The sequence below is a fragment of the Pezoporus occidentalis genome, unplaced genomic scaffold, assembly GCF_034315485.1.
Source record: "Pezoporus occidentalis ecotype Australia unplaced genomic scaffold, CSIRO_AGI_Poc_V1 ctg178, whole genome shotgun sequence".
Classification (NCBI taxonomy): Eukaryota; Metazoa; Chordata; class Aves; order Psittaciformes; family Psittacidae; genus Pezoporus; species Pezoporus occidentalis.
In genome coordinates this window covers 1-279,906 of record NW_026913618.1, presented here as the reverse complement: position 1 = coordinate 279,906, position 279,906 = coordinate 1, and the positions used below count along the sequence as shown (strand labels likewise).

The 279,906-nt window shown below is 47.3% G+C and overlaps 7 protein-coding genes and 4 long non-coding RNA genes across 29 annotated transcripts; 6 read left to right on the top strand and 5 right to left on the bottom strand.

Annotated features, from left to right (window-relative positions):
* Positions 1 to 76,185: 76,185 nt before the first annotated feature.
* LOC134161673 (uncharacterized) lies at positions 76,186 to 78,242 on the bottom strand. The gene is made up of 2 exons (XR_009964066.1): positions 78,176 to 78,242; positions 76,186 to 78,045 (listed from the first exon to the last, which is right to left on the bottom strand). It is a non-coding gene; the product is annotated as an uncharacterized LOC134161673 (long non-coding RNA).
* Positions 78,243 to 79,562: 1,320 nt separating this feature from the next.
* On the bottom strand, positions 79,563 to 145,960 carry LOC134161674 (uncharacterized). Its single transcript, XR_009964067.1, has 5 exons — positions 145,884 to 145,960; positions 125,528 to 125,659; positions 121,197 to 121,342; positions 80,594 to 80,754; positions 79,563 to 80,411 (listed from the first exon to the last, which is right to left on the bottom strand). It is a non-coding gene; the product is annotated as an uncharacterized LOC134161674 (long non-coding RNA).
* LOC134161676 (uncharacterized) lies at positions 130,493 to 131,400 on the bottom strand. Its single transcript, XR_009964068.1, has 2 exons — positions 131,354 to 131,400; positions 130,493 to 130,933 (listed from the first exon to the last, which is right to left on the bottom strand). It is a non-coding gene; the product is annotated as an uncharacterized LOC134161676 (long non-coding RNA).
* Positions 145,754 to 152,183, top strand: KDM8 (lysine demethylase 8). 2 transcript variants are annotated; one of them, XM_062614727.1, is made up of 7 exons: positions 145,754 to 146,283; positions 146,521 to 146,576; positions 147,568 to 147,700; positions 148,531 to 148,572; positions 149,244 to 149,393; positions 150,376 to 150,468; positions 150,573 to 152,183. In XM_062614727.1, the coding sequence occupies exons 1-7, from the start codon at positions 145,777 to 145,779 to the stop codon at positions 150,735 to 150,737; spliced, it is 1,146 nt and encodes a 381-aa protein (XP_062470711.1). In that variant the 5' UTR covers positions 145,754 to 145,776; the 3' UTR covers positions 150,738 to 152,183. The 2 variants fall into 2 exon arrangements, with proteins under 2 accessions (XP_062470711.1, XP_062470710.1); XM_062614726.1 differs by having other exon boundaries at positions 146,410 to 146,576.
* On the bottom strand, positions 151,793 to 157,871 carry NSMCE1 (NSE1 homolog, SMC5-SMC6 complex component). Of its 4 annotated transcripts, none has more exons than XM_062614732.1 (8): positions 157,820 to 157,871; positions 156,694 to 156,837; positions 155,826 to 155,947; positions 154,853 to 154,930; positions 153,962 to 154,108; positions 152,871 to 152,987; positions 152,469 to 152,589; positions 151,793 to 152,035 (listed from the first exon to the last, which is right to left on the bottom strand). In XM_062614732.1, exons 2-8 carry the CDS (start codon positions 156,809 to 156,811, stop codon positions 151,953 to 151,955), a joined length of 786 nt encoding a protein of 261 aa, XP_062470716.1. In that variant the 5' UTR covers positions 156,812 to 156,837; positions 157,820 to 157,871; the 3' UTR covers positions 151,793 to 151,952. The 4 variants fall into 4 exon arrangements, with proteins under 4 accessions (XP_062470716.1, XP_062470713.1, XP_062470715.1 ...); XM_062614729.1 differs by lacking the exon at positions 157,820 to 157,871 and adding an exon at positions 157,111 to 157,514; XM_062614731.1 differs by lacking the exon at positions 157,820 to 157,871 and adding an exon at positions 157,253 to 157,514.
* On the top strand, positions 157,743 to 170,504 carry IL4R (interleukin 4 receptor). Of its 2 annotated transcripts, XM_062614718.1 has the most exons (10): positions 157,743 to 157,815; positions 159,974 to 160,087; positions 163,018 to 163,159; positions 164,009 to 164,163; positions 165,070 to 165,224; positions 165,791 to 165,947; positions 166,694 to 166,793; positions 167,408 to 167,477; positions 167,616 to 167,692; positions 167,797 to 170,504. In XM_062614718.1, exons 2-10 carry the CDS (start codon positions 160,018 to 160,020, stop codon positions 169,949 to 169,951), a joined length of 3,081 nt encoding a protein of 1,026 aa, XP_062470702.1. In that variant the 5' UTR covers positions 157,743 to 157,815; positions 159,974 to 160,017; the 3' UTR covers positions 169,952 to 170,504. The 2 variants fall into 2 exon arrangements, with proteins under 2 accessions (XP_062470702.1, XP_062470703.1); XM_062614719.1 differs by lacking the exons at positions 157,743 to 157,815; positions 159,974 to 160,087; positions 164,009 to 164,163 and having other exon boundaries at positions 163,061 to 163,159.
* A 5,787-nt stretch (positions 170,505 to 176,291) lies between these two features.
* Positions 176,292 to 194,245, top strand: IL21R (interleukin 21 receptor). 5 transcript variants are annotated; one of them, XM_062614703.1, is made up of 10 exons: positions 176,292 to 176,315; positions 182,005 to 182,045; positions 182,677 to 182,751; positions 184,965 to 185,070; positions 185,720 to 185,916; positions 187,223 to 187,374; positions 187,777 to 187,954; positions 188,265 to 188,361; positions 189,175 to 189,256; positions 192,999 to 194,245. In XM_062614703.1, the coding sequence occupies exons 3-10, from the start codon at positions 182,697 to 182,699 to the stop codon at positions 193,893 to 193,895; spliced, it is 1,764 nt and encodes a 587-aa protein (XP_062470687.1). In that variant the 5' UTR covers positions 176,292 to 176,315; positions 182,005 to 182,045; positions 182,677 to 182,696; the 3' UTR covers positions 193,896 to 194,245. The 5 variants fall into 5 exon arrangements, with proteins under 5 accessions (XP_062470687.1, XP_062470689.1, XP_062470688.1 ...); XM_062614705.1 differs by lacking the exon at positions 176,292 to 176,315 and adding an exon at positions 178,430 to 178,803 and having other exon boundaries at positions 187,265 to 187,374; XM_062614704.1 differs by lacking the exon at positions 176,292 to 176,315 and adding an exon at positions 178,430 to 178,803 and having other exon boundaries at positions 188,268 to 188,361.
* A 146-nt stretch (positions 194,246 to 194,391) lies between these two features.
* LOC134161661 (interleukin-9 receptor-like) lies at positions 194,392 to 208,846 on the top strand. Of its 7 annotated transcripts, XM_062614707.1 has the most exons (11): positions 194,392 to 194,770; positions 195,099 to 195,169; positions 200,703 to 200,784; positions 200,875 to 200,965; positions 201,354 to 201,462; positions 203,418 to 203,611; positions 204,250 to 204,386; positions 204,683 to 204,857; positions 205,060 to 205,165; positions 206,227 to 206,311; positions 206,799 to 208,846. In XM_062614707.1, exons 4-11 carry the CDS (start codon positions 200,887 to 200,889, stop codon positions 207,348 to 207,350), a joined length of 1,437 nt encoding a protein of 478 aa, XP_062470691.1. In that variant the 5' UTR covers positions 194,392 to 194,770; positions 195,099 to 195,169; positions 200,703 to 200,784; positions 200,875 to 200,886; the 3' UTR covers positions 207,351 to 208,846. The 7 variants fall into 7 exon arrangements, with proteins under 7 accessions (XP_062470691.1, XP_062470693.1, XP_062470692.1 ...); XM_062614709.1 differs by lacking the exon at positions 195,099 to 195,169; XM_062614708.1 differs by lacking the exon at positions 200,703 to 200,784.
* Positions 208,847 to 213,278: 4,432 nt separating this feature from the next.
* On the top strand, positions 213,279 to 236,483 carry PDPK1 (3-phosphoinositide dependent protein kinase 1). 2 transcript variants are annotated; one of them, XM_062614699.1, is made up of 14 exons: positions 213,279 to 213,379; positions 225,111 to 225,380; positions 226,053 to 226,095; positions 226,302 to 226,439; positions 227,192 to 227,336; positions 228,507 to 228,604; positions 229,407 to 229,482; positions 230,901 to 230,969; positions 231,467 to 231,563; positions 232,686 to 232,859; positions 233,240 to 233,457; positions 234,101 to 234,158; positions 235,047 to 235,199; positions 235,756 to 236,483. In XM_062614699.1, exons 1-14 carry the CDS (start codon positions 213,356 to 213,358, stop codon positions 235,861 to 235,863), a joined length of 1,671 nt encoding a protein of 556 aa, XP_062470683.1. In that variant the 5' UTR covers positions 213,279 to 213,355; the 3' UTR covers positions 235,864 to 236,483. The 2 variants fall into 2 exon arrangements, with proteins under 2 accessions (XP_062470683.1, XP_062470684.1); XM_062614700.1 differs by lacking the exon at positions 213,279 to 213,379 and adding an exon at positions 213,727 to 214,047.
* Positions 236,484 to 241,015: 4,532 nt separating this feature from the next.
* Positions 241,016 to 276,774, top strand: LOC134161657 (BTB/POZ domain-containing protein KCTD5). Of its 3 annotated transcripts, XR_009964064.1 has the most exons (8): positions 241,016 to 241,329; positions 250,168 to 250,276; positions 251,357 to 251,448; positions 252,160 to 252,255; positions 255,402 to 255,518; positions 262,506 to 262,631; positions 270,458 to 276,166; positions 276,202 to 276,774. XR_009964064.1 is itself a non-coding variant. In XM_062614696.1 (7 exons), the coding sequence occupies exons 1-7, from the start codon at positions 241,087 to 241,089 to the stop codon at positions 270,485 to 270,487; spliced, it is 813 nt and encodes a 270-aa protein (XP_062470680.1). In that variant the 5' UTR covers positions 241,016 to 241,086; the 3' UTR covers positions 270,488 to 276,774. The 3 variants fall into 3 exon arrangements, 2 of the variants coding, with proteins under 2 accessions (XP_062470680.1, XP_062470681.1); XM_062614696.1 differs by having other exon boundaries at positions 270,458 to 276,774; XM_062614697.1 differs by lacking the exon at positions 255,402 to 255,518 and having other exon boundaries at positions 241,022 to 241,329; positions 270,458 to 276,774.
* LOC134161658 (uncharacterized) lies at positions 270,242 to 279,877 on the bottom strand. The gene is made up of 4 exons (XR_009964065.1): positions 279,389 to 279,877; positions 278,928 to 279,037; positions 277,831 to 278,570; positions 270,242 to 270,562 (listed from the first exon to the last, which is right to left on the bottom strand). It is a non-coding gene; the product is annotated as an uncharacterized LOC134161658 (long non-coding RNA).
* Positions 279,878 to 279,906: the final 29 nt, after the last annotated feature.

Sequence of the window (279,906 nt, the reverse complement as noted above, 5' to 3'; positions counted from 1 at the left end):
TGATGGTGACAGCTCCTACCCCAGCACAGAAGGAGCAGGAGAAGGAGCCACCCATCTGGAAGGCTGCAGGGAGCAGCAGTGCTCAGGGATGGTGCTTGCACTATTAACAAAGACACAACTCCTGTCTCGCATTAACGGCTGCCTTATCCCTGCTAAATCACAGAGCAGCCAAAACCAACAAATTCAGGGCTGGTTTTCCTTTCAGATCTGTGTACTTCACCCTGACACGTACTTTACAAGAAGCTGTTAAAGCCTCTTGCAGAAGGGCAGCTCAGTCACCCCCATGAGCACATGGCCACGTGGCTGCTGCCCCATGAGGTGCTAGCCCCAAGGAGCCTGGCTCTGCTGGTCTATGCCATCCACACTGCAGGTTTCTCACGGGTCACACATAAAATGCTGCTTGCATGTTTCAGTATCACTGGGCACACACTGGAGCCTGCTCTCCCCATGGGCTTGGCTGCTCTGGTTGAGCCCACACAGCACCAACAGCTTCTCTGGCGCTCACCTTCTTGTCACGGGTTTAGTAAGTTTGTGTAAGTTTCTGTTAAGCACCGAGGAAATGTTTTCCGGGGGAAGCCAATTCCAGCACATCCTCCCTGTGTAGGCTCCATGTTATGGAACAGTGGGTCTGTGGAATTCATTAGCATACCGCTCTTCACTTACTCAGCAAATCTGCATATTCTGCTCCAGGATGAGGGAAACCTCCTGGCGCTGGTAGGATGCTCGGGCTGTTGAGGCTCCAGCCCCAGGCAATGGCGATGCTGGCACTGCCCTATGCAGGGCTTCCCAATGGCCTGGGCACTGCCTGATCCTGTCCTGCAGCCAGTTGGGGTGAGTGGGACCTGTGTGAGGCAGGGCTGCCTCCTGCCAGGATGTGCACTGGTCCCCTCCCCATCCCGTGCCCGAAGCAGGCACTGCCCCTTGCGGACGATGCAGCCCATGGGGCAGGACGAGCAGAGCTGCCCCACAGCTCCTGCCTAGGCTGTGCTCACACAAAGGCACAAAGACGCCTCTGGGATCTGGGCATTTGTTCATCTCAGCACAAAATTCTTTCAGAGATGATTATTTGAAAGATGAGTCACCAAATACAATAGCAAAGGCACATCCTTGACTTACTGGCGGAGAAGAGAGATGTGACCAGCATTAAGTCTCTGTGCAACGTCTCCATCACACAGTGTCTGGCGTTTATTCTAAACAGCTCTCAGTCTTGAGAAGAATTGGTTTTTTCACATCAGAAATCCAGCTACTTTTCCATAAGAAATGTCCCTTAATGAAAGACAGACCATGTGTGCAGATGTAAAAATCATTGTAGTGCAGCTCTGCCCTATACAGCTGTTTTCTTTCACAGCCTATTTTTGTGAACACACATGCACATGTGGAGATGCACATTAGCATCTCTGCATTGAGGGTGTGCTCTGAAATGGGGCATAAATTCCAGCTACCTTTGGGGAGCTTCTGCTTGTTGAATTTTCTCCCTCATTCTGCCTGTTTCTCTTCACAAGGAGCCTGAGGCTCCCTGCGGGTCCATCATCCTGCCCATGGCTGTGCCCACTGAGGCTCTGCAGGGTGGGTTGGTGCAAGCGAGAGCAGCCCAAGAGGAGAAACCTCCCTGGCCAGAGCAGTGACGGGAAGGGGCAGCACAGGGGTGATGGGGCGGGAAGGCGATACATGTGCTGCAGCGAGCGGGTTGCCCTGCAGACGGGATGCTGGAGCAGCTGCCCTTGCGCAGGGGACAGCCAGGCAGCCTGGCCCTTGGTGCCTCATCACCCCCTGGTCCCCATGCACCCTGTGCAGTGGGACCCCTGAGCTGGGGCTTGATGCTCTGAGCTGTGCCCAGTGCCTGCCTGTGAGTGACCCAGAGCACATGAAGCACAGCAGCCCCTGCTTGCCCCCTCTCAGCCCCAGGACAGAGTCCCCCTTGTCTTTGATGGGTGAGGAGGGGTGAAGCTGGGAGCGGAGGTCTGGTTTCTGCACTGCCGTGTGCTGTGAGGGTGGGTGCTGTCTTGTAGCCTATTCCAATTCAACAGTGTGCTCTGACCTTGATTATGTTGGTTTAACTAGGATATGAAATGCAAATATAGCCTAAGCTCAACAATTCTGGCACCTAGCAAAGAGACTGAAGGGTGGAACACTTTCCAGAAGGGTCAGCAAGAGCAGGAAAAATTATATAGAGCAAATAAACAGAATAAAAGGCTTCTCTATTATCCTGGCACACAGGGCTGCAGCTCCAGGGGACTGCAGGAGATTGTGCTGCTCTGAGGCTTATCCTCGGGGACAAGCTGCTGATCAGGAAACAGAGAAAAGGTTAAGGGCAAGGAGACAGTTTGGTTTTAAATAACTACAAGCCAGGAGGGAGTCACCCTCATTCTGCTCCTTGGCTGATTCTGCATCATCATCACCCACCCCACAGCCAGGGCACTCGCCCCCGTGATTTCCCTGGGGTCTGGGGCCAGGCCTCAGGAGAGGGTTTAAAGGGCTGTCAGGATGGGGAAGGGAAATTGTTTCCTGTCCTGTAGCCAAGCAGACACCCTGCAGGGGAGGGCAGCCCCTGCTTTGGAGGAGCTGCTGTCACCAGCCTTGTAGGAAGCTGAATACACACAAGCTACTACAGCAAGCTTTGAATGCCACGAGACATGTGAACACCGTAACAGGCACAAACCCCTTCTTTCACATCAGGGTGGGATTTGCGCATTGCCAGTAACTTGCAGTGAAACCACGAGAGTGCCAGTCCCGGCTCCGCATCCCAGCACAGCAGCTCGTGCTCAGGGCAGGGTCCTGCATGCCTCGGCTCCCAGGGTCAGAGGGAGCTCAGGCTGCTGGCTCCATGGGGATGGATGGGAGACACCGGAGCACGCAGACCGGCTTCTCCCACGGGAGCCCCGGACAGTGCCTGTGAAGGGTGACGTGAGCCAGGGTGAGGATGTCTCCCTTCTCCCTGTGCTTTAAGGAGCCGATACCCTTGTCTGCACAGAAGCAACTTGTAGCTCAGATTCAGCTCAGACTCAGACAAGCTTCTCACCTCAGGGGAATGCAGTGATTTCTCCAAGGGCTGCTGCATCCAAATCACTGCAGGAGGATCTCATTGCCCACTCTGCTGCGTGGCACAACACCCATGTGTGCAAAGCTGGAAGGTGCTGTAAGAAGCTCTGCCAGCCCTTGGAGCAGTCCAGAGAGCACAGTTACGATGCTGGGACGGATCCCGCACCAGGGTGCCAGAGCCCAGGCTCCCCGTGCGAGGGGCACCAGCCTGCCCCCAGCCAGGGCTGGAGCTTACCATGGCCTTGGCACCCTCGACGCCCCCCAGTGCTCACCTCGGACAGACCCACCAGCCACAGGTCACAGGATGCAGACCTGCAGCACTTCACTGCCATCCAGCCCATCCCACCCTGTGCTGCGACTCCTCAAAGGAGGAGCGCGTCGGGATTCTGACAAAACCGAGGTGATGGGAGATCCCCATGAGGGATACCAAGGGCTGGGGGCAGAGCTGGAGGGTCCTGGATGCTGAGGAGCAGCCCCACCATGCTCCTGAGGTCCATGCTGTGGGCAGCACCTCATTTGGGCCCCTGCAGTGCCATCATGACTGCATCCAAAACTTAAAACACAAATTACAACATTCACCGGGGAAGAATTGCTTTCCTACCAATTACAGTTAATAGGGTAAAATTAATGTACCAATTAATATGGCTGTTTCCAAACCTCAGTCTAATATGTTAAATACTGCTGCTGCCTCTGTCAATGCAGCAAAATAAAGTGATGATCAGGATGGGAGCTAATAAAGTTTTGCTTCTCTGTACTTAAACTACTTGGCATCACTGACTTAAGGCACAGGAAAAAGGAGATTATTTAACATTTTAAGGTTTGTAAGACCCATAAATCATTTCATACATGCCATATTTGTTGAAAAGGATAGAATACATTCAATTTTACAGTATATTAAACTTCATCTAATTTGAACGTAAGAACAGACCAGCAAAATAAATGACCAATTTCTGAAGCAGAAATTACCATTTGGCTGCTGCCATTATGAAGCTACTGGTATTTTATCATGTTCTTAACATAATATTGCTTGTCTATTGATGCATAGTTATAGTGCTAGTCCAAATTGGAAGGCGGTGAAAGAGGACAGTGCAGAGGGTTTTTTTAATAGGCATCATTTGTCAGATGTTATTTCAGAGGTCTTTGCACTGATGATAATATGCAGATTAAAGCAGAAGTAAATGGGGGGGGGGAAGAAGAGAAAGAAAAGAAAGAAGGGAGCTGAGAATTTGAGCACATTCTGGCTTCAGCGGACAGGCAGGTGGGCCCGGCCCCAGCAGGTACACACCACAGTAATTAATCTGGGTTGAAGGGTTTCTTCTGAACCCCCTCAGTGTCTGACAGAAGGAGCATCCTCCTCTGAATCTCAATGCTGCTGGGACCAGCGGGCACAGAGAGCAGAGCGCAGGATCCCCGAGCATGGAGCGGAGCTGTAGGACCAGCACTGCCCAGTGCTGTCCGTCCTCCCGCCCCATGCAGCCCCCTGCAGCAGCCACAAATCTGAGCACGAAAATTATGTTTAGTTTGCAAAAGAGGAGGAAGGTATCTGCATCCTCCAGAGTTCATTGTTCTGCTCGACTTGGTATTATAGTGGCAATATATTACAGAGGAGAAAAATCAGCTGGCTGCCTTGCCTCCAGAATGACAATGGGAAGGCACAAAACATGACGGAAGTGCGGCTGGAGGAGATCTCTGCTGGGGCACTGCCGGGTGCCTGTGGGAACAGCATCCTATGGGGCACAGCCCACTGCCCCACAGCAAACAGACACCTTCTGTGCAGAGGGGACAGCCACACTGGCAGCGGCACAGCTCTGACCCCAGTGATGCGCTGTGGGCATGGCTGCAGAGCTGGGATTGCCTTCAAACCAAACAATCCCAAACAAAACCAGCAAGATGTTTCATTTGTATTAAGGATAATTCCTGTTCCCAAACCCCCGAGTTTCCTCTGCTGAAGGGATCCTGCTGGTGGCGGGGGAGGAAACAGGGATGTGCATGGGCAGCAACACCACTGCCGCCACGCAACCCATGCGTGTTCTGAACCGATGCTTGAAAAGAACAGCTCAGAGCCCGGGTCTGCTTAAACCAAACGAATTGCTCAGATATTAGAGCTGAAACCGAGTTTCACAAGTGCAAATCGGCTCAGGGATGTATTGTGCTATAACATAGATTTCAATTACTTCCCAACCGTCAGCGTGATGATGCGACATTACGCTCTGCTGTCGGAGTTTGCCAGCATGCTCTTACTTTTATTTCTCTGTTAAATATGGTCTTTGTTGCGCTTCATTGATCTCTGAGCATATTCTGCTGTTTACAACTTTGATAATCTTTGTGTAATCTTCAGGGGTAATTGAATTCCAGCAAACATAGCTGAATTTTAAACACCAAGCAGATGTAAGTACATTAAAAAGCCATGATATGAAAGTCAAACCTGGAGACAGGGACAAGCCCTTGCTCTCAGCTTCTTTCCTGAAAAAGAGGAGCTGAGCCAGGCCCAGAGCCCCAGGGATGTCATGAGTGAGTCAGGAGACACAGCAGGTGATGGGAGCAGCCTCATCCCAGCATTTGATCTTAAGTAGTAAATACCACATCATTTAATGATTTTTGAATATGCAAACCCCAAACACTTCTGCATTTACACAAAAACCCAGGGAATTCCACTGGGTCTCACTCTGCTAGGATGGGATATAGTCAGCAGCTATCAATCTTTGTTTAAATATCATGGGGATTGCCCTTGCACCGATAAATTATCATTTTTATGAGCATATTTTGTGAATTAGACAAGGGGGAAAACGTTGGGGTGGATTTTGATGTAAAAGTTTTCCTGCAGAGCCCTGGGGGCACATGCACACAGCTTTCACAATCATTATCGTTATTATTTGCCAGCACCAGGAACATGCCCAGCACAGGCACAGCACAACGCAGCTCCTGTGCCAGCACCAAACTCCCACTGCCAACAGACCACGGGCACTGACCAAACCCACCCCTTGCTGGGCCACCAGCACTGCATCCCCTGCCCCAAGTCCCTCTCTCCTCTCCCTGCTGACCCCCGAGTGGCTGCAGTTGGTTATTGCCTCCTTTTTGGCAGCTGGAAAAAACAGATCTCTAGCTTGAGGACATCAGACTTTTGATGCATTTCCTACAAATTTTAATTTCCCAAACCATCCTCGCTCAGGATGTAGGGGGACTGCTCAAGTATGCTAGAAATTAGTATGCTAGCAGAGCTGCTCCTGGAAAGCGGATAAGCTCAGCCAGACGAGAAGGAGCCTCCAGAAATCTCAGTGCTGGAAGGGAAAACTCGCTGGTCTCCTGCTATTTGTGCTGGAGCTCCGTGTCTCCGGTTTATTGCAGCGGCAGCACACAGCAGCCTCCGTGCAGCAAAAGATTTCCTGCCGAAGGGTGCAAGCTGCAAGGAAGGGTCCCCATGCAATCGAAAGAAAAGGAATTAAAGGCTTGTCTGGCTGGAAAAAGGGATATTGAATCTAATCTGAGCTGGTGTAATTTGGAAATCCAATTGCGCTTGTCCATCAGCAAAGGCAGCAACTGGCAACGGGAGCCAGGAGGCTGCGGGCAATGCAAGCCCACAGCACCAGGGCAGAGGAGTGAGAGCTCAATCCTGCATGACCCCAGCCTGTGTGGGGCAGGAGGAGCCCCAGGGTAGCCAAAGCCTCTGTGCTATACCACAGTCCATAAAGCCCATTTTCAGCAGGGCTTTATAGAGCAGCACTGACATGGGACGGAGCCACGCGCAGGACAAGCTGCAGGTTGGAGAGAATCAGGAGGGAACCCTCCCCACCTTGCCCCAGAGATGCAGGGAGGGAAGCACAGGCTGCCCTACAGCCCTTGCAGCTCGTCCCCATTGAGCCTGCTGGGGCCCGGCCCCAGTACCCCATCCCCAGGGAAAAGCACAGCGCTCCCTGCAGCTCCCGGCTTGGAGGGTTTCCAAGATAGACCAGACACTGACTGCAATCGATTTAAATGTTTCTGCTCAGGTTTTAACCTGGGCTCAGACACCTCCTTGTGTGTCACTTGCCCTCAGTCACGGCATTATTTTACCAGAGCCAGGCAGTTTAAGGTCTTTGCTGGACTCCAGAGACCCAGCTGAGGCTCGAGGCTTCTGCTGCATGCCCCCACCTCAGCCCTTTGCCCAAAGGCTCCTGAGCACCACTTGCAACCATTTCCTGCTGGGTTTCCCTCAAGGCAGGAGCCTCAGAAGGCCCATCGGTATTTCAGATGCCAAATGGAAGTTACCTTGTACCCAGGCTTCGGCAGTAAGGAAACGATCCAACTCTGATGGCAGAGCCCACATCAGGCTGTTCCCAGGCTGCTGCCCTGTGCCTGGGGAGCCCGTTCCAAGTCCCCTGCGCTAGGAAGGTGCCAGCTCGGCAGCACTGCCCCTCACCAGCCTGCAGGGAATCACAAGACAAGCAGGAAGGAGGCACATGAAGGTGCATCAGGACCACAGGGCAGCCCCTGGCACCTTCACAGGCAAGAAAAGGAGGGCACAGAAGAACGGAGCCAGGCTCTCGGGCTCAGGAGTGTCTCCTGTAGGACTGGAGACCCTGAGGGAGCCCCGGGGTGTCTGCCCTGGCAGGGAGCTGGGGAGCAGATCCAGAGGCAGTGCGGTTTGGATGTCACATCCCCACCACCGGGGCTCCCACCAGCAGGAGAGATGGAGCAGAGCCACCCACAGCCATTATCCACACACACGTGCTTCATTTCCTGAATTAAAGAGCAGAATTATAATGAGACTCGACGTTAAATTCCATAAAAAGTCAAGCTAATCAGTGACCAAACCTGTAATTGATTCTTTTGCTGGTTCAATACTTAATGCTACATGTTAAGCAACAGGATTTTACAATTTGCTACCACTTCACTTACAGAGAATTAAGCAATAAAAATCCATTCTGAGCACAAACAGCAGGAAGGGAGCCACGTCTGCTAATAAGTGAATGAACCAACAAAGTGGCTCAACACTTGCATCGATAGCTTGTTTTTCAAATGCCTCCCTGTATGACACATGGAGCATCTTTAACACATGCAGGCACAGTTTGAACCCCCCTCCGGAGGGAATGCTGCAGTGGGAATGCCATAGATGAAGTCTACGATGAATCATTGCCAGGGAGCTGCAGACCGCATCACAGCAAGGGGAGAACCCCACTCCCAGGAAAGCTCTGTGGTGCTCAGTCCCACAGAGCTCCTCTGGACACGGATCCAGGGCATGGCCGTTCCCCAGTGCAAATGTTCCATGGCAGACGGAGCCGGGCCCAGCCAACCTGCACGAGAGCAGCACTGGAGGGGCTCACAAACTCATTTTTAGAGGAGGTTGCTTGGTTTGGAACTTCCTGATTTTACTTAAGGAAAATTCAGAACAAGGAAGCAGTTTCCAAGGCCATTTTTCACAGACAGGTATCAGAACTCAGTTAAAACCTGTTTTTTTTTTAATGTAAAATCGTCAGCATTTTTCTCTGCCTCCTGTCTCAAAGATGTTTTCCTCCACCGGCCTCTTACTGTTTTTCAGCACAAGTCAAACCTTTGTCTCAGAGCAGCAAGGTGCTGCTGCTGAAAGATTAACCCGCGGCAGTGACAGAAGAGCCAGCAACAGCAGGTCTCATGTATCCCCAGGAAGGGAACGCTGGCCATTCATTTCCCAACTCACCTGCTGACCCCCAGGAAAACAAAGACACTTTTGTGCCATGACTCACTGCTTCCAGGGCACTGGTACCCACACGGGAAGAGGCGGCACACAGCAGCCTCACCATCACCTTCACAAACTGACAGCATTTGATAGATCTCCACAAAGGCCGATTCCTGCTCCAGGAGGGATGGGTTAAGGGCTTTTCTCTGCTTCACAGGATGCAGCAGCCAGCACAGGAGCCTGTTGCAGAGATGATGCCCTCACCCCTGCACCAAGCCCCAGTGTGCTCACTGACCTGTCAACTCTGGCAGGTGGCTGGGGAGGGGGTGCCAGGCAAGGACCCCCTTGCGCATGGGAACCACGGCTCCTACCTCCTCCCATCACCCCGTGCCCTCGTTTGGCTGCACCATCCTGCTCCAGGACCGTGGGCAGCTGCCCTAGGGCAAGGGGTGCTCCACAGCCCTGGTCACCCCATGTCCTGCTCCCCACAAGCTCAGTGGGTGCCCATCCATGCACGGGGTGCAGCGGGTGCAGCGCAGGCCTCAGCAGATCTTACTTCGGATGCCGTCTCGTGGCAGGAGACACGCTTCAGAAATACAATTCTGATTGTGAAGGGGATGCCTGCACTCCCGGTCTCCACGGGGGTTCGGCATCCTGCTGCGATGATTCAGGGAATCTGTCGAGGCACATTTTATGAATTCCACTGAAGCTGTGGAACTGCTGCATTAGGCAAATACCTCAATGGTTGTCAAGTCAGCCACATGCTGTCAGAGCTGCTTTACATTGCCCAGACCAGAGACAGCAGATGCTCATAAATAGCAGTCATTTTCTCCGCTGCTTTCAGTGCTAACCCTGCGCTGCCTGCACATCTTACCCAAAGCCCACAGCAACACATGCTGCAGACCCAGGTCCGTTTTCCCCAGCCTCTCTTCAGGGGCACTTGCTAATGGCTGCAGAGATGCTGCAAAGGTGCCTCTGGAGCTGCACTACAATCACCCAGCGCTGGACCCAGTCTGAAGACATCCTTCCCAACATAGAGCCAGGCCAGCCTGCGCATCACACAGCACTGCTCCTTGGGGGAGGAAGCGCGGAGCATGGAGGGGCTGATTAGAAGTAAGTCTGCCCCAAGCACAGATGCACAGCACCGAAGTCTTCCCACAACAGCCCCGAGCCAGGCACACCGTGTTGTAGGATCGAGGCGCTGAGGCACAGCGAGGAAACAGAGTTACAGCCCTAGAAAAAGCTCCCGAATTGAAACTTTAAGCAGCAGTAAATCTCAGTTTTCATAACGCAGATGAACACAAGCGTGACAGAGCACATCGAGCTCTGCTGAGCTGGGGGAGAAAGCACAGAAACAAAACCCCATCACAAGGCAACGGCCCCGGGCTGAGGGGGGGCGGCTGCTGTGCAGGAGCTGGTGGGCAAAGGGGGTACAATGGGAGAGACCGGCGGAGCCAGTGCTGCCGCTGCCAGGGGCTGCCGGGAGATCCCATCTCCAGCACATACCTGGCTAATGAATTTGTGTCTGACAGCTTCAAGCATTAGACAATTTGTACAGTACAAGAACGTGCCTGAACACTTGTCACCGAGGCTTGTAGAGGAGCGCTGTGCCCAGACACTGGTCATGCCCCACATCTATTCCAGGCACATCCATCACGCCCTGCAGGCACGCTATGTAAATATGAGGTGCTCGGGGACGTACTGCTGCCACCGCAGCTGCCGCGCTGAGGACACCCATCCCCAGCACCCCCTGTGCCGCCCCAGCCCCGTCCCGCTGCGCACAACCAGCTGGTGGGTGACGGGAGAGGCAGAGAGCGACAATCCCCGTTAAAAGGCGTCTGCTGTCTCCTGGGGAAGCAGAGGAAGCAACTGGAGATGCAGGTGCCCGCACAGATGGGAGGGAGGCAGGAGCTGTCTGTGCCAGCTCAGGAGCTCTCCCAGGCAGACAGGAGTTACAGGACAGCAGAACAGGCTCTGACGGGGGAAGGAAAGGGAGATCACAGCTTTCTGGTGACAAATTCCAGCAACAGCAGGTCCTGTTTCTAGGGGGATCTCAAAGATGCCCGTTTGTACGTACCTTTCCCACATACACTCGACAGGCGCTTTTGTTCTGCGCTCGGAAGCATTGTGCCCATTTGTCACACACAGGTAAGCGTTCTCTCTCAATCAGTGAGTAGCTGAGGATATCACAACAACAGGGACTGTAACGATTCTCAGTGTCCCATGCCTGAAAAAAAATCTTGTCTGTGAAATCTGGGAAGAGGAGGAAGGAAAAAGCCTCCGGTGCATTGCGCTTTCTGTTCAGCCATGGGGCTGGGGGAAATGCAGTGCTCTGGAAAACTGAAACGGGACAAACCAGGAGCTTGAGAAAGGCTGAAGAGAGGAGCAACCCACAGGGGAGTTAGAGACTGCTGGGGAGTGCCTGCAGTCTCAGGGAAAATCAATAGGACAGCGTGTGTCAGGACCCATAAGGATTTAGCAGGGAGGGGGTTAAATCCAGCTGGCATGGAGCAATGGAAAACAGGTCTTGTCAAAACTTCCCACTTCCTCCTCCAAGGCGGTTATAAGCTGGCCTGATGAAGGCAATTACACTGATGTGATGGGCTTCTGTGGGGTGCTTGGCACTACATCCCATGCCAGTGAGCGACATAACACACACCACACCAGAGTCCTGCTAAAGGGATTGGGGCACTGAAGGGTCTGTCAGTGAGGAATCCCCACACGGGTCAGATGCTGCTGAGCCTTGTCACCAACACACACCGGGCGGCCTCGCGGGACCCGGGCACTGACCTTGCAGAGCACTCAAGATGCACTGACAAGCACCACAGGTCACAGTCCCAGCATGAGGCCAATGGGCTGACATGGAAACAGGCACCAGCTCAGAGCGGGGAGGAGCTGCTCTTTGGGGACGTAGGGCAGGAATGTCGCAGCTGTTCCCCTCCCCTGCTGTGACAAGGTGTGAAAGAGGGAGCGAGAGCCACAAAGCACAGTTGAAAGCCTCGAGAAGACTCCTGCTATTGGACAACAAAGCCCGGACCAGATTTGCAGAGCAGCAAATGGCAGCCGCAGCCCTGGAAGCCAGCTCATGGTCTCGGGTCCATCCTGGTGGGCACTTGGGGATTCGGTGCAGCTTCAGCAGCATCCTCTGCCCAGGCTGGGAGCAAGGGCACAACTGCCCAGGGGCTGGCATCACCCCGCATGGGCCAGCCCGGACACACAGAGCTGCGAGATCCCCAGGGCATCTCCCAGACAGGAGCAGGAGCAGATCCAGCCCCGCCGCTCCCGGAGCTCAGGACACGCACCCGGGGGCCTGGGCTGAGGCTCTGCCCAAGCACATTCAGCTCTCTCCCAGCAGTATCTCCCCACCACACCAAACACCTTCCCAGTAAGGGGTTGCTGCAGCCCGGAGTCTTCAATCATGACACTGTGACTCACCTTAACCTCGGATCTTCCACAGTTAACATCTCCTACAGAATACACACTGACCCTCAGGGACACTTTTCCAACTCAAATGCAGTCTCAAAGTGTGGATCCCTGGTAATTCCTTGCCATTCCTCCCCCGCTTCTCAGAGCGGCCTCAGCACGAGACCAGAAGCTGGCTTGCTACAGCCAGGGCTCCAACCCAGGTCCTCTCCTGCACCTGACAAAGGCCTGTTTGAGTGCCTCTGAGAACATGATGTGGCTGACACCTCCCTGCAGAGGCCCAGCTCCCCCCTGTCCCCTCTCACCCTCTGGGGTTGTCTCCCCAAGCCTGTGTAGGCAGTGATGCTCTATCAAAGGCTGCGCCTGACCCAGAGGAGCACTGGGGACAGGACAGCACCTGCAGACAAAGGACAAGACACTGCAGTATATACAGGCTGCCCGGGGGGGTCCTGCTCCTTACAGAGATCCCCAGGCCTTGTACCACAAGCCCTGGCTGATGCTGCAGACATCACACCATGCACCCAGCCCCAGACAGCTCCGATAAACGTTGTTCCCTCACTCCCAGTTCACACCAGCATCCCTCTGGCTCCATACACTGCTCTTCCTCCTCCTGTGCCCAAACAGCAGCCACAGACCCCATTCAAACACAGGCTGAGCATCAGCAAGGAGCCCTAGCAGCTGCTTCCACTTGGCCACCTTCTGCCACAGATTCATGTCCTAGAACTACCAAAACCCTCTACCTGCGTATGTTGCAGAGCAAGGGGAGGAGAGGTCCTGAAGCCTTGTGCAGGGATGAGGCTCGGGAGGGCTCTCGGGAAGCTCTAAGGCTGCTGCACACCGGTGCTCCCAGCTGCCGGTGCTGGGGCAAGCAGGGACCAGCTCCTCTCTGGAGTGCATGTTTCCACCCTGACCCAGGCACCCTACAGCCACGGACGGCTCCAAAAGCAGCGCCCTGGGCTCCTGGGGAGAGGCAAAGAGCCCCTCGCTTTTCCTGCCACCCTTGAAATTGCTGTAACAATGGAGAAGCATCTGATCCTCCAGGAGATGATGGAGGGAGGATGCTGGTGTCATTAGCAAGTTAATTAGAAAAGCTCAAATGGAGCTTTAAACACTTTTATAATACATTTGGGCCTTTTTGGCAGGATTATTGCATCTTTTGGGTTTCCATTTCCCATTAAAGCATTCTCAGTAGTTCATATATAAAAGCCATGTGATCTTGGCTCCTTGCTGCCTTTGTTTTTATTTTTTAAAGATGCCTTTTTTGTGGTAAGATTTATTAAATATTGTAATCAGTTAAATTCTGGCAACTTAAACATTTCCTTTAATAGCCTTGTTAAATGTGGATTAGATTTAGAATCCCTGCCTCTGAACTCTGGAGCACCACTATTTATATGCAACATTAAAAAAACCTAAAGCTTTACAAAGGGGTAATTACTGCTCTGCCGCAGGAGGACAGACACTGCCTTGCTAAGTTATTTCAAGGCAAGTTCTCCAGCCTTGCCCTTCTTGGGCGACACTACACAAGCATAAGTTACTCTTCCTGAAGTACCCCTCAGGTCAGGGTTTGGGAAGCACCACTCACAGAGCCCGCACCACTTAAAGCGCTGTCAGCTTTGGCCGTGTTTTGTGACACCAAGGGCAGCCAGAGGCTCTTGCAGGACACTGAGCACCCCAGCAGTGGGAACCCATCACCCCAAACACTGGCAGCATCCTACCTGGCAGTAGAGCCCCCAGCAGAACCACCCTCCAGAGCAAGCAGGAGCCTGGCCCTCAACACCCCCTTTATGAGCTGAGCTCTGCAGACACCTGCAGCCCATGAGCTGCTCTGATTAGTGCTGATGGGCAGCACCTGCAGCCTCCGCATCCCTGCAGCTCTGCCTCCCCTTCGCTCCCCATTGCCTCCAGAAACCGGAGGTGCTGGGCTGGGTGCTTGGACCACTCTGCTAATGACACCTGTGAGACTTCTGCTGTACCTAAAGGCTGTGCACCCTGCTCATCCTCACAACCTGCCGTGCTTGCGGGGAGCACTGCGCACAGACCTGATTTCGTGTCCCCTGAACCCTAGGAAAACTCTGAGGTGCCCTTAAGAGCAGCCAAAGCAGAGCAGAAATCTACTTTCCAGTTCCCCTTCTCTTCCCGCATGCAGCAGCTCCAGGCTGAGATGGGGGGAGGGCACCCAGGAGCTTTCCACCCAAGCCTGGAGCTGCCCTGGCTCCATGCCCAAGAGCCCCACACTTCACCACTCCCCATGGATCCCCTCCTTCACGCCGAAAATCCCCTCTGCTGCACCAGGCAGCTGCCCTGCAAGCCCAGCGGGGTTTGCTGGACACAAGGCAGGCATGAAGGGTCAAAGCACAAAGCCCAGCACCAGAGATGTGCTCTCTGTGCCCGCTGGTACCACTGAAGTTTTGCACCACTGTGGACAAGTTTCTTCTGCTTCCCATGCTGAATGCACCGGCAGCGGCCCCCACTGATGCCACCAGCCTGGTTAACTGGTGAGGAGCCAGCAGGCAGCCCTGCCCTGCCTGCCCTGTGCCCACCCCACGGCTTCCTAGGAAGCCTACAGACGGGCTGCAGCAGGCGGCAGCATCTCTTTCCCTGTCACTACGCGTTAGCAGCAGTGGTGTCGAGGCTCTGCAGTTGGTCCTGTTTGCTAACAAACGTGTTAATGAGCTGGAAAGGGCAGGGAGGGGGAGCAGCGATGTACACATCCTGTCTTTGACACCAGTCCAGGTGAGCAGCAGAGCAGCCCCTCAGGGGCACGCGAGCGCTGCAAATGCAAAGCCACTGATGGAGGGAGGCCTGAGACACCCTGCAATGGGCTGAAGAAACTGCCCTGGCTCCTGGAAGGTGCTCAAGGGGCCTCTGCACCCCACAGCATGAGCACAGGCAGGGTGAGCCCCGCACTGGCCTGCAAGGGGCACAGGAGCCCACTGCTGTCGCATCCTCGCCTGGGCGGCACCAAAATGCCTCAGTTCGTGTTGTTGGAGGTATGAGTTTTGCTGAATACTTCTGAGGAGCAGAAGGTACCTTTGGGAACCTTAACTGCGTTTTAATGAAGATTTTTGCCATTGAATGTAAGTCAATTTTCTTGGAGTGATTACCCGATCTCTAGAGGGTATTGTAGGAACAGAGGAGAACTGGAGAGGGACAAGAATAATACCAAAGACTGGAAAAATTCTCAAATAAGGAGAGACATTAAAACAAGACAGAAACAGAGAGAATAAATAATAAATGGTCTTGAAGAGACAGACTGGGAGCTCGTCTCATCCCACTCCCATAGCAAAAGAAGAGAAAACATGATGTTGAATTAAAAGGTGGAATAAAGAGGAAATACTTTTCTCACACAGGCTGTAAAGAGTCTCAGCACTGCACAGGCCCAGGCACGGACAGAAAGTCAGAGTCAGGGCTTTAGGGCTGAGGTCCCTGCAGCCGAACACCAGTAAGGGATGCTCCAGGACACCCCAACCTGCGGATGCTGTGCTCCCACCCCTGGGTGCCAGTTTCTGTCCTCTGGATCTGCAGGTGGCACCCACAGGGATGGCCACGGGTAAAACACAGGAATAAATCGGTTTACTATGTGCTAACGCAGAAAGGGGTCCATGAGCGGGTCTTTCCTGTCTCAGTCAGTCCCGTGAAGTCCCAGTCCTACTGGGGATGGGACTTCAGGGAATGAGAAACACTTCAGTTCTGCACTAGAAACTGGAGACTTTGTCCATTTAAAATTCATAAACCAACACAGCCTGCAAGTTAAAAACTGAGGAGCCCTGTTCATGTGGAGCACTGCAACTGCTCGCTATGAATTATTTAGCTCGATGCGCTTTCACACCGGCCCCGCTTGCTCAGTGCCCTCCTCTCAACTACGCGTTCATGGCAGAGGGGTCAGGAGGAACAGGTCACTTAAAATGTAAATAAAAGTGGCCCTGGGAGATGTGCTGGGGCATTTACTTATGCTGTTTATTACTGTAAAAGCGTGACCATGAAGACAAGGCCCTATCATGGTAACTTGTGCAAATGAACATGTTTAGGAGAGCATGCATTAAACACAGCTCACCCCAGCGGCGGTGCTGGGTCCGGCTGTGCGTGTGTGCTGGCACAGAGCCCTGAGGCCCTGCACTGCTGAGTGAGGAGGAGCTGCTTCCGAAGCCGTGGCAGTGGGCAGCACACGAGGCGGTGCTGGCCCCGCGCATCGCGGCTGCGCTCGGGACAGCGTGGTCCCAGCAAGCACCGAGCGCAGGGATCCGCGCAGGCAGCAGGAAGCAGCCAGGAGACGTTCTCCAAATGAGATGTTTTGTGGCAAAGAAGCGAATTGGGTGACACCGAAACCTCTCTGAGTTTGGGTTTGCCAGTTCAGCTGTCTTTAAAACAGACACTGTTTAAAGCAGAAGTTTTGGGGCTTTTCCATCCCATGCCATTTAACGCTCTCAGAAGTACGAATTCAGTATGGAAATTAGGTTCTTCATTCTGGACCAGATTAAGTACTGCAACCACACAGAAAGGCTGGCCTTTGGGAGCCAGGCTCCCAGGGGACCATGGGCATCAGCCACCACCGTGTCCTCGTGCCGGGCAGGGATCCCGCCTGCCTCGGCCTGCCACAGGCCACATGGGATCAGCGTGCATGGAAACCCAAACTGTGGCGAATGGAGCTGCTCGTGAGCAGGTGAGAGCCCAGGGCAGTGCACAGTGAAGGAGTGGAGAGCAGGATGAGCGTCCCCACCACCCAGCATGCCCCGTGCAAGCGCATCCCTGTTCCCTTTGACCCAGGGCATGAGGCCAGCCCAGCCTCACTTCTCGCTGTGGGATGGGGAGGTGGGCAGGGACAGGGACAGGGACGGGGGGTCCTGCGCTCTCAGCAGCCAGCATTACCACTGGGCTCAGGAGCAGCTTTTCCCATGAACTGTTATTAGCCCTGTATGGAAGGTGATAATAACAAGCCATTAATGGGAATCTGTTTGAGTGCCACTGTGTGGCAAGATCGTAAATTAATGGCCGTTTCATTTATTCTCATTTTACCTATAACAAGATGCTGATTTTCCCCCTGGGATAATGAAATTGGCCTGCAAGAACCATAAATCCTCACCGTGGTGTGAGGCTGGTGCAAGGTGTTGGATTAACGGGCTAATGACAGAGATGTGAAAGCTCATGAATCGTGTGGCTGCAGGAGGAGCAGGGGGGTCCGTGCCAGCACTCACACCTAGGCGTTGCTAAGGCTAACGGCGAGTTATGTCAGATGTCAGACCAGGAAGATCCAAACCTCCCCCTACCCCCCCCCACCCCCAATGCCCTCGGCAGCTTCATTTTGTGCTCATGGAAAATCAGTTTTTATAGGCAAACCTGTCAGACCGAGGCATCCCAGGATCCCCCCTGACCTTCATCCCCACCAGGGCTGTCCCAGGCAGGTGCCTGGCCTGCCTGCACGCGGGCAGTTCGGGGTCAGCCATGGGGGAGAACTGATGACTTCTGCTCCCTTCACCCGCAGCATAAACCAAAACCACACATTGGAAATAGGATCTATCAAGCTGAAATGCTTCCTTTGCCACATGCTCCCTGCCATTGCCAGGACCATCAGCCAAGGACTTTCCATCTGTGGACAAACACGACTTCAAAACAATGCCCAAAATTAAAGTTAGAAAGTAAAAGTTTCTCATAATGAGGTCTTTCAGTGGAAAAAAAGAGTTAGAGCTCTTGGGATGATGATGATCCTCTCCATCCTGCTGCAGAGGCACCAGGAAGGCTGGGAAGGAACACACCCCTCCTCATGCCCATCCCTGCAGTGGTGCAGGGCCACCAGGATGGGGATCCAGGCATGAGAAGGGCTGCAGGAGGTCACGGATGGAGCACCCTCAGAGCCAGTGTCGTGGTTTAAACCCAGTCAGGTAACTCGTTCACTCGCTCCCCCCCTTCTTTCCCTGCCCCTACTCCCGGAGGGACGGAGAGGAGAATCGAAAAGAATGCAACTCCCATGGGTTGAGATAAGAACAGTTTAGTAACTAAGGTATAACACAAATCACTACTGCTACCACCAGTAATAATAATGATAAAGGAAATAACAAGGGAAGAGAATACAACACCTCAAGACCAACCGACCGATAACTCGCCCCCCCCCACCCAGCCCTACCAAGCACCGACCGATACCTCCTCCAACCCCGCAGTCTACCAGCCCTTTCGGGTAACTCCCAGTTACATCCCGGGCATGACGTGCTGTGGTATGGAATACCTCTTTGGCTAACTTGGGTCAGGTGTCCTGTCTCTGCTTCCTCCTGGCTTCCCCTCCTCCCTGGCAGAGCATGAGGCTCACAAAGTCCTTGGCCAAACCAAAACATCCTTGTTATCAGCTCTGTTCCCAGGCCGAAAGTCAAAACACTGCACTGCACCAGCTACCAAGAAGGAGAAAAATGACTGCTACTGCTGAACCCAGGACACCAGTGTAACACCACCTTCCTGCACCCCTCGAATGCTCCAGCCACCCACCAGGGTCTGCAGGAGCATTCGCTCCTTCACTGTTTCTCTCCTCGGGTCCCAACAACCTGACCAGGCTTCAGCTTCACCCAGTGCGAGGCAGGAAATTGTGCCAAGGCACAACACTGTCACTGTCACCTTGCGCTGGGACAGCCAAGGGGCCCTGCAGCAGAGGAGGGTGATGGGGAGGAGACCCCCGAGACCCTCCGCTGCTCCCGGGAGCCCTCTGTAATCCTGCCCCTCCTGCAGCCCAGCCTCAGGAAGGGCTCACAGCTCAGGGGTTTTTCCTTGCATAATTTGTCACAGATATCACTTTAAATATTGCTATTTTCCTCACTCAGATATGAGAAATATTAACTGGCCAAACTTTGCTGTGGCTGTCACCATCCTTTTAGCAGTGTGATTGCCAGGGGCGGATTTATAGTCCTCCCTGCACCTGGGTTATTTGAGTTTTGCTTTGCTGCAGGGCCAGGGCAACAATAAATTTCCCTCTCCTCTGGAACATGCTCTAACCTCTCATTTTCTAATAAAGCGTTAAACCTTGGAGCAACCCACACTGGCCTCAGTGCTTGCAGGGAGAGGAGTATCTGCTGAGCCGAGGAGCTGCTGCGGGGTGCTGGAGGGCACTGCTGTGGGCACTTCCCCATAGTGGGGCTCTTCTCACAGTAGCTCTGATAAATCCTGGCTTCCCTTCCCACACAGATCCCCCTCCCCAGGCAGAGGCCGCATCCTGCCCAACCCCAGTGGGCTCTCAGGGGTGCTGGGGTGGGGTTTAGGGCCAGGGGCCAGGCCCCGCAGCTCTGCTTAGGTCAGCGAGGGGCTGGGACAGTAAAAACAGTCCAAGTGGATCTGAGGATGCTGTCGAGCGGGAGGCATCGCGTGATGCCGGTCAGGAACAGGACACCTGCAAGCTGGAGGAGCCCCTGAGGGCATCGGGAGGAAATGCAGGAGAAACCCAGAGGTGCCCAACGGGATCTGACCAGGACAGAGTGACGAGTGGGAAGCAGCCCGGGAGCCCCCGCACCCCATGGATGGAGCATCCCCGGTGTGTCCTCATGCTCCAGCAGAGGCTCAGGGACCACAAGACCCAGCCAGCAGCACAGTGCCCAGCATCAGCACAGGGTCGTTGTGTTAGAAGGGTCCTAGCTGGGGTCTGCCACCCCCTGTGCCACCCGCAGACCCTCCCCACACCGAGCAGTGCCTTAGGAGAGGCTGGCGGGCCTGAAGGATGGATGGGTGGATGGATGGTGCTGGTCTCGTTACAGCACCGGAGGCAGCCGCAGCATCAGGCTTTTACCGGCTGAGCTGCTGGGTGAATTACGGCAAGGTTCTGCATTGTGGTAATATGATTTTTTCAATATATTCTGTTTGGATTGGCAGGTTGGTCTCACTCTTTCTCAACTGACTGATAAAGCACTAGACAGGGGATTAGTCCTCTTGGAAGCTAAAGAAAGAGGTAATTTGGGTTGTTTATAGCCTGCAGGGGTAGAATCAAAATGTACAATACTGAGAGAGTCAAACTTTTACAGCGTACGGCACAGCTATAACTCAGAGCAAGTATCAAACATTACAGTCCTGTGAAATGCATCCCCGTGACAAAAGGCAGGAGAGGCAGAAAGAATGAGAGGAATTAATCTGTCCTTGGGACAAATATTATAATGAAGACAAGAAGTGCCAAGAAAATTAACCCCTGCTTGGGCTGGTTTTAGCATCTCCTGGTTAGCCCCGAAGTCTCACCTCTGCACTTTGGGTGCTGTCAGAAATGACCCATACCCTGAGAGGATCCTGGGCAGGCGTAGGAGCCGACCAGACCCAGTCTGACCTTGGCTTTTCTGCATTAAAAGAGTAACAGCTTTCCATCAACTGGGCTTTGCTGGATTTTCATAGCTATTAAATCTAATTGCTCAGATAGAGTTATAAAATTATAATTTTAACCATGCAATTTAGATGGAGTAACCGGTCGTCTGTTTCTGTGATTATCCCTGATTATTAAATGAACAGCTGCCTCCAAATATGTTTGCAACAAACTAATTCAATGAGTGCATGTGCCTGAATATTCATGCCCCCGACCCACAGCACAGGCTTCCTCGAGTTCTTCACTGTGGCTTTAAAAGTTAATGTATGCTGGCAATTTAAATAAACACACTTCCATCAGCTCCTGCGGGTGCTCCAGGATCCAGCACCCTCTCTGCCAGCATCCAAGGTGCCCCAGCCCCTGCTCCGCCGGCCGAGCGCTTCCAGTGCCGGCTTCTCCCGCGCCTCGTTTGCAGTTCCACAGCCCTCCTCCGGAGCACTAACACCCTGTGACACGGCACAGGCCCTTTGCTTCAGCTTTGCCACTACATTCTGCAGCCGCGCCAAGGAGCCGGGGAACAGCCTGCCCTCCGCGGCTGCTGGCATATGGGTGATGCTGCCCCGCATGACAGCAGCGGGCAGCTCCCCCGGCCTGCCTGGCCATGCCGCTGGGGCGCCGCTCGTAGCAGCCCCGCAGCCTCCGTTTCATCAGGAATTCCATTTTCCTCCTTCCAAAGGAGATGCCCCCACGCTGCCAGCCAGGGGATCCACCCACTCCCTGCACGGACTGGGGCAAAGCTGCGCCAGGGCCTGTCTGTGTGGAACAAAACCTGCTCTCGCATCCTTAGTTAACACTAAATGTGTGCATTGTCCTTCCATCCCTGCAAACTCTGCGGGGGAAGCGCACTTTTACTGACGAGTAGAACGTTTTAGCAATATTCATGGCATGATACAGATTGCTTAGAGAAAAGCATCACCCTGTAACACAAGCAGGTGCCCAAGCGTGGTTATTTCACCCTGTGCTGCTCCTATCATGATGCGCCAGAGTTTGCCCAAGGGTCTCCCAGCCTCCACAGCACCGTGCAGCCTCTAGAGCCTGACAAGCCTCCTGCACTTGGGAATGTGCTGGGATTTACATACTTACTGGAGAGAAACAGCTGCCGCGCAGGAAAGAGGCTCCCAGGATGCATTTCCAAGGCACCTATTAGGCAAACGCTGGGTTCTCCAGGAGATCCCTCCTGAACGCAGCAGCCGCTCAGCTGGAACAACGGAGCACCAGCCCGGAAAGTGGAGTCTAGTTTGGGGCAGTGACTTGTGCAACCTCTGACTGCGATGTCTTGCTCACATCCCCATGGACACGTCCCTTGGCAAAGTGATCACCATTCAAAAGAATGCATTTTAAAAGCTTTTATTAAAGATCCAAGATTAAAAAAAAAAAAAAGAAAAATCTATTAAAGTATTTGAAATGTAAAATAGGCCTTTCATTTTAACAGCATCCCTGATTCCTTTTGTCTCTTTCTGCATAGAGGTTTCACAAGAATATACACAGCTTGACAGTCTCAGGTGGTGTTAAAGAAGGTAACCTCTGATTGAGGGGGAAAAGAAACAGTTTGACTGAGACGGGCCAGAGCTGGACTCTGATCCACTGCTTTGTGGAACCAGGGGCACGCGGAGGAAAGGGAGGACCACGAGGGCACCGGTGCCGGAGCTGCCACCTCTGCTCGAGGATGGGCGCACGTGGCACTGCCAGGTCCCCAAGCACAGCCCTCAGTCAGAGCTGCAGGAGCTGCTGCTGGCCATGCTCCCTAGGCCGCAGGGAAGGTGAGAGGCAGGAGCAGGGAAGAAGCAGGGCACTAAGGCAGGACAGTGCCAAAGGCAGTGAGAGCTGTGAGCATCGGCCCTTTTACCTCCGCACCACCTCTCCCAGCTCTCCCAGTGCCCACCCTCCACCAGTGTGTCCTGGCCCCACAGCAGTGGTGTGTTTGGCTCTGACTGCGGGTCCCCCACCTCTGCAGTGTCCCATGGCTGAGGTAGAGCCCTCTCTTCAGTGTTTCCAAGGGGAGGCTTTGCTTCCAGCTTCCCTCCTGAAGTCTGCAGGGAAGGGAGGGGGGTCTTTGAGCATCTGGCTGGAGTCCCCTTAACAAAGCCCTTCCCCTCCTCTTGAAAACGTGCTCCTTGTTTCGTCCTCCACTGATCCCACAGCCCTCAAACACCAGCTTCTCAGCACTGAATTTCCAGCAGAACCCCTCAGCAGGCTCTGGATTCGGTCACACTGCAGGCTGGGGTGCAGCTCTCCACGAGATGGGTGACTGCTGAGGTGAGGGCTGAGCCCATCTCTGCTCCTGATGCTGCTGGGGAGCCGCAGCTGGAGCCGATCCACTGCCCACGCCGCATCCCACTATAGCACAGCCCGTGACAGAGGCCACGGGTGGGCAGTGGGTGCCAGACGGGCCCCATGAGCTGGAGCATCTCCCACCCCTGTGACCCTCCTGCCTTTGGCAGGAGCCAGCAGCTCTGTGGGGTGATCCTGGCCAGGCAGGAGCCGGTCCCTGTCCTGGGGCTTGATGGGGATGCTGCTCTCCTGGAGCCGGGATGACAGGAGCAGGCACCAAGGAATGCTGCCGCTGCTGTAACAAGAAGCGATAGATTAAAAAGCTAGTTAAAAATTCATGCAAGAGAGCAGAGTTTCCCAAGCATATCAGAGTTAATATTTATAAAGGGGATTGTTGCTCAGTCTCAATTATTCTAAAAGCTTGGTACAATTGATGCATTGGAGAAACCACGAACACAGGCATGTCAAGGGAAAACCATTCCCTGTGACCGCTAACAAAATGCAATCAGATCTGCAACATGTGGAGCCAATTGATTTTCAACAAGTTATACCATGTAAACAAATGATTGATTCTCGGGCTCCTTTTATTTCTGAGCAAGCAGCCAGAAACCTCTCCAGCTATTCTGAGCAGGTAAGGCTGGTGGTAAACAAGGGCTGCAGAGGGGCAGCATGCAGTCCTTTCATCAACCTGCGAACAGCAGGAGCTTTGATTTCTTTTTTCCCCCAGCCCCTTAAGCAGCCACTAAATAGTCAACAATTCCTCAAGTAAGCAACCCCTGATCACGTGAAATCTTTGTTGCCCGTGGTCATGTCGGACCAGCTCCTGCCTTCAATGAGAATCAGGAGGTTTTTATTGCTTTTGCATTTTGCCTCCTCTGATGTTTCCAGCCTTCCTCTGATTTACCCAAGACAGATGAGACAGGAGTATCTCCAAGAGCTTTATCACTTCTCCCTGTCAGCGGCGGCTGCTAAGTCAACAGTGCAGTGGTGTGTGTCTGCACTGCCCATACAGAGGCTGCTCAAACCACTCTCTGCTCCCGGTGAAACCAATAAGCTGCACTCCACTGCACTGCCTGTGCCCATGGCAAATTAAACCTCGGCCCATCCCCAGCACACTGCAGCGTCAGTGCGCAGAGGTGGGTACCCCAAGAGCTGCATCTCCCCCTGCCCCATGCACAGCCCCTTCTTGGCTTTGCCTGGGCACCTCATCCCTGCACTGGTTCCATGGCCTATGAGCAAGGACTGGCCCATCCTCCCCAGCCTGTGAGCACAGCCTGCCCATGTTTCACCCTGTGTTTTACTTGTCCATCACTCTACTTGCCTTTTTCCCCTTACTTATGCTCCTGGTCACATCCTCCTTGGCACCAGGGTGGTTCTGGCAACACAGAGGCATCAGCACTGGGCAGAGCATGCTCCTGGTGCAGCTTAGCGACAGGCAGTGTGCTCTCGGTGCAGCTGTCACCCTTGCTCCCGCCCTTCAGAGCCTCACTGGAGTGCTGCTGAAATTGCTGATTGCATATCTGAGGAGAGGAGAGCCACATTTCCCTGAACTGTGATAATCAGTTCAACAACAGCAATGAAAACTGCTGCTCAATCCCGCCTTGTTCGCAGGGCGATGTGCAGTTGGGTGTTTCTGCAGCGCAGGGTGCCGAGGCCCCCGGGGGAGGGTGACTCTGGGGGCTGGGGGCACTCTGCTCTTCCAAGGATGCCAGCTTGTGCCAGGACTGAGTGGTGTAGAGCTGCTGTCAGAGCAGGGGGCCCCAGGCAGCCCCTTCCCACAGAGCAGGGCTGTGCCCCAGGGGTCCCTGTGGCTGCAGCAGGGACCCAAGTCCTTCCCAGAGCAGCAGCCTCCTCTGCCAGGGCCCCTCATGCCAGGACCTCACAGTGCGCATCCCCAGGGGCAGCAGGGCTGGGGTCCCCCCGCTGCCACCCCGCGGTGTCCCCGGTGGCACATGAGCCGCGCAGGGGTGTGCTGCCCATGGCGTGCCGCTCGGCTGCTGGCTCCATGCCTGCTCCCGGTGCCAGCGTCTGGCTCGATGCCCCGCACGTGGGCACAAATTCATCCCGAAACACAAACAACGGAGGAGGCAGCAAAGCTGCCGCGTGCGTGGGCACCGAGATTCCGGTGCAGCAGAGACTTCCCAGGGCCAGGAGTGTTTCTGTTTAAAATTAAAATGGTCTTTTTAAAGCAGATTAAAACCCGTTTGAAAGCAACCGTGAACATCTGTGATCTCACAGCAAAGGCTTTCCTGCCTCTTTCAGAAATTGCCCCGTTCCCATTATAATATCAGCATAATTCTGTCTCCTTATTTCAAGCTTGCAAGATATTTATATTTCAAATAATTTTTATAGAGCTTAACTGTGAATTGCAAGCTGTGTATTCTGCTTATGTATTAATTTTATGTGTGTGTCCAGCGCTAAGCCTTATTGCCATGTAATTTGTACAACGTAATTAACCATGTAGAAACCATAATACATTGTGTTTGGAAGAGTTACATCCAGTTAATCTAATTGGCTAATAACATCTTTTCATTTAGCAGCACGTACTGTATTTCCAGTGATTGAATTAATGTCACGTTAACGGCTGCTTTTTGCAACAACATTTGGCATAAATTGCATTAAAAATTGATGTTCGTACAAATGTATTTTGAATACAGCTCAGCATGTGGCCTGGGAAAACACTCCTGGTGTTTATTCAATCAGCCCAGTGTGCAGGAGCACTCGGAGGAGCAGCACCCAGGAGCCCTGCCCTGATGGCTGGGGGTCGGGGGGATCCCTGTGGGGCGCTGCCCCCGGTCCTGCCGCGGGCCCTGGACAGGCTCTGCAGTGCCGGCCGTGCCCCGGGTCACAGCTCCCCTGCACGGGCGCCGGGAGCGGGGCTCAGGAGGGATCTCCGCGGGCAGAAACGCTGCGGGCTCCTGCCGGGGCAGAGCAGCCCTGGGGGCACCGTGTCCCCGGGTGACCCGGACCCTTCCCGCTCCGCAAACGCTTCCTCCCCTCCCGCCTCTCCGTGCGCACGGTCCCGGGGGACGCGGTCGATGCGCCCGCAGCCGGGAGAACACCGCCGGCTCTGACGGGCCCCGGGAAACAGATGGAAGCGCGCAGACTGCCCCGCCGCGCCGCGCCGCCAGCGGTACAGCCTCCCACAGGAGAGCGGAGCCACAGGGCTCAGCCTGCGGACCGCAGCCATGAGCGTGACGGAGGAGCCAACGCGCTGCCTTGCTCCAGGGCTGCTCCAGAAGCTGCTGGGTCTCGGACGGCAGGTGGAGAGTGCAATCAAAAGGAGCGCTTGAAAATGAGACCTCAGGTGCTCAGGTGAGACCCGTGCTCAGGTGAGGTCTCTGGCGGGGCTGCAGTGCCTGTGAAGGTGCCTCGTTTGGTTTCCGGGAACATCACCAATCCCCAGCTTCAGCCTGAGCCTAAAGCAAAGCTGTGGAAATCGAGGGGCAGAGGATGTGTTGGCAGCACCACAGCCCGGCCACACGGAGCCCTCCGGAGCCTGCTGGCAGGGAAGGGGGACAGGACATGGCCATCACAGCATCACAGGTGCCACCCCAGCAGGAGCGGGCGAGGGCAGTGCCCTGCCAGGGAACACAAGTACCCTGCACACACACACACACGGGCAGTATCACAGCTTGTCTTGGCACAGGCAGAGCCCCATTGCACAGGCACCGGCCTGCCACAATGCCTCAGGTCTGGGGCATCCTCTGTGTGCATTCCAAATGCACTGAAATGCAGAATCAGCTCCTCAGGCTGGAGCACAGGCTGCTCAGGAGAGAAAGGCACCGCTCCCAGCGTGCCCGGGCTCCCCAGGGCTGCCTGGGCTTGCTCATGGACTGACACAAGGGTCCTGCTCGGCAGCAGGGCTGTGGGTGCCTTCATCTCTCATGCACACACACACATGCACACACACAGACACATACACACCAACCCCTTTCTTCCTCCTCACAGTGCTTCAGGAATTCTTTTTGCTCTGCAGTGCATAAATAACAAGAACTGGGGTTTGATTCTGCATGGCAAAGATGCTGCTTTGAGGGCTGCCTGTGATCCCTCAGAGCCTGCTCACTCTGCCTTTGTTGTGCGTCGCTACTAGAGAGGAAAATAATGGCTTGTGAAATTCAAGGTGCAAAGTGAAGACTGTCAAGGAAAATGGTTGAGCCCACACAGACTTTTTGCTTTTGTGCTTAAATTTACATAGAGTGTCTCGGGCTTCATTATTTACAGGTTGTGTCTTTCCCAATTCCTCTGACAGGTCCTCGAGCGCTGGTGAGGACATGGCAGCCTGGGAATAGCCCGGGAGGTGGCACAAACATACCACCACCATTTCAGATCCACTGTCCCTCTGTCCCTCCTTCTCCTCTCTACACCGAACCATCTGCAATGAACACATTTCACATGTAAAAGCAGAATTCCCGTGCAGGTGCCAGTCCTCTTCCCAGCCTGCTGTTACCTGTTGGATGGTGGTGAGGTTTCTGCCTTTGTCATCTTCAGAGCATCTCCTCCTCGGCCACCCCAGCACCCGGCTGTGCCCTGAACGCTGCTGCCCTGGCTCACGGTGCTTCGGCACAGGCAGACAGGACACCCGGCTCCTCCATGGCCTGAGCTACCCGGGAAACAGAGCAGAGGAGCAGAGGCTGCTTGTGGGGGGCAGCAGGAGTGCCCACGACATGGTGCTGCTGTGCTGGTGGATAGCGAGAACCCTTTCCCCAGAACAGAAGCCTCCTCCTTCCTTTCCCTGGTCCTGCTGCTCCAGGCAGGGTGATAACAGGCATTCAGACGTCCCAGCTCCATTTCATCTCCAGCTTGTTCTTCACTGATCGTCTATGAGCATTCACCAGCAGATGTGGGCAAAGAGGGCAATGTTACCATGGGGGGGGGTGTGGTGTGTGTGTGTGCCACAAGAACCTCAATGAGAAGAGAGCCCCAAGAGCCAATACATGAACTTCAGGTCTCTGCAGTGTTGCCAGAGGACTAGAAACAAGCCTTCGGGATGATGACCTGGAGAGCCAGGAGGAACATGGCAAGCTCACAGGGTGAGCATCCTGGAGCAGGAATGTGGGAAGCCCCAACCTGCTGCCTGCACCCTCTTCAGCCTCAGCCCCACAGGCTCTGCTCACACTCACCCTGAAGCCCTGATTTCAGCTGCAGCAGGCTCCTCCCTGAGCATCTTTCCAAAGTCAGTGCCTCTGACCAAGCCTGGCAGCACTGTGGCCTCACTGGCTCTCATAATCTGCATTTCCCACTCTGGAAGAACAGTGAGAGACCGTCTGTCTTTTCAACAACACACGGCTCCATCTTTAAGAACAGAGACAAGAAAAGCTTCTTGCAAAGTCTCAGTGTTTCCGGAGTCATCAGCAAAGGCAGTGCCTGCTTCCTGAGAGCACCTTTGTGAGGACCACAGCTCCACCACCCATCGTGGCTTCTTAACAATTTTAAATCAATTACAGAGCACATCGTTAGAATGCTGAACATTTCCCACAGCCAGGGCAAACCACATGCCCTGGGAAGATGGATCTGAGGTGAAACAACACAGCAAACACAGCAGGACGCTGGGGCTTAGGCTAAGCTCAGGGCTGGGGAATGAGATTCATGGATCTGCACATGGCACTTCCACTGAGCAGCCAGAGGATGTCCGCAAGATGTGGCCACTGGTTACCAGCCCCGCAGGTGGACAATTTACTTAATTTAAAGCAACAGTTAAAATGAGATTTATTGGAGAAAATTGTATCTAACATCAAAGTGAGTGAACTACATGCTTAAAGGTCATTTTTTAAAGTAAGTTCAAAGAGAATACGTGCTACAGAACTTGTGAATGGCATGTTTAAAAGAGCAGCTTTTGTTTCCTTTCAGATTTGTGAGCAAATTTAGCACTCCTAAACAGGGGCGTAGTAGAACCAGACTTAAACATCTGCAGTGCAGCCAGGGAGCAGGCAAGGCTCCCAGCAGCTCTGCTGATGCTCCTGCATCCCAACAGGCAGCCCTCAGACTGGTCACTTTGTCCTCTCCTGCTGCCCCTTGTCGCTGCCTGCGCCCATCCCTGCCAGGGGTGCAATGCCAGCCCCGGAGGCCGGTCCCTCGTGCTCCATCGGCTCTGGTAGGAGAAGGTGGGACCAGGGAGGTGGCTCAGCAGCAGAAGCTGCCAGCCTGGGAGGTCAGGGGCTCTTCAGCACCAGGCTCACTCCACAGAGATGGGGGTCACCCAGGATGGGGCACCCCAGTGCCCTTGCACTATCGTCCCTGGGCAGGCACCACGAGTGGCTCCTTGCCTGCACCTGGTGCCAGCCAGTGCTGGCTCCACCTCACTGCCACTGAGCATGGGGGCTGTAATACTGTGAAATAAAACCACATTGTTCTGTTTCCTCCTCCCTCCCTTGTAAAACTGCTTAAAAATCGAGTTTCTCTTCCCTTCCCTCTCTATGTGTATTTTATTCCAGTGAAATACTATAACTTTCCTACAGGGAAAACCCGCAGGAGCCCCGGCACGCTTTTACCTCCCTTCCAGAACAGAGCATCTCCTGACACACAGCACGACGAGGGAACCTGCTGCCTCTGGTGCCACCTTCAGCACACATGGCTTTCCCCATCTTTGCCCAGAGCGTGGCATGATGGAGCTGGGATCAGCTGGACACAGTGCTGGAGGTCCAGCGTGCTCAGATCAACTTCTGCAGGGTAAGAGGGAGCAGCCACCTCCAGCCCACTGCATGGGCAGGGACACAGGTTGCTCCATGGGCACTGGTTGGGTTTACATCCAACACAAACTTTTTCCCTTGTTTCTCCTTGATGGAGTCAAAGTCCTGATTTATGTTTTTTTACTCTATGCCCAGCAGTGCATTCTGCTCCTGCTGGGAAGGAGGGGTTTGGTTTAAGACACTTGTACAAGCAAAGGCAAAAAAGGACAGGAAAATTGTTGGTTGTAGTGGCACTTGTCCGGGAGCCTAGAAAACACCAGGAAAACAATGCACAGATACATTTGTGCTGATGACAGCCTGGTATCTTGTCTTCTCACAGACATTTTCCATGTCTGTACAAAAACATACCTTCTACTGTCTGTGAGAGCACCGTTCCCGTGCTGCAGCAAAACCCACACAGCTGTGAAGGGCACCACATGTGGCCTAGGAACATTTCACAGCTCAGGGGGGATGTTTCTGTACTTGCCCTGTTGTCTCCTGCGGGTTGTACAGGCTTGATTTTCCACCTCACTCAGTTGCTGCTCACCAGCTCCATGGTCAAACACCCCCATGCACAGCCTGTGCTACGACAGGGGATGGAGGAGCTGAGTTACTACTGCAGGATCACCAGCTGGAACCCCAGGGCACCCACAGCCTGCGAGGGACAACAAGGAGCTGCCTATGGCCCACGTGCACTCAGCGCAGCCCCGGCCCGCGCCACCTCTGACGTGGTTCACACACAGCGAGGGAAGGAGCCGCGTCCTGCAGAGTGCATCTGCACCTGCAGAGATGTGGTGGGAAAGGCAACGCCCGCGCAAGGCAAGCGGTGCAGCAGAGAACAGCCTCTGCCTCGGTGGGCATGAAAGAAGCAAACCGCCGTCAAACGGGGAGGCGGCAGTGAGCAGGGAGGCAGAGCGTGGGCTGCAGCCGCCAGCCAGGAGCGCGGCTGCTTAGAGGCCTTGGCATGCTGCAAAGAGCTGATCCCCAGCCTTCAAAGGCAAATCACGGATCTTAGTTCCAGCCAAGCACCAGCACAAACAGGACTGACAGCCCAGCTCACTGGAATACGTGTCATCGCATTCAGCATCCCACCGGAATCCCTGGGACACACAAGCACGCCCAGAAAAAGACTTAAATCACAACCACAAAGCAGTTAAAAGTCATGTTCATAACAGAGTCATTAGTGCTGATTCTCACACTCTTTACATAGGAGCAGCACGTAATAATAATTTCCAATTAAATTACGCTTCTCCAAGGTGCATTAACCACTTTTATCCATCCGATTAATTGGAGCCATCTCTGCTGCATGGAGCAGAGTTACATCCCTCCAGAGGGAAAGCAGACAGTTAATGAAAACTGTTGCTGTGGTACTAATGCAGGAACACTGCTCTCACACACCAACACTCACATGCACACTCACTGCAAACTGGCTTCTCAAACCCAGATGTGTGGTGTTACCTGTACACGTGCCATCAAACACACCTTGCAGGCAAACACATACCTGCTCTTGCACAGCACCAATTACAATCATGGAATCCCAGAGTGGTTTGGGTTGGAAGGGACCTTAAAGCTCATCCAGTCCCAGCCCCTGCCACGGGCAGGGACACCTTCCACTGGAGGGAGCAACCTGGCCTTGAACACTGCCAGGGATGGGGCAGCCACAGCTTCTCTGGGCACCCTGTGCCAGCGCCTCAGCACCCTCATAGAGAAGAGCTTCTGCCTTACATCCAACCTAAACCTCCCTGTAGGCTTGTGCATTTTGCAGCACTGCCTCCACAACACGTCCTCCAAGCCCAGCACTACCATCCGGTTTTCCTGGCTTCCTGGGAATCCTCTCCCACCCCCGTCACCTGCCCACCGGCTCCGCTGGGAAAGCAGCACCCAGGGACCCGGCCCCCTCCAGCCACCCCGGCTGGATGCGCCGTCCCTCTGCCTGCTCACCGCCGCTGTGTGCTGCGAGCCTCGCCAGCGCCACTCCAGCACGCCCCAATCCTCCTCTCCCTCCTCCCGGGACACACAGCCAGGAAGTTCTGCTGGAGGCAACAGCTTCAGTGAAGGAAGGTGCACGGGGCCCAATTTGTGCAGGCAGAGCTGACCTGCTGCGGTGAGCTGGGTGAGATGGTATTTACTTGAGAGGGATGAACGTTTCCATGCAAATTCTTCAGGCACTCAGCTCTTCAGATTCTTCTTGGCCAGAGATGAAGGGAGATTCCTCTCATGCAGAAAAGCAGACAGTGGTGCACAACAGCAGAAATAGAGAGCAGCATGCATTTAAAATACAGCGCCTGGGACATCTGGGTGTGTGCAGACAGCCCACAGACCTGATGGCAGCTGCACACAGGATGGAGCCCCAAGGTGCAGTTTCAACAAGAGCTAAGGAGAGGTCTTCAAAAAGACTGCCTGCTGACCCTGTTCCTCTGAGGCTGGAACACGTCCCCTTTGGTGCCATTAAAGGCTGTTTTCCTGTATCCAAGCCTCCAGGAAGACTCTCCTAACTGTGAGGTACAGCCAGCAAGGCTGTGGATCAGCCCAGGACTGTCTTGCTGTTTGGGGAAGGAGGCAGCTCCAGGTCTATTCAGCTCACACCACAAGAATTATGTCTGTTACACTGGTTTTGTGCAAAGCAAAGGGATATTTTTCCTAACCCGCATTTAATTTCTGCACATAAATCCCTCTAAAACTAAACTTCCCATTTATTTTATGTGCTTAGATATTTCCTCATGAGTTGCAGGTGAAATCCATGTCCTGGCACACACATAAAAGCAAATGCAGAAGGAGTGTGTCCTGGCAATATATGCACCATCCCTGGGGATAAATCTTTTCTTGCTGGGAAGGAAGCCCTCCCAGCTCACACACAGCCCAGCTATTCATTTCTCTCAAAATAAGTACATTTCAGGACAAAAAAAGACATGTAAATACAGAGCATGTTCCTCTGGCTCTGTTCTGGAGGCAAGGTGACAACCAGCAGTTAGCAGGAAACTTGCGTACAACTTACAAGCAGCTTATTAAGAACACATCAACCATCCGACACTGGGGAACAGTCGGGACCCTGGGAGCAGGCACAGATCCTGGTTGTGTCACACTCAGCAGATACACGTGCTGCTGCGCTCTGGTCTAGAAAAGCATGGCAAAAACCAGCGAAATGCAGGGCAGGGCCACGGGAGCATGGACAGGCAGGGCAGAGCATGGGACCAGCACAGCCCGGCAGTGGGATCCAGCGCCGCGTCCTCTGCAGCCCTGTCCCAGAGCATCCTCTCCTCCCTCAGAACAGAGCCCGCACCTCTGCCATGGGCGGCTGCTGCTGTCCCACTGGTGTGGGGCAGGCGGGAGCAGGGGCAGGACTCCCCCATCTGCTACCTCCACAGCCGCATTTCTCACAGGAAACACCACCAGGAGCTTTGTGGGACTGTGAATATGAATTGCTTTGACCTCACTTAGTCTGATATGGTGGAGTACTAAATCTCTATTTTTCAAGCATTAAGCCTGTGTAATAGAAGGATGCTGCGAGCAATTTGCAATAAGATGAAGGGATATTACTGTCCTGGGAGACAGACAATCCAACCACATCCACAAATTGATAACTGAGATAGTGGCTTAGGTTCATGCTAGCTATTAATTAAGGGCATGTTTTATGTGGAAGACAATACCGGCTTACAGCGGCAGGTACTTGTTGGGCTCCCCTTCCCCGCGGTGAGCAGCGCGCAGGAGCTGGAGCGCAGCCAGGCGGGTGAGCTCGCCCCGCGAGCCCCGGTTCACGCACTTACATCTGAATCCCTGACAGGCAGAATTAATTTCTCAAGCCTGCAGCAGAGCAGCTTCAGCGCTGGAGCCCTGCTCCCCGGAGCGGTCAGCGCCTGCCCGGAGCCCTGCCGCAGGGAGCAGAGCGCAGGACCTCTTCCCAGGGACAGCCAAAGGCTTGGGCAGAGCACAGAGCTACCGTGCTGAGAGCTCCTGCATCTCTGGCTGCTAACGAGCAGCTAAGCATGTCCTGAGCTCTTCCTCTGCCCTCAGAACTTGCTGCCTCATTATCTGGCTGATCCCCAGCTCTCAGGCAAAGAAACCCAAACCTGGGTTGCATTTCTTCTTGCCTTGCCTTCTCTTGTCTCAGCTGCTGGCAGCATCCCACTCAGCCAAGGGATGCAATCCCTCTCCCACTCAATGCCCTCAGCAGGCTTTCACTTCCCATCCCCTGTAGTGAGACTCTCAGCGTCTCACATCTATTAATTGACTTGGGCTGGTTACAGGGACACTAACTTGTGTCCTCGTTACCAACAGAGTACTAGCCTTTGATAACCTTTTGCTGTTCACCCTGGAATTCAGCAGCCAGCCTGCAACGTGCCCTGACAACTGACCCCTGCACTAGTGTGAAAGACCCTGCTCCACACAAGAGAACCTCCCGCAGGTCACACCCTGGCCTGAGAGCAGGGCCAGCCCATGCAGGGGGAGCCGCAGCCGCCCGCAGCAGTTGCAAGGTGAAGCATCCCAGAGAGCAAGAACCACAGCCAGGGAGAGTGCAACAGCTCCGGAAGCCAGGACACCAACCGGTGCCCCGAGTCTGGTGGGCTGAGGGAGCGGAGGCCCACGGCAAATCCAAGCACCAGCAATACCATGGTGCTCTTCTGGAGAGCATCTTCCCTGCTCCATGTTGCCCAAAAGGTTGTGTAGAGGCAAATAACGCAGGTCAGCAGCAGAAATACATACACAAAACTGGAGGAAATGGCAAAAAAGCCCTGTGTGACGAATAAATTGAAGCACCCCTTCTTAAGGACAGGCAGCCATAAGTCTGTGAGCTAGACAGGATGGGACTGTCACCTGCCCAAACACGTACATCCCTCATGGAGCAGAGGCAAGGACTGGAAGGCAGGGACCTGGGCACGGGCTGCTGAAGAACGGTGAGAAATGGAAAAGTGTACAAAACAAAGGGAAAGAAAGGACAAGCTGGAAGTCAGGGCCCTGAGAACAGAAGGAGCATCCTTGCAGGAGCGCACATCTGCAGCCTGCAGACCACATCTGGCCACAGCCTCACCCCCTGGCCGCAGGGTCTATTAAAAGCATGGCACAAACATCCTCATGAAGCCAACACTTCTCCAGGGCTGGAAGAGAACATTAGCCCAGCAAGTCTGGAAACCTCTTGTGCTTTTGCATGCTCCACATCCATACCCACATCCTAGCCCACTCTCTGAAGCCAGGATGTGTACTGCACCTTAGCATATTGTGGATTACGACATTTCAGGCTGCCTGATGCAGCTCAGTGTATGTCTGATCTTGGGTGAGGAATTTCTCTTTATACTAAACTGTCGATTCAAGTCATAAAAATAGGCTTTTTTTCCTTCTGTAAGTGCAACACTTTTCATATTTTTACTTCCAGCTGTCTAGATAGTATTTCACTTTTTTCATTTCTAGTGCTCTCTCTCAGTTATTTAATGTGAATTTCTAGGGCATGGTGCCCTTAGCAGACATCAGAGCAATATAACACAAGAAATCAGATATATACTGTTCCAGGAGAAGGCAGGAACAAAAAGACAAACCAGGCTCTTAATACATATGGCACTTTTGATTCATGGAATATGGAAAATTGTATTTGATTATATCTGTAATGGATCCTCATAACTTTAGATTAGGGTTATGGTGATGGCCTAACTAATGGACAGTTTATTACAGGAATAGATTTCATCCTATCGCATTTTTTTTTCCAAGTATCAATTACTTTGAATGTTTAAATGTCTCATTTCTCTGGATGCTTATTGCTCAATTTACCTTACTAAAAAACCCTACACACACACACACAATGCCCCTCGTGTTCCTCTGCCAAGCTGCAAGGAACTGCAGTTTGTGTGTGCCTGAGGTCCCAAAGCTCCTGCCACCTCCAGCTGCATAGGTCGAAGATCTACATTTGTGATGTACAGTTGTTGAAGTCATGGCAGCACGTACGCCATGAGGTAACAGAGTCAAAGTTCTCTTAGCAGACATGTGGAGGCTACTGGGGAAAAAAGGAAAATGATTAAAAGGCTTATGAAATTAATCTGTCCAAAAAGGAAAAGGAGCATGTGGGATTGCTGCCTGTGAGATTAACAGCAGATCTGATGATAAAAGAGATTGGGAGCAAAGACAGTTTGGTGGAGAGCATCTAATTTTCAGTCAACTTGTATTAGTAAAGCCCAGAAGAACAGAATCATTAAATTATTACTCTCTGAAACAGTGCAGAAGGACCTTGAAGGAAACACCTGTGTGCCAGTAATGAGTTTAGGAGTCTGTGGAGGCACTGCAGATGCTACCTATTGATCTGAGGGCCAGGGGGCAAAGAGGCTGCTGGACTTCTACTTATTTGTACTTCGCCAAGCTGTAACCATGCCTGGAACTGTCTCTAGGAAAAACGGATGACTGAACACCCAAAAAAACACACACAAAAGAAACCCCGAAACAAGCCTGAAACACACCTTGCAGAGAAAAAAGCCACCTTTGTCCCACTTACGTTCTAGCCAAGCTGCTCTACACTAGGGGTTTGAGCGTGGTCTTTGCTGGTCCCTATATAAAAGAATGCTCTGTCTCCCTCCAGAACTGGTACCTACCACCCAAGGGGTGTCAGGACATTGGTCTCCCTGAAGAGCACTGTCCCCAGTGAGGAACAGGAGCTGTTTTGAGGGTGTTTGTCAGGGCTGGCAGCTGACACATGAGGGAGGGCTGGGTGCTGGTGTCAGAGGATGCCCGACAGTGAGATTATTCATTTACTTTTTTGACTTTCAGCTGAATTCTTCAGTTTGCCCAGGAGCAGAGGAGGAGATGCAGGGGCTCCTCAGTCCTGAGGCATTTTACTGTCACAGCACTTATCTCTTGGAGAAGAGCTTGACTGTAGGGATGCACACCAGCTCTGTTGAGGACAAGGCTGTCCATTGGCCACAGCAAGAGGCATTTTCCACGGTGGGACAGGATCGTTGCATCCTGCTCCTGCATTTCCCTACAGCCTTTTACCTTGTGCTTTGTTGCTCTGCATTACAGCCCCCTGCATGTGCCCCTGCAAAGCAGTTTCCTCAAGGACACACAGAAGATAGGGAACGCCTGGCACTGGGAGCTCCCAGGAATGCTGCGCTGCTCGGCCTCTGCTGGGGCACGTCACCCACACAAGGGCTGCACATTACTGCTGCTCCAAGATGAGAGCTGGAGACACCTCGGGTTTGTTTCATTAAAATGCAAATTAATTTAATAAAAACTGGAACTGTAAATTAATGAAGCACTTTAAAATTCCACACAACACAAGGCTAACACTCACTCTGCACGACTTCCTCCAGTTAATGTCAGCGCTAACTCTCCTGAGTGGGACCAGCCTGGCAGCTCCACTGATCTAAATCACTCTCTCTGACGTGACGGGACCAGGGCTTTGGGAACGGGCTTGTTCCCTTTGTGCTGCTCCCCGTTTCCCAGGGCAGCTGGCAGGTTTGTCTCTTCTGCAGGATGCTGCAGCCCCTCACGGCTGATGCGTTCAGGAGCAGGGATGCTTCCTCTCACTTTAAAATAGTGATGGAATCTGGTAATTTACTGCAACCCAGCAGCCCACGAGGGCTCCGGGGCTGCTGTCCTGCACATTGCTCCAGTGATGAGCTGCCCTCCCACCATGTTCAGCTGTAACACCATCACAGCTGCCCCAGGCACCGTGCTCCTACCCAAGCTTCTGTTTGAGCCACAACGTCTATTTTTTTCCCCTTTCTTTTTGCTGCAATACAAAGTACCAGATTCAGGTGTTGACTCCAAAGCCACGTTCTGCACACAAGCTGTGGGGCTGTCTCTAAGGAGGGGCTGGCAGAGGGTCACGTGTTGCTCAAGTCTACCCACCTTCAGGGCAAATCTGGTTCAAAAAAACCCAAAAATCACCTTGAATACACAAGTGCAAGGCTTGTTCTCTGCACCTTCCCCTTTCTAACTTACACTTCTATGGAAGCACTGTAGAAAATTCATCCTTAGAATAAAGTAGAACCAGAGAAGCACAGTAAGAAAATGCTGGGTGAAATAAGAAAGGTATTTCCAGCAGGATCAACCCCTCCTGTCCTGCAGGTCCACATCTGAGCTCACCACCTCCTGCTTTTTATAGCAAACGGAGAGAAAAGGCAATTCTGAGACAATTCAATTCCTTCTAAAGCAGGCATCCAAAGTGGCTCAGGTAACCCACACAGAGCCTCGCCCTGCCCTCTCTGCTACCTATGAAGAGACCCTGGGCAGACACCTCGCACCGGCACGTGTCAGGCAGCACAAATCCCCCCCACACCTCTCCCGACGGGACCTGGCCACCTGTGGCCACCCATTCATCCACCTCTGTGCTCCCAGCACCAGCCCCATGTCACACCTGGAGCCCCAACAGCCCCACAGCTGTGCATGGAGCTCCACAGCTGTACGCAGAGCCCCGTGCCTGTACATGCAGCCTTGTGCCACCCTCAGGCTGCGTGTGGAGCCCCACCAGACCCATGGGCCCTCCTGACCACTGAGGGCGCCTGCTGGGCTCCTTCTCCTCTGTCCACTCAGCAGGGACCCCATGGGCTCTGTTCTGGTGTTAATCACCCGCCACACTCATTTATTGCCATGTATACACCAGTGCCAGGAACATTATCCCTTAAATAAAGCTCACCCACCCTATTATTGTAATGTCAACTCTGAACCTCTCAGATAAGCCCGGCAGACAATTTATAATTACACAGAAGTAGCTCTTGTACACTGCGCCGAGGGGCCATCAGGAGAGGATTTAGGTCTTTCACAGAGCCAGCGTTTGACAAGCCTTTTTGCTGTTATTTCATCTTGACAGCTCCTTGCCACCCAGCTCCTCCTGTGCCTCTACACTCAGGCTCTGTTGTGTGATCTCAGGTGAAGAGAGCACGTAATGGGCAATAATTGTGGGCGATTACTGTTTACTTGTTAACTTTGCTTGGCAGAGCAGTCGTGACGGATGCAAGGACTGGAATATTCCCTTTATCCCCTGTAGCACTGAAAGCGAACTGGTGCTTAATTCAAAGGCTGAAATCCATAAAAAAGACAACAAAACCCATCATTAAATTTCTCTTAGTGGCTATGTGCATAATTCATCCAAACACCATCAAATATGAATGGCCTCGTGTCAGGATGAGCAGTACAGGCACTGCAAAGCCAGCCTGCTCCGGGACGCAGAGCACACGGCAGCCTCCCACCACGCTGTGACCCGGCACCAAGCGGCTTCCACAGCTTCGCAGTCAGGATGTGACACCGGGACTGAGTGGCTGGTGGGAACGGCCACAGGATGGGGGGCACTGACTGGGGCCTTGTCCCTTGTCCTGTGCCCACAGCGCCCAGATGCAGACAGAGCCTGAGCCGAGTCCTGCATCCCTGCTGCATCCCTGGCGCATCCCTGGCTCATCCCGGTACCTCTGCCCTGCAGCAAAGCCGTTCGCTTGCACTAATCCAGTATTTACTGCTTCCTCCCTTACACTGGAAAAACACTTGTATAGATTATGACATCTGAATCCTTTCCTGCCCCCTGCTCATGTCTGAACTTTGATTAGGAGCTCAATGACCTTGGTTTCACACGCAGCAGCCACGTACCCAAAGACAACCCAGATTCCACACAGGCGGGTGCTCATCCATGGCACTGTGGCAAAGGCCCCCAACAAGTTTTCTAGAAAGTTTTTTTCCTATTATTTGAAAAACGCCAAGTTATTTAATAAATCACAGCAAGTTGTTTTGCAGAAGTATCCTTTGAACCATTAGATATTATTGTGAATGCCAATTTTTCTTCCCACCTTATGGCAGGATAAAGATACCCCACTCAATTTTCATCAAAAGCACATGAAAGCAATCAAGGCTCCTGTAGTTTCTATGGAAATAAGGGATGCAAATTGGGATTGTGTGGTGCCTTTTTTCTTGAATTTATCCATAAAAATGCAAATACTTTTCAACAGATACTGAAATATTTGCCTTGTTCTAGCAGAGGCAAAATATATAGATGAGGTTCTTTTGTCCGCTGGCTCTGCCAGCAATGAGATTTGACAGCTCATGGAGCATGAGCCTGTCAAAGCTGAAGAAGCCCTGTTGGAGCACGGAACAGCGGCAAAGCTGGCTCCCAGAGGAACGTGCCCGGCCCAAGGGGCTGCAGCCTGCTCCCAGCAGGTCCCACAGCCACCAGCGCTAGCAAACAGGTTCTCCTGCCCTTCACCACAACGTGACCTACCTCACAGGTACAGTGTAGATCTCTGCCCGCAGCGCGGGGTTGTGCCAGCCTCTCTGGTGCCGAGTCAGAAGAGCAACATCACCTCTTTGGTGTGGAAAACAGCTGAGGGAAAGGAGCAGCACAAACAAATCATGTTGTGATGCATCTGCTTTACTTTCCTGGCAGCTGTTTCAGAGAAGAGCACACAACAGAGGGCATCCTGCTCCTCTGCTAGGGCTCATCTTGTCCTGCAGCAGGGACTGATCACAACCCTGCAGCAGGAGGTTTAATTAATTCCCTTTCAAACTCAGGGATACAGAATAGTTAATGATAGCGAAGGTCTTTGGGTTATTCTGCTAAGCGCTCTCCTGCTCTCTCTTTTCCTGGGAGCTGCATCGTGTGCTTCACACAGCACTTACCAATAAATAATCAAAGAGCATCCATCAGGAATTGCTGATCCGGAGCCCAGCCGGGTGCCGGGTACTGCAGCCCCAGGAGGAAGCTGGAGCTTGTCCCTGGTGCGTACACTGTGCTCGTGGACTTGGGGAAATCTAAAAGGTCAAGGAATGGTATTTTGGATCACTGTTGTTGCCAGAATTAATGACAAACCCGGGCAGCTCAACCAGTGAAACTCCAAGTGTGAACTAGAGCGTGCTGCAGCTGCACAATTATAAAGTTGCAATTAATTGTGCTGTCACTACGTGCACCTGAGAACAACAGCTAGATCAAAGAACTGAGCAGAGATCAAAATGATTAGTAGATCACTTTACTTAGAGTTGAAAGTGCCAATTAGATACAGCAAGGAAGTAGTCTGGCTTAGGTGCTTCTAGCGACAGCTCTGGAAGAGGAAAGTCACTCAATAGACTGCAGGAAAACACTCTGGAAAGCCCAGTTGCTAACAGTGCAGACAGGGAGAGAAATCGTGATGGTCCATCCTTAGCTTTTCCTCTCCAAGGTGCTCAACCCCTCCCTTACACCCTGTAACGACTCACACCTTGGGCTGTGCTGAAAGGAGCCGGGTGAGTCCCACCTGCCTGCATGGTCCTGCAGACCCGAAGTTCACCCCAGGCAGGTCTCAGAGCCCCAGGAGCCTGTGCCAGAGGCAGCGGCAGCGCACTGCTGAGCACGGGGGCTGCAGGTGCCTCTTGGGCTGACGGAGCTCGTCCTGCATGTGGAGATGTGTGAGCGAAGGAAGAGAGGCCAGAGCAAGAGGCAGCATCTCCCAAGATGCGGGTTCGGAGCGGCTCCAGCCAGCAGCAGCACTCTGAGACCATTCCCTCTCTCCAGCGAGATGAAGGCAAGGACCCAGGGTAGGCACTGCAGCACGGTGGGCAGGCACTGGCTGCATACGTGGACCTGGTGTCCTTCCTTAGATGTACTTCAGCGGTGAGCTCTGGCTCCACTGTCTCGTGCTTGTCACATTGTTTAATTTCTATTTTTAATTGACTCAGACATTGTTTAATTTCTCTGCTTAATTGGCTCAGACAGAGAGGCTGCAGGCAATGTCATCCTCGCATCATCTCCCAGAAACCTCGCAGCCATGAGGGTGACATTACTGGTCATATGCAGCAAAGTTCTGCTGCATCCCTACAGACCCACCCCCAGCTGGGACCAGAAAAGCAGGATTAGAGAGAGCAGATACAAGTCCTAGATGTTTGCAGGACAAAGGCTAGCAGCAGGGTGAATGGGAACAGCTTTCCTTTAACATACATGCCAACAAGTGAGGCAGGAGCCAGAATGAGAATTCAGCACAGCACACAGATTTACATCACTGAAACATCACGGACAGACACCACTATTTACATCATTCACATCCAGAAATGCATCTCCCAAGGTGATGTGAAAGCAGGTAAGGACAGTGAGCAACAAAATCTTGCCACATACGTGCAGTCTTAGAGCAGCCATTGCAAGGTCTGTGTAAGCCACATGATTTTCTTTACTGATACGGGTTCAACCCAAAAAAGCATTAAAGAAATGTTCCTTTGCATTTTAAAACGTCTTGCATCTAGCATGACCTGTACCTTTCCAGTCACGTGAATTACTTGAACAGATGTCATCTCTTGAGGTTCAACAGGTACCATACCAGAGGTATTTCATCAAGCCTGGTTTGACAGACACAGGTGCCTCAGACAGTTATTTTCCACACTAGTTTCTTTGGTGGGTACCGGATGGGAATGTAACAGCTACAGGTGAAAAATGCAAGTTCAGACTCTCCCTGAAGAGCTGCAACTGTTTGGAATCTGCAGCACTGCTCACTGAAAAGACTGTTAATGGCTTTGACCTTGGTGGGGTCTGTTCAGTCTCCTTTAGTCAAAAGTGTGTGTGGGAGAATTCTGGAGAAGAGCTGAAGGTGATACACGAGTCCTGCAGCTGCTTGAGGGAGTTACAGCCTGCTCTTCACTTCTTGGATTGTAGCTCTACAGTTTAGACCATCAGCATCCGCTGCTGCAGATGTAGTTTATAATCAGGAAAGGTAAATAATTACTGGTCAGGAGGCAATATCAATATTTGTTACTGCAGATGACTTATAAATAAATCATTTGAAGTGACAAAATTAACCAGACAATTCACCTGGCAAATAAGCATCTGACCAGCTTTGCTGGAAGCACAGTGGAAGCCAGGCACCCCATGCAGAACCCTTGGGATGTGTGGGAAGAAACACCCCTGTGCCCCAGATCCCATGGCAGGACCATAAACAGGGACCAGGTGGGTTGCAGGAGGCTGTGGAGCAGAGGCAGCCCCAGGGGCAGGAGCAGGAGCAGGCACAGCTCTGTCCTGCACCCAGCACCTGGGAGCAGCCCTGGGGTCACAGCCAGTGAAAGCACTGCTCCTGGCCAGGGTCCCACATACTCCAGCACAGCCTGATCTGGGGGTTATTATTTTTTCCCAAACCCACACAATGAGCGTGTGTCAGTCTAATAGCGCTGTGTGCATTGTGTCTCATCTGTATTCAGCACATCGCCAAAATGTGAAGAAGAAAATAGCCCTTGAAAATAAAAGTATGAGAGAGAGGAGGAGACACGAGCCATGAAACAAGCAAACAGCTCCCTGCCTGTATTCGACTTCCCAGCACCTCTGTCACTCCCACACCCTCTGAGCTGCTGTGAACAGCTCTTAGTGCCGTTGGACTCATCAATGTTCAGAAACATTAATATAATCTGCTCTGAGGTGTGCACATATTACCCAAACTGAAATGTAAAACAGGGAAGAAGCAGCACAGTTTTGGTGACTTTTTTTCTCTGTGCATTTTAGCTCAGAACAATCCAATATAAAAAAAAAAAAAACAGTTCTTGCCTCCAATAGCTTAATGTCAGTTTTCTATTATTTTTACAGTCTGGTCTCAAAGGGATATAAAGGGCACCACACTACACTCAACAGTGGAGAATCGCAGAGCTTTTTTCTTTGCACGATGGCACAACGAGAAGCATCATCCAAGGGAGCTGAAGTAATGCCTTACCCACCCTTTACCCATAGCCACAGGCTGGAGCAAGGACACAGCTTAGTAAGGAGGGGATGACGAAGATCCCCCAACACACACAGATGAGGTTTCCCATCAGAAAGCCTCTTTGTTTAACCAGAGTGACTGGAAGACTTGTAAGTGCCAAGGACGAGGAAAGTATCCATAGCAAAAGGGGTGACCTGCTGTGAGAGCATTCGAGCTTGGCAGTGAGATCGCTGGGAACGGAGTCCTACTTGTTCATATTTCACCTCTCTCCACCAGAAACATCAACTCCCTGAACTCCTCCTGGGCTGTGGGGCTTGCGAGGGAGTGAGGATCCCTGACCAAAAAAGATGTTAATGCTTCATCTGAATATTTTAGGAGGAAGCTCCCTAAGAAACCACCTAAGTGCAGTTTTCCTGCAGTCTCCAAAGCCCCAGCCACTTCTAGCTGATGCAAATAAAATCTCGTTATTCAGCTTACACCAGAAGAGTCTGGCACCTTCTCCCAGGACGGGAGGATTATCTGAAGCCAGGAGGAGAAATTGGCAGGGCAAACTTCTCGTCATACCCATCAATTCCACGGTTTGATTTTTATCAAGAAGGAGGTTTAATGTCACAAACAACAGCAGCATCCCTGCCAACAGCAGCACCTCTATAGTCCCCGCGGCTCCTGTGATCGGGGATGCAGGCGCTGGCAGCGATGGCTGACCCTGGTGCTGGTGGGGACCAGCGATGCAGCCCCAGGGGAGGGGCCCATCCATCCAGGGTGACACACAGGACCATGGGTCTGCCTCAGCCCAGCAGAGCTCAGCAGAGGTGGGTCTGGAGGCAAGGAGCTGCTCAGCGCTGCTCTGCTCCTCTGGCAGGTCCAAGTTCGTGAGAGAATATTCGGGTCTGCTGTGAATATTGTCTACTCTGTCAACCCTGTATTTAAATGATATCTGGCTGCAGTGCTAAAAGTACCATATTGAAAATCAATAAGTGGAAAGTGTTTGAAAGCCAATCTAAATCAAATATTACAATATGGTGAAGTTAATCATCTGAAATTAACCTTATAACTGCTTGGATCACTCTAATCTATAAAGAAAATCAATACAGGCATATCAAACCCTACTCCAAGCTGCTGTCTGTTCCAGCTGACCATGCAAATGGAAAATAATAGCCAGTGGATGCTTACTGCTCCTTATTATACATTAACACTTCACATGGGGCCAGAGGTGGCCAGACACTGATTCCCCGTGAAGACTTGGCCATGAGATGCAGGCAAAGGCTTGTGCTCTGGAGAGACGCGACCGCAGCACAACCCCTCTGAGTTGTTGTCATGCAGTTAATCTCAGAGCACCAGTCAGAGCTGTGAGTGACTAACAGGCACTTTCATGAGGAGAATTGATTGCCCCTGGGTGAAAAACAGCTGCTCAAGCACAGCACCCTGCACCCTCCCAGGCTCCAGTGCAGTCCCAGCCTACACCAAGGTGCCTGGGGCATCCTGCCAGTGATGGGACCCAGCTCAGGGCACCAGGCACAGACACAGGCACACGGGGCCCCACCAGCACTGTAGGCACAGCACCCAAAGCCACGCACAGCAGCACCCTGGGCACCAGCACAGTGCCTGTACGGCACCATGTGCCTGCACTGCGTGCCCACAATGCATGCCTGCACCATGCACCTGCACCGTACAGGTGTCCTGGACTGCATCACAACAGCGGTCCCAAATGTAACCACCATGGATGTGGCAGTGATGCCTCTCAGGGAATCCACCACCCCTGCTGCACCACCACTAGCTGCATCCCTGCCTCCCATAAGCTGCTCTGAAGGGAAGGACATCGCCAACCCACACAGTGGCAAGGGGCACAGAGCGATTACCCTCCCTGTCTAACCACATCTCCAAAGTGGCCATCAACATGGCATTTGCTAGGAGGCTCTGGGACATGACAGTGATAAGTGCTTTGGTAGCAGATAGAAATCTATAAATAACAATAGCTCCTCTCAAAAACCTCATTTTAAAATAACGAAGACATTTCATAAAGTGACAAGTGTCTCAAATGCTGATAGCAAAAGCTGGGGGAGGCTCTTTTTGAAGTCTTGGGAACAGATGCAGGGAATGAGATCTCAGCAGCATCCTGCACAGCCTCTGGAGGTCAGATTAGTCAGAGCCAAACAGAGTGATCACAGGCTTCTCCAGATGCTCCTTGCGGGCCCCACATTCAGAAATGAATGAAGGTTCCTGAGCAGATGCCATTGCCAGGGAGCGTGGCCACCTCAAACTGGTCCTGCCCATGCTCAGAATGGAGAGTGGGACCTGCCTCAAGCATGCAGACACCCTCAGGTCAAGAGTTTCTGCATTACAATGGAAGAAAATAGCACCAATTTTAGAGCTGCCAATGTGGCTGTATCAGCTCCCTGAGTGCCCACCCCAGCCAGTCCCTGAGGGTGCAGCATCCACACAGTCCCACCACCACCAGCAGGATTTCAGTGGCCATCTCCTAGCACACAGACAGCTCACACACACACAGCTCACACACACACAGCTCACACACACACAGCTCACACACACACACAGCTCTCACACACACACAGCTCTCACACACACACACAGCTCTCACACACACACAGCTCACACACACACACACAGCTCTCACACACACACACAGCTCTCACACACACACACAGCTCTCACACACACACACACAGCTCACACACACACACACAGCTCTCACACACACACACAGCTCTCACACACACAGCTCACACACACACAGCTCTCACACACACACACAGCTCTCACACACACACACACAGCTCTCACACACACAGCTCACACACACACAGCTCACACACACACACAGCTCTCACACACACACACAGCTCTCACACACACACACACAGCTCTCACACACACAGCTCACACACACACACACACACACACACACACACACACACACACACACACACACACAGCTCACACACACACACACAGCTCACACACACACACACAGCTCTCACACACACACACAGCTCTCACACACACACACAGCTCTCACACACACACACACACACACACATCTCTCACACACACACACAGCTCTCACACACACACACAGCTCTCACACACACACACAGCTCTCACACACACACAGCTCACACACACACACAGCTCACACACACACACACAGCTCTCACACACACACACAGCTCTCACACACACACAGAGCTCACACACACACACAGCTCTCACACACACACAGCTCACACACACACAGAGCTCACACACACACAGAGCTCACACACACACAGCTCTCACACACACACACAGCTCACACACACACACACAGCTCTCACACACACACACACACAGCACACACACACACACACATCTCTCACACACACACAGCTCTCACACACACACACAGCTCACACACACACACACACAGAACTCACACACACACACAGCTCACACACACACACACAGCTCTCACACACACACACAGCTCACACACACACACTCTCTCACACACACACACAGCTCTCACACACACACAGCTCTCACACACACACACAGCTCTCACACACACACACACACACACACACACAGCTCACACACACACACACACAGCTCACACACACACACAGAGCTCTCACACACACAGCTCTCACACACACACAGCTCTCACACACACACACACACAGCTCACACACACACACAGCTCACACACACACACACTCTCACACACACACACAGAGCTCACACACACACAGCTCTCACACACACACACAGCTCACACACACACACACAGCTCTCACACACACACACAGCTCTCACACACACACACAGCTCTCACACACACACACAGCTCACACACACACACAGAGCTCTCACACACACACACAGCTCTCACACACACACACACAGCTCTCACACACACACACAGCTCACACACACACACACAGCTCTCACACACACACACACACACACACACACACACACACACACACACACACACACACAGCACACACACACACACACACACACACACACACACACACACACACACACACACACACAGACAGACACACACACTCACACACACACACAGCTCTCACACACACACACAGAGCTCACACACACACACAGCTCTCACACACACACACAGCTCACACACACACACAGCTCTCACACACACACACAGCTCACACACACACACACACACACACACACTCTCACACACACACACAGCTCACACACACACACAGCTCACACACACACACACAGCTCTCACACACACACACAGAGCTCACACACACACAGCTCTCACACACACACACACAGCTCTCACACACACACACAGCTCACACACACACAGCTCACACACACACACACAGCTCTCACACACACACACAGCTCACACACACACACACAGCTCTCACACACACACACAGCTCTCACACACACACAGCTCTCACACACACACACAGCTCTCACACACACACACAGCTCTCACACACACACACAGCTCTCACACACACAGCTCACACACACACACACAGCTCTCACACACACACACAGCTCACACACACACACACAGCTCACACACACACACACAGCTCACACACACACACACAGCTCTCACACACACACACAGCTCTCACACACACACACAGCTCACACACACACACCCCGCACTCACACACACACACACAGCTCTCACACACACACACAGCTCTCACACACACACACACACCGCTCACACACACACACACACAAAGCTCACACACACACACACACCACGCACACACACACACAGCTCTCACACACACACAGCTCTCACACACACACAGAGCTCACACACACACACACAGCTCACACACACACACAGCTCACACACACACACACAGCTCTCACACACACACAGCTCTCACACACACACAGAGCTCACACACACACACACAGCTCACACACACACAGCTCACACACACACACAGCTCTCACACACACACACAGCTCTCACACACACACAGCTCTCACACACACACACAGCTCTCACACACACACACAGCTCTCACACACACACACAGCTCACACACACACACAGCTCACACACACACACAGAGCTCTCACACACACACACAGAGCTCTCACACACACACACACAGCTCTCACACACACACAGAGCTCACACACACACACAGCTCTCACACACACACAGAGCTCACACACACACACACAGAGCTCACAGCAGCAGCAGGCACAACCACGCACAGAAGTGCCGCTGCTCCCATGCAGCCGGTGGCAGCAGCTCCCCCATTGCTCCCTATTAGCCTTGTGCTCAGCGTCTCCCCCTGAAGCTTCTCCTGTGGTTCATAGCAAGATGAAAGCGCTGCATCACCCCACAGTGAGAGGGAACAACACACTGAGCCGGGCGGGAGCCATCCCAGAGGGGACCCGGCGTCCGGGAACCTGGAAACGCTGTTGGAAGCAGCAGGTTGCCACAGAGTGATTAAGAGCAACCCTTTGATACTGGAAACACGTTTTAATGAGTTCCCTGCAATAGCTGTATCTATCCCTTGGGCTCCCGTGGAAAGGCCTCAACCAATCCCCCCCTGCCCTCACCCACAGGGGCACCAAGATGTGTAAAAAATGCTTCATTTTTAACACTAAGTTGAAAGGGCTTTAAATAACGGGGAGCTCTCTCAGTGCTGAAGCACCTCCTCTCCTCATCTCTTTACATTATAAGGAGGAGCAGCGTTTTCAGATTCAATACTCAGAATTTACAAACACCTCTCAGGTAAAGAGCCTCAGCAGCAGAGCTTGGCTCTCAAGGGGGGGCAGCAGGAGCTTCCTGCCCAAGCTGCAGGTCTGGCAGTGACTCTTGCAGACCCCTGCTCTCCACAGCACAGGACTCTCTCATTTGGCATTACAATTTACTTGAGACTTCGAGCTTCCTGGGAAAGGTTCTATCTAATTTAGTAGAGCACACAGCAGCCAGGACAGATCTGTGCCTGCTGAAGCCGCGAGCTCCTGCCACAGTGCAGAGAGCAAAGAAATAACCACTAGAGCAAAGGCAGGTGTCACCGTGAGGGGCTCTCACAGCAGCAGCTCAGGGCAGGGGGTGCTGCACTAAGAAGAAGGGGTCCTGTGGTGGGGAGAAGGGGTTTGCTGCCCCAGTCCTGCCCCTGATCCTCAGCATTTCCTCCACAGACCCTCAGAAAGGGGAGCTGGGATGAAAGCCCCATGAGCTCATCCCCCAGCAGCACCAGCATCTCCCAGCGTCCCGTGGGAGCAGTTCAGCTGGGCAGCACTCCCCAGTGCACCAAGAGGCGATGCTGTGATGAGCTGGGCGTGTGGCAATTCCACAGCTGTGAAACAGACGGCAGGCTCCTGCCCAATGTCATTACAACCATTTACAGCCTATCGGAGGGGACAGTTGTCCCATTAAGAAACCAAAAGACATTCTGCCCTTCTCCAGCCTCGGGGCTTGGAAGCACGAAGCATTTACTGCCTAATTAAATTTTAATATACTGGCAGAGCACAGCTCCTCTCGCAGATCCGCACCGGACGCTGTGCCAGGTTGTGCAGAGAGGCTGGAGCTGCCCGCAGCACCGCATCCCGCTCCCAGCAGCGCAGGAGCACCCCAGAGCTGCCCTGTGCTTCCACACATGGATGTGCCACCCAGGGAGCTTGGTATCCCCACAGTGCACTCGGGAAGGAAGGACGCAAGCACCTCGATGCTGGAGATGACACCAGTGGCTGGTGGCACAGTGGAGGGATGGTGCTTTCCTGGGGGATCTGAAGCAGAGAAATGGAGCAAGGCACTGATCTACCACGGGCACACACATGCAGTAGGTTTGTATTTGAGTTCATTACCTATTCTCTGTTGCTTGCTAATAGGCTATATGTGGGCCAAGTGGCTTTCTCATGCCAGCAGTGGTTCTCTTTTTCACTTGTGAGGACTCCTCTGCTTGTTTTTCACAGGCAGACGGCTGTCACAAGGGCTGACCCTGCTCCAGAGACAGGTTAACACCTTGCACCAGCTTGCAGCATCCTGCACACACCAGGCATTTGCTCTCCTCATGGTCCCTTTCTGTCCCCAGCAGCATCTGCTGTGCAGGATGTGGCCTTGCTCCACAGTGACCCACAGAGCTGAGCGGTCCTTGCCCTGCTCCTGCCCTTGGTGATCCTCTACACAAGCTCCTCCTGCCTCTCCTGGTGTCCGCTCTGCTGCTCCGCACACCGGATGAGCCCAGGGGACAAGCTCACTGCTCCTGGGTGGCCCTTGTTTCTGCCACCACCCAGCCCTTGTCTGAATGCCCTCAACTCCTTATGACATGATGGGGACCAGGAGCCATCGCAGCCCCCTGCGTAGACACAGCACAGCAAGCGGCTGTGGCCACTCACACATTGCCCAGGGGTCCCAGCCGTTATTTCCTTGGACAATAACTGCCTAAGAGGCACCCTGGTGGGAGCAGTCACTGACAGAGGGCCAGGGACCACGCTACTGCTAAATCCACTATGATTCTTAACTGGGTGACTCAGATGTTTTCATTGTGCCACAGCTCTCCCACCGCGAAGCTGCCTGCAAGAATGTTCACGCAAGCCTTGCCGAGCACTGTGCTGAAATAAGGTGCTGTCAAAACAGCCTATATTTGTGCAGCTGCCACAAGGAGTTGTTATTATTGTATTTTTCTTTAATAGAGAGACAAGCGTGTTCCGGTGCACACACTGGTAGCAATCGTCTGTGGCAGTGCTGGGAAGCAGGAGGGAGCTCTGAGACAACAGGCGCCAGACAAGCAAAGGGCCGAGTTCCAGGTCTAACAGAGCCAGGCAGAGCATTCCTGCTGGCCAGGTCACAGGTCCAAATGCCTTTGGAAAGGCATGGCTCCACACATGGCACACTGCTGAGCTACAGACGCCCCATCCTCTGCTCCCAAACACGGGACACCATTCCCACAAACTCCCTCCTTCCTTCCCTCTCTCCTCTGGCCGCAGCAGCCCAGGAGCCTGGGAAAATCTGCTCCACACAAAGGGATCAGCCCCGCTCCAGGAGAGCTGCTGCTGGGAGCAGGGGCAGGTCACACAGACTGCAGCAGCCGCCACACAGCACACGCGCGTGCACACGTGCACATGCCCTCTCCATTGCTGCCTGCACACAAACTGCCGAGCGCTTGAGTAACTGCAACACTCAGTTTGAGTCCAGCCAGGGAACAGCCGGTGTTTGATCAATATTTTCCACAACAGCCACTTCCATGTGATAAATGCACTTATGGGGAAGAGGAACAAATTAACCTTCTGGTGCAGATGGCAGCTACTGCCTGGGAGAAAAGATGTCTCAATTCAGCAGGGAAACAAGGGAAGGGCCACAGCCAGGATTCCTGCAACGCTGACCAGACAAGGCAGCATCTGGGAAGCATTAATGAAAATCAGCCCCTGTCCTGCCCCCCACCTACACATGGGGAAGCTGAAACCAAGCTGCAAGCATCATCCACGTGTCTTGGAGCAGTGGGGAGCAAGAGAGAGAGCTGGAGCAGCTGAACCTGTGAATAATATATATGTACTTGGGGCAGCTGATAGATGAAGACAACAGAGGAATTGTGCTGCAGCCCCATGCATGTGGGAAGATAAAAGGCATCTTGACAAGAGCTTCCCAACATCAATCCTTCCACTGGTGACGAATCACTGGGAGTCAGGGTAATTCAGCAGCTGGCTGGATCAGAGATTACACCAGAGATTTCTCATCCACAAGGCAACTGGATGCAAATGACAGTGTGTGGAGAGGTGCCAAGGGCACAAGAGTGAAGAATGCCATGCACAGGAGCACAGAAATACAAGTGAGGGCCCAGAAGACTGAAAGATGGAAAGGCAATTGCCTTTGCAAGGAGAGGAAAGGCAGACAGACCTGGCACATAGCTAGTCCATTCTTTGGGCTGGCTGTCCACAGCCTGTACCTCAGGACCGGAGGAGGCAAGGTATGCTTCCCAAGCACAGGAAAACAAAGAAAGTAGTAGCAGACACCATGGGGGATGAAGACATCCATTTCTCCCGGACTGTATCTCTAACCACTCAGGTTGTTTTTACTCTTCTTCCAGCTGCAAACATGGAGTGAAAATAAGCTCTTATTTCACCACTCTGTAATCCATCATGAACTTGAATTTATCTGTACCTGAAGCTAACCTTGTGCTGCATCAGAGCACAGCAAAATTCAGTACAGCCCCTGGTCCATAAGCTGTCCAGGAGCTCCATTTTCCTTCTGAACCCCATCCTGCTTCTCTGTCACTGCCAAGTTGCATAACTCCCTGTTCCTATCACTCTCACTGTGGAGACAACATGCTCAGGGGCCAGGTCCTGTGCAGCAATTCCCTACTGGAGGCAGCTTTTCTGTAGGATCTAAGCAGACATTGGCTCCTGGAATGAGTGACAAATGGAGCTGTATTCTCACATCCCATAAACGCTTCTATGCCACGAGCAAAGAGCAGTCCCAGGTGCTCCACAAAACATCCAGACCCATGTTTATTGTCAAGTGCTGCTGGGAGAGGCCCCAGCCCGGCCTGAGGGGGCTCCCGCTGCAGAGCGGGGATGCTCCATGCCTCCACTGGTGGCTGGGCAGGAGGAGGTGCTGCCCAGCGCTGCTCTGCCCTCACACAGCAGCCCCCGACCTGCAGTCTGAAACTGCTCTGGAAAAGGTGACAAAGAACACAGTGGAATAATGGTGAACTGCCAGGAAGAGGGCTCGAAAAATCCTGCTGGAAGAAGATGAAAGCCTATTGCTCCTATTCGGGTTTCCTGCCGAAACAAACACGCAGGGCATGATCCTGCTGGAAATTCATTCATTTTCTGCATATTCCTAGGAAGTTCATCTATCAACAAGTAACTGCATAAATAGAACAGGCAAATACGCGGGAAGTAGATGAAGCACTGATGTAAGTGTGCATTGATTTGAACATTCCTGTGCCTTTCCTCGTGACACATCAATAAAATGAAATAATATCTTAATAAAATGCCTTGGTAATTACGCCTTCTCCCGTGGGTAAGCGTGCCCTCCAGCAGGGCAATTAAAACCAAGATTACATTAACCCTCCAGTGACCGTTAACAAAAACTGAGACCCTGGAGAGTTCTCAGAGCTCTCACTCCAGCCAAACCACTCTCGGGGCACTCGAGCCAGCTCGCACACATGCCTGCACTCCCACTTGCATCCAGACATGGATGGACATTGTCCTCATTCACAGCATCCAAACACCAAGAGCACTGGGTCCCTGCTCTGCCTAGGAAAACAAAGGTAGGTGCAAGGTTTGTTCTGGTGCTGCGAGGACCCGGCTCAGCCCTGGTGACTGTCCCCAGCACAAGCAATCCTGTGGTGCTCCAGCAGCAATAGGCACAAAGCAGGATACAGCACATCGGTACAGCTCTTCAGCCAAAGGGTGGCTCTGCCATTGCCACAGGCACAAAGCTACTGACAGACCTCTGCCATGAGGCCACTGAGCTGACTTCTCCCCTCCTGGGCCCAGGGAACCCCAAGACTGCAGAGCAAGCGGTGTTGAGCACTGATGCCTGGTGATCACCTTGCACTAGCATGGCACTGGTCACTCCCAAGAGAATATCAGTGTCCCAGTGAGATGAACAGGCCAGATGGGGTGGAAGTGAACACCTTCCAAAAGATACTGACAACCATTCTCATCCCAAGTCCAAAACACACCACTATGCCAGCTACTGGGAAGAGGATCAACCCTATTCAAGCTAAAAGCAGGGCAATCATTTGAAAATCAAAGCAAACTCAGTCTAACTTTGGGTATTGCTGGCTGTGCAGTGAAGAGATGGGGAGCCAGGCTTCCTCAAGATACTGCATGTCCCTTAGAGACCCAAATTCAGCCCAGGAAAGCTTGGGAGGCTCCCAAGCAGCATCTCAGAAAGCCACTGTTTTTGTAACTGCTTCCTGCCTACAGGATGTTATTCCAGTCCCTAGTTGCACTGTTTCTGAAGGGTGGCTGGACTGTTGTCCTCTCTTTTAATTCCCAGTCAAAACCAAGCCACAAGGTGCCAGATAACCAAGGCACCGCATCTGCCTCTTTCTGAGGACTTCGGCCGTGCTTCAAATCCTGGCCTCCAGGACCTTATTCTTCACAAACCATTCTTGTTTCCAAACAGCCTCCCTTGGTTCCCTCTGCTCTGCCAGCACCAGCACAACCCCCTCCTGCTCCCATGCCCATCATCTGCTCCCTCTGTGATGCCATCCAGGCACTGGGGCTCCTGCTCGGCTGCTCCCAGCCAGCCCTGCAGCATGAGCGAGCAGCAGCAGCCGCTGGCACCATGCAGAGAGCAGCAGCTGAAGGTAGGCGTGAGGCGATGGCACTCACCAAGCCCTGCAGAAACCCTCCCTCATCCCCACAGGGCCGGCGGGTGCCATGCCTGGGGTGCAGCAGGAGCCCCCTCCTCACACCAGCACCGGCACCCCCCGCAGCTCTGACCCACGAGCAGCCCTTGGGAAATGCCACCAAGCTCTGCCCTTCACACACGCATGTCAGATCCCGACAGCAGCACTGGGGCAGCGAAGCCCCTCGTCATTCCCGCTTGGCAGCGATGAACGGCCGCTGACGGGGACACTGACAACATGACCTTTCAGGAACCACTGAGTAATCTGTTTGCTCTGACTGTGCTGGGTCACGCTGTCAGCTTGTTACCAAAACTTGCCACTCACATAACATATTAGTTGTCCAATTTGTCTTTCTGTCATGGCCCTTGATGCTCAGCCCAGTGACTCTGTGCATTTTTAATGCTCTTGTTAGTTAGTAAAGCACCACTTCGGAATCTGAGCAGCTGAGCCATCGTGTCTGTCTCAGCACATTGTCCTCCTCAGCACCCAGGGGGTCCCACCGTGCTGCGGCACCTCGCCAGTGCTACTCCATGGGACTGGAACACAGTGGCCACAGCCTTGATGGGGCTGCCATGCAGTAAGCACCTTCCAGCCTGCTCAAGAGACCTGCTGAGCAGACACAAAGGCACCTCCCTCTGCCTCAGCCAGAACTGGGCATGGTCTCCACCACCTTCGGGGCAGAGGAGAAGGTTCAGAGCTAGACAGAGCCCAGCCTGGCTTTTGTACCTTTTGCATCACCTCAGAGCTGCAAAGAGAAGGGGATCTGTATGGGAGTCCTGCATGAGGAGCACAAGTGCAGCCGAGCACTGGTTGCATGGATAGAAGGAGGCAATGGGGACATGGAGCAGCTCCAGTGACAGCTTTGGCAGGAGAAGAGGCAAACGGGTCTCGGAGGGTGCATTATGTCTGATCAGAGGCTTCTCCTCCTGTCCTGACCCTGTAATAAAGGGTGAAGGTTTGTGTCGCATTGACACATCTGTGTCCCAGATACCATGTCCAAGACCTCAGTGTAACTTCATCAGCTGCTAAACCCGTAACTTCCAGGAGTGGAAAGCAGAACCTTGTCTCACCCCCAGGAGATGATCACAGCTCCAGATCTGAGCTGAACCCAACAGAGCAAAGCCTTTATGTCTTGGCTCATACCACGCAGCATGCTTTGAGGGGTGACTGTACCCTGTGCTGTGCTGCTGCGGGTGTTTTCATCTGAAGCCCTTGTAGAACTCTGCAGCCATTCATTAGCAAAGAGCTTCCTGGCACCACCAGCTAATGAGAGAAGGGAGCCAGATGAAAAGGCTATTCCTGAAAACCTGTATCAATCCTGAATTCACATCAAGCCTTTTTTTTTGTGTGTGCTTATTAGGGCTGGAACCAAGACAATCTGGCCAACTACTGTGCTGCTTTGCATATCCAATAAAGAGATATTTGTCTATTCACATACAGTTAAAAAATGGACCTTTAGTTGTGTAGTGGAGCCTGGAGTCCCTGCTTACTTAACTTTCCATTGAAATCCTTATAACACTGTGTGCTGTACTTTATCAGCCGTTTAAACACCACAGTTAAAACCCCAGGATGACATTTTACACCTGACTTAACCAGCACCAGATTATCAGTTGTTGGCCTCAGAGCGCATTTTTTACAACTTGCTTTTCTCTGAACTTGCATTAAAGGGCCCTGGAAACCTCCTGGGACTGAGCAGGCTCAAGACAGTGGCAACGTAACCTTACAGCTCTTGGCGTGCTAGTACAGACCATTAGCTGCAGATGTCCTTCTGAAGATCAAGAGCACTTCAAAGCCTCCTAAATTCCTTCCTAAGCTCCAGAGGCTTGGAATATTTGCACGGCTTATGCCACCTGACCTTGATTCATAAGGCAGCATGCACATTCAGACCAAGACTTCTCCTGAAAGTAGTTTAAAAGTCTCCCATTCTCTGCCATGAAATAATCAGTAGACCTCATTTGCAAAGCTGCATTTCCAGTAGTCTTTTGTAGCAAAAGCAAAGCCTCAACGCTTTACGTGTAAAATTGTATGTCTATAAAGCGCTGAGTGCCACAGGCAGCAAGAGTTAAGAATTGTAAAGACTGACTGGAATTCCTGTTGGGCCCAGGCTCACTGGGCAGCTGCGAGTAGCTCAAACGTGCCCATCCCTCTGCATCTTCACTGTGGTACCTGGCTGGAACACCCAGAGCCAGGGACTGGGAGCATCCCCCTTCTTGCCCCTGGTTCAGCCGTCCTTCCCCCCTGCAGCCTGCCTCTCCAACCTCTGTCCCACGTGTGCCCGGGGAAGGTCCTGGCAAAGGCAGAGCAAGGCTGAGCTGCCAGAGGAGGTCGCACCCATCGCCCCACATTTGACACCACGGGATGGGGGTGGGACTGGAGGGGAAGCAGGAGCTGCCTCAGCAGGAGCCACCAGTCAAGAAATGGGAGGGCAGCAACACAACGGTCAAAGTGACAACCCAGCTGCTCTGCTCATTTATCTTCAGTGGGGAACCAACATTTCCTTCCCACGCTGAAATGCTTTTCCAGGCAAACGAGATTCATCCAACTCCCAACCTCTGGTTTTCCTAAGAGAAAAGCAGCACAGTTGAAAAGCCAGAGCTGCTGTTTGTTCTGCCATGAAAGCGTGAAAATTCACCTGGTGAGAAGGCTCTGTGTGCTGGAGGACTACAGCTGCTGCTGTTGGGTGGTTTGGGGTTTTACAATAAACGGAGAACACTCCCTATCCACTTTAAGAGCAGTGGAGACGTTTCTGTTCTTCCTGACACTCCTGGGACAAGGCAGCAACTTCCACCAGTATTTACAAACTCACAGAAACACTGAAAGTAATTTGTGATTTCTGAAGAACTATCATTAGCTAATTTGCAAGTGACAAGTGCTTTGCAATCTGAGGATGGCTCCTTTTGTCAGTGATTGCTGACATAATATTAATAGCAAAAATAATTTGAATTTAGATAACTTAAATGCTTCATGAAAGAAAAAGCGATCCCATTGTCAAAGGTTCAGGGGTACCAACATTCCCCAGGGAGACAGACACTTACTCTGTGCCTGTGAATCTGGAAGGACAGGAATCCCTGGCACACCAAGCTCATGCTGCCTCTTTCTCCTGTGGATCTCCTGAGTTACTGGAGTGACAAAAGGATATTTCATTTCACTGTTTCTAACCAAAGAAGCTAGAATTGCACAAACCAGAGAGCCCAAAATCCGAGAAACTAACATCAGAACAGTGACAAAGAGCAGACAGCTGGAGCAGTGCAGGTGGCACAATGGCATTCTGTTTCAAAGGTGGAAAACCAACAGAAACAGCAGAGTATTCATGCCCTGGCAGCTCCCGTCAGTTACAAGTTCATAGAAGGGCATCGATCTAAGATGAGTTTGTTCAGTGTCAGCTGTGATGGTGCTATATGGGAAATTGATTTCTTCTTTAGTACATTCTCCTCCAATGGAAGCTGGCTCTCTCCATGGTGATGGGATGTGCTGATCAGTTTAACAAGCTGCCGATGGGATTACACAGAATCATCTCATCGGTTTTCAGTAGCTGTGTGAGATGGCACTTGCCAGAAATGCAAGTCTGTGTGGACCTAACTGAAAAGGCAATGAGATCTGAGCCCCAGAGCGTTATGCTAAAGAGGAAAGACACACAGAGCCTGAACATCATCAATATTTCAGCGTGGGAAGGCCCGGCTCCCGCAGAAGGTGGCATCCCTGGAGCATGTGAGCTTTCTAGGGCAGGGAGGGATCTCAGCAGCATGCAGAACAGGAACTAATGGCAACACACCGAGGAGCAACCACTGCAGCAGCAGCTCCCACAGGCTGGTCAACCCAACTGCATCACCCACTGCCTCCTCTCACAAAGACCTGTCTGTAGCTCGCCACGCTCCCAGGAACAGCACAGGAAGGTCCTTCTTGACATCTAGCTCTGTCAGGAGCCTAAAACAAGAGCTCAGGCCCTCCTAGTGAAAGGTGAACTGCTCACCTAACTTCATAAAAAAAAACAGCAACATTAGTTTTTTCAGCCTTCCAGGGCAAGCACAAAGATAGATGAAAGGAATAAGGCAAGATGGGAACATCAATAAATTACTGCAGCCTCTTATTGGCTGCAGTATTCAATAGTTTCAAATGTTTTCTGGTGCCTTAGGCAAGCAGAAGATTTGCAGAAATGCTGAGCCCGTCGCCCGTGATGTATCATTGTCACTCAGCAGCAGGTAGGTTGCATTTCCTCTTCCTTCCCCTGCAGTGTGCGTAACTCTGAATGGCAGCAGCAGTGAATTAGAGAGATGATATCTCTAGGCTAGCATGGGCTGCCTGGTGACTGAGTGTCAGGACAGTCCCATTTCTGCTGTTCAGACAGATGGGTGAAAGCAACAAAGACCTGGTGCAAATAAAGGGACATGCTTCAATTAAAGAGTCTCCAATTATTATAAGAGAATCATACCTCTTCAGAAGTGATGCGATGTGATCTGACAGAGGACGAGAGGGTCCCTGCTCCCCATGAAGACACATGTCCCCAGGCAGTGGGATGCCAAGAGGCCCCTTGCTCTGCAGCTGCATGGGAAAACGGAGGTGAAGGCTTGGGTCTTCCATTACCAATGAGCAGCTGCTAACGAGTCACAGATTGCAGCTCTATGCCTTGACTTGCCAAGCTCAGCAGCCCCTTGAGCAGTTTAGTGGCACCTCAGGTAAGGGCAGCAGCTTCCAGGGCTTCAGGGGCACTGGGCTGGGAAGAAGCATCTCCTGTCCAGGGGACACTATCTCCTGTCCCAGGCAGCATCTCCAGCAATGCCTAAAGCCAGGGGCCAAGGTGTCCCCAGATCCTCCTTCTCAAGGAGGTCAGCAGCAGAGCAGGGATGGGTGGATGGGATCCCAGATGGCACATTCTAAACGGGGTTTCTGCTGAGGGCAGGACAGCAGAGCTCTTGCAGCGAGGCCAAGGGGGATCCGGGTCCCCACTGCCCTGCAGCACCAACATGGGGCTCATTTTCTGAAGCAGAACCCTGCCTCCATTTGGAGAGGACGGTCTGGGGAGGACTTGGTCTGGCTCCAGGAGGCGTATGGGATGTGAGAGGCCTGTGAGCCTGCTAATACAGGGCGCACTTGAAAGCGTCCTTGGAGCAGCCTGGGGAGAACCTGATCCAATTAGAAACTATTTGGGCTGGCCTGCCCCTGGTGAGCGCCACGTATCTGCAGATGATTTCACAAATGCAGTGGGCTGCTCCATGTGGCCTGACTGCTGCTGAAAATATTTCATAAACCCAGGAATATGAATCACTACCAAGGACCCTGAGCATTAATTTTAGTCACAGCTGGCCACACTGTATCACCCTATAAACACCTCTCCAGTTTCAATTAACATTTCTCTATCTCCTGTCTCACTGAATATTATATTTGACTAATATAAGAGGATTGGTAAAGATAGTTTTCACACTTCACAGGAAAGCATAATGAAATAATTATACCTGTACCTACAAAAAAGCATGAGGATATTGCATAAAGAGCCTTAACATCATCCTGAGCAAAAACTGCTCCAGCAGACCTTCGCTCCAGCTTTGGCTATTGAGGCCACCGCGCCAGCATCTACCATCCCCTGTCCTGTGTCTGCTCCTGGACTCCTGCACTGCAACCACTCGGGCACAGCTTCCCTGGAGAATGGGGTTTCCACAAGGACACCTCTGCTCCCCCTCGGGGCCACCCGCAGGGCTGGATGCAGGGGCCTCTGTTTCCTTACATCCCTTCGCTCCTCCCTGATAGCCCGCAGCACACATTCTCACTGCGGCTGCCGATTGTGCTGCTCCTGGGCCAAGCAGAGCTCCCTCTGCCTGCAGTTGCCTTCAGCATTTCAGCACAGAAAGGTTTTGAAGCAATTTGCCCAATCCTATGCATTGGTTTTCTTTTCAGGGCTTTAGTACCAGAGAAAAGGTTTATTTTGGAGCACACTAAACCAGAAAGTCTTCTCCAGGTGCATGTTGGACATTTCCAACCCAAAATTGGAGCACAATGGACCAAACAAATCACTGATCAATTTGAAAACATATACCTGGCCAGGACACACTGGGGAGGCTACAGCCCACAGCCCTCAAGGATGCTCCATGCATCACAGTGAGGCTTTTGCCCCAGCAGGCGTCAGACTCAAGCCCTTCTGCAGAGCTGAAGGGCTAAGATGATCCGAACTGTCACCATGCCCCTTGTTTCTGCCACTACTAAGCCACATTTCCCCTTGTGAAGGTGGCAGTGGACGCACATTACATGCATCACCGCTGCAGCTATTTTTACTGCACAGAAATTAGCCCAGCAGGAATTCAATTCCATTAAATTCCATTATTCTGAGAAGGGAAACTCAGGGCTGACTTCAGAGATCAGCAGCCACAAAACCTGCAGAACGGCTCAGGAAGGACAGAAAAGGAAAGAGCCACTCAGACACCACAGCAGCACACTAACGGCAATGATTTGAACCCGAGGCACTGGCAGGACAGAGTCATAAGAAGTGGGCTCAGTCACAGCTTGTTGTGGGCACACAACTCCACTAGACTGTGCTACACTGGTGGCTTTCCCCCCTGATAAAACCCCCAAAGAAGTGGCAGTCCCTGCTCTGGTGCCTGCATTCCCTCATTCAGGATTGCTGCACATTTCCCAGTTTGAACACATCATCCTTAAATGAGGGTCACTGGATTTCCACTCTCCACTACTTGACAAACTCTGCTGCTGTCCTTAACGGCTTCCAAGCTCCAGATAACACGTACTAATTCCATGGGATCATCTGGGAGACGAGGGGGATTCCCAAAAATCCATAGCTAATTAAGAAAGCAAGAGAGTTACAGAGGCTCTGTGCGCTTCCACTTGTGCTGTGCACAGCACAGTCATCTGCCCGCGAGCTTCCACAGGGACAGACACACAGGGATAATGACCCAGGATTCCCACAGCCCACAGGGACAGAACTGCCCTCACCCTGGGCCCATCACAGAAAGCAGCTTCTTGACCACAGCAAAGCTTTAGATCCTAACACGCAAGAGGCTGTTCTTGTTGATGAATTGAAATTAACGTACTTATATGGAACTACAGTTTTGGTTTTGTGCACCAAGCAAAACTGGTAGGAGCTGCTGTAGTCAGAGATCATTAGAAGAGAGAAAAACAGCAGCCATCCTGCCTGGGACGCTTCCATTCTTACACATTTCTGCTGATGAGAAGCAAAAGGTTCAGAGGCAAAAGCCCATGCACCAAGCTGATCCATGCACCTGTGCCAACAGCATCGCTGTGCCAGCTCCAACCAGCACAGAGGAGATGCAAGCACTGCTCCTTCTGCGAGGTGCAAGTGCCTGCAGGTCTCAGGGAAGATCTGTCGCTTGGAGGCCCTGAGCAGCTCGGAGCACATGTGTTAGAGAGATAAAATAATATTTTCCTGGTTAGCTCCAACACTTCATTGAATAAAGTTTAAAATCTTCACCCTGACTCAATCCATCTGTGCAGGTGTCAGAGCAGTGCCTCCGTTTGGAGAGGAAGAAATGCAGGGTGAGCAGACAGAACAGTTGCCTGATTTGAATTTCACTTCTATCCCATAACTCTTCACAGAGGTCAAGGAGAAAATGACAGGTGGAAAAATGTATCTTGGAATCACCAACTGGAGGTTTAAGAAGATTCATTTCCAAAGCGTGTGACTGCAGACAGTGAAGGGAGAGGAGCAGAGCTCAGCGCCTGCATCTGCGGCACAGGATGCGAGCAGCAGGCACAGCCTGCCAGGACGGGAGCGGGCAGCATGGCACTAATGCCAAGCTGAAAACAACAGCTTTAAACCTGCTCTTTAACATCATGGACAAAGCTCCATTCCACACACCCTTTGGGCATGTGGAGTCTGTACAAGGAGAGAGCACGTCACTGAGGCCACAGGGTTAGTGTGTCCTGAGGACTAAACAGTGGCATCCTGAGCCTCAGAAAGGTGATGCCATCATTGGGGTTCAAATGAGAGATGCTGGGGAGGACCATGCTAATGGTGCTTGCATGCATCAGGTGCTGCATCTCCTCAGAGGTCCTGGACTCCTCACAGTCCCATTGCCCTGGTGCTGGCCCAGGGCCATGCAGGCTCCTGGAGTGTGTTTGTGCTCAGGCACCCGCTGGAAGCTGTTCCCAGCAGCAGCTCCCATCTGCCTCCCGCAGCCAATTCCTCATCGTCTGTGAGAGGCTCCGGAGCAGCTCAGCACAGACATCTTGTGCTCAGCGCAAGGACAGAATCCCTTTCATGCATTTCAGTGCTACCTGCTTACGCAGCCCTGTCACCAGCACGTCCCAGAGCCTCCCCAGGATTTAGAAATGGAAATCATGAGGCCTTGTACTTTTCCTTCCTCTTGCACAGAGCTTCCTGAGGCTGGGCGCACACACACACACACAATCATTCTGGGGAGGAAGGGGAGGGTTGTGCCAGTGATGTTTTGCATCTACTTTGATTACAGCCCTGACTCGAGCCCAGTGACAGCTCTGATCCCTGCACGTGGCAGAGTCCCAGTGGCCGCACTGGTGCTGCTGCTCCAGGGATGTAGCTGGTGAGCTGTTGGTGAGCTGGGACCGCTGCCACTGCTACCTGGGAGCAGCAGAGGGGAGCCCCGGAGGAGCAGCTCTACCACAGGGGACAGACATTTCACCTCAGATGCCACCACACCCTTTGAGGCTTTCAGTCTGCTCTTGGACATTCCCTGTCTCTGTGCAGGCCTTTCCTGGCAGCACAGAACCACGCTGCTGCACCACCCACCAAAGGCAGTAACTCTGCTGGCACCGTTGCAGATCTGGGTCAGACCCTCTCCGTGTTCTGCAGGGACACAGCAGCCCACGCTCACAGTGCGCACATGGGGGGGCATCGTCCATCAGCAGCACAGCCCGAGCGCCGCATCCCACCGCGCCTCAGGCTCTTCCTCAAACCAACCCCGTGCAAGTGCCTCCACAGAGGGACTCCCCTCACCTCCCAGTGCCCCCCAGCTCCTGTCACCTCCTCACCCGTTTCTATAGAGTGTTTTTGGCTTTGGTTTATTTGTGTTCACTGAAATCCCAGGGCTCCGCTCCCAAGAGATGCGATCCTCACACAGGTTTGGGTCCCTGCAGAAAGCCTCGCACTGGGATAGCTCAGCCTGTGAGGGCTGAACACTCACTGTAGGGGCCAGCGTGTAATATCGGCAGTTCTTTGAGACTGCGTCGCTGTTATTTTAGCACAGCAACTTATTTCTAATCGAGTTTGGGAAGACTTTTTGTGTATCTTCACTTCTACTCCAAGGATGTTTGCTCTCAATTTATTTCTGCTCTTCTTATCTCCTCAACAACTGCATCTCTTGTTCCAAGTCCTGCTCATTTTCTACTCCTTATTGTGAGTTTTCTTTAATTTCATCTTGTTCCCACACTCCCCAATCACACGTTTCATCACTTCTGCTTCCCTATTGCCAACAATATGCGATTTCTTTATCTTAATTGTATCATCCAGTCATCTGGTTCCAGGATGGCATCTCTTTACCTCACAGTGCAGTCCTTTTAATCATTACTGCTTCTGGCATGTATAATAATAGCTGAGACAAGCTGTTAGCTTTCACCCCCAGTTACAGTCACAGGATTTTTCCTGTAAGTCCTAATGACAACAAACTGAAAACCCTCCAGACATCGCTCCGCAGAGCCTGCAGAAGCAGCCGCTTCTCCAAGGGCTCCTCACCTCAGCTCCCAGCGGAGCAGCAAGGTGCAGGGAAGCCCTTCTGGAGGATCCAGCCCTTGCAGGGAGCCGGTGAGCAGAGTTCCCTGCACAGCCCCGCTCCTGCTCCCCAGGTGCCTCCTTCCCACAGAGCCTGGGCTCTGCCTGGTCCCTGCCAGGGCTCTCGCCATGGGCAGAGCTCTCCAGGTCCTCTGGGTAGGGGCTACCCAGGCAGGTCCATGCAGTGCCCTTTATGTCCCAGGTCTCCATCCAGCTCCTCAGCTTATAGCACTCAAATGGCTTATTCACATTTAAAGCATCTTCAGCACTTGTGGGGTGGGTGGGTCAGGGTGGGCAGTAACAGCCCCTCTCCAGGACAGCAGGAGGGAGATCAGCCTCACCACACTGGGTTTGGAGGAGAGATTGCCCACAGACTAAGAGGAACCATTGTCAAGGCATCCTTAGCTGTGTGCTTGCTCCAGCCCCATTACTAGCAGGCTTTCCGGATGAAAATTGCTGTCTGGATCCACTTCTCCAGCCTCAGAAAGCTCCAGGAAAAGGTAAAGAGCTGTGAATGCATTGCAATTTATCAGCATTAAGTAGTACATGTGGGTAGGAATAATATTGAATCTAAGAACAGCTTAAATGCCACTGCAGAAGGTAGCACAGTGTAGGAGCAGTAGCTGCTTGTGTGAGAATCAGCACCTCTGTATTCTGACCCACAGAGGGTCTCACCAACCCTTAGAAGGTTGGTGAGATCCTGGCTTATACAGAGAGGAGCACTCCACACATCAGAGGGTAGTGTGGTGCCAGCCACGAATCAGTAGAGGAGAGTATCTGGCCACCTGATTTGCACAATGACAGAATTCAAATGGAGCCTGAATAATATGGGTCAACCAAAAAGAGAAGGGATTCAGGGGGTGGAGGGAGGAATTATACAGCAGGAAAACCCAACAAAAGGAGAAAAGCCACTTACATAATATGGTACCTTCTGTATTTGTCAGTGTAAAGCTATCCTTGCTGGTCTATCAGAGGTCTCTAGACAGGCCCATGCTAAAGGTCAGCAGCACAAGTGGAGGACGAATGCGCCCCATCAGCCCTCAGGGCAAGGGTTGGGTTCATGCTCCCATTCTACCCCATGCACCAGGCTGTGACTGAAGCATCCAGGCACAGTGGTGCTGAGCTCAGAATTAACTGCTACATTACAGCGAGAGGAGGAGTCAAAAAACCTCCAATCCTTGGCATTGCTAGAGGGGTCATTCATCCTCCAGAGCAACTGTACTTGTAGGGTTCAAAAGTTTAACATATCATAGGTGTAACCCCTGAGAAACCTGGGCAGAGACAGAGCCTGGAGCAGGTACCAAGGATTTCCAGAGCAAGTCCATGAGCTGCTTCAGGGTGAATTGCTGCATGTGGGAGATAAAAGGAGGGGAAGTTTTCATTAAGGAGTTCAGAAATAAAGCAGATGCTTGCAGTCGCTGAAACAGAAGGAGGCACCGACTGACCCACGTGTCTGCGCATTTACGGACAGGGAAGGAGAGCGCACAAAGAACTAAACAAGGCTCTAGAGCAGTGGCGTTTTGTTAATGGCCCTTTCAGCCCCACAGCTCTGCTCCTGCCAGAGCAAGAGGAGCAGCATGCTCAGGTTCAGACAGTGCCCGGCACAGGCTGGTGCTGAGCCTCTGCCCAAAAGGCTTTTCCAAACCAAGGCAAGTTTCAGGCAGAACGTGCCAATAGCAACAGAGACGCACAAGGAGGCTATGAGAAGAGCCTGCCAGCAGCTGGCCCCGGCAGAGACAAGGGGAAGGTGCTGGACGGGTCCCTGGGAAGCACTGGCTCTGCAGACACCCACCAAGTGCCAACCCAGCTCCCACAGGCTGCTCCGGAGAGCTCAGCCTCGTGGTGCCGAGACAGCGGAAGCCTGGGTCAAAGCAAGTCCTGACCCAGAGCACAAGGCCAGGCTGCCACTTATCTAGCACACAATAACAGCAAGCAGAAGGGTCACAGGAGCAGGACAGAGCCGCTTCCCAGAGGTTAAACCAGCGCTGGAACAGTCACCTTCCGGGTGCACCAAGGGACTGCCAGGACAGAGATCAAGAGCCTGCAAGGCTGTCAGGGAGCGAGGCACACACAGGACAGTGACAAGCCACCAGGGAGGCACAACTGCACAGCTCCTGCTGCAGCATCCTCCCCTCCAGAGCCTGGGCTCTGCTTCCTGCTGCATTAAACCCCATGTTCCTTCTGCCAGGACCTGCCAAGGTGGGAGCTGGGACAGGTCACCCAGAGCTCCAGCAACGCTCAGGGGCCCTGGGGCTTGGCTCCTGAACACATCAGGCAGAGCTGCATGGCAATCACACTGCTCACATTCCTCTTCGTTCCCACACACAGAGCTCACATGCTTGCACGGTTTAAATCTTAAGCATTCAAGGCATGTTGATGTATTCAAATATTTCTTCCATTAAAATAAGACTCTATCTAATCCATTCTAGGCATCTATAACTTAAACTGACAGCTACTAAAAACTGGGGGAGACTGCCATGGGCATGACAAACACAGATAACAATGTTTAAATGCAAAGTGTAATGCACCCACAGTCAGCCCCAGAAACATATCGGGAGAGTCCTCCAGGGCACTCCAAAGTAAAGGAAGTGGGATTCACCTGCACAGGTCGAGGGCTCAGGGAGCAGGGCAGTGTTGGCGGTTTGGTTTCTCCCCTTACAAGGTCACCAGAGGCAAAACAAACCTGACAAGGGAAGCCATCCAAACAGAGTCAGCCTTCTCAGGGAGCAGCTCTTTGAAGGCACACTTGCCCCCAGAGCTGCCCTGCCAGCAGCACCCCCAGCCAGACAAACTGCCCCCGTGCACAACCAGAGCACACACCACATCACATCACCCCACACAGAGCTGCTGCTTAAAGATGCAAGCACCCAGCTTTGACCTGCACTGTTCTCTGCCCCCCCCCAGAGCCCTGCATCCCTGCTAAGCACAGCCCTGCATCGGAGCTGCTCTGTGCTGCAGCCCAACACCAGCTGCCCCTCCAGAGCTTCCCCTGAGCTCAAGCCTGGCCAAGCTGATGGTTATGAGAGCCATCTGTGTCCTATCTGCATACACATTTGTGGGTAATAAGGCCAGGCGGGACCTAAGGATCACCAGCCTGGCCTAAGCACAGGCCATCAGACTGCCCTGGATTAATTCCAGTCTGAACAGCCACAAGTCTTCTTAGACTAAAACCATTTGATCCTCACTACAGCATTTCTAGTGAGGGAGAGGTTCTGGGTGCATTGCTCCAGTGCTTAATTACACTCAGTTTCCATCGTGTAGCTCCCTTCTAATCTGAACTTGTCTGTCTTCAGCTGCATCTAGTTAGACAGACTTTTGTCTGCCAGACAACAGAGCTGTCTGCTGCCAGAGCTCCCTTCCCTACAGAAGTACTCATGGGCAGAAGTTGCTTCCGCAGCCGCCTCCAATAGAGGACAGATCTCTCCTGCAGGCTCTCACCATGCGATGCGATCTCATTCTCTCTAATCATTCATCTTGCAGCTCTTCCTAAGTCTTCTCTTAGAGGTCAGCTCCCACCTCAGCACAGCAGAGCTGGGCCCACCCCTGCAGCCACACCGGCAGGAGATAACCTCTGACTTCCACCTATTCCCTGCATCCATGAAAGGCTTCAGCCCCCATACCCACATGGGAAGCACCCCTTCCTCCCTCACAGGGTCAACGCTTCCCAGCAAAGCTCTCTCCTCCCTTTATCAACATCCTGTGAGACTTGGCTTCTCATTTACATTCTATTTACATTTACATTCTCATTTTCTTTCACTCATTTACATCTTTCTCCCAACATCCTGGCTCCCAAACAACAGCTTCATAATTATTGTCAGCTCTGAAGCTAGCCCTTTTAAAGCACCACGTGTACATCCACGTATGGATGCACATTGGCTGTGTTCCTACATAAGAAACATCACTGAGTCACAACCACCTGCATCAAGGTAGCTCAAGGGTTAAGTTCAGTGACCAGTCCTTCTCCATCTAAGCAAGGGGCAATGCAGAGCTCCTGGATGAAGCTCCTGAGTCAGGGAATTATCACGTATGGGTTTTGGAAGCACCAGGGCCGTTTTAGCTCTGGTAGCACAGGACTTCCAGCACCCATCACTGCAAGCACAACATCCAGTGCAAACCTGGTCTTTTCTCCCTCTTCCTTCAGATGCACATGGAGCTGATCCTCCTGCCCTCTTTTACAGCAAACTCCTGCCACCATCCCCCTGCTGCCCTGCCCACCAGGACATCCATCACCACGCAGCTGGGATCACTCCCTGCCCAATTGGCAGGGGCAGAAGTGCCACATAGGACAGGGACTGACCACCTCCCTGGCCCCCAGTCACTCCCAGAAGTCACAGCTCTACAGCCTCTGGCTTTGGGATTCCAGTTCACTCATTCAGCAGGTCCCAGCAACAATAAATAGTTGAAATTGGGTCTCAATTCTGAATCTTCTTGTTTATTACCCAAATAAACCAGTGCACAGCAATTAAATAACTCTGTTAACATATCTTTCCTATTCCTCACTGCACAGATAGGGATGTCTTGAGATCTTATCACCCCTGCTCACAGGCAGGGATTTATAAGCACAGGCAGTGACTCAGATAAAGATATTCCAACTGGTGCATGAAATCATACTAAAGCTGTCCCCAGTCCCCCACAACAGGCTACTGCAGCCCTTGGGATTAAAAACAACTGCTTCAGAGAGACATTGGCCCCAGCTTTGAGAACCAAAGATCCCTTCTAATCGAATTGCCATGCCAGCGACCACCTTCACCATCACTGCAATTAACCTCCACACAAATAAAACGCAAATGATCCAAACATTTCCCTTCTCCAGGGCTCTGTATGACTTACACACATGAAAGGGGCAGTCCTTCACTTTGGTGTCTTCTCATGACTCTAGCAGGACTTCTTACATTCACCTCCTCCCCACATGCACTACCCCATCACCACCCAAGCCCCACCTCACCTGCCCTCCCTTTTATCTCTCCTTAGGGGAGAGCCCCTCACAAACCATTGGTCACTGGTCTCCAGAGGGGTGGGGAGAGCCAATACTGAGGACAACAGCAGCATCACCTGTCCCCAGTGAAGCTGCAGCATGGGCACAAGGCTGGGGGAGCCCAGGACCTGCTATGGGAGAGACCCAGGTGCCTCGGATGCTGTGATGGATGGAGGTGCACACTGTGATGGGTGCTGCTCACACCTCACCTGGGCAACGCTTACACACACACACACACACACACACCCTTTTGCCTCTGCATGTTCTGTAAAGCTCCCCTTTGCGCTGAGGTTGCTCTGAGACCTGCTTATCCAGGTATCCCAAAAGTGTTTTGCTGGCTGATGCTGCTTTGCTTTCCTCTGAGAATGCTGTCCTTAGCCCTAGAGAAAACCACCAAGGAAGAAAGAGAGAGGAATATGATTTCCTTCTTTGGTTCCAGACCAAGGCAACACCAACATTCCGCAGAGAAAGCTGAATGTGCCCAGTGAAAGCTGTTTGCCTGTAGGTGACATCTACCCAGAGGTCAGCCTCATGGGCAGCTTTCACTTCTGGCGTCTGGAAAATAAACCACACAAAGCACTCGGTGCGTTCCGGGGCACCTAGCAACAGCGCTCAGGCTGCCAGCAGAACCAGCCCCAGCTCCGCAGGACGTGCAGGAGCAGGACGAGCCCTTGGGCTAATTTACAAGGAATGAAAGCACCTTCTACACAATGTCCTGACTCCCCGGCAGCCGTTTGCTCTACACAAAACGAATCCAACATTGTTGTTCTTTCAGCCAGGCTTTTCCTGCCCGAGACACGGTTCTGAAGTCCTCTTAAGCATCCCCTGTGCTACTGAATTAGTTGTGGCTGCCGAAGCATCCCCTCCACTGGGGCTTTGAAGCTCCATGACCGGGAGCACACAGGCACTGCTGGCTCCATGACCGGGCGCACACGGGGGCTGCTGGCTCCTGGGGTGCACTGGGGCAGCCCGTCACCTTCCCTCCGCGGAGAGGAGCCGTCCGGAGGCTGCTGCCAGCCGCACGTTCCTTCTGGTCAGGGTCCCTCAGGAGGGTCCTGCCTGTGGAGGCAGCTCCAGGGAGCTCCAGCCCCAGCCCAACCCTCTGGCCCCTGCTCTCCTCCTCCAGGCAGGGCCCCGCAGCTTCCGACGGGAACGTGAGGCTGCATCTGCAGGAGCTGCCTTGTGAAGAAGCCCTGAGGGCGCTGGAGCCTCCGTTGGGACTCAGCACCAGTGACACCAAAGAGAGGATCAAAAAAGCCCCTCCTCGTGTACCAGCAGCTGGCACCTGCACAGGCTCCACGCTGCAGCACAGGGCCAGCCCTAACCCCGCCGGCATCCCCCTGCTCACAGCTGGCAGGCTCCTGCACATCCCTACGGAGCCAGGCGCTCCCTGCGCACCAGCGCTGATGGACACGAGGCTGTCAGAGGCTGCGGCCCCGGCTCAGCAACCTGACATCATGCGCCTGATGTTGCCAAACACAGAAGAGCTGTTGCTAGAGCAATCAATTTTTAACTCTCTCTCCGCCTGTACCCTGCAGTAACTATAGTAACAGTGCTCCCGGCTCCCCTCCTCAACTGCACCGCAGCTGCAGCAGGCTTGGGGGCCGATTCCTCCTGGGCTCTGCCCGGGGATGCACTGCAGGTCACTCGAAGCATCCCACCATCCCTGCCCAGCAGCACCATCCTGGGCTGCCGGGTGCCAGCTCTGGGCCCTAGCGCCAGGACTCTGCTGGCAGGCTGCAGGCAGCTGCACCAGGACAGCTGCAGGCAGCTGCACCCTCTCTGACTGCAGAGGAAGCCTTCCCTCCGTGCCAGCATTCCACCCCACTGCCTTGGGAATAGGGAACCCCTGGAAGGGGCTGCGCTGCCCACCCAGGGGCTCTTGCAGGGCTCTACCCAAACAAGGGGCCTGCAGAGCAGATTTCCTCTGGCACACGTGGCTTTTGGCAGTAACATAACCAGCACCAGCAGAGCCCGTGTGTCCCAATGGCAGGCGGGTGCTGTGTGAGTGCCACAGCCACCCAAGCAGTGCTGCCAGTGCAGGTGCTCCCAGGAAGACCGTGTGTGTCACAAGGTAAGAGTGAAGAGTAAACCGCACTGATCTTGTTTGCTGAGCTGAATTAAAGGATCAAGCAATTGATATCCCGATCAGAAGCACATGAAGAAGGAGCAGGGATGTACTCTGCCAGTATCAGACACTCCCGTCACTGCCAGCTGACCCCTGGCTCCCGTCTGGCATGCACAGACCTCTCTGCAGAGTGGGTGCAGAGACACAGCTCTCAGAGCAACTCCTGTCCACTACAAGGCTGGTTTGGACGGTGATCCCATTCTCAAAGCACTGCTTGCACACAGCCTGGTCATTGTACAGCAGGACCATGTCCCCCTGGCAGCGTGAGGGAGATGTGGTCCAGGAATCTCCCGCCCCAGAGCAGGACAGCACAGAATGCTATGGCACACATGTGAAAGTACACACGGTATCCTTAGGCTTTTTTCCTTGTTTCTCTCCCTGCCTCAGTTGTGCTCAGTAAAAATGCAAATGAAGTGCTGTCATTAAGTTCACTCGTACTGCAATGCAAATGATGTGTGTGCTCCCTCTGTCCCTGCCTGCCTCCCAGATTTAGGAGGTGGAGAACAAGGAGGGAGGTGGGTTGCCTGAATTGCAACCTTAATTGGGCTCCTCCCCAGACAACACACACTGAATTTTTCAAAATCACATAAATCATGTAATATCAATTATTCAATCATTCTGCTAATCTCAAGGCTTCCAGAAGACCTCTAGCTTTGTATAAAAGCTGCACATGAAGTACCAGGTATTGACAGCCTTGCCACCAGAGGATTAACACCCAAGGACGTATCGCTTCGGAACACAAGTGGAGCATGCAGTGCTCCGCTGGGAGGTGTTACCTCCGCTCCTCAAAGTGCTCCTGGAGAGGCTTCATCACACCAAATACTGTCACTGCGATTTACAAACCCTGTACTATTGGATTCATTTATCCCGCAACCACCTTGCAGTACGATTCCTAGGGCTTTTCTCCTGACTTCACTGAGGTCCATAGAACCAAGGTACAGAAACTTCAGAGACTAACACAGAGACACCTGACGATTACACACACAGACAATTTCTGGATCCCATGGGACCTGCCTCTCTGCACACACACCTCCTCTCAAGGGTCACACCTTCTACACAGTGGGAGTTGAGAGGGGCAGCCCGTATCACACGTTAGGGTAACCCCATGCTCTGCCAGCCTCGTGTCTCCCTTCCCCAGCCCCAAAAGGGGTAATTGCAGTCTCCATCTGAGCAGAGCAGGGGCCAAACTTTGGTCTTCTCCCATAAACTGGGTTTTCCCTTCATGACCTTTCCTGCGCATCCTGCTCACAACGTGTCTGCCACCATGTCCCCACACAGGGATGCTGCTGCCGGTGTGTTTGGTACCGCTGGCAGCTCCGGCACAGCGGGGCTCAGCCACACTCTTTTCATGGGCAGCTCCAAGAGCACCTGATGCAGCTGCAGAAAGCCAGGAGCTGCCAGCACCATGCAGAGGGTTCAAAGCCTCCCACAGGCAGGAGGGGCAGAAAGAGTCTATTAAAATGCACTGAGCACGTGTAAAGTTTTATTACAAAGCACAAAGGTAGGCTGGCTCCTTTCTCCAGCAGGCACATCTGCATAATCCAGGCTGGGCTCCTGCAGCTGCACTGCGCTGTGCATGCTGCTGCCACCAGTATTGTTTTCATCTGTTTTATTGAATAACCACTACCCCAGGTTTAAGCTGCGTAACAAGCCCTGCTGCGCAGTAATGTCTTTGCTTGCTTTCTGCAGACGCATCTAACTGGAAACTCCCAGGTAGTAAGTGACCATCCTGCAGACAGGAATGCCCATCTTCTGCCTCCGCCTTTTCTGCAAAACTGGGAAGCTTCAGACATAGGCAACATGATGGCAGGTGGGGGATTGCAGCTCCATGGCAGATTGCAGTCATACCCCATGCTCCCAAACCATGCCAGCACTGCGGGATCCACAGTCCTACCTCTGCTCCTGCTGTTACTGCCAGGCAGGGAGGATGAGCAGCAGGAGATAGGACTGTGGATCCCACTCTGGCAGGACAGCAGATTGCATAAAGGGGGAAGGAGATGGTGCTGCCTCATTAATCATGATAAAGAACAGGCTTAAAGAGAGCCTGGCTTTCAGCATGGTAATTAATGAGCTCTTTAATTTTAGGCTGTAACATCCAAACTACCCCATTAGGCAAAGAGCAGCTCCAAGTGTCCTTCCATGTGATGTCAGGGAGATGCATGGAGAGCTCTGGAGTGCAAAGCTCCAGGGGCTTCTCCTGCAGCACCAGAGGTTCACTGGGCCATGGTCTCAGCACGTCAGAGATTTAAAGCTCTCCTCACCAGCTCAGCCCTGCTGCTGGCATGGAAGAGGACAGGGATGCTCCGTGATTCCCGCACTGAGCCTCTGGCCTGCCCTGGCCTTCTGCAAGGGCTCTGGGAGTCAGTGCCCGGGAGAACACCAGGCTGCAGGGATCAATGTGGGAATGCTGGAGCAAGGGGGCAACCATCGCCTCTGCCTCTGGTCCCACACAGAGCTCGGTGGTGTCTGCATCGCCCTGTGGGCAGGATGCAAGCCCCACGTCCAACACAGGGACTGAGCATCCACACGTACAACCTGCACGTGGCTGGTGGCACGGCTGAGCCCTCAAGAGGTGGCCGAGATTACAGCAGACTGGAGACTGTCCAGGACCAGCACTGCCACCACGGCTCATTTCCCCAGGAAAACATTCACAGAAGTATTCCAGGTTCCCTGGTTGAAACTCAGCCCAGGCCGCCCATGGATACCCTCTGTACATGAACTGGAGATTTGTCCCACATATATTCCTCAAAGACTGTATGTCTTCTTTTTTTTTACAATAATTCCAGCCATAAATGTCACGTGCTGGAGACCTCATTATTGTGAGCAGAGCAAAGTGTGCCACGCAATAAATCCTTTTGTGGGAAATAACCCTGTTGACTAGAGGAATTTATGAATTTATTACTCTGTAGGAGCCTTTCCTCCTATGACTTAAGGAGAGACCTATCATCCTACAGGAGACGTTGCTGGTTCCCTGTTTGGAAACCTGCATAAGGCTTTATGTTGCATTCCCTGCCTGCATGTCCCAAGGGTTCATTCCACGTGAATCACTGGTTATAAACAAGGGGGTTTGGAACCTGCACCCGCCTGCCCTGCCAGTGTCAGCCATGCCGACCCTGCTCCTGCCATGACCCATGTGCCCACCAAGGCTGCGTCCCTGTGCTCACAGCCACTGCACTTGGAGCAGCTGAGAGGTGAGAAAAGCCCTGGGCAGGGCTCCAGGGCAGCCATCCATCCGGGCAGCACAGCGTGGATGTCCCACGGAAGCACAGCTCTGCGCTTCCAGGCCCTGCCATGCAGGACTCGTGCACGACACCCCCAGAGACTCGCCTAGAACAAAGTCCAGAAGCAGAGAAGATCTCACTGCTTGCTGCAAGAAATCCCTGGCAGTGGTGCTGGCCATGGGAAGGGTCACACAGCCCCTGCCTTGTCCCACTGCACGCTGAGGACAGTAGAGCTGCCACCGCGCCTCACCATCCACCACCCTCGAGCAGCCTGAAGAGCTCCTGCTCCCACCCCAGCATTAGCCCCTCTGCCAGCGAGCAGCGAGCAGCGAGCATCCACAGCAGCAGAGGGATGGGGCTGGCAAACAGGGAACATCAGAGGAGTCAACTGGACCAGCAAGAGAAGGTGCACAGCAGGAGCCCACCTGCAGGTACGGTGCCTGCTCGCTGGGTGATGGCCGTGCCGAGACCATGCCCTGTTATCCCATTGTCAGTTTTATTCCAACACAGGTTTGGAATACTCAGAATACAAACCTTTTCTGCAAGATTACAAAACGCTCGAGCACTTCTGCAATTTGGATGGCAGGGGATCAATTACTTGGGCATGGTTTTGCATATAATGGCCTGCAACAGATTGTAAAGTTTCTCAGTTAGCAAAGCAATTATGAATACTGAATGCAAACTAATGGCTACAGAGTGGTGGAACGGGGCCATCTGGACTCGAAGACATGCTCCTGACTACAAGGGGAAGGAGTGCGGGGAGGGGACCCCTTCAGCTGAATGCAGTAAGTACTTGGCTAAGTGTGTGAGTTTCACGGACATGCTGTGGGAGAAAAGCTGTGGCGTGAGAAACAGTGCCCAAGAACAAACACAAACACAAACAAATGGAAAACGGAGAAAGGGAGAAGTGCTGGAAATCCTTTTGCCAAGAAAGAAGTTCAGATCTCACTTCCAAGTGATTACTGTTTATTCCAGAAGACCAGATCACTTTGTTTGTTTAATGATTCAAAACAGATTAGTTTCAAAAACCCTTGAAAGCTTCCACAAACAGACTCCCATCCAGCCAAAACCCAGCTGGCGAAGCTCCTGGGTGTGAGGACAGATTTATTTATCACTTCTCGGCAATGACTATTCGGGGTTTATTTTGTTGAAAAGGGAAACAAGTCAGGGTTTGGACCATCCAAAGTGGCAATCAGTGCCCTCAAGCAACAGAACTAAGAGTGATTGCCATGAAGGGCTCCATAAACCGCCTCCTTTACAGCACGTTCCCAGCACAGGGACTGGGTGCGCCGCTCTCCGGCTGTCTCCAGCTCATAGGCGATTGCTCCCGGGCTCCCCAGCCCACCCAGGCTCAGGTCCTGCTCCCCAGGCTGCCTGCACCCCTCCATTGCACACAGATCCACCTCACCACCATCACCCTGCGTCCTGCACGGGGCCCCTTGGAGCTATGGGCTCTATTCCTGCTGCTGCCATCCATCCATAAAAAATGCATGTGGGGTGAAAGGTTTTACACAGCAAACAGAACCAAGTTTAAGGGCTACAAATGTCAGATCTCACAACGCACTGTTCATAAAACTGCTGAGAAGAAAGTCACAGCACCAGCAGCATGGACCAGGGGATGGGACCACAGATTTCCTGGAAGTAAATGAAAATGACATCAGGGGTTATTTTTCTCCTACTTTTAAACATCAGCCTAGCAGGAGCATCAAAGTAATCCATGAGTCTGGTCATTCCTGTAGCACACTGGTATAAATCAAAAACAAAACCACGGTGGAGTCAGGTGGAAAATCATCTTCCAGAGACATCCAACTGAGCTCAGCAAAGGAGAAAAGGCTGACACAACATCTTTAAACATTTTTAATTACCCTGTCAAACTGACAATTATGGAGCTAATTATTAGGAAGACAATACCAGATACACTGAATAGCACATCAACAGTGGTTTTATGTAATTATACAATTTAATGAATTGAAGGCTACAGTAATGGACTATATCTGGTTAATTAGAGCCTCCCTTTCTGCTAATAATGCCATTTATTTTCGACTCACTGTATTTGTTTTTCCTGTAAAACCAAGCATGTTTCCACAGATGATGAAGGATTTCTCACAGCAGCTCCCGTGCCCCTTCTGTTATTTACGGTAGGCAGGCTTTTTCATGGGGTGGACGATGAGCTCCAGCTGGATGCTCTTTCATGTCCAGCTTTGCTGTATTCCCCAAGGGTTGATTAGAGACTCGGGCTGGGTGGGCAGAGGGAACCCCTCAACCCCCCCCAGACCCCTTCCCAGGCCAGGAGGTGCCCAGCAGCACATGGGTGGGCTGAAGGTGCCCGTCTGAAGCTCTCACAGGACCATCCCTGCAGCAGCAGCCACCACGCTCCTGGCGCCAGAGAGCAAGAGCAGGGGCACAGGGACGGGGCTGCACAGGGGCTCCTGCCCCGGCACAACCCACAGGAAGACAAAGAGAGAACTGAAATGATTTCCCTTGCCGATAACATTTTGGAGGGTCTGAAGCATCCTAATTCCTCATTGTTGAATGAAAATTGTCTGATAAATTATTGATTGTATTCAAAATGTACCCACGGAAACCATTTTAATTCTTCTTTTCTCTTTTTGGAAATAATTAAGCTGTTTGAAGTTTCTAATCACTTGAAGCTATTTCCCATTACTGTTACCTGGAGGGTTTGAACAGTCTCCCATCCACAGGAGACACCATGTGCACCTACGGGATGAAGTTAGAGCCTCTTTTTGCACTAACTGTTGGTGGAACTTGCAGACTGTGCAAGCCCCAAGCCCCACGAGCTGCGTGGTGTGGAGCAGCCCCCAGTGAGGGGGTCCTCCCAGGCACGGGGCAGGCAGACCCCTTCTGCAGAGCTGCAGGACCTGGCAGATGAGAGCACCAAATCTGTCCTCTCACATCTGCACTTCACTGGCATCAATGGCACAGCTATTTGGTAGGTGACTTCCTTGCAGTGTGTTAGTAGCTTTGCCTACCGTGCACACGCAAACACACTGTAGGACTCCCCATCTAAGTGAAAGCTGTTCTTAGGAAGGAGTAAATTCATTAATGCACTTGTAAATTAATACAATCCTGGCAATTGTGAAAACATCCTGAGCTTTTGTTGGCCTGGAGATTTATTCAGTCCTGCTGGCTTCCAGCTGAGGCAGAAAAGATCATAAACCTGCCAACAGAAATGCCTCTGCAAAATGTTCCAGGCTCAGCTATAACATTCCTCCTCCTGCTGGCACATCAGCCAAGGTGCCTCAAAAAGGCCAAGAGCTGAACTTGCAAAGCCCGTCCCCTTTGTCCTTGCCAGCAGCCACTCAGTGGCATTAACACTGACAAGAGGTGACCATTCTGCAGTTTGGATTTGGTTCAGGGGGGATCTTTCAAAGCTTCATTCTTTCTAGGAATATAATAAGCCTTGAGCTGTGTTTCTTGCCCATCAAAATCAGCGCAGTCCATGAGGGAGCGCTGGGAGAGCTGTGGCAGGCATGTGGGCTGCACGCCAGCTCCTGTTCGCAGCCAGCCCAGGTTCACCGCCCGCTCAGGCAGCAGGAGCTTCCATCAGGTACTTCCAGGATGCACCCACCTTGTCCTTGAGCTGCCATTTGGCTCCTAGTTTCCCTTCAGGCTGCACTGTCAGATGACCAGACAGCTGTGTGAGCCGGGACTGCTGGCAGAGTCCCACTTCCCTACCATCAGCCCTGCATCAGGAGTGAGGGAACAATGGAGAATGGGCCAAAGAAAGCTTCTCTGAGCTGCCCTTCCCAGCTGTATACAGGAACCTGTCATAAGTTTAGGTAGAATCAAAGCGTTTTGTCTCTGAAGACACACCAGCATGAAAGTCAGACCGCAAGGAGGGTGATGGTACCGGTCACGCACACCATGCAGTCCGCCACTGCGCCCCAGCGATGGGGTCCAGCAGTACCCACAGCTTCCAGCTTCCCTGAGGAGAGCCTCTGCTGCTATGCAATGGAAACAGCACTGGGCTAAGCACTGGCAGGAAGAGCAGGAGCAGCCTCTGTGGGAGCACAGCCACAGCAGGACCCGCTGCCTGCAGGGACAGCCACGTTCCTGCTCCACGCTGCTGAATAGGTCAGGCACCACACGCTGGTCCCTGCTCCCCCAGCACTGCTTTGAGACCTGCAGCTACTCAAAGGCACTAACCCCAGCTCTCCAGGGGGGCTCTGAGCACTTGCACCCACCTCTGCGCCTCCCCAGGGGTCAGCAGCTGAACGTCCCCCGGCTGTCAAGGCAGAGATTTCACCATGGTCCCCTGGGTTTATAAAGGCCCCAGAGCCCCCAGGCCCAGGCCCAGGAGATCCATGCTCCTTAGGAGTAGCACCATTACATGTGGACCGCAGCTGAGATGACAGAGATGCTGGTGGGATCCTGCTGGGCAACCCACATCCCAATGGATAAGCAGAATGCTGCTGCACTGCCCCATGCTGAGCTGGCTCTGCAGACTCCCCACTTTGATGAAGCACCACACACCTCTGCCCTGCAAAGCCAGACACGTCCAGCAGCACAAATTCAAATTGCCCAGCTCTAGCAGCAAGAAAAATCAATCAATAACTGGCAGCACAGCTCATGACCTCTAGCACGGATGCTCTGCCTTCATAGGTGCAGGAAAAAGGCTGCATCCAGGGATGGGAAAAGGCTGAGCAGTGAGAGGACACCAGGGCTGCAGTCAGACTTTGCCAAATATTGAATAGACAAATGATCCAGAACCAGCACTTCTTCTGAGGAGCAGCAGCATTTCATTTTCATTTTCATTGGGGAATGCTCAGCTAGCTGATTTTATGACAGTATGTCTTTTTTATATATATATATAAAATTTGTGAGTGAATTTAGTGCTTATGAAACCAAAGGAGTAATAGCACTGGCAAGAGCCAGGGTAAGGTGGAAATACAGGCCAGTATCTAGTGGTGTTGAGGCAGCACAGCACTATGTGTGATACTGCTTGTGCTGCACTCAGGGAAGCAGCCGCCCTCCTCTTCCAGCTCTCCAGACCAGGTACCAGTCATTCCCTGGGACTCCAGTGCTCACTTCCTCAGCAGGAAAATCTCCACCAGTCTCAGCACAATAGTCATGAAAGCAGAAGCTGCTTGTGCCAGTCCTTATGTGGCACAAGTGGTACCAGCGAAGCTCCATGCAGCTCTGCCTGCCAGAGATTCACACCGGTCATCTCCAGAGTGGTGACCCAAAATGTCCCAAAGGAGTAACTGGTTTGATTTCCCTCCAAGCTGGGCATCAGAAGAGCTGAGCTGCTCCTCCTGCACCACAGAGCACTTCCCTGCAGTGGTCTCTGTCCTCCCACTGCTCCTCATTGCCAGGGGGGTCCGGTACTGGAGAGCCCTGGCAAACTCCTCAGGCAGCCACCTTTCCCACAGCATTGCTCCCAGCTTCCAGCTCTGCCCTCAGCCTCCACCCTGTACACATCACTGCCAACCTTCCTGCGAAACTGCCCAGCCTTCTGCAATGTCTGCCTGTGCAGCCAGCAATGACCACGTAGTTGCCACATGTACTTTCCTCTGCCGCATGAACATGTGCTGCCTTGGTGCCGGGGCCCCATCCCTCTTGCTTTACTCAGCTTCTCTCCTGCATTCTTCCCCTGCCTTATCAGCTGCGCTGACGCTGTCTTCATCTCTCTTCATCTCCCTTTCATGCAGTGACACAGGCAGATTTTTTTTCCAATCATTTACACTTTTTTCCTACTTACAGTCTAAGATCTGCTGGCTGATAGCAAAAGGATCATCAGGTGGGACATCCCCATCGCATTGCTCATTGCATCTATAGGGCTTTTGAATATCTAGGGTGCACTCAGAGGACCACCCACTCCTCTTCCTGCTGCAGATCCTCCTGGGCAGCTGCTTGCCCTGCTCTGGCAGAGCTTTGGCAGGAGGTCAGAGTTGATAAGCAGAGCTGTCCCCTCTGGTCAGGAGCCTGTGGAATGCCAGATTTTACATCCAAGCTCAGTTTCCATCTAGTGATCAACCATCCGTTCACTAACGGTCCAGGCTGAGCGGTCTGCACAGGGCCCAGGGGGAACGGCAAGGGGCCAGCAGAGCTGTGAGGGCAGGAGAGGCAGTAATGGCAGGCCACACCAGTGTGCAGCAAACATCCGCTGTTCTGATCCATCATCCCATCATCCCTGCAGCACAGCCCCCAATGCCAGGAAGAGTTTCATGTGCCGCATCCAGCACCAGCACCCACCCCACATGGGCCCTGGGTGCCCCATCCCGCTCCCACCTCCTGACCACGGCATCAGCTCCATCCACCCCATCACAGAGGCCAAACCCAGCACTGTTCTGATGACCGGGGCAGGGCTGCAGGGCAACAGGAGGCTTCTGCTTTCCTGCCTTCAAATGTTTTTGCAGAGCTCCATCTAGGGGGGATGTTGCTGGACAAGGCTGCAGAGCAAGACAGGTACCAGTAAACAAGTAAACTGCTCCTTCCCCTGGCCTGAGGCCTCTTGTCACACACGTACGGTGCTAATTAAAAAGGGAGGGAACAGCCCATAAATTTTACAGTTTACTCTAGCTGCAGTTCAACTGGTTTGACAAGAGCTGATGTAGGTAAGTGCAGCTCTGCAGACCACTGGTGCATCACTGAGAGCCCGAGACTTAATTAAATGTTATTCTAGGAATAAAATTTCACCCTCATCGGATGAGACTGAATATTAAAGCATCAATTTCCTGAAGGAGACTGCCTGTAAGCAGCGTCTCCTGCCATGGGAAAGCAAAAATAACCCCAGGGACTGGCACCGACATCCTTCAGACAATGGCACAAAGCAGCACGGTGGCCGTGGGAGCGCACACTCTGCAAGGGACAGAGCAGGTCCCACGGGCACACACACAGGACACACACGGAACTGCTTTCCAGGCCATTGTACATTTTGGGCACTTCTGAGGCTCCCCGTGGGCACGGGAAATCTCTGCCTGCTCAGTGCAGACAAGGGGGGACCGGTCCCTCTCCTGCAGCCCCGGCAGCCCCAGCCTGGCTGTGTCCACAGGCGGGTGCCTGTACCCAGACATGAAGCACGTGCACCCTCGCCCTGATCTGTCTCCTCTCTGCACCCACCCGGGCACCCCAAGCTCTCCCACAGCCTTCCTCACGACAGCTGACGTTTGATGTTCCATTCTGCTGGCACTAAGCACAGTGCCCACAGCTCCCCCCCCTCCCCCCTCCCCCCACTGCACTCCCCCCTTGGCTGGGGTGCCACATCACCCCGAGAGCTAACACGTAGAAGCAGCAAGGGGTGCTGGAAGCACACCAGGCACCTCCCCGGGCCCGCTGTACCCTGAGCTACCAGACACTGCGCTGGGGAGGGATCCCAGCATCAGAGCTGCAGCAACAAACAGCAGTCCAGGGGGCTGGAGATCCCCCTGGGGAGGGATACAACAGATCTACCCACATCCTCCGTGCGGTTTTATTTCGAAGCAGATCGTGGTGTTGCAATTTATGGCATCAGCCCCAGGATGAATGAACAGCGTTAAACTTCACAAATCCTCTAATATTGCTGTGCCTGCAGTTGGAGGCCTTCACATATGCAGATATTAACTTCTCCGTTGCTCAGAAGTCTCTTTCTAATTTAATACGTGCCCAATATTGCAAAACTCATAACACGGGTTTCTCCAGAGGACCCAGCTGATCTCCCAGCAAAGGGCAGCCTGTCACTGCAGCAGTTCGGGCTGCTCCACACACTCCCACACCAGGATGCAGGGTGATGCCAGGAGCCCCACACACCCTCGCCTGGCCCACCCCCAGGGAGCACAGGGCAGAGGCTCTACCTGCAGGTCCTTCCCCCCTCCCATGGTCCCACCACCTCCCACCCCAGCCTTGGCAGATCTCTCATCTTAATGGTATTAGGGGGGGCTGGCAGCTGGGTCTGCCCTTTGCTGGCACTGTCACATCAAGCAGTTGCTAACTGACCAGTGTGTCCCCCTTTGCTGAGCTATTAGCAATGGCACCATGGCATCTTGCTGACACGAATTATCTGTGAGCTTGCAGGATCTGCGGCAGGGTGAGGGCAGCGGCAGATGTGGCCACCATGCCCCGGGTACCATCGCTGGGCCCTGAGCAACAGCAGCCCCTTCTCCCCCAGCAGCACTCCGGGTTTGGTTGGGCTGTCACCGTACAGGGGCACCCTGCTTCTCGGGCCACGTTCACCAGTGGCAGTAGGATGGAGCCACCAGCACACTGAGGAGCGGGACTGGGTGGGCTTTGCCCTGGGTTTGAGGCATTGCCTTGCAGGCAGCGCAAACAGGAAGGGCAGCAGGAGAGCAGCCGGTGCAAAGCCCACGAGGGATCCTCCTCCAGCAAACCACCACCACAGAGAGAAAAGGATCAGACTTTGCAGTCTTCCCTTTCCTGGCAGCTCTGAGAGCTTCCCATTATCCCAGTCGCCCTCGGTTCGAGGGGCTGTCCCCACAACAGCTTCCTCTGAGATTAGCAGAGCTCAACTGTTAGCAAATAAAGGAGCCGCAGCAAAGCAAACAGGCTCCAGGCACTCCACACTGCTGAGAGGGCTGGGATGGGTTTAACACACACTTATGTGCATTTCACACATGCATTTGCATTTAGCAAACACTCATCTGAAAGACTCTGAACCCTTGTTGGCTCTTTGTAGCAGCTCCCGCACAAATCCCCCTGCCTGGTCCCTGCGGCTCAGCACTCACACTGCTGCCTCCCGGCACGCCGGGCTCCCTACAAGAGGATTCCTCCTGCCCGGCCCCGGTCAGTGCTTCCCGGCGCAGAAGCTGCAGTTGGAGGGGGGCAGACCAAGCCCCCTCCGCGGGAGCAGCACCCACCAGCCCCATCCAGAGGGGCACTGGCTGGAGAGCGGTGTGGATCCGCAGGGATGAGGGACAGGGGCTCTCTGAGGACGTTTCCCCTGGCCAGGAAGAACCTCTCTCCTTCCCTCAGTGCCTGACTTGAAACTATCTCCTCATACCCCTTTTGAATGCCATACATGATACAAAGGCTGAGATGGAGTAAGGATTAATTGATTTTCATGGGTGAATCCAAAGGCTGCCCCCAGATTGTCTGTCTGCAATGGTCATTGTGGACGTTGTGCAAGACCCAGCCAGAGGACTCCAGAGATGAGCTTAATGAAGACTCTTTCTGTCCCTCAGAGGCTGTTTGGTGACACCAGCTCAGAATCTGCTGTCATTTATGGCAAAGTCCATTTTTTAAGTAATAGGAGGGAGCTGTTGAGGACACACATGCTCAGGTGAGCAAGGAGCACAGCACCGGCCCTGGCTCACCAGTATGTCCCCACTGAACACACCAAATCTGCTCCCCAGGACCATCAGCACCAGCCCCTGTACCTCCTGCAGGCTCAGCCGTGCAGCACCACCCAGCCCAGCCTGTTCCCGCTGGCTCTGCCAGGCCCTCGCTTCTCCCATCTCATCCCAGCTCTCTGTGCCAAGCCACATGGCAGGAACTTTGAGAAGTCACATCCAGGAGGAAATGCAAGCAGCCTCAAACCCACACTTCGCTCCTGCCACTGCCAAGCTGGCACATGGAAAGGATATGGCTGTCATCCAGCCCTCTGCTCTTTGCCTGCATCTGCTCCATCCCAGGACGTCTGCAGACTCCTGAGCCTGCCGAGGACAGACAGGGCTGTCTGCAGCACCCACAACTTTTCTCCTACTTCCCTACCAGGTTTGTATACCTGGTTTTCCAGCTGCATCCTGTGAGAACCAGCAAGACAAGGATATTGCTAAAGGAGAAGGAGAGGTGGAGAAAAATCACCTTCTGACTCCAACAGAAGGTCCCAGGAAGGTCAGCTGGGCTGTGAGCAGCATCCTGAGCAGGAGCTTGGGGCAGGACACAGCGACGTGGGGCACAGAGCTGGGCAATGGCCCTGGTGCTGCAGGGAGGAGGTGGGGACAGTGTGCAGGAGCCTTGGGAAGTGAATGGTCCTGGCTGTGGGGCCACGTGAGCTTCCCCTCTCCCACTGTCCCTGTGTATTTAACCCTGTCCTTGGGAGCCATTAAATTCCTGCTCTGTTGCAATAACCAGTGAGTTCAGACCTGAGGAAATGGTTTGTGGTCGACTCCTGTCCCCTCAGGGCAAGCTGATACCCCACAGCCGAGGGCCAGTACCATGAAACACAACATCCTCCCTGGTATTCCCTCAGTTACCCATCTGGACAAGGCGTGCAGCAGTTAAACAAGCTGGGTGCATTGTCTGCTGCATGGTGGTAGCTTTGAGGGAATTCAGACCTTTAGCCACGTGACCTTCTGCAGTGTAACTGTGACAATCGTGCCATTTTTATTCCCTGGTAGCTGAAATATTTCAAAAACTAAATGACCCAAGGTCATTAAGCTTTGTAAAGAGATCGCTGCAGGTATTTCCAGACATCTATCAAAAACTAAGTCACCATGACTGCCTGTGACTAGAGCAGAGCACAGACCCACAAACAGTAAATTGTCCTGGTTTATATCCCTTCGGAATTTTTGCTGAGGTTTCCTAATTCTTCAGATCCAATTTGATGACCATATTAATTAAAATTAGAGCTGAATAAGAGGCACCTTTATGCTCTTATCACCCTATCTGATATGAAGAATGAATCTAGCTGATGAAAAATAGCACAAAGATAGATAGCTATGTAATGGAGGTTCTTTAAACCTGGTTCTGATTTAAGGCACGTTACTACTTCTGCTTGCCTGTGGTATTTGAAAGAGACGTGCAGAAAGTTTCCACGGTTTTGCTTTCTCTGTCCCCAGCTGCACAAGCTGTGGCTATACACACACGAGGGTCTGGGATACTTCACCTCATTTCTGGTACTTAGTGTCTATCACAGTGTTTGTTGTAAGAATAAAAGCAATGCAAATGATGAGATGATTTTAAGGAAAGGAGCTGCAGAAAGGAGCCAGCATCCACCCCACTGCACCTGCCCCAGTGCCCCATTGATGGGCCCGTCCTGCCCAGCCTCTGGCAGAACCGGCACCAGCAGAAGAGCCAAGCTGTTTAAAAGGTGCAGGTCGCACCAGTGCAACATCATGCATTACTTCATGAGGGGCCCCTGCAGAGCATCCCTGCTGCCCCTTGCATAGCAGCAGCGCCCCTGATGTGCTCTGAGCGATGGGCACAATGCAGGAAATAAAATTCTCCTTGAGCAGTGTCCCTACAGGGGCTTCCCAACCAGCAGCATGTGTGGGGTGCAGGATGAGTCCAATGTTCAGTGAGCATCCATCCCAGGAGGACCCTGTTTGCAGAGGTGACACAGCAGCACCAGCTGCTCTGCTGCTCATTTGACAAGTGTGACACAAACCTAGATCACAAGATTAGATCGGGTTTTCTTGCCATTCTTGTTGCTTCATTTCAGTGGGGTGAGAAAAAAAAGCCAAGGCACAGCTAACCTGATCAGGGTGTGCACGGTGAGCCGGTGAGCCCGCAGAGTGCTGTGAAATCACATCACGGATCTGAGCGCAGTCAGTATCAGCTGCTGAGCTGTAATAGCTCCTGTGATGCTCCTAACAAGATTTTAATTTTATGTTTATTATTTGGGGACTGGCAAAGCACAGGCAATGCTTGTGTGGTGCTGTGGGCTCCTTTCCCTCTGTTCTCTGGAAGGCTGGGAGGACTCAAGCACAAAGCAAGCTCACCTTCAGTATTTTCAATTCTTGCTTGTGTTCTCCAGGCTTGGCAGGAGAGACTGAACTTAATTAAAATCAATGGAGAAAAAGAAGGGGATAAATCACGATATGAATATTCTCAGTGTCTGTACGCAAGCAGCACACAGCTCCTGCCAGCATCCAATCTGAGACACGAGGAGCCTCCTGCCCACCCTGGGAACCCACGACCGGCTCCCTACCAGGGCTGGGTCCTCCCACCACATTTAGCTGCTGCCATAGTCATCATGCAAGAGCTATGGAGCTTCCTCTCTCCATGCAGCCAGGGGTTCAGCCTTCATTAAAAAATCATTATTCCATTGTTTAGCACCACATGCCAATCCCTTTCAGATGAATTAATTTCTTAATCACACTTTTAATGGGGAGACTGTTAGAGCCCATGCAGGAGTGGTTAATATTAGTGCTATTTAACTGTCGAAAGCTTTTCATATCGTAAACCAGGCTCAGTAAAACTCACAGTTTAATTGGTGGGTAACAGGCCTCCAGGCGCTCATAGCTCCTGATGGCTGACAGCAGCCACACCATGGGCACACCGGGACAGCCGCCTGCTCCATGCAGCCCGAGAGCAGCGGTGCCACATCCCAGCAGCGCCACGTCCCAGCAGCGCCACGTCCCAGCAGCGCCACGTCCCAGCAGCGCCACGTCCCAGCAATGCCACGTCCCAGCAGAGCCACGTCCCAGCAGCGCCACGTCCCAGCAATGCCACGTCCCAGCAGTGCCACGTCCCAGCAATGCCACGTCCCAGCAGTGCCACGTCCCAGCAATGCCACGTCCCAACAGCGCCACGTCCCAGCAATGCCACGTCCCAGCAATGCCACGTCCCAGCAGCGCCACGTCCCAGCAATGCCACGTCCCAGCAATGCCACGTCCCAGCAGCGCCACGTCCCCGCAATGCCACGTCCCAGCAATGCCACGTCCCAGCAGTGCCACGTCCCAGCAATGCAGTGCCACGTCCCAGCAATGCCACGTCCCAGCAGCGCCACGTCCCAGCAATGCCACGTCCCAGCAATGCCACGTCCCAGCAGCGCCACGTCCCAGCAATGCCACGTCCCAGCAATGCCACGTCCCAGCAATGCCACGTCCCAGCAATGCCACGTCCCAGCAGCGCCACGTCCCAGCAGCGCCACGTCCCAGCAATGCCACGTCCCAGCAGCGCCACGTCCCAGCAATGCCACGTCCCAGCAGCGCCACGTCCCAGCAGCGCCACGTCCCAGCAGCGCCACGGCCCAGCAGCGCCACGGCCCAGCAGCGCCACGTCCCAGCAATGCCACGTCCCAGCAGCGCCACGTCCCAGCAGCGCCACGTCCCAGCAGCGCCACGGCCCAGCAGCGCCACGTCCCAGCAATGCCACGTCCCAGCAATGCCACGTCCCAGCAATGCCACGTCCCAGCAGTGCCACGTCCCAACAGCGCCACGTCCCAGCAGCGCCACGTCCCAGCAGCGCCACGTCCCAGCAGCGCCACGTCCCAGCAGCGCCACGTCCCAGCAGCGCCACGTCCCCGCAATGCCACGTCCCAGCAATGCCACGTCCCAGCAGCGCCACGTCCCAGCAGCGCCACGTCCCAGCAATGCCACGTCCCAGCAATGCCACGTCCCAGCAGCGCCACGTCCCAGCAGCGCCACGTCCCAGTAATGCCACGTCCCAGCAGTGCCACGTCCCGTCAATGCCACATTCTGCCAATGCCACATTCTGCCAATGCTATGTCCCGGCCCTGCCGCCCGCTGCAGCAGGGTGATCCTGTGCTGACTGCAGGTGCATTCACTGCCCTCGGGCTGGATCGCTGCCTGTACCGGGTGCAGGGCACGGGCGAGCACTCAGCGTGTGTGGGGCTGTTCACGAGTCCATTTTTCTTCCAGTCAGTCTTTCACAGATTTATGCTGGAGAAATGGGAGCATTAAATATCCCCCGCTGTAATTCAGCATGCAGCAAGAGATACAGATTTAAATATTTAGTAGCACATAACTGGCTAAAAGCCTCAGCAACATTTTTAAAAATCACTTCTTAATAAAACTGGTCTGAAATATTCCCCACAGTTAGAATTTATGGTTGGTAATTGGTGTTCTTGTGATAAATAGGAGAGAATATGTATTTATGAACAACAAATATTAATGAAGAAATAATACAGAGCCCAACTTCAGGCAGTACAGCTTACTATTACTCTGCAGTATTCCCTGAGGAATGCTGACATTAAGCAAACACAAAGGCCAGATCAACAGTGTTGTTTGACTGAAGAATCCAGGAGAAAGTGAGCACACCCTGGACAGGGAGGCCACATCCCAGCCCTGCTCCAGGCACGCTGGATGCAGCAAGAGGTTCTACATGCAGCCAAACAGCCACATGAGAATCCGTCGTGAACTCTGCTCCCTGGCCATGTATCAGACCTATCACATACCCGAGTCGCAGCCTGCAAACGCTCCAGCACTACTGATTCTTATCATGGGTGAGCCATTATTTTGCATGTGTTCCCCCATGATTAAAAACCTGGAGGCAAAGCCCGTGGTAACTGCTCTCCGTGGGAGGGCAGGAAGAGATTTATCTCCAGGTGATGATCTTGAGTCCTGCTTAGGCACCACGCAGGTGTTGATTTCTGCTCAGCAGAAGTGGGGTTTAATGCCACTGCCTTCTGCATCTCCAGTAACCACGAGCCAGAGAGAGGAACCCAGAGAACACCCTGCCAGCTGACGGGTCGGCCCTCAGCCCAGCAGCGCTCCGAGGCACCGAGAGGGCAGAGGGGAGCCTGGTGGGGCTCAGCAGAGCCATCAGCTCCCCAGGGTGCAGGGGTGCTGGAGCCCATGGCAGGGCAGGCACTAACGAGCCCCGGCACAACCGCAGGGCACCGGCTGCTGGGTGAGTGCAGCAGGAGCAGCCGGAGCTGCAGCCCTCCCGCGCCGCTGGCACTGCCAAAGGGAACGGTTCTAGCGGTAAATTAAAGCGAAGGCTCTGCTCTGCAATAGAAGCTCTGTGATCTTGGAACACAATCTGCATACACAGACAATTTGGCTATAAACAATTTCAACATTAACTGGTATTTACATATAGAACAACTCACTCAAAATACAGTTAAAGGCCTTGATGGATTGGAGAATGTCAAAACATTTAAAAGGCTTCAACGCACACGTTTGATTTACATCTCCTCGGTCAGACAGAAAACTGGAGTTTGTTTACATCTCTCTACCAGAACACAGAGCACATGGAGGTTCCGGCTCCCTGCACCAGCATGTGCAGGGATCAATTCACAGTTAATTCCTCCACATAGACAATCACCCAGGTTTTGTCTAAGAACAAATCTGAGATAAGCAGGCCACGCTCGGATCCCTCGGCTCGGCTCAAGCTGTCTCCGCTCACTCAGTGCCCTTAAAGGAATCTGCAGGGCCACTACTTTCCACATTGTCCAGAAAATAGAGGCTGAGAGGGTGCCATTGAACCCGGCTGAGACTGCCCTGCTGCCAGGAGACAAGGAAACTTAGGAAATCTCACCAGGAACTTGGCATTTTTACCAAGTGCTCTGCCTCTGACTGCCTACTGAGGCTATCAGGCAGCAAGAGGAGCGCTGGAGCTTGAGTCACTTCCCCAGACCACAGCATCTTCAGGACACTCACCCACTGCCAAAGTGATGGGCACACACGACTGTCCTGTCTGTCCATTCCCAGGACATGTCAAAAGCCGCTCTCAGATGTATTTCATAGAACCATAGAACAGTTTGCGTTGGAAAGGACCTCAGGATCCTCTAGTTCCAACCCCTCAAGGTCAGATTCCTTAAAGGCTACAGCCTGAACTATTCCACATATATCCTAAAATACAGAGCCTCATTTTTAAACTGCCTGATACGTTTTAAAGGGCAGGTGCTGCACATTTTACTTTTTATTGCCACTTATCTTCCATCTCTACCTGTGTTTATCCTGGGCTATGCAAAGGCGCACGTCCACAGCTCTGCTGCTGCAAGGCTGACACGGCACAACACAGGGAGCTCAGCCAAGTGCAGCCCTTGCTCTCTGCCAGAGCTCACGGAAGAGACCTGCACATCCCCTGAAATACCACTGAGCCTATAAAGCAAAGCCAAAGCCCGTAAGTGATCACTGACCACGGAGCAGAACAGAGGTAAAGACCGAGAGCTACGCTCGTGAAAACCACAAGCTTAGCCTGGGAATGGAGCACAGGAGCCGCTCCGGGGGGAACATGCCCTTGGCACCGGGAGCTTGTTCAGCTTAACCGGGAGCCTCCTCATTCCCTTCTCCACTTCCCTCCAGCTCTGCGTGGATGCTCCCTGCATAGACTCACACACAGTGATGGTAACCAGCCCTCAGCCCCACGGCCGGCATGGGGCAGGGCAGCAGCACAGAGCACCCACGTGCTCCACCAAGGTCATCAGCACTGCACTAACTGCACTGGGGAGGGTTCTCATCATTGCATTAGTACCTGGAAGGCCCTTTCCATAGTAAACCCTCAGCCTGAGCCCTCCTTCCCAGGCCATAGTGGAGCCCTTTGCTCGAGCTGCTGCTGCTATTGCCCAGCAAGTTGCGAACTGTAATTTGCTGTAGCACAGCATATGGATGCTCTCTTTCTCCATTTCTCTGCATTACATAATTATTTAAGCTATATTAAGTATTTATCAAGTAAATCCGTGTGTTGTACCTGGCTTGTGTGCCTAAGCACAGCACCCACAAGAGCCATGGATCATCCACCAACAGCTTCAACCCATGAGAAAACAGAAACTACAAAGACCAAGGGACAAGTTGCTTGTGCCACACACAGCACGTAAGGGACAAGCTATTTGTAACACACTCAACATGCTGCGCAGCGCCGGCTCTTGGGATGTTGGGAATGGGGCCACACTGGGAGAGGACTTGTGCAGAGATGGAAACCCACCCAGTTTTCAGTGCCTGCAGGAAAGCACGTAAGCCATCTTTTCCTTTATAGATTCTTGACGCTTAACCTACTCAATGCTTTTTATTTGCATTGATCACATTTTATAGTATGATTAAATTTCTATGGAAAAGAACCAATTAGTTTTGTTTTACACTTATTGAATCCACTTTATGGTCAGACAAATTAACTCTCAGCAGTTAGTTTGATTTATCCAAGAGTATAAAGCTTGACAATCTGTCCTCTAAGATAATCAGTTTTAAAAGAATTATCTTTATTGTTATTTTTTCTGCCTGGGAGAAACCATCAAACCTGGAGGCAGGTATGAAGAGGAAGCAAACACTGTCAGCAGACCGGCCCTGCCTGGAGACCTCAAACTAACCATGCCTCTCTGCCTCCTGACAAAGCCTTTGCGACAGGCACCACCATGTTCTCCACAGTGCCTGTCTCTTGGCAGAGAGCAAGTGCCAGCACAGGGACGTTCTCCTGAGCGGGAATGCTGGTCTGTTTGAGAAACATTGCTTTACCCACCATCAGGAATTGTGTGCAACTGGGGCAATCCTTGCTGCGCCCGGCACACAGCTCAGCGAGCACTGCTCCTTCCCTTTGCTGCGTCATTACAGATCTGCCTTCAGATCGGGCGCAGGGCATGGCCGATGGCTGCCCTTAGGAAGCTGCCTGCCCCAAGGCTGTCCCTTCTCTCCCGCTACTTGGGAAGAAACAATAGCCAGTGCTGTGAAGTGCTCCTCTGAGCTGGAGCAGGCTGCTTCCCGCTCAGCCCACTGCAATCAGGCTCCCAGGGAGTCTGGTCTTCCTCTGTGTAAGCTTTCATTAGGTTGGGCTCAGCAACCTGCTCATGTCTAGCAGGGCCCATCAGAAGAGGGGTTTATTATCGGCAGAGTGACACTGCCATCGACACAAGGACAAATGGTACAGGGAAGCTACCTGGCACCTGAGCAGCTCTGAAGCCCAAGCTCATTCGTATTCAGCAGCTATAAGTAAAAAGGATTTGTTCCCAGCTAGTGAATTAGTTCATAAATGGGCTCATGTGAGCAGGCTGCCAGTTGTTCTCATGCAATGCAATAAATGAAGAGATGAAAGATGATTATTTCATAAGAAGGAGCTGTTTTCTCACAGGACTTGGTGCTGGTGAGATGTGACTGTTTGCAGACAGTGGCCATGGTTGATGATCATTCACTTCAGAGATCTTTGCACAGCAGTTGGGATGCTTCCACAGTGAGTTGATCCTGAAAGTGCTTCCTTCTCCTGAAGTGGGTACTAACTTCGCAGGGTCCTTAAAGGACACAGTTGCACCTCTCCCTTTGCAAGGATCTCCTTGGGAAGCTTCACATGTGCAGGCTACACAACTGCCACTTGGCCAAGCCATGAAGCACTATGAATGTCAAAGCTTGCACTGGGAGTAGCATGCCATCTGTTCAGGCTTGAAAGACAGGAAACAACTATCAAAACTACAGTGTAATCATATCAGCTGGCTGGCAGCTAGCAAGCGCACCCGCTGTCTGGCGAGGAGCTGAGGTGCTTATCAGCTGAGCATCTTGCGAGAGAGAAAGGAAGTGTCTGATGGGCTGAGGGAGCAATACACCAAGAGCAGGCAGCTAAAGCAATGCGCAGTAAGGAGTCCAGTGAAAACCAAGGAGCATCTACACAATGTTCCTCTACTTGCTCCAGTACACCTCTGGTTAAATTCATATCCACTATTAAACAGTAGCTAAAACGTGTAGTCCGGGAAGCAGTCAAATGTATCTGCATGAATGAAACTAAAGCCTCCAACAGGGATGTCACAGCAACTTGTGGTAATGCATTACTGGTTGCTATTCACTATTTAGCCCAGTAAGGAAGTGACAAATTCATTATGGAGTTAAATCTTTGCTCCAAAAACTGTTCTGGGGTCTGCTCCCCAGTATGTCTGGAGTATCTAATCACGAATAGCTGATGGGTGACTAGACATTCCTGGGATAACAAGGCTCTGGGAGGAGATAAACACAGCAAATGCATTTGAACCCAAGGAGATGTCAGATTTTAAATTAACCAGCAGTGAGAAATAGTCTCGTCCTCACCAACTGGTCTGAATTTCCAGCCAACTGACAGTCAGAAGGGAGCACGTACCCGTCCACACCCTGCTCCCAAACCAGCAGTCCATAGCTGTACATATAAAGAAACACCAATGGACTCTGTATGGACAAACCATTCAGCAGCCTGAAAACAAATGGAAGCAAAGAACACGAAGCTCATCCTTCCACAAAGCACACCCAGGGGCAGACAGTGCATCTGACAGTACAGACAGCAACACCCCTCCTGCTAGGCCTGTGAGCTGCTGAGAGGAGGGACCAGGCAGGACTCCTGGAATGTGTCCAGCCCATCAACATGGATGTCGAAGGAAGAGAAAGAAATACATGATCATTACAAGAAACACGGGGCCTTGTGACCGTAGTACACATGAATAGGAATGTTGTGGAAAGGAGGATGAAAAATTGACCTGCTGCAGAGCTGTCCTCTTTCAACGCCTTGCTGAAAGCCCCACCTGAATAACGCAGATATTTGGGCAAACTGGAAGATAAAGAAGGCAAAAACTTAACAGAGACATATTCACTGTAACAGCTGTGACTGTTGCTCCTCAAGCAGCACAAAGCACAGCCCTGCCTGCACTCAGCTCTGCAGAGTAACTGGTAATTAGAGTTTGCCAATCATTGTTGCTTCCTTATTGACGACAATGGGGACGTGAAAGATCTGTGATAGACATAGACTCTCCTGAAGCTTCTCTCTCCCATTTGTCATTTCAAGCTTGCAGTTTGAGTCAAAGGATTTGCTCAAAATGTGTTTCAAGGATTCTTCTCCATTTCTGTTCTGTGAGGAGATTGGATTGTTTCTGAAATGGCCTCGTTGCAGTTGCCTTCAGCACACAGCAAAGTGCAGCAATGCAGACACCAGAAAATAATTGGTCTGGATCCCACCTACAGCATCCCACCAGCAAACTTCTGAATCCTCTGCACTGGTCTTGATTAAGACCTCTCAGGCACAGCCTGACATAGCCTGTCCTAGAAACAGAAAGCATGTTGCATTTGATTAAGCGGAAGGGCTAACTCCAGGATCGCAGCCCATGAACCCACAGCAAATAGGGAAGAGTGGACAGGCAGGAAAAATCCCTCTTTGTCTGGCCCAGCCCCATGACCTGTTAGAGCTGCTGCTCCTCCAGGCTGCATGTGTGCCTGGGCCTGAAATACAGCATCAACCACCCTGGCACTTGCACAGGGAAGGGAGGCGGTGGCAGGGTGACATCCCTGTTCCCAGGTCAGATGGAGGGAACCTGCAGCCACTGAGGCAGTTCCTTCTAGAGCTGTAGCTCTAAAACCCCTTTTCTGTTGTTGAAACAATGCAAGTCATGCAGCTTTGACCATGAAAACCTGCAGACAGGGAGCAGCTCAAAGCCCAGACCCAGCCAAGTGCTCCCGTGGTCACCGTGCTGTACAGCCTGCAGCTCCTCCACTCCAGGGAAGACTTTCCTCCAGGAGCAGGGAGCGCATTTCAGAGAAGGGATGAGCTCGGAATGTTTTAGGCTATGGTACATCTGGTTTTGCTTTTAGCATTCTCTTTTTCCTCCTGCTCTTGGCCTGTCATTCCTTTCTGGAACAGTAACAGGAGCAGATAAGCCAGGCTTTAAACTGCTCCTGGTGAAAAGGTGGAACGCTGATTGCTTCTCTGCCTCTTTGGCCACACATTTTTATGCTGCATTGCTTTGGGGAAAGGTCTTGGCTCTTCAGGTGCCAGCTTTTGTCTTTTTGCGAGCTGAAGGGTTTTTCCCAAGGTGAGCACTGAAATGCTTCAATGATCTTTAAAAAAAGAGTTGTGCAGATTTTGAGAGATTTTGGGCTGCAGTAAAAGGAAAATCTAACAAGCTGAATGTCTTCTCTTTTTTTTTTTAAGGAGATAAGAAAAAGGCTACTGGAGCTGTCAGAGTTTAAGCTTCAACCTTTATGTTTACAAAGCAAAAAGGGCAATTAAATGTGGAAAAATAAATCTTTCCAGACTCTGGCAGTGGTTCTTTGGGTTTGTACTCAGACTGCTGAATGACAGGCTAGTTTGGTGCCTTACGCAGGGACTCACAATAGAGCAGCCCTGACATTTCTTTGATGCTAAGTAGTGTACCCTAATAAAGATGTTCTTTAAAGCCATTCCCTCTTGCCTGGCAATCAGGTGTTACAGAGCATCCCTGCTACAACAGGACTGCCTGCCTGCTTCATGCCTCCCTGCGCTTGACGCTCTTCTTCCCTCCCTGCTGAATGCGGCTGCTTCAGACCTCCTGTACACCTCTGCGCTGAACCTAGGGAAGAGACTGTTGGCGTAAACCCAGGATATAGTTAATAGGCAAATTCTGTGCTTTCACCCCCTGGCTATTTCACAAAGCCTCATTTCACAAAGGTGTTGATGGGCAGAAGACATCATGGTCCTGCAAGCACAGAGTCACTAAACAAGCACAGACCACCATGTGGCAAGAACATCTGCCCACACCTGGAACGACCTGCAGCCCTCCAACCATCTAAAAGAGCAGCGGAAAAAAGACCTATTTTCTCAGTACACAGCGTAAGCTCCTCTCAGATCTCTGCTCCTGCACCCTGTCAGTGATGAGCCCGTGGGCACATCAGCATAGCTCCCTGGTGCAGGGCAGGGCATAGGCTGTAGACAGGATGGCACCTTTGATGGCAGCTGTGAGATGCCAGCAGGGAAGGAGCGCATTCCCTTCCTGTTCCCTTCCCATGAGCATCCAGCTCTTCACACATTTCTACTCTCTGCAAAGACTCAAATGCAAAACGAGAGATGAACAGAAGTGGGGAAAGGCACTGGGAAGCCCATCTCCAAGTGTTAAGTGACAGCAGATGGTAGAGGCGCTGCTCTATGACAGATGAAGAAATCAGACACGGAGGTGTCAAAGGCAATGTCATTCTCAGCAGCCTGCCTTTGCTCCCGGAGCTGCCAGCCCCCGTCAGGTTTGGATCTCCTGGGGACGTGGCACGTCCTTGCACCTTCTCCCACAGAGCTGCATGTACAGACACAGGCACTGGCACAGGCAGAGCCTGCAAGGGCAGCTCCCCAGCTCCTTGGGAAGGATGCACCAGTGTGGGGTCAGACGATGTCCCTGCAGCACAGATTTGCTCAGCATTGCCTGAGCATTACATGTTCCTCACATGCTCGCGCAGTAACCACCCAGAACAGCAAGACTAGAAGCCAAGAAGGGCTTTGGCATACCTCCATACACAGAGAGATGCCTGGGAACGCAGTCATGGAGCAGTGGCAGTGCACAGCTTCCATTTGGACAGAAAACCAAGGTCCCACCTCCTGAGCTGGAGCAGGGCACCCAGGGTCTCTGTATGCCCTGCTCTGCAGAGACCTGGGGTCCTACACATCAGAACTGGCACAACAGCAAGAAATGGAGATGATCAGAGTAAACTGGGAAAGGAGCCGGGCAGGCAGTGAACCTTGGGAGGCCCCAGATTTCTTCCATTTAGGGTCAGATTCTTCTTCCTTGGTTTTGTGCCCTTGCACTCACACGCAGTCAGTGGTGGCAGGACACAGCCCTGCTGTCCTTCCTCTAGAGCTGGTCCCTTCCATGGCCACGGGGTGACACACCAACTCGCGCCCTCCCCACACCTCCTGGCTTGCCCAGCATTCAGCCCGACAGGCTGGGTGTGATGAACACACACTTCCAGCTGCTGCTGCCCCACAGCGAGAGGTCTGCGGTGCTTGTGAGGTCTCCAGCAGTGACAAATACCCTGTCACCACCTCCCCACGACTTCATAGCCTGGGAAGAAAATTGCCTTCTGCTTACTGACCTAGAGCTTTATGAGCAGCGCAGGAGCATATGTCTGGGAGACAGAATTCAAATTGAATTAACTTGTTGAACAAGCATGGGAAATCCTGCTCTCGTTATTTACCCCAGTAAATGTACAGACCAGAGAGGTTTCTATCTGCTGACAAAGAGTTAGTTTCATATCCCCCTGCTCTTTCACAGAGTACACTGAGGTTGCAACGTCCCTGTTGGAAGTGGCTACCAGGCTTTATGAATCCACCGTGGATCTGCAGGAAATGCCAGGCCCCCGCAGAAGGCAGGGAACAGTGAAGCAGCAGCTCTTGCGTGACTGGACAGCTTCTCCTTTGCTGCTCAAAAAACAAAAAAAGAGAATCTGGAGAAGTTGCTCTGAGCGTAGCACAGGAAGTGTTGGGCTGGTTTTGAGCTCCACAGATGAGGCAGGGTAAAGAAAATGAGAATACTGCAGATCTGCACAGGAACTACTGCATCTGAATGACACCTGCATGCAGAATCCACATGCGCCCTCCTCAACACCTGCCCCAGGCAGCTAAAGGAGACAAGTGAGCCAGCAACTGCTGCTTCTGTGTGGGGCCTCTGACAGCACATGTGCCCACATTTATACCGAGCTGCCTGCATCAGGGTCTAACCGTGAGTGTTCCACGTGCCAGCAGCCAAGTGCCTGCTCAGCGCCAGTGACGCTGCATTCCCGGAGCCAGGCACGGACACCCTGCTCCTGGACCCACAGAGCATTCGCTTGGCAAAACTGCCAAACTGAACACTCGGGGTTGGTGCTGCCCATGATGAGTCTTACAGAGAGTGAAAACTTCATTAATAACAACAGTGCGCACTGCCGCGCTGCCTGCGCACCGACACCGCGCTGTGCACACAGTAACTAGTGCATCTACAGTGCTCACAGCTGAACAGAGCTCTGTATGTGCCAGGTCCTGTGCACACAGTAACTAGTGCATCTACAGTGCTCACAGCTGAACAGAGCTCTGTATGTGCCAGGTCCTGTGCACACAGTAACTAGTGCATCTACAGTGCTCACAGCTGAACAAAGCTCTGTATGTGCCAGGTCCTGTGCACACAGTAACTAGGGCATCTGCAGTGCTCACAGCTGTACAGAGCTCTGTATGTGCCAGGTCCTGTGCACACAGTAACTAGTGCATCTACAGTGCTCACAGCTGTACAGAGCTCTGTATGTGCCAGGTCCTGTGCACACAGTAACTAGTGCATCTGCAGTGCTCACAGCTGAACAGAGCTCTGTATGTGCCAGGTCCTGTGCACACAGTAACTAGTGCATCTGCAGTGCTCACAGCTGTACAGAGCTCTGTATGTGCCAGGTCCTGTGCACACAGTAACTAGTGCATCTGCAGTGCTCACAGCTGAACAGAGCTCTGGATGGGAGCAGGGGCAGAGCCTCCTCCAATCACTTAAGACTGGAAGAGGTTCAGTGCACAGCAAGGGTGGTTTCACATCTGCAGACCTGGTGCACAGCCAGAGGCTGAGGTTACTCTGCAGATTCAGCACATCAAAGGGAAATTTCTGAGGTGACTCAATCACAGCTCGTATTCAGACGATGTCTAATTAGATTTGACACATGGAAGAAAAAGGCAGGAAACTGGAAACAAAATCTTGCTTTCCTAAAAGCGACTGTGAGTGATGCCTGGACAGCCCATGCTGAGGGCAGCTGGAATGAGATGTGGGAATCGTGACTCAGTGACCTGCTCTCATGTCTTTGTGGGCTTTACTGATGGCTCAGGGCTAATCACTTACAGAATGCACACTGACCCAGGCTAAGCACAGCTGTACACAGGTATGAAGCATCAGTCCCCGAGGGAGGTGAGGCCGGTCCCCAGCCACTGCCTCCCCCTGCACTGGTGGGGAGCTCATGGTCCTGCTGCCATGAGCTCCCCAAGCAACCAGGAAATTAGACAAGCCACTCCAATAGCCAAACTACAGAAATAGGGAGCACTTCCCATAAGGAAGAGCCTAAAGGAGCTAACTCTGCCAATCAAACACTCTCTAAACAAGCATTAATGTACACCCACTCAGGCAGAGCTGCATCCCTCTGCTGCTTATTGCATTTTAACATTGTCAACAGAGCTTGCTGAAGCACTCGCAGTGCTCTGCTGACCTCCATTATTTATGATGGCATGTGAAATTGATTGTGGTTGAAAGATCCTTACTGGAATAAAATGAGCTTCTCAATTATTGCCACACAAGTAAATCTGTTTTCCAGTGATCCCCTCTTGGGAGCACTTGCTGAACCCTGAGTTCATGACAACAGATACCTCCAGCTGGCAAAATACAGGTGACTGCATTGTAATCACTGCCGAGTTACAGGATGGCAGGGGTCAAGCGATTCTTCGTATGATGACTGGGAAGGGGATTGTGGGGATGATGTGCACCACTTACTGGTGTTTCTAGGTGGATAAATGGTAGATTCTCCAGCAAAGCAAGTTGAGACCATTTTTGGTACTTTCTGTCAAATGCAGCGCAGGAAATATGCACTAAGTATTAATGGGATTAGGAACAGATGAACAAGACAACCAAGCCTTGCAGAGACCCAACCTCCTCCTCACCTTCGCTCTCCCAGAAAATCCTCAGCTAGATGTAATTCAATAACAGAACTTAACCTGTTACCACGATCCATACAGAACTCTTACTGCTGGTTTCCTGTCTCCCCCAAGAAAGGCAGCGCTCCACAGGAGCAGGCAGGGCTCCACGGAGCATGCTTCCTTGGGCCCACACCGGCACCACACACATCCTGCCCAGGAGTTCCTGCCCATGGGGAGCCCCAGAGCACACTGCAGGGTCCTGGCTGCCCACCCAGCCCTCACACCCTGCCAGTGGGAAGAGGAAGGCAGGGACAAACCATCCTGCACCAGGACCGTGAGCTGGCAGAGGGACGCAAGCCCTGGGGAGGCACAGCCATGGGAACAGACATCCACTGGAATTGGGGCTTGCACCCCCATTCCCACACTTCCAGCAGTCCCACAGTGAACCAAAGATCAATCTCACCCCACTTAGCGCTGTGTTTCTGTTCTTCCAGGTCTTTCGCAATCCCTCGCTCCAAGCCTTCCTGGCAGGATTTGCTGCCCAGAGCATTCAGTTTGTACTTTCTTGGTGACCTTTAATATTAAGGAACATTATTAATTCTTGATTTATTTAAAAGAGTCTATTTTGACAAGATTGCAGGGGAGGCACCTCTCTGTTGAAGGATTACAGACTTAATTAAATGCCAACGACCGAGAACTGGAAGCTTTCCAAATGTCCACAGAGGAATATCTCTCCCTGCTTCCTTCTCTCCCCTTCTTGTTAGAGACCATTACAGGAGGTCTGGAAACCTGCCACAGTCAAAGGAGACAGGAGCTCCCTCCTCTTCGCTCCTGGGTAGCTGGGCACTGAGCAGCCTCCCACTACTCTCCTGCATCCATCTGTAAATGGACAAGGCCTGCCAGACCTCAGCACACCGGACCAGCCCAAGTCCTGCCTCTGGACGTCGGACACCGCAGGGTGCACGCTCCTGGAAATTCATCCTTCCTGCTCAGGGCTCCCCGGTCATGCAGGGTCAGTCCTTGGGTGCAAGAGAACACAGCAACACAGAGCCCCCGTTTAAGCCTCCTCATACCGACAGTGCCACTCCGCGTGCTGGGAGGGGACCCCCTGAGCAACCCCAGAACTAGCTGTTTCACACTGCCTCTTTATGGCACTGGCACACAGGCACATATTAAACAATGTAACTTCTCCAGAAAAAAAAATACTTGTTTCTCTATAAAAAAGGGCACGTGGTACAAATGACCTCCAAATCTTCTGCAGAGTTATCCTGAACAGGCTCCACGTACACATTTGCTTTCGGTGAGACATACCTTGCACTGCAATAGAGCCATCTTTACGTCTTCCGGTACCTGTGGAAAGCACACAGAGTCTCTGAATATGCAAACCAACAGAGCATCGCAATGACAACATCTACTATCGAACTGCGTCCTCAGATGGAAAGGAAAATAGTGAGGTTCCCCTCTTCAATCAAGATGGGCTTGGTATACTCACTGGGAAGCAGACCGAGATCAGGGCTCCGTCAGCACTCCTGGAAGGGATTTCTTGTGTTCATCATGCAAGATGGTGAAAAATGAGTGCATTGTTTTGCTGGTGATGTCATAAAAATGATTGATATTTCTGGAAATAAGGCATCTTGCTGTGACAAAGTAAATGGCAACAGCTTTCTACACGTTTTGTCTTGAATGGTGTATTACAATTTGCTCTGATTTTCTTGAAGGAACCGTGGCCTCCATGCAGAGAAGGTGCTGGTGCATCTTGCCTTGCTATGAGGAGTTTTCAATTTGATAGTGGAGAAGAATGAAGAGAAACAGATAAACTGGCTAAACGTCATGATGAGACAATGTTTGGACAGCAGTTAGCAAAAGCTTTATGTTCCTAGAGCAGATTTCATTGCTTAGAACTAACTCATGCATTTCAGAGGCCAATTTCTCTTTGGACAGCATATCTAGGGAAAACCTGCTAAATAGACCATCTGTATCGGGTGGTATTGTGCTGCTAGGACATCATATTCTCTGAACAGAGATGCTTGTTTCTTCTCTCATGTCCCCTTTCATACTTGTCCCTGCCCAAGTCAGCCAAAATGCATTTATCTTGCACAGATTTGATGTGCATCTCTCCCTCTTCACTCTACCTGCAGTGCCTTTTGGAAAGGGAAATGATCAACTACCCAGTATGCAAAGCAAGAGCCGAGGAGCCAGCCATTTGCATGAAGATGTGATGCACCCAGTATTGTTTCTTATCACATTTCCTGTGAATTCTTAGGTAATGGTTTGTATTTTGACTCCTGGTACACACAGAACAGTTTCCTTGGCTTGCTTGCAACAATGCTGCACTTGATTCAGAACCTGCAAGATATATGAATAATTCAGAGAGCTCATTCCAGTGTGCCTTGCTCTACATTTGTCAGTGGTGGGTAACACTCCACCGCACGTTGTTCTCAGCTGCCACTGCTATGAGGAGAACTGCATACAAACTCCTGCCTAAAGTCTCTGCTGCACATATTTACCCATTGCTGGATGCACTGGTTTTGTTGGGGTGATCCTCACCACGCACCACCTCTGACTGACACTCCAGGAGATGGATACACATCCAGTGAAGCAGGGTACGTGTCTTGCAATTCAAATGATATCCCCACAGCAGGAAAAGCACTCAGGACACAATAGAAGTAAATAGGTTTTAGAGAAAGGCTTTTCCCTAGAGCACGACCTAAGAGGTCAAGCATGGTCTTCCCACCACCCTGCCCCACTTCACTCCAGACTCCACTCACGCAGGGTGAAGGTGCTTTACAAGCCTGCAAGGAGTGGCAGAGTAAGAAGCAGGGTGCCTCCAAGCAGCAGCACTGCTCAGTCCCACTGTAAAATGCCAGCACAGAGGAGAGCCATATGTTTGCAGAATGAAGCATGTCTAGCAGAGGAGAGGAGCTGTGTTGGGGTGAGGGTCAATGTCTGAGGAAGGACAAGGCCAAAGGAGGAGGACAGGCATTCTGTGCTCTCTGTGTGTCAGACCAAATCAGACAGGGATGTGAGAGAGGGGCGAAGAGACACGCTGTTTCCAAAGGCCTCCCGAGCCTTTGCCACAGCTGGATACAATCAGCATCAGATCCGAACGGATCCGATGCCCTGAGCAGCACCACCATGAGCAGAAACTGTGACATGCCACAGCACAAATCTCCTCCATGGTCCCAGGGACACAGGCAGGAGAGCTGGGCACAACAGGGCCGCAGCTGCCATGAACCCCTGCCCAGAGCAGCCCACGTTCAGCATCACTGCTCCCCAGCCCACCTGGACCAGCCTGTGGAGCTGTGTAGTCCTGCAGTGCCAGTGCCCACTCACGCAGCAAGCCCAGGGTTCAAGCCATGCTCAGCTCCAGCCCCCTGCCCTCTACTCTTGGGGCTTCCCTTCTGCCACGCCAGGAGGAAAGGGAAGCAAGCAAGTGCAGCTGGATGAGAGATAAACCACCCATGGTGCTGTGACTGCTACTCCTGGGGGAGGCAGGGGTGAATCATAACTTCATCAGCCTACAAGGAAAAGAACCAATTACCTGGCAATTGTATGCAGTTCATTTCAGTGGGAGGCTCGTAACCTAACCAGCCCTTGTAGTCAAGAGGAATAAAATATATGCTGACATCAGTACACAGAGGTTCCCATTGGAAGCCACTTTCACTGCAGAGTCGTGAATCTTTTCAGAAACAGCTTGAGAAGATTCATTCTGTGTATCAATCTTCCTGGGCAGCAGAGCTGACAATGGTCGTACATAGTAATGCTTAAGTCAATTCACATGCACAGTCAGTGGCTGCCTACGAGTCTTGGCCCTAATCAGTATATTAAATAGAAACTTATGAGTAATAACTCTGAAGGACCTCTCCAGGAGCGGTGAAATGCTCCACTTTGGCCACTGTCAGCTCCTCAGGCATGTGCTGTAGTGGCATACTCTCCCCTTGGCTCCAGGAAGGGAGAACGGAAAGTCATAACTCTTCTTCTCTTTGTTTGGGTGACACATTTTTTATGAGCCAAACTCTTTACTTCAGGTTTTAACAGTGATTCTGTGACTTTATGTTTGCCCTGTAACCACAATACTGCTCTGGAGCAGGAACACAGCCCATAAAAGCCAGCCCCATGCTGGAGGGGAAGCAGATGCCCTGTGCAGCGCCTCTGAAACGGCTCTGGCTGCCCTCTGCTCATGCTACACATGTGCATCAGGATGTGGGACGCATCCATTCTCCCTGTTGAGCCCTGGCCTGTCTGAACATGGGGAGGAGGCTCAGCACAGCCCTGGGCACCAGCCGAGGCAAAGCCAGAGGCACAAACATGGCAACACACATCACATGCGCATCTGGCACCCAAGCCCAGCACCAGCAGGATCCACTCCTCTGGTGATGTGTGCCCTGGGCACAACCTCCTACACGGCCTCACCAGAGCACTGAGGAAGCACAAGTCAATGTGTACCAGAAATTTCATCTGAGTTTTCAGAACCTCCCCAGGTGCTTCCCCAGGAAGACAAAGAAATTCAGCAAGAGAGTGGCAGGTCTTAAAATAAACCCAAATAGCTCTTGCCAGCTTCTCCACAATGTGCCCTCCTGTCTAACACCTCACTTCCCACCACATCTGTGACATCTCATCCCTTTCTCTCACATGGAAGTGCACCAGGAATGGAGTTGCAAAATGCATTTGCTCTTCCTTCAGCTGTCCTTCTCCACTGCTGTATTTTCTGTTCTTCAAGGTGCAGGGACAGGGTAAAAATTTACACTGAGATTGCACCGTAGGGCAAAGCCACTGCGAAGCAGTGAAGCCCTGGTGCACTCTACTTCCCTGAGAACCACAGCTCCCTGTTGGGGCTCCTGACATGAGACAGACTGTGAAACAAGCATCCTTATCCCTGTCCACCCTGTAGCTCGATGACTGCCTGTGCAAGCATACCCCGTTTCCCATGCAGTGCCTGGGCAGTCCTGGTGTGCATGAGGACAAGAGTCTGAAAGGAACAGCTCAGTAGCAGGGACAGTTCATCATGGGAAGAGCTTCCCCAGGAAGTCAGGGACCATTCCAGCACTGGGCAATTTTTTCCCTTTGGCTGTTGAGCTCTCCAGTTCTTGCAGGAAGACCCATCACCAAGCCTATGCAAGACACCAGACTAGGCAATTGCTGTGTCCTTCCAGCCTCAGAGTCCATAACCTGGACTTCACAGATATTCATCACCATGGCACTGGAAAGACACATGCTGTCATGCCTGCTGGGAGTGGCTCAGAGCTCTCCGGCTCAGGGACCCCCATGCACTCACGGTTTCTGGAGCAGTGTTCTAGTGCTGTACCAGTTACCAAACATCCCTCTCGGAGGTGGCACATGAGCAAGGATGGAATAAACTTTAATCCCACGCTTCACTCAGGGAGTCAGCCATGACTCGCTGGCAGGTTTGTAGGAGTGAAGTGTCATCCTACATCAAAGTCTTCTCAATGACTCCCTGTGAAGGGGGATAGAAAGGAAAGCCTCTTTCAGAGTAGATCCTGCCACCTCCACCATTCCAGGCTTCATGTGGCTGTGGTGCAAGCCCAGGGGAGGCTGCCAGTGGTACCCAGTCCATGTGACAGCAGCTCAGAGCCCCTGTGACATCTTCCTTGACACCACCCCAAGTACAGGAGAGCCCAGAAGGGGTGTCTGGGATAGATCGTGTCCAGTGCCAGTGTTCAGAGCTCTCTCTGTGTTGTTTTCTACAGCAGCTGAACCACAGATGGTGCTCCATTAAGCCTGAGATTCATCAGCCATTGTTAGTGCTGCGCTCCGTAATAAAATAATCTTTTAAAGAGAACGGTCACCAGAAGGAAGCAAGGCCCCTGGCTGCTCTGTGGCCTCCCGTGGCAGCCAGCCTGCTGCTGCTCCCCGCAGCCGGGCAGTGGGGGAGCCCCGCATGGCGCTCTCGATCGGGAAAGCACCACATGAAGCTGCAAACAGATCTGTCACCTTCCCGCACGTTGTTTACCAGCTTTCCTCAGCATTCCCTAAACAATATTTTCTAGAGACCGTAATTCAATGCCTCACACCCCAGAGCTGCAGCATCAGCCCAGAGAGCAGCATGATGAATGGATCAGTTCCTCCCAGGCCTGGGCTGGGGAACTGGCTTGTGCTGTTGCGGCTGTTAATTATCCCTCTGCTTTTTGCTATTCTCATCCCAGCTGTGCCTCTGTATTTATCATACTGGTCTACACGCACCAAAACCATCCTGATTGTTTAAAGTATAAGGAGCAATTTTACCCCTTCTGTGCAACTCCGGCAGCTCAGGGATCAAACGGCAAGACTTGATCAATAAGGCACTCGCTAGCTTACAGGCACCAGGGCTCAGACCTCAAAGTGCTTGTTTAGGAGCAATGCAAGTGAGAGAAAGCCCCACCAATGTCAAGCACAGACACAAATACGATTTCCATCACCCTCCCTTCCCCAGCCCCGCATCACAGAGGCATCCTCAGGTTAATCCCTGTGCTGAAGGGACCACCCAGCGCCAGGACAGCCCGGGCCGGGCTGTTTGCTGGGAAGAGCCATTCCTGCTTTTCCAGCCGCAGCAGCGCTGGCCTGGCTGGCAGCTGGGACACAGGGGGGATGCTCAGGCAGCTCCCGAGCTTCTCTGTTGGGGAGCACCATGACAGCCCTGGCCTGCTCCAGCTCCCCAGCACACCCCATCCAGTGCTCGGGCACCCCAGCACCCCCTGGAGCTGCAGGGTGCAAACACCAGGCCTCCATGTATTTCTAGTGTGTCTTACACCGCCACATACCCTATAATGCACACTCCCCTTTCTCACCACCCTGGTACTGCTGCAGGGCTTTTCCACACCTGCCCTGAAGCCTTTCTCTTTTTACTTACAATGTCAGGCTGTGCTCCCTGGGAACCCCGCAGCCTGCCACCCAGTCACACACACACACACACACACACACACACACACACACACACACACACACACACACACACACACACACACACACACACACACACACACACACACACACACACACACACACACACACACACACACACACACACACACACACACACACACACACACACACACACACACACACACACACACACACACACACACACACACACACACACAATGGAGGTACGCGACTCGGGATCCCTGACAGGGATCTGTCCCACACCCCCCTAGTGCCCAGGAGCTTTCTCTTGTTGAGGCACCACACAGCATCTTCCTCCTTCCAGAATTGAGGGGTAGTTGCTGCCTGCAGGGACAGCACAGGGTCCTGGTGCTCTCAGCACTGTAGAAACTTTACTCCTCACAGCTCCCCAGGAAACAGCAAAGCACATCCTGCTATCCCCAGTAAGGCCCACGCTGCCACTTCTGGAGCCGTGAATTGCTGATATTTAATGACATTTTCCAAATATTTTTAATGGAAATTTCAGATCTTGTTCCTAATCTGACATTTATCTTCTATTAGCATGAAAACAAATAGAAGGGCCTGAGAATCATTGCTTATATTATAAATGACTTTACTGTTGGCTTTATTACCTTCCCCATTAAGCTGTCACAATCTGTGCCTCTTCCTACTTCGTGATGACCAGACAGTGGAATCTGTCATCTTGCTATGTGATTTATACAGGACCCTGGCGGTAACTTTATTCATGTGGAGGATAATTATCAGCTGTATTATTAAGGTTGCCCTAGGGGATGATGTGCCAGAAAGGTTAAAAAATTGACAAGCAGTAAAGCATGCATTACAATGATACAAGTGCCAGCAGAGATGGCCGGCTGTGAGCAAGAGGCTGAATTACAGCTTTGCATCTGCCCAGCAAGGACAGTAACAACACGGTCATATCTTACACCTCCCACTAGGACTGCAGAAGCTTAGGCCAAATATTTGGACGGGACTCCAACAAAGAATATGCTTTCATATATATTCATATACATGATCACAAATCCTGATGACCCTGCTCTACAGTGACCTGGCCTGTTATTCAGAGTTGAACAGGATGTGGTAGCTGAAGCAGACAAGGTTTTTCCACAGTCTTTCAACAGAAATCTTCTATTTCTCCCCACGCCCCCTAAAAAAGTTTGTCTTCATGAGAATGGCAAAAGGAGGGAGAACAAAGAATGAGCATCTCTGAACTGAAACAGATTTCTTTTGGGATTGGAGCACCAGGCACACGCCCTGCTGGTAAAATGGTAGATAGGTATTGTCTGAAGGACACTGCCGAGAGAAACTGCCATTTGGTTCAGGCACTAACAAAACGAAGCGCTGAGTAACTTGGCACTGCAACTGAAGTGAGACTATAAACCAAGCCTTGGTCATTCCCCGGATCTCCTGTTGTTACGTCAACAAAAGTAGATGGGGGACAGAAGAGTTCATAAATAATTTTCCATGGAGAGCACATACACCAGCCAGACAAAATCTCTTGCTGAGAAAATGTGGAAAAGTGGTAGATTTAACCTACTTCAAAATGTCATTTTTTGAGGAAAAAAAGCCCTGATCCACATCTCTTTCCTGATGCTTAAAGGATGTGTCTGTACTGCAGCAGCATGTTAAGCATCAAGCCCTAGACTTGGCTTTGGGCAGCTGAAGGAATTTGCTGCAGCAAACCCTGCCTGTTCCCTCCAGTGTAATCATATTGAAAACGGAGGGTCACCTATGAGTGACCAAACGAGACCTGTCAGACATTTGCTAACCTGCATCAGTACACTTTCTTCTGCTAAGGAAGAGCCAAACTCCATAGAAACTGTATCTCAGGTTCATCTACATCTCATGGGATTTGCCCACGGCAACATAACTAATGGAGAGAACTGAGGTCCTGCAGACAAGGGTCAGAGCTCTGTCCAGCCAGCATGAGTCACCTGGCAGCATTTCCCTGGAATATGGGCTAGTGCCAGTCTTTCACTGGCCCTTTGAATGAGTCATGGACACTGGTGAAAGCATCTCATGCTATTAGAATTAATTCTATAAAACATCCATTCTCTGCTTGCCACGAGTACACAGTGAGAGCATCCGGCTTTCTTCTCTTACTCAGGACTGAGGAGCCTGATGCTGGAGCTGTAACCCTGTGCTCCTGACAGCAGAGCCTCAGAGAGTCTCTCCAGAGACCTCTGTGCTGTGCGAGTCCCTCCATTCCCATGCTCCCTGCTCCCTCCTTGAGCCCAGACTTCACCTGCTCCCCCTCCTCACATCCCTCATCCTCTGCATGGACTTTTGCCTTCCTAGTGCAGCAAGTGCTAATGTTTGAGGACTCAGGATAGGGCGAGGAGACGGGAAGGCACCACTCAGAGAGCTAATAAAACCCACACTTGGTGTGGCTTGTTACTTACTTTAGGAACATGAAGTTCTGGAGAGAGTATCTCATGCTTCCTCCTAATAGTAATTCTGAGAATCCAGCGGGGATCAGTTTAATGCTTTGGAAAAGGTTAATGTTGTTAGGGATTTACAGCTATATTTGAAATGGTTTAAACTATTATTTTTATTTCCTTGAGTAAAATGGAATCTCAGTGAGTCGTGCAAAGTTAGATGGTCAGTTTGTGTCTGAAAGAGGTCGTTAAAAGCCTGGCCGGTTTTACATAGCACCTAATCCTGCCTGGCAGGTGGGGAGTGGGGAACCGCCAGCTCTGGGTTAGCTGCTGCTACCAGTTGCTCCAACCACATCCTGAAAGTGCCTTCCTGCACCCTCAGGGCAATGAGACCGGGCACAGCCACTCCTGTCCCTCCTGCAGACCAAGGAGCTTCTCCCATGTACAGCAGGAGATGGCCCAGGACCCAGCAGCTGTCCCCTGCACCAGAGCTGGCCTCTGCTGCCCACGGACATTCACCTCCGGAGCGGTACGCTCCAAGGAGATGCAATTTCCACACCAGCTCTCCCTGTCAGGCCGAGTGAAGGTCCCTTGTGCCAGCACGGGAGCCCCAGCACCTCTGCTGCTCTTCCCCTCCCAGAGCCTGGTGTCAAACAGGGCCAGACCCAACCCTGCTACCTCCGCTTGTGTCAGGGCAGAGGCAGCAACACGCCTCGTGCTCAGCTGATGGCTGCTCCAGCGCAGTCACCCGCATCAGCTGCAGATGGTATCATGGCCAAAAGAGCCGGCAGGGAAAGCCCACATGCAGGCTCTGCAAGAGTGGAGTGATAACACTGCTCCCTGCACACCACCGGCAGAAAGGCCTTTGATTTAAAGCCCCCACACTGGCCCCACATTACCCTGAGAGCCAGCAACTCTTTCCTGTGGAGGGAGTTTAGGGCATTGATGTCTCCTGCTGCTCGTTTCAGGGGTCATCTGCTAGCCTGCAATTGAAGGCATTTGTGCAAAAAGCAGTGAGAGTGTCAGCTGTAATTGCATCAGTCATGGCACACAACAAGACAAATGTGACTGGAGATGGTGTGTCAACCTCAGAAATTGCTTAAGACTGAAAAGCGAGTGGAGGAAACAGCAAGTGTTCAGAAACAATTATTTCACTATAGTAGGAATAATAACAGCTCTCATTTCCTACACACAGTTCTCTTGGGAGATGGCACAGAAAACTGCCAGCATCTCCTCCCTTCCCACTGGGAAACTATGGACTGAAATCAAAATCATGGAACAAAGGTGTCCCATTTTCTTGAGGGAGGCTGAAACTGCAAGATTCACCTCCCCTGGACACAGAAGCATCCCTGTTGCAATCTCCAGTCTCCACAGCCACAGATCTGCCTCTACAGAAGGTCGGGTTCCGCTAAGACGTATGACGAGGCATCTTGCCCTGCCAGACTCATCTGTGAGAGATTACACAATGACTCGCCCCCATTTCCTTCAGTGAGCTGTGGACACACCTCGGATACAGCCCAATGCGACAGTGGCACCTTGACTGAACATGGGCCTGGCGAGCCTGTGCTACAGTGACCTCTCATCATCACCATGGGTAAGGGCAGGGCAGGTTTCCACCTTGGCAGACTGTTAACCTTGTGCCAGCGCTGCCCAGACCAAGCAGAAGGTGTGGGAGGGATTCTTCCTCCTAAAATTAAATAAACCTGATGTGGAAAACGCCATTTTCAATGTCTGGAGCTGTCAGTTGCAGGAGAAAGTGATATTGATTTCCACAGAAACTTTATTTAAGTGAGTGACCTATTAAATGAAACTTATTTGACACCAGATGACTCTTGCTATTTAATTCCTGAATGAAGTGATATCTCCAAGGCTTTGTGATGTTCTTTATCTTGAACGATGAAAGGCATTTTGCCTACAGCTATTTGCTCATGTATCCCAGGTCTTTGCAAACAAAGTCTTTCAAAGAATCCAGAATACTTATACCTTCATTAGCCAACTCCAGCTGATAAACAGATAGCCCAGCACACACCAGTCCTTAGGAGCAAAGCCAAAAGGTGCAAAGAGCCTGAGGAGAACCACCACATGCTCTAGCCAGCCGCTTGAACAAAGGCACTGAGACACTGCCAGCCCCACACAGGGTCTCATTGCTGCTGCTGCAGGAAGCACCCGCTGCTGGGCTGGGCAGCACTGGCTGCACTGCTGCTGTGATGGTGCTGGGGACGAGCCTGCTTTCTAGGGGTACTCAGACTCCAAAACCTCCTCCCCTTCCTCCTGCGCATTTCTTTCCCCAGGTGCCTCAAGGCAACGCTAAAGCTGAGCAGAGGCCTTTGCTTTTCAGTCCAGTCCCCTCCGCACTGGGCCTCGAGAAGCTTCTTAGCTGGCTGCGAGCACAAGGCTGCCTGCCACGCTTCAGAGACCACTCCTGCTCGCAAAAGCTTTTCCAGTTTGTTCTTTCAAAATAAGCCAATTTATTTTTATTTGAAATCTATAAGAAACAACTGAATAGTAAAACTGTCAGATTCCATCTCTTTCATCAAAATGGCTTAGTCATGTCTGGAATGTCAGCACTGAGTAACTGCCCAGGCCCTTGGCATGCTCACAGCCCCAAGTGCATCAGTCAAGCGCTGCAGAGCACTGAGCCCTGCAGGACACCCTGTGCAGTGCTTGTGCAGAGCCCTGCTGGTCCGTCTCACTGCAGAGCCCTTCCCAAGGGCCCTTCATGGGCAGAGACCCACAGTTACTTCATGATTTTAACCTCTCTGTTCCCAAAGCCCAGGAGCTGAGACCCTTTCCCAGCCGTGTGCCACACAGCATTCACAGCGGGGCGAGGCAGAGCATCTTGCCTGTGCACATGAGGATCCTTCCATGGTGCCCTGACCTGTGTGGAACAGGCAAAGCCACAGCCTGGTTGTGCTTGTGCTCAAGGCAGGTTTTGGAGAGCAGCAAACACCCCAGGCAAGGCCAAGGAGTGGGGCAGGAGCAGTGCCCATCAGTCTGGGGTAAAATCTCACCGGTAAAAATCTCACTGGTAAAATCTCACCGGTACTCCTTCCATCTGTGAGGACTCAGACCACTGCACTGAATGCTGAGCAGTCCCAGGAGGGTAGATTGCCATCAGCAAGCCAACAACCCATACAAAACAAGAATCACACTCTGAGCAAGAAGCCGTCTGATGAGCTCCCTCCCTGCAGCTCTCAACAAGCATCCCAGGGGCACGAACTGCACGCAGAGGCCACTGTGCACTCAGGTCCCCTGGGACCATCAGTGCAGCACTGCAGCCTCAGGAGCACACAGCTGTGTCCTCCCTTCATACCACAAGCCTGCTGTTGTCCCATCTCTGTCCTGTTCAAGAGACAGCAGAGCCCAGGCACTGAGCGCTTCCCCCAGCAGGCAGCCATCCAAACAGCTTCTATAAAACTACTTTGTGCATCTACCCCAGCTACAGCTCAGCCACGGGAGAGCAGCCCACAGGATTTGAATGCAATTTTCTCATTGAGTTCTACTAAAGCCTTGAGGGAAGGAGCCAAAATGATGTAGAACCCAGAGAAACTAAAGCAACATTTCTATTCTGCATTTTAACTTTTTATTATTATTTAGAATTAACCTTTTCTACTTCTAAGTCATAAACTCATTTTACATTCCAGTATCTGATATGGGCCATAAACTACAGGAAACACAAGATAACTTTGTTTCATACACGCATGAGCGAAAAGATAATGGGGCACCCAGTGGTCACTGCTCCTCAGAACAAGACCCAGAACAACGAATTCGCTCAGACACCCTACACTATGGTCTGCTTGTTAAAAGCAGATGAAATGATGCAGATGAGACATGGATCATACTGCAACGTGCCCAGCTCAGCTCAGTGCCTCACCGGCAGCAGTTTCACCCCAGCAGGGATTCTCGCTCTGCTCCCGGGGTCAGCTCCATTAGATTTAAACACAGAAGCTGGAAATCTGAGACCCAAGAACTCAGACAGTAAATACTACAGCACATGAAAACCAAAGACCACATTTAAAACAGATCTGCTCTCTGCCAAGCTGCACAGGGCACCACCACCTGTAAGCAGCACTGGAGGCTGGAAGGAACTGCTCTCTTCCAAAGCACCACATACAAGTTGTCATTCCAGGGACGGAAACTGGATTTGACGGGTGGAGAGTTAAACTATGACCCTCCTCGTGTTAGCTGCCTGTGGGGCCAAGTTACTGAGGGCTGGCAAGCAGCTGCTAGGCCACTGCTCCCGTGCTGGAGAGCAGCATCTCCTGCACCCCAGCCAGCCAGCACCGTGCTCCAACCGACTGCACACTCACAGCACCGTGCTCCCAAGCTGATGTGAGATCATTCCAACCTTCTGGAGGGGAGGACCTGAAATGCTCACTGTGCCCTTGGATGGAACAACAGAGGGGACCAGTCTATCCATGGATGCTGGTGGTAGCTTGATTTTCCTGGGAAGCACAGCCTCGCCTGTCCTCCAGCCACTCACGGGCACAGACAGAGCAGGATCCTTTTCAGTTCAGCTCTGATGGTATCAGTTCCTCAAGTGCTCTGAAGCAGAAGGAGGTTGTTCTGGCAGTGCACAGGCCATGCGCTCTCACAGACAGGAGCAGCTAGTTTAATCACCCTGTAGGTTCAAAGCAGCAGCTCATGCCACAGTCCAGCAACTTGCCACTGACACCAGTCCCTGCCAGGGCGCTGGTGAGCTGCTGAGTCTGTCACTCCACACGCAGCTGCTGGGCTGCCACTCCGGTCTCTCACAGCCATATCTGCGAGCTGAGGGAGTACATCCTCAAAGACAAGTTCCCTCATCTGGTTTGTTTTCTGCTCCTGCTTTACAAAGCAAGCACACAAATCAGTTTAATTTGTAAACCATTACTTTCTGAAATTTCAGCAAAGCTGAAACTTCACTTGAAAATTAACATCAGATGCATTTACTCTTCATGTAATTAATCCCCTTCATGCCAAGCGCTACCTTGGGAAAGGGAACAAGTCATAAACTGTCATTAAAAAAAGGTAGACAAAGTAAATAATTCAAGAGATCTAAAAATAAATCCACACTTTCACAGAAACACACTTCCAAGCTTCCTTTCATCTCCCCCCTCCAGCACCTTGCTGCAACACAACAGTGATACAAAGGGAGAGAACACAGAGCAAGTCCTGGGCCTGACTAGCTTGAAAACCAAAGGAGCCTGTTTGCTGGGACAGAGCCCTGTGAAATGCACACAAAGACCTCCTGGCTTTGCAGGCAGGTCCAAAGAAACCAAACCCTTGATATTCTGGGAAAAAAAAAAAACAGGCTTTCAAAGCAGACAGGGCTCCTTTGAATGGGATGGGGCAGGCAATCTGCAGTGCCTCCTCAGAGCCCTATGGAATGGGATATACAGCGGAGCCACCTAACAGAGAACCACATCAGCCTTGCTGCTGCACTTGTAATTTCAGTCCTGTTTTGGTCCTGCCTGGCAGTGTCAAGCCCTACACTTAATAACAGCATCCTTACTGGGCTGGGGCAGAGCTGCAGGTGCGGGACACGGCCAGCATCAGCAAGGACACCCCAGGTTCTGTGTGCATCTGAAAGAGGCCGTGAGAGACACGCGTGCCCTGTTCCACTGCCATGGACCCCTGCTCCCTGGGCCGTTAGCTGGGTTCCCCGACACAGGAACAGGGGGTGACCCACCATATATATACTGTAAAACACTGCTTAATCTCTGTTGACAATAAGGCATTCTGTCTTGAGATCCCAACTCCCTGAAAGTGTTCCTCTTTGCACAGGTTCTTGGGTGAAGGAGACAAGGAGATCAGGCAACAGTGGGTGCAAGCTATTGCTGCACCTCCAGGGGTGCAGTGCAGGAGAGCTCCCACCATCCTCCTGCATGGCCTACAACAATGCGCTGAATTCTGGAGATCTTCCAGGAGCTGACTGAGCAAAGATTGAAGAGGGGCTGGGAAAGATGTGCTCAGGATCTAGCGCAGAGGAGAGATGCACAAGGACCTGGAAACCTGGTGCAGAGCTGGCATGAGGGAATAGGAGCCCCATCTCAGCACAGCTTCTGTCAGAGCTGCTCTGGGTCTGCCTCAGTAGCTGCTACTCCTCTGCCTGGAGGAGAGAGAAGAGCTTCTCTGATAGAATTCCCTTTGCTCTCTTTCGCAATCTCAACAACAGGATGGAAGCAGATAATGTGCAATTTGTTTTAACTCAGCTGTACCTTGTCAGCCCGAGCTATAATATTGCAGCAAGCACCATTCTGAAGACTAAAGACACAATGGTGCAGGGTGAGATTCTGCAAACCCCATTGATTACATCACAAGTCATCACTATAAATATTTGAAGGAGAGAAAAACCCTTGTTGTATCTAAACATGTTCATGCAACAAAATGTGCAATTGAGAGTAAGTAAGAGATGGCTCTAACAGGACACAGATGCTAGAAAGCAAAGCATTTAAGCTGCTTACCTTTCAACCTAAATAACACCCATTAAATGGAGCATTGTGGGACTCACTGTGAAGAGAGGACATAAAAGGCTCAGTGTGCAGGAGCCTCAGAAGCAGAGACAGTATGTCATGAAGGAGGCACTGTGTTCCTAACCGCTGCAGAGAAATAAAAGCACTTTCTACCACTCCTTCTGGGGCCAGGAACTGCTGAAAAAATGGGACAACGAGGACACCAGTGCAGCAGAGCAGCTCATCATTCCAGGGCTGTCATTGTGCCAACACTGTGCTCACTGTGGAGGACGCAGAGGGCTGGCTGGTTGTGCCCTGGCCTGGCAGCTCTCGGGAAGGACCCTGGGCTCCTGCTCTTCTCCAGAACAACTCATGCGGCCAGCACTGGTGTTTGCCAGTGGCTCTTGCCACGTCTGTCAGGATGATTCGCATGGCCCGGGGCTGCCCTCTCAAAGCCAGCACCTGCAGCCATAAGCCCTATTTCTCGCCTTGCCTACAGGAAGCAACCCTGATTCATTCATTCAGCCCATATTGATCCTCTTTTCTTTATTTTTATGAGAAATGAATTGCGAGGAGCTTTTGCTCTGTTTAAACTTGAGGAGATACCGTTCAAGGACTTGCTGTGATGTTTCTCTATCTGACAGCTTTATTGGGTAATAGCCACTGATGGTATATGTGTGCACAGACAGTCAGACCTTTTATACTATGTGTGTTCCCATAAAAATGATTGGTTCCAAGGTGTTATTCGAGCATTGTTGTGATTGCACCACGGGACCAAGCAGCCTGAAAGGCAGATGTGAACTGAAGGCAGATTAGTAAGCATTGATCCCCCTTGTCCTCCATGCCCCAGCAAGAGGAGCCAGGCTGCTGCTATCTGCCTGCTGAAGACAGACAGCATGGAAGGGGAAAGCACGGCTCTGTTGAAGTTCAGTCAGCAAATAATATTCAGCTGCCCCAGCTGCCCCGGAGAACGGCCATTCTGGGTTTCCCTGCTGCCCAAAACCAAGCTGGAGGGGTCGATTTGCACCTGAGGAGCCAAGCATGGCTCGTCTGCCACCTGAGGCGTGTTCTGGCCATGGCAGGGTCCCTGGCACAAGTCACGGAAGTACCCGGGCAGACAGTGCTGGAGCTGCTCTTCAGCAGGGAAACAGCCAGAGCTCAGCACCACCCAGGGCCTCAGGAAGCTCATCCCTTCCCTGGCCCTCCCGAGGCAGTGCTGGAGCAGCCTGAGTGCTGCTGCAGTGAGCACAGCCACCACACAGCAGCCAGCTCTGTTGGCTGCTTGTTGGAGGGGTTTCAACCCTACTGTGCCTACAGCAACAGCCTCCCTTAAGAGCAAGACTGAAGGCACACTTGGTGCTGCTAGCATCCCACTACTCTAATTCCAAGAGAGAAACTGTGCTTTTGTGAATTTATTAGCCAGTGCCATTAACTGCCATTAGTTAGCTCTCACATATTATCGTAACTGGGATTTCAGATGATTTGTAGTTTTGCTGGCTTGTTTTCTTGTCAGTGGTTTCAGAAGTCCATCCAGCCAAAAGTGGAAAAGTTTCAATGTTATGCCAGGGATGGCTGGCTCCCTTTGGCCCTGGGAAGTGAAGGCAGTGAGGAAGAGTCACTGACTATTTCAAAAACAAAGAACAGATGTTCCACATATTAAGGAGCTAAATGTCATTCCAGGGACTCGTGCGAGTGGCACGCTCACTTACAAAGAGTAGCTGTTCCAACAAGGTCATTTATGCTTTAATGCAATCAGTTATGCCAGTATTGATAAAGAAGAAAATAACTACAACCTGTCAATGAAGCATCATTACATTATAAGCAATACTATCTCCTTGAGTTCAAGCTTCCTCAAAAATCCCAGTAGAGTCCAGTTTGTACATAGGACAAGAGTGTTCCTTCCTTTTCTGTGCTGCAGGACAAAAGGGGAGGGGGTGCCTGTTGAACCCAAGATCCCAGTAAGAAACCAGAAGCACGTCTGACAGCACATCTCCAGACGGACAGCCTGGAACCCCCTCACTCCTGCACAGGCACAGTCAAGCCCCACCACACACCTCATCTGTTCCCACCGCGCAGCGACCCATCTTGTTCCTCACAGGAACGAAGCTGCTTTCAGTGTGAGAGCACCAAATCAAAGTTTAATCGTTTTGTCCTCCAGAGCTTTATGCCATCTTTTACAGAAGCTTTGTCAGACATGAAGAACTATCAGTGGCTGGCTTAAAAAGGGAATAACTGACTGACAGCTAAAAAAAAACCTGCTAAGGACAATAGCATTTGCCAGTCTGGCATTTCTCATCTGAAGACAAAATGCATTTTATCAACACCCTGAAATTATTTTGTCAACAAAATTCATTTTGTAGCATTCCCTTCACCTGTCAGGCTGACAGAATGCTCTGGAATGGTTTAAACCCCATTTTGCTGACACAATTAACTCAGTTCTGCCTTGCCATGGCATGAGCCGGGAGGTGCTGCAGCAGTCGCGATGGAAGCGCCGAGGTGCAGCTGCAGGACTGCACCAGTCCCAACGAGAGCAGCGAGCAACCGGCCACATGGAGACAAGAATCCTGCTAGGTAAATCCTGCCTTCACAAGTTACGTGATCTCATTGAGACCGTTATGAAACCATAAATGAGAGCTGATTGACAGACATGCCAATTTATACTGAATGCTAACAAATGCTGGTAACGGTTATTTCTGGAAACAAAAGCTCCATCAAAGCTTTCTTTAACCTTGTTTCTACATCTTTTACCAGTTCCTGTCACCAGCCTCCGTCTCAAAAGGCAAACTCAGGGTGTGAGTTGCTGCGTGGCACCTTGGTTTCATATTTTAGTCTCCCACAATGCACTTTCTGACTTCCTGGATGTGGCTTCAGGCTGGAGCAAGGAAAAGCTGGAGCAGGTGGATGTGCCTGAAGCTGTGACCCCATGGAGAGCCCACACTGGAGCAGGAACCGTGGCCATAGAGGACCCAGGCTGGAGCAGTGTGTTCCCAAAGGACTGTCTCGCATGGGAGGGACCCCATGCTGGAGCAGGGAAGGGCATGAGGGTGAAGGAACAGCAGAACAAAGCATAAAGAACTGAGCACAACCCCCATTCCCTGTCCTCCTGCACCACTCAGAGGGAGGAAGGAGAGGAGCTGGGAGTGAAGTGAGCCTGGGAGGAAGGGAGGGCAGGGGCAAGGTGTTTGGTTTGTCACTATCCTGTTCTAGTTTACTTTGTAACGCTGTAAATGAATCTCTTTTGCCTGTGATGGCAAGTGTGGGTGATCCCCCTGTCCTCACCTTCACATGGGAGCTTTTTCACCTCGCTTTCCCCCACTCTTCCTGAGAGGGTGGAGCAAGAGCAGCTTGGTGGGTGCCTGCCAGCAGCCAGGGTTAACCCACTGCATCTGTGGTGAGTCAATGGCTGAGCTGGAAAACAAGAGCCTCAACCCAATGGATACCGCTGCTTCCTCCTACCTCTGTGCTACCTACCTCTGCTGCGTGCCGGAGAACCCAGACCTTCAATGCCCGTCACAGAGTCACAGAGTTAAAATCTGGCCCATCCTTCCCTGTTCTGCCCGTGCTGGGGTTTTGTACCACTGGCACACAGCCCCTTGCTCATTCCCATCCTCCTTCTGCTCCCGATGGTGCCGAGGCCTTTACACTCACATGATTTAAATAGACCTGCTCCTGCTGGGCCTTTTTTTGAGACTGAATCATTAATTCATTAATCTGTTTTTCATATTTCTAAATCGAGACAGACATGACTGGTGTGGATGATCAATACTGCATTCTCTCACTCCTCTCAGTTCCCATCATTTTAGAATCTACCCTGCTTTTAATCTTAGGTCATTTGAATAGGAATTGGCTTTATGAAGAATTTGACAGTTCATTATGGCAGCCCCATGCTAATAGATTAAATAATTCATATCTGCATTGGTCACTTTTAACTGATAATACACATTCCAGGGCTGCTTCATGACTGCGTTCTTGCAGTAACAGCTCTGGCCTTCCCCAGTGATCTCTCATTGCATTATCAACACACGGGGACTGCATCTGTCAAGACTCCACCTGTGTTTTCAGGGAGTGCCGGTCACCCCAGGCTGCACCACGGCCTCTGCAGTGTAACAAGCTCCTCTGGTCCCACAAGCAGACGAAGGCAATGAGGCAGAGCTGGCACATGGAGCTGTTGCACCCAGCAGAGATCTCTGTCAAGAGGAAGCAGCACCCACCTCCCTGCTCTGAAGGACACGTGCCTTCCAGCAGCATGACATCATGGTGAGGTGGCCTTGGCTGGCCACCAGGTGCCCACCCAGCTACTCCATTACTCCCCCTTCCCAACAGGTACAGGTGGAGAAAACACAACAAAAGGATTCTGGATGGAGATAAGGACAGGGCCAGGGGATGAGCACAGGGACATGGCTCAGCAGTTACCATCACAGGCAAACAGATCTGGCCTGGGGAAATTACCTGAATCTATTGCAGTCAAACCAGCAGAGGATAATGAGAAATAACAAAAAATCTGAAAACACCTTCCCCAGCCTTCCCTTCCTGGGCTCACTTCACCATCACCTCTCCACCTTCTCCCCCTGAGCGGTGCAGGGGGATGGGGAATGGGGGTTGCGGTCAGTTCACCACATGTTGTCCCTGTGGCTCCTTCTTTCTCACACTCAGCCCCTGCTCCTGCATGGAGCCCCTCCCATGGGAGACAGTCCTGCACAAGCTTCTGCAATAGGGCAGCACTTCTTCCAGCATGGGGTCCCTCGGGAGCAGACTGCTCCAGCGTGGTCTTGCCAAAACACCCATCCCAGTGTGGGCCCCTCTCCATGGGTCCCCAGTCCTGTGAGAAGCCTGCTCCAGTGTGGGCTCTCCATGGAGTCACAGGCACATCCCCCTGTTCTCATGTGGGATCCTCCCCAAACCGCAGGTGGGTATCTGCTCCACCATGGACTTCCATGGGCTGCAGGGACAGAGCCTGCCTCACCATGGGCTGCGGAGGAATCTTCTGCAGCCCCTGGAGCACTTCCTCCCCTCCTTCCTCACTGAGCTTGGTGTCTGCAGCGTTTCTCTCACATTTTCTCACTCCTCCCTCCTGTCTGCTGTTGCACAGTTTTTACCCTTTCTTAAATAAGCTATCACAGAGGCACTACCACCATCCCCTATGGGCTCAGCTTTGTAAAGGGCAGGTCCGTATCAGAGCTGCCTGGAACTGGTTCTGTCCAACACAGGCGCAGCTTCTGGCATCTTCTCACTGAAGCCACCCTCACACACCCCCACTACCAAAACCTTGCCACATAAACCCAATGCAGACACCGATCAAGCAACACAGCCCAAGCCATCTGCTCCTTCTGACCCCTGCCCCCTCCGCAGCAGATGACGGAGGACAGTATGAGACCTACCAAGTAAGCAAAAGGTCTGAGAATGGATCACACAAGTGCCTTTAACTGATACACACACCTCTGGCAATAGCTCCCTTGTCAACTAACCCCAGCAAGTATTTATTAATGAAACTCTCCTGATTTTTGATTCATTTGATTGTAAAAGCTTGTGGAACTCCTACTGTTATTACTCATTGTTATTAATGTTCACAGCTCAGCCTCTCTCTTTCCAATATGCTCCCCAGAGGAAATCGAAGGCTGAAGCCAATCGTTACAGTAAACGACTGATGGAGCCGCTTGAGGATAGGAGTAAGCTGCTGCTCTGGGACCTGCTGCTCCGGGACTGCTGCAGGTTACTGGGAGTAAGTTAATCTTCACACACAAGGACTGCAAGGTAAGAGGCTGATTCAGGTGCGTACTGAGCATCACCCTAACAAAGCGGTCTGTGCACAGGACCTGTGATCAAGGCCATATTTTGATCTACGTGCGGAAACAGGTCTGAGTTCAGCAGGAGCATGGCCCCTGCTGGGCAGGAATGACACAAATACTCAGACAGATGCTACAGGCAAGTCAGCACAGCCTGGCAGAAAGCACATCTCCATGCCTGCACATACTGAAGGAAAGCAGAGCAATCCTTGGAAAGTTTCATCCTCTCCACCCCTCTGCAACCGCTCATTCCTCAGAAAAGGTCAAGGACAACACCACAGGGCACAGCAGGCAGACCTCCAGCGTGCAACACTCAAATGTGTATGGAGGGGAACAGCACGCTGCTTGCTTCCCTCTGCCCCTTCTTCAAGCCTTCTCTACCCTTCCACAGCCTCTTTGCTGCACAGCATTTGCCAATTCTTGCACCACATACAAACTCCTCAAGCCAGAATGGTGGTAGTGCTCCTACCTCTGTGGTAGAGGAGGTGCTTCTAAATCCTCAGTAGCACTGTTACACCACTTTGCCAGAGCAGAGTATTTGTTCATGTTGTATTTTCCGAGTCTACAGAGCCCACATACCATATTCAACGTATTATTCATCTCAAATAGAGAATTCTGCAAAGCAAGAAGAAATAAAAGAGAGCTTAATACAGCTTTACTAAATGGAATTTGCCAAAGACTCACAGAAAAATGGATTTAATTAGGGCTGGTAATGGGGAACGGTTTGTTCCCGTGATTTAAAGCAGAAGTTAGATAGTGTCTATAATTTCAACATTTTAAATTATATATAGGGGGTTATTTCTCATTTCTACCTTAATTATAAAAATCTATCTTTATGAATCACAATTTTGAGGCAAATAAAGCAAAGGCAGCAAAAGTGATGTTTCAGTTAAAACTTTTAAGAACTCACAAAAGAAGCAACAGACACTTCAGTATGGATAACACAGGCTTGCCATAGCAAACAAGAGTTGCAGGCAGTCCTCTGGGTGCCACTTATGGACACCACCACAAAGCTAACCTTCTACTTGGGAAAAGGTGTGTAAAGGAAGGTGTGTTCTGTTACAGGAGGTGAAACTGGGTCGATTTTGTGCAATAATCGAATGTCCTGCATTAAATTTTGCAGCTAAGCAGCACATTAGACTTGCAGGCATTGCTGGCCTAATGTGCTCCAGTCGGTAACCCCATGTACTAGAAACCTCTGCTACCCCTTCTAACGCTGCTTTCAGAACCTCTGAATTGCCAACGCTGTTTCTCCAGACAAAAGGGCCACTGAACCGTGCCAGAGCCGCTCCTCCCGAGCCTCCTCCAGAGCCTCTGATTTCATTTAAAACTAACAAATGGCACCTTCGAGAAATTCCTCCTGGTGGCTGGCTCTGACCTAAGCAACTGAGTCACAGCCTTGTACAGCACTGATTAATGCAGGCACAAATAACCCAGGCAAGTGACAAGCACACCGGGCCCAGCCGCTCTCCCGCAGCACATCCTGCACCCACCAGAACGTGTGTTAATATTGCACCTCAGCTCAGGACGGAATCAATGAGTGAAGTTCAAATGTGGCACATTTCCTATTTCCCTGACAGCTTATTTCATGGATCACAGGGACCAAAGTACAGCTGCTTATTCAACAGAGGAAAGAATGAATCAATTTTCATTCCTTAATATACTGTGTGACCTATTCTCTGATGCTCTCTCCTTTACAATGGCTCCAGTCTTTTCAAGGCCCTCAATTTTGTCAGAGAGAGAAAATTTAGAATAGTGACAAAACGCCCCGGCCCACGCCTGCTTCGACTGACCGCCCGCTCTGCCAGGAAGAGGTGCATGTGAAAGATGCCACGCCAATCCGCCTGAGTTACACAAACTGTGATCCCATGTCATCAGAAAGGAACCAAATTCCTGGAAGATGATTTGCTGGTGTTTTGCTGGGGAATACTGCTCCTGCCTGCTCCAGGAGCTCAGCCTGTGCTGCTGCTCAGCGCCGGACACAGGGAGCTCGGAGGAGCTCAGGCTGTGAACCATCACTCAGGACCAGGTGCACAAACACAGTGAGTGCCACCTCCCCACCCATGGTCCCCAAGACCATGCCACACCGAGCAGTGAGACCAAAGCCCTGTTGATCTGCTCACCCAGCAGTCTCTCTGAAGCTAGCAGATAATGATACCACTGCTAATTTGGCCAGAATTAATACACTGAGACGCATCTTTTTGCAATTTCAGTGTGAAGATCATTTTTTCATTTAGAAATACCCTCAGGTATTGTGGGTTTAACCACCCTCTGCCTGCCTTGTGCTTGTCTTGCCTTATTTATCCCTGGTTCACAGGTAATACTCACGTTGTCCTTGTCACTGATAACAGCCTGGGCTTTTTTACTGTGACATTTTTCAAAGCAGGAAGGTGAGGCTCTGCACAGGAGAGCAGAGCACAGGGGTGAGGCTGGACCCCAGCGCTGCCACAGCCACCCCGGAGCCACTGGCAACGAGACAAGGGGCATGTGAAGAGCCAGCAGCCTGAAGAACTAGACACGGTGTGAATGGGCAAGCTGGGACAGGAAGCACCCTGGGACCTCCACAGGCAAATGGGATTTCTGGTTCTTCTTTCTCAAGCTCTCCTTCTGCCCGGAATGAAGGTGAGACCCCATGTGGCTTGCCTGGCCTTAAGACATGAAGGTAATGAATCAGGCCCTATCAGAATATTATCTAGATGAAACAGACATATCATGGCCAGCTTTATTTGCTTTTGTCTTTACATATCCAGTAGTTCAACTCCAGGGCTTTCAAAGCATCTGCATTTAACAAATGCCAGTACTTCAGGGCCCACGAGCGCACAAACTGCTTTTCCAGTTCATAAAATGAATCTGCGAAGAGCGTGGGTCACTAAACAGCTGCAACAAATGTTGTAGGCCAGACCTGTGCCTCAGCAGCCAAGAGCTGCAGTGGAGGCTGCTGCCCCTGAGAGATTAATTCTCCTTTTTTATTTCTCCTCAGTGGTGGGAACACAACAGGAGCTGTGTAGTTGGCATGAAAGGGTCTCCCCTCCTCACCAAAGACAGGTTCCCTCCACACCAGCCTGCAGACTTGTGGCTGTCTTCACATTTTCTGTATAAGATCAACTTTTCCTTCTCCTTTTTATCAGACTTATCCCTGCCACCAGCCATGCCTCTCCTGAGCAGAGCAGCTCAGCTGCCCATGAGCCATTTGCTCCCAGTGCTCTGTTCATTATGGCACTGTCCCGGTGCTCTTCTCATGCAGCCAGGGTTGTTCTGCACCAGAACAAGACACCTGAACTTCCCAGTGATGGAGTTTTGGCAGACAGCTCTGAAGGACAACAATGAGGGATGGAGGCTGAGCAGCCAGCAGCTGAGGTTCACCTGGTTAGCTTTGGATGCAGGAACAAGCACTGTGTGTGTGGCGCTGGGCACATACTGCCATAGGGATTGGTGTGCTGCATCCCTGTCACCAGCACCCATAGCTCTCAGAGAATATGCCAAAACTGCCCACTATGTTCTGTCAAAGTAGCGTTCAAAATCGAGTTTTAACAAGACCTTTTCCCTTCAAACAATATACAGATTAATAGTCAGCAGCATCTGAAAAATGGCCCTAATCCCTGTCTGCACAGGGAGTTTGTTCCCAGTGCAATGTGCCATATTATGACAACGATATATTCTTCAAGTGAGTGAAAACTAATGAATAACTAACACCCTGACAGTCTTGCTGTTACTGAGTGCTTAGGAGTTGGGTAAAACTGACAGTGTAAGATGAATACGGCACTAAGATGAGATGTTACCTTGCATGGCTGGCCAGGGGAATCCAGACTTAATGGACATTACAGATGGGTTAATTCTGAAGGCTGGATTTGATCCTAAGCCATAGCTACTCTCCAAGGAAATAGGGAAGGCTTAATCACTCAGACAACTGAGCCCCAGGCAGCAGTCCATTCATGAAGGGAGCACCGGGAGCATGGTCCTGGGAGCAAGGATGCAAGTCTGCCTGCTGCCTCTGCCTCCCCGAGAGCAGGCAGAGCCCCTGCCCACCCAGGAGGGCCCAGCAGAGCTCAGGCAGACTCTTTGTACTGTGCTGCAGATGCAGGACGGTCCCTCCCAGGAGGGATCCCCAGAGCACACTGAACGTGCACTGGAATCACGAGGTGCCAGTGAGATCATTCAAGCTGCAAGAGGATGGGCAGTATGATCCCAGAATCGAATGTGGCTGTTTGCCCAGAACACTGTGGAGCCCCACAGTATTCATGGGTTGCAAGAGGCTTCAGAGACACCCCTGCAGCAGAGCCTCACCTGCCAGCTCAGTGCAACAGACACAACCACTGCTCTAGGACTGTGAGCAGGATCTCTGAGGACTGCAGGCAAATAATCCCATCATCCATGCCCTGTCTGCTATGGGTTTTCACAAGCATCTCCTAATGGCTGTGGCAAAAAAAAAAAAGCCCCAAGCTAGCCAGCCCCCCACACCACACTGAGCTTCCTCTCAGACCTCCTTCATGGTGGTGCTGGGGATCATTCAAAGGCCTACCACAGCCAGAACCCCTGCAGCATTCCCCACACTCAGCAGAGGATCATGGTCAAGGGGGGGATCTCCTGTGTCTGGGTTAGCTCTGCCCATACCCGGTGTAAGACAAACTACAGTGTGGTGGGCTCCCTCCTACACCTGGCTTGCAGCAGCAGGCACTTATCATGCATTCCTTGAGACCTGACATGGCTGCATCTTGCTTCCACCCTCATTCCCTTTAGTTTAAATTCAGTCAAGGACAGATCTCCCCCCTCAGCAGATACAGAGGAGGTCCCAGTGTGTACCTGTTTCCAGGAGCAGAGGCTTCAGGTGATGACAGCCTTGCAGTGTGTGAGCCTGGCAAAATCACAGTCACACTGATGTCAGGATGGTCCCTGAGCTTCTTACCACAGGCACAAACCAGGAGGAGCCAGTTCCTGTAATTAAAAAGTTGAGCCATATCAGAGGAAAACTAATCAGCTTGTTGGATGCCAGCAAATTAAATATTAATCTAACCATTGTGAACACAAAAATGTTCATCTTCAGATATTTTCTGGCACAAGTGTCAAAACCAGAGTGGAACCAAAGCTTTATTCATTTTCCATTATCAACTTAAATAAAAACACTCAGAAAAATGGGCAATGACGTGCAGAAGCCACTCAGCACAGATAATTACAGTGTAAGTTTAGGCAGCTAATCACTCCTAGAATATGCTTCAGATCAAGATAACTCTGACTGGCTTGTTTCCCTGCCTTGTTAAATCAGACACTCTCAGCTCTGCCTGATGGGGATGAGGCTCCCAGAGTCAGCATCTTTAAATAACAATAGGGCTGTCTGGCAGGCATAGAAGTCACCCTGCCACCCAGCAGCAGGATGGGTAGGAAGCCTCTGCTCTAGGAAAACAAAGCAGAAAGAGGCAGGGACACTGTGGAAGCAATGCTGGGAGATGGGACGGGCAGCGGCAGGCAAGAGCAGGGAGAGGGGAGGAATGCAGGGAAGATGTGGGAGCAGAAGTACAGGGAGCCATAGGCAAGGACACGCTGCAGAACTGAGGCACCGCTGCAGCTGCAGCAGAAGGAAGGGCCAGTGCTGTGGGGCAGCAGCTCTGGCTTTGGCAGTGCTCAGAGGAAGAGCTGCCCACGGGGCAGCCCCACACCCCTCACCCCCTGCCTGGGGCTCCTGGTGCCCCACTGCAGCACTGCCGTGCCACAGCCGAGCCTTGCTGCAGGAGGACAGCAGTGGGGTGCAGAGGAGATGACGCGCTGAAACCAACAGGTTCTCCTGCAAGAGACTCCACTACTTTGGACTGTGAGCAAGGGGTGATGGTCCACAACCGTTTCTCTGGCGTGCCAGCCCACATGCTTTACGTTTCAGGTTCAATGAGGGCCTGACCGTTGCTGGAGTGGCGAGCAGCACTGGGCAGATACAGTGAACGTGGTGTATGCCCCAGGGGATGGAGAGATCAGCATCCACCTGGGACAGAGCACACTCAGCTGCAGCCTGGGTAATTCTGCACTGCCCAGAGTCTGACCACTGCATTTGCTTTATCAAGAGCAGATAAAATGAACTCCCCTCAATTCCAGTGGATCACCCTTACATTCTCAATCACTAATTTACATGGGCTTTTGCCTGGAACTAGGGCAAGAATTATCTTTATAGCAGCATTCATGGACATTCTTTCTTCTGCTTAATTATTAACCTTGCGGTAGTAAATAAAGGGTGTTTATGAATTCCATCAATCACTACAAACCTTTTGCATGTAGAGCACAGAGACATTTGTAATGAAGAAGCAGCATTCACACTTTTGCTTTATTTAAAGCAATGAATAAATATAGCCTGTGGATGCTCTCGTGCAGTTTCTTAAACCCGAAAGCCTGCCAGCGGCTCTGCCTGACTTCCTCCCTGCTTCACTGCAACAGCCTAAGAGAAGAGTGGACTGGAATACACGGGGACTTTAAAGAGCTCAGACGCCCTTCAGTGATACAGGTTTCAGAGATGGCAGAAGCTCTGTCAATTAACACAGTGCTCGGTGTTCTCTTTTAGAGCCAATGTCTGCCCATGTCAGCTGTGCATCAGGCAGACTCCAGCCATCTCAGCAGCCTTTCTCCAGTCTCACTGATGGGCTGTGTTCTGTGGAATGCTGGGTTGAGCTATTTCTTGTCCTTAAGATCCCCAACAGATAGAATGCACAGGGGAAGTGCCAGCCACTGAATTATTCAGTGTCGTCCCCAAGATTGGCCTCACCATCGAAAATGTATCTCTTTAGAGACACACAACTAAAGCAGTAGCTTTACGCATCCCAAGACACCTCTCCCAGCTATTTATACATCCTATTGCTAAACAGGCATTGCCAGGGTTTCTTCTTCTCATCCACTTTGACCCTGACAAACAGAAGTTTCCCTGAACCAGACATACTCTCTTCTGTTTTCCAAATACTCGTGAATCTTTTCTCCCTCTTGAATTAAGTAAGCCATGATCTTTAGTTATGTGTTGCTTTGAATCCTGGGGTCTCAGCACAAGCAACTGCAAGAGGAGCCAGTAAATTATTTTAGCTGAGCAGCACAAACAAGTAAGAGCTTTTGTGGACATGAAATGAAAATGACCATGCGCTCATTCTGGAAGAAACTGTGATATTAGAAAGCATAAAACCTACACTCTTCAGATTCCAGTAGGCTTATGTTGTATTAATTATTTATCAAGATGTTTTCTTAAAGTAGTGTCTTTGTGCCTTTAATTTTCAATTCCCTTAATGCTATGAGGATCTCTACTGGCAACACATCAATTATTAATGGAGTTAAAACAATATTTGTTTTCCCCAACCACATTTTGGAGCGCTATCTTCACACCAGTTTGGCTTCTCTGAATCTTCCCTGAGGGGCTCTGCTTTCCTCCAGACTCGTGGCTGAGGCTCAGGCTTGGCTTTCATTTGGCTGCGGGAGCTGGCATGGCACCGCAGCCGCCGGGCCGCAGCACGGAGCAAGCTCAACAGCCGTGAGGAGGGCACAGCAACGGCAGCGCGGAGGAAATGGGAATGTCAGCTGCCGAGTTCAGAGGTTCTGTTGTTGTAGGGACTGCTCTGCCTCTCCTCATTGCAGCAGCTGTCCCCGGGCTCAGCCTCTGCCTCCCTGGGTTTGGAAGACTTGCCTCCTAACAAAGAAAACAACAGTGCAGCTCCTGAAATCTGCAAGCAAGCCACTCAATTTAGCAAAGGGATACTGGGGTTTAAGAACTTTATGCAATCTCAGCCACTTCTGTCTCTGCCAGGGAGCACATAAAAAATTAAAACCCCAAAAAAAGCAAGAAGATTTTCTAGGCCCTAATTATAAATATATTTTCACAAGGAGAGTCAACTTAAGCCTAATATCGTGTGAAATCTCATCATTTCAATACAGTCTTCACTGGATGTAGACTGGCAATTGGAGCTGTGGAATCAATTTTTCCCATACTTGAAACACCCAAATAGAGTATGAAACGTGTTGCATTTGTTCCATGCACGTCTCCAGTTCTGCACTTTGCTTGCAGTGGAATGATCATTCTGATATATTTTTTATAACAGAGCAACATTTCCTCAGACTTTGATGTTTCACGTGTGGAACTATTATAACCATTTGCCATTTAGATGCATGATCCGTGGCTCATCTCCAAAGCTTTGATGCATGCAAGAATTAGTACTATTGATGTCATTGCACCATATTTAAAATATGAACACCTCTTTGTAAGTCTACAGCTAACAGAGGAGGGAGGCAGCCAGTCCACACCAAGGCTGGCAAGCTCCTGTTGGTAAACCTGCCACACAGTGCCGGGTGACATCCTTCAGTGAGAGCAGGAAGGTGATGCAATGCGTGCTCTGGTCTCAGTACACGGAGAACAGCTCTAGGAAATTGAACCCTGGGGTCTCCAGACGCCACATTGTGGGCATTGACCCTGAACTCAGCTCCATGGCATGTTGCAGCAACTCCTGCACCTGGGACCCTGGGTACTTCTATCTGCAGTGTGTAGCACTGTGGGTCTGTATGCACTGGGAAGAGTCTGCCTGGAGCATATAGGACAAGATTAGCATGATTCTGAAAATGGAGGGCTCAAGCTGCTGGACTCAGCCTCTTCCCAAGGACACACGGAAGCAGCCTGCAGTGCAGTCTGGCTTAAAACAGCTGGCTGGCACCAAGCTGAAGTTGTTACCCTGCACCTCCTTACAAAGAAAGATATGCAAACAACAAAACTCTGCCTCCCGCAAGCCAAGCACCTGGGAGCCAGCCTGTCTGGATAGGGCATGCCCTTGTGCCTCTGCAGCAAGACAACCTTCCTGCTCCTTCACAGGAGGTGTTCATTACAGGCTGCCTTTGCCCTGCTCAGACTCCACTGGTTGGGCTGACACGTCATGTCCGAGTAGAAATTTCATTGATTTTATTATGTACAGCCAGTGTTTTACATGGCAGGATCAAGAGGCAGAAGACAGAGAGTGATTAGCTGAAAAAGAGAACCAAAGCAGGAGGCCAGCAAGGGCAGATGCAAGGATGGGGAGGCGAGGGCAGACAAGAGCATCAGCAGTCAGGGAAGAGGTGAGGCTCTCTGGAGCCACAAACCAGTTACACATAGCAAAGACATTGGCTGTTCACATGGTCTCATCTTGCCTCCCAGCCTTACACAGGCATCCTGATCCCAGCCATGGCCTTTCTTATCTCTGCCTCCTAGAAGGTGCATGTGATCACCTCGCTCATGCAGTCCTGACCTGCTCTGCTGGCTGCAGAACCTCTCCTCCTCCTCCCTCAGCCCATGGTGCCTCAGGCAGCTGCTGGTAATTCAGAGGCTGAGCCCTGCTATGCAAAGAGGCTACAAAAATAGCTCCCAAAGGCTCTGGATGTAGCCAGCTACCTGGAAGAAAACGTGAACCCGTGCAGAAAAGTGAACCCAGAACGCTATGCAGGTTCTGACCAAGGATAAAAACTCTTCCCTGGCAAGCAGGAATTCCTTTGTTGGCCTCCAAAGGCAGAGCTCTGCATAGCTCTTGGCAACCCCAGTGGACACACTCGTGTTCTCGGTATCCACCACCCCCTTCTCAATTGCTTTTAAGACCATCACTGTACATACCCTTTCTTTACACTACCAAGCTAGAGACTCTCAGTGCCACAGTTAGTCCAGCTGTGCTGTACTGTCACTTCATCCCAGGAGCACAAATCAGGGAGAGATGAGTGTAACTTACTCCTGCATGAGCACTCTAACGTCCATGCCTGATAAACTGACAGCACAGAAGACAAACATGACAAGAGCTGGCTTTACAGATCACTTTATCCCCTTTATGGTTAATGGGGCTCTGGGGGTAAAATTACTGAACTCTCCAGTTCCAGCTCCCAGGCAGTTCTGCTGCTCCCTTGATCCAAGGCTGAACAAAATCAGCCAGTTTGCTGCATGCCCCAGCAAAGGCTCAACCTCATCTGACCAGTGCAGAGCACAGAACCAGAGCTGCAGGGAGGTGAATTCACCACTGGCAGAAGTCACATTGCCTCAGCTCCTGGCTGTGGGATTGCTCACTGCGGAGCCAGCCCAGCGCCATGAAAAGGCCTCAGCAGCGTTCACGTATTCCTGTTTCACTTCCGAAACAAATGAACTGAATGCAACATCTTGATCTTTAGTTGGTGACAAGAGACCTAACACGCTTCAGGAGGATGGCACTCCATTTGATTTCCCCAGCAGAGATCCTTGGTAAATCTACACTGTGAAGGGGAGACCAAGTTAGTCTAGAACCGAATCAGGCGTCTCATTCTTCAGTACAGCACTACGGATCAGAACGCGCTAGGGTGGAGGCTAAGCAAAGACAGGACCTCTGACAAGGCAGTACCAAGCCCTCAGCCCATCAAGGCCAAGTGCCGCCTGTTCAGAAGGCCCTGCTGGCACAGTGGGAGCCACCACCTCACAGCAGCTCTCCTGGGGCATGAGGCTACTTCCCAGCCTGACTTTTGCCTGTCAGCGAGATACCCCCAGTGTCTCACCACCGTTTCAAAAGTACATCAAGTCAAGCATCAAGCAGAGTAAGCTCACGCTGCAGGTAATGAGTAACCAAGTCTGGCCTGCACTCCCCCCATTCCGGACCTGGCCGAGAGGCCCTCTGAGCTGCACGCAGAGATGACAGGCACCCGGGAATCTGCGAGAGACTGGGGTATTTCAGCGCTCGAGGGGCAGCATGGCACAGCACAGCCCTCCTTCAGTGCACCTTACCGGATGCCCTTCCTGACGTGGCTTAAAATAAACCACAAGTACCGACGGGGGCACTGTTCATAAAAGCGTGTTTGTGTATCTAACCAGCATGTAACAGTGTTCTCCGGTGTAACACTGAGAACACGTTAAGCTGAGGTGTATGTGCCTAGGGTTACATACATTTCCAAACACTTCCGAAACAACACTTAACATGGATTGCTTTGAATTCCCTGAAATAAGAAGTACAACCAGTGAGTGCAGTCTCACCCATCCCATCCCCTCACAGGGGAAGAGCTTGTGATAACACAACAGCCAGACCCTCATCACTTTATTGCCTGTAAGTACTTTGGTGCTTGTAGAAGTGTCCCTGCATCACCTCTCCAGAGTTCTCCTCATTTTTCCCAGTGAGGCCAGAAAACATCTCAGGACTAGGGTCACAACAGCGCTCTCCAAGCAGTTAAGCAATGGAACACCAGCATCCTTTCCGTCCACTCAGCCCTCCCTCCCCTCCTGACCAGGATCCTTTTAGGCAACTAACTAGCTAGAAGACAGCCACGTTCTGAGCAACTCCAGGAATAAGGAATAAGTCCAATCTTCTTATAGCAAAGTGCCAGAGATGCTTATCACCTGGATGCACAGAAGAAACACCTGCACCATATATAAATCACCTATCATCATCCTCCCTGGAAAACTCATTATTGTAATAATCTAAACACTATGCTATCCACTGGATCACTCCCACTAACATTCATCCCGATTAGTTCCTCTGGTATTAATGTGGATGTCACAAGTACTTCCACGTGATTTTCCAGGCTTCTGTGCTTAAGACCATCCTGGTTTCTGCTTCAAGACAAAAAGCAGTTCGTTCATCACTTGTAGGACAGCTGGGCATCAAAGCCCCAGGCTTCATTAACTAAGCCGGTCCTCTTCCCTTAGGTGTTCCTCTCAGTGAAAAACTGCCCTCAGAGCCCACCAAGCTCCTTGGCACAGGAAGCCTGTCTTCCCATTTGGTTATTTTGCCTACACTCCAGAGCCCAGTGCAACACAAGCGTGCAACGCTCAGCAACCACCTGCCCACAGCTCTGGTGCCTCAAACCCATGCAATACGTGGGGTCAGTCTTTAAAGCGAGGGGAGCAGCCGGGGTTGCCTGCGCTGCTCCTCCAGGGCTGTGCCCTCCCGCAGGCGCCGGGCAGCTCACGTCAGCCTGCGGCAAGGCAGCACAACCGCTGGGGAGAGGCATCCTCTTCCGTAGTAACAGGAGCGAGGATAACTCTGTCTGCTCAGCCCAGGCATCTTATCACAGCGCCAAGAGTTTTACTACCAATTCCTTCAATGCTCTTTTACATTTCACTAGCTCTGCCTCAGACACGGCTGGAATATCAAGTGTAATTCCACGTGCAGGAGCATCAGCTAACCCATGCTGCCCTCTTCAGGAGCTGCTGCTATTAAATCATTACCAGAGCACAACCCTGCTGGGCAGGGAGTGATTTGGACTGGTTTTCATGAACAGGCACATCATGAACTTCATTTGGCGAAGATAAAGTGCTTCTGAAAAGGAAGGGCTTTTTCTATGGCACGAAGCGCCCTAGTCTTTAACTCAGACTCATAGGAGCAAGAACCAGCTTTTCTCTAGGTAGAATATGCAGCCAGGAGGCGCAAAGGAAGTTGTAGGAGTAGGGAGTAGCTATACCCACTGCCTGTTAACTCCAGGAGCAAACAGATGGAAGGAGATGAAGGGTAGCAAAATCCCTACTCCCTACATCACATTCTGATGCAGGGGATTCCCTGATGGCACATGCCATCACACCCACACCACGGGCATGGGCTTGAAACACTGGCACCTCCTACTTCAGCAGAGGACTTTATAGTTCGGGAAGCAAAGCATCCAGTGACAAATCAGTCACTGTGAGATGAATGTGCCACCCCAGAATGAAAAGGATGGGCATGTGCTGCACAGGAGAGGAAGAATGCCAGGAGCCAGCACACGCACTGCGCTGGGCTTGTCCAGTCATGAACTCCTGAAACAGGCGTGGAGAAGGGGCATCAAACAACAGGGACAGAGCCATCAAAATCCAAGCATTAATAGATCATCTGAAAGCTAGAACAAGGGAGGATTTTAGCATTACATAAGTAGAGGGGAGGCCAGAAAGAAAGGTATTGAGAGAATTTCAACTAGTTACATTTCATTAAAGAGCTAGAATTCAGCACAGCAAGGCTGAGTTTGAAGGGCACAACTACATCGGGGAAGGTCACGGTCCAGCATGTGCCGCAAAGGCCCACCAGTCACGCTGTCTCAGAAATGGGCTTTTAGCTTCTGCCCATTACACAAGAGGAAAGCGCTAGATCCAGCATGTCCAAAGCAGCTATCTGGAGGCAAACGGCGGCCTATTTCAGAGATCACGTGTTTACAGGTCAACAATGTTTAAATCTTTTACTCCCATCTACCACCCAGGGACATCTTTGCATTTTCCTTTTATTTATTACCAAAGCCTATTCTCATTCCAGCCCACAGAGGCTGATGAAGAGTGTTTCTTTATTTTTCATTCCAGAGGATTATTACTTATGTTGAACCCCTTTGTCCCTAACAGAGATGTAGCTCCCTAGGAATTCAGATGTTACTTAAAGTTCTTTTCCAATATCCAATTTGCCCTTTATTTATTTAGGGAGTTATTTCAGCAGGAACCTTGCTGCTGAGAGACACAGAGACTTGTTTACAGCACTGGTGCTGAAGGCAGCCAGGAGCTGGGGGAGTTGGGCAGGTGGCAATGTTACAGATCAGAGAAGTAATTACAACAGAGAACACAACATTAAAAAAAAAGCAAAACCAGCAAAGACAAGGGAGGAAAAGGAACTATGAACTGGGACAAATGCACTGGTGCTCAGGGTAATCCCAGTGCAGCGGCTGGAGCCATCTCCTGCGCACGTGCATCCCAGTCAGGCATCACCTCATCTCGGAGCAGCAATCGCTGAGCACTGTGTCCCTGCTGGGCTGCACTGGTGGTGGCTCCTGGGCCACCGCTCAGCACTGGGGCCTGGCTGGCTGCAGTGGGGAGCATGGCACTGGTAACTCCTGTCACAGACACCCCAACTCCACTGCAGACCCTGCGCAGCCCTGGGGCAAGCCCTTCCGGCTTCTCTTCTCTCAGAGGTGCTGGGTGACAAGGACACTCCTCACTGTCTCACATGAAAGTGATGTACTCGGGACCGAGCAGGGCCACTCTGAGCCTGCCTGACAGGAGAAGGGGGACTGAGCAAAATCCTGCAGCTGGGTATCCACAGGCCCCCTTGCAACACAGCTCACAGCCAGACCTGAGTGAGGAAGGTGCCTGGCCTCGGGCAGGTACCAGGGACTGAGAAGCCTCATTCACATGGATTAAGGTTCCTCGTATGGAGAAAAGCCATGTCCCTGTCACAGCACCATGCTGCCAAACGGACACTCCCTCCCGGCGGCACTTGCTTGGCAGCACCAAAACCTGCATTCCCCTTAAGGCAGGGACCGCTGGAGCACTGAGAAGGTTCGTTCCTGCCCCAAACACAACATAGCTGCTAATTATTCCCACTGCTGTTAGTTCCCTTTGATCTCACTCTCTGATCATTTAATGGGAAGCAGCTTATGCAGTAACTGAATGTTGGAACCAGCAGACCTCCACACACCACCCCACACCCCCCCCCCCCAGCAGGGGATACACATTATTTACCCATACAAAATCTTCCAAGGGTTATTACCATGTAAACTGTGATGAATTAAATTCACAGGAATTATTTCTGAGGCACGTAAATGGGAAGATTGCTGCAGAGGAAAAGCTGGGGAGCTGGCTCCATCCCAAGAGCAACACAGCCATGGAGTGAGAGGAAGCCCAGAACTTACCCCCATGACTCTTGTGCTACACAGTGAGCAACCAAGTGTGCAAAGGAATGGGAATGCTGGAGAGCGGAGCCAGCATGTCAGAATTTCCATCTAGAAAAGCCACAAGCTTCTGACCACCTTTGTGCTAGCATCCCCTTGCACAGGCATGAAGAACCCTCACCGAAAGTGCAGAGACTTAGATCACCATCCACTGCACAGAAGCCTCCTTAAATATTCCCTGGTCCTCAGTGCCTCACAGGGAACTCAGAATGGACACCAGATGCTGACTGAACCTCTTCCTCCCTTTTCTTCCTCCACCCTAAACAATCAGCAAAACATCAGAAGATCAGGGGCTCTCCTACCCAAGTCCAGTGGGATCTGACATACACACAGCGAGGCACTTTAGTGGCCTAGTCTTTAGATCTGACTTCCCCTGCTGGCAAACCAGTCTAACCTGGAGTTCCAATCTAAAGCCCATTCAGCCCAATATCCTGCTGTTGGCAATGACAGAAGAAAAACACAGCACTTAGAAGAGCAGGTAAGCACAGGCCAGCCTCCAATGCTGCACTTCAGAAGCTTCCTGAGCCAGAGGGCAGTGGGTGCTTGGGATCTGATGTTCACAGATGGGTTTTTCTTCCAAATTTTACACTTCCATTTTTTGAAACTTTTAGCACCTACAGCATCCTGGCACAAGAGAACTCCCAGAGATCCATCTCACATCTCTTTCCCTACAGGAGTCCTAAGTCTTCAGTGCGTCACATTTACTTAGGTGCTACTGACTTCATGCATTCCTAAAAGAACAAGACACCAATTCCTCCCCCACCCCGTGCTGTCTCCAGGTTTTCCCTGGCTAGGTTACAAGGAATGGTGTCCAGGGAGCTTTTGCAAGTGCCAGCTTTGACATATCTTGGGCATATTCAGCCAAACATCCCCATGAATTCCTGCCTGCATCCGCAGAGAGCAGCATGGGACAGCTGGGAGAGAAGCTGCCTCAGGAAGGTGGAAGGGGAGAGTGAGCACTCTCATCCCATGAGCATGGTGATGTTCCTTCTCTGAGGGCACAGGAAAGGCCCTGGGCAATGGGCTGTTCAGCTGTGTTCCCCCCACAGGGACTCCTACATGCAGCTCCGGCACAACAGGTTTGGATCCCCACTGAGAGCAGTAGCGCAGGTGCAGTACAGAGCAGAGGGAAATCACATGTGTAGCTGGGGAGCCATTTGTCACAGCCTTTAATTTCTTAGAGTGAAGAAGACAGAAGAATATAGGATTCATTACTTTAAATTCTATATAGAGACAAACCAGCAAGTGCGTTTAACAACCAAAATATACTTTATAGACAGTAATGGATACTGTAAAAGTGTAACCTCGTATTTGGATTATCAAAGGCAGAGTCTATCAATTTTTTGTTTTGTATTAAAGTTGTTTTTTCCATCTATTGAAAGTGGCTCTTTGTGATTTCACAGGGCATTACACTTTATGTGTCTCATTTGCTGCACCCAAAGGAATTTCATTCTGCTGCATTAAAAAATACCTTGGGACGCTGGCTAAGCTTTTAACTTTCCAGAACACGCTGTTCCACGTCTGTCTCCATCCCAGCAGCTACCTTCTTTGAATGTCTAATTTATACATACATATATGTATTCAACGCAATCCACATGTCACATTGCCTTTGTCACAATGAGGATTTTGTTTCTATCCTTTTGCGCCAAATCCATGCTCACCTGCCCAGCTGCCACCACTCTGGTCCAGAAGGGACACCCTGAGCTTCGTAGCACACCTAGATCCTGTGCACTGCACACAGGTGAAGCAGGGAGCTGCAAAGTTCATTTGCTGCAGATGTCCTACAGACACACTGCACACCCAGATGCACACAGTATGATTTCACTCTCCTGTTAATCTTACTTTATCTTTTAAGGTAAAGTGCAGGCCATGCTCGCTGAGCCTTACCATGCCAAAGCAGGACTACCTCTTAGTAAAGGATTGACCCCATCGCAGCACCAGGACTGCCACCCATGAGAAGTGCCATCACAAAACCCACTTCCAAACGCATCATCTATCCTTCCTTTATAACCACAGCAACCAAACCATTGAGCAATTTTGCCTCAGTAGTAGTAAGCCTGCTCTCTGATTTGTGCCATGCTCTCAACTCTCCCTGCACGCTTGCCCTTCCTCTTATTGTCACTATATTGAATTGGCTCAGATCTTGCTGGCTTTAGATCCTGTTCCGAAAGATCTTGCTACCAAGTAAATTTGGGCAAGGCTTAGTACATTGCTGAATCTAAGCTTCCTACTGGGCCTTCCCCAGCCGCATTATTGCCTGACAAAGCAATGTGTTAACAATTCCTGTTAACAGGAACTGAAGGTGCAGCTTGGCGGGTGACCCGGTCCTGCTGGGCAACACGCACTGCAAAAGCCAAGAAAGGAGCTTGGTCCTGCACAGCTATGCGAGCTGGTGAGCACTTTTATAGTGCAATATAGCCCACTGTGTCCCACTAGGAGCTGTGTAAAGCAGAGCCAGTCACTGTGAAATGCAGCTCACTCCCACGATGACGAGTGTTACATTCCGTCTAAAATCATTATGGAGAGAATTTCCAGGGCAAAGGAAGCTGCAGAGCATTTTCATTGTTACAACAGGCAGGGATCCCGAGTGCATGCTGCTTCTCTGATCTTCACTGCAGTGACCCGGAAAGTTCTCTTCCCCAAGAGCTCCAGCCTGCTTGAACTGGAGATTGTGCTCACAGGGAGGATGTTCCTTCTCAGAACGTGGATGAAAATCAACCCACTTCTGTTAATTCTCCTCACCATGGCAAGTAGCTGCTCACTTCCAGAGCATGACCTGGTTTCGCAGGACACCTCGCTCTGCTGCCCTGGCCGGACTGTGCGTGTGTGCTCTGTGGGGAGCTCCGCCCCCCACCGGCACCATACGAGGTGTGGGGCAGCCGCTCAAGGAGTCAACACCGAGGTCCCACCCCATGTCAAGGGGAGCATCTCGGAACCAGTCAGGTGGAGGAGCTCCTGCACTGCCGCAGCGGCCAGCTACGACCTGCCCCGGTGGAGAGAAAGCAGCCCCTGCCCAGCCCCGGCGCGCCGGCACAGCAGGGGATGCAGGGACACACTGACACCAGGCTCCGCGCAGAACCCAGGCATCCCAGGCAGCGCTGGGAACTCTGAGCTTGTTGTGTTTCTCTCCTGCATTTTCTCACAACCTCCAATATTATTATAGTGACGCACAACACCAGAGAATATAATTGCTGCAGTGATTACTTACAGCCATTACATTAAGCTTTAAAATGCTCCTTTCAAATTGAGCAATGTTTTTTCAAAGTCAACAGCTGTTTCACAGCTTGAAAGCAACAGTTAAGATAAATTAAAAAAAAAGGGTAATAAAATCACAGACTAAATTTAATTTCCGAAGCACACGCAAACTCCACCAAAGCCCTTAAAATATCTTTTAAAAACATCCACAGAAACAAAAGTCAATACAACCAACAATTACACTGTGCTCGTTAATGGGAATGTGATGTATGAGCACAACTAACTGTGTACATCTAAATATATTTCAAACAGAGCACAAAAACAAATTCATGCAGCATTTATAGCACTATTCGGAGGGATAAATCAAACAGAAATTTCAAATGAGATTTGTAAATCTTGGGATGGATTAAAAAAAAAAAACAACAAAATTTATAATACATATTCTTCCTCTTAAGGTACATCCATATATATAAAGTGTGGTTAATGGTTAAGCCCTGCCCTTAGGGTAAAAGGCAGTCTGGCTTGTGCTCAAGAGCAGTACAATGCCGGAGGCCTTATCAGCTTATCAGAGCTGCTTATCAGCTCTTGAAAAGCACCACTTTCCAAGGCAACAAAGGCAATCCAAAGGCACCACTTACATTTCTAGAGTGTATGACTTCCCCTACATGCCAAAAGACTTTTCTCCAGGCTGATTCCTGTTTGCATTGCGAAAACACTATTCACAATTCAAATGGCCTCTGCTTGGCTAGCGATGAAGTGCCGACACTACACATCCATTCGCAGAGGCAGGAGCCATATCCTGGCTTCCTTCCATGCTCCTGGCAGAAGAGCTTCCCACCTGCAGTGCCATTCCAAGCAGGCTGCCTCCTTGCCTCCATCCTTTACATTGGTAATCAGCTGCTCAGCATTTTACACTCTATCACACTTGAAAAGAAAATGACACGAGAATCAAGAATACATATTCCACCTTCTTCATCACAACTGGGGTTTTGACATGCTTCTCATAAATGCTCATTAGTAAGAGGAAATATCCCAAATCAGTTTTCCTCATACATCTTCCCAGTAGGCAGCCAGATTTGGTGCTGCAGTTCTACAAAGCACAAGTATTAGCCAGGTATATTGCAACAGACAGGTACATTCTCCAAGTTACACACCACGTTTCCTCCTTCCTTCCTCACTGCTTATCCCTTGCAAGCAGCAAAAGGGACTATGACAAGAAGAGATCAGCCAGTCACTTGTTCTAGAAATCACTGGGACTACCTCCATAGGAAAAGCTGCACCAAGTGCATGTCCAAAAGAGTGAGGTGAATATGCAAAAGAGGATGTACCTCACTGCTTTGAAGGATGGGCACCTCTGTGAAGTGGATTACACCAAATATCTTCCTACACTTGGTGCACAACCAGGATTTTGGCAGCCACTCAGAACAAGAGGATGTGTTGGCATATATTCAGGATGTGATTCACTTCACCTACGTTTATCTGCCAGAAACTCAAGAAGGCTGCCTAAGCTAGTCTTTTCCCTTTGTGGACTGAGGATACAGACTCCCACAAAGGGGTACTTGCCTACCCCAAGTATCCCACCTCAGGTGGGATGGATCCCTTTCTCTCAAAAAACTCCAGAGAACCCAGAAGATCAGTTTAGGCTGCACACCTAGTGGAACTTGGCCTAGTCCAAAAGTAGATCTCCTACCTGAGGTCCAGCCGAGACAACATAGAGTCCTTACTGCCGTGGGGATGTTTTTAAAAGAAACCAAAACTCGTTACAACAAACCTTTAATGCTGAAGGAGCTGTCTGAACATGTTTGCAAATATGAACGAGATTCAAGTGGATATAAAAAAAAAAAAGAAAAAGAAAAAAGAAATAGATTTTAAAAATAGTCTAACTTACATCATTTCCATGCAGCAAAGGTAACTAAAGCTACGTACGTACAATACTAATGCTGACTGTGTCTCGGTTACATCTCAGCACTGACACATATGTCCCAGATGGATGTTACATAATGTTTTTGGAAAAATAAGCATTTTCCAGTGATTTCTGAAAGTAGAACTCGGTGTGCTGTTACAGCCTGCTCCAGAAAGAACACTGTGTGTCCTACACACACTGCAATGAAATGCATTCCAAAGTGCCATGCAAAATGTCACCTTATCTCACTTAAAGTTATTCCGTCTAGTAATATCAGAGAAATGATGACAATATGTTGTTCTACATGAAAGTACATGACAGCGCTATTTTTGAGACCTGGCAGCTGCCACTCTTGGCACAGCAGATGGCACTGATAAAAACACAATGTGGGGAACAGGTTGATAAAGACAGAGCCCTCATCACACTTTCACTCTGCAATTACACTCAGCTCTAGAATACAACTGAAATGCATGGCAGGGTCACTCTTGAGCAGGAAGACCCTGCTCATCTGCAGAAAATAACTCTTGTAGAACAATTAACTGTCTACATGTTATTAAGCAGAATCACTTTTCATCTCCTGTTCACAGGAAAAGAAAAAGCACCCAGGAAAGACATCCAAAATCTTGTGTGTTCATTATACTTTCATTCTCGCTGAGGGAGACAGCCTTTCATGCCCTGTAATGCAAATCCAGACTCAGCCAGGATACCACTTGCAGCAACCCTCAATCTACACTCCACGAAGGGCCAGGGCACACATCACCAACCATTGTCGCTTCTTGTAAAAAAAAAAAAAAAATAAAAAAAAAAAAATCACAAAAAAAACACACTACCTTTTTTTTAGAGGGGGGAGTTGTTAAACGAGAACATTGCTCAAGGGAGGTAGCAGCCAACCGCTCCTGGAAGCGGAAACAGCCTCCTTACCCCAGGGCACATACGGCAGGACAGAAGCAGGAGCAGCCCTCCAGCCCCTTCATCCCTGCCCTGCAGACAGGGCACTGCTAACACTGCAGGCACTTCTGCTACAGTAGGCAGGGAAGCTGCACACATCCTGCTGGTGCTGGCAGCTGGCAGGGACTCACTACCATCATCTCACGGAAACACTACTGCAGAGAACAAGGGTGCTAAACAATATTCACAACCTCTTAATGCCAATGAGACTCTTGGTTATAGTAAGGCTTTCTTTTCAAGTAGGCAAACTAATAAAATCAACCAGAATTTTAAGTTCTAGCTTTTGTAACAGAGAATCTAGAACTGGGGCACAAACATAAAATGCATATAAAATGTTTAATATACAACTTCAAACCATGATACCTTTTTAAAGTTGATTCCATCCTTGCTTATTAAGTAATCAGAGTAACTTACACCAGAAGCTTGTTACCTACTACCTCCAACTCACAACTGCAATCATTAATCATCATCAAAACACCGCATGGTTAAAAATGTGGCTGCAAACCTTGGACCTCTGCAAGGTTCACTTTGGTCCTCATGCCCTGAACAGGATAGGCTTCATCTTCCAGGTTGGTTTTGAACTTTTATGCTTTCCGCTCAAAGGCATCATGAAATTCTGGATCTGTGCTCGCCTCACATGACTACAGAGTCCTTTTCTTTAATAGCCCGCTTTAAATACTGCTAGACCCTCTTTCCTTTGTATAAATAATTAGTTTAGAGGTTTGAGGGTCCCACTTTACATACCACAGAGACACAGCTTATGCCAGCTAATGGCAAGATAAGATATCTTCAAACATACTCATTTTTATAGACATGTGATTTATAAAATACCCAGACAACCATCAAAACATTATGAAATGTTGGGAAAGTTTCAGTGAAACTTCCATAGCTTCACCTTGGTTTCTCATCTTTACAAAAGAGGAAGGCCCTGTACCAACAACATACATTTTTTGTTTGTTGTCAGAAATTTGATTTAAGAGTACCTGCAGTAACTGAGGAGCACGATGTAAACTGCTGCTTAGGAAACCAGAAGTCCTGGTGGAAGGGAACACAAACGCTCAGGACAGGCTTTGTGTCCTGTCAAGTGCCAGAAGCCACCAGAGAGAGCTGTGTGCCTGCACACCACGGCTCATGCCAGCTGAGCACCGCAGAGATCCCAGGATCACACCTCTGAATGCTGGATGCCACACAGTGCTAGAGAACATTTCATCTTTAATGAAAACGCCAAAGTCAACTCATCTGACACTGCTCTGCCCATCAGCAAAGTAATTTACACAGCCCTACTCAGGTTTATGTATTTGGGGCATCTGTTCAGTTTCTGTTACTTCTGGCCTTGGCTCCCACACTCCTTCACAGATCAAGTAACTGCTTTCCCTTGCTGCTAATTTCAACAGCTGGTTATTACTCTCCAGCCACCTGCTACACTCACCTGGGGAAGAGTCATAAATAAATGTGTACAAGCAAGCAGATGCTGTCATTTCACAAACTGATCCACCTAGTAAAAACCATCCTGCTCAGGACTGAAGTGCTGAATTACTGAGCATGTGTCTTGAGATTATGTTCATAAAATCCAAAACCAATTGCCTTTGTTCATTATATCAAATGAGTAAACGAGGAAAGAGTGTTACAAAAGAGAATTTACTACAAATAAATAATTTTTATATTCTGAACCAAGGCTAAAGCAAGGCCAAACACTTGCTCTTCCCAATAAACACAAAGGCAAAATAAGATACAAAGCACGGGGTTTGGTATTTGGTGTAACTGACCACTTTTACATCAGTGGCAGACAAGGTAACATCAAGTAACCATGGGACCTGGAATCCCTGACTGCAAACAGAGGAAATACAGATGGTTCATCAGGCTTTGTTAGCTGTGCTGTATGCTCTTTATTGGGGAGTTAACTGGGTCATTTCTTTTTTGGATGTCAGTGCTAGGAGAAAGTGAGGGTGTGCTCCACATTTAGAATCCACACAGACTATAAAAGAGTAAAAGCAGTGCTTTGCAGACTATGCCACAGGAAGATGCAGCGAAGAAATGGTTTCCTCTGTGTTTGAGAAGGGACATCTTCCTGCAAGGTTAGGCAGTTTAGCCTCCACAGCCTTTAAAGAATTTACTTCTGATGAGGCCAGCCCACCTTTCAGTGGCAGTAGCCTAACCCACAATCACTTCTGCAGGTTACACAGGTGACAATAACCTTTGCCAGCTGGCACCAGGAATTAAATTATTTCTTGCTGACTTAAAATGGAAACATCTAGCACTGAAGTGCTCTGCTCCCTGGTCAGACAGCTCACAAACCCCCCATCTGCATTAGTTTACAGCCATTTCTACACTAGTACACATGTACTGCAAGGTCAATTACTCTGACAGCAAAACTTCCCAGTTCAGCTTCTGCAGATCTGTTGGGGTTTTCCCAATAAAGACAATTCCAACAAATTGTTAACATAGAGCACAGTATTATGAGCTTTTAGTGGATTTTCCTCCCAGACTAAAAGCCAAACTCACACACTACAACAAGGCTTCACATCTGAAAACCAGCCCTTATTAGCTTAGCAGATACACAGCTCAGCCCTTTCAAGACTATTGATGCTATGTCACCATTTAAACCATTGTACCAAAATGTGACTGACTGGAAATAACTAGAGAAACACTGAACCTCCCTGAATACCCAAAATCTAAAATCTACCCAAAACTTCCTCACCTACACTAAAACTGATAAAGCTCATCATAAACTTAATGCCCTACCATTGCACTAGAGATAGCATGTTCAGAAGTTGGTGCTATTTAAAATACCAGAAAGAAAATCCAAACCTCTGAAATGTCATTTTTTTGGGGAAAAAAAACCCTAGCATTTAAGCTAGGCAAACTACCATTAGGCAAGAATTGTATGAACAAAATTAAAGAGGAATAAAAGTTACTAAAAATGGCAATAAAAATTGGGCAGTCTATAAGCACAAGCCCAGAAAAAAAAACAAACTACAAATATTGAACACAAGGTCTAACAAGAAGTTTTCCTTGACAGCTCAATACTTCCCCTACAGCAGCATAAATTAACATTTAGCAATCAAAAAGAAGAAAATTCTAAATGAAGGTGCTGAAATCACACAGTCACAGGACGAATTCAGGTGCCAAGAGAAAGGAGGTGGAGGACAGACGGGCCAGCAGGATAAGCTGCTGAAGTGTGATGGAAGTCATTCAAACCAGACAGCAGGAAATGGGGCAGAGAAGAGGCATGAGCAGCAGCGATAGGACTCAGAGCAACTCTTTCTTCAGAGACACTAGTAGCCACTGAGCAGAGGGGACAGAGGAATGGGTGCTCTCTCAGTACAAAAGGTGGTGGGTTTAACTTTTTTCTGTAAAAGTAAGATTTTGCATCAAGCCAGATTTCAATCCCAGACAAGCGACACTGCCACATAAGTTACAAACTCCTCATTTCTTGTTATGTTGCTTTAAATTTTGGCTCGTGATGTTAAGACTTTCCTCAGAATTGCTGAATTTTAAGCAAAATAGTATTTACAGCCCCATATGAAGTACTGAAAACATGCTCAGGACACATTATCAAAGCAAAGGGGGGCTGAAAGACATTGTGTGAAGTGCGCTACAAGGCTGAGGTGCATATTCCACACAGGAAGCACGACCTAAGTATAGGTTAAAACCACGCAGCATGAACAACCCAAAGGACACTGCCTCCCAGCAGGGTTCAGCCCAGACGCTTCCAGGCTCCTCCCAGGTTACTCAGCTCAGCACACAAGGTCCTAGACAGGCTTTCTTTCTAATACTTGAGAACAACATTGATTAGAGCATCTCCTCATCTTACAGTAGTCGTCTACTTGTGAATAGCTATCTCACTTTCGGAACAGGGAGACTTCCAAAGCGAAAACAGCTATCTTCCTCATACCGTGGCTGCATAGTTAAGGTGCCAGGTACAGCAGAAATAAGACTACATCGGATTTACATGCTTCTCTTTAACACAAGCAGCTGCACCAGTTATAGAGTTACTGAATCCCAACAGAGCCACTGGACAAGAGCCCAAAGAGCCCTGCCTGGAGAGACTTTTACCGGTGCTCCACTGCCCGCGGAGACCTGCGCTGCAGCTTCACGGACTCTTTAAGCCGAAGAACCACCAACACCTCCGAAAGGGAAGGCTCCGCTCGCCTCACCCCACTGAGCCCGCTGCCGCTCCCTTCAGGGCTGCGGAGGCAAAGCCGATTACATGAGGAACCGGGCGGTGAGATGCTCCGGACCAGAACGGACCTGAGGCGCCGTAGTGGGGTTTTTAACGTGGAAGGGAGCCGGGGGCGGGATCGAGCCGCAGGAGAGCGGCCCCGCCCCGTGCCGGCAGCTCCGCCGGGGCCTGCCCCGCCTCACCCCGCCCCCGGGACACGCGCAGGCGCGGCAGCCGCGCGCTGCCATGGCGGCAGCCGTTGGTGGGGAGGCCCCGGCTGCCGGCCCCGCGGCGGGCGGCGCGCTCTGGGCCGAGGTGTGGGCGCTGCTGCCCGGCAGCGAGGAGGCGCTCACCTTGGCGCTGAGCGGAGAGGTGGACGGCTGCGTGCGGCCGCTGCTGCGGCGGGCCCGCGGGCTGCTGTACGACGCGGAGGGCCGGCCCGGCGGGGAGGCGGCGGCGGCGCTGCGGCGCCTGGGCGACGTCCTGCGGGACTACTCGTGGGAGAAGCTGAACGCGGGCCCGTGGCGGGAGGTGAGCAAGGCCTGGCGGCAGGTCTACGCCTACGGCTGCCTCTTCGGGGCGCTGGCCGAGGTCGCCGCGGGCCGCCCGCTCGCGCCCGCCGTCCGCCTCTGCGACATGGGGCTGCTCATGGGCGCCTCCGTCCTGGACAACGTCCTCGCGCGCCTCGTCCGCGTCCTGCAGCAGCACCTGCCCCGGGAGCAGCGGCGCGGCGCGGCCGGGCTGGCCGCTGAGGTACGGCCTGAGGGGCCCGGCCCCCCCGCGCGCTCCCCCGCGCCGCCCCCTCTTTCCCTGCTCTGCCCCCCCGGGGCTCGGCGGGGCCGCCGCTGCCAGCTGCGGGACCCAGCCCCGGTGTTGCAGAGCGCCCGGACCGAGCCCCGCCCCGCCCCTGCCGTGCGGCCGGAGGACGCGGTCCCGCGGCTGCGGTGCCCTTCGCTGGAGCACTTCCGAGACAACTACCTCATCCCGCAGAAGCCCGTGGTGCTGGAGGGGATCATGGACCACTGGCCGTGCATGAGGAAGTGGAGGTGAGGAGCGGGAGGCTGAGCCCTGTCCTGTGGGATCGTTCTGTGGCCGGTATGGCGTGGGAGCCGCCGCGTGCCGCTGAGCGCTCCAGCGAGCCGAGCGCGCCGGGGTCAGGCGCAGCAGCGGGGTTTGGCGCGCGCAAAGGGAATTGCGGAGGTGCGGGTCGGTGCGACCGGCTCCTTCGTGAGGCGCGTTTGAGTGCTGAGTTCCGGACACCGGCATTCAGCAGCGAGCGGTAACTGTGCTGCCTGTGCCCTGTAAGCGACGGAGCCAGCGTTTCCAGCACTGAGAATCGGGTGTTTGTGAGCTCATGATTCCCTAGAAAAGGGGAAACAACACTTCTGCTTAGTTCAAGCAGTTGCTTTCATTCCACAGCCAAGGGTGAAATCGACGTTAACCAAACGCACTTGTTTCACAGGGGGTTTGTTCTGTTTTGAGGGAAGGTTTTCCACTGCTTAACTTCAGACACTTAAAAAGATGAATATCTCTGTTTAGTGAACGTCATTGTCAGTGGTGAGGTGTATGCCATCCTCCAAAGTAATTCCCCCACCTTTAGCCAGGATGGGTATTACTGCCACCTGCAACAGAGTTTGGCCCTGATGGAGAGCTGATCTGGCACAATGATGAAAACGTAAAACGTGTTTAGGAAATGTGGCAGCAGGCAGTAGAAAGATAAGACATCTCTAGGCAAGAGGGACTAACAGCTTACATCTCAGCTGGTAGGAAGCAATAGTTAACTGAGGTAAACAAGGTTTGGAAACAAAACAAGAAGGACATTGTGGCATAATGTACACACAAACCTGACTGCTTGTTTCCTTGCTGCTTCCGTCCTTTTCTGGTGCCTTTTTGTGTCTCATTGGTTGGTTTTAGAGAGAAAAACCTCACGGTAATAGAGCTTTATTACTCTAAAAGATTGATTTTGCTCGATTACCTTGCATTCAGAATCAGTAAGAGCAGCAGAATAAAGGGGTAATGGAACTTTCTTTATTTCAGTGTGGACTATTTCTGTCAAGTCGCTGGGTGCCGCACAGTGCCTGTGGAATTGGGCACCCGATACACAGATGAGGAATGGTCTCAGAAGCTCATGACTGTTGGTGACTTCATCAGCCAGTATATTGTGAATGAGGTTTGTTACTCTCATTTTGGTTCATACAGCAATGTGTTACTGGTACCAAATTTCTGCTTAGGTGAAGTCAGGGAGGGGTGTGCTGTAGAAGGTTTGATGTTTTCAAGGTCTGAACCTGCTAATAGTTATTGTAACAATAGCTAGGTTTGATTTTTATATATAATCAAGTGTACAGCAGCTGGAATTTGATGAACAGATGAATACCTTCTGCAGCACAAACCTGAATGGCAGAGTCTAAGGATAAGGGATACTCAAGCCAGCAGTTTTGTTTCTCTTGGTTATTAAACTGCTTAGTGAGATGCAGGATCCAAATTCCTGTGCCACCAGTTAAAAGAATAAAGACTTGGTTAGCAATTGAATGTCCCTTGACTTTCCCAGCTGAGGATCCAAAGCCCTCATTTCCATTTCCAAGCCTTCTGGCAGGGAGGACCATGTGCACATGGTCTGTGGTATAGCCTGGAATCCAGGATGCTTACAGAGGTCTGTGTTCCAGCAGGGCCTGGCAGTAATGATGCAGAGCACTGTCACAGGACTGGCAGCAGAGCTGGTGGGCGCTGCAGGGTTATCACTGGGCTGCTTTGGGCGAGCTCATGTGTTGGAGGTGGGGATACAGCTGCACTTGCCTTTTTGCAATAGCTGGAAGTTACTATTTCAGAAGACCCCTTATCCTAGTCAACTGCTGAAACAATTCCAGTACTCTGAAACAGACATCGGAAATGGTGGTTTCCTATAAGTAAATTCTGCTCACCTATAAGAAAATTAATTGAGAATTCTTACCTATGTGTCACTCTCTGTTTCTCTGGTTTTTATTTTCTCTGCTGTGATGTCAGAAGAGTGTGGGATACCTTGCCCAGCACCAGCTCTTTGATCAGGTAAAACCAAGTGAATGTTTTTATCTTTCTGCAGTCCAGTGTTCCCTTTGTCATCTCTGAGGATGTCAACTCTGCTAGATGGAAGGGCATGTGGAGAATTCACAGTATTTCTTATGTTTCTAGTCCCACAGTTTGAAGGAACAGAGGGAGGGGTTTGTTCCATTTGGCTGAAAGGCATGGAAAAAAAAAATTCTCTTTCAGGGGTGAAGACATTCGGTCTTAGTCCTTTTCAATATAATGCAGCATAAACATATAGGGATATCAACTGGAAAGCAGCATTTCCCTAAAGAATATGTAAATCAGGGAATAGGTTTGGACAAGAAACGGACTTCAGTGGTGATATGTTCACCATATTCTGAAATGTCATTCCCATTAACCAGAGATGAGGTTGATGGGAGATGTAAAAAGGGATCTTGCAGAGATTCTCTGAAGAATGAGAAACCCCTTTCTTTCTCCCACCTCTCCTTCCAACAGAATCTGCTTGCTAGGAAAGAAGGTGGGAGGACATTTCCTGCAGGTTCCTAGCAGTTCAGCTACTTCTCTCCCGCCTTTGCTGGACAAGCAGGTCATTTGTTTTCTTTGTGTCAAGCCTTGTTCCTCTGGTCTGTGAATGACATACCTTTAGCAAGTCAGCAGAAACCCTTTTAATGTCCATTTCTTTATGGGAATAGATCCCGGAACTGAAAGAAGATATCAGTATCCCTGACTACTGCTGCCTGGGGGAAGGGGAGGAAGAGCACATCACCATCAACGCTTGGTTTGGTCCAGAAGGCACCATCTCACCTCTCCATCAGGATCCCCAGCAAAATTTTTTAGCCCAGGTCTGTACTGTGATTACTCTGTAGGTGCCGTTAATGCTTTACCTAGGAAAAGTGCTCACGGTGTGCAAGTGCTAGAGACAAGGGTAGCAGACAACTTGATGAACAATTGAAGGGTAGGGAATATGCAGATATTGTTTTGCTATTTTATTGCATTAGTTGCTATTGCAGCTTAATCTTGTAGGCCACAAGTGCTCCTCATTGAGATAGATCATTACTTATCTTCATTTTGCAGATGATAATTGGGAATCACAAGAAGCCGCTTTTCCAAGGTCACACACAGATTTTGTAAGAGTTGGAAAGAACATAGATCCTGTCATAGTATACCAAGGAATTTGCTTTTTTGTAACTGGAAGATTTTGGGGTGGATATAGGTGCATACTTTAACAACTTCAGGCTACCTGGTAAAATACCTACTCATGCATGCACTGAGTCAGATGAAGTAGTATTTGCACCGTGACCTCATTGCTGCTAAGGGAGATGCTGTTTGTAGGCTTCAGAGTGACACAGTTACGCACCGGGGCCCTGTGTGGTATGTCTATACACAAGTTCAAAGATGTATTCCTGGTCCAGGCAGCTGACAGCTTCAGACCCTGATGGGATTTGTGTTTACTGGAAGGAGTTTGCTGTTTCTTAAATGGCTTACACTTTGAAACATCTTCCAGGAGAATCATGGTGTTGAATGCTTTCTACTTGTCTATTTGTGGGTTGAGGCTTAGTTCCTCTGTCCCAAACAGTTGCATCTTGCTAACCTGTGTTTTCACTTGTACTGAGGTTTAATTCAGGCCTGCCTAATGTGAGTTTTTACAGCTCCAATACTCTGATTTAACTTTATATTATAGCAGTGTCTGTTTATTGTGAACAAAGACAATGATGTTTCTTGTAATCCAGTCTATTTTACTCTGAAGTGCCAGCCTTGGCCACAGTTTGTAATGTAATGTGCAGGTTAATGACACATGGAAAATGTTTACTGTCATATACACAGGTATTTGGAAGGAAGTATATCCGCCTGTATTCACCACAAGATTCAGAAAACCTGTACCCACATGAAAGTCAAATTCTTCACAACACCAGTCAGGTAAATAGTTACCTGAAATTTTAATATCAGTAAAATGTTGTTTTATCAAATTGAATTTGAGAAAAGAGATGCTACTGATGATGGATTGTTTTGGTTTTTCATAGGTTGATGTGGAAGACCCTGACTTAGTTAAGTTTCCCAATTTCAGAAAGGCTGCGTTTCAATCCTGTGTTCTGATGCCTGGACAGGTTCTGTTTATTCCAGTTAAATATTGGCACTATGTACGATCGCTTGATGTCAGCTTCTCAGTCAGCTTCTGGTGGTCATAGCTCTGAAGCATGCAGAAAGTCTGTTAGCATTGCAACAGGAATTAAGAATTCGTCTTGAGTACAAGAATGTTCTTCCCTATCCAGAAGTTAGAGGTCGATTGAAAAACCCAACAAACTCGTGCTTCAGCATGGTGAAAGAATCTGGATGGATAAACAGAAAGAAGATGCTGCAGCCACTTTACTGTTGTGGGTGTTTCAAATATGAACGCCTCATATGTTAGGTTATCATCATGTGTGTGTGTATCTGAAACAGCTCTATCTATGGCCGCTGCCAGGACTCTGCTTCTAACTGTATTTGGCACATCAGGTTAGTGTTATCTTCTACTTGGATTTAACAACAAACTGGGAGTTACACAAGCAGGATTTAAATCCCAGTGAGGGATGGTACTACCCAAAGGTAGCAAGATACCAGTCTCCTATACACAGAAAGTTACAAGTGTTAAGACCTAGGAACATAATTAATTGTGGCTAATCCACAGTTTAATTGCAGTTAAATAAACTGAAGCTTAATCATGATTTGAATATCTGCCTTCTGCAGATATGCTGCCGTTCCACACTGGTACCTGGCAAGATTTGATGCTTCTGTTTTTTTAAGTCACTATTAGAGCAAAAAGCATCCTTGCATAAAACTGGACAGTGAAGTGCTAATACCAAAAGCTAATTTTAATTACATTTTTTTTTCCACACTTCACATACAAAAGCTGCCATTGCCCCAGTTCTGTCCGGCTCCCGCCCAATCATTTTGACTGTGGGAATATTCCCTCTTTTACTAAGCACAGCTGCTCACAAACTGTCCTTTTGTTTGATGAACTCTCCTGTGTCTCCAGAAGGAAAAAAACCCAAGCAACAGTGCCCACTGAAAGCATTCAGACTCTAGCCCTAGGTCAGATATTCAGCTGTCCACCTCAGTGCGACACCACAAGTACTGCACTGATTTTTCAGCTGCTTGAAGCCCTGTGGTGCTAGGAACAGGTTTCATTTTCAGTTGTGTCCCAGCCCAAGAGCATGGAGAACTACAAACACAACAACCTCCAAGAGAGCTGTGCAGGCATAACTGAAGGAGAACAGGAAGGTCAATGATAATTTTATTGTAAAATTCTTAAAAGCTTGAGGAAAAACCAAGCACACTGACCTCTGCATTGTTGCTAATGAATACAGTACAAGCCTGGCTGTTCCGCAGGAGTGGGGAAGAGATTTTACTAAAATCCAGTTTTCCTAGGATCGTCTCGTGCTGAGCACGAAGTTCTTCTCTGTTCGCGCTGGTTTTGGTGGTGACTGGGTGTCCGTGCGACTCACTCCTGTGAAAAAAACAAAAGGAAGGTCAATAACAGACACATAAAAAAGGTTGATACTATATAACCTCCAGATTTCTAAAATGCTTTATACACTCCTGTGTTCCTGTTCAGTATCCAGTTTCCCTGGCTAAATAAAGGAATTCCAAAGAGATCGTGGTGGTCTTGGGAGCTCAGTATTTCCAAAGGTGCTGTGTCCCCTGCTCTCCTGTTACAAACAATATGCACGTTACCTGCTCATGACACAAGGCATAACCCTGGTGTTTTCAGGGCTCAGTGTTGCCCCTGTATGGTTTTCTCTATGAAACATACAACTGAAGTCAGAAATAACTGGCAACCCTGCTAGAGCTGTTACTAACATAAGCAGTGCCCTGAGTATCAGCCCCTTCTTGAGTATTACTATACTCATCTGTTTTTGTTTTAAATAGGTTCTTGGTACCTGGAATGTCACAAGTCCAGAAATCATTACACTGTGGACAGCGAGGTTCAGTCTGAGCTCTAAAGTACTTTCTGATGCAAGGTAAATGCATTCCAATTCCACAGGATTCACATACTTGGCTCTGAAATCAAAAGCATTGAAAATCTTTATAATCTGTGCTTCAGTTTAATCTTGTTAAAAGGGCAGCAGACACGCACTGGGGCATTCCAAAGTAGAGCTGGTGGATACTCAAAGCTGCTAAATGATAAAGGAGGTATTTTCCTGGAAACTAGGAAATAACTATTTCCCTATGGTGAGGTATTTGGCTGCAATGAAGGAGACCTCTGGGATGGAAACACTAACATGGATATACTCCCATGGTACATTGGCAGATGCCCACTGAGGTAATAAAACAAATGTTACCTGGATGGCAAGGCTGTGACAGATGTTACACTTCCTTGCCACATCTTGGTAGTTGCTGAGAATGTATTGTTCCATCTCGATTATGCAGCGAGTATGCAGAGTAAACTCTCCATTTCTCTAAGGAAACAAGTGGCAAGATGAGGAGTTTCTTTTAATCCCTTTTACCTTCTTGACATTCCTGGTCACCTGCTAGCAAGCATTTGACATCCACTTTCTTCTGCCATCATGAAACTAACATGCTGACACTGATGCAATGCAAAGTCAGAATACTTTTGAGGTAGAATTAATGTGTTTAGAGGATCAGAATAAAGATCTCACACCTTTTACAGAGATTTATCTAGTCCTAAGAAGGTATGCATTAGTAGGCATGCTCTCCTTAAACACGTGCAGTTTTTGGAGCTTCCATTTGCCTATTAGCAGAAATTCTGCTGGCTTTCAGCAAAATCTGGGCATTTGCTGCTTGAGGTATCTTTGAAAATCTCTGCTAAATCACTAACAAAAGTAAACATGTGGCAGCAGGCTAGAGACTATGATGCAAGGAATCCAGAAATAAAAGGATGGAGGTCTCACTTGTCCTGACAAGCAACTGTGGTAAGCTCATCTTGGTTTCTCCCTCATGAAAATTAAAGGAGATTTAAAAATGTGCACATTTTTATGCCCATGCATTTCTGGTACAGGAGTTTTCAACATGTTTGGCCTCACAGCTTTTCAGGATATTATAAACTTAACAGTTACGATTGACATTTACCTTAACCATAATGGCACCGATCACCCTGAAAAGCTTTCCTCAGGTCTTGTTCCAAGTTTAAGTAAGCCATGCTGTTGTGAACCAAGGAGGTCTCTGTGCCACAGTGCAGGGCTGTACCTAGCTCATGGGCAAGGAACTAGAATCATGTCCTGTACAGACCTACACAAGGACTTCTTCCTTGTCAATGTACTACCTTTTCTGCAACAAACACTGAAGCAGCAATAAGCACATGCTCCACAAAAACATTTTTGCCATCATTCATTAAAGAAAGCTCCAGTTTCATCCATAAGAAAGTAATAGCTGCACTTACTAACATACAGACACTTGAAGATACAGCAGTTACCTCAGAGAGCCACTTATCCTCCACAAAAACTTTCAGCACTTGTTCCGCTTCTTTTTTCTTCATTTTCTTTGTCTTAAGTTGGTCAGCCAAGTTTAAAATATCTGTAGAAGGGGCAAAGCCATTTTCTGATAAAATGATTAGGTCCATCTACAGAAAGAAATATGTTCAACTATTAAAAACACCCATGCAATTAGACAGACACACCTTATAGTAATGTGCAGCTTTTTTAGCTTCCAAACATAGGAGATATATTACAGTGTATGGCTTGGTCCAGAACTGTAACACAAAGGCCAAAAGCTGAAACAGCTGTCAGAACTTTGACAGCTTTAATTCTTGCCAGGAAAACGTTTCCACAACTGTACAGTGGTGCCAGATGAAGCTGCACTCAGGGACCGTGAGCATACGTGGTGGTAAGAGATCCACTTCCTTTTACTTGGTCTTTGTCAAGGTTCTTTTGAGGAAAACCCTCTCCTTACTCAAGTAAGTGTAAGTTTGCCCACACTCGAGTCAGCAGCACTGCTGAACTTACCTGGCATTTGAAGGCTGTAACAGTGTTACCAATCTGCGGAATCTCTCACTGGAAACATTTGCTTCCCATTATCACAGAGCAGCATATAGAGCCAGTAGGATTGTGTGCCACGCTAATGCCATCACTGCAGTGCTGACAGGCCTGCAGAGGTGCTTCACTGGTTACGGGGGAGGGCAGGGGAATCTGTGGGTTCTGTCCATGCAGACTAGGCTTTGCAGGTGGCACAGCACAGGCAACGCACCTCTTGCCAGTTTGTACGGAAAACTTCATGAGTGTGGAAAAAATCACCTCCATTTTCATGTGTTTTAAGATGGTACCTCCACAAAAAATGTGATTTGCTACCTAATAGCTGAGGCACTTACTGTTTTTCTGAACAATTCTAATTCATTTTCGGTATAGTCAGATGCCATTTTAGTTATTTCAGTTTCTGCCAAATTCACCTACAAAAAAGAAAATAATAATACTTAAATTGCCACCAAAGTTGCCTTTGTGTTTCCGCACCATAAATTGTAAAAGATCCTCTGGGGTAAAGAATACATCAGTTCACAGAAATGTTGTTTTTTTAAGTGGCATGAAAGAGGCTGTTCCTTAAAGATGGCACTTGGTGGTACTCGAGTCGTTTCTTCAGGACTGATCTTCCAGCCACATGTTCTCCACAGCTCTCTCTGCCCAGTCGAAGCTCTTAAACAGCCCAATCTCCCCCATATAGCTCTAATACAGGATATTAGTTCCATGTAGTAGAACACCAGGATACTGTGCTGGACAGTAGCAGTAACTATGTTATAATAGCCATTCTTGTTTTGCTCTGAAGAACAGTTGCTGTTATTTTGTATTCTTACTGCATATGCTACTGCTATTGATTGTTAGCTCAACTAAATTGGCAAAATGACCCAGAAAGGTTAAAGCAGCAGCTAATGTTAGAATACCTCCTGTACACTCTTTTGAAATTCCTATATAACTTTCCCTCTCTGACATGCACAATGCACAGCATTTAGGGAAACTTTTATAGGTCATTCCTTAGGAACCCTTTTATGCTAGGTTGATTTCTGACTAAGAGACAAAACTATGTTCAGGGGCTCTCTGTGTTTTCTGGTTTAAAAATTAGTCTTGTGAAAGAAAGCCCCTGTGAAAAAGAAATCTCACGTCAGCAGTGTTAATGCTAAATAAATGAGCACTGCTGCAGTCCTGCTGCCACGTTCCATTTCCATGCACCTCAGTTGTTGGCAGTTTATCCTCCCATTTTCCTCTTCTGTAAGTAGCTTCTACAGCACCTGCCAGCATAACAAGAACAGCCCCACTTAAACCAGGTGATGGCAGCATCATACATGTACTTACTAAAGCATAATGCGCTCTCCCGTCATCTTCTGACAGTCCCTTCCGGATCTGCATAAAAAAAGGCTGTAGATGCCTGTTGATGGTACTGATGAAATCAGCCAGTTTATCATGCGCATAGTAGACTGAAAATAAATAAGAAAGAGCACATAGACAAACAACCCAAACAGCTCCACGTCAGACAGCTCTTTATGTGTTTTATCTGCTGAAACTTTAGTGTAATTTGGTAAGGAACTGAACTTAATAAGGCAGCATTCAAACAGGTTTATCGTGTTTAGCAGATAGGTCATTTTATTCTGCTGCTGACTACTGCCTTCAGAGAAGCTCAGCTCCCAGACATTCTGCCAGGACTACCCTACTTCCAAAGCACTGGATTAAACTGTTTGTAAAGCTTGAATTTCTAATAACTCCCCCTGTAAAATGCAGTACCTTAAAAAAAAACCAACAAAATTTACAAGTGCTGCAAATTATTTTTTGTGACAGAAATAAATTACTTCCTTCTGTATGGCATAAAATGCAACTCAGCTAATGCTGTAATCAGATGTCCAACATGTTTTCAGAATGCAAGTCAGTGGGCTGTGCTACACTCATATATTCACTGCATGCTAGATCTCAGGATGTGTAATTTAAAACAATGCCTGTTGGAGTTACCTGCCTTTCAATAATAATGGTTTAAAATCGGTAATTTGAACAGTATTTGGGTGTTTCCTTTTAAATGGCACTTTTTGTTCTTGAACATTCCTTGTGAGAACACTCCCATCACTAAACTTTCTTTAGATGGCACATGCTTTTCAGAAATACAATTATTTGTAACCAGGAAAAAAAACAGTTCTTCCATCTCCCCACTTTTTTCCCCAAAAGAGAGACACACCGTTATGGACTTCACAGCAGTGTTTGTGTAATTTCCTTGCCTCCGATCCTTCCATTATCCCATGAGACATCAGGACCTGCAGGAACCGTCGATGAGCATCAGTCATATGAGCTGCCATCGTGATACTCCACCAGGCTCTGAATGCTGCAAGAGGCATACACATTATCAGTGCATATTTTCATGCAGATGGAGAACGCACACTGCAAAAAGAAAATCCCCAGGTTGTTCTCAGAACACAGACAGTGACTAACTCCAAGGTTTTGGAAGGATGCAAAAGATAAAGCCCAACTAATTTTAGCTGCAGAAGAGACGAGCACAGGCACTGTTCTCTCATACCCACACTGGGCATGGCAGTGCTGTATCTGTAACCACCAACACCTTGCACGGTTTGTGTTGATGCTTCTGCTCACCACACACCTCGGTGACCTGTGCAATGAGGAGTGCAGCTCGCTCCGGACAGACCCCCCCACACACACACGTCCTGAACAACTCCGGAACTAAATAAACGCATCTCCAGATACCCTTGACCGCTGCAGCCAAACCACCGCTAACAGCTCACCAGAACGACAAAGCTTCCGGGCCCCTGCGAGGCCGAGCGAGGCCCAGGCCGCGCCCCCGCCGCGGCACTCGGCGGCGCCGGCCGAGCGCGGGAAGTGGACCCGGGCGTGGGAGTTTCTCGGGCAGGGCGACAAAGCGCCCTCGGCTCCTCTTCAAAAGGAGCGACCGACAGCCTCCGCCCGAGCCCGGCCTCCCGGCACCGCTGCTTCGCCGCCCGCTCGGCCTTCGGGCGCCTGCCCAACCCGCCGGTGAAGCCTCGGGCAGCCGCCACACTCGATCCTTCGGCGATCGCTGCGGCCGCCTGCGATCGATCGGCTCTGCGCGGGGCCCGCCCCGTGACGCCGCTGCGGGGGTGGCCCCGCCCCGTCGTGCGTAAAGCGCCGTCCGGCGGTGGCAGGGGCAGCGTTGAGCTCCGGTCCGCTGGGGGTGAAGTACGCGGGCCTGGGGAGCGCGGCTCCCGTGTGCGGCCGACCCGCAGGTGGTACGGGGTCGGTACCGACCCGGTCCAGACTGGAGGCCTGGCGCGGGAGCCCGTCGCGCCGAGCAGGACCCGGACCAGGCCAGGTACCTCCGGCGACTCCTCCGCCCCTCCCGGCTCGGTGGCTGCGCGGGCTCCTCCCAGTTGCGAGCTGTGGCGGGGCCGGCGCCGCCGTTGCCTCCGCCGGGGCCGAGCTGGCGCCCGCTGTGCACCGTGCGGGGTGGGGGGAAGCTCCGGGTGCTGCTCGGAATGTCCCGGGGCGGCGGGGCCGGGGGAGCGCCGCCGCAGTTTTCTCTTGTCCCTCGCCCCTGGACTCGGGCGCCGCGGCTGAGGCGAATCCCGACAAAACAGATGGAATTCCCAGAAATGCCCTTTCTGCCGCCCGGCGGGTGCGGGACGAGGTGGCGGAGCACGGGCTCCTGCCCCGGGCTGTGGTGCTCACGGTTTGCACTTCGAGCGGGTTTTATTTCCAGCCTGTCCGGGTTCGGTCTCTGCAGTAACGGTTCACCCGCAGGGCTCGGCCTGCGGCCCCTCCCGTTACGGGGGTGCCGTGTCCTTATTCCCCTGGCTGACTTCTGTCACCTCGATATGAGAACATGCTGGAGAGCAGGAACTTCAGCTGAAGTCATCGCCCAAATCTAACTCGATCCACGTTTTTCCCAGAGAGCCCATCTGCTCATTTTGAGAGGCTCTCCCGTCTCTGTCAGTAGGGGTTTATCCGGATGTGCCCCGTCCAGCTCCAGAAATGCAGATACCCTTTGTGTGTTGTTGTGTAAGGCGTTAGCTCGAGGTATCCCAAATTACATGAAGGAATTTGTGGAATGAGGATTAAAAGGATATTAAAATATTAGTAAAATCAGTCATTTAAAAAGAATAAAGAATGTCTTGGTCCGTTAAAATCCACCAGTCTGTGAAGTACAGTTCCTTCTTCAGTGATCATACAAGACAGGAAATCCTGCGCGAGACAAACGTAAGGGCTAGCAGACAGGAAAGCTGTTCCCTGTTAACATCTCCTCCCTTTGCATAGGGTTCATCGTCCACTGCTGTTACGAAAAGCAAGCTTCTGGTTTTGTTTTCCCAGGGTTTGCAGTTAGAGCCGCGGGGTACCGCCGCTTGCTGCATGCGCAGAGCCTCCCTCCTCCGGGGGAGATGGTTTTGCTGTGCCGTCTCTGATTCACACAGGCTTGCGTGATGCAGGACTCTCTGCCAAACTTTGCAGAGTTTCTTGGAATTTCAGTCATGCAGCAGTTACTTAACAATGGGCTGGAAAGTGAACACTTCCTCTCTTGGGAATTCCGGGAAAAACTGGGGAAAGCTGAAGGATTTTTGTATGCTGGAGCAGTTTGATTTTTTTTTTTTTTTATTTTTTTTCTGAGCAGCAGCAAAAGCACTTGTGTTCTTCTCAAATAATTATTACTATGCTCAGTCATGTTTTTTTTTCAAAATGTGAAAAGCTCAAAACCTTAACCGCATTGGGTACATTTCTAATAACATGAACATTGGTAGCCATAGCTAATCCAAAATATGATATTCCACTGTGTGGCTATGTTGCAACAGTAAAAGAATCTTGGGGAATCATGTGTTTTGAGAGTTTTAAATGAATTATTTCATCTGTTTCAGTTTACTTGAGCAGCTTTGCTGTGCTTAAGGAATTCTAATATGTGAAAGCTGCATAACTTTCATCTCCAAAATTATGCTGGTTATATCATGACTTAGGTATGTGTTTCACAGCTTCTAATTATTTACTGGTTTAATGAATCTGCGTTCTCCTGAAGCAGGGCTCAGAGGTCTTTGCGAAGATCTTTTTCAAGAGAATAATATGATTGGGGTACTGTGATAAGACTTGGGGGAAACACTTCAGTAAATAGGTCAGACACTTCACGCTTAGATTCTTTCAGTTACCTGAGTGGAATCATAAGGCTTTGGAAATGTGTTGCTTGTCAGTGATTTTGGTCTAGTCTTTACCCTTTCAATACCTCACTGGCAGCTTTGTTTTTTCTGGTAGCTGAAATGTGTGTCTCCAGTGCCAGGCCAGGATCCTGCAATTCAAACTCTGCAGAAAAGTCTTCGAGCTCATTTGTATTATTCTTGTACACTGCTCGTTGTTCCATGAGCTGACTTTAGGGAGATGAAACACTGCAGGGGATCTGAATCCTAACATCTAGCAGAAGCAATAAGAAGAACTACACCTTTACCTTCACTGGAACACTGATGTAAGCTTGTAATAATGTTTTCTGTTGGCAGGATTTCAGCACAGCTTGTCCTGTGGAGCCTGGCCAGTGTCAGTGATGGCAAGGCTTCCAAGTGCTGCACCGCGTACCCTGTGGATCCTTTTCTTTTCATATACAACAAATGAAGGTACATTTATCAACGTTTTCAATGATTATTCTGAGGTTTTTGTCAGCAGCATTTTCCCTGGCCAGTAGGCAACACCATTACCATTCATTAGCTACTATAAAATATGTCAGAAATACCCTAGGGCAAGTTCTAAGGTTTTTGGTTGGGTTTTTTTGTTTTTATTTACCTTTTCCATATAGGCAAGAAAAAACAGGAATTTTCAGGAAGGAAGAACTGAAGTTTGGAATGTCATCTCCCTGCTTCACCATTACCTAACCCCTTTTGGACACTTTGCTCCAAACAGGCTGCTCAGCAGTAACCCAGGGACATTTCTGTAGAAATCCCATAAAAGGAGAATGCATCCCCCGTTTTCTGTAAATTACCTTTATCAAGGTTTAATTTTTCACATTTTTTCTCTGATTAACTGCATGTTTCAGGTTTCTTCAGCATGATGTTCTAGTTGGGGATTAAAAAATAAATCCAGTATTTCAGTTCCCTTTTTTAACTGCATGAACTGAAATCAACCTCTGTGCTCTATGTGGTTTCAAAAGGAAATTCTCCAATGTCTGAGGTTTAAACAAAGTACGGTGTACCAGAGATGAAAAGGGAGGTCACAGGAAAAGAGTAGGGAAAATAATGTACAGATCTGGAAAGACCTGAGGACACTGAAGGGTAAAGCAAAGCTGCAAGTCAGCATAGCTTAACGCAGCAGGAGGAGCTTCGTTTAGTTGAAGTGTTCTTGTGAATGTAAGATCATTAACACATGGAAAAATAATGATGTTGATCTTTAAAAGGCTTCAGAAGTCTGCTTTCTTCTGATGATTCCTGGGTTTTTTTTAAGAATCGGGGACTGTGCAGAAGGAAAGGGAACTAAATGTGGTGCCGCTATCCAGAAAGAATACCAGTGATAGTTCTAACTAAACTAACCAGCCAACCAACTGATGTTCTAACTAAAAACATTTTCTAAGTGCCTGAACACCAATGAAGCTGTGAGCTGCCTCAGACCCAGGTTTAGAACCAGTGTATATACCAAACAATTCAGATTATTATTTGTACAGAAGTTTTAAATGGTTCTTTTACATTGCCAAGCCTCCTCTTGGCATGAGTGAGCCTCACTGAGGGGACTGAGTTTACTCTCATGACTCAGGCCTGTGTAGTCGCCAAATTTTGTGGCAGAAAGGCAAGTGCAAGTGATGTGCGCTTTTTAATGCGGGTGAAAGACCATACACTGAGACCATACACTCAACAGTGAAGGGTTCATTTGAGTCAGGTTTTTATTGAAGTACCAAAGGGTCTGGTGATAGATCCTGTTGTATGTTATGTATCTAAAAGGCATTTGACCATCGTGTTTATTATACTTGCAGATGCTGTACTGTATCAGAAGTTATATTAGAATAAGTTAGATGAGTGGACTACAGAAAAGTAGAAGTGGAGGATAAGGTGAAATTAGGTATTTTTGACAACAAAAGGTTTTGCTTGGAAGGAATAATCTGAAACTTAAGTATCCATTGGAAAGAACAAGCCTATGAAGAAGCAGTGACTGAAGGACGAGGACCTTACAGGATGTGAATTGTTCACAATTTACTTAATCCTGAATTTGCAATGCAAATGACAAGAATGGAGAGTTAGTAATGTGCTGGGCCTTGTGAACAAAACTGCCCCTTGTATAACTGCTGTAGGAAACCTAGCAGAGCCCCTTAGGAAGCTGTCAGAAAAATATCAATTAATGGGATTCTAAGCCTCAGCAAAAGCTATTCTAAATTCTGTTGACTGTTGAGCAGAAGAAGAGGATTTAGATATGTACAACTTGTGCAGGAAAAGAGAGATGTTGTTAATATTTACCAATAACAGAGAAGTTAAACATTAGACCAGGCAAAGAATTGTCTGGGATGATGAAAGTAGTGGCTACTTCTGACTGCTTCATTTAGAAAGGACTGCATTCTGATCCCATATCTGGCTCACTGTCAGTCCTGATAACTGCATGACCTTACTGTCACACAGCTGCTCCTCCTCTGCGCTTTGTTTCACTCGTGTCAAGTGCATGGGAGGAGTGTAAAATGAGGCGGGGGGGGTGCTGAGGGTTGCGTATTCCATTTCCCTTCCCAGAACTGGCAAAGAGAGTTTAACCAATGTTTTGTATGGTTGTTTTGGTTTTTTTTTTCCTTAAATGGTGCTAGTGGAAGATTGTAATTGTGAACACTGGGAGTGCAGAGAGTTTGGGCTTTGCTGAACCTTCTCAGTGCCTGGAACGATGCGACTCAATCTCTCCAAGTCTCTGAATACTGTCATAACAGTGAAAAGTAGAAGACAGAACTGGAAATACTGAGTGAAATTAAGAAAAGGGGTATACTGGGAGAAAGTCTGTGATAGGAATTTCTTCTAGGCAACAGGGGAACTGCTCTGGGGAGGCAGAGGACATGCATTGGGAGGCTTAGAACCATTGTAGGTAAAGCAGGAGTGCGTGCCTGTGGGCAGTGATTTTGGGTTGTTAATTATCTACATTTCGGCTTTTGAATGTTTTGTATTTAACACATAGGATAATGCTGTCTTGTAATTAAATGTTTTGCAATTAAATTAAAAGCTATCAGAATCAGATTTTCTAGGCTTGGAAGGATGTTGGCTGAGTTGTGCCTTTCTATTTCACTATTACTACTGCAGGCCTTTATCCTGTCAGACCATAGACAATCACAGAATAGGGTTGGAAAGGATTTTAAGATCATCCAGTTCCAACCCCCCTGCCATGGACAGGAACACCTCACACTAAATGTCTCCAGAAAGGTGGAGACATTTGGTGACTTGCATCTCTTTGCATTTACCTCTAACATGAAAAATAACAATGCTTGCACTGAATTCACAGGGGTTGGTGACTCCCTTTAGATGGAAAAGTGAATGTTTCTGCCTAGTGGATTTTTTTATTCTTTTGCATCTCCTTGTGTGCTGCTTCTCCCTAGTCATGGCTGCAGGACATGTGCAGGAATTTGCGTGCTTCACAGACTATGACAAAGAGCTGGTTTGTCACTGGAAGGTGCCTGCACACATGAATTGCTCCAAAGAATTCCTCCTCTACTACAGGAAAGAATTTTTTTCTCTGCCGTAAGTATTTAATAAGGTGTTACCAGTGTTGAAATTTCGTCTGTCTTTTAGCTGGTATCTGCTCTGATCGCCTCTCTCTACCATGAGTGCCTGAGACAAATGTAATCCTGGTTATTATTCTTGCCCGGAGGATGAGGGGTTGCAGCACACTGGTCGGTGGTCTGTTCTTCTGCAGACCTCTGCACACTTAGAATAGAGGAGTGATCAAGTCCCACCTGTAGCAGTGGTGGGGCTCACATAAGTTTACCAAACCTTAATTTCATGGAAAATGTTACCTCCTTCAGGAGAAATTTAACCTGATTCCCCATACACAGCCTGTGTGAAAGGTACTCTCCCCTGCAGCCCAGGTGATTATCTCTGTTCACAGTCTAACTCCATGTTCAAACACAGGCTGTTGTCCCTGTTCTGCAGCAGGGCCAGTTGTCATCTCCTACAAAGGAAGATGTGTTTGTGCTCTCCTGTTCCTCTCCATGTGATTTCTGCACACAGACATCCAAACAACCTCGCTGTGTACACCATAGTAAACCTGCTTGTATACTAGCAAGCTGCCAGTCTGCTCCTTCAGAGGTTGGAGCGTGATGAAGGCTGTTAATTTTCCCTCTTGAGATCAGTCCTCAGCCTCTCTGTCAGGTTTTATCTGTGCAATACAGATACCCAAGGGGTGTCTGGGCAGGACAGGTTGTCTGGGGGAGCTCAGTTTTGGTTTGGATTTGTTTGGGCTAAACATTTCCAGGAACTGAGCTTATGTATCTCAGGTTTGATTAGCTCTGCGCATTGGGAAGCTTTCACCCTTTCAAGAAATAATGTGCCACACTCTCTAAACATCACATAATTTTGTCTGTTTTCCAGAAACAGTGTGTGTGTCCCCAAGAATGGAAAAGAGAGTTTAAGGTGCACTTGCACAATATGTCCGGATTATTTTGTATCAGGTCTCACATATGTTCTAGCTCTACAGTACAATGGGACTGATATGTGGAATTACAGTGTTACACCAGCCCTGGTTGGTAAGAAACTGTTTACTTTGTCACCAGGACATCTGGCTGCAGGCTTTGCAATCCTAGCTGACTCCTCATTCAAGTCACTGGAATGGTCCTCCCTTATTGGAGGTGAAAAGTGTCATGCTGGCTTAAATGCAAACTCTATTTGGCTTAGAAACCTGATTCTGGAGTAGGTTCTTAAGGGTCTAAGTAATAAGGCAAGCAGGGAGTAATTCTTCCTCTAGCAGTACCCTCTCAGTTGCCAGGAAGCAGCAATTCTGGGGCTCAGACATGTCTTTAATGCGTTTTCACTTGTGGCCATGGAATTCAGGGATGAAGAGGAATGTTCCTTCTTCTAAGTTCTAGAAAGACACTAGGTTATCCTTGCTGAAATTTCTTCTATTCGTGCCTCTGCCACACTCTGATTTTTCATACAAATTGAGTCATCCCCACAAGCAGAAATTAGTACTATAATTGCTGTTGGATTCTAACAACCAGTGAAAAGAAGGTAATGACCCTGCTCTTCACAAGACAGAGCATAGGAACAGTTTATATCTTTCTACAGGCACCTTGTTTGTTTATAACAGCGTGCTTGTTCATAACACTTGTCACCTCAAGCACTCAGAGAATCAGTCACACACCTCAGGCAGGCATTCGTCTGCATCGTTGCATTTTTCCAGGCTGAAAGCTGCATCCTGTGCACCAAAAGGTTGAACTTACAGTGTCTTCAGCCAGCTTGAAGAGTTAGTGCTTGTTAATGAATACCTTGCAGTTGCTGGTTTTTTGGCTTGTATATCCTTGTGCTATACAGTGAAAGGGCTAAATGCATTGACTGTGATGAGATTCTGGTCTCTAGTGAATGTTTGTCTCTGCTTCTCTCCATCAGTGCTTTGCTATTGCCATTCTTCTTGATTGTATTTTTTTAATGTACAGTTAAGCCAAGAGCCCCCCAAAACCTTGCCATTGAGAAAGCTGAAAATGGTAATTTCAATCTGAGCTGGGAGGAGAGCTACTCTCCTCCATCCATGCTCTCTGGACAGCCAGTCATCCATGAAGTGAAATACTGGAGGAAACGGCACCCAACAGAGGTAAGAGAAAGCCAGTCTCTTCATTTTCTGTCTCTCTGGAGTTCTCAGGCCTAAAAAGTCCTCTGAAAAGTCTAGAAACCTTTTAATGAATAAAGGTATTGCTGCAGGTCATGTTGTCGCAGAGTGGTTCAGCAGGGCTTCAAAGGATTGATACTTTTCCGACTGCCACCCCAGAATTGTCTGCTGCTCACAGTAGACAGAGCAGAGATTGAAAATACAACACTGTTGTATTTTCTGTTCCCTGAACTTAACTTGCTCCTTAGGCATCAGGAAGCTGGAAGCTGCTCATGACTCCGTGGTGCAGTTGAGGCATTTCAGCCACTTCCCAGCACTTTAGGACAAGGCTTTTTCTGGCAGGGGGAGAACACGCTTGGTGGCATGTCACAGATGTCACCCACTCATGACAGCAAAATGCAGTATCTCATACACCAGATTAGGTACATGGTCGTTCATTTGCTCACTTGTGAAGGGCCACTGAAACACGTAACACTGTTGTTACTTAGTTGTTGTCACTGACCCTTCACCTCAGAAGGAAACCAAAGGGAAATTTCTCATCTCCTTTTCAGGTTTTTGTAAAAGCAATTAACTACCAGGCAAAAAGCTTTGAAATCACTGCAAGCTCCTTGAGGAGAGGCTATGATTACGTTGCAAGTGTGAGGTGTAACTATACAGACTACCCGGCCTACTGGAGTGAATGGAGTGAAGAAGTTGAATTTTACTATGGTGAGTATTGTAACAAATACCAGCTGGATAAAGGGATGGTACAGTTTTACAGACAAGCCCTCAGATCTCGGAGAAGGGTTATGAATCGACATCTCCATCCTTTTGAATGTATTGTGGATACACCTGTAAAGGCTTCCAAACAGACTGAACATAAAAAGGGAAACAGGAAGAGAAGACTAAGGGAAGTAGGATTGCTTAGCCTTGTGGAAAAAAAGGCTGAAAGGGAATGGGTTTATTCTCTATAAATATTTCATGAAGTAGACACCTGGGAAGAAGAGAGGTTTAAACTAAAAACCACCACTGACATAAGAGCAAGTGGGTGTGAATGAACAAGACATATTTAGGCTGCAAATTAAGCAATACTTTAGCTAGCAGAGAGCTGAGGGTTTTGGAAGCCTCTGAAGAGCAACAGAGGGGACAAGAAGCATAGATGCACTACAGAGGAGATGATATTGTTAGGGATTGTGTGAGAGGTTGTCCGCGAGAGCTTGCAAATGGCCTCACAGTACAGACTGTTGGCTCCTGACACCATAACTGGCTGCAGTATCTGCACTGATGTGTCAGATATGCCACACACCATCACCACGAGTAGCTGTTTATGTTCTGTTGTTTATCTGCTGGTGACTTGATTTTACATCCTCTGAAGAGCATCTTTTAAGGCGCAGAAGAGCAGCAATGAATTTTGTATTGCCAGTACCTGTATTTAGATGCACATACACATGTAAGTGTACACGTGTGTTTAACAGAATACCGAGTGACAGCTGAAGACATTCTGCAGATGGCTGTTCCTGTGTCCTGCGTTCTGATCGTGGCACTATCTGTCGTTTGTTACTTCTGTTTTACCAGGTACATAGCGTGCTGTCCACGGGCTTCCCAGAGCAGCGCTTTGCACGGACAGCAGTGTTGCTGTCAGTTAGCTGAGCGTCTTGGTCAGGAATCTAAGGATTTGCTTTTCCTCAGCACCTGTATCTGGCTCTCTACAAGCAAACGTTTTATAAAAATGAATCAGTTGCACTCTCATTTTCCGAGTTGATAGCTGAATATTCTCTATTAATCTCATCAGAATGGGCTTGTTAGAGTGTCCAAACAGGTTGCAGTTCTGGGGTTTATCAGGTTTTGGCCCATTTTTGCTGGAGTTCCAATAATGATGGTCAAATACCTGTATTTATGTTTAAATTTCTTAGTGTTAATGTGAAAGTGGGATCCCATCTGTTTTGTGCATCAGTTCAAACATGACTAGAAGAATGTGTGACACTGGTTTTGTAGAGCAGTCATGCACCAAACATACAAATATCTCTGCAATAGTTGAATGAAAAGCAGCACTTGAAGATGTACACAACAAGCATTTCCTCTTGCTGCAGTGCAGGTGGCTAAGAGGGAGAGAAGAACAGAAGAGGGACGTGCACATTGATCAAGCCAAAATGCAGTCAAAGCAAATAATTCTAATTCTTCCCTTGCAGAGTGAAGAAAGAATGGTGGGATCAAATCCCAAATCCAGCAAAGAGCCATTTGGTCGTAAAAAATGTCAAGGTAACTTAAAGGCTTTGCAAAAAAACCTTTTCCTGATCACCAGAAGTAGAATATGTAATAAGTGCTATTGTCTGGCTAGTGCAGGGGTTCTGAAATACAATTCACATGTGTCCTAAATCTCATTTGTATCTTTATTAGTTTCCAGTTTTGTGCTACATTGATGAAATTAAGCTCCCTTTCCACGACTTAAAACAGGATCATATGGAAAAGGAAATGTAAGTAAAACAAAGGAGGAAAAAGAACAAGCTGCTTTACAGCATGAAATAGTTCCCTCTTACATAAACATTAACTCTCCTTTTCTTCTGATTTCCAAAAACAGAAGTTGCAAGAACTGTCTGGCTCAAATCTTGTCAAGCCAAAGCTTCAAGGGAAATCATAACACCAGAAATATTGAGAAATCTTGCAGTTGCCACAACAAGTCTGGAGAGTGGTTTCTGAAAGGCAGCAGCGCAGTTTTAACCCCTGAGACAATTCTGGTTGAAGAGCCGAGAGAAATCTGTGAACGCTTAACAGACATTGAGGCTGAGCACCAGGAAGAAACTAGAGACCATATCGCTGTGTTTGAGCCTTCCGAGAGCAGTGTCAGTGCTTTCAGAGAGCACACTGAACACGATGTGCTTGCTAGCATGTTTATTAAGCTCCTGGCAGATGAAAATATGCAAGACCATAAAGACCCAGACATCATCATGGGTGAGAACAAAACCTTTGAGAAACCTGAGTCAGAAAATCCCTCGCAGCAAAATACAAATGAAAGCACAGCCCAGAGTCAGCAGCTGTGTGATGTTTCCCTTTTCACCAGAGCTTCTCAAGATGACTACAATTGTAGTACAGCCAGCAAGAAGTCAGAACAATCCGAAGAATCTGGCTATCACAGCTCCAGCATTAATTCTGCTGCTCTGGATGCAAGAAAACTTCAACATATGGTTCATCAAAGCCGTTTTCCATGCAGTTCTGAAAGTCAGCATGATTCGTGTGTCCTGATCCAGGAATCTCCAAATAAACCATCATTTGGGACCAAAAAAGACAGAGTAAGCAACTCTGCATGCGAGAGTTTTGATACCCTTACATCTCCATCCATGGGGCTGTGTAGCTCTGCATATAAGAGCTTTGACAGCCTTATGTCTCCATCCATGGAGCCCTGTGGCTCTGCCTACAAGAGCTTTGACAGCCTTATGTCTCCATCCATGGAGCCCTGTGGCTCTGCCTACAAGAGCTTTGACACCCTTACGTCTCCATCCATGGAGCCCTGTGGCTCTGCCTACAAGAGCTTTGACACCCTTATGTCTCAGTCTGTGGCTGACAGTAGCCTGACTCTATACTTTGAAAATGTGTGCTCCTCGCCACCTTTAACACGGTTTTCAGACACACCAGAACTGAGCTGCAGAGATCAAATTTATCAGCCCCCTCGCAATCAGACATGTTATACCAACTACAGATCTCGCTGCACTGAGCTTGATGTTTGCAGCACCTCTTCAGAACATAGTGATTTTCCATCTTTCCCCACACATGCAAATGACAGTGCTTCAGCTTTCCTGCCAGAAGAAGAAATACATAACCAAGTAACATACCAAACTGTTCAAAAGAAAGCCAATGTTATTTCTTGCCTCACTGGACCTCAGCCATCTGGTTATCAACCTTTTGATAATGTAGTTAAGTGTAATGGTACATACCATAACAATGACAGTGAGGTTATCTCCAGGTCACGGTGCAAATCCTTCACTCATCTTTTGTACAACAACCTGAGAGGAACACCTCCAGAAACGATGATCTGTGAACCTGACCTGAGGATGGATGACCACATATGTTTGATTGCGCAGGGTTTTGATGGCAGAATTGTCCCAGATTTAGTCTTTAGTGAGGATGTTGCACAGACCGGTGGTGGCAGCCTTTGGATCATGAACTCTCATGAGCTGTCTGGTCATAGCAAAGATGAAAATACCAGCAGAGAAGAGCTGATGTTGCATGTGTTAGAGCCGAACTGTCAAGATTTTAACAGCAGAGAGAGAACTACAAAGGGGACAAAGCCTAACAGCTTTAAGTGTACTGGTAAAGGAATGCAGGAGAGCAGCAGTAACAGACTGAATACTGCCTTCTGCTGCCACATGCACAGCCACTTGAGGAAACATGGCAATGCAGGGGAAAATCAGGAGGTGATGGAGCCCGCAGTAGGCAGGGGGTGCAGCTCTGCAGCTGCTTTACCAAAAAAATCACTGGCCAGCACTGGGCTAAACTTGGAAAGAAAAACTGCAGAGCCCCAAGAGCTCCTGGTCTCAGACAAGCTGATGCCTCCTCTTTCCGTGGATAACTCCTGTCCCGCTGATTCTCACACCGTTCACGGTGAGGCTTCCAGACTGGCGCCTGCAGTTCAAAAAAGACCAGTAGAGCTTTTAAGGGAAAACAGGGAGAATGAAAGAAAAACGAATTGTGTACAAGGCCTTGTCCAGGAGGACAACTGCTACATGAAGGTTGCCTAGCCATGTGCCAGGGCTGCACCAAACCAGTCCTTGGAAACAAACTGTATCGCAGATTGAAATGTTGCTTGTTCTTCCAATCTTGACTGAAGTGAGGGCTGCTGCAGCTCAAACAAGGATTCAGTTGGGATGCGATATTCGTGCCCTGCTGCGGGGCTGGCAACCAGTATGTGATGCAGGCCCCTGGGGACAGTAGGGGTTGGTACCTAACAATTGCAGCTACAGATCGGTCAGGGTTGCAAAGCCAGAGCTAAAGCTTCTCTGGCCTTGACTGTTCTCTAAAGTCAGAAGCAGCTGCATAATGTAGGAGTTCTTGGTTCAGCTCCTGCGGTTATGCCCTAGCTCTGTGTTACTTGGGAAGAACACAGAGGTGATGCAGCAGATGCTGACACACTTGGAAGTAGGATGTAGGTGCACATCAAAGGGAAGCTTCCATAACTTATTTGTTGGGGTGAAGGGAGGAGGGAGGTCCTGTGTGCCTAGCCCCAGCATGGGATATTGTTTCTACACATGCTCAGTCAAGACCCAAAATAAAGATTCCTGTTATTTGAGCTTACGCAATGCTGTTACTGATGATTAGTTTTTTATTTTGTAGAAGCAAGAAGTTATTTCATGCTTCTACAGCTGTCAGTGGAATCAGGTACTTCTAAGCAATGTTTTCCCAGGAAGTTTATCAGTTTAAGGTCAGACCCCCTTAATTGATGGAGGGGTTTTTTTTGGTTCTTTAAGACAGCTTATGCTTGTTGTTGGTTAATTATTCAAGAAGTTTTACTCCTAACTGCACATTTCTAAGGCATTATACATTTTGATGTGGTACCTTCCACCCCAGTCAGCTGGCAGTGATGCAGAATAGTTAGACGCTTTATGTGTACTAAAATACGTATGTATGTTCTTATTAGGTTAGAAACCCTTATTTACATTGCCGTGCATAAGGAAGCCATAATGCTGAGCGCAGAAACTGGTTTAATGTGGTTTGTGAGATTTTGGTACTGCAAATCTTGCTTCAAAGTTCGGTTTGGCCAAGTGGGAGAGGTATCTCCCCATCAGTTTTGCAGCAGTAAAAAAAAACGTTTGTAAGCGCTGGAAAGAGGCACGCACTGAAATGTCTGTATTCAGATGTAATGGTCAATATTTAGTTATATAGTTAATCATAGGCACTGGTTTGTAGCTCACTTTCACTAAGGTGGTGATTGGTGAAAGATCTCGCTGCTTGTAGGTAAGGTGTTGGTGAACATGTTACTTATTTTTACTGGAAATGTCAGGGTGAGTTTTATTTCCATGCAGGTGAGGTTTATTTCTATCAGAATTACTCTTTCTTTGCACGAGGGGAGTCACTGCTGCCTGTAACATGAGCACAGACTCTGTGAAGTGGGAGGGGTGTGAGGCAGATGGATGAAGAGGCTTTCTAGGACCCATCAACCAAACCTGCACTGAAATGGTGGAACAGGAAGATGCAGAGGCAGAGGCCGTGGTCTGCCTCATGAATAAGCCTCACTTCCCTAAATCCAAGCAAAGTCAAGCTGAAGCAAAATCCCACAGCTAGTCACTGCAGCTGCCCAAAATGGGTAACTTACTGGTTGCTGGGGTGTTAAGGGAGGCATAGGGACCAGTGATGCTTTCTTCCCCTTCTGCTCCTGTACTCTCCCTTGTGCTCTTGGTGAAATCCTCCTGAAAGGCTTGCACTTGGCTGGATCAGCTTCATCCTGCCTTTCCCTGGCTTTGTCTTCTACATAGCTGTGACCTCTGTTGGATGGCTTTCTGTGTGTGGGTATTCTTCCCCTTTTCTCCCTTCAGTATTTCTCTGGTGAAATCAAACTGTAATTCTTCAAGAAGGGTGAGCCCTATTCCTGTGCCTTTGCATACAGCAGAGCTGGTGATGGACTCTGGGGCAGGTGGGCAGCTTGGCCTGTGCTGCTACAGGCATGGTTCATGTCTGCAGCTCATGCTCCATCCTCCAGTGCCTCCACTCCTGCCACCCACAGTGGTTGCAGCGCTATAAAACACAGGGAGGTTTCAATGATGGGTTTCCAGCCTGAGATGATCTGCCCAGAGTGTGAGGGGTTGTGGCTTGGGCTGGCCCCAGGCTGCCAGTGAGGTGCACTGGCCTGAGCGCGTGCTTGCAGAGCAGCCCTCCTGAGAGAGAAGCTTTGTTCTGGCTGCTGGGACCCTCCAAGTGTGGCCCTTTTAGCTAGCACAGGGCTCTTACCAGGACAGAGAATTACTGACCACAGTAAGTATATTCTGTGTCTTTTCCAGTGTGTTTGTAAGACTGCAGTGCAAGTGGGGGCTAGTGCCAAGTTTTAGCCTAGTTATAAAGCACTTCATTACCCCATCAGTCCCCCTCCACATCTTTTTACCTGGCTGCCTACCAGGTACTAGCAACCTGACTCACCATGAGTGAAATGGGTTCCTGAGAAAAGCAGGTGTATTCCCAGTTCAGGAGAAGCTAGTTCTGGTGCATGCTTTTCCTTTGCAGAGTGCCACAGCCACGCCTTTTCGTTCTGAACAGTGTTGGCTCCTCAGAAATGCAGACCTGTGTGGAACAGCTGTTACCAAATTCCTGTCAATCGTAAGGCTTCTTGTTGCCTGTGGAAAACCAACAATAACCACAAGAGGATTTAGGATAAAGGAGGGGCAAGCTTTTTAAATAACTTGTCTCTGCATCTTGCTTTGGGACCCTGCACTGTTCAGGCAGGATGCAAGCACTTACCCATCGTGAGCTACAAACTTTCATCTAAGAAAACAAGTTCTTTTAGGTGTTGCATAATAGCAGTAGCATAGCAAAGGAGCAAAGGGTGAGAGAACCAAATTGAGGGGGTTGTGATTTCCAGAGTCCTGCTCCCTAACATTTTCCTGTGATTAGAATTATGTGACTCCTTAGTGAGCAGGGACTGAGCGGGCAGTTTGCTTTCTTGTAGCCATGTCTTTTATGTAGAAAACTCCTTAAGGAGCGTGATGTGTGTCATTTGCATTCGAGCTCTGACAGAGGTGTGTAATTCTGCATACCGTTGCTTTCACAAAGAATAGGTGGTTTTGACTAATTCTCCGGGGAGCTGTGCCCGTGCAGTACGCCCACACACACAAAGCATCCGTGCTGCAGAGCAGCCAGGTGAGGAAGAGGACACTGCCCAGGTACCTCGCCAACGCAGTTAAGCAAAGTTGAAGCTCCACCTCAGTGTGTTTTGTCTGAGTACTCAGTAACAGCCATCAGCAGCACCGCTGGTTTTCCAAGTCCTGAGTATTCTTGTGACAAGCTGAGAAAGGAATGTTGAGAGGAACTTTGCAGCTCTGCTGAACTCTGGCCAAAGGTGCTTTGCTCTGTTTGTCCCTTGTGCTGTCCTGTTTCTATCTTGTCCCTCCAATTGCTTTCTACAACACGGAGTTGTCCACACAGCTGCCTTCTGCCCCACCAGCAAGACTGCAAGACAGAGAAGAAAAACTGGCTGCAGCCCTGGATGAACAGAGGTGGGAGCCAAGTGCTGCTGTGGGGGCAGGAGCACCGTTTCCTTTTTTGCTCTGCTGTTAACAGAACTGAGCAGCTGTGCAGGAGCCCTAAAATTCTGTATGCTGAATGCAGAGAGGCAGTTGTAATGGCAAGAGTTGGTAGAGTACAGCTTGTGACCCACAGCCTGTCCTTGATACAGGGATGACTGTCCTAGACCTGTGCATGGAGTGTGGCAGGCACCCTAAGGAGTTCCTGTCCCTGATCTGTGGTGGATCAGCAGCTTCCGTGGTCCTGTCTGTGCCCCATTGCATAAGAGCAGGCATTCACAGCAGTCTGTTGTTTGTCCTCTGCTTGAAGGTTACTGAGTCAGTGTCTAACCTGTCACTGGGACTTTCCTACTTGTGGCTGTTTCCCCAGCTCTTACACAAGGGGGAATTTGGTATCAGCTGAAGAGTTTGAGGTTGGCTGCTTCTCCCCATCTCAGCCACTGCTGGTTTCACCTGCAGTGAGCCACCCACACAGCAACAAGAATTACAACAGGGTGAGAAACGCTGGAGTGCCTCTTGGGGGGGGGGAACTTCCACACCCGGCTCAGGGCTGTAACTGGTCCCCTATTCTTGTCCAGGTCCTCTAGAGAGCTGCTGTGAGAACCAGGTCTGCTCTGGCCAAGGTTAGCCCCAACATCTGCCCTCTTGGCCTCTGGTGAGTGAGGTCTCCCGGAGCTGGCTCTGGGAGGCTCTTGCTGTGCTGCCGTCACTGTCCAGTGCACCTGCCTGGCGGGCTCTAGGCTTGAAGGTTATGGAGGACAGTTCAGTGCTGGGTGGCACTGCCTGCTTGAGGCTCTCCAGAAGCACACGGTATGCTCCTCCACAATGTGAGCTAGGCAACAGAGCCATCGTGTGCCTTGTTTCCTGCACAAGGCAGGAATTAGGACCTGCGGTTTAGCCCCCATTTCACAGCCTTGCTCCGAGCTGCTGCAGAAGCGCCAGGGATTCTTCCCACCTTTGCAGTTCTTACGAGGTGTCTTATAAACCTCCACCTGCGCTCCTCAGCAGGAAGGACCAACGCATTCAGCTGCTGTTTGTATTATATCTATTTTGCCAGTTACCTGCCATCGGTTTAGCTTTGTGCTGCTCTTAGCACGTTCCAGCTTCTCCACGCTCTCTTCCCAACTTCTGCACATGCACAGTGGCAGGGAAGGGGTGTGGAAGCCGGGGCTGTGCAGAGCTGGTACAGAGCAGCAACCAGCGGCTCAGCTTCCTTCTTTGAGCAGGAGCCTCACACCACAAGCAGTCACTGTGGGGCACAGAATCCCCTAGCCCCTGCCTTTTGTAGGAACAAGCCTCAGACTCCTCTTCTTGCAGAGTGCTGGAAGCGTTTCCCAGTGCTGCTTTGGGTGCAGATACACTGATGTGACCCAATTTCATCGCATTAGTCCCTGTGTTCTATGGAGCCAATAACCCCTTATTTTGTACTTTTTTAGCCTCAAACAAAGCAATCTCCTGCCTTCTGCCACCTTCCAATGAACTCCTAACGCAGCATCATAGCAAAGCCACAGCTTCACAAAACTTGGACTGCCCAAGAGTCTCACAAAGCCTTTCGGCTTCTCTGTGCAGGATTGTATTTTGAGTTTTTGGAAACACTGGTTACTTTGGAGCAATCTGTTTCCAAGAAAATCCTGTGTATCTTCAATGTTATTAATATGCCCCAGCATATTAACATTATCTGGGTGTTCCTGCTCCGGCAGGGGGACTGGACTAGATGATCTTTCGAGGTCCCTTCCAATCTCTAGCATACTGTGATACTGTGTGATATCGCAAGGTGCTTCCCTGTCTCTGCCTGTTTGTCCAGCCTGTACCCCCACCCACCTTTTCTCCTAAAGACACAGTGACGTGAGAAGCCATGGCTTATGTTGGGCCTGTCCTGTGGCTTTGGGATGGAGCCAGCGGTGCTGCTGGTCTGTGGTCTGCCATGCCATCACCTCCTGCAGCTCGCTGCTCGCCGCTGGAGGCAGCTCTGCCCTGCCAGCCATTAGCTCTTGCTCTGCAAGTGCCTCTGCAGTGTGAGGTTGAAGGTAGCTCCTGTGTTTTCACCCCATTAGAGGTGGCAGAGGTCTCCAAGGCACACTCAGTGTGGAGGGTCTGCTGTGAGAGCTGGTGGCCGGGCAAGCTGCTGCAGGGCCGAGGCATGCTGGCATGTGACAGCTGTGGCAAAACAAAGATCAGAGAGGCTCAGGTGGGGCTCTTGCCATAAAGAGCTGTGCCAGCAGCAGGGTTCTGGCCTTGGTGCATCCCTGTGAGCAGAGACCTGGGGACCAGCTGGTGGATGCTGGCTCTACATGGGTCAGTTTCTGCCAACCTGTGTGGAAGGAGCAGAGAGTTCTGGCAGCGCTGCTGACTCGGGTGAGCACTGTGGCGTATGCGATGGACTTGCTGACCCCATGCAGGGTCAGAGCTCTTTGGAAGCACAGACATGCAGCGTGTGACCTGGGACCAGTCTGAGAATGGCTGCGGTAGGGGAGGGTGGAGAGCATGGGGCACATCAGTTGATTAGACCAGAAAAGGCTGATGTTTAGTTTGTGAAGCTGCAGGAACCCAGCTGTGGAGCAGGGCTCCCATGGAGGCAGAGGACTGCCTGTGGGCTATCTGCAGGGGTCTCAGCTCTCAAAGAGGGCTGGCGTGGAGGCTGTCTTGGAGAAAGCATGCTTTCCTGTGGGCTGAATGTATTCAGCATAGCGAGGCATCTGGGAGATGCTCTGGGCACAGTTTGCATGCTGTATGAGAGCTGTAGGTTTCTGTTTCAGGGTGAGCTCACAGGCACAGTCATTCCTGTTTCTGTTTACCAGCATGTGTCTGGTGATTTCCTAAGAGAAGATACAAGCCTCTGTGCGAGCAAAATGTTTACAGTCAAAGCTCTGTGAAGGTAAGCCCTTTTCCTCTGGCAGGAGCCAAAGTGGTGTCCTCATGCAATAGCCTTCATGCAGAATGGCTTCAGACTTGGTGTATAATGGGGAAAACAAGAGGCTGAGCCCAATGTTGGTGGCTGCAAAGAGACAACTGGTAAAAGCAAAAGGGAGGCTGGAGGGCAGGGTCCTGGGGTCTCTGCTGGTGGCACTCAGCATTCCCCAGAGCAAAAGCAACCCATTGCTTCCTCCTCTGCAGCATCCTGCCAGCTCCCAGCCTGCCAGCTGGGGGGCTTTGTTGTTTTTCAGCCTGCTGCTTTGCTGACTAACACCTCTGCTTTCTGCCTGGCTCATTCATGTTTTACCCCATTTCCTGAGCTTTGAGGTGGTTTCTTCTATTGCTTTCTCTTCCACTAGAACACTGTTACTCGTGTTTCAGCTGTTCTCCTGCCATGCTTTACTCATCGCTTATCGTAATGTGCAATTATCTTCCTCCTAAATGTCACCAGCTAGTAAAGGCGCCTTTGACCCTAGTTATACCAGCTGCATATATTTGACAATGCAGAGGATGTTGTTTTAATTCCATTGTGGCAGGAACAAAACACAGATGTAGTACTGTTTGTGTGGAATTTTCACCCCCATATCATGAACTTGATAACTGCAAGTATCACTAATTCTCTCTTCGAGGGAATGGAAACGTCAGCTCTGACTGTTACTTCCTCTGTGTGTATTTATTCCTGCTTATAAATACTTAGAGATGTTGTCCTTCCAGTTGTGGCAAAATGCTCTTGGGTCATCAATAGCTTTAGCAGAGTCTACCAAAACCTTCCTGCTGCACTCTTCACACTTCCTTCTGGTGAATATGTGATTACAGCTGGATGAAAGCAGTTGCCTCTCTTCTCAAATCAACATAAATCTGTGGCAATTGAACTGCTTCAGGTCTCCAAGTGCTTTACCTTTGGGGCTGGATTCAGCTGCCCTGAAGTGTCATGGAACCTCAGGTGTAGAGGGGTCAGTGCCCTCACAGCACAGAGCAGCTCTAGAGCTGTGTGCTTGTGGAGGCAGGCGCTGGGCACTGAGCCCACTGACTTGCATTGTTCTGTGCAGGAGATGCACCTATGTACTTTGCGCCAGGTGGGAACAAGTATCAGGGCCCCTAGAGATCCTGCGTGTGTGTCCTACATGATGGTTCTTCCCAGGCTGTGTACGGTGGGTACAGTCCTCAGCAATGAAGGAGATCTGATGGGTCACACTGTGCTGGGCTCCCAGCACTGAAGAACCAGTTGGATGTTAAGTGTTTGCTCTGCAGGGGCAAGACTGCTTGTTGCTCTTCACATTGGATTACTTGCACAGCTTCACATGTGCACATGCATGTACTTGCACATGCACGCATGTACAGGCACTATGTACTGTACTTAGTCTGACCAGCCTGACTCTCCCATGTCTGTAATTTCCCTTACAGGTACCTGAGGAGCCCTGAGGTCTGGGTGAGAGTTGGCCCCAGCTTGGGTGTGCATCTGGTGCCTCAGGCTGCCTGGCTGGTCATGCTGTGCTGTGCCAAGTCTTTGTGTGGTGGGTGCAGCAGGGGCTGAGCACAGAGCCTGCTCACCCTGCACCCAGCTGCTTTGTGCCTGCTTCGCTGCTGCAGTCTCCTTGGGTTATTCCAGCTCCTTGTTGTTTACCCTCCTACCACCACACTCTGCTGAGCATGCAAAGCCTCCTTCTAGCGCTGCTCCATTCCCTCTTGCCCAAGGACACAAGGAACATGCACTGGACTCCTTGCAGCCCCCTTTAAGGTACACAGGGGTGGGTTGGCCTGCCCTTCCTCAGTGTCAGCCTTGCAACCTGCAGAGCTCCAGCGCAGGCACGAGCTGCAGGCAGGAGGGCAGCGCAGGGGTGAGCCCCTCTCCCCTGCTGGAGCCAGACCAGCTCCCTGCCTGTGGTCTGAGTATTGGTGCTGCTGCCCTGGGCCCAGAGACCATGCTGGGGACAGGTGGAAGTGCAGTGCAGTGGTTCCTGTCTCCGGTGGCATACACACTGTACTATATACTTAGGTTTGGCCATTTAACTGATGCCTCCCCACTGCAAAGCTCTAACCCACTAGCCCCACTATGGCCTCTATGGCCTTTTAGATTGGAGGCTTGTGAGTTTTTATCTGCTCCCCCACCTTTTTCTCACATGAGAGGAACAGAGCAGAGCAATACAGTAATAAATGCTGTGTGGGTGTTTAGACCCAAATTCATTGCCTCCTCTGCTCACCACATCCTTCTATCTGCACAGTAATACTGGTACAGTGGTGACGTCAACCCCATTTATCACTGTATTCCAATACCTACAGCCCGGGCTGTGCACAAGCAGGCTTTACCCTTGCTCAGTGATCATGAGACCCACCTGCTCTGCAGCTCCTGCGCACGCAGCATCCGCAGCTGCAGTGGTGATTTAGCCAGGCCAGCCATGGACGTGTTGGGAGGCTGAAGTGGACAGTTGAGAGGACAGGGACAGGGCAAGGTAATGTTCATGCTTCCTCCAGCTTTCTCTGCTGCCAGTTTGCTACTGCTTGATATCTGTGACTTCACTGTAAAGCTTCCTTGTAGCTGACGTGTCCCTTGTGCCCCTACTGTCGTTGCTGTTGGCCTCTGCTGGACAGCTAGAGAATCTTTCTGTCTCCCTGTTGCTTTGGCTTTGTGCTTAGATGGTGGTATACACTGACAATCAACTTTTCTTCAAGAAGAAAGCTCTGTTTTTCATACAGGGGGTGACTGAGGGGCTTGAACGGTTTTTTGCCTGGATGTAGCAAGGACATGTATTTCTCATGCTTGGAAATACCGAGGGGGCTGTTTTGTTTTGTTTTTTTCACTTCAACTGAGTTCTTAATTAGGGTTCTTTTGGGGAAGTTTGGTAAGTATCTACATTTCCTGGAGACATTTCAAACTTTGAGCTCAGACTGCAACCATCTTTGGCGGCTGATAGCACCATATTACCAGATCCTTCGCTAAAATCATCTTTGTGTCTGTAAATGTCTGTCTGTATTGGTCATATTTCTTATCCTCTGGTATATCAAAACCTTGTAGTATCATTTACATGTGCGCATCTATATGAATGGCTGATCAGCTTTATTCCTGTGCTCTCACACAGTGTTCCCTAGGACACTACAGAGTTTGCAGCAGTGGTGCTTAGCAGCTGTACAATGCTTGACATTTTATAAGAATTAAATAGCTGTGTTTCAAGGATGCACGAAGCTGTCTCAGAGCCCCCGTTTCACAGAGAAATTGAAGTGAGGTGGTAGAAAGGACTTTTCTAATGCCAGACAGGGAATAAGTTCCTGCCTCTGCTCGTTGCCAACTGCCATTCTTCCCTCCAAGTGAACAATCACATGAGCAAGGTGCTGTCACATGGAAGCAAATGGAAGAGTGTAACAAATGGAGGGATGTAGGAAAGGCAGAGGTCTTAATCTCAGGCTGGGATTGAAGCTTGCAGAGGGCCTGACTGAAGGAAGCCTCACAACAGGGTCCGCTATCCATCTCTGTGAAGCCATGAGGTCTTTCAGCCAGCAAAGACCACAGAGGCACTGCTGCAGAGCTGCGTCTTTCCCAGCTATTCTGCACATGAATCCGTGTCTCGTCATAACAACCTGGAGCACAGCCAGGAGGTCAGACTCACAGCACTGCGCTTTCTGTGGTGCACTTTGAGGTAGCAGTGCTTTCCCACTACACTGAGGTAGGAGAACTGTGCAAGAAGTGAAGGGGATAAGTGCTGGACTCATCTGTATGCACTGGCAAGGGTAAGAGACGGGACAGTGGAGCCTCGGGTGAGGAAGTATTGCCTCCTTCCATCCTACTGCTTTTCTGTCTTATTATTGCTACCGTGCTCTGCTCAGGAAGCCTCCTTCTAGATTACAACCTTGTATGTTAACCTCTCTCCAGTGTGTAACGGCAGCCTGTGGTATCTCCGTAAGACGTCTTCCTTGATGAGCTTGTTGGTTTGACTTTTTCCTGTTCAGTCCTTCCTGTACTATTGGATTGATGGTACAGGCTATTCTCTGAGCAGAGGAAGGAAAATAGGGATGGCACTTCAAAGAAATCACAGTCCAGCAGCTAAAACCAGCAAAGGCTTCCCTTGCATTGCTCTGGCCATTTAAGCAGGAGTGGGGATAAAATGAGGGAGCTACAGAAATGGCTTGAACATGAAACACTGGGGCACTGCCAGTTGGGTTCTGAAACAAGCACTGGGGCTGCAGAGCCCCCCTGACGGCCCAGCCCTTCCTTCCCCTGCTGAAGAAGAGGCAGCAAGTTGCCTTTCGGCCCCACAGGGTGGCCAGGACTGCAGAGCATGGCAGTCGTGGGCAGTGACACGGAGGTGGGCTCTGCCGCGGGGCCCCGCGCCGTGGCCTGCACTGGGGTGTAGCCAGGAGGGCACAAGGGCTGAGGGGAGCAGGCGGCGCGCTCTGGGGTGGGAACGGGCCCGTTTGGGCAGGTTGCTGCCCTCCTAAGCCAGGGCAGCCCTGGACGTTCTGAGCCCGGCAGTTACAGGTTCCAGGTATTGCCCAGGGAGGAGGAGGAGGTGAAAAGGCGGTGGCCAAGTGCATGCGTCGTGTGTCCAGGGTGAGTGACACGGTTCTTGTGCGAAATGTGCTGCGAGGAGGAGGGGCCTCGATGCTGTGAAGGCACGACCGGAAGCTGCCTCGGGAGCCTGCCCACCTTGGGGCATCTGCTCTTGTGGTGCAGGCGGTCCTAGCGTGAGGTCAGGTGAGAGGTTCCGGGGGGCAGGAGAGCACTCAAAGGAATGAGAACTTGGAGAAGAGCAGTGGGAGGATGAAAGGGAGCACGAGGTGGGGTTAGACAGTGGCCTGGGTCGTAGTAATCAGAAGCCACCAGAAACGGCGGTGGTGACAATCGTTACCCTACAGAGAAAGCTTGAACTGGGACCAGAGGGGTCAAGAAAAGGCATTTCCTCAAGGCAACGTGTGGTGCACAAGGAAGGGCTGGAGTGTGGGGAAAGAGCTCCTGTCCTGCCGCTCGCAGCAGCTGGGGCAGGCTGGCAGGGGCCAGGCCCCGCGCCGAGCTGCAGTGTGCGCTTCACCCGCACAGTGCCTTTGGCAGGAAAGGAGGGGCAGCAGCACCCCGGCTGCTCCCAGCGCAGGCCTGCGGCCGTGATGCGTTTGGGGCACCTCTCAGGAGCCTCCTGATCTCATCTGGACCCTGGTGCCTGAGAGCAAGGCTCAGCCCGTGCGGGGCTGCAGGGGCTTTCTGGGGGCTGCTAAATTTATTTTGCTTTCATTATTTGAGTAACCCTGGGAAATTTTTCAGCACCACAAATGTTCCGCGGGTGGGAGAGGCCTCGCTGCCGTTCTCTGCTGAGTGACGGCCTGCAGCTCGCTGCTGGTGCTGGGGAGGGACGAGGCAACCAGGACCTGCTCCTGCACCTGGGTCACGGCACCCGGTATCGGTATCGATCCGGGCTGGGAAGCGGAGGGACTGGGAGCAGCCTGAGGAGAAGGACTCCCAGTACTCGGCAGGGAGCTCATTTTGAGTCTTCCCGTGCACATCTGTGTGTTTCCGTAAACGTTAAATGCTGTGAAAACACAGCCTTAGTGTGTTATGTGGCTTCTGGGGTTGGTCTTGGAGTGGGGGCTGTGGGTTGAGCAGTCATTCGTATGCGATGCTGTTTCCTCATATTGTTGTAAACATCCTGCTGTCCTTTTCTCTGCAGGTTCTCTTCACCAAAGTGCATCAGGACAGCGTTTCCCTGAAGTGAGTACTGTACATCATTCTCTTCTGTGCCATATGGGAAGCTTTTTGGTTTTTTGACTGGTTTGCCTTGCTGGAGTCTCTTAACCAGGAACTCCATGCTTATTAAACCATGGGTAGAACAAACCAATGAGCTCTCTCTCACAAGCTGTGCTTATACAGACCCACAGTGACATTCAGACTATGACTAATGCACTGTACAGATATTGAAGCCACAGCAATGTCACTTCTCCTGTTCGCAAACCATTTCTAGTTGCAGGAAACCACTGAAGAAAACATGGGTTAGTGCTTAACTCAAGTGCCTTCCTGTTGCATGGATAGACTGTGGCTGCAGTCACTTTCCTGACTTCTCTGAGCACATGCTGCTGGCAAGGAGCAGAGATTTCACTGACTTGGTTACCAGCAATTGGCAGGGCTGTTGGTCACTCTCCCTAACCCATGGAGTAGGTACACACAGGATGACTTGCCTAAATCAGGCGCTTTACTTTTAGACATTTAAATGAAAGCAAAATTAATTCTACCTCAACTTTTTATCATACAAGAGATGGCAGAGATGAACTTTTAATTGTTTGTTTGGGACTTTTTAAGGTGTGTGGTTTTTTGGTTTGGTTTTGTTTTGTTTTTGCCCCCCCAGGACATCCAGTCAGAACCACCATGAGGAACAAACTGTGGCTCCAGAGTATTTCCTTCTTCCTCTTACTCCAGTACAGTAAGTTCCCAGATATCTCTCCCAGGCTGTACACCCATAGGATTTATCTTAGTGGCTTATGACAGAGGCGCTGCTGAGATTTGCATGCTACTAAATTGTCATGGGATAGCAAACACAAGATAGGATACCAGGGGAGAAGGTTCCATGGGATAATGAGTTATGCAAGAGGCTCCATGGGTAGTAGAGGGCACATGCAAGGAGATGCACAGCTGGGCAGAGCTCAGCCTGACTGCATGCCACCCAAACCCCACCTTTGCCATAGGAAAAGTTCTGGTGGCCAAGACTAGGATATCCCTGGGGCTTATGGCTGCTGTTTGCAGACCAGCCAGGGACAGTGGAGTGAACCTCTCCTGGTCCAAGCTCCCTTGCTCAGGGCTGCACCGTGCAGCCAGTGTCATTCCCCCAAACCCCCTTGCTGGTTCCTACTCACCAGGCAGGTTCCAGCTGACTCAGAGCTGACTTTCTGAACAGGTCAGCTGGGCAGAAAAAGGCAGCTACTGCAGTGTCTGCAGGGAGCAGGCACAAGTTTAGCATTTACAGGCTTTTCTAGGCAGAGCATTGGACCTGCTCCAAACCAAAATTAGCAGAAAAGATGAATTCTGAGGTTTATCTTCCTGCCATGCAGGATCATTGTAATGTCTGGTCTGAATTTTGTGTAACACTAGCCAGGGAATTATCCTATACTAATTTCAGTTTGGACCAAGCTAGAGTCTTCTATTAAAAGTATTTGATTTTTGTTTCTGATGCTACCAAGGATGGACAATTCATCCTAGGTCAAACTGGGTTTGGGACACTTAATTATTTCCTTTACAGTAAAAATCTGCCATCTTCTTAATTTTGTTAACAGATTCTTGCCCAAAGATACACTTGCAGCTTACCAGCTACTTAAGCATAATAGTCCATTTGGCTGATGAACATAACAGCATAGAAGAATACTAATTAGCTATTTTATGAGATTATTAATCTCATAAGGCTGGGAGCAGTCCTGATTTGGGGGGGGGGGGGGAATGGACGGGACACGACCATGTTACATGGATGTAACAACCTTGACATCTTTCCCTGGATGATGACAATTTTATTGCCATCAAAGAGGGGTGATACGTTACGTGGAAGAGTTGAATAGTCACTGTAGCAGGCATGGTTTGCACCAGCACCTCCTACAGGCCTTTCCTTACTGGCGTTGTAGCAGTGTCTCTTGTCAGTCCAAGATGCGACATGTCAGGAGAGGACTCACCAATGCAGACGTTTCTCACCGTGCCGCTGTCTGCTCTGCCATGAAATCCAGGGAGATAACTTAAGTGTGTTATGCACAGAACAGCAGTGCTGTTGTACAGTACACTCCAGATACCGATACATGAGCAGAGCTCCTGCAGAACAATTAGAAGAGCATAAAAACTGCTTTGTGAACGCTTTCAAATTAGACCATTTTCTTATTGACCAGCATAAATCCTACCATTTCCTCTTAAGTTCTCTTTAGAAGTCTGTTTCAGTTTCAGTGGTTAATACATTGTGCCTGCCACTTTACTATCAGAATGATTTATGGAAGTTCTAGTAACTACAAATGTGCAATATTTTTTTTTTTTTCCAAAATTCCATTAAAAGTATATTCCGAGCCCCTGGAGCTGGACACGAAAAGTAATGATGCTGCAGATAGCAAGCTATAGAAACATAGTGCGCAGAGACTGTGGTAAAGAAAGAATTACTAAAATACTACTTTTTAAAATGTGCAAAATGCCCTGTCCATGCCATAAATGAAAGCAGTAAAGAACAGAACTCGGTTTAGGAAATGGTACCACTAAAATTGTTTCAATATGCTGCTGTTTGTGATGGGGTAGTCATGCCTCGTGCTGCATAAGCCAGGGCTCTTGCAGAAATAGTATGTGACTCTGCTACAGTGACTGTATAAGAGGGGACAGAGATAATTTTGGCAATTCGAGCACGATCTGAGCAGCTCCTGCATGCTGACATGCCATTTGCTGCCACCTCATTTTGAATAGATTTTTGTTTGACACTTATCTTGCTGTCAGTGACTTGCCTTCCTGTAGAGGTGAATACATCGTGCTCTCTAAGACTGGAGATTTCGGGGGGGGGCTGTCACAGAGTCTGTTACCTTCAGATTTAGTGGGAGTCCTGAGGACTCTGTATATTGATACGAAGTTCTGCTTGCTTCACCATGGAAGTTGATATTGTGTTTTCTCTTTCCCAACCTACAGCTACATGTTGTGAAAACCTCACTTGTTTTGTGGACTATGTACAGACGCTGTCCTGCGTCTTGAGGAATGACTTGGGTGCCAGTTCATACAACCTCACTGCAACATGGTGCGTCTCAGTAGGATGAGTAAAATGAAGTTAGCAGGAACTTCTGAGATGACCATAGCACAGCAGTGTCCTTCTGACCCCTTTGTTAGGTAGAAATCTTGTTCTTGCTGCCATGCTGTTTTTTACTAGGTACTTCACACTCAAGTTATCAGCTGGCATTTCCCTTGGCAAAGGATCCCTGGTTCCTGTGTCCACTGACTACTCTGCTTGCCACTGACTGCTACATTGCCTCTGGTTTCTTTGGCATTGTTTTCTCTCCTGCCCTGAGAATATCTTGCCTTTTGCTGCTGTTAACAATGGACTTTCACTCCTGTGTGCTGGAAGGGCTCCTGCAGTTTGTCCAAGCTTCATGTGGCTGCTGCTCTGCCCCAGCAAGGAAGTGGGTGCAGTCCTGAACTGTGTAGCCCTGGTCAGCAGCTTTCCTTTCCACAAACACTTTCCTACTGTTCTCAAAGATCTTAAGCTGAACAAGGAGAAGGGCAGGGGGATAGACAGACAGCAGATGGACACAAAAACTGTCAAAGTTCAAAGATATATTTTTATTTGAACATGTTGCTTTTATTTTCTCATCATTTCTGTGCCTGGTGCTTTAGTCAAACTACAGCATGTGGCAGATGTGGACTTGTTTGTTTTTTTTGGTGGTTTTTAGGGTTTCCGAGGAAGTTCCAGAAAACACTGTGGCTGCCTGCAGTCTCCTGCAATTGTCCAGGAACACCAGTCACACAGAGTACGTGTGCACTGTGGATATGACTGAACTGCTGGCAGATATCAAAGTCCAGGTGGATGTTACAGAGACAGCTGATAAGCAGCATGTGCTTTCCAATGGCTTTTATATGTCTGAGAACAGTAAGTAGAAAAATGGTGGGTTTCATAAATACTGTCTGGCCTTGTACCTGTCCCCTAGATAGTCTGGGCAAGGAGCAAGTATGGCAGGCAGTGCTGGGGGCCTGTGTTTGGTGTGCACTCACCTACACAGCACTGTGCTCTTATTGTAAACTACAGGAACATTAATGCTTGAGGCTGAGCTTAGGGCTGGCTTGGTCCGAGTCTTTTTGTGGGGAAATTTCTTTTCCCCCATGAAGCAAGAGTGATAAATTTCTACCTTAGACCAGTCTCATATGTAGACTATGCAGGTGTTTGTTCTTGGCTAGAACCTGAAGGCCAGGAGGAATTGCTTTAGTTGCAAATGCCACAAATGTCCTCACAGGAAGCCCAAAAGGCTCTTGCAGCGGATACCTGAACCAGCGTGACATTGTGGGTGGCGCAAGATGTCCCAGACATAATGGATGTGCCAGTTCTGTCTGGGGTAACTCCAAACCATCTCTTCTGCATGACAAGATTTGGATGCAGCAATTTGGTTGACTTGGTGGAATGCTGGTGTGTTCCTAGTTGTGCCGCAAACTGTGACAAGAAGGGGTGGTTAGCCAGGCAGACAGGCGCTGTGTAGCAGTGTGAAAAAGGATTTATCTACTTGGATTCTTCTCAAAGTAAACTTTATTTGAGAAGTGTCATCTCTTTAAAAAATACCATAACATTTCAGGAAAGCGTCTTGTCTCCATTGACAGGCTATTGTGGTGCTTTGCATGTCTCCTAGATGTCCCCGTGCAAAGGCATCATAGCTTAGTGATGGACCCTGTAGACCTAGGGCTGGAGTTTGTGCATTACTGCTTTTGGACATAAGAAAACAGCCTGCAGGGGATACAGAAGCTTGTCTTTTAGGCACTTACGACACAGGGATTTGCACTGGGTTTACGCAGCGTCCACTATCGTCAGCTTTTCCTGATGTCTCTGTTACACATAGTCACTGTACAAGTGACTATGACTACACAGAATCCTCCTATGCCATGGGAAGAACAAGGTGCTGTTTCCCAGCTGGTATTAGCCCCTTGTGCTATCTTCTCCTGTTCCTTAGTTGATGAGGAGGTTCAGAGACAGGCAGAAGGCACATTTAGAGAGATGTGCTGAGATGTGGGGTTCCGTGCATGGCGGCCCAGCCTGAGAGGCAGCAGTGGTGTTGATGTTGTCCTGTGGAGGGGGGCCCCACCCTACCAGGGCACTTTTGCTCCCTGCCTGCTCTGCATTGCTGATACTATGCTGAGCCACCCCTTGTCTGCAGTAATGTTGGGAAGGGTAACACCATCCTGTCTTTCAGTCAAACCACAGCCTCCATTCAATCTGACTGCTGTGTTCTCAGAGGGTTACAATATTTCTTGGGAAACCATCTACCAGAACTTTCCTTTCTACTTTTTGAATGAGGAGCTGGAATATCAGCTGCGTTACAAGAGAAGGACCGACACCTGGGAGGTGAGATGTCAGTTTACCATCAAGTAGGATGTAGTAGCGAAGAGGGGGCCTTCACAACCAGGACAGGAGCACTGGTGGGGAGGAGGGTTTTCCTGGTTTGGAAAAGGCATCTCTTTGCTTGCCGGGACTCAAAACAGGTAAAACTGAAAAAAGAATTGAGAAGCTGTTTAAGAAGTACTAGGTCCTGTGGGGAAGGCTGACAGTTCATTTACTTCTCGTGCTGTCCTGCATGGAAGCATCCCTGAGGGCCCCATGCAGCTGCTGCCCAACCAGAGCACAGCCTTGCAGAAACAATGTGAGAGCAGAGGAAGTGACTTTGCAGGGCTCCTCGCTGGGCAGCAGTGAGGGTAATCTAGGAGCAGTCACTCCAGCCCTGAGTGTTTGGTGTTTCATCATTCACAGACCTGGAAGACTAAAGCTGTTCATGAAGATAAAAGGACACTGGTAATTCTGCCACGGGAACTCCAGGCAAACACTGAGTACGAGTTCCAAGTGAGAGCCAGACCCCGAGAAGGCACTAGTTATCATGGATTTTGGAGTGAATGGAGTCATCCGCTGATGTTGACAACTGGCCCTGCGGGTACATACAACCAGCTCTCCTTGCCCTTCCAGCCCAATGGCAGAGAATACTTCCAGAACTCTAATCAAATCTAATTAATTAGAACAAATAGTCTAGTAAAGACAGGCATGTTTGGTTTGCTTAGTGAGTACGTAAACCCCAGGGCTGGGCTGATATGTGCTGTCTGTACTGACCTTTTTACTGTCCTTCAAAGCCTAGTCCCTAAGAGAAAGTCTGGGGTAGAAGCTGAGGGTGTCTCCTCACCATCTCTTGCTTTTTGACCAGGATAAAAATGCAAGGTGAGCCTGAATGATCCTGTCTCTTTCTCTAGCAGTGACACAGACAGCAGACATGGGATGGCTGCTGTTGGTGGGTGGTGTCGTGGCAATCACTGCCTCAATCACAACCTTTCTGGCCAAACAGCAGAGGTAAGAATGCTTCAGGAAGCTGGAGTAAATGCTACAGTTCTGTTGCTACAGATGGATTATTCACATGCAGCCTTCTTTGCATCTTGTATATCCATGCACAGGCAGCAAAGTATGGTCTCCAGCTGATGTACTGCCAAGAGCACCTTGCTTTTCTCTGGCACTCTGCTGCCATTCAGCTGGCTGGAACAAGACAATGGCACATGGGGATGAGAAGGGGCTACCCAGCCTCCTGGGCTGGTCTCCTGGTCCTGTCTGTGCTCTGCATTTGCCAGATGGGAGCAATAGCCATGGCTGGCCTGTCCCTTTGCAGAGCTGACACAGGCAGCTCAGTGCTGGCTGAAGGCTCCCTACTTTTTGGAGGGTCAGGTGCCACTGCAGAGGGATGGGGTGCTGCAGCACAGTGGAAAGGGTGCTGGGATGCTGCACAACAGGGCTTGCACAGCCCCTGTACACAGAAGAAGTACACAGGGCAGAGTTCTGGCTTGGAGGTGCAGACCAGGGGCAGCCTGAGGGGAAAATGCATTTCTAGAAGTTTGTGCCTTTCCAGGAAGGAAAGAAAAACCTCTTTCCTTAGCATGAATATTGTATGCACAAGTCTTGAGGGCTGAGGCCCATCTCTTGTGAGGCTCACAAGAAAGGCCATTAGATGGCTCTGATAGCACAAGACATCCTTGCATCCTCAGCCACCTGCTAACTTATTAGGCCAGTGAGGCTGGGCAGGTGGCTGCAGCTGCCTGAATCAGACCTGGAAATGCTTTGTTTTGCATCTGTAATGTGTACTTAAGCATAAAGTCTTTCTCTTTTCTCTTCCAGGTTATGGAAGAAGATGGCTTGCATCCCAGACCCTGCTCCCTTTTTCAAACCACTTTACCTGGTGCATGATGGAGATTTCAAGGTACTAATGGGCTACACAAGCAAACGGAGGGCATGTCAAAATTAAACTAAAAATCCCATCATGCTGTCCTGGTCAAGGGGTTCTTATTAGAGCAGTGGGAGGTGGAATCTATCTCAAGGGAATACCAAACAGCTCCAGATATAAGGAGTAGCACTCCAGTGTTTACTCTGTGCCATGAAGGCCTTTATGTCACATCCATGCTGCTTATTCTCTGTAGGTTTCAGTGGGTGAGCTGAGCTCATATATAACCTGTGAAGACTGTAAACCTGAAGGGAGTGGACAAAGGGATACCAGGACAGTAACTGGGATTTTTCCAAAGCTCCAGTCCCATGCTGCATCAAGGCCATGGAGCAGACTTCACTTTAGAGCCATCTCTTACTCCAGCCTCTGCACATGACATGAGCTCAACATCAAGATTTGTAGTTCCCTCTGAAGAGTCACTCATACAGACAGTAGCTCTGCATATCATCCTTGAAAAATGGCTAGAGCTTTGTGGGCAGATAACTGCTGTGTGATAGTACAGTGCAGCTGCCTCCCTGTACAGGAAGTGTCTTTGAGTAACCTTGCCTAGCCTTGCCAAATTCTCTTCCTATTTAACAACAGCCAAACTTGCTCATGTGGCAAAATGGTTTGCAAAGACTGCAGAGTTTGCTGGAGTTCTTAGGCTACAAAACTAAAACCACTGAGCATCCATAAATAATGGTTGTATTAAGCTGAACAGCAGTTCACAATGCCATTATGAAACGGTAAACTCCTGGCATGTCAGTGCAGACTTCACTGCCTCTTTCTGAACAAGTCCCTGTTGCTACAGCAGCACTGACCTGAGACACTTCAGTGTCTGCTCTTTGTTTCTGCTTTTTCTTAGACCCTCTGGGAAAGGGACACCAGCTGAGCCCTTGGGCCCTTATGATCCTCATGTACTTTCCCGCTGCTGTATGGCTGATGTTTGCAGTTAGGTTAAGCAAGTAGTCTTGGAGGGTTGCCATTCAAGCTGAAGTTGGCAGCAACTGCCTCCCTTCTTACCTGCCTTCCTCTTTCAGCCTTATTGTGGCTTCCCATATCTGCTCCAGAGGGGTACTTGCATCCTCTTGTGAGGCAAGTGGCGCTGGTTGCTCTTGGAGAAACGATCCAAGACCAGGTGGACTCTGTGGGAATTCCTGAGTGTCACAGGCTATCTAGTGCTCACAATAGAGGTGGGAGCACCCTGTATGCCAAGAGCCACACTCCTGTTGGGTTGAAGCCATATAGGGTTCTCTATTCTGTGGGAATTACATTCTTGCTAATTGCTCTGTTCAGTGCTGCTGAGAAGGAAATGAGCTTCAGCTGCTTCTTAATAAATGTGCAGGTGAAAGCAGCACAGCATCTTGTGCTGTTGCCCCCATAGCCACAGCACAAGATGCACAGGCAGGGGCTGTCAGAGGATGTGGTGACATCACTAATACATGAACAGACTCATCCCTTTCAGCTGGCAAGAAACCAGCTGATGCAGAGCTTGTTGAACTGCACCCTGCCTCCCCCAGAGCAAGTGCTTAGGTTATGTCTGTGAATAACGATCAGCAAATTACAATAGTGATGCTCTGCAGACGAGAGTCCTGGACTGGGTAGAAAGCAGTGAAAATGTTATAGGAAAAGTTAAGACCTAAAAAGAGAAGGGAAAGCAGAGAAACATTGTTTACCCTTGTGTGTACACAAGATCACGTTGGGCAGGAACTTTACAAAGGGATTTCCTGCTGTTTCTTCAAATAGCACCTCGGATACCTTTCTGTCCATTACAGTTTTAATAATAAGGTCTTCATAGCTTAGGTTAAAAAGAAATTAAAATAGACTTGGTGCTTCCTACTGTAATGAAGACTTTCCTATGCTCTGTCTCAGAGGGTAATAGGCTGTGTGAAGATGTTCTCTTCCCAAATTCTTTGCTCATGTCTAGTTACGCTGAGTGCAATTTGTGCAGGAGGCTGATAGGATTAAGGCAGTCTGGCAGCTGTGGCAACACACAGCTGTCATGCATCTCTCTGTCAGAAGCCTTCACAGTGTTTATGAAGCCCAGTGTTGTTACCAACATTATACAGAGTGAGAGGCTACTATCTGCGGGCTTATGACTGAATGCCTCCAAGTCAGAATCCTGCCTAGATATTTTACCCTACTGCTGTTGTGTTGTTGCAATAGTAAGAAATTGACCCAGGAGATGACAGTCTTGTTTGGAAACATCCTGAACATTAGCCTTTGGGCAACCATCCTAGGAGAAGGACAACTCTAACTTCAAACCAGGGCAGATGGTGCTCGTTTAGCTCTGTAAGGCCTTACATCTAAGAGAAGGACACTCTAACCAAGCCTACGACCTGAGTACTTTGCTGTCACCATCCAAGCTCACTAGGCCCCAGCAGGTAAACCTCACCTCAGGTGTAAAGGGTGGAGCCAGTTCCACACACTCTGTGCCTCACCTAAAAATCCACTGCGCAGGCCCGAAGGGTTTACCCACACTTGCAAAGCCCTGTAGCGACAGGCGAGGGATGAAACGGCAGGTGATAAGGTGCACTGGAAACTGCAGACCAAACCATGCATGCAGGTGGTTCAGGACATTGGTCACTCGAGGTTGATCCAGGAGATGATAGTCTTGCTCGGCAACATCCTGTGTGACCAAGCAGCCTTTTCCAACAGGATTTGCCTATCCCACATTGCCCTTTTAGTCCTCATCACGCTTGTAGTAAGTGTGGGTAAAGCCCTTCCCAAATCTTCACTCATGAAGCCAAGCCATCAATCAATCACAGGGCAGAAAGTGGTGCACTTAGGTGGGCCTTGGCACAGCTCAGCCATTAGGCAAGTCTCAGACAGGGAGCAGAACCAAGTCTTGAGTGTGGGGTGAGCCCAGCCTCTGGACTGCAGAATCCTCTAGTGGGACTAGCATTTATTAGTGGCACATGCCTAAAGCTTGTTGTGATCTGAGTGTCTGATTCAATGACTTCTTCTAAAAGAACAGAAACTTTTACTTTGTTCTTAGATCAGAGAAACCCAGAGGTGCCTTTACTCACACATGTGCCTGAATGCAAGGGGCTCGTGATCTAGAGGTAATACAGGGCAGAATGTAATACTAATGGTGATACAGAAGGGCAAGATTCAGTGTGCAGCACTCCCTAATCATCTCAGTAAGAGTAATCTGCAGAGGCAGTGGTTACAGCTCTTTGAGGGCTCCATCCGCTGCCTATTCCTGCTTCCTTCTTGTCACTGTGGGAGAAAAGGCTGGTCTGGTACACGGTTGCAGACAGAAGATTGGAAGCAGCCTTGCCTTGACCCCCTTCACAGGGAACTCTGGTGAGGGAAGCGACAAAGCAAGGCTGTGTTGTCAGGTGCCAGCACAGCACACCTGGTGGGAAGCTGACCATCCTTCCTGAGAGAAGCAGTGTCCAGGACAAGAGGGCAGAGGAGACATGGTGGCTTGGGACCTCTGGCTGATGCACAAAGGAATGCTGCCACGGGCAGTGGCATTCTTTGCAGCATGGAGAAAACTGCAAAGCCACACAAACCTCTCAGAGCTAATCATTCTCAATCAGTTGAGCCAGTTCACCTGCAGCTGCTGCATGTGGTGACAGCAGCATCTCATACCCTGCTCGCTTTGAGGAGTCAGGGATTTTTAGAGTTTCATTTTAAAGCTGTAAGAACTTTGGTAATTTCTGTAGAACCTCAAACCTGATGACACTAACCTCTCTCTTTCCCTCCCTCTCTCCCTCTCTGTCCCTTTGTGCAGAAGTGGGTTGGTGCACCCCATTCAAAAATCACTTTTGATTCCTTTGAATGGGGGATAGTCCTTCCAGAAGTCCTAGAAGTTTACACCATGCGTAATTCCAACAGCACCTCACGGGAGGAGCTGCACGAGATGAGAAGAGTTCTGCCTTGCAAGCCCTGTGTGTCGTGTCTGACTGCCCCAGGTCAGGATGGCCAGTCCCTGCTCTCTAGTGGGACTCAGGACCAGTCATATGGGCATTTGTTCATTGATACTGTGACTGTGGCTGATGAATTCACGCCTTGTAATTGCCAATGCAACTGTAACAGTGTATACAGGGGACATGAGCATACCAGGGAGGAGGATAGTGCTGGAGAAACAGGTTATCCCAAGGTTAACGTTGATGATGAAGACAGAAAGATACCCAGCGACTTGCCTCTGACTGACCTGAGCACTCAAGACAAAATACTTGCTTCAGGCTCTGTGTCTACAGACCACCTGCGGAGCACAAATGTCCCAGCCCACCAGCAAGCAGAAAGGGCTTTGGAAGGAAGGATGGGGAGCATCCTAGAAGTCCTTTGCTTGCAGCCTAATCAGTGGGATTTGGAAAATCCAGGTTCTCTGCCTTCTCCTGATGGTGAAAGTGTTTCCTACAGTGAAGGTTCCTGTGACTCCTTCCCCCACATCGCAATGTCTGGTGACAGTTACCCTGTGATCTGCATAGATTTGGACACTATTGACAGTGGCTTTGTGGACTCAGACTGTGGGAGTCCGGTTGACTGTGAATTTGAGCAAAACGGTCAGACCAACTGTGGGTCCATCTCTCTTGAGCAGGAGGGGGAGGATTTTACACGGAGCTACGTCAAGCAGTGGGTCTCCTGTCATTCTGACAGCCCTGTCAGTGGAGCACAGACAAACTAAGGACTTGATGTTGCCTTGTAACAAGAGTGTTCAACCTTTTCCATACTGTGCCAGGAGCAAAGTGTTAGAAAAATTCGTAAGAGAAGCAAAATTTACTGCGTGTAAGCTGGCTTGCATACTGCTGAAAACTGTTAGGTGCATAGAAATACATCTGCCTATTTCTACTGCCCCTTATTCTGTTCATGCCTCACACTTGACATTATTGATTTTATTATTTTTATCCCCCCACCCACAGCCCCCTTTATAATGGCAGAAAAAGAACTGTACCTTGGAAATTACCCCTTGGCTTATGTATATGTGCAATTGGTTTTGACAGTGACCTTATAAAGAGTACAACAAAACTTTAAATTTCCCTGGTATTATCACATGACTTGAGAGTTTGGATGCAGATGGAATCTTAGAAGCATAACCCATGCCAAGTATGTTTGTTACATTAAAGTTCCCCTACCCTTTCCCAACAACACAGGTGGTATTACTTTTCCTACTAATATCTTTGGCTCTTTAAACCCAGCTATAATCGTTAGTTAATTATGGAGGGTCCCAGCCCTGACCATGGGGTGTGATCAAACCCAGTTCTCATATAATCATCACAGAAGTCTGTGGCCAAGAGAGCAAATACAGCTCAGGCTCCAGAAACACTTTGCCTTTCCAGGTGGAGTCTGCTAATGAAAAGTCTTCAAAACATGTAATTCCAGGCAAACTCTTGCTGTGGTGCTCTTCTGCTGCAGCAGCATCTCTCCCAGCATTTTCCAAGCACATGAACTGAAACGTTGAGCAGCTTTTAGAGCTATGCAGAAATTTCAGAAGTGTTGTACTACCTGGACGTGCCTGCAGCTCCATCTTCTGCCTTGGACCTGGTCTGCTGCAGTCAAGAGGTCAGTAGCCCAGATTTTGAGCAATCTCTGCTAGCTGATAAAGCCAACCATGAAATTGCTATTTGCACTGTAACTGTAAATATATTTCTCCCTGACATCTCTGTATCTCTGTTTTGTCTAAGATAATTGTCTTTAAAAGTCACTGTAATACTGATGCTGAATGAACCTTCTGTAGGCATAGTGCTCCTGACTCATGGGCTGCTTGGGTTCAGAAGATCTGATACTGAGAGAAACTTTGTGGTGAATGATGTATGTTTCAAGTGCAGTAATAATCTGTTGTTGCTGTGATACCAATAAATTCTTTCCTCTCCCCCATCTCTCACCCAAGATTTTAGCCAACCCCACAGCTCCCTAAACAAGGGGGAGCACTGTAATGAAGAGAAGCTCTTCCTTTCACAGGTGAGTGCTGGGAGAGCTTTTCTATGCATCCACATCCCTGGTTTGATTCTACAACATAGTAGAACCATGGCTGTTGTGATTTTGAACCTACTGGGCTTAGCTTTGCCCATATTGTTGTTACTCCCTCAATATACCCCTAGCTTAGGGGCTTCCTGGGCACTGCTCCAAGATAGTGGGGCTGTTTTTGGTTCCTTCTCTCCTTATTTTCCATTTTTCTTGTGGGAAGGTATTGTCTTAGCATGTTTATGTGTCTTTCCTGCTGTGCTGCAAGTACCCTGCATGCCCTTCACAAGGCAGCAGAGGACTGAGCCAACTCCACTTCCTTACTGATGAGATGATCCGGCCATGCACTGTCTTACAAGGTCTGCTCATGCTGCACTTATGTCTGTGCAAATGTGTACTGAGCAGAAGCATCTCTGATGGTCTGTAGCACAACAATCAGGGACAGGAGTTCAGTTAATGGCCTGGGCTGGGTGGCATTTGGGGCATGGGGGAAGTATGAAAAAAGGCAACTGCAGAGAGCTGTGATGTTCATGTTGCATATACTGCTCTGTAGTTTGGAATAGTAACATGAAAGGAAACTGAGGAAGAACATTTTGCTTTGCCATTTGAACCAAACTGCTGCTGAACTCCTGTAAAGTTCTTTTCCTGTCTGCCCTGTAGGCAGAATATTACAAAAGACGTGGGCCTTACATGGCCATTGCATCTTTATGGTGACCTGCAGCAGTAGGCAGGGAGGATGCAGTTTGTCTCTACAGGAGACAAGATGTCTTTTGCTGCAGCACGGTGAACTGCAAGCATCTGGGCAGCTGTGAGGCAGCAGTTGTTATTTGCTTACATGATGCTCTGAAGGCTGCTTGCATTTTAGGGGCTTTCCATTTCTGCTCCTGTTCAGGCCTGTTGTGACAATAAAAAGTGTAATATACATTGAAATGGGTAACCATGAGGCCTCATGGTAGTTGACAGGAGTCTTACTGGAGGGGAAATGCTGAAAAGCGGATATGGGGAGAAGCACCATAACTGAACCTGTAGTACCAATTTGGAAGTGTCTGTCCTCATTTCTGCACAGCCCCTGCCTTCCTCTCTTGGCTGTTAAAACTAATACTGGCAGATTGTTATTCAGTCTGTGTTTTGCCTGCTTCTCCCATCCGCTTCTCTGGCACATGTATGTAATGGACTTGATGGATCCTGGCTGTAGTACAACCACTGCAGCATTACAGCAGGGTATGGAAAGATCTGTTCCTTATACACTCTAGGATATGGACATGGAAGTACTGCAATGCTTGTTTGCCTTTGGCCCTTCAAGCACAGTGCAGCAATAGGCTGTGGAAGAAGTACAGAACAGGGCAGCTCAGGGATGCCTCAGGTGTCTGAGCACAGTTGTGTAGAGGCCTTGGGTGGGAGTAGTCTTGCCTCATATCCAGACAGGGCTAGGAAACAGTTTAGGGTCACTTAAAGAGCTCTTCTGTTGGTCTTCTGTTATATAAATGTTGCAAGAAGGTTCTTTCATATTACTTGGCCTTTTAAATATTAACCCTTTAGCAGAAATTCCTCAGTTTCTCCACCACTAATGAGTAACTGCAGATGCAGCTACTTCAACTCAATCTGATAATCTGAGCAGGTTTTCATTGGTTCTTGAGATTATCTTCAAAATCAGGCACAGCAACTTCTGCTTTATTATGCCACTGCTGCTACTGCCTGATCATCAAACCGCACAGCCAAAGCTATCAAGGGGCAGAAGCAGTGTGAAAAGTGAAGTTTCCTTTGAGCTGGTAAGACAGTTTAACGTGTATCTGTGCTATGCATGCCTCTAAATAATGATAGGATACATTTCTGAGCTAAGATATTGCAAAATGATTTCTTTACTTAAATCTGGAATTCTGTATTGTCTCTTGCACTGGGAACCTAGAGCAATAAAATTAACAAGAGGGTCCCTGCACTTTTGTTCTGCACGTTTGCTGAGCACAAATCCAACTATTGCATTAACTCTGATATGGGTTGTGCCAGAGAGAAGAATCATCTTGAATAAATGATTTTTATGTTGTCCTCTCTGACTGAAATAGATGAATGTAGAGGAATCCAGCCAAAATAGTCCTTGGCATTTGAGGCTTTGCAGACAAAAATATGCTATTTAAATGTCGGTATGTATATGTGTGTGTATGAATATTGCTTTAGTTACTGCAGTAGTTACGATTTGTAGCAGCCTCTAGGATCCAAGTCTGCCCAATCTAAAAGCACATAGCTGTTTGTGAGCATCAAATTGTGGGAAAATGGCCCTCCAAAGATGAAGGGAGAAAAAGATTGGTGTTGCGGGGTTCTCTCTTACCATCTCTGCAAACAAGAAAATCGTACTACTTTTCCTTATTCTCCAGCAGTTCACATGTTCATCATGTGAGTCTGTTGTGTGCACTTGATGTGGTTCTGTCAGACATGTGCTTAGAGGCCAAGGTATTCAGGAGGCAGGTAATCTGTCATTGTATTCTTCTTAAAGAGCCTATGAAATATTTTCCTGTAAGCAGGGATGAGTGAAAGAGTGCCCTTGATGAACAATCACACTTGATTGCACAGTGGATCACTCTGGAGAATGTGCGCTTGGGGCTAACCTTAATAGGTGGAGGGATGTGCCTGTTCGTAGATACACTATTGCCAGTTGCTGTTTTACTTCATGGGTGTGAGTCAGACCACACAAATGAGCTGTAACAAGAAAATTGCACTGACAAAACTATCTACTCTCTATAAAAGTTGATGGCAGAGGTGAGATAGAACCTAACAGTCCTGGCTGTCTGCTGGGTGTTGGCATACCACTACATGTATCAAAGGGTACCTGAGCATGTTGAAGAATCTTATGCACACATCTCCACGTGAAATCCTTGCTCTTGCATGACACTTCAATTTCATGTTTTATCAGGCGTTTGTAAAGCTGATCTTGTCTTGTAGTCATCCAAAGGTCAGAGATGCAAAGGTCTGTCACTTTGAACTCATTATGTTCTCTACACAATTCTTCACATCAAATGTAAGCTTCTTGTCCCCACTTTCAAGTCATTAACAGCTTCTCCTTGTCCACTTGCCATCTCCTACCTCCATATTAGGAGCTCAGCTCCTCCTATGATCATCAAATCAACTCCTCCATCCTCCATGCTACTGCTTACACACTGAAGGTGCTGCCTACAATTCTCTTGGGCTACCTCAACCTCATTCATAAGTCTCTCCTTCGCAACTCAGCAAAGCAGAGCTTTAAACCCCAGGCAATATCTAGGCTACCCACATGCTGAGACTGCCATCACCTTCTTGTATCACTTCCCCTCCCAGTGGTATCTGTCAAATAATTTATTTTACCCTATAAGTTCTTAAAGGCAAAGTTCATATTTTTATTGTGTGTTTTACTGGACCGCTAACATTGGGGTTAGCCAGAACTTTGATTATGGTTGTCTGCTAATACAACCAAACACAGCAATAACATTTGATCCCCTGTCCTGTTGATAAGCAGTTAAGAGCATTTGGAAAATCTGTGTTGTACAGATTTTGGTTAAAATTACTTGAAATCACTTTTGGGAAATGGGGACAGGTGATGGAACCGTAAGTGGGGAGGGGAAAGGCATGGCTGCAAGGCCTCATGTCCTGGAGCAGGTAACAGGTAGAACAACTCTGCCCTGGAAACATGCAGAAAGAACAGAAACACCATTGCAACCAGCTTGAGACCACCTGGGAACTTAGAGTCACCAGTCAGCTTCCGGTACTGAGCCAATCTTGCACTGGTGGCTGCAGAGCTGGAGTATAATTGCAGGGCTCTCTCCCAGGTCCCTGCAGAGTGAAGGTGGTTCTTCTCCCTTCCTCTCCCACATCTACATTTTTCACAGGGCTTTTCTGCCTTCCCTCATAGCTCAGCAGTGTTGCAGAAACTGAGCATTAGAACAAAAAATAGCATCAGGCAGTCCTGGCTAGGAAGACAATTTGTCTTCCAGTCCCCAGGTGCTGCAGTTGTGCCCTTGCTGCAGCATCTGAGCTGAGGATTTAATTGATTTATTTAAGATCTCTAGCAAAGATTTATAGACAACAGGTCTTGGGCCGTATCTGAAAGCAAAAGGTTCCAGCAATAAAGGTACTTCCCCTTTATCCAAATTCTGCACTTTGTTTCAGGTTTAGCTGTATCTACCTTCAGTATCCAACTACTGGATTCCTTCCATCTCTAGGAGATTGAAAGGAAAAACCAAACTCACCCAAACAAGAACACCACCAAAAAACCAACTCCAGAACTTTTCTCATACCTGAAATCTTTTTCCCATGTAAAGGTACTTGTGGCCGGTGTGAAGTTACTACTCAGCCTTTCCTTTGGTTAAGTTAAAGACATTTTAGCTCTTCATTTCTGAGGAAAGTTACCCAGGATTCAATCATTCTTACAGCCTTTTCCAGAACTTTTTTCATCTTTTCAGCAACTTTTTGTCAAAGTGTGGATCCCAACAGAAGGGATGAACTAATAATGCTGTTACGAATGCTGTGTGTACCTGTGGTAACATTTCTGCTAATTGATCTGCATCCACAGGCTGTGTGTTGGCCCCTCTAACAGCATGGATGTACTGCAGGAGCTTTTTCAGCTGCTTATGTGCTATTTCCCAAAATAATGTTCCGATAAAGCCTTTCAGAATTCCATGTTCCATGACCTATTTATGACACATTCATGACTAACACAAAAAACTTGCATTTAAACATGCTCATTTGTTTCCAGGTGAATTAGAGAGCCAGGAAATGTCCAGCATGTTTCAAACATTGCAGAACTGAATAAAGAACTTCTGTGGGGGAGAGGAGGTATCAAATTAGCAGCAATTACCTGGAAATTGTCTGTCCTGGTTTAGTTGTCTTGACTTAGATTTATTTGTTTGTGTGCCCGAACAAGTTCTTGTAAGCACATATATAATTCTATTTAATGCAGCTCTCTCTATTTCATATTTAGTCAGTCTTACTGTGTTTATCACAGGGATCATACACAACCCTGATTAGAATGATAAGCAGGAGAGCCTTCATGCCTCCCAGCCTCCCTCTGCTAAAATCAGCTAATGGTGATGCTTCCTCTCAACAACCCCCACTCTGAAGAAGGTCTGCAGCAAAACAGGATATTTATGAAAAACCCATGAATGAAGAGGTGCTGAAGTGGAAGCCAGCAAGATTCTGAAATATTGTGATTATTTTACTATTAATTCAGAAAAGGGACACTATAAGCAGGCATAATTACAGGAAAGAAGTTGATGTGAGGATGCTGCTGTCTAGCTCTGTGAAATCTGGAACTGAAAGTATTTCCTGCTACTGTAGCCATCAGATTTTAATTTAATCTCTTCAGTAAAGCAGTCCTAGTGATTAAAATGCTGCAGTCCTTGCTAAGTGTAGGCTCTTTCTCACTCACACCTATTCTAGACTACTTCAGACCCTTTGTTGGTTAAAAACTACAATCTTATTCTATAGCCAGGCTGTACTCATCTGGTCTTGAGGCAATGCTGAACTTAGTGTCTTCTCCTATCCTGACACTTCTCCTTTTCCGCAGCTTCTTCTGAAAGAGAGATCATAATCCCTGGCAAATGAAGAAATTGTATAACTGAGTTGGTGCCCTGTCTGACAGAGCCAAGGTCAGCTTGTGTCAGGGCTGGCAGCAGCAGATATTCAACCTGCTGGTATGAATACTGACAAAACTGCTTCTAATGGCTCTTCTATTTTAGATACTGTCTGGAATGGGAGGAGATGTGTGCCAACTATGCCTCCAGCTGTGCATTGCTTCGGTGCTGCTCTTTGGTGGAGGAAGAGGGAGAGGTAAGAGGAGATCTGGAATAGGCCCACTGTGGGAAGGAGCACATGCATGTGCTCATCTTTCATTCACAGACCCCAGAGTATGCAACATAAGATCCTGTGACTGCCCTTTCCCCAGTCCCAGGAACCAGTACCCGCTGGTAATGCCAGGCCTGGGGAACCCAGCACGTGCTGGACAAGCTGCGCAGCAGAAAAATCTTAGCCAGTGCCCAAGTTCCCTAAGATCTTACACTCATGCAGTGAAGTGTGGTGCAATAGGAGGGGCATCATGAGGAAGGACAGATGAGGTATCACTAAAGGAAGCACTAGAAACTAATGCATTTATCTGACGTACCAAGCAAGGCCTTGTCAGGTGATGCACAAATGCAGCTCTGGTCTCCTTCCTCTGCAGAGCTCCAGGGCAGCCTGAGCTGCCTGAATAACTATGTGACTACCGTGAGCTGCATGTGGGAAATGGAGGAGCCCATGGGAGAGGGACCTTTCCACCTGCATTTCACCAAGTAAGAGCCTGTCGTGGTTGAACCCCAGCCACAACCCAGCCCCCCTGGCACGATGGGGGCAAGAATCAGAAGAGTAAAAGCAAGAAACCTCACGAGCTGAGCTTAAGACAGTTTAAAGGGTAATGCAAAAGCTGTGAACACAAGCAAAGAAAGGAATTCATTCACCACTTTCCTCTGCAGGCAGGTGTTCAGCCATGTCTAGGAAAGTAGGGCTCCATCACGCATAACAGTTACTTGAGAAGGCAAACACCATAGCTTCAAGCATCCCCCTGCTTCCTCCTTATTCCCCCGGTGTTTCATGCTGAGCATGATGTCCTACGGTCTGGAATCTCCCTGGGGTCAGTTGGGGTCAGCTGTCCTGGCTTTGTCCTCTCCCAACCCCTTGTGCACCCTCAGCCTGCTCACTGATGGAGTGGGGTGAGGAGCAGAAAAAGCCTTGATGCTGTGTAAGTGCTGCTCAGCAGTAACTAAAACATCCCCATGTTATCAATACTGTTTTCAGCATCAATCCAAACACAGCTCCATGTCAGCTATTGTGAAGAAAATTAATTCTGTCCCTGCCAAAACCAGCACAGCACCAAGAGCTGCTACGGCAGCTGCAGCCCTGGCATGGGCAAGAAGAGCAAAGATGGGGCCCGGCTGTGGGCTTTGCTCCCTCCACAGCAGGAGACTTGTGGCTTCCTTGGAAGCTGCTCTTTTTTTGTGGTCCCACTGCCTTGGAGGGTGCAGCAGAGGTTCAGCACACTTGGCTGCATGCATGTAGCAGAGGTTCAGCCCATTCATCCATCCATCCATTCAGCCCCTCTCCGCACAGAGAGCCCCCCAGCCCAGGCTCTGCTCCCCATGACTGGGGCACTTCCAAAGCCCATCCTACATGATGCTGCTTAATCAATTTCTAACTGCTTCTTGTCTTGTTGCCTAGAAATGAAACCCCTAGGGGTTTAATCTAAATGATTTAATATATATGCAAAAGGATTTTGAAAGTCTAGTGAGTTATAGTAACACATTTAGAATACTATATGAATACCTTTTTCTCTAACAGAAGAAATCAGGTGAGCGGCTTCCTAGGTGATAGGATAATAAGCACTGTGATGTGCTAATCTGAGACGAATGAGTTTTGATTATGTAATTATGCTATCTTAACTCCCGGTAACTAGTGTTGCATGAGGGTAAGCCATGCTGCCATTAGATGCCTCATACATTCTGGTAAAGTTAAGTCACAACCAACCTAACTCTTAACTATAGTAGATTTTACATCTATGAACAAAAGCCAAGCTGATAAACTGTGGTGTCCCAGTTTACTGTGGGGTCATGTGCAACACGACATCTGCTGATAAATGGCTGCATTAGACAAGTTAATAACATGAGACTGCTCTTTGGAGCCATTTCCCCAAGGTGATATTTTCCATCATTCATCCTGTTATGCTGTGCTGGAGCTTATGAATATTAAAAAACCCTTAAACCAAGCAAAAACAGCACTGAAAAAAAAAGAAAAAGAAAAAACTAACTGACAAACCAACCTTTGAGGTGTTCTGCTGTCAGCACTGGTTTGTTCAGAGTGAAAGAGGCTTTAATGTACAACTTGTTAGCTCTGTGCTGTGTGCTTGTAACCAACTGTCCATCCATTTTAACCCGCTTGTACCAGCTGCTTTCCTGGCAGCAACATGTAGCAGCCTTCTCGGTTCCAAGAGGGAGCAGGTGGCAGGTACAGCTGTGCGTGCAGCTCCTGGGAGGTGTGGTGCCTTCAGCAGTGAGGTTATGAACCTGGTTCCCTCCACCCTTTTCAGCTCTGCCAACCAGCCAGCTTTAGCATTGCTTTCTCTGCCGGCTGCACTGAAGAGGTTCGTGTTCTTCCACAATGCGGTGCTGTGCTAAGCTGCCACCCATCTTTCATAAACTGAAAAGCACTTAATCACACAACTTAAAAGAAACTTTCAGCCTTTTTATTCTTCTAGCCTCTGGTCAAAGGGCCACAACGCCAGCTGCAGACTTACTGCCAGAGAAAGCATGCAGAACCAGTACCACTGCACAATCCATTTAGCCAGCCAGATCTTGGAAACAGATGGTTATAGAGTTGCTCTCCAAGGCAACTTCTTTGGACGCAATCACACGTACATCATCTTTCCAGAGTACAATCCCCGTGAGCACAGTAAGTATGAAGCAGAGCAGCTGTGGGTTGAGGCTCTGCCTTCAGCTTTGGGGTACAAAGTGAAAATAATGGGAACAGGCCAGACTGCTGATCCCTGGAGAATGTAGTATGTGGACTTCATCATTAAGGATGCTGTCCCAGTGTCTCTCCATTCTGACTTTTCCAGGACTTCAGAGAGAGCTGGCTCTGGAGTACCTTTTGTCTGTACTTCTTATTTGCATTTTGTTTTCTTATTGATGCCCAATTGGATTGCCTCTGTAGCTGTGTTTTTCTAAGAAATGAAGCCATGAGGAATCAAAGTCATGGATCTAATTCGATGTCCCATGGCCTGGTACCTCAGAGAAATGCTCTAGTATTTGAGATCTCAGTTCCTGTCTGTATTAGAGGTATGTTGGACAAGCAGAATGCGACATCCAGAGTGGCTCTTTGCTTGCAGGATTATCCCTAGGGGCTAATTTATGTCAATTCTGTAGTTGTTCTGGCCTACCCTGTGAGCTAATTTGGTCTACTGCTGGTCTTAATATAACTCATTAGACCCAGCCTTATCTTCCAAGACTTCATTCAGCCTAGTATCATGCATTTCTGTCCATGGTGTTCATGTCCCAGATAGTGTGAAAAACCTACCTCTTTATTTGCAGTAAAACTTGACCCCCCTTTGAACATCCAGAGCAATGCCACTGCCAGCAAGTGTCAGATATGGTGGAGCGTGCCTTGGTACCTCGTCGAAATTCTTCAGTATGAGTTGCAGTATAAGGAGTACAGCAAGCCCTGGGAGGTAACTGGTGAAGCACACACTGATACTGTCTTGCACTCTGGGCCTCCTAGCAGCTGGCTGTTCTAAGCTGGCCTTTCTGTTTTCCAACATCATTGCTGAAAGATTTTATGTAAGCCGTCAGTACTGAAGATCAGTAAATCTCCTCCTGGACCCTGCATTCAGAAGTCACCCATCGTTGCACAGGCCCTCTTCTTGCATCTGAGAAAAGATTTGGAAAAGGAGGGGAGGGGAAGAGTATTTAAAAGACCATCCCATGCCCAGCCTTGTTTACAGAAATCCTTTGCACTGCTTTGCAGATTGCACTGAACAAGACGCCCCCCAGTTCACTGCCCCAGGTTGAAATTGAAGCCGCCGAGCTCCGCAGCGGCGTTGCTTACACCGCACGAGTTCGGTGCAAGGTTTCTGAGAGTGAGGATTCGTACCATAGTCAGTGGAGCGAGTGGAGCCAGCCAACAGTGTTTCAAAGAGCAGGTACAAAGAATGTTGCTTTTACTTTAATTCATGTCTCCTCATGAGTTCATGTTCAAAAAAGGGAGATACCTGGTAAAATGAAGCTTTTCAAATCCGAACTAGCTGCCTTTAGAAGCCTGTTTCATTTGCATTGCTTGGTTATTTGGGGTTCAATCTTGACTCCCAGACTTTTTATCCAATATTTTTGTGTTGGTTCTTCTAGAACTGCCTGAAAAGATCCTAAATACCAGAACTATGCAGTTCTTGTTCATTCCTCTGAGTTTCGGCACGCTGCTGTATTTATTTTGGAGCTGCAAGCTTTCTTCAAGGTATGTTATATTTTTTCAGAAAGTTCCCCGTGATCTGCACAGCCTGAAGAAGGTAAATCAGGTGTCCTTATACTCTTCTTGCTTCCTGTTTGTGCTGCACACACTCAATCATTTTCAAAAGTACTTCTGACAGTCCTGGGATATGACATGTTCCTTGGCTGATGATTGTTAATGACCCACTACACAATCCTTAAAAAGAACAAAGTGCCTTTGTGGCACCCAAACTCAGCTAAACCTCGAGGTTGAGGGTCTCTTTGTCTTGGAGTTAAAGAAATTTAAACCCATGGAAATTACTTGTTTTCATGTAGATAAAAGTGCAAATACACAGCAATCTGTAAGGGTGGTTAAACTCCTTTCAAAAGTTAAGCTACTGGTGACATACCTGGCAGTAGTCAGTATGCAAAATACCAATGCAAGCAAACTGAACTGACTCCTATTCAGTGCTCCTTAGGTTTTGGGACCAAAATGTGCAGAGAAAAAGGTATCTCTAGAACTTTGGTTCAATTATTCTCTGCAATTTTTTTATGCTGGAAGAGCGAAGGTGAATCTCCTGCCTCTTCCTTTGCTGCCTTGACGTAGATTATTCTGCTACATACACATCACTCTTAGAGAAACAGAACACATGATGCCTGTATAGTAAAATATTTTTACAGGATAGACTCTCATAAAGGAACTAGGATGTCTGGCAGAATTTCTCTGTCTAAACATAATGAAACTAGAATGCTCTGAAACAATTCCAGAGATGCTGTTTTAGATCAAGTTAGTTGCTAAACAAATGCATAAATAGCTTAGTCATATAATGAGTAATAGACTAGTACTGAGTTTGCAGCATATAGCATTCCTCAAAATTTTTATGACTGTGCTTCAGGCTAGAAACATTAAATACATGCACAGGAGTCAAACACTTGCAGGAGATGTCAGAAACCTTGCGAAATGGACTTCCTGTGCAATTTTTATAATGTAAGTGTGGAGCTCTCAACTAACAGCATCGAGACAGAACACAGGAAAACTGCTGTCGCGTTCTGCTTGTTTTAATTTGAAGTGTTGTTTTCTCACCTCAGGGCAAAAGACCTCTCCTGCTTCAACATTCCCACACCAGCTGCTTTCTTTCAGCCTCTCTATAATTTGCACAATGGGAATTTTAAGGTAAGGGATAAGTTTCATTTCTTTCTTATGACCCTCAATTCATGAGGAGAGCACTTTTCTTTTCTTGGGGATTAATCATTCTAGCTCCTGAGCAGTTACTGACATGGTTCTAGTCTTTCTGGAGCTTTACAGTTTCTCAGTGTCCTGCCTCCACATACTAGTGACACCACCAAAGCTTCAATTCAGCTTCTCTCACCTTAGAAATAAGCTCCCTCCAGTCAGTGACTCCTAGCCATGCTGAACATAAGCGGTGCACACAGTCTTTGCAAAGCCAAAGCAATATGAGCAGCTTGCAGTACATTCTGGAGGTGAAATCTTGAAAACTTCTTGTGACATTAGCAGCTAGATTCTCTACCCTATTACTCTGTTTGCCCAGTAGAGCTGCACTAAACCTCTGGGTTATTGTGCCAAAGCCGTATAGAAAGAAGTTATTTTGCAAGTTCCAACTGTAAACAAAATGTGCTGAACTTGCTGATCCTTTCACTAGGACTGGGTTGGATCTAATGAGGCTTGTAGCCAGCTCAGAAGAGAAGAGGCCAGCAACTCAAACAAAGTGACCGCAGATGATGTTTCTGATCTGAACACCCAAGAACAGATTTCCCAGATTTTTTCCTTGAAACCTATGGAAAGCACAAATCTGGCTGCTGCAGAAGAAAACTTAGTATTTGCCTCAGTTCCAAGCCAGCAGTACGTCCCCAGCAGGTATGTAAGAGCAGAAGAGACAGAAGTGAGGCTGGGACTACTGTTTGCACAAGCCCGTGGTGATGATACAGTTGGCTTGAAAATCTCTGAAAAAATTAAAGCCAACCTTGACAGCCCCAGCACGGGAAGGAATTCTTCCTCTCACGCACAGCATGGAAAGGGCAACTTCCTTATGCTTCAGGAATCTTTAGAGATAGCAAATGTGTCCTTCAGCAGTAGTGACTATTGTACCTTATGTGACAATCATACCACAGGAGGTTTGATTCCTGCTGAACTACTGAAGCTCTCCAACAGCAATAGTCTTCTCAATCAGAATGATCGGAGTGACCTTCCCTGAGGAATACTGTCTACAAAGATCTTTGTGCTGTCCTCTCACCTCCCAGCACTGTCTTCCCAAGTGGCTTAGATAGTGGCCATGCAGACAATTACAAACATGTATCATTTTTAGGTAAATCCTCAATTTCTGTACTTAAAAAGAAGATCGTGACAACTCCTCTGGCTAGCAAATACTACTCCTACAGGCATCACAAGGCCTGACTCCAGCAGTACCTACTGTCTCAGGGGACATATGACCATACTCTTCTCTAAATTAACCACCTGTCAGCAGCAGAAGTCCAGCAATGCTCTGGCTAAGGAAGCAGCAGCAGACCTGCTATTTTGCCTCAGGAGGAGCTATTGGGATTGGGCACCTCTCAGAAGCAGCAATACTTGTAATGTGCTGAACCACAACTTAAACTCCATCGTTATTTTATAAAGTAGTAAAAAACATAACCAATTTTTGCTAAAAAGGGTAATTTTGCTTTTTAATATTTGCTTCTTAATATGATATTGATGACTTCAAATGGTTCCCAATTTCTTCAGAATTCATAATTGCTCTATTTAATCAGGCAGTGGCCTTGTTCTTTATTACTCTGAATGGCTCTAACTTTCTATTGTGCCGTAACTAAGCCCCATATAGTGCTTTGATTTTAACAACAATTTATTCCAAGGTTAAGTGCCTGACCTGATCTACTGAAGAAAGGCGAAAAGCAAGAATAGAACAAACGAGCTTTATTTAATCAAAAAGCAGGCCAGGCCAACTGCCTCTCCAGGGCTTTTTTTATTTCTCCAGAACTGATGAGTTCTTTGCCTATCTGCTCAACTGAACAGCCTTTCTGAGATGAACCTCTGGAGGTTTACTTTCTGCCCTAGACACAGAAAACCTTAGATGTGATTGACTGCCCACCAAGCGGGTTCCTGAAGTCTTAGTTACATCTCCTAGGCTTAAACGGCTCAGGAGTTTTAGCAAGCATACTAAGAAATTTACAGATGCAACTACACTAGCTGGCACATGCATACATACAGTCACACACATTCATTCCTTCCTCTTTGGGAGTGCTTCCCTTGACTCTCTGGTGATTGTTAGCACTGGTTAGTTCTGACAATGAAAAGTTTCAGTTATCAGTAAGCAGATTGAGACACCCTTCCCAAAAACATGTGCTAGGCCAGAGAACTGTTGTGGAAAGTCTTCATCTGGGAAGAGAAGCAGCAACAGAATGAGGAGTCCACATCCAGCTTGTGTGACAGTCACAGGAGGTGCCAGCACTGATTTGTTTCTGGAGTGGTAAGCAAAATGCTCTTCTGATACCTGAAAAAATATCCCCTTTCTGGTCCTTTGTGATTTTTATCTTGTACAAACTGTTTTCCAGGATGCTTTTTATACTATACCACAATGTAATGGCAGAAGAATATGATGTTACTGTAATTAACAGTAGCTATAATATCCTCTGGAGAAGAAAATCTCTGAAACAAGATCACAAGTCTAAAGGATTTTGGTGATTCTAAACTCTTAGATCCCCTAGTGTGGCTTGATGTAGTGTCCCAAATTTCAAATCTTCAGAGTCTGATGGACGCTTCCTGAAACTGTCAGATCAATGGTATCTTAAATCTCAGATCTTTACAGCCTGAGCTTACAAACATGTCTGCATAGAAACTGAACCAAGTTTCATAAAGTATTACTCAGTTACGAGTACAGGGGGTTTTGTTGTTTGGTATTTTTGTTCTTTTCGTGTGTGTCATGATTGAGGCTGGTATTAGATTCAAGCTGTGTTTTTTCACAGCTTCTCCCAGAATCTCTGAGCTATTCTAAGGATGAATTTTTGCCTCTAAGTGCGATACGCACCTTCCTAGTAGAAGACGGAGAACTACTATCTAATAATGTGGGCTCTGGCCAAGCCTTTGAAGCCTTTCATTTCCTGGGACCACTGAGTGCATGCAATGTGATTTGTCTGCAACCAGAACGAAGTGGCCAGTATCTTCCCCTTTCTTTTCTTCCTGTTGAGTTTTGCCATGGGAAACAATTTTGGAAGATATCTAAGTAATGCCTGTAAGCCACTAAGGAGTTGAAAATGATCTGTGCTAAAGATTTCCATTTAGTTGTGAGTTTGGTTGGGGGAGAGGGGTGTGTTTGAGAACTAACACTGTACAATTATTCAGAATAACGGAACTGATGCAAACTTTGATTTCTCAGAAGTTAGTGTCCAAGAGTTTTTGAAGAGCTTTAGAAAACATTGGCTATGTAAGTATTAGTAAAAGTTGGTTTGAAAACATTGTAGGAGAGGGACATACTCTTCTCCCTTGTTTGCAGACCAAAAGCACTAAGCCAGTGCTGCTGCTATCGCCACCAACAGAAAGAGGGGCAAGAAGGTCCCTGATTGAAAATGTGTTTTACACCTCATAAAACCAAGGGGGACCAGCACGCTGAGCAATCCCACGTGTCTAGCATGTGAACATCAGCATAGCTCTGCTAGTGCTCACCCAATGGCTATGGAAGTATTGGTGTTCCCAGTAATGAGTGACAGCAGCTGTATGTGTCAGACATTCTGCTGTTTAGTCATTACAAGAGGGGTGAGAAGCTCAGACTGCATGTTTGTCAACAGTGTAGGTATCACAGCACTGACACAAACTCATTTTGAAAGAGAAGCAAACAAGTCACAAATACTAAGACACAGCACTCAACCTGTTGACTTGTCTTCACAGTGTGGCTTTTAATGCATCAAAGCAAAGCTCAAGTAGTGGTGTTTGGCATGCTGAAACAAGATCACTGATCTGCAAACTCCTGCTCCAAAGTGCAGAAGCCGAGCCCGTGAAAGCAATCTTTTTTTCCCCCGAGACTGCCATTAGTCAAGGTCCAAATAAACCCATAAATCATTCCCTTGTTAAGTAAGCAGACAGGAGGAAAGTAATTCCAGAGTCCAGAGAAACAAGTTTGATCTTTTTAGTTTACTTCTGTTAAATTTGATCATTGTATAAACAAAGTACAGGGAATGCTGGTTAGACTCGGAGCAGCACCATCTTGCCAACTGCCAGTGTGAACTCCGCCATTTCCAGCGCCACAGCCCTTTCACTCCATCTTTTCTGTATTGCTGTGCTTCTTTGAGTCATGAATCCTGTGCTGCAGAAGCCTTTGTCACCACAGGCCTTTCGAGACAAGCATAGTCCCTTGAGTCTCCCAGAACCCCTTGGCAGAGTATATGTTCTTTCACAGCCATCCACATGTTCACTCATCTTGCCAGTAAAAGCACCAGAAATTAAAAATAGTCTGTTTAATCTTCAGTAATTTAATCTAATCTGCAGATCTGTTCCTGCTCAAGGCACAGCAGTTCTGAGGACAGAAGCACTAATCAAGTGCAGAGATCTAAACCATGGGTTCTAAAGCAAGAACCGTACCATTTGACGACACGCGTATTTATGTACTGCTGATTGTAACTGGAAAGGAGGAGGGGATGTTATTTTTAATGCTAGGAAAGGGAATGAACACACAGAGGGGTTGTTTGTTTTTAACAACATGCAAACCAAGGATTAAGTTGCAACACAAAACTACAGCAACTTGGATTGCTTCTTCCTTGCTGCTCATGGAGCCAAGTTAATTGACAAAATCCCAAACCCCAGTGTCAAATCTTATCACTTTAGGGCTGGTGAACAGATTGATTTAATCAACACACTTCCCATTTTCAGTGCATACTGGACTGCAGCACAGAATCTGCTGTGACAGCATCAGCTCTGATACCACAGCCCAGTATTATGCCACATTTGTCTTTGTCTAGAAGTAGTATATTTATATGGTACTGCAGGCCCAACACAATATGGATTTTTGAGCCACACTGATTCACATGCAGCCTGATATAGGCAGTGCCAGAGGGCAGAAGTAACAGTCATTACAGTGTAAAGGCAAGTAATAAGCTGTCTTTTATACTGCCAACACGGGCTGCCAAATGCTGGCAAAGTTGTAAGCCATAGGCAAGTCTAAATAAAGCACTAAAGAAAGGAACCGGGGCATCAATGTAGACAGCTCACTAAGCTAAGACTTCTTTGTGACATACTTTTACATCCAGAAATGCGTATTTGCTGCGGTGCCCGTGCCGGCACTGTGCCTGCTGCGCTGCCCCTGCCCAGGAAACACAGCATCGAGAGCCCACAAGCCTTTCCAGAATGGTCTCGGTGCTCCACACTAAGCCATTACATTAATACCATGTTTTTCCTCAGCTTGGTAATTAAATGTCTGTCATCAGGGGGATGGCAAAGATACCAAAAAAAACACCACTGCAATCACTCAGCAGTGCGGGGGAGGTCCAGTTCACCTCTCAATACTGTCTTACCCAAGACAACACATATTTCCTCTAGGAAATGAGCTCTTCCTTATATCACAAATCAGCCTCTGCAATGCTGAAAGTTACTTCTGAGAAGTCATGCAGAAAAAGAAATCTAGAGAACTCTGAAACAGTGTCATCTTTGCATGCAGGCAAAATAGGGCCCGAAACACGAACTCAAGCAGCCAAACTTCTGCCTTTAAAAGGTTTCTGGAAGAAGTTACTAAAAAATATTTTTCTTAACAATCTAGAGGATTAAAAAGTGATTCATCCACTTCTGTCGATGACATGAGAGTTTAGCTGCTGCTGATGGCGAAGAAGTAGATCCTACATACTTTGACTTTGGTGAGATTTTGTATACAATTTTAGAGGAATAGTAAGGACACCACTTGGCCTAAATGATACCACCTGGATTTATGAATGAATGATTACACTGCTTGAAAAGGCATTAGAGTCTTAATCATTAACAGGTCCCCATTGACTGGTACGGCTTTTCAAGTGGTGTTCCAGGAGTCTATCCTGACACAGCCTTGGTCTGATTCAGTAATTTTGGCGATGAAATAGAAAGTATGCACGTTCAAGATTTGTTCTGCGAAGGATTTGAGCAACACACTGAAATACGATGCGAGAGCTGCAGTGAACCATGATACAAATAATGAGTTACTAGTGAAATGCTGTGGCAGACAAATACTATTACAGCTCATAATGAGACAGGTAATTTGGAAACGGTAGCAAGTACTTATTTCATTCTACTTGTAACAAATGAGGCTGCAGTTGAACAGTATATCCAAGTCTAGACATAATACCTTCAGGAAGATGCAAATCAGTTGGAAAGGATTCGGGGAAGAAAACATTGCCTATGAGAGAGAACTGAGATGCAGTGTGAACACAAGCAGAGGTATACTTAAAAGCACCTCCCCCCACACCCTATTATTAGATTCTGATCAGTAGCTCTACTTGTCTGCTGAAGATGAGAAACTCGCACCGGAAAGCCGATTCAGGCTGGCTATAGCAGAAATCTTCCCATGGAAAGCAGCTCAGCTCCAGGACACTGCCCCGGCCCTCCGCCCCCAGCCCAGCTGACCGTGAATCTGGCTTGCGGACTGTGCTGCGGGGCAGCGCCCTGGGTGGACCTTCCTGATCCGGCCTCCTGAGCAAAAACCCCTGCGGCTCAGTAACCCCCGGCAAACCCGACCGCGCTGCTGCAGGGCGCTGTGCGCCAAAGGCCCGCCCCGCCAGCGCAGCCGTGGCCGCGGGGTGGTCAGCACCGGCCCGGCCGACCCCTGCGCCCCCGGCAGAACGCACCGCCGGGGTAAGGGCTCAGCGCCCCGCAAATGACCGGCTGGCGCCGACACCGCGCTAGGGCGGGCGGGCGGGCGAGCTCCTGCTCAGCGCACACGGACCGCGCTTTTCTCCCCACCCGCGGGCAGGGAGCGGAGCGGGCAGGCAGCGCACTCGCGGCTCCGGCGGCCCCCCGGCCGCACACGCACCACCCCGCCCCGGCTGCCCCAGCGCTCTGTGACAACCCGGATGTGAGCGCGCGGTGGTGGCGGGGGAGGCCGCGCGGCCGCTTCCGCCCTCACCCGCACCGCGCCCGAGGGCACCGGGGCCGCAGCCTCACTGCCGCGACTGCGCCCCATTGGCTCGCGCCTGGCGGCCGTGCGCCGGGGTCCTGAGGCGCGAGGGGAGCGCGGCCGCGCCGGCCGGCGGGCCCATGGCCAGCACCAGCAGTTCCCTGGTGAGTGCGGGCTCGGGGTCGGCGCGCCGGGTGCTGCCGGCCGCGGGGCGCCGGGCAAAGGAGTAGGCCGTGGGCGCCGGGGCCGGCCCGCTCGGCGGGGGCCGCCCGTTCCGTGCACGCTGCCGGGCGGCGGGGGCACGGCGGGGTTTCGCGGACCGCTCGGACAAGCGGGGCGGCCGGGAGAGCGCTGCCCGCAGCGGGGCCCGGCTCGGCGCTGCGGCTCCCGGTGCTCGTTCTAGCCGCCCCTCCCCCGCGTCCTGGTTCTCCGCGGGCCTCGCGGGTGGGCCCCGGTTCCGCCCAAGGTGCCTGCAGGGCCCCGAGGTGAGAACAGCGCGCCCGGCCCGTCCGCGGGAGGAAGCGGGGCTGGGGACGAGGCTGCAGCAGCCGGCCCGCGGCCTCTGGCGGAGCTTCGTCCTCGGTTCCGGGTGCCGGGCGTTGGCGTGGCTTTGCCGGGCCGTCTCCCACCGGAGAGCCGGCGTTGTTTCCGGGGGGAGCCACCCCGTTACTCGAGGTCCTTCATAGTGGAAGCAAACGCGTGAGGAAGATCGTGAGGGTCGCAACAGGACCGTTTCGAACACGGTTGTTTACGCGAGTCTGACAGGCTAAAAACTGACGCGTTGTGAGCACTGACTAATGCAGGACGGAGCTGTAGCCGATACACCGAATTGGTAATCGTAAATCGTTTTTTAGTAAATAGTAGTAGTAAATCCTAGTTTACGTTGTAGGTTACACAGCTCAGTTAGTGTAGGAATTCCCTTATGAAAAGAATGTGGGTTCTTTACCAAAATAACTACCAACTTTCATTGATACCGATGTAACTAACTCGCAGTGATCCGTTTCTCATCCATGTGCTTTTGGGTCTCGTATTCTTGCTGTCACTTGTAAGCTGTCAAGCTCCACTGTGCAGCACTTAAAACTTTTCAGTCGGTTGGAATTGGCTGAGGAGGTTCTTCTCCTTGGAGGCTGGCATAGCTGTGTTGAATGCCCTGTTCCAGTGTGTGCTCCTCTTCATGCTCAGTGCTTGTTTCATCAGGGTGTTACACAGAATCATATTTGTTGACTGAAGATGAGAACGATTCTGTGGAATAGCCCTGCTGGGGAGAACACAGAATAGTGCATTGAGGATTATGAAATCAAGCAGTGTTTGATTGTTAAAGGAATTAGTTTTCCTATCTTGCCACTTGTTAGAGCTCCACATGGCTGCTTCTCAGCGTCAGGGATGACTTGTGTTTACTTGGGACTCTTTTAAACAGGGAGTATGCTTCCCTTTGTGCTTCTCTCCTCGATTGTTGCCTCTCCAAAATACTTGCAGTTCTTTTCCTTTTCTATGTACGCCTTAGGTCCCTGTCCGTAAGAGAAATGTACAGAGAGAGAATGAACAAAGAACGAAGGTGACAGTCGGTTTTGTTAAAGCTAAAATGTTTTATTAGCGTAACTTATTTTGAATTCCCTCTCTTTGATCCTGTTTAGTATTTCTGTGGCCAGGTGAGTGTACTGACTGGCAGTAGCACATAGAGATGGACTGATGCAGCCAACCTTTTTGTAGTTGAGATGATATCAAATACGGGAAAGCCAGTATTTCTGATGTTCTGAGCAAGTTACTGTTAATGCATGTGTGTTGCGATTATTAGTGACATCAGTGAGTTCTATGATCATTCTACTATAAATGCAAAACACTGCAGGGCGAGGGGAGAATATGGAGCACAGCTTTGAAAGGAATATTCCTGCATTCCTCTGCCAAAACAGTTAATTTTTTTGTGTGTTTGTATATGTGGGGACAGTTCCTGAAACATTCTGCTGTTTTCTGAAGGCGTGGTCCAAAGGGAAAAAATTGTACTTTTAAAAAGGGAACAACTTTAGTGCTGCTTTATTTGCAGGTGTCAGTGTGGTCTCAGTTATTTGCTGTTAGTGGCTTCCTTATATGCATGTTGTGTCTCATGTGGATGGGCATTTTCAGCAACACCTTCGCTAGAAGGTTTAGCTGCTCTTGTGATTATTAGATTTCACCAGTGTTTCTGTCTTGATAAAGATGACAGTATAGTTGTGAATATGTCTGAACAAAACTGCTAGCTTCTTTTTTTCCTCTGTGGAACTAGTAGAAACTGCATTTTTCAAAGAACTGTGTTCTGCATCTATGCTAGGAGTTAGACGGGGCTATGGTAAGGGTTCTGCTTGTAGTTATTTGTAGGGATAAAACTTTCAGACAGGCTTGAGAGGTGTTCCCTACATGTCTGTCTACCTAATACTCTCTTCTCTTGGGTTTTTGGCATAAGGCTGTGACTAGTCTTGCCACTCGTGGGATAAGATTTCTGTGAATCTCTAGCCAAAGCAGGCTGCAGGAATAGAAAATAGTAAAAAACCCCAGGTGCTGAGAAGGTGCTCAAAGGTGAAGAAATGGTATCAGTTTAAGAAGAGCAATTTTATATGCATTCATGTTTCTAACATAGGAAGTGCTGGTAGCTAGTGGAAAGGAGATAATCCAGAGAATAATCTGGAGAGAACAGTGATGTTCAACTATACAATGAATCTGCAGTGGGGTTAGGGTGGTTTTTTTTTAAGCCAAGTTATTCTTTGGGTTATTGCTGTTACTTCCGGTGCTACAAGTAATGTCTGTTTCATGTAGCTCTTGAAACTCTGCAAGTAGATTGCTGTATCTGGACATTGTGGGGCACCCTCCAGACCTGGGCTCATTTCACTTCCCTAAAGTAGATCAGTTGGAAGGCAGCATTGCAGGAAACATTTCAAAAAGGGATCCTGACCACTGAAGTACTTGCAGGAATTCTGGTGCAGAAAGCATGAAACCAGGGACATAATCACTTGGTTAGAATGAGAAAAGTAATACACTGGCAAAGTAGTAAAAACAGGTTTGATCTCTGAGGATGTGAAATATTTTAGTAATTTCTGGTTTTTAACCGTAAACTTGTTTGGGTTTGGTTTTGCTAGAAAAGCTATGTGGATTGCTGTAGAACTAGCACATTTATTGCATCAGGAAATATGCAAGCAAGAAATAACTTTTTAGTATAGAAAGAAAAAAATTCACTTCAGAAAACACTGTGTTTGAGAGAGAAAATCCTTGAGTTCCTCTTAGTGGAGCTTCCTGAAGAACTGGTATGAAACCAAGGAATTACTGTTTCTGGTATTTCAAGTGGGAAACCTTTTTTTGCAGGTGGCTAAGTGAGATTATGTGTATGTAATACAGAAGCAAAAGGGGAAGGAGCTGATTTTTCTCCCACCCCGCTTCCCTTTCTGACATCTTATTTGCAGCTAAGCTTGTAGAAAGTTAGTAAGGTCTAACTGAAGTGTCTGAAAGGGCTGAACACACCGCTCACAAAGTTCGCTCTTTGCTCTAGAACCTTATTTTTCACACCTGATGGATTCTACTCAACTGTGCTGTGGAAAACAGCTGGCTTGTTTTGTGACTACAGATTGCAGTTGAGACTAGCTTTCTGGCTTGAAAGATAAGCTGTAAATATGTCACCTGGCAAATGCTCTATAATTCTTTATAGTGAAAAATTGCATGGATTAACTTCTTTAGCACGTTTTCCTGAAAAGAAAGTATTAAAACTACGTTCAGTTCTTTAGTAATCCTACAGGAATTCAATGTACAGGTCTTGCCTGTGCTGTCCCACCTTTGTACACCCCATCTACTGCCACCTGCGTGGCTGCTTTTCTGCTGTTCACCCAAAGCAGTTCTCTGTTTCCTAGAATTGCCAACAAGAGTTAGTATAGGAAGTCCTTTTGTGTTTGTTATTGTGAGCTCCCATCCATTCTGTGCAACACTTCTTAGTATTGGTGCGCTTCATGAGATAACTTGATGGTGTAGAATGTGACCTGTTATATTGTGATTGCAATGTGTGGCTTTTATTTTCTGGTGAGCGGGGCTAGATCTGTTTTGTGAAATGAATTCTCAATGGCTTGTTTACATACAGCTATTTGGGCTACAGGCTGCCTTTAGGTTCTTAGAGATTTTTGTGGTTTCCTGTTTCTGATCTGTTTTGAGGCTCGGGGGGTGTTTGTGGGGGTGGGGGGGCTGATGGAAGGAGGCCTTGCGTAGTCTGCCTCTGAAGGTGCTTGGAACTTGAGCGCTTCGGTTTGCAGCAGAGGAGGTTAGAGAGCACTGGCTGATACACAGGTTCTTAGGAAACCTTGAATTAGCTTTAACTCCTGCGTGAATTTGGAATTAGAATCCTGGAAGTGAGTGACAGAAAATACCACCATAAGTGTGAGTTTGTTAATTTAGAAAAAGGTATTTGTGTTAACTGAAATTTTGGATCAACGCTGCTCTGTGCGTGAGAAATTTATTTCTCTAGGTACAAAATCAGTCTTGTGGATAAAATACCTGTATTCCCTAAGTGAAGAGTCCAAACAGTTTAACAACACAGAGGTGTTCTCTGTTCTTCCAAATCCTTGAGCCTATTGTATCAGGAAAAATACAACCAACTCAAATCTGATTTCCCCGTTACTCACAGATAAACCGTGTTACTGATTTACTGCAAGAAGTAAGGTGATCAGTTCAGCTGTGAAGGAGGTAGTGTCAGAGCTGAGCTTTGTTTCTGGTGTTTTGAGATCATATGAACAATGTAATGTCTCTTCCCAAACTTTAAAACACTTCTTTGTATACCGGGAATTTTGTGAGGATGGATGTCCAGAAAGCTTAAGAAGAAAAATCAATTAATTTTGATTCTTCTTCAAAGTTAATATTTTTGATTATATTTTGAACATAGGACTAGTATGTTCCAAAATTGATTTCAAATATGAGGCAAACGACTGCCAAGTAGGTACTAGAGTCTGTTTTAACAACCTACTTGTGCTTTAAGGTAATACAAAGAAAAGGTTTGTATAAATCATTAGAGCATGGCAGTATGTGAGGCTTAGCCAGGGCTTTACGTATATTTCCTCTGAAATAGTTAACTGTATCTTATGATGATTTATGACAAGTATTTTCAATATTAGCTTCATATTACTGTGTTGGTTTTTTCCTTTAAATCTTATTAGGGCTGTTAATAGATCAAGCAGGCTGCATCAACTTGAAATATTTTCATGCTTCTGTTTCCTATTATTGCACAGGTCCCAGCCAGTTTAGATACAATAGTATCTTTGAAGAACTGTCTGCTTCACGCTTTCTCCTTCCACTAATACAACCTTAAATGTTAAATGTATTACCAGGACATAACTTTCAAAGAAGTTGTCTATTCTTTTAAATGACGGTTATTTCTATCAAAATAATTAAAGGGGGGTGGTTGTTTTCTTTTGTTTGCCTCACAGTGAATGCAAAACCTTTCAGCATTTGAGAGGTTTCAAATGATGCCTGAAGGCGAGCATAGTTTTTTCTGGTGGGTCAGAGCCTAGGCTTCTTTAATCAGCTGCATGGCAGTCTGTTTAAACAGCAAAAGTCCTCCTTTCGTACAGCTGAGCGCTTTTGAAATTTGCACGCTTGGTTCATAAAATGGTCTGTTGAGCAACAGATTTTTTTCATGTGGCAGCTTCTGAGATAGAAAAAAAATTCACTCCAGATAAATGTGTGACTTCAGATTCTTCTGCAAAACAAAGTTGTGTTAAAATAGCTTTTGTAATTGAACTACTAGATGTCAGTCTGCTCTTTTAAACGTAGTAATCATTAAGCATTTATGAACCTGGATCAAAGGATAGATTTTGACAAATTGTTTGGTTTCAGGCTCTTTTGCTGACTGTAATGGTCAGTTTCTTCAAGATGTGGAGTTGATGGGCAGTTTGCTGGGTTATGAGCTAGATCTTAAGTTGTCTACAGGAATCTTTGGCTACCACTTGATGATGAGGTTTGAAAGAGTGCTGGGGCAGCTCTACACAACAGAAACATAAATGACTGTGCTACAGAAGATTAATGTTTTGCATTCATGATTTATTTTTTTAAAACATCTACAAATAACTGATACTTGGAGACTAGGGTTTGTTTACAGCAGTTTGAAGAAAATGGTTTACTGTGATCTTCAAAGGACTTCTCTGTTGAAAAGAACATCCTGTTGTCCCAGGAAAATATCTTCAGCATCTTTGTAACCTACCTCACTTGGTTCTTTGGAGAGGAGTGTTTGTTCTTAGAGATGCCTGTTGGTTTTGTTAGTTAAGATTTTTCTGTTAGACATTTGAATTACCTGCCTCAAAAGCGGAACAAGTTCCATAATTTCAGTATAAATTTTACTTCTTGTGATATGTTGAAGATTAATCAGCTTGTTCACTGCTTTGTGTTGTACCTAAAACCAGATTTTTTTAAAAAAGCCTTGAGATCACCATTTTTGCTCAGATTCTGTTTTACTAGGGTTTTTTTTATGGTACCTTTGGCGCTCTTCGCTGCACGGAGATAAGTCATTGAAGTATGACTTAATGTTTCCATCCCAGAGAAGACTAGGTATTTGCCAACTTAGTATTTGGTTACTCTCTCTATATATATTTAATATATTGCTTATTTTCAATAAATGAATGTTGAGTGTGGTTCTCTAAATCCCTTCCATCCTTTTCCTCAGATTTCAGAATCTGAAAGCATACTTCTAGGTCTGTTTTCCTCCTGTTCCAGTCTAGTGGTACTCCTTGACTGGGGAAGATAAGTGAGCTTCGTCAAGCTGAAAGTGCATACAGAGTACGTGGTTTTAAATATTTCCCAATTACATTGAGGCTTGGTCTTATGAGGTTGGTTTTTGGTTGCTTTTTTTTTATATGGCTGTATGTATTATGAGTGTTTAAGTTAACTGCTAGGTGTGTGAACAGTTTACTACTTGTGTAGTGCATTCAGAAGTACTCTTGACACTTGCTTTAGTCTGTATTTTGTCCTGTCCATTACAGTCATGATTTTATGTTGTAATGTTAGGCGGTGACAGCATCCAGTGACACTTTTTAACCCATGTGAATGGATTTTCTCTTTAGGCAAATGTTTTAATTTCTTAAAGGTAATAATAATCTTGACAAATAGGTGTATTAATACTTTAAATTATCTGTCAAGCTTCTAAGTGTAAATAAATGGAAACTGACATTTCCATTTCCAAGTGGAGTTTCATGAATTATTCAGTATGTTGTTTCTCTCTATACACACACACATATGTGCTATTGGTTATTAGAAACAGGATGCAGTTGGTTACTTAGAAAGTCTGAAAGTCCATTTTTAGACAGAAGTCCAGAGCATAAATAGACAAGACCATATAAAGTATGAGAACTGATGTTTACTGCAGTTTCTGAAAGCACACCATCTATTGGTATTCTGGATTGTCTTCATTCATGGCAGTCACTCTGGTGTAGCAGAGTTTATGAAAATCTGAGTATTGATAGGGATCCCATCATAATCATGATGCTTCCTGCAAAGCACTCTTGCATGGGATTGGTGTACAAGTGGAAGTGCCACCTATGCTTCCTGTGTTGTTATTCTGAATCGGTGTTTCTTCGTATCTTAACGTTTCTTGTAGCTAAACTACCCTGGTTTTGCCTGCATTCTCTTTTTAGGCACTGTGAGGAATAGTTTGAGGACATATATTTAGGCTCATCCTAGTATCTGACCTGATGAGTTGCTTTTTTCTTTTGAAATATGCTGGACCTTCCAGGATGTGTTGCACTCTAGCCTTTGAAGTGGAGGCTGTCACGAATACATGTTGGAGAACCTGGAGAAGGTCAACGTTTTCATTGTGGCATATGAGGGGGGAGGAGGCCATGGGAAAGACAAGCATAATATCTATTAATTGCCCCTTCTTACGCTTTTTTTCAGATACAAGGTGTGTGCCAGATGCAGTTGCTGCATTTTTGTCACCTCTCTGAAACACCATTGTGTCACGAAAAGAATATATTAAATACGACTGCCTAGCTGTTAATTTTTACCCTTTGAATTTTGCAGGTAAATCCTTAGGAGACCCCAGGTTGTCAATATTTAAATTATAAGCAGCACAAAATAAATTTAGTTTCAGAATTTGTGGCTTGTGTGACAGTATCAAAATACTTTACAAAACCTCTCAGGCCAAGCCTTTCTAACTTAAAGTGCCTTCAGCAGAATCTCAGTATTGGTAAGTAGTAGCTTTATCTCTAGAACTATGAAACACCTTTGCAGTGAAAACAATTACCTACTTTCTGTGTGAAATAAAGGCCTTTATTCTTCTTTAATTGCACAGATAAATAGATGGATTCCATATTTTTACTTGAAGGCAAATGTATTAAGTTGGACATTGAATCTTAAACGCATAGATTTTGGCGTAATCTTCCCGTTTCTGTATCAAAAGGCTATGTTTGGCAGGGACATAGAAGCTGTGGTTTGCTATTGTGACAGTGGCGAGGGTATCATACGGTATTACATAGTACCTGTTTTGAAAGCCTCTCAAATTCCATTTGCAAGTGAAAAGGTTAAGTCATAGATAGCCTAGAGTACAGCTGTGTTGCTTTCTGAATGTTATACTTCCTTAAGCAGACTTTGCTGTTTGTATCTTCCTGATAGTCTGCGAGCTTTTTGCCATAATTCAGTCTAACAATTATGACATTCACCACTCTGTGATCCGTACATGTAGTAGGGCTTGAATTGCAGGTGATCCTAATTTTTAGAGCTCTGTATTTCCTGACACTCCAGGGCCAAACCAGTTGGATTATTTAATAAATACAGATTTCAGAAGCTAACTCTAGCCAGAGGATTAGATGGTTTTTACAGGAGTTCAGTGTCTTAATTTTTCTCCTGAAACTGGTTTGTTTGGTTTTCTACTTGATCTTTGCACAGTACTAGTGGCAATGTGACTTCGCTTCTCCTAGGCGGTCCTTTCTAGTTCTCTATATCCAGGTGAGGACCAGTTTAAGTCCTTGTCCACTTGTTTCCCACCATTGTGCCTAAGTTCTTGAACCATATTTTAATTTGCAGTAATGTTTTGGTAGAAACAAAAGTAAGGCCTCACTGTTTGTCTGTACATTGCTTTAGGTAAGAGATGAATTTTTTGTCAAATGATATGGGCGTTTGAGTTTGATGTTTGGTGGTGTTTTTTTTTTTTTCCCCTCAGTCTTTAAATTTATGCAGTTACTGTTCTTTCAATCTTCTTGATTTGAGAGTCAATCCAGGTGTGAACTGAAGAGATCCTTGTTTGGGGATACTGTTAATTAACGTTGTTTAAGAATGTAACCAGTGTTGCTCAGAATATGTCCTATATTCACTTTTTTAAACAGTATACCATATTTCAGACAGCCTGTAATGCCAAGTCAAATGCTTGACATCGAAGAATTTCATTGAGTAGACCTGTAATCCAGTCTTCCATTAAAAACATTTGTGAGAAGCTTATGCTAATGTTCTAGTTTATAGGGTCTCATCAATATTGTTTATAATCAAAACAAATGTACCAGTTGAGGTGTAGCCCTCATGTTGCTTTGTGTAAATAATACCTGCAGTTAGCAAGATCTGCTTCCAAAAAATATTTGCCTTGTAGGTAAGTGGATGGAAGAGCTTTTCTCACCATGTCTGCCCTATGTCTTAGTGCAGTTAGAGTCAGTAATGACAGTTAGACACAGTGCTGTCAGATGAGCGATAGGTTAGGACCCTGGTCATGCTGACTTTGTAACAGAAATGTGATCTTGCTAGTAGAGTTTCAGTAGTAGCAAAGATACTCAGTCGTCTTCAGAGTTCAGTATCATGTCAGTTAGGACAGAAGACGCTGGAAGCTTCAGAAGGCCCAGTCTCTACAAGTATTTTTTGCTGCTGTTGATGTTGGTAGCGCTACATCAGCAAAACAGCATTGCAGATTTTGCAGTGGGAAAAAGCTAGTAGCGAGGCAGTTGTTGTGGCTGTACTTGCTTCAGAGCGGTGTGATATTTGTTCGCTTACTGTGTGCTTAGATACATGAAAAGTTGTAGTGGTAGGGCTAATGTCAAAGTGCTGAATTACAAAAAATACTCCAAAGCTAGTAGCTCCTTTTAGATAGCTGGAGCTTTGCCTGTGGCTGGCCTTTCATGCAAAGGGGGGCGAGAAAAGTATAAAATGAAAAATGTAGTGCTATCTAGTGGGCGTCTCGCATTGATTCAAGTTCTCTTAAGGTTTATTTCTACTGTTTGCAGGCAAGAGGGGAAAAGAACAATATAAGGACTTGTTTCACATGGAATGTAAAGGAAAAGGAAGCCTCTTTCTAGTGACTGAGTGAAATTAAGTTAATGAAGGTTCTTATGTGTCTGTTGATCCTATAATTCTACTTCAGCAGATCTGTTATTCTCTTTCTTATTAGGTTTTCAAACTCACAGTATGTTGCACTAAGAAAGAAACAATTTCTATATGGATGCAAATTAGAAACAGTACCCTTAAGTACCTGGGGAAGTAGATGGTGTTAGAAGCTAGTTTTAAAAAGCAGGCATATAAAGATTACATCAGTGGTTATGGGGGTGGCCAGCGGTGATCCATGATGCACAATAGGTACGTCTGTTGTGACTGTGAGGACCTGTGCTTTGGCTGGCGTGCCAGCCGAGCAGTATTGGTAGTTGCAGGGAGGAACATCCTCAGGCTTCTGGGAGCTGCAGACACAGTTTGGAACATTTTAAAATTCTTCAGTGATTGACTTCGTGTCTCGCTAAAAAAGTCTGGATCTGTCAGAGTCAGACTCTTCAGTCTGAGTTTTGCAGGAGAGTGGCTCTGTAAGGTTAGACTGGATGAGCTAGCCTGTACTCTTGCATATGTGAAGACGTAATGCAGAAACATGTATAGTCTCTGCAGATGTGTTTCTTGGGGTCTTTGAAAGTAAAACTGAGAAAGTAAATACAGGACATATGCTACTAAAACAAGAACGGGGAGTGTGGAAAGAGAGGTGTAGGAGTGAGCTTCTCTGTAAATGTTCAGGTGCAGCATACGGTGTTATATACAACATACAAACATAGTTGCACAGTTCTGTCATTTCTTAGGTAACTGATACCTCAAATCTATTACATCTGCCTCTGTCCTTGTTCTTAACTTTCCCTTTGTGCTTGCTGTTTTCTGGGCTGCACTTCTGGTTCTTTGTTTTGGAGTTGGGATGTCTTTATGTGACCCTACTTATAATTTACATAGTGCAACCTCCCTTGTTTTAAAAGGTCATGGACCAGAGCATTCTTCAAAAAAATTGCTGGACATTGCTGGTTATTGAACAGTGCAGCTGATCTGCCTTTTGTCTGTTGTTCTCTCTTCCTGTCTTTCCCCAGTTTGTATTAGAGAAATAGTATTGGAGAAAGTGAGATTCCAAGTAAAAATGGAGTAAAGTATCCTCTGCCTCCATTAAAGTTCTGATGCTTTACTTATTTATTTACTGTTCCCTGTAACTGGGATCTCTAAACTGATGTTACTTGTGAATGCGGGTGTTCATTGCTTAAGGATACAATTTTTTTGCTTTCAGAAAAACTACTACTTACTAAGATTGTGTATATGGCTCTGCCTGTAAGCAGGAAATAAAGTTTAAAGATGTTATTTGTCGGAGAATATACAGTGAAACTCAGTTCTTTGGTGGTAGGAGGCATTTTTTTTGAGCTTGGGGAAAAAGGCGTTCTTGAATTAAAGTCTTCAGATATTTGTCATATGGCTGTATGTATCTATGTGCACAGCATGACCTGAACAGAGTTGTGTAAAAAAAAATCAAGAGCTGCCATTCCTGAAATAAATGCTATCATTCCCTCCTAAATACATTCTAATGATAACCCTTTCAAATAGGACTTCACATGATGCTCGTATGGAAATAATGCAACTCCGTGCAGTATTTATTTGAAGGTATAGGAACAACAGTTTAATTTCTCTTTTCAGTATGATGCTGTTCCAATCCAGTCTAGTGTGGTGTTATGCTCCTGTTCATCCCCATCAATGGTGAGGAACCAAGCAGATTCCAGCACTCCATCTGTCATTTCCACCTGTGGCAGCAGACAGGGTTCTAACATGGAGGGCACTGCAGCTGAATCGAGATCCAGTTCAAATTCCTTGCAGCAACATACAGGACAGCAGCCTCCACAGCCTCGAAAGAAACGACCTGATGACTTCAAATTTGGGAAAATTCTGGGTGAAGGATCTTTTTCAACGGTAACTTTACTTTTTTATAAGAAGTGCCAAATATCTTTTTTGAAGATGAGCTTTAATACATGTTCCTCAAAAAGCTTTTCTCTTTAAAAATGATCTGCTTCCCTGAAACTTTATTCCTTGCTTCTACTAATTGGAAATCTTCCTTCCCTTGCTTTAAAACATTTTCCTAGAAAGCTGTAAATAGTTGAAAGCTCTGTCTCATTTCCTACTTTTGAACTTTTAGGTAAAATTCAATCTCTCAATATTTGCCACTTATGTTAAGGAAAAGTACTGTGACAGCTAGATTTTTATAAATATGCTTCAGCGCAGTTGCTTTTTTCCCCCTTTAAGGAGCTTTGGCAATTTACTGTGGCTTATGCTACAGTCTTCACAATTCTTCTGGGGGGGGGGGGGTGGGGGTGGGGGGGGTGGGGGTGGGGAAGAAGAGCAAATCTGTTTACCCAGCTAGATGTGCAAGTCTTCTAGCAGAAAGTCGTTGTGCCAAACTGAATGTCTGCAGGTGTCTTGCTGAAGCCAGCATAGTATGAAATATGCTTAAATATTTTGCTGCTTGCGGTTGTGATAGCTTATTTTGGACAATCAATGTCCTAAATACCTACTGACAGATGAAAATCCACATTAGTGTATGTCTTTAATGAATGGTTACAATAATTTTCTTTCCTCTGGCAACAGGTTGTCTTGGCTCGAGAATTGTCAAGTTCTAGGGAATATGCCAGTAAGTATTGTCTCCTTCAACATAAACTGTTTGCAAATACAGTAGCAAAGTAGTGCTGTTAAAAGACACCTGTTCAAAGGACAGAATGAGTGGGTTTATGATCTTTTTATCTAACAAAAAGAATCAATCAGCCAAGCCACGTGGATGACTCGGGTGGCTCCATGGGGCTGCAGCTCCTGACTGCACTCTGTCTTCTTTTCATTAAGTTAAAATTCTAGAGAAACGTCATATCATAAAAGAAAACAAGGTGCCATATGTGACACGGGAGAGAGATGTAATGTCCCGCCTGGATCACCCTTTTTTTGTGAAACTCTACTTCACCTTTCAGGACGATGAAAAGCTGTGTATCCTTTGGATTTTCAAACTTGCTGTGATGCTTTCTTAACAGAAACAATCTCCATTTTGGGTTTCTTTGAAATTATGAAAATAACTCCAGGTCTTTAAATTATCCTCATGTTTATGATACCAGTTTTGCAGTCGTGCTTTTAATAGAAGTTAAGCCAAATGGTGGAGTGTGCCCCCTCAAAGAGCAGAGTCAGCGACTTGCAGGCCAGGGGAGATGTCTATGCTTTTTATTGTTTTATTGGAGTCTGTTGCTGTGGTCAGTAATTCGTGTTTTTCACAGAGGCTGCTATCAGTTTTAATAGGCCCTGTATCTGTGCATACACATATCCGTGCACTTCCAGAACCTGCGCTGTCTTTTGTAATGCAAACTTTAAAAGCTCTGGAACTTTACAGATGATGGGGCAGTTTTAAACTTGGGTTGAATGTTTGTTATGACTGTAAATAGCTCTCTTTAAGGGCAATTATATACACAGTTTAAATGAATTATTAGGTCACTGGCTGGAAAACTACAGAATTTACCATTTACACAGTAGTCTTTGCCATGATAAGAACCTGGGACATGGGTCCTAGGTTGTTAATATATTCAGGAAATTGTTTTGAGTTGCTGCCATTTAAAGTTTCAAATGAACTGACTTCAATTCTTTTCCCATTGATTGTATATGTTTAGTATTGTTCTTGTCTCTGAAATGAGGTGTGAAGACTTTTTTATTTTGGATGGTTTATTGATAGACCTTAACTAACTCACATTCAGATTTTGGGCTTAGCTATGCCAAAAATGGAGAGCTGCTAAAGTATATACGCAAAATTGGCTCATTTGACGAGACCTGCACCAGATTCTATACTGCTGAAATTGTATCAGCTCTGGAGTATTTGCATGGGAAAGGAATAATTCACAGGTAATCACAAAGCTGAAACCAGTGTGCGTTTGATAATGCACAAGGTGTGTTTTCTGGAAGTGTTCTTTATGAAGTCTAAAGCAAATACAGATTTGGTGGAAAGTTAATGAGAGAATAATAGCATTTCGTTAACATTAGCACTGTTGGTAACATTGGGACCTAAACACGGACAACTTTCAGAGGAGAGATAATCTCTGTTACTTGACCAACTATTCTAGTGGGGAAAAAGTAAGAATTAACATTACCAGAAGTTTGTCTTCTTCAAGATTGATCAGTTGGTGTAAAGCAGAAGATGACTTTTTGTTAAATACGTTTCTTCTTTCTGGGGTGTTATGTACCAGAAGTAACTAGAATTCTGCTGGTGTGAGTCAGTGTGCAGTGTGTCATCAAGAAAAGTAAAATGAATGTATGTCAGTGAGCAATTTCCACAAAGCTGAAGCAGTAACTGGGCAACCTTTGCAGTTGTTCTTGATGTAATTACATTGTTTGGATAAGTGTGCTTTGTAATTCGTGTTTGTTAAACTTCTTAAAGCTGTAAATGTGAGAAATTTGAACTGCAGAACTTCTTTTTGGGTAAGAATTCTTTTGCATCTGTAGGATCCCAAGGAGTTGTTAAGGGAACAGCAGATGCTAATTGGCAAAAAGATGGCAAATTATAATTCTGATAGTAGTATTACTTCTTTCAGTTACATTTAAAAGGACAAAGTATTTTCCTAATACTTTCCTGTGAAATAATTTGGAATAAAAGCTAAGGGGGCTGGATGTGGAGAATACCAAAAGCATAGAATTTTTTTTTTCAGGGTTAAAAAAGGTTCCAGAATTCCCACTTTCACTGATTCTGTAGCCCACGTGTTAGGCTGGAGAATGCTAATAAAATTGCTATAGCATGATTGTCAGTATTGCTAAGCCTATATTGGAGATCCTGTATTATGAAAGAGCTTCAAGTCTTTCTCAAAAAAAACCCAAAAAACAAAACCCACCTTAGTGAATGGGCTTTTCGCAATCTGTCAGCAGTTTGCATGTCGACAGCTCCAAGTCAGGGGAAAGTTGACACAACAGTATTTATAGAATACCTGCATCGTTTATGGTAGCATTATGTACATAAGTCACTGCACAGATTTGCAACTTTAATGTGCGTGCTCTTTAAATATAAGAATTTGCCTTTTTCAGGGACCTCAAGCCGGAGAACATCTTGCTAAATGAAGATATGCACATTCAAATAACAGACTTTGGAACAGCAAAAGTATTATCTGCAGATAGCAGACAAGGTATGCCATTATTTACTTCATAGTGTGACGTGGACAGGTATAGCAAGTGTTACTTTGAAAGTGTACATATGTACCAGATTGTAACCCTCAAATACCATTACCTCTTACATAACAAAATTACTGAGAGATGTTGAAACAGTTTTGATTGTCACTGCTTAGATTATGTCAGAAGAGGTAGTATTTGATGTAGTGGTATAGCCAGCTAGATCGCCAAATATAGTGGGAAGTTGAACTACTTCAAATTGCTTTTCATTTGCAAGACAAGCGCACAAGCAGGTACTGTGGCTTAGCTGAAACAGTTCTTTGCTTATGTATTTAAGCTCAGTGGCTGATTATCAGAGTTGCTCAAATGTGAAGGTTGTAGAATTCTCGTGTCCCTAGTTGCTTAGTATTAACCTGTGAATCAATGATGCTGCATACAGTGCCTGGTAAAAAGCACCAGACTGAACTGAATGTGATGAGCTTCATTTTTACTTTAATTGAGTAAGCTTGTATTGATAGATTTTATACGTAGTGAAGTGCCCAAATGCCTAGCTTCTTGAACTAAATAGGTTATCACTGAGATTGATTTGGCTCTTCCATTTTGTGAGTGGGTAGAGAAATGAAATACCTGTGAGTTCTTTGTAGTATTACATAACTTGCAATAGATTGCCTTAGTTTTGTGTTTTGATTAGTTGTTGTGGGGTTTTGTTTGGTTCGTTTTGTTTGGTGGGGTTTCTTTTGTTTTAATTGGGTGGGAAAGAGGGAGGTTGGCTTCTCTGTTAAGTATGTGTTGGCTTATTTCTTTCCATTTTCTTACCAGCACGGGCAAACTCATTTGTAGGGACAGCACAGTATGTTTCTCCAGAACTGCTGACAGAGAAATCTGCTTGCAAAAGGTGAGGACTATGGTATTTCAGAGCTTCACTGACTGCCAGGATACTGTCAAATGGGGAAGGGGTACATTAAGCAAACTGAGTATTTCAAAGAAACAAGGTGCTCAATATAAATTTTTGTTAAGAGTTTGAAATATTTTTTTCTGCACAAGTATTGCTGCTTGTCCGAGTGCAGGTTTCCTCAGTTCATCTCCCTTCTGGAGTTACAGACAGGATCAGGTGCTGTCAGGAGACGGTGGTGTGTAATGAGCAGTTTTCTCTTACCCATAAATAAATCAGAAAAACTTCTTCTGTGATCCAAATACTATACCTGGTTTAATTGTGTTTTATATAAGCTTGCTCTTAGATGGTAATCCTTGCTGAAAAAGCAACAGAATGTTAGATTCTGTCAGTTAGGGGAAAGGCTACAGCTTGCTTTGGCTTGTATTTAGATCAGCTAGCAGTTATCTCTGCTAAACTCTGCTTGGGAGTTGCAGTGGTTTAAAGTTCATCTTTGTGCCTCGTATGCATGATACCTGTAAGGAATTTCTTATTTAAACTTGTTCATGATGGTAACTTACAGACTGTTGTATATTTATTTTATTACAATGATGGAAGAATAATCATAGCAATCAGTGACAAACCACAGGGGAAAAGATCTCTTATATGAGTAACTATAACGATTTGTGCTACCGTTTCTTGAAATGATAGAAATACGATCAGACTTTCCACTTTGGCTTCTAGTAAGGATGTTTTGGGTGATGAAAAGACTTCATCAGGCTATCATCTCCTTAAAAAAGTTACATAATGCTTCATCTTTACAGAAGACTCTTAATTTGAGAAGGTTTGAGTCTCTATTAGCATTTTATTCTTCTGTTTCTAAGCTTTAAACCAATCTATGCGTAGTTTTCCTTAAGGTAAAATGTTAAAAATACTCTTTCAGACCAACACACAAAAACGTGAGTCCTTCCCTCACCCATGTACCATATAGCCTGCCTTTTTGTATATTAAGAAAAGCTTTACATTAAAAAGTTGTAATATGACACTCCAACCCCCCAGCATTTTGAAGAAAGGATTTCAGTCCTGAAGGAGCATATATTGCACTGTTGGATGCCTGTTCAAATTGTCACAGTGGATAATAAGTATTCTTTTCAGTCTCATTACATACCTATTGAGTATTTTGACTAAGCACTCAGTGTTTTTGTAGCTGTGCTTGTAGACAGTTGTTGTGGGATGGTTACAGTATACTTGCTTTTAGACTTTTGTTGCTAGTCTACTCCTCTGTCAAGGGATGAAGTGAAAGCAGCGTGGAGATGACAGCAGTTTGTCTCATGTGCTTTTGCCATGCTCTAACCAGCAGAAGCTGAAGAATTTTTTTTTAATTGTAGTTTAAAGACTTCCTGTAGGAAAGCATAATCTGTGTTTTTTCCTCTCATTTGAAGCTCTGACCTCTGGGCTCTGGGATGTATAATATATCAGCTTGTAGCTGGATTGCCTCCATTTAGAGCTGGGTAAGAGATTTAAACTATTTCTTTACATGTGGATCATAAATACATTGACTTGGGTTTGGTTTTTACCTTGCTACCTGTTCTGAAATACAACTTCTCCCAGGGCAGTGTGGGTGTTAATGTCATGCCTGCTTTTATTTGCCCTTTCTGATGTCATGAAGATGTTTATACAGCTGTAACTAGAGTTCCTGAGAGAGATTCCTTAGTTTATCCTAGTGTTTCCATGTAATTTATACCATAAAGGTAACTATGTCTACATGAAGAAGGTACGAAGCACCTCTGCATTGAGCCCTTTGAACTTTTCTTGTTATTATTCAAGTATCTGGTGTTTACAGGATCATAGGTGCTTGGAAGACTGTACTTCTTTACCCTAGACAGATCTGTGGGAATGTGACTTAAGCTGTAGATCTCCTGTTTAATATTTGTCCAGGTTATGCACTGTTAAGGTGAAAGAAACATGGAGAGCTAATAACAAGAACTAATATTTTTCTCTTTCGCAGAAATGAGTATCTTATATTCCAGAAGATAATAAAGTTGGAATATGACTTTCCAGAAAAATTTTTTCCCAAGGCAAAAGACCTTGTTGAAAAGCTATTGGTAAATATTTGCTGCTGTTAAATGATTTGTTTACATTGGAATGTAATCAGCTTATGTAGTTCTTTTTTCCTAAAGTTTTATGCACTCTGTTGCAAACCCTGTAATAAGAAAGAGTGGGCATTGTTGAGTGCATAGGTGAGCGTCTGGAAAATCGGCATCCGTTGGTAAACAGTACTTAATTATTTTGAATCTGAGTTCTAAAGCATGGATAAGGAATGCCTCTCAGTGAAATGCAAGTAAATGGTTCTAAATACCTAAATAACACACAGAAGTTAAAATTCAAATACTTAGATAGTACTCAGGTTAATTGTTGAGTTGTATAATGAATTTTCTGTACATTACAGGGAGATATATTCATTACAATGTACACCTACTTACCTTGCAATTTATTAGGCACTTTCCTTGCACTTAATGCATGTCTCAGTAGTATGAGCCAAAGAATTACTCTGCATTTGACAGGTATTTGACAGGTAGGAATAAAAAAATAGTTCTATCTCGTTAGTGAGGTATAACCATAACGCTGAAATGAATATGCAGAGAACATTTTGGGTGGTATAAGCTTTTTGAAGTTCAGTAGTCTAGTGTATTAGCATGGTGCAGGAGGAAACTCTTACGTCTCTGGATGATAATCAGTGCAACCATTGTAAAGGATCTAGCAGCATGTTCCTCTCTTCAGGCCAGCTTTATAACTGAGACCGTGCATGCTACAGGATAAGGTCCAGGTTCCGTCAACATCCTGAGAAACGTGCAGTTTCAGAGTGCTTGAGAGGCTGGTGTTTGGCATCAACTATAGCTCCCATAGCTGCTTGCATCACTGGAATGTGGTGCTGGGCTATGCTTAAATGAGCTGTTCCCCATCAGGACTTTATGAAAAAACAAAGCCCAAAAATTCTGTGGACTCAAAGAGGTGCTCCTTTCTTTAGATCTGTGAACTGGTCTAATACAAAATGTTACTACAAGGCATACTGAAAAATAACTTCTTGTACTGTAAGCAGTCTCCTCATATTCTAGTGATGTATGTTTATGACCAACTGGTTTTAAGCTTTTGCACGCTGCTGTGCAAATGTAAATGGTGCTCGCCCCTTCCTTGTCATTATTTTAACTTAAGTGTAATTTGCTCAGGTTCTAGACGCCACCAACAGATTAGGTTGCGAAGAAATGGGAGGATATGGACCTCTTAAGGCTCATCCCTTCTTTGAATCTATTGTGTGGGAGAACCTGCATCTTCAGACACCCCCAAAACTTACAGCATATTTACCTGCTATGTCAGAGGATGATGAAGACTGTTACGGAAATGTATGTTTGCCTATTGCTATTTTCAGCTCTGATGCTGCCTGAGACTTTAAGTAAAGCATAATCATTGCATCCTAAGTATTTTATTGAAACTACTTATATTTTAATGAAAACTCAGTTATTAATAATATAAAATTGATGGTTACAGTGGTTTGGGATTCCCCCCCCCCTGATGAAGTTAGTGTTTGAAAAAATTACTGCTTGGCTTGCTCTTGACCAAGCATACTTTTTTTGGATAAGTTAATCTTGTTCATCTGTAGAGAGCAGGCTGTCTTTTTGTCGATGAAAAACAGAAGCATGCTTAAATTACAAGGTGCAGTTTAGTGCAAAATAAGCTGTTTAATCAAAGAAATTCCTTTACTTCATTTTGTTTCCTCCTTTAGTATGACAATCTCCTGAGTCAGTTTGGTTGCATGCAAGTTTCTGGTTCTGCCTCTTCCCATTCACTGTCTGTCCCAGAGACAAGTACACCACAGACGTCAGGAGGAAATATTGAGCAGTACATTCATGATCTTGACAACAATTCCTTTGAGCTGGACTTACAGTTTTCTGAAGATGAAAAGAGGTTACTTCTAGCAAAACAAGCTGGTGGAAATCCTTGGTAAGATTTTTGAATACGAGTCGTCTGTTACTTGCACAGTAGTAAGGAATCCAGAAAAAAATAACTTCGTTTGTCCATCTTAATGCCTTCAAGCAAACGATTAGCAATTATATTTTTATTTTTAAAGCAACAGCAGCAAAAACCTGATGTTATGTTTCTAAAATTTACAAGGTCTAGAAGGTGTCAAGTATGTTTATAGGATAGGCAGAAATGGTGCTATACTAGAAAAGGCTTCCCTCTACAGAGGCCTAGAACTAGAAAAGGTCCTTCCTTCTTAACATTGCCATAAGTGATTTATTTTTAGTGATAATATTCTGTCAATACCTAAGCAAAATACCTCCAAATCATGTAATTATTAGTGTTTCTCTTCACTCTTGAGAGGAGCTTCTCATTTGTGATTTCCCCCACCCACCCCACATCAGAGTTTAGAAAAAAAACTCTTTGGGTTGGAATGAGGAAGAGTCCAAAACTCACCTAGTAAAGTTGTTCAGGACTCCTTGCTGGAAAAGGAGACCGTAGGGAGTGACATGGAAAATTGCTTGATAATAATAGTAATAATAAAAGCTGCTTCTGTGGAAGAATTATTTCTGGAGTAATAGGTTATTTCCTTTTCCTCTTTTTTTTTTTTTTTTTTTTTTTTTAGGCATCAGTTTGTAGAAAATAATTTAATCCTAAAAATGGGTCCAGTGGACAAAAGAAAGGTAAGGGCTTCCCTTAATTACCTGTAACAAGATTCAGCTGTTGTGTATTTGCACAGTTGCACATAGATAAGGAACAGGTTTCAGAGCTTCCTTGTTTAACTTATTTGTAAGTATCTGATCGCTTTGTTTTGTGTTTTAAATCTAGGACTGTGAATAGATTGTTTTTTCTTGATTTAGTGGTGTGCTCTTGAGCTTTGGAAAAGGCTAAAAGTGTGCTATAGATACTTTCATTTTCAGACTGTAGTGAAGGAGATTTTGTCCTCCCTTCCCAGTCTGATACATTCCATAAACACTTTGTATTGATATGTATCTGCGTGTGGATCAAGCTACAAAGATTAGGAAATAAAATACAAGCCCGTATTGACCTTAACTGTGGTGTTTTTTTCTGGATATGACCAGTACCTGTATCCTGAGAGAAGCAGAGGTGATGTTAGGAAAACTTTTAAGTATTAACATGGTATAGAGGAACAGCTATAGTCTGCATCAGCTTTACAGGATTGTAGCCTTTCATCTAAATTACTACCTGCCTATTCCTAATTTTCTCCACAAAATCGTGAGCATCAATTTCTGTGCTGGAATCTTTGACAAGTAGATTTTGCTTCACTCTGCACAGCTAGTTGTTTTATGTTAGAACTTGAAGATGCTTTCTAAAAATTGTACTTACGTTTTGCCATGTAGTAGGAATGTACTGCAAGCCCTAAACAAGGGGTGGGGTCAAATAGGTAAAGCAAAAGGAAAACAAAGGTTCGTCAAACACAAATGTACAGTCCTATCACGGAACTCTTTTAATTCTACCTCTGTTTTTAAATTCAGGTATCTACACATTTCTTTATTTTTTTTTTTCCCCTCACACCTTTTTTGCATTGCTGCTGCTGCTTTTCTTGGTAGGGATTGTTTGCACGTCGGCGCCAGTTGCTGCTCACAGAAGGGCCCCACTTGTATTATGTGGATCCTGTCAACAAGGTTCTAAAAGGAGAAATTCCATGGTCTTTAGAGTTGCGGCCAGAAGCTAAGAATTTTAAGACCTTTTTTGTTCACACGGTAAGTGACTTTCTTTCATGTCTTTGAAAGTTGCACTGAGGTTCTTGGACGATTGTTGTAAGTTGTTAACCAGCAGCTTTTTCCTGAGAAAATAGAATCCCTTAAACACAAGTGTTGATAGTCTTAATTTATAACAAAAAAAAGGCACGGGCCCCATCCCCCCAAAGGCAAAACAAACCAAGCAAACAGCAACCACCCAATGTACCCATTTCCCGCAGAAATGCATGTTTTATTATTCGTGTGTAAATAGAATTTAAGTGGGTTTGGGGATTTGAAGGAGGTTTTAAAGAAATACTTAAAATTTAGCCCTTTTTTATACAGCGGTTCACAAGGAGTGTACCAACAACATATTGGCTGTTGACTTCTTAACATTATTGAGATGGCAGATGTACGGTTATTCAGTAATATGGAATATTATATAACTAATTGAATTAGTTCTGGGAAAGTTTATTAGTTGATTCTGAATGATTATTTCATTGATAGATGCAGAGTAATTACTGCTTTTTTTTGGTTAAACTGTATTTGGAGTACTCATTACAATGTTGTTCACTTGTAGCCAAACAGGACGTACTACCTGATGGACCCCAGTGGGAATGCTCATAAATGGTGCAAAAAGATACATGAAGTTTGGCGGCACAGATACCACCAGAATGCTGCTAAATAGTAAAGCTTATCCAAAACTTCCCAGTTTCCCTACTTGCTGCTAGAACTCCATGTGCAGCCGATCAGAGGAATATTTTCAACCCACCTATTACCATCTCAAGGGGAAGCATATGTCTGAAATGTTCTGCTTTCGGGTTTTGTTTTGGTTGGTTGGTTGTTGGTTTTGGGTTTGGTTGGTTTGTTTTTGGGTTGTTTTTTTTTTTTTTTCTTGTGTGTGTGTGGTTTCTTTTTTTTTTCGTTTTGGTTCTTGTTTGGTTTTTGGATTTTTTTTGTTGTTGTTTTTGGGTTTTGTTTTTTTTTTTTAAGAAAAAAGAAAAGCAAAAACCTAATGGAATTCAGGGTCACTTTGCTTGCTCATTGTGCTTCTGTTGAGGCTTCCACATGCATATCATTGCAGTGAAGATCTTGCTTTTGTGCACTTCAGCTCAACTTCTGCTGCAGACTAGTGGATAGACCTTGCATTCCAGCTTCACGTAAGATGAGTTAAAACCAATCCACACGCACACACGCCGAATCACGTACCAGCCTTGCGTTTTATGGGGCTGGAGTTGTCTGTGACTTTCAGATTATCATTAAACTGTATTTCATCAGGGAGCTTTTATATGCCTCTCCTAAGCACCACCCCTTTGTTTTCTCTTCCTTTCCTCACAGTCCCCCAGCTTATTGGTATATGGCATTTGTAGCCAGGTCAGTCACACCCTTGTGTAATTGCTAACATAGTTCTGGTTGCAGGATTTATGTGGTACTTAGTAATTATGTGAATGAATCAGATGTATGTGCCTGGCAGACAGGCTCCAATGATACAGGTTTTAAGAGAGTAAAATGCTGAACATGGCACTGGGAGTTTTCTAAAATTGAAATATTGGCGTCTGAAGCATAGAAGATTTTAAAGGTTAAATTTAAATTTTAATATGAATCATGTGTTTAATCAAGGGAGAACAAACTTACCAGCATGCTTTCAACTAATGCTAACTGAAAGATTAACTAGTTAGTATTGGGGGGCAAGGGTTGCTATTGAAGTAGTAAATAGTTTTTCACCTTTTCAGGAGGTAAGGGCTAGACGCTTTCTTTCCATGGTGTGCATGTACTGTGCATTTTAGCGGGGCCACCCTATTTACCTGGGTAGAGAAGGACGTGTGAAAGCATTGTACAATTGATTACTTGACTTTTTTGGACTCATTGTGTAATGAGATGTACAAATAATACTATTTTTGGTCCTTGGCCAAGTATTTAGCAACTCTGAAAAAAATATAAGCAATTGAAACATTAGATCCATATAATAATCTGGTTAAAAATTCAAAGGAAAATATTGATGCAAAGGGGAAAATATATGGTACTTAAGGCATATCTATAAAATTAAATTATTTTGCGTATCAGTCCGCTTTATCCTCTTCAAATTAAGGTTTTTTTGTGGTCAGACATTTCTTGTAATGTTGCAAAGACATAACTTTCTATGTGCTGAAAACAACTTCCCTAATGGCATTTTCGGCATGCCTGTGTTCCTGAACCTTGCAAAGAGGAATGACCTAGGTTTGGACAAAGGCATTCCTTCCTTTTTTTAAAAGCAGTATAAACATCACACCTATTTATTCTTCTTCTACACATACTATCTCTTTGCATTTTGAGGTCTCTTACTATGGTGTTTTTCCTTCCACCAAAGAAAAAATGTTCCATTGCAATGTTGGAAAAACTCATGGGCTGCTGTTTTAGAGGCAGTATTTTAAAAGCAGTGGTTTATCAGGATTTCTCAGAGAACACATGAATGTTGGATGTTTTGTTGTTGCACGGGGTAAAGGAGATTTATTATTTCTCTCTTAAACTGTTATGTGTTTGAACTTGATGACAGTTCAGCTTTTTCAATATCTTTCATTCCTTAAAGGAGGGAGTGCATTTGCCTTTTCTTTTGGAGGAAATGCATTCTTGTAGTCTTCTGTTATCCCCCTATGTATGCAAATTTGACAAAAGTAAATCACTGGCCTGCAGTGCCTGGTATTAAGGGAGCTGAGGTGTCCTGTAAATGGCTGAGATGAGCAAGAATTCTGTTCCATCTGCATCATCAGAAATTTCATCATACACAGGGTACGCTCCTTGTGGCTAAAATACAGACAGCACAGCACTTCTGTCTGTGCCTACATTAATCCTATATGGACCATTCTAACCAAGATGACATGAATTGTAAGTTTGTTGCATTTGCTCTCTGGCTGTCAGGGTCCATTTTTATGTTGGGTCCACTGGAGGCTACCCTACTGCTCTTGGTTTAGTCTTTGGTGTAGAGATGTAAATGTATTCTCAACTTTATACAGGAGAATGTGGCAGTGCTGGAAATTCGTGGTGGCACTGCTGTTTTGCTATGACAAAACCTGGCCTCACATAAAAAGTCTGGCAAAGTTGTTCTGCTAATAGTGAGCACCGTGGCTTCAGTAAGAGGTGGAGTAATCTCCACCGGTTTGTTCACTAGGTGGAAATCTAGGAATGCTAAAACATCTTTTCTGTCATATTTAGACTTGTAGTCATTTTGCCATAAAATAGTCACTCTGCTTTTTCACACCTTGAAAATCCTCTCTCAGTAGACTTCTGTCGTGCCCACCAAAAGCTTTCAGCCAAAGAAATCTTAATAGCAGTAAGCTGTCATGAAGGTGTCTGGAAGGCTGATATCTGCATTCTAGTATTCCTTTTTTCTTTTGCTAATGCTGTCATTAGGAAATTATGAGCATCTCTTATAGGCATCCCTCCCCCTTAGAACTAAAGTGTTCTAAACCAAGTCTTCCTTAGCTGCTGCTTTTTTGGGAAGGTACTAGAACTTTTCTGAGAGAGGTTTTTGTCTTTCTTGGACTGTAAGTGAAATCTATGGTTTTGAAAGATGGCAGAAGAATAAAGAGGCAAGATAAAGAAATCATGTGGATTTAAGTATATTTCACCACTTTGTCCACTTAAAGGTGTGTTGGCAGGTGCTGCTTACCATGAAGGGCTGGTTCCTGTTTTAAATGCTCGTACCTGAAGTGGGGTAGCTTCAGATCTTTGTCCTGAGGACCACTCCTGTGGTTCATGGGAGTTCATGGAATGAAATGTACAAGGAAGGTTCTTCAAGCTGCAGATGAGCCAGTTAATTTCTCTATTCTTTGTCCGAGATCTTTCAAAGCACAAAAAGGGTTGTTAGGCACTTAAAGACCCTTCTTGGACTCCTTAATGCGAACCTACGGAAAACCCAATCTAGTTGATTCCATCTTTTATGTTTGCAGCATTTGCCAATCATTTGCAGAGAATCTGGTCAGTAATATTGCAATTTTATTTTGTTTGGAATTTGAACTTCAGGAAGGTGTTTATTGCGTCTGTTTTCTGTGGGGTGGAACTAAAGAAAGGGTGAAGTACTACTGCTAGAGAGGATTTTTGAATCTCTGTTATACTTGGTGTCCAGCCCAGTCACAGGAAGTTTAAAACTACTTTGATAAACTGGAGAGATGAGTTGATTACCACTGGCCTTGAAAGTCCAGTTTTGAGAAGGGTTTGTATTAAAGAAGACTCGCTTCAAATATGATATTGAGGCATTGTGAGCAGACTGATACTGCCTATTAAGATCTTGCTTGCTAAGCACTGGGATGATGAAGGCATCAGATTATCGGATAGTACTGTGCTCCACTTTTCACCTTCTGATGTGATTTAGTTGTGAAGTATCTGCTATATATAAGCCTACAAAAAAACTTCAACTGTAATGCATTTTCATAGTTCAAGATGCTTAATTTAATGTGCTTGATATCACTACATTCTGTGATGGGAACTTTGAAGAATCTTGAGGATTTCCCACTTGTACATTTAATAGCTTCTTTTGAATGATTTAGGAAAGTCAGCACAATTACTTCATTTTCACTTTCTCCTAGCTAATTACATGAATAGGTGTGGTATTTATACCTGAAATTTTGCTGAATTACTCCAATATTTTATGCAAATACTAGTCAAATGGAAGTGATCCTGCAAAGCTTCATGACACAGATTGTCCGTCAGCTGATCAAGGGAGCTTACAGACAGGTAATTTTCTGATCCAAAATAGCATGCTTTCCAGTAAGCCTGGTCATTTAGCAAAGTTTCCTCTTTCTTAGAAGAAATATAACTTCTGTACAGCAAACTCGGAGAGGTTCTTAAGCACCTGTTGACCTGGTCTGTCTGTCAGCATGGCAGTGAATGTAGATTCACAGGTTGCTGTTTGGCAAAGCTTCCTATGACCATGTGCTAACACTGATTGGATGTGGCAAATTTCTAAATTGTGGCAGAACTTACAATTACTGTCTCTGACAAAGGAGGAAAAAAAAATAGGAACCGGGAACCATAACCAGTTTTGATAGTTGTATGCTAGCTGTTTTCAGGTTGGTGGCAGTCAGTTACGTGTGTGATATTCTCTACCTGGTTTGTAGCTGTAACTGTGATGTACAGATAAAAGAAAAAAAAATGGGGAGGGGGGAAAGCCAAAAATCCTACCAAAAAGAAAAAACCCAAAACAACAACAACACCCCCCCCCCCCAAAGCCCAAGCACCCCCTCCAACCACCCCCCACCCCCCTCACCAGGCACCACAAAACAATCTCCCCTCCTCCAAGAACTCGTGAAAACAGAAGCAAATAATGCAATGATATAAGATAAACACTTTTGTATTTTTATTCTTATAAGGTTATTTGCTGGCTCTTGTTGGCCTCTAGTTCAGTCTGTGTTATTTAAATTCTAATATATGAATTATTTGGATTGAATTCATGTTCGGGGCCATGGTGTTGTATGTATTGATGTACAGCCTTGAATGTGAATAATTATTGTAAACTATATTTTACACCTTTTTCTGGCTTTATTATATAAATTTTCTATTGGTCGATGATTTAATCATATCTCATAATTTAATGACTGTTTATTCTCCTCTCGACAGATCTCTGTGCTGTAGATGTGTAGTTAGTGACTGGATGATGGATTTCACTTACGCTTGGTAGTCTGTAATAAAGGCATGTAGGGTCCTGGCGCGGCCTCGCCTCTTCCTTTCGCGGGCGGCTGGGGCGGGGAGGGAGGCCATACCTCCGGCCCAGTGGCGGCGCTCTCGTGCCGGGGCCAGCTGTCGGGGCGTCTCGGGCGGCCCCGGCGGACGAGACCTCTGTGGCGCAGGCGCGGGCCGTGACGAGTTAAGGGGCGCTTCCGGGGGAGGCGCGCTCGGGGACCTGCGGTTGGGGCGGGCCCTTCCGTCGGCGGCGAGGATGGCGGCGGAGAACCACTGCGATTTCCCGGTTCCTGCCGTCGGCGGCCTCGGGCTGGGAGGCCCGGGCGGGCCCTGCCGCCGGTGCAGCTCAGCGCCGCCGCCCGGCGCGGTGCCGGGCAAGTGGGTGCGGCTGAACGTGGGGGGCACCTGCTTCCTGACCACTCGGCAGACGCTCTGCAGGGACCCCAAGTCCTTCCTCTTCCGCCTTTGCCAGGCCGACCCCGACCTGGACTCGGATAAGGTGAGCGCCTGGGAGCCGGGGCCGCGTTCTCGCGGGCGCTGAGGCGGAGCGGCGGCAGCGCGGGCTCGGCAGCGGCGGGCTCCCTGGCCGGGGGCAGTTTGTGCAGGGCCGCGCTGCTGAACGAGCCCCTGCACTCGACGGGAGCTCAGCTCTGGGGGTGAGGGCGGGCGGATTCCCTGCAAAGCGGTGGGGCTCGTGGGTGACAACTGCTTATAAATACAGCAGAGGCAGCGCAGGATCGCTCATGTGTTTAAGTTTTCATGTTGTCTGGTAGGGTTTAGCTTTAGCGTTTAAATGGAGTCTGCCTGCACCGGTGTTATTTCTGCACTGTCATCACTCCTCCTGTTCAGTTTCAAGAAACAGATCAAAGTACTTTTGATAATAACCTCTCTCACTTATCCATCGCATTCTGTGCGTAGCAGTTCTTAGCGAGGAATGTTACTTATTCTGCACGGACTGCAGTGGTGGGTGATACGGAATCCACATATCCGTTCTGACTCATTTTTTAGTAGGGGAAGACAAGTTCCTGATTAAGATTTTATTTATGGAGTGGCATGTAATAGTGGCTATAACATAATCATATATAATGCTGGCTCTGAAAGAGGTTTTGGAGCATAATGGGCAAAAATGGACTTCCACTATGGAAAAGAAGGGAACAGTGTATAATATGTAACCAGCAGTTTAAAAATAAGGAGTTGATTTTTACATATCAGTTTGGTTTATTTTTTTTTATTTCCCAGTGAGACTCCTGCATAACCTCCAGAAAGGAGGTTTAAATGCTGAGGAAGATAGGGAACAGAACGTGAACAGTGTTCCAGAGTTAGAGAAAAATACGCCTCAAAGTGTGTTGGTGTGGGAATTGGGTTTTGTTGTCTTTGGTGTGGGTTGGGGCTGTTTTTGGAGAGGATTAGCTTCAACTGGCCTGTAAGAATGATATTTAAAATGCAGGTGGCTTGCTGATAGATCAGAAATGGTCTTTACTTGGGACAGAGTAAGAAAGTTTTCTTCTAATGTTTCATAAATAAAAGATAAGGCACACTTAATGTCCTGGGTTCAAACCACGACAATTATTAAGGCACTTGTTTCAGGTGTTCCACTGCAAAAGGTGCTTACTTGCTCTCAGTGTGGTCAGAGACAAGGTGTATTTTTAGACTTTAGTTCTAATTAAAGCATTTGGCTTTTTCTTTATTTTTTTCTTTCTTTTTTTTCACCATTTGTTTTCACTGGTTGAAGAAATCAGCCATCCTTGCAAGCACCATCAGGGAGGTGTTGTATCTTGCAAAAATTCCCTGAGGCTACTAATCTAAACGTTTTTACTGTGCTTATATGTGGGGTTCTAGCAGCAAATCACAAGTTTATGCTAAGGTTATTTAGCTATTTGGTAGGATGCAGAGAGACCTGATGAATTTTTTTCATGTTTCTAGACTTAGGTAGTTACAGGTGTCATAGCATACATGGCGATAACCCTATAGCTGCAGTCACAGCTATAGAAAGATAACCTTTGCTTACTAGGAACATGCTCATGCATTACTTGAGCTGCCTAGGTATTACAAAGCATCATCCTTTATTGCTAGTAGAGAGGGCTAATGGAAACTACTTTAGCAAGATGCCAACAAATTGCATTGTCCCATCATTGTCAGTAGCCTGTCTTGCAAAATTGTAGGTGGTGTCGTTACCTTGAATGGATTATTGTGCAAGTCAGTAACGTGAGGCAAGCAGCACAGAGAGAGAGAACTACAAATTGTTGTAGAAAAATGGATTTAGATACAATCCTGTTATTCAGAGATGCATTCTCTAGGCTTATGAAACTGGATATCTTCAATTTGACGTACAAAAAGCCAAGCCTTTCCTTGTTAAATATGCACGAAGGTAATCTTCAGTACAGCATTTGTCAGTTTTATGTCTTCTTGTTCTTGACTATCTGTAGTCATTGATTTTGACTTTAAGCATTTGGAGCCTGGGTTCTGCCGTCACCTGTTATCTTGGATTTTGCAGAAGTGGCATGCCTCTTAGATTACCCGTTGCAGTGTATCAATTACAGTAGCTAAGGTAACCTAACCACAGACAGCCTTTCTTCCAAGGATCTGATTCAGAATCTTTAGATTCATCATCCGTAAACAGCAAAATATAATCCAATCAGTTCCTTTTTTTGTCATCTGAGTGGTAACAGATATCATAGGTGACCTTTCCAAGAGAAAAAAAACCTTTCCCTGACATCTCACCAGCTTGTGAACGTATCATCTGATGCAGAAGCACATCAATAGATTGTCTGTATGCTTTGATTTTGAAATATCAGATGCCTTTAACTGATGAGCACAGAAATTTCAAGGGAATAATTGGTGATACCGGTGTTATCATCCTGGACTCCTTTGCCACATACATGTAAATCAAAATGTGATAGTAATAATTTTTTTCCCCATGTGGTTTACTTTTTGGAGCCCCATTTTGAACTGTAACCTGATACTAAGTTGACATATTAATCATGAGGTAAAGATTATTTACAATGACTGCTATGCAGCATAATTCTGTGCTCAGAAAACAGTTCTTATACAAGGTGCAGCTAATAGATACTGGCCTCATAAAGCTTGGGGCATTAGAGCTGGTCTTTGACCTATAATTCCCTGGGTTTGATTCCATTGTGTTTTCTTCCTAAAAATCACATGGGTTTTAAACACCTCGTAATTTTAAACTTTAAAGTGAGAGAGAATGCATATTGGAACTCCTATGTAGGCGATGCTTGTTACAGCCATCCCAGACATACTTGTCCCTACCTCCTAGAGGAGGATGTGAGGGAGGTGAGGTGGGGAAAATCCTGAGGGATGAGCCAGCAGAGGAGATTGTGAAAACTGATAGCCACAGCCCCCTGTTTGTAAGAACTGTGAAAAATCTGGCCTCAACAAGGTATATTATGTTTCCTGAATGGGGAATTTGTCAGGGATGCTCTCCAGTAACTCATTTTGGGAAGTTTTAGATGTATTTTCGACACATTAATACTGAATTGTGCTCATAGTACAAAACATGCTTTCTAGTTGACAGACACATTTCATAGTCTCTGATCATGCTCCATTTGATGAGTGTGTAACTCAGCAAAAATGAAGGAGAGGTTTATTTTTTTAAAAACTTCAGTGAGTTAAAGCAGCTTTTGGAAAGCTCTAGCATTGTCCTCACTGACAAAAGGGAGGGAGGCAGATCGCACATCTAGATGTGAGACCAAGGAGAAGAGCCAATTATGAAGTTGGCTTGAACACCAGTAAATGTATGCCTTTGAAGAAAGAGCCTTAGTTCCCATTCTTTCTTGCTTTGCCTTATTGCCAAACCAGAATCTTTGGAAATTGAAGCCATAAGAAAATCATATGTCAGGTGAGAACAGACCCATAAGCAAACCCAAAACCTAATAATAGAGCTGTTTCTGCCTGAACTTGACAAGTGAGGCATATCATAGTTGTCCGCATTGATACATTAGGAAGTTCTGCAAGAAATTAACTGTATGAGTTTATTAGAAATGAGAATAGGAAAATGAAGTAGTTTCTAGGTTGTACTTTACAAATATCAGTTGCATATATAGCTGTCTCCCTCTTCTATAATTTCCACACAAACATGTTTCTTACTTAACTATATAAATAATAAGATTTCCTTAATACTTGTTATTAAAAAGAATTTGAAGGCTTCAGGAATAGTAGCATGTTCAACTTCAAATTATCTTCAGGTGCTAATGTTGAACAAGTTCATGCAGCCTATTTCTTGGTATCAGATATGTTTCCAGTTGCGACAGAAAAAAGATTAACCTTAGCACACCCCCAGAAAACTAGTGTTGAATTGAATGAGCTAGTGAGGTTTATTCTCTGAATCTAGTATGTTTCACAATGTCACATGCATCTTTGTATTTAAGACTATTTGAAAATCATTTCAGCGAATGAGTGGTAGCGGTCATACCTACTGGTCACAATAGAATTTGTTTTAGGGAGTATTTAAATCTTTCTTTAGAGGTGAATACATAAAAATTAGTTGTGCTCAGTTTTTCATCCTTGTTTAACTTATTTAATGCTTGTACTGTAAGTTTCACTTTTAAGTTACTTCCTGATTTTAGCACCTTCCCATTTTATCTGTATACCAGTTCTTCTTTAAACTTTCCCTTAAGCGAGAAGATTGTCAGCCTTTCCTAATGAGGTTTTTGGCAACAGTATTTATGCTTGATTTTTAATGCCTTTCAAAAGTTAAGCGTACTTGTGTTGAGGTAGAATCTGTTAGGCAAAGAAGGAAGCAAGCACTGAATATTTTAGAAAATTAAAATCTTCCTAGCAACACCTTCTTAACTGTCAGCATTAAGAAGTATCTTAATTGTAGTTATTATTCTAAGATATAACTGAGAGAAACTTCATGTGTCCATGAGATTTCTGACTAGTTAAGTGGGTTGTGTTATTAATGTAGTTTTGATTAGCACTGGCAGGCTGCTGATGCTCAAGAGTTTTTAGGTCACATAGTTTGAGAAAAAGGTATTCTGGTCATTTAGCTCAAGATTTAAAAAGCATAGGGGGTAGGAGAGATAATTATTTGTAAACTCAGATTCAGTGCCAAATATTACTGTATTTCTGTGCATATCGCTGCCTCTAGCAGAAGTGCTTGCTCACTATATGTAAATGATGTCGGTTTTATTAGATACCCATGTTGGAGCACACAGCTTTGAGCCAGGAGCTTGGTGGGGTGGATTCCAGTTGTGTCCATTCTGGAAAGTATTTGAGGAAAAGTCTTCAGACTTCAGTTTTTACCTCAGTGTAAGACAAGTACCTGCAAATAAATTCCTGAAGTTTCAACTCGTCTTATAATGCAATTCTTGGGGTGAATGTTAAGTGGGATTAGGGAGATGGGTGTATTTGGTCCTCCTTTTAAGTCCCACTGGAGTCCTGTAACTGATGCCGGTATCTACAATTCAAGGTCACTGCAAAAATTTTAGAGCTTGGTTAAGGTGAATTACGATTTGGCAGAAGGTTATAAAGAGGAAAACCAAGGAGGTTTTGGTAAGGAGTTTAAGGAGTGACTTCTCATTCCAAAAGTATGTATCGCGAGACTAGAAATCTTAATAGTGAAGCCCGTTCAGTCTAGCAAAGGTATTGTGAATGCAGCTAGTGAAGTGTGAAACTAGAAAGTGTCTATTTTCATATAAGGATATATAATTTTAGCAGCAACAGTAATTAGTTATTTGAATGGCATGCACAAAATGGGTAGGTTTCACAGCTGCTTTCTAAAGGTTGAGTTGTATGTATGTTTTAAATGAACATCAGGTTAAGTATTCCGTTACGATTCCTTTAAGCCTCAGTCTCTACAAAATTGCAGACGGAATGTTTGAGGCTGGAATATGTGATCATTTAAATGCTTTGGGCAATATTTTTCCATTTACAATATTAATTATACATGAGAATATGAGGTATTGTCGTGCGTGTGCGGATGAAGCCAATTCTGACAATTTTTGAAGGTGTGGAAAGACTTCGGACCCATATTTTGAGAGTGGTACGTGTCACAAATGACTGCATTACTGTGTCAGCTTTTATTGGATTTATGTTTACATAAATATCTTTGAAGATCTAGTGTAATCAGCTTTTCTTAGTGATTTCAAATAAATGCTTAGTGTACATTGAAGAATAATCGGGCAGCTCACTCTAGGGGGGAAGAGAGAAGGCATTTTTTGTAGGACGATGCCTAGGAAATTGATTTTGTGCCTCATTTCCCTGTGCATTCTTTGCATATTGCTACAATATTCAGTACTGAGTAGTTTACATTTTGGGTTGTGACTCCCTGGCACTAGTTGCAGTATACCTGAGTTGTAACATCAAAGACCAAGACATGCGTCTTGTCTTTGTAAGGATGTTAATTAATGCATATTTTTCATATCTGTCAAGTGGCCAGTTACTCTGAGTTGGTCAGTAAATTCATAATTTTCCATGGAATTTACACACTAAAGTGAATCCTATTGACAGAATTTAGATTGCTCACTGTAAGAATTTAGCCTGAGTTCTTAAACTTTAGCGATCAGTATTTACTAATGCAAAAAAGAAAAGAGGTTACTATTACCCCATAAATGATAAGACTTTTGAGTTCCTTTTTTTTCCTTTTTATGATTCTTTTTGAAGACATGTTGTTGCCTGAAAGGGTTCAGAGTAAACTATGACACTAGTTCAGTGGAACTTTATTTGTATGCGGTACATTATATATATATTAAGTATGATACTTGTATTCATGAGTATGAAGATTAAGCATTTTTATAGATTGTAGATGGTCATTTGGTGAGGAAGAAAACTTAGTAGTGAAAGGAATAAGTGTAATGAAAAAAATGGAGATGAGGAATGGTAGAGTAGAAAAAAGTTTGGGGGTGATGAGGAAGATGGTTAAAAATAGGTAGAAGACAAAAGCCATTCTATCTTATGTCTCACAGACTGGATGCTGTATGTGTAAACCACGTTTGGTACAAGTGCTAATGATAAGCTCTGATGTGCATGGTAGGCTAATGAGTTCAGGTAATGCAAGTTGCTGGGACCTCTCATTAGGTGGACTTTGAAAGAGAAAGCTTGACATAGCTTGTTCCCTGTTTGGTTTTGCTAGAAGCTTGTTTTCTAGTATATAGAAATCTACTCAGGGAAGAGTAATTTCAGATACCATTGTCCTTTAATAAATAAATAAATTGATGCCTTTTGTATAAGGAGTAAAGTAACCATTGTTACTTGAGATTTTGTACAATCATAGAACCAACCAGGTTGGGCAAGACCTCCAAGATCATCAAGTCCAGCCATTCCCCAGCACTGCCAAAGCCACCACTAACCCGTGTCACTGAGGGCTTTGTCTGCACAATGTGTGAAGACTTCCAGGGACGATGACTGCAGCCCTGCCCTGGGCAGCCTGTTCCAATGCCTGAGCACCCTCTGGGGCAGGAATTGTTCCTCAGCTCCATCTAAACCTGCCCTGGTGCAGCTTGAGGCCGTTTCCTCTTGTCCCATCCCTTGTTCCTTGGGAGCAGAGCCCAGCCCCTCCCGGCTCCGTCCTCCTGTCAGGCACTTGTAGGGAGCGATCAGGTCCCACCTGAGCCTTCTCTTCTCCAGACTGAACCCCCCAGGTCTCTCAGCCGTTCCCCATCACACTTGTGCTCCAGGCCCTGCACCAGCTCCATTGCCCTTCTCTGGCCTTGCTCCAGCACCTCAATGTCTCTCTTGTAGTGAGGGGCTCAGAACTGAACACAGGATTCAAGGTGTGACTGCACCAGTGCCTAGTATGGGAGGACATTCACTGCCCTGGCCCTGCTGCCACAGTGGTGCTGATACAGGCCAGGATGCTGGTGGCTTCTTGGCTGCCTGAGCACAAGCTGCTCACTTTCAGCTCCATCAGTCAGCACCCCCAGCTCCTTTCCCATGAGCAGTTTCCAGCCGCTCTTGCCCAAGCCTGAAGCGTTGCAGGGGGTTATTGTGGTGCACGTGCAGGACCTGTCACTTTGCCTTCTTGAACCTCATCCCATTGGCCACAGCCCATGGATCCAGCCTGTCCAGATCCCACTGCAGAGCTTCCTATCCTCCAGCAGTTCAACACTCCCCCCCAACTTGGTGTCATCCACAAATTCACTGAGGGTGCACTTAATCCACTCATCTAGATCATTAATGAAAATATGAAACAGCACTGGCCCTAACACGGGGCCCTGGGGGACACAACTAGTGACTGGTTGCCAACTAGATGTGACACCACGCTTTGGACCCTGCCATCCAGCCAGTTTTTAACCCAGCAAAGAGTCCACCCATCCAGGCCATGAGCAGCTAGTTCATTTAGAGCTTTCAGTTAATTTGCTTCTGTGACTCACCTATGTCTGTAATGGTATAGAGCTGGTGGTCGGTGTTGCTTCAGAAGGTCATGTGAGAAAACACTGTAGTGCAAAAGATTACAATAATTTTACTGAAGCTTGCTTCTAACTTACTTCTCTTAGCTGAAAGGATTTCCAGTTTTGTAAGCCTATATATTTCTTAATTCAGTTCAACTGATGACCCAAGACTCTGCTTTTTTCTTTAAAACAGTGGGGTTTTTTAATCAGTTTTAGATCTTCCTTTCCAACTTCACTGGTTTCTATTTCTGTATTAAATAATACTTTTCATCTTATGATGCATGCAGTTGTTAGGTAATTTCTTTGGGTTATATCTGTATGCGCATAGAACCCTTGGTATGCAGCTGTTCTCAGTGTCCTGTGAGTGTTTGTACGTCTGAGCTAAGACAAAACCGCATGTTTTTAAAACAAAGTGTTGAGGTTTAAAAGAAAGTGTTGAGGTTAAACTGAAGGTAGGTTTGTTTGCCTGTAATTTCAGAAACAACAAACAAACAAAAGTTGGTATCCAAATTTTGCTGTAATGCAGCCTTTGTTCTGAGCCTTCACGTTTCCGGCTAAAAAAGATAGTTTCCTGGTTTAAACTGTTCTTTTTAAACTTAATTTTTAGTATTCTCACCACTTAAACGTTTCATGCTAACAGTGTTGATAATCTTTTTATAAGTGTATAGGTAATAGATACAGGAGTAGATCAGGTAAGAGAAGTTGTATAGTACTTTATTGAGTTGCGTGGTCAGTCTGATACAATTACAACATTGTAGAATTCCTTTTAATGTCTTTAATAAAGTTGGCTTTAAGGGATGTGGCTGTGAATATCTGCTTGCTATTCAGATGCCAAGCTGAATATTAGCTTCAGTTCCTGCTTGGTTGTTCAAGTCATTCTGTTTTTTTTTGGCTTTTGTGTTTGTTTGTTGGGAGGTTGTGTGTGGGTTTGGGTTCTTTTGTTTCTTCGGTTGGTCTGTTTGTTTTGTTTTGTTTTTCTACTCTAGGATGAAACAGGTGCCTATTTAATAGACAGAGACCCAACCTACTTTGGGCCAGTGCTGAACTATCTCAGACATGGGAAACTGGTTATTAACAAGGACCTAGCTGAGGAAGGTAAGATGTTGCTAAATCTCTTGCTTATTATTTTCACCATTTCTGAGTCACCAAAAGTAATTTACAGGTGCATCTTAATCAGTGTAGCATTTCAGTCTGTTGCAAGCAAAGCTGATGGGTATTGTGCAGTTATAGTATATGGTAGTGTTTGGGTAGTTTGAGTATGATTCCTGATTTCGCAACCCCCCATCGCCAGTTAGAACATAAATACACGAACATGAGGGCAGATGCCTTTTAATCTGTAATCTTGTCTCTTTCCTGTATGACTGTGTGAAATATTTGGGTTTAGTCCTCTTCAAGCACTAGAATACTGGCTGCAAAACAAGTTTTAGAAGATGTAAAGAGAGGTAATAGCGAAATTCTGGGATGTTCAGATGTGTGGAATAAGGTCTTGAGGAGTAAAATCTGCCAGATTCTCTCTCCCTGACCCAAATTCATACCAGTATTGCCCTGATGGAGGATGACTTTTTTAGACCATAGTACTAAAATTGTATTGATAAGGTGTTGAAGAAATTGGTCAAAAAGAAATACAATCTAACAACAGTAGCGGGAAATAATGTGAAATGTAGTTTCCGAGTGCACTGTTAAACACATAGTATGTGCAGAGAACAAGTGAGGCTTGAACATGTGAGTGGGAGCTGTCTTTAGTACGTACATTTAAGCTTTTGTTTCAGGGACAGAAAGAAATTTTTTCTGCAAACTGCAGAGCTTTCCAGTGGGACAAATTGAATTTCTCTTTCATATTCCGGCCTGAGGCAGGGCCTGAGCTGTGGTGGGCCATCAGTCTGCTCCCCATGGCATTTGTGCGCCTTTTTTCTTGTTTGTTTCCTGCTTCTCATTCTGCATGTGGAATGGCCTTTTTTCTCTGCAGTTTTTCTCAGGGCACTTTTTTGGAATGAGCTCAGTGTTGAACTGCATGTACCTGAAGGCACCCGGAATTGTTACACTAGTAAATGAACTTTTCATAGGGCAAAACAAATCACTTCTATAGCTGTAGAGAATATAATCTTAGGAACTGATCGATGGGTTTGGCCTGGGATCTTTGGTTACACTCTTTTCCAAAAACTGTTCTCATCCTAGGTGTACTGGAAGAGGCTGAATTCTACAATATCACATCACTAATAAAACTGGTAAAAGACAAAATAAGAGAAAGAGACAGCAAAATCTCACAGGTGAGGCTGTTTTCTGGGGTGGTTTTGATTCTTTGTTCTGTGGCAAATAGTGGGTGTGTTCCATTTTTATTTTTTCCCTTAACTGCTCATTTCAAGATACTAAGTGGCTGCCTCTGGCACTGGCTGAGCTGGAGCCAGTGCTGCAGGAAGGTTAATATTCTTAATTGCCAATCTCTCCCATTCTGCTTACACAGGGCACAGCATATGGTTCCAGTTCTTGTTTAAAACATGAAAACATTTTAAAGAATTGTTCAGAATATTTTCTAAAGGGTTTCAGCTGAAGTGGCCCCAGTTATTCATTGCTCTGAATGGGAAACTTTCACAGGGAAATAATGACATTTTTAATATGATCAGACATTCCTTAAACTTAGGTAGGCTTCTCCAGAACCTCAGCCTTCTTTTTGAATGATGAGGTTCGCTACTACATGGAACGACAAGTAAGTCTTAAGATTATTTTGTTCTAACTGTTAAGTAGCACTTTTAGTCTGTGAAACACTCATGAAGCATTGAGTCTTCTGGAAAGTGATTCTGAACAGATGAGATTTCTTAAACAAAACACAACAACAGCAACAAAATCCCCAAACCCCAAAAGGACAAGGTGTTCAAGATGGTGTTTTTTACTTACCATTTCTAGAGGGTAAGGGCAACTTTAGACAAGTCACAAGCATAGTGAATTCCATGCTGTACTGAGCATCTTGTTTCTTCTTGAAGGTGCCAGTCAAACATGTGTACAGGGTGCTGCAGTGCCAGGAAGAGGAACTCACTCAAATGGTTTCCACAATGTCTGATGGCTGGAAATTTGAACAGGTAAAAAACCCATATGGGATATAATTACAAAGTCTTCTGAAAATGCAGAGAGAGGAGTGTAAAGTCAAATCTGTGCATCTTTCTAAGTTCAGTCATTTTCAGAAATTGGATAAATATACACAGTTAAATTAAAATTTTATATTTGTATTCTTATTTGTCAGAGGAAAAAAAAAGCAAACCAACTAAACTAGCTTTCCAGGAGGTAAATTGTGCTGACTTTCTACAAAAACATCTACATCATGTTTGAAATGTTATTCTTCAGTGTCTACACACGAGCATTTGAAGGGTGAATAACCAAAATGAACTAATACAAGTTTATATGAATCAGATATGAGGAGCTCTGGGTAAAAGAGACAAGTTCGGGAGGTAAATGCTTGTCAGGCCTGAGCAATGGTTCTTCAGGTAAAGTACTGATACACATAAGAGGGTGAATTTAACCAGCATGGATGTGAAGCTGGATAGGTATGAACTACGTGAATGTTTTCATTCTTTGCACTGCATAAAAGTAGCTTTGTATGTACATTCAAGAATACGTTGTATAATTGCAAGGAGATCTTTCTGTTATCTTTGCTAATTTTTGTAATTAAGAAACTATGTGGCATCTTCATCCTTCACATTCCTAACCTACGAGACTATTTAAACCTTGTTGGAGCAATGAAGCTGTTAACTCTGGAGTGAGACAGAAGTGCTCAGCCACCAGCATCTTTTTCAGTGTCTGATGCCAGCCTTTGGAGAGATTGGAATAAGCACAAGCCTTTTACCCTGTGCAGTCTCACTGTAACAGTGCAACAAAGCAACGTTTTTTAGAAGTATGGCACACAAAGGTGAAAGAGAATATTTTGCTCATATTTGTTGAAATGTGCAAGGTGCTGGTGTCGTGGTGCACAGCCATGATACATAATCTAAACCAGCAGTGAGAACGTTTCTTATGCTTCAGTTCTCTGGCTCAAGTATTACCAGGTCTGTTTGGTTTGCCAGGAGCCAGAAGCTGGTTTAAGTCCCTGAAAAAAGCTCTCACTTAATGCACATGATTTTTTTTTATTTTTTTTTCCCCCTCCAGTGCATTTACAATGTTTTTTGTTTTTTTCTTTTTTTTTTAATATATATTCTTTGGCATGAGAAACCAGATTTCTTTATAGCAGAGATCCTTTACTTTTTAACAGTTTAAATGATACTATGGCTTTTACCTGTCCTAAAGCCTTGTATTCTTTGGGGATATTGTATTTGGGGATAATCCTGCTCTGACAGTGCAACTGCTAAAAGGACTATGATAATCTCTTCTGGATTTTAGAAGCTCTTTTAAAACTGGAAACTTCCAGTGGTTTTCTTGAACATTATGTCCTTGTTTCATCCAGCTTTCTCCCTACTTCCTCTCTTCTCCCCCATGTTGCACTCTCTTGAGCACATAGGTTGAAGTAGATAAACATAACAACCATATAGTCTCATAATGCTCAGCTTCTTGTTACCTCAGATTAGGCCATTCTCTCCTTTGGTTGTATTGCAGACCTGCTTTTAGCAGACTTCATTCCCTTGAAACATGATCAGAATATTCTGTATAATCTAAACAGTTTTATTATTCAGATTTCAGAACCTTTTAGCATTTCTGCAGTTTTTTACCTTTTCTAAACCTGTGTTGCTCAGCAGCATGCTTCCTTCAGAAGCAGTCTTTGGGGTGGCACCTACTGTGCTTTTTACATATTCTTGGTGGGAGAGAAATCAGCAGCTTTTTCAGAGGAGTAATATTCCTACGGGTTGAGAGTCCTTGTGCTCTGTCCCCTGTATAACATGTTTAAATGGTTGCTTTTGACCAAAAATATTTCATTCCCCTTGACATTTCAAAGTTTTCTTGTAAAATACGATTGTATGTGATGATTAAATAGGAGTGGAAGGTGTTAAACTTCTGGCAGATGCAGATGTATTGGTGCACTTTTTCAAAGAGTACCAGTGAAAGTGCTGCCAGAATGCTGGAATTATGTAGCAGTCCCAGCCCCAAAACTACTGCCAGTAGTTGTGCCTGCCCCACTTTGTGATACCAGTGGGTTATTTGTAGATGGTTTTTAGTTTCAGTTGTTACTTCTTCAAGCAATCAGAAAAAAAAACAATGTTTAGGCAATACTGCATAATAAGAAACTTTGGGCTGTACTAAATTGCTACACACAAAGGCTTCAGACAGCACTGGTGTGTCGGTCATGTAAATTTTAATGATTAATGTAACCTGAGTCTGTCACCATAATGCTGTCTTAAGTATGTTCACTGCGTAAGGAGGACAGTGTTTAGCTGCTGCCTTCAAAATTATTCACATAACAATAGCAGGATAAAAAAATAAATTTACTGTCCATGAGCCTTCTCATCAGTAGTAATCCCTACTCAGAATAGGCAGTTGTCTAGTTCTTCACACTTAATTTAAAACACTAATCTTTCTCAAGTGCACTGGCAGGCTGTGCTTGAATTCAAATGGGCTATGAATTGCTGTGTATTATTAAGATAAAACATTTTTTTGTGATAACAAGTTGAGAAATTCAGCTGATGTTTTGAACTTCTGAATTCTTAGATGTTTGGCAAGTGTCAACAGTTTTTGGTACTGATATTTATGGGAACAAGACAGACAATCTTTTTTTTTACTCCAATTATTTTCTTGGATCTTCTGTGAATTACCCCTTCTTTTTTTTTTTTTTTCCTCTAGTTGACTTAATATGTTTCCCTGGCTGTATTTTGTTTGTCAATGTCTGGAACACAGTTAAGTTCTTCGATACCCAGGCTTGTTATATTGCTTTACATGACACCTTCCAGTCTTATATCCACAATACCTTCTGCACTTGGAAAGTATGACAGGAAAGTAATGCTCACTTTCACAATGCACCAGACTTTATGGTTTTCAGAGTAGCTGGCTATACCACAGTGAGTTTTCTGCTTTACTCTCAGTAACTCTTAACTTCCCTTGAAATTACAAAGGGCTTTGCAGCTGCCTTCGTAAATTTTAAGTATGTTTAAATGAAAGTTGTAGCTTGATAGCAACGTGTTCTAGTGGCAAGTTAATGTTACCTGAACGTTTGAGCTCATCTATTATTTGTACAATTTGGATAACAGTATATGCTTCAGCTTTACAAAGGTTTCTTTTTGTGTTTTGCTTTGATTGGTTATTTCAGCTTGTCAGTATAGGTTCCCAGTACAGCTGTGGCCGGGCCCAGCAGTCAGAGTATCTGCTGATAGTGTCACGGGAAGTGAAAGGGGAAGAGAGATGCTTCCAGAAATGCTGCAGTGAGGTGTGTCACACCATTCTTTTTGCCCTCACACTGATATGCTTGGCCTCCTTGCGTTTCTGCTGCTTTCAAATCATTCCACTTTATTCCTGGATGTACAGCACATAGTAATTTGTGTGTATTTGTGACTGGCTTTTATTTATATTCACAGTATTTCATGATACATTATGAATGTTCATATTGTAAAAATAATAAAAATACAACCAATCAACCCCCCCCCCCCCAGTTATTTAGGTAAAAGTTTTCTTAAGAAGAGTTCTTACCTTCTCAGTAGGTACCTTCTTTTCCTTAAATCTTCCTCCAAAGTTAACAGCCTTTGATTCATAGTTGTTAAGTAAAAGTAGTACAGTTTAAACATTAGGAGCCCTGTAAATAAAGCTTTGAGTTCACTGGGTTCAGAAAAGGACGTTTCTGTGTTAATCATTGTTCCAGTTTGGGTGTATTTCATCTACTGAATAGCCAGTTAAGTTCTGAGTTGGAACCCTGTATTTCTGGTAAGTCAAATCTTAATTGCTTTTTTTAGCTGAGTGAAATATGTTAAAGCTGGGACAACGAGTAACAGATTTTTTTCAGAAATAAAATAAGGAGCGAGAGAACAAAATCAGCAGGTTGAAGTCGTGTCTCAAATGGAAAGAACATCCCGGGTTTTGGGGGTTTGGTTTTCTGGGGTTGGTTTGTTTGTTTGTTTGTTGTTGGGTTTTGGTTTGTTTTTTTTTTGGGGGGGGGGGGGGCTGTTTGGTTTGTGTTTTTTTTGTAGTTTGATTTTTTTTTTTTGGTTGGTTGGTTGCTTTGTTGTTGGTTTGGTTTGGTTTTATTTGTTGGGGAATTTTTCAGGGAAAATTTTATTGCTACCCAAATGAATCGTAGCTTCACTCATTGGCTTTTTAGGGTGTCTCGTCCTTCCTGCTCCTCTCGACCTCAGATCACTGACTTTTAAATTGCTGTGTTACTTCCCAGCGTTCAGGAGTTTGGGGAGGGTTTTTTTGCTAACCAGTTACACTGGAGGCAGTTTCCAGTTCTGTCCATAGCTGTGCTCCATTCTGAAGTGTCTTTTGTGAATTGATTTGGGAACCTGGTGTTCTCTAGTATTTTCCATCAGTAAAATACTCAGAGTGCTTCTTTTCCTTGCTGTATATATGGTTATTCAGTCTGAAAGGTCAGTATAACATCATGAAAATAACATGACAGTAAACTGACTTTACATGAGCAGAACCTTATTTAAGAGTTTACATGGGCACTTAACCATGCAATTGCAAATTTTAAACCTGGGCTGTTGCCCAGCTGTATTCCAGAGTCTAATTTCAAGTATCAAGCACTGTTTCTTGCTGTTGTATAAGTAACATTTGGAATGCAGAATTATTGCATGGGTTTGTAGACTTTCTGGAACTGACTAGGAAATGTGACCCATTGTTAAGGATACCTGAGGTACAGGCAGTATGATGTGATTTCCTGTGTTCATGTCCTAGATAGGTCCAAGTAAATCCCAACATAATAAAATGGGAGATTTTAAACACAAACAACAAAAATCAACAAAAAAAGGATTAATTTTCCTTCCTTCTAGATGTGAAGTCTGACAATTGCATTAAAGGACCTGAAATAAATATGTTTGCAGTCCTGGTCTCAGTCATCAGTGCTGAGTTTACCGCCTGATGTGTATGTATCTTTACAGCCCTTTGCAAATCCTTTGAGAAGGCAGTAGAACAAACACATTATAACTCTAAAAGGTTTAGAGGCCATTCTTACATTCGTGCAACTTGATTTTGTAACAAAAAATTGAGGGGAGGACTTTCGTTCTATCAGCTGTTACTATAACTAAAAAAAAACCAGGAAGACAAGCTTTCCAAGACTTTCCAAGCTTTCTGGTGTGGCAGGAGTTTATCATAGCTGACACAGAAGCAGTAATATTCAAAGTACAAGAATATTTAAAATATAATTTGAGAATAATTGTTATGAAATTTACTCAGTTTTGAAAATCAGACCATCACAGAAAGAGAAGGAAATTGGTAGTCATGAAGTAGAAGAGTTAGTTAATATGGGTAACTCCAGTGCAAAACAAAGGAAGACAAGAGACACTGTTTGTGCAAGTTGGAGTGATTGTCTGTGATGGTAGGTAATACTATTGCTAATTTGTCCTCTAAATGCACTGTACAGATTCTGAATCAGTACTGTTAAATCAGTATAGCAAATCTGTAGAGGCAAGTTATTGAAATGTGTCTGGTTTTGAGAGCTGCCTCAGTTCAGTTAGGCAAGAGAACTGTTCACTTCAAAAGTAAGGTTCCTAAAACTGATCCAACTATTTTGCCCATTCATGGGGATGTTTTTAGCTGTACAGTCATTATTTTAAGATGGGAAGAGGTTCATGTTTTGCTGCTCTTGAGTGACTTAATTTGACCTATTCTCTCAGCTATAACACTTCTGTCATCTGTTTTTCTTAAGTAGACTTTTTTGAAAGGTGGTTATCCTCTCACAGAGCTGCGGACTTATGAAAAAACTGAAGAACTTTTCCTTATTGTCCCTGAAATCATCCCTAAACCTTTCCTCCTTAAAAACAAGCCTGACCCTAGCAAGGCACCAGTAGTCTCTGTCCACCTTTCTTAGGCCAAACTATTAGTTGCTTTTATTTTTCACTTTGCCTCTCTGATGATCATCTCTTATTTTACTTAGAAGTTCAGACTTTATGAGACAGGAACTTCCCTGTTGTTATTTCTTCATCTTTTCAGGAAAATCCTGACCTGTACTGGCACATCAAGCAATAGAATACAAATAACTATAATAATAGTAATATTAATAATTACAAGAATAATATAATAAACAACAACAGCAACAACAACAAAAAAGCTTTCCTTACCTGCCTTTTGGTAGTTACATCCGACAGTCTCTACTAGTGTCAGCACCCTTATTCTATGCAAACAGTGAATGGACCATGATCTACTGAATTTAGGTGATAAGTGACATTGGCATTTTCCTCTGCTTGCTATGACACTGAGGCTCACAGAGGTGCTCAAGTGGGATCATACTGCTTTAGTACGGAGTGTAATGAAACAAGTAATGGAATGAATAAAGCAAGGAGGAAAAATCTGTACATGCATGTATACATGTGTATATATAGTTATACAAATGATATATGCGTCTGTGTATATAGTTATATAAATGATACATATTTATAGTTATACAAATGACAAAATTCACAGTTTCAACTTTTTTTTTTTCTTCCCCTTAAGTTCTTGGTCATTAAACCTCTCTTTAAGTCATTGGTCATTAAACCTCTTGTTTAAGACCCATGAGCCAGAAAGAGTTTGTCTTTTTAGGAAGTCTGAGAAAGTAGTCTGAAATCCTTTTGCTATGCATTGTAATGCATGTTTTGCTGGCCTCAGATTACTCTGTTTTATTGTGGGTTTTGGTTTTTTTTGGTGGGATGGGTAGTGCAGGGTTGGACAGATGCAGGTTAGGGGAGTTTAAGAGTTGCTTCCACTTTATCAGCACCCTTCTTAAAGTATTGCCACCAACACTGGGAACAAGGGGGAGATTTTTGGAATACAAGTGCTAAAATACTGCCTTATTTCTGATCATACTTTCTAACAAGACAGTTCAGTTCTAATCTGCAATCATTTTCCATTGTTTCTTTTTCTGCCATCACCCATATTGTTGCTGATGCTTCTCAAAAACCTACGATGAAGTTTCTGACATGCTACTGATAAAATAATGCAAATAGTAAATGCAGACAATAAATTTTTAGTTGCACACATATGGAGCTGCTTACAAGAGTATTCTGTTGGGAGTCTTGAAGAACTTATTTTTAATGTTGCAAAAGTAACTTCATCTTGAAGGGCACCGACTGATCAGTAATGGCAAAAAGTCATCCAGATGTTTTGTAGTTGGCTAAATCAATAATCCCGTCCAATACCTAGTAATTAGTCAGTCTGCCACGTCTCCTGAACAGACTTACGTGCAAACAATCAACTTATTTGGATTATGAAGCATTAGCGTGGGATATTAGTATCTACCTTGTTGAATGTGTTGATGATTTGGCTACTGTTTGGCTCTTGCATCATATCTGCTTTCAGAGAGGTCATTTATTTTGTTCAAGTGTCAATGAGTAAAGAAGTATTTTTCCTACTGGTAGCTTTCATAGTTACCTGATACCAAGTCCTTGCCATTTTGCAAGAAGAAAACTTGACTGTGTACTAAATCAAATCATCTGCTTGAATTTTATTCTTCAAATCTTTCTTCAGAGAAGCTGTGGCTTCATTTAAATGTGTATCCAACTTTTTTAGTGTTTCCTAGCCTTTAAATGAGTTTAAATTGCTGTTTAAGATAGTTCTACGTATTACCTCAATAATTGAAGCAGTTACTATGTTAGTATTTTTTGTAATTGCTATATAATGTATAGGATAAATTTTATACACTTCAACAGGCTTGGAGCCAATGTATTTTAACTGACTTTTTTTTTCCCCTGAAAACTTATGCATGGTATTTTTTGCTGTTAGGGAAGAGAAGCAACAAATCATCTCTATGTATGAAGTACATCTGGGTTCATTTTCCATCTTTTCAGTGGACTTTCTTAGGCCAACTAATCAACTAGTTACCTTATAGGTTTTGTGATTCTGTATTACGGCGCAGACTGCAGAGTGGAAGATTAGCTGACTTAGTGTCTCAAGATAAATGGTGCCTTTGTATTCCAATGAGGATGAATTGGTGCTTCTGAAGGAAAAATGGAGTTTTGTAACTTCATTGCCTGTTTTTTTTTCTGGAAAAAATTCTCTTTAGCACATTTATTTTTGATCATCCTGTGTTCATTATCGAGTTTGTATGTATTTTGCAGACCCAGAGTGATGTTAGGAGTGGAGAAGAGAGAGAAAGGTTTCTGGTGATCACACCCAGACAGTGTAGTTAAAGTTAGTTTGAGAATGCTGAATCTTGATTGTCAGTACTGTTCATTGAAGGCTGAGCCTTGTATGCTACTGTCAGGGTCCAAAAAATTTGACATCACCTAGGCCTGGCATTGAGTTGGTTCACTGTGCAGGCATACTGCCTGCTGCTCTTTGTAGACGTTGGCTCTGTCTGTGGAGGTGCTTGCTTAGCCGTCTTACCAAGTGCAGGCACATCTGAACATCTCTCTCCTCTCTCCTTAAAAATACAGTGAGGCTTTATTTTCTCCTGGCAGTGCTATATGGAAGCTGGTTTTAACCTAGGTCTATCTTCCACTTTTGTTGGAGGAATAATCTTATCCCTCAGGTACAGATTCTGGACCAAGATTTCGTCTATGCTGCATCTTCCCTCCTTTAACAAGGCTTTTACTCGCCTTGGTACTCTGCTAGACTACTAATGGAAGTACACAGTCTGTTCTTAGACAGATAATGACAGTGTTTCAAGTGCTGTTGCCCTAAAAAACAAGTCAAGCATTTTCTATGGGGCCATTAGCAGGGCACTTTAATGATATAATGGATACTGGGGAGTAGGACACTCTTATCACATGAATATGGTGATTTGGTAGGTTAGATTTAATACAGTTTTGGTAATAACATTTAGATACAGTGTATCTGTGCAACAGGTTGATTTTTAGGCCTTTGATCTGTGTCAGCAGTAATAGCATCATACATTCTTTCGTCATGCTTTTGAAATCTTTAAAGAAATGAACCAGCTATATCTGACTCTATTCTGGCTTGGAAAAGAGGCAAGCTAAGCAAAGGCACTGAGGTGAGACTGACCAGCTTGTAGTTCCATGTGTCTTCCTTTTTTTCCCTTTTTAAAAATGGGAGTTATATTTCCCCGTTTCCAGTCAGCAGGAACTTGATGGAACTGCCGCGACTGCTCAGATATGATGGATAATGGCTTGGCAACTTCATCCACCAAGCCACACACATTTTTGGTATGAATTCTCTCACTTTACAGCGCTGTTTTGGCAGCTGCTGTGCAGTTTATCAGTACATGGTGTCATCACGTTCCCACACCTGTAGGGAGGAAAACAGAGCCTGGCCGCAGGGCCTTCGCTCCATTCCACTCCCCTTCAGTTTCTCCCAGCATATGCTGAGGTCACAGGGTTGCCTGGGGAACTGTCATAAGGTAGATCCTGTGCATGTCAACCATATTCTATCCCAGAAGTAGCAGCTGCATTTTACCCTAAAATTTCTTTAATACTGTCACATAACTTTGAGGATCGGGGGAATGGGAAGGGTGTCTCTAATTCCTCCATTACTCCACAACTCTGTGTGAGGTAAGACAAGTTACATGAAATTTCTGCCGTTTGATAAACACACTGCATACACGGTATAGTACTGGTGCTGAGTATATCCTTTGTGCTCAGTAAATTGTCATTTATCATTCAGTTGAGACTTGTAGAAGCTTGCAAACAGGTCACATTACATTACACATGGCTTCTGCTTGTAGTGCTTCTGTAATTAGCTTCCTTGTAGCAGCACATATGAGTTTCGGATGTTATTCTTGGTGTCCCACCATGCTGTGTCTTGCTGTTTTCTGATCAAATGCAAATTTTGTCTTTGTACCCTCAAAATATGTTTTAATAGAAGTACTGTTATCTGTAAGTAAAGTCGTGGGTATCCCTTCAGGTTAAAGTGCTTCCTGCATGCAGCCATTTACATGTTAAATCCCACCACATCAAGGTACAACGTACAGACTTCTTAAAAATCGACTTTGGAGGGTGGGAAGGTTTCCAGTAAATAACAGAAACGGGAAGAGGCTACTTCTCCGCTGGCCTGCCTCTGTAGCCTTTTCTGTCACAGAACGATCATAACCATTCAATCATTAGTTCTGTAAAAGGTTTAAAAAGAAAAACTATGTTTATCTTCTCATCCGAGTGTCAGTGTATTTGTCAGCATCCAAATGTATTTGCATTGAAGTGGAGAATCATGCTTCAGGCACAGCCAACAGTCTGAACAGTGAGGAGTGTTTGTATTAATGATGAGAATTTACAGTTTGTTTTATGTGGAAATGCAGTTGACTTTTTTTTCCCCTCCCCCCCCAATCTTTCAGCTGGTCAGTATTGGTTCTTCCTATAACTATGGCAATGAAGATCAGGCAGAATTTCTGTGTGTGGTCTCAAAGGAATTGCATAACACTCCCTATGGCACAACCAGTGAACCAAGTGAAAAAGCAAAGGTAAGTTATGAGACATTGGTCTAAATAAATGGTGTCGAATTAGTTGGGCTTCACTAAGTCCTGCTAGGCCTATCTCTGTTCTGGACCATTGTTTAATTGCTTTTTTTCCCCTCACTCATGACTAATAATGTTTCCCTGTCCATTGTATGACTGTAAATGGTACAGTCAGCATGCATTTGTTATACCAAATGGGTTCTTTAAATCCAATAGTCTGCGATATTCCTGATAACCTGTCTTGTTTTTTTTCAAGTATTGGCAGATAATTTGCTGTTTACAGTTGAGAATCTAGGGTTTGTTTCTGAAAAAAATGAATGCTTCCTTATTCTGCCACTGGTTCAGTTGAAAACTATTTTTCTTGCTACACTTCAGCAGAAGAAATCTTACCGTCAAGACTGGAGATTGTAATATGCTGTCTCTGAAAAGCATAGTCCTGTGCAATATGTTACAAAATGAAGGTACTTGTTAGCTTAGGGTTTTCAGGTGTCTGCCCAGTTCTCTTTACTTTCTGTAGCTAGCTTTCCAAAAAGGTTGTAACAGGCACAGTATCTTAGCATTTTGCTCAGTTGTCTTTCAGAGTCTGTACAAGGGAAAATGTAAAAACACAACAGAATAGTAGTAAGGCAGACCAGTTATATATGTAAGTATATGCTTCTCTTCCATGCATATTGAACAGTTTTTATCACTGTATTGTTGCTTTGTATGAGATGACTACAAACCGGATACTTCTGTAGCTTACTTAAAAGCTTTTAATTTAGCATATGTAGATAGGAAACAACTGGTAAAACATCAAAGCTTGCTTTTTCAAGAATAACTTTCGAAGAGAGGAATTTTGAAATAATGTTTAAGAATTGACCTGGGTCTTGGCACTGAGCCCTCAAACAGATAAAGCTTCACTACTTTCTATGCCTTGCGACTTGGTTACATGGCTACATATATGGGGACATTTTTGTAAATTGCACTGCAAAAACACTCCAAGCTTTACGTTGGATTCTTAGTGAAATGATTAATTTATGCTCTTTTGTCACTGTAGAGATAAAACTTCCAAGGAGTTGTAAGGGATTAATGTAGTCAAGGTAAACACTGAACCTGGCTAAGCCACAGCTCACTGTTTCCAATACCCCAGGTCAGGGTCTGCTTTTGCCAAGATGCAAAGTTGACAGGTTAGAGATGCATGGCAATAATTTAGGACTAGGCTATGTACCTGAAATAAACCATGGAACTCTAGAATCTGATAAGGATCTTCGTAAGGAATGATAGCACATCTTCAGGGAACTTCAGAAGTTGCCAGAGTTATACTGCACCCTTAATGGAAAAGAAAATACTGTTAAAATGAAATGATTAAACCCTAAATACAAAAGCTACTTCAAAGGGCAGTACAGCTCTGCAAATTCAGTAGCTCTGAGAGGGGCTAGATCTTCAACCTCTGCATTGAAGTGCTTCTTCGTCATTGTTTCAGAAAAGAGAGCAGGGTGTAATTTGTCCAGGTAATGAATCAGAATTGATTAAGATTGGAGATACAACATTCACTCCTTTTGTCCTGGAAGCGCTGAGGTATTGCTAGCAACTAATAGCAATACTTGAAGAATAATCTTTTCTATCCTGTGTTTCTAGTTGTCCTGGGTTCAGCTGTTAACAGTTCTTCTTCTTAGTAGCTGGTGCAGTGCTGGCTTAAACCACAACACTAATAGATCAAATATTTTTAATAGGCATGTGTTATGCCTGAAAAGAAAAATAGAAAATTATTTGTGGTTGAGAGGCTTCTGACAGTTGTGTTCAGGAATCTTGCTCGCAGCTTGGGAGCTGTTGTCTCAGTAGCTCGATGGTCTTAATGAAGTTCATATGAAATTCTGGTATCCAGTGGTATATACAGGATAATACGTTCATGTATTGGGACTGACTTTCAGAAGCTGTGGAGAAAGTCTTCCTGTTACTTCTACAGCAGGTTGGGTTAGAGAAAGCAAAAAGCTGCCAGTATGTAATTTTTATTGTCAAGCATTTCAATTTTAGTTGATCGTACTGGACTGTCAGAAAAGGAAAAGACATTTTCTGATAGCCCGTCTAATCAAGCTTCACCTTCATTCCTTCTCGGAGACTTCTTTCCCTTATGTTTCTTTTTTTTTTTTTTTTTTTGAAAACAGTTTGCATAGTAAGTTAGTAGTTGACTTCTGTGTAACCTTCAAATACACTTAAGCTAAGGAAATTGATGGCATTTGGGACATTGACTTAAATGGTTCCAGTGGGTTTTAATGGTAGCCATGACACTACTAAAAGCTAACCGATATTCCCGCAAGCATTATTTTCTTTTGTACCACCTTATTGATCTGTCGCTCTTTGGACAAATGGCCAAAGGTTGTTCATAACATCTACATCCAAAGTTTGATTCTCAAGTGCTATCCTTTCCCATCCGTGATGAAGAGTACACGGAGTAAAGGTACCAGCTTTACAGTTTTATTTAACTTTTCTCTATGCTTACGGTCCCTGTTGTTATGTTGCATGGCACTATTGGCTTCTATCTGCTAACTTTAGACATCTGAAAAAGGAAATTTTAATGAAATCTGTGATGTTCCTTCTTGAAATTGTCTGCTGTTGTTCTTTCTTGCGAAGACTGGGAGTCCCAGATAAAAGTAAATAAATGTCATTCACAGGTGCTTCAAGTGTAAGTGGACTGTACTTTGTTGCATCTTTGACTCACTCACAATCTTTTCTTTTCCCTTCCTTTCTCTATACTTGCTGCATGCTGCATGCCACTCAGAGTGAGGATGAAGAAACGGATTACGATATGAATGACTCAGATTAAGTGTAAATGTCATGGTGAGCATTAGCTGCCCCTAGGAATTTACACGGATGCTTTTCTGCCCCATCCAGTTCCTACCCCGCTAGTGCTGTTCTTTGGCTAGTCCTGGTGGTATGTGTGTTTGTGATTATAGTGGTGGCATGGTTAGCAAACATAGAATTCCTGATGTGGATATTGCTTCTTGGACACAGTAATTGGTGTTGTTGTCCTAAGATGTATTGTGATTGGTTCCTTTACAGCTTTGCTGAGCAGAAAAGTTCTTCATGTAGATTCTAGGGTCAGAATTGCTTTTAATTTTCTGTGCACCAGCTTTTACATCAAATATTTTTTTCACATGTAGAGTCATCTGGTAGGAACCTACAGGATACACATTCAGTACAATATCATCAAAGATGGTCGTAGCTGATAATTTTGAAATTAATAGTTTCTGAATCAGGATTGGCAAATATAAGTAAACAATGTGATCTCAGTGCTGCAGTTATATTTATCATAGGAAACAACTGTCTCTGGGGAGGGATCAGGTGCTTTCCATTGTACACCATCTTATTGAAGATCAGGTACTTTAAAAGTCACAAATGGAAGAACACAAAAATTGCATCAGAAAGCACAACTTCTGCAACTTCGTATGTGTCTGCCAGCGCTACTCATATTTATTATACTATTCAGTTTCTAGAAGATAACTTATCATTGAATATTCAGTTAGATGTTTAGTATAGTTGCTTGAGTAGTATAAATTTGAGGTATTTAGCATTGCATGAGATTGAATTCAAGCTTCTTACCTACACACTTGGATTTTTTATCTGTAAACCAGACTTATACTTATCTCTGTAGTTGCTTCCGCATGTTTAAGGAAGAACCTAGGTTATCTTCTTGCTGATGCTAACAGATACTACTGCTGAGATAGAATAAGGTATTTTGCCAAGTCTTCAAGAGTGGCTGCAAGGAACAGGTCAAATCTGAAGCTTTATTGAAAAAAATAAACTGGCACTGTGCTGGAAGTGAACGCAAGATTTTTAAGCTGCCTGAGAGACAAACAGTCCTTAAGATGCTGTTCTGTATGCAGCAGATTTATTTTGTGTGGGAGGAAATAGTTCTCATGTTCTGCTTCCCTAAGAAGCAGTCACACTCAGGCCCCTCGGATATGAGAACGCGTTCAGCAGTGTTTACAGTTTTTAAGTTAACTTTGGATCTGGTGCCCCTGGAGGAAAACCAGAACAGAGCATGAAAAGAAGGAAGATTCTGAACATAGCAGATCTACACCAGGGTAGGGACAGTCTCTAGTACCAATACAGACTGGGTGAGTAATGGGTTGAGAGCAGCACTGCAGAGGACAGCTTGGAGATACTGGTAGTATGAGCCGAGTACACTTGCAGCCCAGGAAGCCAGTTATCCAGAGCTAGCCAGCAGGTTGAGGGAGGGCATTCTTGCCCTGCGCTCTGCTCTCATGAAGACCCGACCTGGAGCATCCAGACTGTCCAGCTCTGGGGTTCCCAGTACAAGAAAGACATGGACCTGTTCAGAGTGGATCCAGAGGAAGGACACAAAAATGGTCTGAGGGCTGGAACACCTCTGCTAGGAAAAATGGCTGAGAGAATTGGGGTTGTTTGTCTTGGAGAAGGGAAAGCCCCAGGGAGATGTCATCGCAGCCTTCTAATACCTGAAAGGTGCTTATAAAAAGACAGAGGAAGACTTTTTACCAGGGCCCATAGCAACAGGACCAAAGACAATGTTTTTAAACTGAAAGTGAGTAGATTTAGATCGGATAAAATGATGAAAGTCTTTACTATGAGGTTGTCCAGAGAAGTTGTGGATGCCCCATCCCTGAAAGTGTTCAAAGTTGGGTTGAGTGGGACTTTGAGCATCGTTTCAAGCATTTAGTTTAGTGAAAGATGGCCCTGCCCAGAGCAGGGGATTGGACCAGATGATCTTTAAAGGCCCTTCCAACCTAAATCGTTTAGTAATTCTGTGATCTAAAATGTGCAGACAGAGGAGCATTATCAGTGAAGTCACCTATTTAGCTAGTAGAGCATGTCCTCAAACAAAAACTTCTGCGCCTGGTTCTGCTGCAGACATACTCTGCAATCCTGGCTACTAGCAGATTAGGAGAAGACCTGCCATAACTGACCTCCCTTAGCTTTGAAACATACTCTCTCAGTATTTTTACTCAGTAACCCATTAAAATCTTTAGGAATAGTCTTAGTAAAGGGTTTTTCAGGAGAGAAAAATAAATAAAAATAAAAGATTAATTTCAAATTGCAGCAGAGTCAGTCTTCCTGTGATTAATAAGTAAGTACGATTTTTGTATTTCTTCTTTGGACAAAGTCACTGCCCATGACTAGAAAGGATCCTTTCACACAGTTTCTGAACACCTCTCCTGAGAGTTTGCTGATCAGAAGTTGTTTCTCCTGTTGTAAACGTAGGTCTCGTAGACGAAGTAGCAATCAAAATGCATTAAAATGTCGCCTGATCTTACAAAATTTTCTACTTCATGTTGGGTTTACTGGCTCAGTAAAGTGTTCACATTTCAGTGCCGGATCTGGCTTAGCTTTCTCTTGTTGTACATGTTCTGAAGCTGTAGAAAACAGTTCTGTTAATCTTGGAATTATCTTTTTATTTTCTAGGAAAGAATAAACTCAATTGTTTCTTTTCAAATTGAACAGATTCACAAAATTAATAGATAAAATATTTTCTGACTGCACAGGTACTTAATTAGCCGTGGTTTTGCCTCTGTTGCAGATGAACTTCCTGGATACTTTTTCTGGGTCAGGCTGTTACCTGCTATGTGGGCATTTACTCCAGCACTTTGTTCACAGCTGTGAGTAACAGCAAATAATCAAAAAAAGAGCTTAAGTATGAAGCATTCATAAAATTAACTCCTGGTATACTTCCCCACCTTCCAGTAAGCCTCAGTTTAGGAATTTTAGCTTCAAGCCTGTATGCAGATCATTGTATGAAAGCTACCATGACTATGATCCCATGAGGAGGTACCAATGTCACTACCTTCAGTAAGCTTGTCTAATCCCTTTTGAATGTGTTATACTAGCAGTGGCTGAGCAATTTTCAGGACCTGGCTTTTTCTCACATAATTCACTTTTATCTTAACTAGTTTCCTATTAAATGCTTTTTGCTTAGTGCACATAGTAAATTATCTTCATGAAATAAGCAATGTTCACATCTAAATAACACGCTAAAGTATGTCATGGCCCATTGAAAACATTTTTCTGTATTTTGGAGATTTATCAGAGTAGCTGCAGTGACGTATGGCTTCGTAACTTCAATAGTACTGAATTTGAAATGAGAAAGCCCTCGGTGAGCACAGGGAGATCCAGGTACTGCAGGAAGTGCAGTGAGCAGGTGATAAAGTGAAGTATTTATTTCTGTTTTTAAGCTTACACTGACCTGTCTCTAAACTGTCCCTGAGGCACACCGGTGGCGATGAGTTCTTTATGAACTCCAGTCCTTAAACAGTTCCATGGAGTTCTGCAAAGGAGGTGAGACCCTACTTGACTACACTATGAAAGACATATTAGGTTCAATGACCTACAAAAGCTGATAGGTTAAATTATCAAGGCTTTAACAATATTAAAAAGAAAACAAATACCTAGATGGTTTTCTAATTCAAACCATATGTGAAACTGCTCTGCTGTGTTAAGTGATCACCCGTTTTTACCTTACGAGCACAAGGACTGAAGTGTTTCTGTGTGTTGTCAGATTCTGTGTGTCCCCTGGGATGGAACGTGCTACTGTGTGCTAGGATCACACTACACTGTATCAGACTACACTGAAATCATCATAGAAGGAAATTCTACATTGAAGACAGCTATGCCATTGTCCAGGGATTGTGCCTTTGCTTCCTGGCAGCTTTTGAAATGAACAGTCCTTTCCAGTAGCAAATGAAAATGAAGTATAATTAGAGATACTTTTACTTACAGGTTAACATTATCAAGTAGTTGTGCTCAGTATGTTTGAAGCTTCTCGTAGTGCTTGATTTGGCTACTGGCATGGTCAGTTCTACAATTTGCTTATGCAGTTCCATAGTGCTACACAGCCCAAGAGTTGAGCTCATTATTGCTGATTGCCAGTCAGTGTACAGCAGCAACATGAGAAACGTTGCTTGGACAGTCAGTACTCCTAAGACATGGATACTTATGCCAACAGCCAAGCAGAATTGAAGCAGAAAAGGAAAATAATGGTCACACTGGAAGTAGAATTACATGGGTTTCGTGTTGCAAAATGCCCTAGACAAAGATTCCTGTTTTTTTCAGGAGTGGGTATTTAGCTTCTGTTAGATTTCAGTCCCTATGTTTAATATATGCCTTTTAAGGTGAATTTTAAACAAACCAACTGCTTTTAGGAAAACAACAAACCAAAACCGATCCTGTACTCACTGTAATGGGAATCTCAGTTCCTTGGTAACAGTGGGAGAATCAAATCCCTTAGACAGAGTTATCAAGTGAGAGCTGGCAGTGCCTGTCAGCTGCCTGACTTGAGCATTTCAGAGGATAATGATGGACAAGGTAGTGCATGAAAAGTTCAGTGTGCTGTGTCCTGTGTCAACAGAAATAACTTTCATGTGGACAAGGATGCCTAAAAAACTTGTGAGATCTTGCATGAGCACATAATGTAATAATATCTAAACCCTGCTGCCATAGTAGTAGTTATTTTTATATAGCTGGTCAATCCAGCAGATAACCTTTGTCTGAATAGCGTAGTAAAAATCTGTGAGGAAATGTAGTTGGTTGAGGTGAAATAGCTTACTTTTTACATCTACCAATCCTTAAACTTTGGTTATATTAATCATACTTAATTCTTAGCCTTGATTTACATCTGTTTTAATGATGTTTGATAGTGGACGTTGCATCTATCGACCTGTCTTTTTCAGCCTTAAAGCACAGACTTCAGGAATATCCTTGAACCAGATCCCTGACACTCTCAGTTTTTTGAAGCAGTCATGATTCTCTTTGACCTCCATGCTTTAGGAATGACATTAAAACGAATTTTCATTTATAGACTTTTCATTGGTCTGTTTCAGATTTTGCAAGAGCGAGGTTCCAGGATGTGAAGACAGTATTGAATGGTGACAATTTTTTCTCTTTTATTCCAAGACACAGTGAATTGTCACACTGAAGAGGCCCGGCTGCAAAAGAAAAAAAAATCTGATTTAGACAATACTCTGTTGATCTGGGTTCAACCATTTTTGCCTATAAGCTGGTGTCAGCTGGCTGAAAGCATTGCGAGATTACCTTATGGGAATAGATGGTGTGGGAGTGTGTGTTAAGTTTTGGTTGTAGTGCATGGTTGTACTCTCCTGTGGGCTGACAGACACTGGTCTTTTGAAATGACCATGCACTCATATTTTCCTCTGAGAGATGTAGCACTTGATGTCTGGTGCTGGATGACCCAATGTTGATCAGTTTGGAGACATTTTCCTACTAATCATTGCAAACATTTAAAGGACAATGTAATTGGTGCTACACACACATTACAGCCCACAAATGCAAATATTTGGGGTCTACATTGTTTCAGAATCAGTGGCAGCCCCAGTTGACTGTGTTATACTGCACATTCCTTATGGCTTTGTGACATACTCTATAATGTAATAACAGTCTAGGAGATCAACTGAAACTAGCATGTAAAAAGTTACACAGCAGACAAGAGGTTTCTCTGAAGGAAGGGTGTATATATTGACTGGATTAATAGCATATTTTAATGCCCAAAGGGAAGACTAAACTCAGAAAATGGCCTTAATCTGAGTTATTCTTGATGTTCCTTCTGTTGAAACAGTCTCTTCCTGCAAAAGTTATGCTCCAGTCTTAACCAGATGTTTGGAAAGGGAATCAAAATTCACTGAAAATGAACAACTGAACATTTTGTTTCTTTTGAGATGTTTGTACCCATATGTGTGTTTGTGCTTTCATGAAATGCCTATAAGCAATGAATTCTGTGGATTGTGATAGACATTTTTCAAGAGCTGGAGGCTGTACAGAAATACGGCTTTCTAGTCCTAGATCCCTCTCTCTGCGAGTGGGGTTAAAGTCAACCTTGAGTGTGAACACAGAATCATCCCATTGAAAAGCTTAAATACATCAGACATTCAGGATACCTGTAACCAACCTTTCTCTTTCTATACTGTTTGAACTATGCAGTTAAAGGACACCGAAAATGGCTGGTGCAGCTTTATTAGTTTGTCCTTGATGAAAGTTAATACACAAGACTGGAGCTTTTTAATACACTATGTTTTAAGCAAAATCTTTAGCACATCTTTAAAACACTTAATGAAATAGTATAAAACTCAGCTTCATTGACTTATGAAAGCAGTGGGAGTTTCAAAAAGCTACAAGATTGTTTTGAATTCTAAAGGTGTTACCGTTTCCGTTGTCAGTAACTTCAGAATTTAGGTGTCTACTCTAGGTAATCCTTTACACAAATGCCTGATTTCCAAACAGCCAGGCTCTTAGCTCTTTGAGATGGTTTGGGTTTTTCTTTTTTTGTGGTTATTCTGGTTGGTTGGTTGGGGTTTTTTGTTTGTTTGTTTGGCTTAGTTTTTGTTCCTTTTTTTTTTTTTAAAGGACTTCTTATACATTGATAAAAGTTTGGCAGAAACGATTTGTAAAAACCATTTCTACTAAGCAGATTAAGCAATGGGCTGAATGTTTTGTCCATGCGTCTAATGCTTGAAAGAGTTTGTAACGCATTTTTCAACTTGGATGTGGTCTGCACAGGAAGCTGCTGGCCCCTCCACAACAACACAGAAAGTGTTTGTCTTTTTTTTTAAGATGTTAAAACTGAATTGAATTTACTAAAAATGTAATTGTGTAGGGGGAAATGTTTATACTTTTATACTTTTTTAGGCACCCATATTCTATCAGCTTGAATTGAGCACTCAAATTTCCCCGAAATAGTAACAGATTATCTTGTGTATCTGAAAATAAGCATAACAGTTGTCTGTGTTAACTGCATATTAAAAACATTTCCTCTGCTGCAGTAGTCACCGTGTTTTTAAGCAGTATGACTCCACTGAATTCTCTGAGCTCCCAAGCTCATGGAATTGCAGCCAACCATGTTTCTTGTTGTTTTCTTGATGTGCTCTACAGAGTAATATGGCATTGGCTGAAGTGGATTTTAATGCCTGAAATACCTGTTTTGCAGTGCTCCTTCTGGATCAACATTTCTGTTGTCTCTCTTATTTAACCCAAAAGAGACAGAATATTTTCTTTCGTACACTGAAATTTTCCAGAATGACAGCAGCAAAGCATGAGTAACAAACTGAGCAAACTGAACAAATGTAGAATATGTAAAAGAGTGGGCTTTTCTAGGTGTATTTTTTTTCCCACTGGAGTATTTTCAGTTTAAAAACATGCTTTTACAGTGAAATTACCTGCAGTCTAGTTTATATTGTGTCCCTGTTGTAGCAAATTTGGGCAAATGAGTGGCTAATCATTTTGCACTTTCTTTCCAATACCTCACAAGGATGTTAAGAAAGAAAAAGAAAACAATTAATAGGCAGGTATCCTGCAAATTATTTAAATATGCTGTTTGAGACCGCCTGAACTAACCACTTTTTTGTTCTTGCTAATGTCATTATTGCTTTAATTTTTGTGAACATGTAGAGCTTTCAGATCAATAGAAGTGCTACCATATGCCTTCTTCAAGGCATTAAGAATTAATCCCTAAGTTTGGTTTCCTTTTATTTGACTATTGTAATTTCAAATAAAGCTAGCTATAGTAACGAGGTAACTGCATGAGAGTCCAGTCTGCATCACCAGGTTTTGTAAACATTGCTTCATCTGTTAAGATCTTGCAGGATGAGGTGATGTACTGATACAGCTTAAACTGGAGTCCTTTGTTTCTTTTCTGTCATTTGAAGAGTAGTTACTTCAAGAGAACTGCCTATGACTATGTAAAGCTGATGGGTTCATAGATGTACTGTGGAAGCCTGTGATGTGAACTCTGGATTTACACAGCTCCTGTATTCTTGAATCAGTATTCTAGGTTAGAATTTAAGATCCTGAGCACAAAGAGATCATAGCAGAAGAAAATAAAGCAGGAAGGAAGAGATACCAGAACATAACAATTAATCAGGGTGACCCCTGATGGAAATGTAAATTCTGTGATTTAACTTTCTAGGCTTTTGCTATATGAATATTCAGTGATGTTCTTTGGTGTGTTGTCCATGGAACAGGAGGTTACTTCAGCACGTCATTTTCAGTGAAATTCCTTAAAGGCTGTTACAAACTTCTTGCAAAACTTGTTTAAAAAACGAGAGGTTCAAATTTGCCATAGCAGTTTCTTGCTTTGAAGAAGCAAGGAAACGAGTAGCATACTGTTGGCCGTAAGCTTCATCAGAGGCTCGTTTTCTGTACTGGTGATGACATTTTTGTATTAAATGCTTTTGACTTCTTCAAGCAGCAATCAAATCAGGGCTTATCTGCAATGAATGAGTCATCCTGAGGCCTCCAAGACGTGAATGGCATCTGGCCCATAATAACTGTCCAAAAGTATAGTCTGACCTGGCAGCTCACATAGTAAATGTGAAAGAGATTATTTTATGTTTTTTTTTTAACCAAAAGACAAGAGGTTACATGGAATTTCCCCTCATTTCCTGTGGGGTCACCATGGATTATGTGCAGTTTGTTATCCTGCAGTAATTTATTGTCTGTCAAAGGCCTGATTGTATTTAAGAGTTTATATTAATTCTCTACTAAACTTTCATCCCTGAGAATCATATACTCAAAAAATCTGGACAATTTACTGTGTTTTTTTTTCCAAACTCAGGTTTCTTGTGATGATGAAGGTTCCTTTTGTCTTTCATTGTAGCATTAGTAACAGATATTTTTTAAGAAACTGAGTTTAAAGTCTCCATCCACCTTTTTTTTTCTTCAAGTTTTCCTTACAGGAGCTGTATTGCTCCCTTTCTAGCAATGTGAATGCACAGTTATGGCTGATTAGAAACAGGGCTGTTTCCTGAAGGTACCAAAATTGAATCGGTCTCCTCTTTCTCCGAGAGAGTTTCATTGGTTGGGCCTTCTTTTCAGGAGAAAAAACGTCTAGCAGATAAAGCAAACCCCCTGACTGCAGGTGTGCTGAGGGAACTGCTGCTCAGGACAGAACCCTGCTCTTTGAATACCTGTTGGTGAAGAGTTGTCAGTCTCTTTTTGAGCTGTACAGCCACCACCAGCAAGTTAACATACATTAATTACAAACTACTATTTTTATTAGTATTAAAAAAATGAGCTTGGAATGCAAAACCGCAGTAGTATCTGGATGAATGAAATGACCTTAGAAACTGGATTATAATGCGTACTGTCCAGTCGTGCAGGTGTACTGGAAAAGATTCCTTCAGAAGTACTGAGACAAAAGTGAAGTACTGGGCTTTTCATGGAGATGAAAGTAAGTGAAAGAGAGCTTGTCCACTTGAGATGCGATAAAATCAGAAAGTGTCACTCTCCTGTTTTATTCTCTCACCACATCAAAAGCATCTTTCTCAAGTTTTTCAAATTAAATTCTTCAATCAGCCCTGAAAGGTGGGGCACTTGCAAAGAGAGGAGATTTTGTTACACCTTTAAAAGTACCTGGTAGCTCAGGACGGGAGGAGTAAAACTTCCTGGCTTAACCCTGCTGTGGTCATGGGACAGTTGTCTTTTCTAACACAACAATTTTGAAATACATACGGGCTGAGAATTCTGCCTGTTGCTTCATTACAGCTGAAACTGCAGTTATTTCCAGCTTGAAGGACAATGTCAGGATCTTACCTGGGTTTGTGTTGTAGAATTATAGATTCTTAAAATAGTGTAAATATTCAGTTTAAAAAAAGAGAGGTGGAAGGCTCTCTGAAATCAGTGGCATATAACTTTCCTTTGGCTCACAACAATCAGGATCTGTCTTTAAAGGCTTCTTACTGAACTGAGGCTTTAAAGGGCTAAGTAGATCTTACTGTTCAGTTTTCTTAAATGAGTGTCAGATAGAGGAACTCTTTCCATTTTCAGTGCAGAAATGCTAAGGGCTAAAATCCTTTCCAGGGCTAATCTGAAGTTCCGGAGACACATAACATTTAAAAAGCAGCTGCTCTGGTTTTCTTTCAACTCACAGACTCCAAAATCATTACAAATGGCTGAAGCAGTTGCAGATATAAGTGTTCATGTATGGTTTGGAATTTCAGTATCCAGGTTGGTCAGAGAAGACAGTACACTTGCCCAGCACTTTGTTATCGCCCGTGCTGAAATCTGACAACTGTCATGAACAGCACTGGTGACGGAGACCTTGAGATGATTCTGCCCCAGGAAATCGTTGCTGAATACTGCATTGCAGCTTAGCTGCCCTTTACTTTAGCAAGGTCTGCTGAGGCATAAACTCAAAGGTCCTGTGAATAGATACTGCTGCAAACATAGTTTTCTGGGCCCATCAAAGGGTTCTTTTTAGGATGTTGTGTGTTAATAACTGCTATAATGAGAGAGACCTTTCAGAAAGTTATTTTGCTACTTTGGGGGTAAAGAGACCTTAGAAAGCTGAGCCTAAATTTTGACCTGACCTGGCACTTGTTGAGATTTCCAGGTCTGGACATCTGAAATGTTAAGAGTTAATGTATTTATGTGCATGATTCTTGCTCCTTCTGAGGATTTTCCAAAAGCTTATGAATAGCTTTACTCAAACTTAACTTGGCTCGTGTACTTGCTAGGATGAAGCGAGTGCCAAGGCACTGTAAGAGAGATGTTGCAGCCTGTCTACCTGAAACTGAAACAAGGTTTCAACAAGGTTTCTACCTGAAACTAAAACAAGGTCACCAAACTGAAGGAGCCTCAAATGGCAACTATTTCCACCTGCTTCCATCCTAAGCCTCATCTGAGCCTTCCTATGGGAGAGCTATTTCCCATGGACTCTCTAAGCCCACCTACCCAATTCTGCAGATGTTATTTGTTTTTTTAAACTCTTCTCCTCCAGAGTCACTGGTCTCAACATTAGCTGTGCATCAGCTGTTTGTGTTAATATCCAAGTGGCCATACTTGCAACGTTATTTCCTGGATAGTGGATTAGCAATAACACTTTATTTCGTGCCAATTCATTATCTCTGAAGTGTTCTTACTGCAGCAAAGTTTGAGTTTTGATCTGGTTTTAATGCTTTTGCATTAGCCAGAACTCTTAGCACAGACATAGACAAGAAACTGAATCCATGGAATTTCCCTGGATAAAAAACTGCTAGGGCTTCCCAAATCATTTGAAGGTGGTTACAGTTAACCATCATTTTTAAAACAAACATACAACTAAAATATGTGTGGATATTTTTTTAACCTCCTTTTCATAACACTAGTGTATTGTAAACTGCATGAAATAAACCTGTTTTTCCCTTTTAAAGTCTGATGTCTTAAATCTTTGTTTTCTAAAACCATTAATGTTGACAGTGACAGCGTAATTTCACTGACATTCCTAGTGTAGTATTTCAGGTATAAAATGTAGTTGCATTTTTGTGCAGTGATTCAAAGCAATAATATTTTTCCTTTGGAAAGGAGAAACATCCTTGTCTGCTGTCCCAAAGACATCAGGAAAAAAAGTCATGTTTATTCAGATTTATATCCACTGGGAAATTAAGGTATTTTTCTTTGCATTTACTGTGACTGTTGCTGGTCATTCTAGTTGGAAATAGTCCCCTCTGGATATACAATCACACAAAAAACGCCCATGTACCAAGTTTTAACCACTTTGCTTACGTTTTCTTTCACACAGCTCCCAAATAACCCTGCCTCACATCTCAGATCTATTTTATAATCCAGTACTTTGCTTTTTAATATAACAGCTTTTGTCTGAAAAATTAAGCTAACTGAAATTGACACTTTGTAATAAGGCCAACATATAGCATAAGAAGTGTAAACAAGAAGCCACTTAGTACATGCTTGCAGCAAAAGTTTTGAAGATAGAAGTGGGTGAAGGAAGTAAATGATTAAGTACCAAGTACATTTTGGTGAAATTATTCAGGCCGTTTGACAGCTCTGCCTTCTACAAGAATAGGAAAGTCCATAATTCAGTATTAGCACTGAGAAGACCACTGGACTGCTTTTACTTTCCAAACTGCGAGTAAGAATTAAGTATGAGAAGCTAAGACCTGTGAGTTCTAAAATCTGAGAGGCTGTACAGTTACATATGAGGTGAATTTCATCTTAACAATATAATCAGTTTTAAATGCAAAGCACATTCTGATATTTCCTTATACATTCCGCAGCTTCGGTAAGATGGTGTCATTTTACTAAAATGATTCAAATTGCATTTGAATTTTACTAAAATAAGTATTAACATCTCTAATCGAAGTTAACTAAACAACATGTGCATCTGTTTTTATCAGACTGTCCTACTAAAAATATTTGCACTTTACAGTCAACCAGCACTACTTTAAATCCAAATTCTTACTATACATACCTGTTGCTTCAAGTGTTTTCATCAGTTAGCAAAAGTGAGAGCATGTGTACCCTCAACCAGAAACCAGTTAATAAAGAGGACATAAACAAGTAAGCCACTAACATCCTGTTTGTATCTTTTATAACATCCAGAGTTTATTTGGAGTCAGCTTCCCTTTCAGTGGGAAGTTTCACTTAAGAAAGATGAAAATGACCATGCAAATTCACCTTTCACTGTGCTGAAGTCTTGCCTGACAGTCAGAAATTCATAGTCTGTATTTATGTGATGTTCCCCAAGTCTGGAATCTGCACTATCACATGAGATAAATCCTGTAAAGCAGTGTGTTAACAGCTTCCCCTAAAACTCACTGCTTTTGGTAATGTCACTGGAATCACTGGGAGAAGTATACAGGGGAGTACATGTTTGTCCTGGTTCTACTATGGGCATTTGCTACTGGCAAAAGATTTCTTGGCTAGAGTAATATTTAGTCTGGTTTGGCATAGCCACTATAGCACTTTAACAATCCCTGCTGAAAGTTTCTATTCCAAATTAGCGCAAAGACGCCACCAGACATTCAAAATAGATTTTCACCAAGTAACATCCTAGTGAGATAGCATCCAGTGACTGTTCAATGAATCAGCCTGCAGCTGGTGTTCTCATGAAGATCTTTGAAGCTCCCCTGTTTCCCCAAGTAATTTGTGATTTCTGGGATGCTTTCTGTACACATAGCTGCTGTCTTCCATCTCTTCTCCAGCACGTAACTAGTTAAAACGAATAAAGAAATTAAGACAGATGCTGCCATAGGTGTGCATGCATTAGGAAAAGAGAAAGCTGGACAGGAGTCCACAGGCAGACAGGTACCCATTCTACATCCTTGTGATACATTATTGGCTAAAGCACAAATGTGAACAGGAACTGTTCATTCCAAGAGAACATAATTACTTTTAAATAATCTACAGAGAGAAGTTAAACGAGGACTTGATGAGAATAGGGCAAGTGGCCCAAGGGTTTGATTTGTTTCCATGAAAGTGCAATCATTGCTTTCATTCTTAAGCTTTTCTGTGATATGCCACTTTTCATATTTCTCACTGCAATAGGAAGATGCTGAAACCACCCACCTTCAAGGGAGGAATTCGAGCCTAAGGCCAGCCCTCACCAGTGGAGGTGAATCCAAAGTCATTTTCAACTCTTTCTCTGCACTTGGCAGATGTTCGATTCCGGGGACAAACTCAAGACCCATCCTGGAATGAGAGTTTTTGTTGATGAGCTATTACAAAAAGGTCTGTGAAAGCTTTGGAAGCAGTTCATCCTTTTCCATCTCTGCTGGCAATAAGATGTTTTATATCATTAGCTAGTTGACATGGATTTGACGTTTAAACAAAGATCTTGTTATGTCAAGCAATATCCATTGCTTTATCAGCTTAAGCCAGAAAGAATACTCACCTTCTGCATGCCTTCTGTAGGATACAAAACCAAAATAAATGTAAACAAGAATATGAATTGTTCAGAGGGAAAAAAAGCCTGGAATGAGCTTGTCCCCTTGGCTAAAAGCAGGAATGGCAACAATTGTAACACCCACTGTCTAACTTGCCTTTAAAGCCCCAAGTGATGAAGATCCCATACCCATGCTCTCCCCGTTAGGCAATCTACTGTTCTGGTATCTTTGCCAGCAGAAGGATTCTACATTGTGTTGGAAGTGGTGATACAAAAAGCAAAAAGGAAATAAAAATTTAAATGGGAGTTTTAAAAGTGAAATAGAACAAAATCCAAACTAAACATCCAGCAGTGCCTAGCTTCATTCTGCCAGCCTTAGGTGCCAGTTGTGACTGATCCCCAGTTGCCTGCCTGGGGTTATGAAGAACCAGAATTCCTCCAGTAGGTATTTAAATGTGCCCAAGATAATCTCAGCTGGTGCCCGCTCACTAGGTGGGATGTTGGGCAACAAGGTTCCTAAGAAGATGAACCATTTTGAACTTCAACGCTGCATAGAACCCAGCTCAATAAACCACTGCAAGGCATGGCCAAGAGCAGGTTTCAGCACTTAAATTGCTTCTGTTTCATTAAAATCAGAAAAAGATGAGAACAGGACGCGACTCA

Coding starts and splice junctions, on each gene's coding strand:
- KDM8 (XM_062614726.1), top strand. CDS start 145,777: ATGGCGGCAGCCGTTGGTGGGGAGGCCCCGGCTGCCGGCCCCGCGGCG. Junction 147,701..148,530: donor GCCAGTATATTGTGAATGAG/GTTTGTTACTCT, acceptor CTGTGATGTCAG/AAGAGTGTGGGATACCTTGC. Junction 149,394..150,375: donor AGCAAAATTTTTTAGCCCAG/GTCTGTACTGTG, acceptor TCATATACACAG/GTATTTGGAAGGAAGTATAT.
- NSMCE1 (XM_062614729.1), bottom strand. CDS start 157,204: ATGCGTTTATTTAGTTCCGGAGTTGTTCAGGACGTGTGTGTGTGGGGG. Junction 155,948..156,693: donor CTGCTGTGAAGTCCATAACG/GTGTGTCTCTCT, acceptor ATTTATTTTCAG/TCTACTATGCGCATGATAAA. Junction 152,988..153,961: donor AGGATAAGTGGCTCTCTGAG/GTAACTGCTGTA, acceptor TTGTTTCCTTAG/AGAAATGGAGAGTTTACTCT.
- IL4R (XM_062614718.1), top strand. CDS start 160,018: ATGGCAAGGCTTCCAAGTGCTGCACCGCGTACCCTGTGGATCCTTTTC. Junction 165,225..165,790: donor GGAAACGGCACCCAACAGAG/GTAAGAGAAAGC, acceptor TCTCCTTTTCAG/GTTTTTGTAAAAGCAATTAA. Junction 167,693..167,796: donor GATCATATGGAAAAGGAAAT/GTAAGTAAAACA, acceptor TTCCAAAAACAG/AAGTTGCAAGAACTGTCTGG.
- IL21R (XM_062614703.1), top strand. CDS start 182,697: ATGAGGAACAAACTGTGGCTCCAGAGTATTTCCTTCTTCCTCTTACTC. Junction 187,955..188,264: donor GTTGACAACTGGCCCTGCGG/GTACATACAACC, acceptor CTCTTTCTCTAG/CAGTGACACAGACAGCAGAC. Junction 188,362..189,174: donor TTTCTGGCCAAACAGCAGAG/GTAAGAATGCTT, acceptor TTTCTCTTCCAG/GTTATGGAAGAAGATGGCTT.
- LOC134161661 (XM_062614706.1), top strand. CDS start 196,849: ATGCCACTGCTGCTACTGCCTGATCATCAAACCGCACAGCCAAAGCTA. Junction 196,942..200,874: donor GTGAAGTTTCCTTTGAGCTG/GTAAGACAGTTT, acceptor CTTCTATTTTAG/ATACTGTCTGGAATGGGAGG. Junction 203,612..204,249: donor GTACAATCCCCGTGAGCACA/GTAAGTATGAAG, acceptor CTTTATTTGCAG/TAAAACTTGACCCCCCTTTG.
- PDPK1 (XM_062614699.1), top strand. CDS start 213,356: ATGGCCAGCACCAGCAGTTCCCTG. Junction 226,440..227,191: donor TCAGGACGATGAAAAGCTGT/GTATCCTTTGGA, acceptor ACTCACATTCAG/ATTTTGGGCTTAGCTATGCC. Junction 229,483..230,900: donor GAGAAATCTGCTTGCAAAAG/GTGAGGACTATG, acceptor TCTCATTTGAAG/CTCTGACCTCTGGGCTCTGG.
- LOC134161657 (XM_062614696.1), top strand. CDS start 241,087: ATGGCGGCGGAGAACCACTGCGATTTCCCGGTTCCTGCCGTCGGCGGC. Junction 241,330..250,167: donor CCGACCTGGACTCGGATAAG/GTGAGCGCCTGG, acceptor TTTCTACTCTAG/GATGAAACAGGTGCCTATTT. Junction 251,449..252,159: donor GAGACAGCAAAATCTCACAG/GTGAGGCTGTTT, acceptor TTCTTCTTGAAG/GTGCCAGTCAAACATGTGTA.